At 51.9% G+C, this 282,978-nt stretch overlaps 3 protein-coding genes across 3 annotated transcripts in view; all 3 read left to right on the top strand.

Annotated features, from left to right (window-relative positions):
- Nucleotides 1-90,661, top strand: part of BCR (BCR activator of RhoGEF and GTPase) — a 119,655-nt gene extending 28,994 nt beyond the window's left edge. The window contains exons 2-23 of the mRNA XM_004592034.2: nt 36,571-36,740; nt 42,606-42,710; nt 43,420-43,605; nt 48,303-48,410; nt 51,928-51,988; nt 53,157-53,209; nt 55,354-55,494; nt 62,117-62,238; nt 63,283-63,451; nt 65,304-65,423; nt 66,150-66,225; nt 68,032-68,136; nt 68,756-68,830; nt 72,069-72,166; nt 75,012-75,143; nt 85,097-85,156; nt 85,931-86,040; nt 86,598-86,737; nt 87,879-88,013; nt 88,662-88,767; nt 89,093-89,255; nt 89,470-90,661. Of these exons, the coding sequence (XP_004592091.2) occupies nt 36,571-36,740; nt 42,606-42,710; nt 43,420-43,605; nt 48,303-48,410; nt 51,928-51,988; nt 53,157-53,209; nt 55,354-55,494; nt 62,117-62,238; nt 63,283-63,451; nt 65,304-65,423; nt 66,150-66,225; nt 68,032-68,136; nt 68,756-68,830; nt 72,069-72,166; nt 75,012-75,143; nt 85,097-85,156; nt 85,931-86,040; nt 86,598-86,737; nt 87,879-88,013; nt 88,662-88,767; nt 89,093-89,255; nt 89,470-89,559 (2,525 nt within the window). The 3' untranslated portion in view covers nt 89,560-90,661. The remainder of the gene's footprint in view (nt 1-36,570; nt 36,741-42,605; nt 42,711-43,419; nt 43,606-48,302; nt 48,411-51,927; nt 51,989-53,156; nt 53,210-55,353; nt 55,495-62,116; nt 62,239-63,282; nt 63,452-65,303; nt 65,424-66,149; nt 66,226-68,031; nt 68,137-68,755; nt 68,831-72,068; nt 72,167-75,011; nt 75,144-85,096; nt 85,157-85,930; nt 86,041-86,597; nt 86,738-87,878; nt 88,014-88,661; nt 88,768-89,092; nt 89,256-89,469) is intronic.
- Nucleotides 90,662-100,383: 9,722 nt separating this feature from the next.
- SPECC1L (sperm antigen with calponin homology and coiled-coil domains 1 like) lies at nt 100,384-221,690 on the top strand. The gene is made up of 16 exons (XM_058656493.1): nt 100,384-100,564; nt 128,821-129,010; nt 136,652-136,805; nt 141,709-143,342; nt 145,673-145,880; nt 157,930-158,003; nt 159,054-159,229; nt 164,564-164,727; nt 165,801-165,892; nt 174,444-174,534; nt 185,076-185,159; nt 187,775-187,931; nt 190,565-190,667; nt 219,597-219,713; nt 220,413-220,472; nt 221,162-221,690. Exons 2-16 carry the CDS (start codon nt 128,858-128,860, stop codon nt 221,249-221,251), a joined length of 3,357 nt encoding a protein of 1,118 aa, XP_058512476.1. The 5' UTR covers nt 100,384-100,564; nt 128,821-128,857; the 3' UTR covers nt 221,252-221,690.
- A 4,492-nt stretch (nt 221,691-226,182) lies between these two features.
- ADORA2A (adenosine A2a receptor) lies at nt 226,183-244,703 on the top strand. The gene is made up of 3 exons (XM_058656496.1): nt 226,183-226,327; nt 233,925-234,517; nt 243,086-244,703. Exons 2-3 carry the CDS (start codon nt 234,195-234,197, stop codon nt 243,990-243,992), a joined length of 1,230 nt encoding a protein of 409 aa, XP_058512479.1. The 5' UTR covers nt 226,183-226,327; nt 233,925-234,194; the 3' UTR covers nt 243,993-244,703.
- The last annotated feature ends 38,275 nt before the right edge of the window (nt 244,704-282,978 follow it).

The raw sequence follows: 282,978 nt of genomic DNA, 5'->3' as shown, positions 1-282,978 counted from the left end.
ATGCCCCCTGTTGCCAGCAGCAGCAGCAGTGTCACCCTGACATGAGTGGGCCTGATTCCTGAGGGACCCTGCTTATAGGACCCTGCTGTGGGATTTTTGGTTTATAGGCACAGGACCAGGGCTGGGAGAGATTACTGCAAAATGAACCAACAGCATTGACCCACCCAGGAGGCCAGGTTGTGGAATTTCTATCGATAGATAGATAGATAGATAGATAGATAGATAGATAGATAGATAGATAGATATAGATATATTTTTAACAACTGCCACGTTTCAAATAGAAAGGCTGTGCAGGAGGCCGAATGGTCCCTCTTGCAGGAACTCTGCGTCCTGGTCTTTGGTGACCTTCAAGCTCCAGCAGCCTCCACACCTTACTCTTGCCTTCCATGACAGAGTCGACAAGAGCTAGACACCGAGCAAATAGGTCCAGGCCATGGAGGCATTGGTCAGCCTCCTCTGTAACGCGGGGCACAGGGCCCAGCCAGCACCAGTTGACCTTCATGGCGTAGGACGAGGGGCCATTGTGGGAACCCTGTGTGCAAGGACAGTGTGGTCCAGTTGATTGGAGTTGCAGGAGCAGAGTGTGGGGTGGGCAGTTTGCACTGGTCCTCCCACCAGGCCTCTTTGTTAGATCATTGTTGTTCTCTTAAACAAATGCTTCTTTGTATCCTTCTCACAAGTTTTCCCTGAAGTTTGCAAAGTGTTTCAAAAGAAGCAAGCATACTTTGTCTACAGGGGGGGATGATAGAGAGCTGGAGGAGGGTCCCCTGCCCCCACACCAAACAAGTTGGGGCTCTTGGGCAGTGGGGCTGGAGCGAGGGCCAGCTGGCACCTGTAAAAGCCAGAGCCATGGCCCAGGCACTTGCATCTGTCTGCTGTGGAAAAACCGGGTCCTACAGGAAAGGGAGTGTGTGTCTGACAGCATTTGTGGAATCTCCTCATATGACCATATGAAAAAATTTGAGTTAAAAGCTCCTTTTATTTTGATGGCCAACAAACTTAAAAATCCATACATAGGGCCCGGCGGTGTGGCCTAGCGGCTAAAGTCCTCGCCTTGAACGCCCCAGGATCCCATATGGGTGCCGGTTCTAATCCCGGCAGCTCCACTTCCCATCCAGCTCCCTGCTTGTGGCCTGGGAGGGCAGTCGAGGACGGCCCAAAGCTTTGGGACCCTGCACCCGTGTGGGAGACCCGGAAGAGGTTCCTGGTTCCCAGCATCGGATCGGCACAGCACCGTTGCGGCTCACTTGGGGAGTGAATCATCGGACGGAAGATCTTCCTCTCTGTCTCTCCTCCTCTCTGTATATCTGACTTTGTAATAGAATAAAGAAATCTTTAAAAAAAAAATACATGGTTTTTTTCATTGTACCTAGTCTTAGTGACTAAAAGAAAAGAAATTAGTTACTTGAAAGAGTTATAAAGATGGAGAGACAAAAAGATCTCTGCGTTGAGTGGTTCACTCCCTAAGGGAGCTTCATCTGGGTCTCCCACATGGGTGCAGGCGTCTAAGGCTTTGTCCTCTGCTGCTTTTCCCAGATGCAATAGCAGGGAGCTGGATTAGAAGGAAAGCAGCTGGAACTGGAGCTGGTACCCATAGGGGATGCCAGCATTGCAGGAAGCGGTTTAACCTGCAATGCTGGCCCCCTTTGGTGACATTTTTTGAAGACTGTTTATATATATGCATGGATTTAAGATTTTGTGTGTGCCAAAATAAACATTTCTTTTTGTTTTTTTTTTAAAGATTTGTTCATTTTATTACAGCCAGATATACAGAGAGGAGGAGAGACAGAGAGGAAGATCTTCCCTCCGATGATTCACTCCCCAAGTGAGCCGCAACGGGCCGATGCGCGCCGATCCGATGCCGGGAACCCGAAACCTCCTCTGGGTCTCCCACGTGGGTGCAGTGTCCCAATGCATTGGGCCGTCCTCAACTGCTTTCCCAGGCCACAAGCAGGGAGCTGGATGGGAAGTGGAGCTGCTGTGATTAGAACCGGCGCCCATATGGGATCCCGGGGCTTTCAAGGCGAGGACTTTAACCGCTAGGCCACGCCGCCGGGCTTATAAACTTGTATGAAATGGATAACACTGGCTGCAGTGCCCCATAACCCTCCCCCTCAACACACACATACCGTGCGGCTCAGGGATACTGTAGCATCAGAGTGTGAAGGCATCTCCTGGATGCTGGGGCTAACAGCGAGGTGTGTGAGAAAGGGCAAGCTGGGTACCATTCCTCCCTTCTGTGACTGGCGTCACTCTGGGCAGCCATGGCTGGGGGCGAGTGGAAAGCTGCCCAGGCCAAAGGAACTGGACAGCAGTGGTGGTGGTGGTGGTAGTGAGTGTTACCTGATAGCCCAGGACAGCCTGGACCTCTGTATGTACCCCACTGTTGAGGGGTGAGCAGGAAGGCACAGGGGACCTCCCTCCACCCCAGTAAAGGGCTGTGGTTTGTTTTGTTTTTTCTGCCTTGTCTTGGAATGCGTGGTTCTAAGGCTGGCAGCTGGTGGCTGGCGGTAGCCGGGATGGATGGCCTGTTTACTTGTTTCATTAAGATGCCTCTCACCCGCAGCCAGAGAGGTCACCACTGACCGTGCTCTGGGAGAACGCGATGTTTACTGAGCGGCCAGCTGGTGTGGGCCGATGGGGGGAGGGCGGGGAGCCGGCCCATTCCTGCCGTGCTGCTGCCTTCGCGGCCGTGATGATGATGATGTCAGCCAATGGATGGATGCTTGTGTACACCGAAAAACCAAACCAGCCAGGCAGTGCAAACAGGCAACCTGATCTTTAAAAGAAAAAAAAAAATCCAGGGAGTGTGGTGGGGAGAAAGTGGAAAAGCCAAGCCCACAAGCCAACAGATGGCCTTCGTGGTGGGAGGGGTTGGCAGGCGTGTGGGAGTGGAGGATGTCTTGTCTCCTGCCTGGTGCTCGCAAGAGCTGAAGTTTCTAGTGAGATGCACTAGAACTGGAGGGAGTGCGTGTGTGTGTGTGTGTGTGTGTGTGTATGTGTGTAAGGCAAGTGATCTCTTGCCGAACCCAGGTCCAGCTGAATTTCCAGCCCCGGAAGCTGTGTCTACCCAGGCCATTTGGCTAGTGGCTCCAACTGTCTTTGGGCATTTGCCAAGCCAAGTTCAGGTGTGACATGCAAGAGCTTGGAGGGTGACACCGCCTCCACCTCGGTAGTGCAGTACCTTGTCTGCCCCAATCAAAAGCTCAGCACATGTCCTGGAGCCTTATGCATGGTGCCTGCTGCATGCTGTTTGCAATGAGCTCCTGGGACGTCCTAACCATCAGCCATGGGGGTTGGTGTCAAGTGTTGGCCCCAAGCCCCCTCCTCCACCTTCTGCCCTGGGCCTCAGTGTCTCTGTAAGATGAAGGTAGCCCCCACTCTCACTGCTCCCTGGCATTGTGGGAGCTTCAGGGGAGAGCAGCCAGCTTGTCCTGGAATGTGTCTGCCTTTCTCTGGTCCTGTGCCACTTGAAGAAAGTGAGGTGTCCTGCTGGCATCTTTGATGGCGGCCTGTTAGGACCTGTGCCATGAAAGGCAGGGCAGGATCCCCAAGAGGATGCCTCCATGGCCTTGAGTTTCCACACTACAGCTGGCTCACAGTGCCTTGTAATTAACCTCCTGCCTCCCCAACAGGGCACCAGAATTGCCTCAGGCACACCGACTTCATTCTTCAAGTCATTCCCATGTGTAATTAGCTCCTCTCCTGCTAACCGGTGAATGGCAGAACCAGTGCCTTGTGGGAAGACCAGCCTCCCTAGGGACGGGGAGCCTCGCTGGGCTGTGTCTGGTGCCCCCGCAGGATTCTCTGCCCTGACCAGCGCCCCCCCAGCTCTTTTCCACCATCCCCTCAGGCCTCTTGAGCACCTTTTGCTTCTCCTGTCCCCCTTCCACCCCTCCTACCCTTACCCAGGACCAGGGCAGTTGGGGGATGCCATCATGGAAGGAGTCCCCAAACACAGGGCTGGGATTCTGTAGGATATCAGGGGCAGGGAGCAGGGAGCCCGCAGCCCTTTCTGAACGCAGAGGCCAGACAAGGGTGCCCACCTTGCTTGGTCCTAAGGGGAAGACTCCAGCTCCAGCCAGGTCTTTGCAGTGGGGCTGTGTATCTCACTTTCAGAGTAAAAGGAATGCCATTTTTCTTAAGAAGCTAGTCCCCAGGGTGGACACTGTGGTGTAGGGGCTCAGCTGCCGCCTGGGCCACCCACATCCCCTGTCTGAGAGCCTGAGATCCAGGCCCACCTTTGCTTCTAATCCTGCTTCCTACCAAGGTGCCTGGGAGGGAGGCAGCAAGTGGGATGGCCCAAGTCCTGGGGCCCCCACCACCTACATGGGAGACCCAGCTGGGGCTGCAGGCTCCTGACTTTGTCCTGGCCCAGCCCCAGTTGTTGTGGATATTTGGACAGTGAACCAGTGGGTGAGAAGATGTTTTTCTTGCCTGCTTACTTGCTCTGTTACTGTCTTTAAGATAAATCCATAAATAAGTGAGCTCCACCTGTGTGTGTGCAGAGGCACCAAGAGGTGGGACCACTGGAAGGGGGTCGGCCCCCAGGACCAGGAGGACATTGCCTGGCCCCCTCCCCTCCCCTGCCCCAAAGCCTGCATGGGGTCACTCTGTGCTTTGCTTACTCATGCACACGCAGTGGAACAATGCCAGGCTTGGAACATACGCTGGGTTGACATTGGCAGAGGAACAAAAGGTGATAACACCTGCCTTCCACGGGCACAGTCAGACCTGGAGAGAGCAGAAGTCAGAGGGGGCTAAGCCCCCTGCCCGCCTCAGTGGAGAGGATACAAGCCCTGTGAAGGTGATGTTGAGACGTGAAATGCGCATTCCCAGTACCTTGGTGGGAAGGTGGATGCAGTCGACAGATGAACTACATCAATGAGAAGTCCTGGGAGCATGGGCTGACCAGGGTGGACTGCTTGCTGCAGGGTCGGGAGCAGAGGCATAGGGTTCTGTGTGAGAGTCAGTAAACGGCCTGAGACATCAGGAGGTATCGTGCATGGAAGGTTCAGTGACTTTGGAGGCTGTGGCCAGCAGTGGACAGCAGAAAGGCGAAGCCAAAGTGTTTCCAAATCCTGTGGTGCTTTGTTCAAGAGTCCTAGGCATTCAGGGCTGGGAGGAGCAGGTGCAGGAAGCGTACTCTTGTGCTTGCCTTTGGTCTGCGTGGGTGGTCCCTGGGCAGCTTCTGGTGGAGAGCAACAAGGTGTGTTGGTGTTTTCCGGCCACCATGAGACACCAAAGCCTGCCCAGCTTGTTATAACCACAGGGACCCAGGCTAAGGTCACAGCAGTCACGAGGTCTGGTGAGGGCTTGCTCTCATCCCCATGGGCCTCTCTTGTAAGGACCCTAACCCATCCTTGGGAGGGCTGGCTACCTCGCGGGGCGTCTCACCTCTTAGTCCTACTACAAGGAGTTTGGGTACTGAGGTATGAATTTGGTGGGTTGGGGTGGAGAAGGTCACATTGAGTCTGTGGCTCCATGGGGCTGGTGTAGGGGGCGCTAGCACAGGAGTCGAGATGGATTTGTGCACACACATATGTGGCCTGTGGGGATGCTCGAGCTGGGTTGTGGCCATCCACCCGTTTCTCAGGGTATCCTGCATGGGTCTGGGGAGACTCAGCAAGCAGCTGTTCCTGCCCCACCCCACCTTGACCTCAGGCAGCAGCCAGGGGAAAGATCCAGAGGGTCCAGGTGGGTGCTTGGTCTTTAGGCCTAGGTGCCCATACCCTCCCTTGCCCTTCCTCCACCCCTCTCCACCTGACCCAGGCCCCTGCCTGCCCCGCTGTGGTTCCCACAGGCAGAGGCCCCTGGTGCCTGGGACTCCACGTGCTGGGCACAGGAAGAGGCAGGAGTGCCCTTATCTCTGTCGCCAGCCCCATGGGCCTGTTTATCTCCCCTTTTCACATGGCCTAGAGGAAGCCGGTGCTGTCACAGCAGACGTAGGCCCTGACTCCACAACAGGAAGTCAGGCCAGGCACTGACTGTGGCTGCCAGGCAGGGGCGTCCCCAGGGCTCTTCTGTCCTGGGGTGATGGGAACTGCCCCCAAGGGGTTTTGTTTATTTTTTTGCAACTTGGTGAGAGACCCTCTGCGGACCATGATGTTGGAGCCGGGACCTGCCCCCCCATGGCGTCACAGTGGCTGCCCCCACCAGTGCTGGGCTGTGTGGTGGGGAGCACAGGGATGCCCCTCATGCTCAGCTGTCACCCCTACACAGGGGTCAGCTGGTCCCCTCACCTGAGCCACCTGTGTCCTCCCCAAGGGCAGGGCAGGGCATGGGCTGATGGCCTGGAGTCGAGGCTGTTCCCTGTTCCCCTGCACTGCACCCCCTGGCCCGTCCCTTGGTCTGATTCTGCTTGTCTGCTCTTTGGCCTTTAATGGGGGTCTGAGGGGACCCCAGCAAGCTTCTTGGAACCAGGGCTGAAAATTCCTATAGATACCTCTTAAGTCTTGCACAGGCACAGCCAAAGCCAAAGTTGGGCCAATTGGCTGGGCTGTGGGTTGGGGGTGCACAGCCCAGTGCTTAGGGCAGGAGAGCAGGTACTTGGGGATTGCTTGATCTCCTCTTCTGTGCCTTTCTAACCTGTGGCTCCTGTGTTCCATTTAGAGAGAACACTGACCTCACCCCTCCAACACCCCCCAAGAGGATTCTGGCCCCTAAGCCATTTTCTTAGGCCCGGGGCAATGTGCACTACTGGTCTCTTCAGGGGATCCCCTCTCTGCCCAACCTCTGGACCTGAGGCCTGCCCCCACCTCACCCCGAGGCAAGGCAGCCCAGCTCAGGAGGAAGATGCAGGGACTCTGCTAGAACTGTGATTGCTCACCACCTGGCTTTACTGTGCAGGGGTTCGGAGGCTAGGAGCTCCTGCTTCCCCAGTCTGTCCACTGCCACCTGTGTGCCACATGTAGGGCTTTGGTCTGGCCGTGGCTGGCATCCCAGGCTGTGTTTGCAACCCTCTCCTGGTGACCGGTAATTTCCAGTTTGTTTGCAGTGCCCCCTGCAGGCAGAACGGTGGGACACGCTAAGGCAGACTTGAAAAGGGTCTGCGGTGAGGAATCTAGGCTTGTCCTAAGCCCCAGTTGGGCACAGATCCAGTTTGCCAACATCAGGCATACCACCCAGGGCCCCATGCCCGCTGGGCCAGGACCTCCAGGCTGGGCCTCTTACGCTCCTCATCTGGCTTCTTCAGGCTGCCTCAGAGAGCCTTTTGGAAACAGGCAGCTGAAAAACCTAAACAAACAGACTCTCTTCCCCCTTGGGACTGGCACTCCCTGCTCCTTGCCCACATCCTGCTCTCCCTCCTGCTCTACGTGGAGGGTCCCTCCTTGAGGCAGGGCAGGTAGGCGGGGCGTCACCATAGCAACCACAGGCGATGGCTCAGCTCTCCTTGGGCACAGTTTATGAGTCATCATTCTTCAAGCACCCCCCCTTCACACACATCTCTGATGTTTTCTACCTTGGTTGAGCTTTTCCCTGCTTAGCTATGCTTGCTACAGGTTCCAAAAGATCCTCTTGTGTTTAGAGAGACTTATCAGCTATCATATGTCAAGGGGAGCTACAGTGTTTTTTTTTAAGAATACTTTGAAAGGCAGAGTTGCAGAGAGAGACACACACACACAGAGAGAGAGCGAGCTTCCACCTGTGCTGGTTTACTCCTCCAAATGGCCACAATAGCCAGAGGCTGGGCTAGGTGGAAACCAGGAGCCTGGAACACCATCCGGGTTTCCCACATGAATATCAGGAAATTAAGTGCTTTGTTGCTCTCCCAGGTGGATTTTTCAGGGAGTTGGATCAGAAACAGAGTAGCCAGGACTTGAACTGGCACCCATAGGGGCACCTGCTGGTATCGCAGGTGGTAGTTTAACTTGCCATGCCTCAGTGCAAACCAGATATATATAGATATATAGATATATTTTAAAGATTTGTTTATTTTTCTTGCAAAGTCAGATACACAGAGAGGAGGAGAGACAGAGAAGAAGATCTTTCGTGCAATGATTCACTCCCCAAGTGACTGCAACGGCTGGTGCTAAAGCCGATCCAAAGCCAGGAGCCAGGAACTTCCTCCGGGTCTCCCACACAGGTACAGGGTCCCAAGGCTTCGGGTCATCCTCGACTGCTTTCCCAGGCCACAGGCAGGGAGCTGGATGGGAAGCAGGCCCGCCGGGATTAGAACTGGTGCCCATATGGGATCCTGGCGTGTTCAAGGTAAGGATTTTAGCCACTAGGCCACAGCGCTGGGCCCAGCCAGATATATTTTTGTCGTATTGTGTATTAACTGTGTTACTGGGCTCTATTACTATTATTGTAGAACTTATTTTTATTTATTTGAAAGAGAAAAACAGATATTCCACCTACTGCCGGTTCATTCTCTGAATACCCACTGTGGGGCCGGGAGTTGGGAACTACCTAGGTCTCCACACAGATGGCAGGGACTCAAGGATTTGGGCCACTCATCTGTTGCCTACTAGGGCTCTCATTGGCAGGAAGCAGAAATGGAGCTGGGGTGGCCCAGAACAGTAGCCTAGTGGCTAAAGTCCTTGCTTTGCATGTGCTGGGATTCCATTTGGGCACCAGTTCTAATCCCGGAGGCCCCGCTTCCCATCCAGCTCCCTGCTTGTATGCTAGGAAAGCAGTTGAAGACAGCCCAAAGCCTTGGGACTCTGCACCCCGTGGGAGACCCGGAAGAAGCTCCTGGCTCCTGGCCTTGGATCGGCTTAGCTCCACTGTTGTAGCCACTGGGGATTGAATTGTTGGATGGAAGATCTTTTTCTCTGTCTTTCCTCTTTGTAAATCTGACTTTCCAATAAAAATTTTAAAATCTCCAAAAAAAGAAGAAAAGACATGGAGCTGGGACTCAAAACCAGACGTTCTGATTGGGTCTGTGAGCACTGGAAGCAGCGTCTTAGCCTCTGCACTTAGTGTCCACTCCAGGGCAGCATGCACGTGATCCTGTAGAGGGAGAGAGGGCTTTCTCAGCTGCAGGAAGTCTGTGGTGACCCTAAGAACCAGCCACACTCAGAAAACAAGAAGGTGGTACACCTTAGCCAGGAAGCCAAACCGGAAGCGTAGAGCAGCCAGGACTCAAACTTGGACATTCTGATATGAGTTGCACATGTCCCCAGGTCACAACTTCAGTGCTGTGGTCCCACATTTTTAGCTCAGAAAAAGATTTATTTATTGGAGTCGGCTTTAAGGCATAGTGGGTAAGGCCACTGTCTATCCATCAACAAAGCATCCTGTATATGGGTGCCAGTTTGTATCGTAGCTGCTCCACTTCTGATCCAGCTGCCTGCTAATGTGCCAGGAAGGCAGTGAGGGATGGCCCAAGTTCTTGGTACCTTGTATCCATTGGGGATGTTCAGAAGAAGCTCCTGGTTCCTGATTGGCCAAGCTCTGGCCATTTTGGCCATTTGGGTAGTGAACCAGCAGATGGAAGATCTCTCCTCTCTCTCCCTACCTTCGCTGCTGTTTGTGACTCTGCCTTTCAGATAAATAAATAGATCTCTAAACATTTATTTACTTGAAAGCACAACAGTAAGGAAGGAGGGAGATCTTTCATTTCCTGGTTCACTCCCCAACTGGTTACAACAGTCCAGTGTGGCCCAGACCAAAGTCAAGAGCCAGGAGCTCCATCCAGGTCTCCCAAACAGGGGGCAGGAATCTGGGTACTTGAGCTGCCTTCTGCCTTCTCAGGTTAGCAGGGAGCTGGATCGGAGGTAGAGCAGCTGGGACTAAGTCCTTAGATGCTGGCATTATAAGTGGTCTGTCCCAACACTGTACTCATACCTCAAATTTGTATTTTATCTTTTGGAATATCCCTTCAGCACCACACAGCATGCAAATACTGATCTCCGTGAATTTGGTGAATGATGGAAAGTGGAGAATCATGTATTTGAGGAGGTGGATATTCATAGCTCATGGCAGGTGAGCTGATGAGTGCCACTTGCAAATGGCAGCTGTCACTTCTGCACCTGCAGTGTGCTAGGTTCTGCATCACATACCCTGTTAGTGTGTTCAGTTAAATGGTTAACCCGTCTCTGGTGCTGTAATGCCATGGGTGAAGCTGCCCCCTGTAGTGCCAGCATCCTCTCTGAGCGCCCATTCAAGTCCCGGCTGCTTCATTTGTGATCCAGCTCCCTGCAGATGTACCTGAGAAAGCAGCAGAGCATGGCCCAAGTCCTTGGGCTCCTGCACCCACGTGAAAAGCCAAAGAAGGCACCTGGCTCCTGCTGTGGCCTAGCGCAGCCCTGACCATTGCAACCATTTAGACAGTGAACTGGCAGATAGAAGATTTCCCTCCCACTCTCTTTCTCTCAACTTGTAACTCTACCTTTCAAGTAAATAAATCTTAAAAAGAAAAAGATAATAATAATAAACAGGTTACTGTTGAATTGAGCTGGACAATAATATACTGGACTCTACGCATGGCAGATGCTTGCATTGAAAGAAAGACTAGATTTGAACTGTAATACTACAACAAGGTGGAGCAATCCACCATGGGGGGAGGGCTCGGGGAGGGGATGGGGGAACTTCAGAGCCCATGAAACGTTGTTATAAAATTAAATGCAATAAAAAATAATAATAAACAGGTTAATATCAGGTGCTGGCAGGGCCCCAGTCCTACAAGTGTATGTGTTCAGCTGGAATCCCCCAGGCCAATATGGAGGTGAGAGCCGGTGGGAGCCTGCAGGCCACTCCCTGGCCCAGCTGTCTGCCCTCAGAGGGAGGAGATTAGCAGCAATCGCAGCTGCCCTTAGAGGAGCTTCTTGACTCTAAGCCTGGTTAAACACTGGGATTAGCTGCCGGGGGGTGTATGAGAGAGTCCCATCTGGGAGAGCCTTGGAAAGGAAAACCGTGGTCAAGTGTGTTCTCAGATGCTTAGAGATGCAGGCACTGGCCCCAGGGTGGGTCCCTATACCCATATAGGAGACCCAGAGGAGGCTCTTGGCTTCAGCCTGGCCATCATGACCATTTGGGGAGTGAACCAGCAGATGGAAAAACTCTGTCTATAACTGTGAGTTTCAAGTAAGTAAATAAATTCTAGAAAGCAAAAACAAAGCAGTCCGCAGAGCTCTCTCCTTGCTGGTCCTTCGACTCTACAGCCTGGACTTTTCCACTTAATTGTAGCTTGCAGCTGTATTTGAGCTGCTCAAGTGCCGCAGCAGTTTGAAGATGCCCTTTGGAGCAATCACGTCTCAGATCAGTGTCTTGGTTTGAGTACTCCACCCCCCCTCCGCCGCCATTCCAGCTTCCTGCTGGGGCAGCAGGCAATGGCTCAAGTGCCTGGGCTTCTGCCACTTCACATGGGAGGCTGGGATTGAGTTCCTGGCTGCTGTCTTTGACCTTGCTCAGCGCCGGCTGTTGGCAGGCACCTGAGGAAGAAGTGATGGGGGTATCTCTCCACCTATCTTTGTCTATATGTATTATTTTTTTTTAAATAAAGATTTGTTTGAAAGGCACATTTACAGAAAGGTCTTTTACCTGTTGGTTCGCTCCCCAGATGGACACAACGGCCAGGGTTCAGCCAGGAACCTGGCACTCTGCAGGCTACACGGGTGCCATGGCCCAAACATGTGTGTCATCTTCCACCACTTTCCCGGGTACATTTGCAGGGAGTGGAACAGCCAGGACTTGAACCAGCACCCCTATAGGGATGCTGGTACTGCAGGCGATGACTTAATCTGTTGTGCTGTAACACAGGTCCCACCCCCACCTGAAAGTAAAGTCAAGATGCAATGGTCCTGTGCTAGCCCGAACCTCCTGCTTTTCTCTGCTTCTTCCAGGCCTGTGAGAGTGGACTTGGGTGGTTGGGGGTTGTGGAGCATGAGAAAGGCTGTTGTGTGCTTTTCCCGTGTTGGCCTGAAACTGGCACCTTGTATTTCCTCAGGTGGACCTTTGCCCTGAGCCGCCCCCTTCCCCGACCCCTAGAGTGACTGCCTTTGACTGTCAGGCTTGGCCTTCTGCAGTGAGACCGGGATGACCCTAGCCTCTTGCTGTGGATGGCTGCTTGCCTGGGTTCAGGCCTCGCTGTGCTCTCTTCCTCCACTTGCCTCCTTCGGGTCTGCCCGTTGGCCTGCTCTGCTCCCCCTGCCAGGAGCCCCTCTCTTGCTAGACACTGCCCAGACTTCTTGGTTTTGGGTAAGGAATGCATGGCAGTCAGCTCTCCAGTGGAGGACCTGACTTGGGAGGAGGGAGGTTTTAGGCAAGGAATGCTTGGAGACCTTGGAAACCTTGCAGTTCCCATGTGCAGGATTCCAGAAGGGTTCCCTGCCTGCCTGGCATGCCAGGCCCGCCTTCCCACCAGCCCCCTCCCCAGCCCCACATCCAGCTGTCACGTCCTCCAGCACCCATGCCTGGAGTTGTTATGGGCACATAGTTCCTTCAGGGAATGTACCCTTCACCCCCACCCCTGCTGCCACTCTCCTGGCAGAGGTGGGTGGGGAGAGTGGGGAGCTGCAGGTGGGATGGGGAGTGGGGAGCACAGCATCTAGAACCTTCTGTTGGCAGAGGGGACATGGTCCCACCTGTGCCATGTTTCTTTGCCTGGTATTGACATACGATGGGTTCCTTTCTGGGTCCCTGTCTCTCCCAGTGGTACGTGGTGAGTGATTGTGGAAAACTCTGGGTGCTGTATTGGGGTCAGCAGCAGCTGTCTGGCACGGCATTAGTTTCTGGGAGAAATAAGGGACACCGTCCTTACCTTGTAATGGGAAATACGAAGCAGCAGCAGCAACACAGTGCATGTGCTGGGTGGAACCCCGGATGTGGAAAGGCCCTTGTGGCTGCCGAGCCGGCTCCACCCTGCCCGCCACCTGGGCTGGCCCTGCTCGTCCCCCCTTCCTCTCCCTCCCCCCATCCCTCTGTGTATGTGCAGAACAGGCATGGAATCTGGCAGGAATGTGCACTGCTTCTGTCCCTGGATGCTCCGGGCACCATCTGGCAGGGCTCATGGAACAAATGGGCCCCCGGGAGGCGTGTTCCCTACCCCTGCAGGAGAATTGGATTCCCCCGTGCAGAGTTGCAGGTGGAGAGGGGGGAGAGCCCAGCCAAGTGAGTCTTTGTAGGAGGGGGAAGGAGGAGGGCCCTGCCCTGTCTTGTCCCGCTCAAGCCTCCTAGCCCAAGGCGCTTGCAGCTAATGTCACTGGGCACCTTGGCATTTAGCAGTCCTGTAGGTCACACTGCTTTCTCACTTCCAGGGGGAAAAGCCTGTATACCCAGTGCCTGTCCCCGTACAGGCTTGCTGGCTGGCTCAGCTGGAGTGATGTGTCCAGGTACCCACCCTCTCCGCTTCCTGTGCCCCCACTTCCCAAGTGCCACTGCACAGATCCTGTCCTAGATGCTGTGCTGGACCAGGCTTAGAGCTGGCACTACCTAAGGACTCCAGGTGTACCTCTTTTGATTGACAAGCCTGGGAGTGTGCCAAGGTCACCCAGTTGGGGATCAGCCCAGGACTGTTGCTGCCCCGCTCATAAATTTTGCTGCAATTCAGCAGCAGCTAAAGCATGGGTAGGTGACCATGAGGCCACTTGGGCCTGCCAGAGGAAAGACTGTCCAGCCCTCTGTGGGTGGGTATGGCACACCTGGAGGTGCACCTGCTCAATCTGGACAGACAGGCTTCCTGAGGGATCCAGTCCAGTCATTCACTACCTCTGTGTTCTTTGCTGTGGCAGGTCGCCAAGCCCACCTGTGGGCAGGGGTGGCCTCATGCTCCAGGTAGATGGCAGTGCAGGAGAGGCCGCAAAGGCTGTTGCATTAATAAACCATCCACAGTGTGGGCTGGGAGAGCTGACCTGAAACAGGGCCTCGGAGCCTGTGTCCTGTGTCAGTTTGGCAAGGAGGTACCCAAGAAGCAGTGTAGGGGCCCTTTCCTGACTGCATGTGTCTCACTGCTGTACACGCATGCATGCACGTACACACACACATAAATGTGTGCACTCTCCAGCACACATGTCTGTAAGGTCTAAGACTACTCAGATGGTGTCTGACCCAGACTCAGGGTCCAGAGCTTTCTGTGGAAGTCCTTCAAGCCAATGGGATCCTGTGACAAAATCTTTCCCCCTGCACCTCCCATGCACCTGCCACTATCTTCTGGGGGCCCCCTCAAGGTCTCCGAGCAGGTCAGAACAGAGCGCGGCATTCCTAGGTGCCACGTGCCCACGCCTTCCCTTGCCCGCCTGGCTGCTCCGTTCTCGAAACGTGACTTGCCCGGGCGGCTGCTCTGGCAGCGTCTCCGTGGTGCTGCCTCCAGCCCCCTTTTCCTGGCGGAAGCGGCCCCCGGGGATGATGACAGGCTGTTCTTGTTTGGAAACAGAAAAGACAGCCATCCTTACTGTTTTGGCTTTTGTTACTCTGTGTGTGTGTGTGTGTGTGTGTGTGTGTGTTTTCCTCCCCTTTGTCCAAAACATAAGGCTTGTGTGTTCAGTGGCGCGTGTGTTAACAGTGCTGGCTCTGTGCGCGCACAGTGAGGGTCTGGCCCTGATGCCCTGCTGCTCATCAGGAGAGTGGGGGTGACGGTGTCTCCTGCCTTGGGAGATGAGCCAGCTGCAGGGGTGGGAAAGGGGGTCACCGGGCATCACGCCTGGCATGGGAGGCGCTCCCAGAGGTTACTGCTGACCAAAAGCATCTCTTTGGCTTTCCATGACTCAGAAATGAGCTCATCCCAGTACGGATGTGGTGACAGCCAGGCTGTGTCCCTCCAGAGGCGGGTCAGCTAGGCAAGAGCGGGTCAGCTAGGCAAGGCCTTTCTCTCTGCCTTCCCATTGACAGACTATGATCTTACAGGGCCTTCCTCGGGGTCGTTGGGAAGGCAGGAAGATGGACAGGTCTCCCACCTGCTGGCTTACTCCCTCCCCTCCCCTCCCCTTCTCTCCCCTCTAAGGCCCACAACATCCATCTGGCCCAGGTCAAGGCCAAGAACTCAATCCAGATCTATCTCCCCAGTGTAAGGTAACAGGGACCCACTCCTTGAGCCATCATCTCCTACTGCTGACCAAAGTGTATGTTAGCAGGAGCTGGAATTAGGTGCAGGCCCAGCCCTGGCTGATATAGTCATTTGGAGAGTGAACCAGCAGGTGGACATTTCTGTGCATTGTGTGTGTGTGTGTGTGTGTGTGTGTGCGCGCAGAGCTAAGAGCCTGGAGCAGAAGCCACTTGGCTCCTTTCCAAGGATGGAGAAGGACCTGCCACCTGCCAGGTGCCTGCCTCAGTGGGGGCTCTGAGGCTCTCCTGTACAGGGGACGGTGTCCAGCCCGTTAGTGAGGAGCTGCAGACATCTGAGCTGAAGTTCTCTGCCTTTAACCAGTACCCAGTGAACCACCAGCTGTGCCAGCAGGAATATTAGGGTGTTCTAGGGGACAGAGTCCCTGAACTGGGATTTTTCTGGGAGGAATATTGAACTCACAGCCGATGTTAAAGACCCTCAAGCACCTCTCACACCCCAGCTGGGATCACAGAGACCTAAAGGGAAGGACCTCTGCCTCATAGCCCAGCCTGCCCCTGCTGCCATAGTGTCTTCCCAGAGCAGAACCGGCCCTTCGACAGACCCTCATCAGAACCCGCTCAACTGGCTGGGCTGGCAGGTGGCCAAGTCAGAGGCTTGAGTGGGCGACCCAGCAGCTGTGCCTATGGCAGTGGGGGTGGCGTGCGTGGCATCCAGGGCTTGTGCGTCCTGTCTCCTCCCAGGGGAAGGCCCTGCCTGGAGGGGGGAACTGGGCCTGGTTGTCACCCTGGCTATGATGATGACAGCTGGGATTATCGCCATTCGCACAGGGCGGTCTCAAGTTTCAGGTCAAGAGCCGGGTCCCTTGCAGCCGCCTCTTGTAAATCTGGATGGAGATCCTGGCCGGCTGGTGTTCTGGCAGTTTCCTCAACTGCTTGCCTGGCACACTGAGGTTCTGCTGACAAGCTGCTCCCCCGACCCCCAGAGGAGAGAGGAGGAATCTGTGCCAGCAGCACAAAGGTTGGCAGCTTTGGCACTGAGTGGCTGGATGGACTGGATCACCATGCCTGGCCTGCCTCTACCCAGGCTTGTGGGCAGAGTGTCATTGCCATTCATGGGAGCTGGGAGAGATGAAACAAACCCCTGCTGTGTTCTATTGTTTGTTGTTGTTGTTGTTGTTGTTATTTTCCGGGGCAGGAGTAAGAAGTGGGAGGAGTGTGATTGAGGAAAGCCCTGCAGGTGGGGCGGGGAGGGTGGGAACAAAAAGGAGAAAGATTTCCTCTTCCAGGTCCTGTCACATTCCAGAGTGACCAGAGCTCTCCCTGCACACTGGTTTTCCTCAGGGGTGGGGAATCTACTCGGGCCCAGACTTTGAGGCCCTGGCCCCTGGTTTCCTTCCTGTTGCTCAACTCTTTCCAAACCTCAAATTCTGACACAAAATACAAATTATCACCCTTCTCTGTCCCAGCCAGGACACCAACTACCTATCCACCTGCCCGCCTGGGGGAAGACCTGTCCTTGGAGGTTTCTTACCTGTGGGGCTCCAGGAACGTCACTGACTATCCTCGTAAACCTTCCTTGTTCACTCATAAAAATGAGGTCCTGGGGCTGGCGTTGGGACAGAGTAGCAGGTAAAGCTGCTTACCACCTGCCATACCAACAGCCAATATGGGTGCTGGTTCGAGTCCCAGCTGTTCCACTTCTCATCCAGACTGACTGGGTTTCTGGTTTCTGATTGGTATCGTCACAAGATAGGTGGGTCTGTTCTAGTGGGAGAGTCTGGGGGCAAGTCTGACTGAGAAGGATGCTGGGAGGAAGCATGTCCAGGAGGCATAGGTGCAGCTGTGACAGAAGGCCCCAGGCTCCATGCCCCCTGAGTCACAGGTAGGACAGGGACAGCTCCTGGGTGGCCATGGCCACTGACCCAGACTTCTATAAGTCAGTGAAAATTATTACCCAGCAGTTTCTCAGCACCCTGGTGTTTAACCTCTGCCATCACCGTGACCCTGTTGATCTGCTGGAGCTGCCTCACAAAGGATCACAGACCATGGGGGCTTAAATAACAATGTAGCAGCTTGTCAGTGTAGAGGCCAGAAATCTAGACCAAGGATTTGGTGGGTTGGCTACTTCTGGGTGCCAGGAGGGACGGCTTGTCCCTTGTGCCTGTGGCTAGCTTGCTATTCTCATGGTGTTTGCCAGGTTGCCAAAAGCTCCCCACCCTGCCTGTCAGCCCTGTGGGTTAAGCTCCCACTTACAATTCCAAGTTCCCATGAGGCGCCGCCGGCTTGAGTCTCAGTTGTTCTGCTTCCTATCCAGCTCTCTGTTAATGCACCTGGGAGGCGGCAGTAGAATACACAAGTGCTTGATCCCCTACCCCCAACATGGGAAACAAAATGGAGTTCCAGGCTGCTGGCTTAGCATGGCCCACCTCCAGCTGTTGCAGCCGTTTAGGGAATGAGCCAGCAGATGGAAGATCCCTGCCACTGTCCCCTCCCCTGAATGTATTAAAGAGGAAGGCCAACAGAGACAGAGCTCCCATCCATTGTTTCGTTCCTCAAATGCCTATGGTGATTGGAGCTGCACCAGACCAAAACAGGGAGTCAGGGAACTCACCCCAGGTCTCACACCTGAGTGGCAGGGATCCATCTGCCCTAGCTGTCCCCTGCTGCCTCTCCCAGGGTCTGCAAGAGCAGAGCCAGGAATCACAGTCCGATGGTCTGGGCTGAATGGCTGCCCCTTCCCCCACTCTTAAAGGATTCGGTCAATGACCTGTCCAGACCCCTGTCTTCAAAGGAACCCCCCAGGGTTAGGATTGGAGCAGATGAGTATTGAGGGAGAACAGAATTCAACCCATCCCAGGGCTGTTCTTTTTGTTTCAAAACCCTGCCTGCTGATCATTGGTGATATTTTTAGTTGTGATAATACACAGAATGTACCACTTCGCCGTTTTTAAGGGTACATATGAAACACCTCTATGACGTGATACATTTGGCAGTGCCACCCGCATCCAGAGCTTTTCCACCTCCCCAAGCTGAAGCTCTGTGCCCATGGCACACTCACTTCCCACATACTGTCTGCCCCGCTTCTGTCCCCAGCCAGGGCAGCTGCCATCGTCCTTTTAGTCACCCTGAACCTGACTGCTCTGACATCCCAAGGAGTCACACAGCATCTGTCCTTGTGTACCTGGCTCTCACCATTGACCTGTAAAGTCCTCTGGCTCAACCATGCTGTGCCTTGGGTCAGAACTTCTTCCTTGTCAAGGCTGACCAGTATCCCATTGGATGGGACACACTACTTTCTCTGCGTCCATCTATGACCCCTCGGTGAACTCTCCCATGGCTCCTGCAGGTGTACCTGAGCCCCTCTTTTCTCGACCTTCACTCACCAGGCAGATGGCGGCATAGGTGAGGAATGTGGCTTCCTCCTGACCCAGCACCCAGCCATGCTGTGTGGATCAGAGGCCTGCCAGGGCAAGGGTGTGATGACCACCAGACCAGGGCAATACTTTCTTGCCCTCCCTATTTCTGTGCCATGGGAATGCCTGGGAAGGCAGGGCACAGGTGTGCAGTGACCAAGTACTTCCTGGCATCCAGGCCACAGCTATACAGTAACCAGGCACTTCCCTGGTGTCCAGACCTGCTTGACTCTGGCACCCCTCTGTCCTGTCCTCCTGTCCCCACCTCCCTATTTCAGGTGGTTCCCTGAAGTCCATCTCCCGTGTTAGTAACACAGCATTCTCTTTGCCCTTTGCCTCGTTTCCGTCTTCATCCCCTCTGCAGAGCCCTTGCCTTATTACTGTGCATTCACTGTCCTCACTCTCCTTTTTTTTTTTCAAATATTTTATTTATTTTTATTGGAAAGGCAGATTTGCAGAGAGAAGGAGATGCAGAACAATCTTCCATGTGCTGGTTCACTCCTCAAATGGACATAACAGCTGAGCTGAGCTGAAGCTGGGAGCCAAGAGCCCCTTCTGTGTCTCCCATATGGTGCAGATCCCAAGAACTTGGGCCATTCTCCGCTGCTTTCCCAGGCCATAAGCAGGGAGCTGGAAGGGCAGTGGAGCAGCTGGGACACAAACTGGCCCCCATTGCAGAGGGAGGATTAAGTCCGTTCAGCCACTGTGCTGCCTCCACCCCGCACCCCACACTCTGTCATTTCTGCACTGACACCAGCTTTAACTGGAGCGACCTTTCCGTGAGCCTTGGGCCCTGCCCCACTGCCAGCATGCACCCAGATGTGCTGCCTGCGTGTCCCCTCTCCCCGTGACTCCCTTTCTTGCACCACTCCTCTCTCAGATGGCCCCCACCATCTCCTAGATCAAGCTGAGCACTCGACTTGCTGCTTGAGGTCTGTGCACAGCATCCCTGCATCTTCATCCCAGCCCCGCCTATCCTGGCCTTTGTGCACCTGTCAGCCCAGGAGACCTCTCCCATGGCTGCCTTCACAGCCCGTGGTGCTGGTAGAAAGCTCCTGTCTCTCACAGACCTGGCTGGTCACTGCCACCCCCAACTTCCCAGCATCCAGATTTTGTCCTGTCCTGGTGTCCTGTGGTTGCTCTGACAAATAAGTAGGAAGTCAGTGTCTTAACGGCAACAAAGATCTGTTTTCTTGTGGTCCCAGAGAGGGAAGGCTAAATCTAAGAGTCAGCAGGGCCTTCCTGGTGGAGGGTTGGGGGTTCGGAGGTTTGGGAGGGAAGCCCTTTTCTGCCCCTTCCTAGCATCCAATGGCCCCAGGCCTTCCCGGAGCAGGGTGCCTCACCTACCTCTTAAATAACTCCTGGTGGGGATTGTGTTGCAACTTGAGGGCCCTCAGGGGTAGCTGACCATAATAGTCTTCCTCCTTCCTTTACAAGGGTAGCACCTGTCTTAATGTTCTTGTGACTGCCATGATGTCATCATCACCTGACCCCCAGGGTTACACCTGCGGCCAAGGACAGACACCAGGTGTGGCATGTTGCCACCCACCTTTGTGCACCCAGCACAGTACCTGGCAGGTATTATTAGGGGCCCCAAATCTTGCTCCTGGATATTAGGTGCTCAGTAGGTATGTTTGTCCCAGGACCAGCTGAGAAATCTTTCTGAATTTCATTATCTTGGAAAAGTCTTAAGTGATAGTGTCAGGCAGTAATTGTATCATTCCCAACCAAGGGCTGTCACCTCCTCCCTGCAGGGGTTCCAGGCTCTGCCTGCCTGCCTGCCCTGGCACCAGCCAGCACCAGCTGGCCACAGCCTTAGGGCCACATCACGCAGTTATCTTTCTCTCCTTGAACGTCTGGGAGCTTTAGGCCCAGGTGGGTCCTTCGAGACTGGTCACTGATTGGTGGGGAGCTCTTGTCTGTGTATGCTTGTGGCAGCAATCACCGGCCAAGTTGATCTTCTGGTCACTCATTCACCAGCCTGCTGACATCGAGACACCAAAGAGGGCAGGGCTGCTTGTACCAAAGTAGTTCCAGAAAGTTCGTAGTAAAGTAAAATTAGACATTTATTTTGAGACCCCCCCCAAAAAAACTTTTGAAATCTATGTATGGTTTTTCTTTTACATTAAAAAATTATTTATTTGAAAGATAGTTACAGAGAGGAGAGACAGACACAGAGATATTTTCCATCCACTTGTTCACTCCCCAAATGAGCACAATAACCCAGATTGAGCCAGACCAAAGCCAGGAGCCAGGAGTTTTATTCAGGTCTCCCACATGGGTAGCAGGGGCCCAAGCACTTGAGTCATCATCCACTGCCTTCCCAAGTGATTAGCTGGAAACTCAGTTAGAAGTGGAGCAGCCAGGATTCAAACTGGCGCCCATGTGGGATGCCAGCCTGACATCCCATATGCAACATCGAAGTTGCACCAGAATGAATTTTCTGCTCCCGTAAACTTTTTGGAGGCTGCTGCTCGTGAATGTGCTGGTGTCAGGGTACCGAGGGCTGCCTGGGAAGCAGGGACATCAGGCTGTAAACTGGGCAGCCCCAGCCCCTTCCCGGCTGGCACTTCTGGGCCTGGGCTGATCACAGTTCTTTCTGCGTGGCACGTGCTGACTCACTCCTGATTCATGTCCATGACCTCTCCCTGCCCAGGCACCTGGGGCTTTCCATTCTCAGGTACTTGGCCGGATGATGTCACAACTGTGGTGGCAGCATGAGGGCTGTGGGGGGTGGGGCCCTAAGTCCTCAGTGGCTTGCTATACCTCTCTAAGCACATCGCTGAAGATGAATGAGGCGGAGAGGAACTTAAGTCCTCAAGAGCTCGCTGGACCACTCCAGGCACATTACTGGGCATGGATGAGGCTGCTCCCACCAACGTCCAGCCACTAGCTGGAGAGATGACATCTTTTTCAGAGAATTTTAACCCACATGGTATAGATATAGGGAAGGAGAGTAGCCAGCCTGGCAGAGGAGGTGACAAGAAGAAAAACAAATCCAAATTTACCATGGCCACTCATTGTCTGGGGAGGCAGGAGGGGGCGCTGGGGTTGTAGTGCCGGCCGGTGTTGGAGACCACCTGCGATGGTACTCTTGCCTGTGAAACAGCCGAGTTACAGGAAGTAGAGTGAGCCAGCATTGTGGTATACTGGGTAAAGCTACCACCGGCGAGACCAGTGTCCCCTCTGGGCACTAGTTCCACTTTCTAACTAGCTCCTTAATGTGCCTGGGAATGCAGCAGAGCGTGACCCAAGTGCTTGGGCTCCCGTACCCATGTGAGAGACCCGGATGAAATTCCTGGCTCCTGGCTTGGGTCTGGCCCAGCCATGGCTGTTGTGGTCATTGGGAGAAGGAACCAGTGGATGGACGACGACTATTTTTCTCTCCCTTTTCTGCCTGCCTGCCTGCCTGCCTTCCTGTTACCAGAAAAGCCTGATGGGTTCTTTCCTTAGCTTCATGTAGAAATAAAAAGCCAGGAACCAGTTGCAGATGGAAAAGTTTGTTTGTGAAGGGACCAGGTGAGAGGGGGAAGGAGGGAGGGCAAAATCGCCTCTGAGAGGAAGCGGGAGGTGGGGTGCCTCTGGAAAGGAGAGGGGGGACACCAAAGGTTTGAGGAAGGAGCTTCAGCTGTTAAGCCTCCCCTAACCCCTCCTTGTTGAGTGGGAGCCTACAGGTAAAATGTTCTTTTTTGGCTCTAGCCAGCACCAGTGGGTGCTGGAGACTAGCCCAATCTGACCTACCCCTAGATCCAACCCACCCATGTGTGCCAATAGGTGCTATAACCTTACCTGACCTGGTCCACTCACAGCCCTGGCTCTGGTACTCACCAATGGGAGCTGTGTGCCAGCATGGGAGTCAGCATGATTCCCCTACTAGATCTGTTCCTTGCCCTGGGTCTTGAATGTGCTGTTGGGTGCTTTGACCCAGGCTGGCATGACTGACCCCCAGTCTTAGCTCATTGCAGCCCCATCTAACTCAGGCTAGGTGCGACCCACATCCTGTCCTGGCTCTAGTGTGTGCCAGTGGGTATTGTGGCCTGGTCTGGTCTGGCCTATTCCCCTGGCTCATACAAATGCTGACAAATGCTGTGACCTGCTTGGCCTGGCCCACCCCCAGCTGCAGCTTGTCTGCTCCCACTCTTGGATCTCATGTGTGCCCACGGGTGCAGCAGCTCTGCTTGGCATGGTCTACCCTTGGTCCCAGCCTTTGCGTGTGCTGGTGGTTACTGTAGCCTGGCCCCGCCCAGGCTCCTCCCAGTCTAAGCTCTAGTGAGTGTCAGGTGGGTTCCTGTCTGGTGAGTTCTGTAGGCCAGACTGGCTCGGTTAGTCACCACCCCCCAGCGCTCTGTGTAAACCTGCAGGTGCTGCAGTTCCACAGAGGCATGCCCACAATTCGTCTAACAGAATATGTCCCCAGATCCACATCTCTTGCCTTCTGTGGGTGCCATGGCCCAGCCTGATGTGCCCTGCTCCCTGCTCCAACACTTGCAGGCAGGTACTGTGGCCTATCTCAGCCAGGCATGCCTCGCAGCCTCAGCTTTTGCAAGTGCCAGTGGGTGGTATGTGATGTTATTTAGCCCAGTCCAGGTCTCCTAAGTGGGAAGGTGCGTTGGACTGACCCAGCCATGCTTTTTGGTTCCCCCTCCCCTAAATTTCTCCATCTCAGCAACCCAGCCTGCCTGGAAGGTACAGTGGCCAGGACCATGGAAGACCTCAGAAGTCATTCCTCCCCTGTCAAACATGCCCTCAGCATCTTCCACTCCACTATGTCCCCAGGCTCCTTCCCTGGGCAGTCTTTAGCCACCCTCCAACCCTGAGGACCAGGACAGCATACCCTGGTCAGAAGTTCCCCATCTTCCGTACATATCTTTAAAAAAAAAAGGCAATTTTACTGGAGCACTGGTATAGTTAATATAGATTTAGCATTAACCAGGCCCACAGTGCTTGCTAGCTGTAGCTGCTGGCTGTTTTTCCTTCCAACAGTGTAACACTTTCCTAGGTATAAGACAGGCTAAGCAGTTGCCTACAGCTAGGGTATTTATTTGAAAGGCAACAGAACAGAGAAAGAGACAGAGAGATCTCCCACCCACTGATTCACTCCCCCAAGTGACCACGAGAGCCAGGTTGAAAGCCAGGAGCTAGGAGCTTATTCTAGATCTTCCCCCATGGATGCAAGGGCCCAAGCACTTGGGCCACCCTCTGCTGCTTTTCCCAGGTCATAACCAGGGAGCTGGAGTAGACGTTGAGCAGCCAGGACTTGAACCAATGCTCATATGGGGTGCTGGTGCTACAAGTGATACCTTAACCCCACTGCACCAGGGGTACATTTGTAGCCTGAGCTGGGCTTTCTGCTACCGGGGTGGGCTCCATCACCCTTGACAGTTTTCTGCTTCTTCACCCTTCCCCTCTGTTGAGTCCCTCAATGTGGCCAGTGCAGATATCTGCCTTATGCACTGCTCTTGGTAACCACTTCCGTAGTGGAGGGCCCTACATCCCATTCAGCTGGCCCTGCTGACCCCCGCTCCCTGTGTGGGCTGTACAGATAGGCCCCTGAGACCACCCGTTCATGCAGCAGGACTTGTGTCTGCCACCCTAATACTTCCAGTTAGCATTGTGTGTTGGGTTTGGGGTGTGGTGGTAAGTGTATGGTGCAGTGTCAGAGGGACCAAGCATGGGTTTGAGGCCTGGCTCCTCTGTCAATTCAAACTTTTCCTGTTCACAGGGTTCCTAGTCAGTTGGTGCTGGCTCAAGTGTCTGAGACCCTCCTAGCCATGTGGGAGACCTGTTGAGGGTTCCTGGCCCCCATCTTAGGCCTGAGCTAGCCCAAGCAGTGATGGACATTTGGAGAGTAAACCAACAAAATAGGTTTTTGTTTTTGTTTTTTTTTTTAAAAGACTTACTGATTTGAAAGGCAGATTGACAGAGAGAAGGAAAGACAGGGAGGTCTTCCATCTGCTGGTTCACTCCCCAAATGACTGCAACAAGTAAAGCTGAGCCAATCTGAAGCCAGGAACCAGAAGATTCTTCTGGGTCTCCCACAAGGATGCATAGGCTCAAGCAGTTGGACCTTCCTCCACTGCCTTCCCAGGCCATCAGCAGGCAGCTGGATGGGAAGTGGAGCAGCTGGCACACAAACCAGCACCCGTATGGAATGCTCGTGTTGAAGCCTGGTCCCTCAAATAAGCTTTTTAAAATAATTTCTTAAAAGATTTATTTATTTTTATTGGAAAGTCAGATATACAGAGAGAAGGAGAGACAGAGAGGAAGATCTTCCATCCGATGATTCACTCCCCAAGTGACCGCAATGGCTGGAGCTGAGGCAGTCCGAAGCCAGGAGCCAGGAGCTCTTCCAGGTCTCCCATGTGGGTGCAGGGTCCCAAGGCTTTGGGCTATCCTCGACTGCTTTCCCAGGCCACAAGCAGGGAGCTGGATGGAAAGCAGGGCTGTCAGTATTAGAACCGGAAGCCATATGAGATCCTGGCACATGCAAGGTGAGGACTTAAACCACTACACTATCACGCCGGGCCCAAATAAGCTTTTTTTTAAATAATTTTTTAAAATTTTATTTGTGATGATGTTTACATAGTTGATGAGGGTGGGAAGGGCCGAAGGTAAGGTGTTGTAGCCTTGCCCGGCCTGGTCTGCCCCCATTCCAGTTTACATGCTTACCAGTGGGAGCAGGGGCCCAGCAGGAGAACCTCCCACAACCCCCCTACTGGGCTTGCACCCATTTTCCCGCACCCCGAAGTGCCGGAGTCCAGCTCCAGCCTGGGTGTCGGAACTCGGGAAGGGTGCGTAGATGAGGCGCAGAAAGAAAGAGACAGACCACTAGGATTCCATGATGATAGTGGACACAGCAATAAAGCCGTCCGCTTTATTTATACAGAATCAGTTAAAACCTGGCTCAGACTTTTTACGTCATGATTAAATGGGTGTTGCTAAAGATAATTCTGCCGTTTGTCTCACCTAAGGCAAGCTCATACGTCTTGAATCAACTAAGGGAGGAAATGTAACACAGGAAGCAAGATCCAAAGATCAAAGAAAGAAGGAAAGAATGGGCTTCCCCTATACCTGGGAAGTTAGCACCCTTGATTAGCATATCATCAACGGGAGAGGAAAGGCTGTAAACAAGTTCCCACCACCTGGGGACGGAACACCTTTGATTAACATGTCAATGGTGGAGCCGTAGCAGCAGTAGGTAAAAACCTTTATGCTAAAAGCGAATATCAGTAGCATCAACTTCCAAGCTCGCACAGATACCATACGTCAACTGTTAACTCCGCAGGGGCAGACAGTGCCTAGGCAGATTACTGAAAACTCAGTGGGGAAGTCCGGTGTCCGGCAATGGAAAGCGGGCTGCGTTCAGGTGATCAAAGCAACATCACACCCGAAGCCCTGCTCAGCTGGGGGTTCCTTCGCGGCCCTGCCTGCAATGGAAGCAATGCTCCTCACACCTTCCTGTTTTCCACATCCATCACACGGACCCCGGCACCGAAGTCCACGTGTGCTGGTGGGTGCTGCAGCCCAGTCTTGCATGACTCGCCTCACCTTGGCATCTGCTGGCAGGTGCTCTATCCTGGCCTTGCCCAGCCTGGTTCCATTTCCAGCTCTTGCTGGTGGCTGCTGCAGCCTTGCCCACCTCAGCCAGCCCCTAATCCCAGCACTAATGTGAACTGGCTGGTGTTGTGGCCCACCCTGGCCTGTCTTGTGCCCTGTCCTGGTTCTTGGATCTGCCAGTGGGTGCTGTGAACTTTCCCAGCCTGGCCCAACCCCAGACCTGACCCCCATGTGTGCCAGCGGGCACTGCAAGCTGGCCTGGTCTTGGCTACTCCCAGCCTTGGTTCTTGGTTCTTATGCTCACCCGCAGGGACTGCATGCCGACAGAGGAATTCCCCAAGCTCCTCTATCAGATCTCCTCCCAGTAGCAGATCTCACATACACCAGTGGGTCCTTGGCCCTGCCTGACTTAGTCCACCTCCTGTCCTGGCAGGAACAATGGCCTTATGCAACTGGTCCATACCCATTCTGGTTCTTACTATTGGTTGCTACAGCCCAGCCACATCCGGTCCATTCACAGACTCAGCTCTCATGTGGTTCAGGAAGGACAGAGACCTAACTCAGCCCATCCTACATCCACTGTGGCTCTCAAGAGCACCAGTGGGTGCTGGAGTCTAGCCTGGTCTGGTGCACTTCAGACCCGGCCTACACCCTTGCCAAGGGACACTACAGTCATATCGGTGCAGACCACCCCCCTCATTCCAGCTCTTGTGCTCACCAGTGGGAACCGCAGCCCAACCAGGCCTAGTCCCAGCCACAGATCTTTCACATGCCAGTGGTTACTCTGACCCAGCTTGGCATATCCCATCCCCTGTCTTGATCTTTGCCATCAGATACTACAGCCTGTCCTGGCCTGGCCTGCTTCCAGTCCCAATTGTTGGTGGCAGGTGCTGCAGCCTAGCCAGCCTTGCCCAGTCTGCTTCCATTCCTGGCTTATGCAAACTGGTAGATGTGATAGCCAAACCTGGCATGACCCACACTCCAACCTGGCTGCTGCACATGCCAGTTGGCTCAGTTTGGCCTGGCCCTGACCAGTCTGCCCTTACCCAGAACCACCTGACACACTTACCAACGGGTAGAGCTGCCTTGCCTGGCCTGACCAACAGTGTCCAGGCATGAACCACATGCTCACCAGTGGGAATTGTGGCCTACCAAATGGTTTCCCAAGTTCTCCCACCAGGCCCACTCCCAGACCCAGGTTGCACATGTAGCTGCAAGTGCTAGGCCCTTACCCAGTATAGTCTGCCCGCTATGTCCTGGCCTTTGTATGAGCTGTTAGATGTTGGCTCAGTTTGGCCTGGCCCCAGCCCAGCCTTCCAGCTTGTGGCACATGTGCTGGCCTGGGACTGTATCCCTCCACACACCCAAGATGCAGGCCCATTCAAAGTTTCTTAAGCCTGGTCACCAGCCCAACAGCTTAGCATGCTAACCTGGGGCTCTCTCCTCCCCCTCCCCGACCCAGGACCAAGTACCTGGGGAAAACCTCAGGTCCCTGCATGACCCTGCTGATGCTATTCCCCAGCCCTCTGCAAGCACACACCTCCAGATCCTCAAGAGCCAGCTGCTGCCCCTGGCTACCAGCGGCGCAAGAATAATGGCAGTTGGGGGATAAAAATATTTTTTTAAATACACACACACACACACAAACCTTGTGTAATGCCCTGGACCCCATAAAGGAATTATCCCTCTATCTGCCCCCCATGACTCTCCTTCCTTGTGTTCCCTGACCCCGTGTGAGTTAGAGATACATCCAGGCCTGCCTTAATTCCCCGCTCCCTGCCGGGATGTGCATGTAATCAACTCTTTTTCCCCCCATCCCCTGGGTCTTCTTATCAAAGGCTTACCGTCCAGCTGCAATGTCCTGCATTACAACAGTCCCACAGGGGAACTCACACACATCATACTGTGCCCGTTCCTTGCTCTGATTCTCAGTTTTCCTGTCTGAAGTTCATTGCCTGTAGATCCCAGCGATGGCCTGTGTGATGCTTAGTACCGTCCTTTCCGCACCTGCCTCCAGAAGTGCAGGCTGGAGTTGAGGGGGCAGGTAGCAGGCGTTTCTGCCCTGCTCATTCAAAGGCTGAGGCCTCCCCACTTCTTAGGCATGCTTTTGTTGTAGGGTTTTTGAACCCCGAATACTGCAGCAACCTCAAATTCTTGTCTCGCAGGAAAGAAGAATTTTCATGCGGACACAGTTTAGTTTTAAAGTAAGATTTATTAGAAAAGCTGAGAAAGGAGACTCCCGTCCTAGTGACGAGAGGGGGTTCTGAGATAGAAAGAGACCCGACCCGTGCATGGGGGGGTGTTGGGATCTTTTAAGGCTTTAGTTCAAAGAGGGGGTTTTTCCAAGGGCAAAGGAATTTCCTGGTCTCCAGGTATCTGCCTTTGGGACAAAAGAGACCAGAGAGGTGCTAGACAGGACATTCCAGGCCTTAGGCATCTGCATATTACTTCCTGCCCTCCTTTCAATGATAAAGAGATAGGCCTGAGACCTTTCTACACCTTGGCCGGAGGTAATGGCTGGTGCTTCAGGTGGGGAATTGGTATGCTAATAGCACCCTTGTCCCTTGGAAGAGACTGCTCTGGTGAATCTAAAATATGGTGGGGAAGTTCCCTTTTATATTTGGGAAGAAAAATGACTTGGGGACCCAGAAAACCCTAACTGCCTACCACCCAGTCTAACTCCTCTCACATTCCGCCCCCCAGAAGAAGTGACCTTAACTGCTGTTAAGGGGGACAGGGACGTCGTTCGTTCTTAACTGCTTCCCGCTGACAGAGGACGTAGTTCAAGGGCAGCAGTTAGGTACTCCTCTGGGGGCCGGTCTAAGGGTCCCCAGTAGAATGCAGAAGTCATCGGAGGTGCCTGGTGGGTTGTCTGGGCTCCGAGTGTTCCTTCTTGTTGAAGTCTAGATGACAAAACAAAGACAATTATAATCTTTCCCAACCTAGTGTGTAATGGGATCAGTTGGAAACACTAATTTGAATGTTTGCATTTTAGAACTTAGATATGAGAAACATTTTGTTGAACATTGGACTTGAGCAGTTTAAGGTTATGGATTAGATTTACCAGTTTGAAATAATTCCTTTTAAGCTCAAGTTTGGAAACAAACTCAGTGAACACAACACATGAAGCTGAGCTATATGAAATTGTTATCTAGGTCTATTAGAACATAGAGACAATGACAAGACTAACATGTGGCAATAGGACATGAACCCATGCAGGGCACATAAACGTTAAGTCTCCATGGAGTTATAATTTCGTCTAGTAATGACAATTCTGAATTAAGATTTAAACTTACTTGGCTTTTGAGAATACTACAGTTGCTTTATATAGAAGTGGTGGATTAAAAAAACAAAAACAATTGTACTTTACCAGTTGTTGGAAACTCTAAGAGTATCAGAAGACATCGAGCCTAGAGCATAAAGCATGACACTTAAAACATTTCATTACAAGACTTATCTGGATCATAGCATAGATGGTAAGAGATTAAGTTAGTTGTGAGTTATAATAACCCAGCAGTTGATGGCAATCTAGTAAGAATTTACAAAACTTCACACATTAGGGGGCAAAGGCAAGCAATGAACTAGTCCTATAGTTGCTACAAGCCATGTTGACAATTGGAGAATGCAAGAGTCTTAAATCGATGGACAGAGAAATCCCCAATAATTTAGTAAATGAGGAAGACATAAACCCTGCCTCAGAATAGTGAGGGTGTCCTATTCAGTGAAGTCTAGTAAAAACTGAAGAGGGAGATGGCAAACATGCCGGTCGGGAGCCTGGTCAGTGCTGCAGACTGAGCAGTTACAGGCTGACTTTTCCCTAGAAAAGCTTCTTTTCTGAGCTTCAGTTAAGAATCTGTCACCTATTCTGTTCTACATAGAATCTAATGGAATATACTGAAAGTTACTCCTCAAGCATGTTAAGAAGCTGGGAGATCTCTGTGGCTCTTAATCTCAGAGATTTGTTTAAATCAAAAGATCCAGTTTAGAAATTCTCATTTATGAACACTTTATAAGTCAATTGAAATAGACTACATAGCTTGCCACATAAACATGTACATGTATACCAGATAACATACATTATAAGAACAAATAGCTTTTGTAACAGCTTTTTGAAAAAAATCTTTTAAAGTTACCAGTTATTTAGAATTATATCTTGCTCTTAGTAACACTAGCTAAAGACTCTTTTAGTTGGAACTTGTAGCTTACTGTTTAGCTTTAGCACTATCTGCAATGGATGCAATAGCATCTGTTGGAACTAGAAGATGAAGCATTCATTGTTAGAATTTTAAAATAACAAATGTAAACATCTATTTACTTTACACGGCACACTGTGGAACCACCTGTAAGACTCACACACACACTTGTACTGTTTAGGCCTCTAGGCCTTGTTCACCAGGATAACAGCTGTAAACAATAATGCAATAAGATTATTAGACTTTAGTGATGTTTTCTCATTTGTACCAATAGTAGTCTGTTAATATTTCATAATTATCCTGGAGTTAGTTAACAGATTTAGTCGCCATTAAGATGAAAATAAGTTAAGAAAACATCGCTTTGACAAAGAGTCAGATTTCAATTCCATTGTACCAAAGATGAACATTTAGAATATGTTGCACACAATATGTTCAATCATACCATACATTCTTTAAGAACTTGCTCTCTTCCTGTAAGACAAAATTTCACAAATGATGCTTTTTGCAAGTTAGAACATAAATAATCGACAAAGCAGGAACACAAATAATCTCACAGCTTGGTACAGCTTCACAATTAAAAGACGAATTGACCAATAAACATAAGCACCAGTATATGCATTAGCAGCTTTTGAAACTTTAGTAAGCACTGCTCTAGGTGTAAACATTGTAGGCCAGATCTGATCAGAGCTAGGATGGCACTATAAACCAGTAGATAGTTAAAACTTCAAGACCAAAAAGCAACAAAAGCAGTGGAAAACATTGTAAAACACTGAGAGCTCATCACTGAAGTTAGTTGCAAGAACACAGAAAAAAAAACCTTGATTTAGCACATGAACACAGCGTTAACAGTGAGATATACCATGAAACAAAAGGCGCATTGAATGAAATACTCCTAGTCGAGGGCAGAGGGAACTGCAAAGGGAAAGAATCTCAGGCTAGAAAGAGTTAATGGATTCTAAGTTCTCTCCTGGGGTGCGGGAGTCTGGGGTCTGGCCCTTTGTTAATTAGTAAAATATCCATTCCTTTCTGATATCAGTGACCAAGGAGAGACAAAATGAACTTCTACCTCCTGTTAGATATCTTACAATAAAGGGTGCAGTCAGGAGACTTGACTAAGACTGAACTGGGAGGAGCCAAGGTAAAAACCAGTTGTGTGCTCCACGTAGTGATGGAGCCAGCACAGCAGCATAGTTATGCAAAAAGGTCCATCCAGACTAACTCCACTCTAAAGCTCAAAGCTGGCAGCCAGGCTGTGGCATCCCTGTATTTGCGGAGGCACCCCAAGGGGTATCTCCGTTCAGTCCTCCATTCCTGTGACCATGTTAGCTCTGGGACTCCTGCCAGTTCAAGTTGCACCTAGACATACTCGTAAGACGTCTCTTAAGACTTCTATAGCTCGCCCGTGGTGTCCAGGTGTGCGCTGCTGAAGACCACAGAAGAAGGGAGGAAGGTGGGAGTGAAGTCAGTACACTTGACTCACGTCGCTCGACCTTCCACGCCTTGTGGGATGTGTCTCGGTTAGAACAGCATGTGCCAGGAGTGAACAATCCGCTCCTGTTTCCTGCGCCATGCTAGACCTAGGCCTCTGCCTGGTGCATTCTGATGCCCTGGAGAACATACAAGTCAGAAACAGCATGTGCCAACCCCTGCGCCACGCTGCATCTGGGACTTCTGCCGGATAAATATGCTCTCCCTTTGAAATTTGTTTTAACCTCAAGTTGACAAGCCTGACCTCAAACTTTGGCCTGATTCTATAAGCCTGTGTCCTTAACTAAGGCTAGAGAAGAATGTGTTGACTCTAGCTTTCTGCTCACATTAGCGACTACACTTGTTAAGAACGATCCTGGAGGAACTGTCCTGCTGCCTGCCTCGCGAAGGGATTAAAGGTGTGACGCATTCTTTCCTCAAGTCTATCTCCACTGCTCATCTTCTTGATAGAGGGGCCTAGAAAGAAACCCTGCCTGGCTTTTCCTTTTTCCCTATCACAGTCCAATTGACCTTTAGCACATACTGACCAGTAAAGCAAAACCCAAAGCATGAATACATAAGAAATGAGGGGACTTAGTGAGGAAAAGCTTTTGAGGAGATCCTAACAGAAAAGTTAGCGGAGGACTTGTCAGTGCCTGGGGCAGTTTGGGAATTGAGGCACGCAGCGCAGAGCTTGTGGCCTCGCTGTGGGTTGCGCCCATTCTTACTGACAACTGTGTCCCCGCGGAAGGAAGGAAAGAGTGCAGATTTCAGCCCGACACCCTGACGGGCTGTCGGAGTCCGGGGTACAGTCCAGAGGCCTTTCGAAAAACATCAGGGAGTGGCCCTGACCAGAATTTCTGAGGCACCCTGAGACTTCTCCCCAGTCTCGCGCGACGGGCTTAGTCTGCGAAAAGGAAACTGAGTTTGGACAAAACCGACATTCCTGGAGCTGAGGAGAGAGAAGAGAAAGGTAGAATCCCAGCTTCCTCAGACTGAGCGCCCAGATGCCTTTCCCATCAGGAAGCGCTTCACGGTCCTCTGCTCGCTAGAGGTCTAGGGTCAGGCAGACGGACTTTAGGGGAACGCCAGGGAGTGCCCTGGCCAGATCTCCTATTCGTCCAAGCCTTCTCCCACATCACCAAGGGCCAATCCGCCAGGGTGGCGTTTCACAGCGCCGTGCCCACTGGGCTTCTTGGGGACTGAGGTCAGCTGATGGGCTTTCAGGGGACGCCAGGGAGTGCCCTGGCCAGACCCCCTAGTCGTCCAGGCCTACCCTCCCTGCGGCGCCGATCCACGGAAGCGAGAGGAGCCGTTTCCCAGCGCCTAGCCCACCGGGCATTTGTGGGGACCAGGGTTAGCCGATGAGCTTTCGGGGAACACCAGGGAGTGCCCTGGCCAGGACCCCTACTTGTCCAGGCTTTCCCTGTCCTTCCTGTGGCGCAGATCCACGGGAAGCGGGCAGCGAGAAAAGATCAGAAAAGTGTCCCAGCTCCAGGGGATCAATTTAGCCAAACTCAGCAAGCCTCGCCCCTGAGTCTTAAGACCGGCGGCCGCGCTAGACGCATTTAACTGGCCGACAGGGACCCGGTGTTTCTTTTTCCAAGAGTTACTAATTGTGGAGAACTAGTGTCTCCGAAACACAGGATAGAAAGTCCGCTTTGCTCACCGTCCGACGAGATGGATGTTTGTAGGCTGGCTGGAGAAATTTCGCTGGTAGGATCCGAGTCACAAGGCGCCAAAACTGTTGTAGGGTTTTTGAACCCCGAATACTGCAGCAACCTCAAATTCTTGTCTCGCAGGAAAGAAGAATTTTCATGCGGACACAGTTTAGTTTTAAAGTAAGATTTATTAGAAAAGCTGAGAAAGGAGACTCCCGTCCTAGTGACGAGAGGGGGTTCTGAGATAGAAAGAGACCCGACCCGTGCATGGGGGGGTGTTGGGATCTTTTAAGGCTTTAGTTCAAAGAGGGGGTTTTTCCAAGGGCAAAGGAATTTCCTGGTCTCCAGGTATCTGCCTTTGGGACAAAAGAGACCAGAGAGGTGCTAGACAGGACATTCCAGGCCTTAGGCATCTGCATATTACTTCCTGCCCTCCTTTCAATGATAAAGAGATAGGCCTGAGACCTTTCTACACCTTGGCCGGAGGTAATGGCTGGTGCTTCAGGTGGGGAATTGGTATGCTAATAGCACCCTTGTCCCTTGGAAGAGACTGCTCTGGTGAATCTAAAATATGGTGGGGAAGTTCCCTTTTATATTTGGGAAGAAAAATGACTTGGGGACCCAGAAAACCCTAACTGCCTACCACCCAGTCTAACTCCTCTCACACTTTGATCCCCAAAGCAGCCACAGATATCTCCCAATCATCCTCCCAGCCCTGCCTGCAGGAGCCAGGCTTGGATGCCAAGGCCCCACCTGTGAGTGTGGAATTTGCTCTGAGGACCAGCTTGTGGATGGACATCTAGTCCAGAGGTGGCTGTGCCCAGGGACCTTCTCTGTCCCAACTGTGGTTTCCCCATGCTTCTCCCGGAAGGGCTCTGGGACCAGGGACCAGGGACAGGGTGCAGGAGCCAGGCTGGAGATGGACCCTGACAGACGCATCATGCCCATCTGTATGGAGATCTCCTGGCCACAGCTGGCCCGGTCACCAGATGTTTGATCTGCCCTCAGCTTCATAAATAAACATGGCCAGATTATTTGCTGCCAGTGTAAACAGGGAATGGGTGCCCAGCTTGCCCGTGTTCCCTGCATGGCTGAATTCCTGCCATGGCCTCACTTCCTCCCTGGGAGCCCCCTTCCCTTCCTTTCTCTCCACCCAGTGTGTGTTTATCAGAATTGTTCCCCAGTCCGTGGCACTTTCCCCCTAACCCCTAGTCTTCTGGTTCAGGGAGGAACTCAGGGCATGACCTTGTCCTTCCCCTCACCTCCTGCCAAGGGTTTCCAAGGGCCCAAGTTTGGGCTGGTGGCTGGGTTCCTGGAGAACATCATTGCCAGTGGCCACTGAAGGGGAGAGTGGGCACCCAGCAGGTGCAGTGAGCCTGGGAACTGCACTGCATGGCCTGCACGGGGGCGGTGGTATTGGTGGCAGGGTTGTACGAGTGTGGCTTGGAGCCATTGTTCCACTTTGTGGCCCTGTGAATCCGAGAAGGCACAGATGTGGCTTCCCCAGCGTACAGTGGCCCCACTCAGCAGTCTTCACTCTTGTGATGGTGTGAGACCAGTACTACGTGTTCTGCAGAAACTGTACTTTGAATCTTGACTCTTGGCCTCTCCCGTGGGCTGGGGACATGTGTCTCCCTGCAGGCCCTGAGATCACCAGGCACACTGTGCACACCCGTTTCCTCTGCTAGAACAAGTGGCTGTTTGTGTGCCTGCATGGGCTGGGATCCCTGGCAGGTGTGCAGTTCAGCGGAACAGCTGTCACCTTCCTGAACGTCTCAAAGCCTTGGCATCCCAGGCCCTGTCTGTCCGAAAGGTGGAATGACAGAGTTGCTCCCAGCGATTGATTGCATTCTTCTGAGGCTCACAGCTGCCAGGGCTGGGCCAGGCCACTGGCAGGAGCCACAAACTCAGTCCTTGTCTCCTGTGTAGATGACAAGAACCCAAGGCCTTGAGCCAGGAACTGCTTGCCTGCTTGCCGTCTCCCAGCATGTACTTTAGCCTACTGAAATCTGCATTTCAGATGAGATCAGGCGAGTTTAGGGTGATATGGCCATAGATTGGAATCTGCATTTCAAAGTCTTAAGCATGCAGCATACAGAGTCATTGTGGGGGAGTCTGGGCAGAGAAAGGGAAACAGGTGGATGTTCACATACTCCCACCTTCTCATGATTACCCGCACAGAATCTGACTGTAAGGCTGGGTCCTTTGGCCTCCCCTGGGGGAGGCCTCTCTCTCTTTCTCTCTCTCTCTCTCTCTCAAACACACACACACTTGAGCACACACACATTTTGAGACAGAAACCACATGGCCTAGGCAGTCCCCCCAGCTGCGTGTAGACACCTGTGGCATCCCACAGATGAGGGTGACACAGCCAGTGCAGTACCAGGCCCCAGGTGGGGTGGCAATGAGTCTCAGTCCCAGCTGCCTGCTGGAATCCCCACCCACCCATCCTGACCCCACTCCAGAGAAGCCTTTACAGCCAGCAGGGCCCTCCCCACAGCACATGCCACAGCATGTCAGGGTGCGTGTGTCTGTGTTGGACATGGATGTCTTCTGCTTTCAAAGCTCTCCAGGTAGAACCCAGGATTGTAGCATGTGAAGCTGCCACCTGTGACAATGGCATAACATTTGGGCATGAGTTCAAGTCTTGGCTGCTCCACTTCCCATCCGGCTCCATGCTAATGCACCTGGGAGAGCAGCAGGAGGTGGCCCAAAGTGTCTGGGCCCCTATCACCCACATGGGAGACGCAGATGAAGTTCCTGGCTTTGGCTATTGCTGCCATCTAGGGAGTAAATCAGAGGATGGAAGATCTTTCTTGTCTTTCTGTCTCTATGTCTTTCAAATACATTCTAAAAATCTTTTTAAAAAATCATTTTTCCTGTGCCTTGTACCACTTTATTTTCAGGTATCAGTGACAGGAAAAAAAGCAGAGTAAGATGAGGTCAGGAGGTGCTACTAGGTGTAGCTCCCTGGGTGCCAGCAAGGGTCCAAGAAGGGGCATGCACCTCTCTGTCCTTGCATAGTCCACTTTGGAGTCTAGGAGTTGGATCCACCTGTTCCTGGGAATGCTTTGGACAAAGCCGTCATCCTTTTCCTCCTCATCTCCTGGGGAGGTAAGCACTGGGCAGGGCCTATTTACAGCAACTTCTGGCTGCAAACATCACCCCACCCGTGTTTGACAGACATAGCTCTGGGAAACTAGGCAGGCTGACTGCTCAGGTCAAAGTAGCCAAGAAAGCGGAGACAGAGGGGCCCTCGCCTCTGCACCTGTCCCACTACCAGGGCCAACAGCCCTCCCATCTCTAACACCAGCTGCTTCTTTGCACTCACAGACACCTCGTTTGGAACGTCCCCCGGGTATGGCTGTGCCGCAGACCGGGCGGAGGAGCAGCAGCGCCGGCACCAGGACGGGCTGCCCTACATTGACGACTCGCCCTCCTCCTCCCCTCACCTCAGCAGCAAGGGCAGGGGCAGTCGGGATGCTCTGGAGTCGACCAAAGCGGTGAGTCTCCAGGTGCGCACCTGCCTCACCTGGCAGGTGTGAATGGATGTGGGCAGGCGGGGTGGAGCTCAGCTCTGACCCAGCCCTTGTCATCCTGGGGGCTTCTGGTGGGCACCTAGCAGGTAGGCGATGCCCTGAGACAGTACACGCTGCTTCAGCATGCCCACATCCAGGTGCAGATTCTGCAGGATGTGTTGAGCCTCAGAAGACCAGGGATGCTTTGTAAACCAAGCATGAGCACTCAGCAGCCTTGGTTTTTGAGTCTGGGAGGACAGGGGTGGGCAGGGGTTGGTCCCAGGCCACCAGCAGACCGTCATGATAGCTTTAGCCGTGGCCTCTTTCCCCCCCGCAGAGCACACCTGCCCTCTTTTCCCCATGGAGGGGGGAATGTGGGGGTGTTTGGGAGATGCTGGGAACAGCTTCACCTGTCAAAGGTGAAGGGTCTGTCCCACGCATGCTCTGGCCTGTTCCCTCAGTAACAATGCCATGGACCTGCCGTGAACTTTCATACATAAAGGCACAGAGCTGGGTTCTTAGGGTAAGGTGGTTCATGGAGGTAGGGGCCATGTCCAGCAGATTGGCACTGCCACATGGAGGCCCGTGGACTGTCCCCGCTCACTGCCATTGGGGTGGTTGCAGGCCACCATTTCCACAGAGATGGGGTCTATCTGGCCTGGTGTGTGTGGTAGAGGGGCACCTCCTCAATGCTTAAGACCGCCTTCTGCTACTAAGGCTAAGCCACCTGCTCTGACACCCTTGAGCCCTTCACTGTCCCAGGGCCATCACTCTTTTCTGTTGGGGCCCTGGTTATAGATGCCTCCTCATTTCTGGATGATTCCTGGGTCCTGAAAACAGGGAAGGCACCAGGCACACAGAGTGGACAGATCAGCTGTCGCTTTCCTCTGTGGATCCCCCAGCTACAGGATGAATTCTTCCCCCATCTTTGCCACTTCCGACCATGTCAGCTACAGCTGGGGCTTCTTGTTCCGAAAGCTGAGGATGAGAATAAAAACCAGCCTGTCGCACACACCTGCTACCGCCTTGCACACAGCACATGCTGCCACTTTTATGAGGCTTCTTTTTTAAAAATATGTATTTTTTTATTGGAAAGTCAGATATACAGAGAGGAGAGACAGAGAATATCTTCCGTCCGATGATTCATTCCCCAAGTGACCGCAGTGATCAGCCAGATCCAAAGCCAGGAGCCAGGAGCCTCTTCTGGGTCTCCCACACATGTGCAGGGTCTCTAGGCTTTGGACCGTCCTCAACTGCCTTCCCAGGCCACAAACAGGGAGCTGGATGGGAAGCGGGGCCGCCAAGACACGAACCAACGCCCATATGGGATCCTGGCGTGTGCAAGGTGAGGACTTTAGCCGCTAGGCTACCACGCCAGGTCCCTTTATGAGGCTTCTTAAAAGATTTACTTGAAAGGCAGAGTTATTGGAAGAAGGAGAAACAGAAATATCCTCCATCCACTGGTTTGCTCCCCAAAAGGCTAGAGCGAGGCTTGTATGAAGCCAGGATGAGCTTCCTCTGGGTCTCCCACCTGAGTTCAGGATCCCAAGCACTTGGGCCTCAGTCAGCTGCTTTCCCAGGCCATTAGCAGGGAGCTTGATCAAAGTAGAGCGGCCAGGACTTGAACCAGTGCCCATATGGGATGTTAGTTCCATAGACAGAGGTTTAACCTACTACTGTATGACAGTGACTCTTCTGAGGCTTTGCATTCCAAGACCAGTGCGTGGTGGTTTATAGCTAACAGCCCAGATGTGAATTCACTTGCTTGGGGACAAACAGTGTGACAATGACGTTTGAAGCCCTCCTGACTCCTCCTCTTCCTCTTGCTGCATGAATGATGCCTGAGAGACTCTCAGAGCTCTGAACCAGTGAGGCTGAGTCCCAGCTTATGAGATCGGTCCCTGTAAAAGGGCTGAGGTCTTGGTGCACCTTCTGGCCCAGAGGGGAAGCCAGTCTGTCTGCTCTGTGTCCACCCCAGGCCCTGCCCGGCTGGGGTTCCCACCCCATCAGGCTCCTGTCTTAGTGGAGTCCAGCCTGTACTTTTCAGCTCCCCAGTGCAGGGAATTCTCTCAGATCCTAGCTCCCCTCACTGCGTCGGGGCCTCACAGCGGATCTTGAGGTTTTGTTCATGTTACACACATGGTGGGAGGGGGCTCATGTTTGTGCCTGCTGGTTCTGGAAGTCTCCGTTCCCAGGCACATGTATCACCTGGTGCAGATCAGGTGACGGGAGGCATGTGTGGGGAGTGGGGTGATTTTCTGTTGGAGAAGAGCTGGCTGGCTCAGTCCCAGCATCCCCGCCCACCCTGGTGCATCTGAAGCTCCCTTCACTGCCAGCTCTTTCATTTTCCATTTCTTAAAGATGTGGTTGGTTGCTTCCCACGGCCCCCAGGAACCTAACCAGCCAGCGAGAGTGGCAGGTCTCCTTTTCCTTCCTAGAGCTGCTTCCCAGGCCCTCATCTGCTCCCTGCAGCACAGCTCAAGCGTCTGGGGCTGCTAGGATTGCCATGAGAGCCCCTTCTTGGGAACCAGGCAGGGGGTGCTTAGTGGGACTTGCATGGGTCCCAGGGCTACAGATGTTTCCCAGAAGCACCTGGGACAGAGGGAAGGACTTGGGTAGGTGGATTTATTGGGAGGGCTCATGCTGATGGAGATTGGGTACACCCTGGCCTGCATGCATGGGTGTCCCCATTTGCAGGACGGGTGCACCCATGGATGGTGCCTAGCAGGGCCCCTGTACTAAGCCTGGCCCTGGGCCTGGTTTGTGCCACGAGGGCCCAGTGCTCGGAGTGCTCCCCGGCTGGGCTCAACCCTGTCATCTCTGAAGTTGCTGCCCTGCCTGGAGCCCAAGGTGTTCTCCCCCTGGAACGGATTGGGGCTATGCAGAGATCCTTGGCCCAGTAGCTGTGCAGGCTGCGTATTCCTGGCCTGAGCTTCACTGGTCTCCTAGCATGGCGAGACTGGGTAGTGGTGGCATGGTTATGAGGAAGGGCCTCCTCACACTGGACACCCCTCAACTGTGACCCCTGCCTTCCCTCACCTTGGCCTGGCAGCTGATGCTAGGCAGTGGCTTTTTGCCCTGGACCCCCTTCAGCAGAGCCCGGTTTGTTTGGGTCAGGCCTTCACACATTGGGTTTGCTGGAGTTTGGCAGGTAGACGAGTCTTCCTGGTGAGCCTCTCCTCCCCCTACTGCAGGCCCAGCCGATGAAGAACTGACCGACCAACTGACTGACCATGCTCCCAGGCCCTGTCTGAGAACTGGCAGTGCTTCCCAGGGCTATAAATAGCCTGGTGCCAACCCTGCCCTTTGCCTCTCTTTCCCTTCCCCACCCCCTTTCCAAATGAGAAGAGTTTGGCTGCTTTCCAGAACTTGGCTCCATCTCCTGCCACCAGCTCTGTGCTCCGGGGTGGTGGCGGGGGATACGACTTGGCAGAAGGTTAGGAGGTCTCTTGCTGGTATCTTCCTTCCACTCGGCGCCTTCCCTGCCCCCAGATGTTCCCTGGAGGAGCGGGTATCCCACCCTCACAGAACTGGGAGTGGGTGGAACAGCCTCAGTGCTCCCAGCAGCCTGGTGGAACCCAGGCCTGCCGGATTCCTGGTGCTCACACAGTAGCCAGATTGTTCTCAGCACTGGGAGGGGTGGATGGCGGCGGTGGCTGGAAAGACCTGATGTTCTCTTCATCTTTCCCCTCCTGTGTAAGGCAGGGAGCCGTGTCTTGGTCACGTGGGAAGCACCTGCGGGGCACCACTGACACAGAGATGACGGCGTCCCCACCCGCAGCCCCACTCCGTGTATCTGTGCCTGCTGTGGGCAGTGACTTAGCCCAAGTACCTGCCCACCAAGGGCAGGCTCAGCTAGCAGTCCTGGTTTTACCCAGGACCCTTAGATTAAGATACCCTACACACATACCTTATTTAAAAATAATAATAATAATGTTAAAACTCAGCACCCAGCTGGGTCTTCCAGACCCACTAGCTGATTTAGTTACAAAATTATGTAATGCATCTTCACTGTGTTTCAGGCATAGCTGTGGCCTGGAGGCCACCCCTCCCCACACAGGATGCACCTACAGTTGCGTGCATACACTTAGGCCTGCACACTTACACACCTGCACACAGGCGTGTGCTCATGGCAGCTCACCCACACAGTGCACGCTGGCAGCCTGGCGAGGCTTCTTAAGGCAGTCCCAGGAGGACGTGGTACAAGTCCTGGCCACACAGGTGCTCTGAGAGGACTACGAGGATTGCACCTTGCTTCTCCAGTTTATGTCCAGTTAGCCCGAGACCATGGAACTCACTGGGCTGACTAGAGCTTCAATGTGAACCGTGATGGGCTTCCTTCCTGCCAGGCCAGGGGCAGCAGGGTTTGAAAGACTGCAGAGGAGCCACACTGGGGAGACCCGGATGCCAGGATGCCGAGACCCTCGTGAGCCCTGAGCAGGCTTCGGTCAGGCCCTTGTTCAGAGTTCCCAAGGAGGGGGTGTGTGACATCCTCTGAAGGCAATGGCGAATGTCAACACCTGCAGAGTAGAGGCCGGGGATGGTGTCCCAACGGTCCCTCAAGGCACAGGAGAACTTCTTCAAGCTCCCCTCCTCCCCCAGAGAGTCCTCTAGCCCCAGCTGGTAGCAGTGCCCACGGTGAGACGCTCTAGTTACTTCCCCAGGGCTAAACAGGGCCAGGCTAACCCTCCAGCCCCCTGCAGTTCTAGGGAGCTGCTTCCACATGCCCTTGAGCGGGTTGGAGATTCAAAATGGAGCAACCAGGACTTGAATGGCACTCCTTTAGGGTGCCTGTGCTGTAGATGGCAGGTTTACCTGGTAAGCCCCAGTGCTAGCCCCCAGGCTTAGTGCTTCTTAGTTGAAGTTCACTCCTGTGGGAACCAAGTGATCCTGCAGGAACTTCCTCATTGGATCCAAGGATGGTCCCTTGGCCTAATCCCTCCCACTAGGCCCCGCCTCTTAAAGGCCCCATCGCCTCAGGTCCTACATCAGCCTCTGGCAGTGGAAGGCAGACACAGGAATGTAAGGGGAGGAACATAATCCAGCTAGGATCTGGAGAGGAGGTCCCAGGGATGTGGAACAGTCACACCCTGTGTCCCAGAAGCACCAGAATGTCGATTGGGCTGCTAAGCAGTAATGTTGATGGGAAGGGGGACTTGCTCAGAACCCACCTGAGGGCCTTTGCTAGCAAAGTCAGATACTACAAGGCAGGATTCAGGCACTGGGGGCCAGGGATTCCCCTGGGCAAACAGCTGCAGCTGCCAGCCCCTTGCCCCTGTAGCCGGGAGGGGCAGGGGCAAGGCTGCTGCCAGGCCTGGGCTGTGCCAGTCCAAGGGTCAGATGTCAGCAGCAGTCAGAAGACCCGGGTGAGGCAGGCACCAGGTGAGACTCTTGGGAATTGTGGGCTTGGGCTCCAGCTGGAGCTGGCAGGAAGCTGTGGGTAGCCGTGGGGTGGAGGGGATCTTTGACACCCCCTGGGCTCAGCCTCCAGCCAGAGCTGTGTTTGAGAGGGCTTCCTGCTTGCTGTGCCAACCGTAGACCCTTCTTCCTCTCCTGGGCTCTATTGGAGCAGCCACTTTTATGGAGAGAGGCCACCCGCTGAGACTAAGACTGGCCCTTTGGCTTGGCCAGATGACCCACCTGGCAGCGCATGGGTGGCTGAGCGCACACTGAGGCTTTGTGTCTCCCTTCCAATGCCATGTGCAGCCCTCTGGTCAGGACGGAGAGGAGAGGGTGGTGTGCAACACCTGATGAGCCACTTCTCTCTCTCCCCAGACAGAGTTGCCTCCAGCAGCCATGCTCCCCACCCCATCATCCCCAGTCTGACTTTCCTGTCCGTTTCTCTTGCAGAATGAGCTGGACTTGGAGAAGGGCCTGGAGATGAGAAAATGGGTTCTCTCTGGAATCCTGGCCAGTGAGGAGACCTACCTGAACCACCTGGAGGCTCTGTTGCTGGTGAGGGGGGCCTTGGCAGTGGTGGTAGGGGGGTTGCAGTATGGGATGGGGTTCTATCCTCCCACACATCTCCCCATCCCCAGGGAACAGGCCACCCTCTGTGGAGTCACAGGTGCACCTGTGGGAGGGCGCAGATCTTCCACCTCTGCGGAAATCTGACCTTTTCCCCACCAAGAGTCAGTGAATACCAGGGAAGAACCAGCTATCGGCCACATTGCTGGGTTTTCTTTTTTTGGGGGGTGGAGAGTGGGTAATGTAGATTTTAAAACAGAAGCAGGAGGGTGTGTCACTGGCATAGCCGGTTAAACATCTGTCTGTGGCACCGGCATGCCTTACAGGAGCCAGTTCGAGTCTGGTCTGCTGCCTTTCAGATCCAGCTCCCTGCTGATGGCCTGGAAAAGGCAGCAGAGGATGGCTCAAGTGCTTGGGCCCCTGCCGCCCATGTGAGAGCTGAATAAAACTCCTGGTTTCCAGTTGGCTCAGCTCTGGCCCATTGTTGGGGAATGGATCAGGGGATGGAAGATCTCACTCCCTATCTCTCATCATCTCTCCTTGTATCTCTGTTACAACTCTGCCTTTTCAAGACAAATAAATGAATAAATGAATGAGCAAACACCACATCACCACCTGCTTCGGTGGTGGTACCTGGGCGCCTGCCAAGTGGATGCCCTCTCACTGTGTGCCCTCCCCGCCCCCCGCTGCCTTGCAGCCCATGAAGCCATTGAAAGCCGCTGCCACCACGTCTCAGCCGGTGCTGACGAGCCAGCAGGTTGAGACCATCTTCTTCAAAGTGCCTGAGCTCTACGAGATCCACAAGGACTTCTACGACGGGCTCCTCCCTCGCGTGCAGCAGTGGAGCCACCAGCAGCGAGTGGGCGACCTCTTCCAGAAGCTGGTGAGGGCTGCGAGGGTGTCTGGGTGGGGACCAGGCCGTCCTGTGTCCCACAGGTGCAGGCCTGCCTGCCTGCCGAGGAGACTCAAGTGGGAAAGTGAATGAGCATCGGGTGTGTGTGTGTGTGTGTGTGTGTGTGTGTGTGTGTGTGTGTCTGTCAGAGCCTGGGATGCCAGGGGCACAGGGTACAAGGAAGGAGAGGCCGAGGAGGGTGGTAGTGGGGAGCCTACTTTGGTTTGGGATCCTCGAGCAGGCCATCCTCCAATCTCCTTCACACTTGTTACGTCACGGGGTCCCTTCTAGGTGTACCCAGCTTCTAGCCTACACACCAGTCCCAGCCACCCAGGTGAAATCGCCCTTGAAGACTGAAGCGATATAAGACTGGGGGTGTGCGGGTAGCAGGTGCAGGTGTCCCAGATGGAATAGAGCAGGGATTTGTGCAGGTGTTTTTGTTTTGTTTTGTGTAGTAGTTATCAGACTTTTAAAACCTTGAATACAAGTGGCTTGATTTAAAACAGCCAAGAGAATAGGCATTTTTTTTAAAGATTTCTCTATTTATTTGGAAGGCAGAGTACAGGAGAAATAGAGCTTCCATCAGCTGGTTCACTCACCATATGTTCTCAACACCCAGGGCTGACTTCTAAGTAAATAAATAAATCTTTAAAAATAAATAAGAGTTGCCAGGGACCGGCACTTGAAGCATTCCACTGAAGGGGTTGATGGGGCTCCACAATTCCCGACACTGACCAGGCCTCACCCAGGACAGGTTTTAGATTCAGATTCACTTGTAATTGAGACAAGAATGACTCTAGAAGTTATCTAAAAGACCAAACCTGAGACAGGGCCAGAGTAGAGGGAAGCAGGGAGCTAGGAATGAGCATCCAGTCAGGGCAGCCCACGTATCTGTGTGAGGTGACCCCGCCCCTGGAAAGCGGAGCCAGGCAGCTGGCCATCAGAGTCACCCAGCAAGGTGGCTGCTCTACCTGGAAGACTCTGGGAAAGGGGTGCCCTGTGGACGCGTGTGGCTGGGATTTCCTGTCCCAAACCCTGACCCTGATTCCTGGGAGCCCTTGGGAGCCTCCTGTGCATGGGCTCCCTCTCTGGAATCTTCTTCGTCCCAGGCGGGACCGGCCCAAGGCCCCCAGGCCATCAGTACATCCAGAGCCCAGGGCTGCCGTGAGGTTATGTCCCTTCCGTCTGTCACTGCTCTGGGCTGCAGGAGCTGAGACCAGGGAAACAGCAGGAGGAGGAGGTATACTCAGTCTGCTCACAGTCTTGCCTCCTGCTGGGACTCCTTGCTCCCTGATCAGAAAGGGCAGGAGGCTGTGTGCTAATGAAGGTGCCTCCCTACTTTTGGGATGTACACCACCACCACACCATCACTCCCCTATGCGAAGTCAGCAATCTTAAAGGCCAGTGACTTCCACTGACCCGGAAGCCTGTGGAGGCAACAGAGAATTGTGTTGGAAAAAAACACAGAGACAGAAAGTAGCCTCTCCCCAGAAGAACATCCTGAAATTACTTGGAAATTTTGGCCTTTTTTTTTTTAATTCTTCCTGCCACTGCCTTTAATAGAATTTTAATAGTCTCATGAATGCCAGAACTTGCATTTACAAAGTTTCCTTTGGTTTTCCTGGCAACCTCTAGTGGCCTGAGCACATCAGATGCTGCAGCAGGAAGGCCAGAGCCCGTGGTGGGAAGTTGGCCACAAGTACTCAGCCTGGGCTGTGTGCTGCCTGGCTTCCCCAAGGACAGACAGGCTGGGCCTTGCCCTCAGTCGCCTCAGATCAGCCCAGCAGTAGCCAGTCTTACGGTCAGAGGAACATCAAAGGAATTCAGGCTACCTTGCCCAGCAACCTTGTAAATCCTCACCTTGATTGTGCTAGGATCCCATATGGGTACCAGTTCGTGTCCTGGCTGATCTACTTCTCATTCAGCTCCCTACGTGTGGCCTGGGAAAGCAGTAGAGGATGGCCCAAAACTTTGGAATCCTGCATCCACATGGGAGATCTGGAATGAAGCTCCTGGCCCTGGCTTTCTTGATCAGCTCAGCTCTGGCTGTTGAGGCCACTTGGGGTGTGAACTATTGGAATGGAAGATCTTTCTCTCTGTAAATCTTTCCAATACAAGAGTTAAAATACAGGGGGAAATCTTCCATCTGCTGATTCACTCCCCAAATGACTACACTGGCTAGGGCAGGGCCAGGCCAAAGCCAGGAGCCCAGAGCTTGCTCTGGATCTCCTAGGTGGGTGCAGGGTCCCAAGGCCACAGACCATCCTCTGCTGCTTTCCCAGGCCACAAGCAGAAAGCTGGATGGGAAGTAGAGCAGCTGGGACTCCGAACCGGCATCCGTAGGGAATGCTGGCATTGCACATGGTGACTTAACCTGTGACACCATGACACTGGCCCCACATTTCTGTTTCCCTAAGCATTTCAGACTGAGAGAAGAGTTTGAAGGGCAAGACCCAGGGATGCTCTTGCAGCCTTCGCCCAGAGGGACTAGTTGTAACATTTTACTGTGCGTGCATGTGTGTGTGTGTGTGTGTGTGTGTGCATGCTTACCCCTCACTCGCACACACATGCACGTATACTGTCACATGCGTACTTTTTCCTGGAAACCTTGAGAGTGAATTGTAGATCTCACCCTTGATCCTTGAAACCCTTTATTATATATTTGCTAAGAACGAGAACATTCTGCCTCATAACTCCCTGTATGGTTTGTCAAAAGCTTTAACAGGGCGATTCTGTTACTTAACCTTAATTTCATAGGCAGATTGCTTCCCTCCACCCCCACCAAGCTTCTGGTTGAGGCTCCCTCTGGGGCCCATGTGACACTCCTGGTTGTCACCTCTCTGTAGACTCCTTCCTTCTGTTCCAATTCCTGAGACTTGGCTTGTCTCCCGTGACCTTAGCGTTTGTCTGCTGTTCGCTTAGGAAGCCGTATGCGTTCTGTGTTTTGAGGTATGGCTACAGGGATCAGCAGGAGCAGTGAGTCCTCAGCTTCATTTGAGCTCTTCCTAGCTCTTCTTCCCTGATGAGCTGGGGGGGTGGAAGTCAGCTGCCTGGAGCTTGTCACACCTGTGGGATGTGAGCCCTGTGGGTGTGTGGGAAGAGAAGGTGTCACCCGGGCTCTGCTGAGCTGTCTGTCACTCAGCCCAGGCAGCACCCTTTTGACAGCAGCCTCAGGGGCTGGAGCCATGGGACCGCAGGTAAAGCCGTCCCTTATAAAATGTGCCATTGTGAGAGTCCCGCTGCTCCACTTCCAGCTCCTTGCCAGTACCCCCTGGGAAAGCAGCAGATGACAGTTCATGTCCTTGGGCCCCTGCCACCCACATGAGAGACCTGGGTTCCAGGCTCCAGGCTTTGGCCTGGCCCAGCCCTGGTCATTGCAGCCATCTGAGGAGTGAACTGGTGGGTGGAGGAGAGCTCTCTGTGTCTCTGCCTCTCTGCCACAGCCCTCAGCTGTCACACTGCACTTGTATGTGCGCGTCCACTTTTTCCTCGTGTGTTCTATCAGAGCACCAGCGATGGCAGAGGGCAGCACTGCAGCAGAGGTGCAGGACCACGAGCCCAGTGGCAGACACTCAGTGACCTAGGGAGGAGGAATGAGGGGAAGCGGGAGGAACTCGGAGCTCAGCATGGCAGCCATGAGGAAGGATCTGGAAGTGTCAGGGTGGGGAAGGTGGTCAGCATGGCAGGAGCCCAGCAGGGCTGCCTGCCCTCAACACCCACTGTTGTTGTCTTCCGAGGGTCCACGTGTAGCCCCTGCCGGGTGCCTGGCCAGAAGACGAGACAGTGCCTCGGGCGCCTGGTTCACCCAGCGTCTGGGGTTGTCGACCAATATAAATGCAAATGTTTGTAGAAATGAAATTTAAGGTTTGACACAGAACAGACACCAGGAGCAGCCCTGCGAGGGCTCTGATGGTCTGCTCTTCCTTTCCGTGCCACCTCAGCCAGGCCTGGATTTCCTGGTCCCAGTTTAGGGCTGGTTGCCCCTCCCCACCCATCCCTGCCCCACAGTCTCCAGAGTGATATGGGGCCTAGTGATGATGGTCGTCGTGGCTACGCACACTCCAAGCCACCCACCCATCCATGACAGTCACCGCTTGGATGAGTGAATGCCTGCGTGTCACAGCTGCTGCTGCCGGCAGGTTTCTTGTGACACCTGGGTTCTGCCCCTCCCTGGCCAAGCCTGGGCAGTGGTGGCAAGAAACCCTTTTTCTCCTCCAGCAGCCAGACTGCATTCCTTCCATGTCTAGCAGGATCTGGCTTGAGTACCACAAGTCCCCAGAGGCTAGGACCATCCCAGATGGGTGGTCCCCAGAAGCCAGGCTGGACAGGCCCCTGTCCACCACACCTGTGCAAAATCACCAGCTGCCCTTGTACCCGAGCTGCTGCCATGTGTGAGCGCATGGGGTGGGAGGAATCAGCAGCCCTGGCAGGGAGTCAGTCTCTGCTTGGGCGCCGTGAGTCACTTCTCAGCCTGTCACTTGGGAGAGGGAAGTGCGGGGGGATGCAGGTGGGAGGCGGGGGGTGGGGTGAGACACAGAGGAACTGCCGGTTCTGTGGCTGGTGCCGCACGGTTGGCTGTCTCTGAACCGTGCACAGGAGCCCGTTGTGCAGAGAGGTGGGCAGCAGCAGGGTCCCTGGCCTGCACCTGTCCCACACACCCACCGCTGTCTGTTTCCAAATCCCTGCAGGCCAGCCAGCTGGGTGTGTACCGGGCCTTTGTGGACAACTACGGGGTCGCCATGGAAACGGCCGAGAAGTGCTGTCAAGCCAATGCTCAGTTCGCAGAAATCTCTGAGGTAACAGACACCATGATGTACAGTCACACACACCCTTCACCCACCCTGCCACGGGCTCTCAATAAGGCACTCCAAGGTCTGGCTGTGGATGCCAAGCTCTGTTTCCAGACTTGGCTGGGTGTGTGCTCTCTGCATCTCTGTGCTGTGAGCACACAGGACGAGTCCTCAGATGCCTGCCTCCTGCCAAGGGTCAGTGCCAGCCAGCTGTGGGCTCAGCCTCTGTCTTAGTTTTCCTTGCATCTGTCGCTTGCAATGGAACACACGAGACTGGGGCATCAGTTAAGAACACTGGTTTGCTGAAGCTCTCAGTGTGAGAGAGTGAGCATAGGGAAAGCAGTGAGAGCCTTCTTGCTCTGTCCTGATGGGACAAGGGGCGTCCTCTGGTTCTGTCCCCTTTTAGGACACTGCCAGTGCCCCGCTCATGACCTCATTTAATCCTAATCAGCCTCCCCAAAAAGAACCGCCCCCCCCATCTTCAAAACCAGAAGCATTTGGATCTGGACATTGAACTTCCGGTATACTCCCACTCTAGTAGCCAAATGCCCCAACCACCAGTCATGACAGTGACATCTGGCCACAGTGCAGAATGTTCTATGGTTCTGCCCCCACCCCCCTTATCAGTCAGAGCTCAGGACACGAGATCCCCTTGAGGGCTTGTCACAGGTGTCACTGGCCGTGCACCTTGTCCCCAGACTGGATAGGTGTGGCCCTTGTCTTTTCCAGGAAAGTGAGGTGGATGCTCTAAGAGGTAGGGCTATTGAGGGGCAGGTAGGAGGGAGCCAGGGTGGCGTTGGCCTGTGTGCCTCAGTGGTCCCACGTGCAAAGGACAGCTCTATGTTGGAGCTGTGTACAGCCCAGGCCATAGGTCAAAGGCATGGCCGTGTCCCATGTGGGACCGAAACCTCAGACTGTGAGATTCAGTAGCAGGGACTGCAGAGAAAGTTCATGGCCAAGTGTGAGTCCTGCAACAAGAATTCAAAGTGTTTTTGTACCCAGCTGGATACATTTGTAAGAATTTGGGCTGGCACAGTAGCCTAGCAGCTAGGGTCCTCGCCTTGCACATGCTGGGATCCCATGTGGGCACCGGTTTGTGTCCTGGCAGCCCCACTTCCCATCTACCTCCCTACTTGTGGCCTGGGAAAGCAGTTGATGACGGCTCAAAGCCTTGGGACCATGCACCCATGTGGGAGACCTGGAAGAGGCTCCGGGCTCCTGGCTTCAGATTAGCACAGGTCCAGCCATTATGGCCACTTGGGAAGTGAATCGTCAGATGGAAGATCCTTCTCTCTGTAGATCTGAAAAAAAAAAAAAAGTTTATTACTGAAAGCCTGGAAATTGAGACGGACAGGAGATATGCCATCTGCTGGTTCATTGCTCCCCCACTCTCAAATTCCTATGAGGGCATGTTGGGCCCAGGCCCTCCATCTAGGTGTCCCAAACAAGTGGCAGGAAGTCCAACTGCTTGCTGTGGTCAGGTGGCTCAGACACCAGCCCTTAAACTTGTCTTTTCATTCTGTTTTTTTTCTAAGAATTTTTTTTGACATGACTTTGTATCAGTAGCTGGGACCTGGAAGGAGTCTGGGAGACCAGGGGTCTGGAGGTGAAGCTGGGGCCAAAGCCACCCAGAAATCAGAGCTGGTCCCTTGGGGCAGCCTTGAGACCACAGCAGGTGTTAACACTGCATCAAGGGATGCCAGCATCCTCATATGGGAGTGTGGATTCCAATCCTGGTGACTTTCTGATCCAGCCCAGGAGAGAGCAGGTTGGTGGAGCTTAAGTCCTCCTATCCCTGCCACCCACATGGGCGAGCCTGGATAGAGTTGCGAGTGTCTGGCCTTTGTGGGAGTAAGTCAATAGGTAGACAATAATTCTCTCCATCTCTTCTTAAAACAGTGAAGAATATGAAAAAAATAGAGAGGGCCTGGTGAAGTAGCCTAGTGGCTAAAGTCCTCTCCTGGAATGTGCTGGGATCCCATATGGGTGCCAGTTCTAATCCTGGCAGCCCCACTTCCCATCCAGTTCCCTGCTTGTGGCCTGGGAAAGCAGTCAAGGATGGCCCACGTGGGAGACCCAGAAGAGGCTCCTGGCTCCTGTGTTTGGATCGGCGCAGCAACTACCATGGCGGCCACATTGGGGAATGAATCATCAGAAGGAAGATCTTCCTCTTTGTCTCTTCTCCTCTCTGTATATCTGACTTTGCAATAAAAGTAAATCAATCTTCAAAAACTTAAAAAAAGAAAAAGAAAAAAAAGAGAGAGAGCAGGGCCGGAAAAGAATATTTCCTTCCTCTCCCCCTGCCCACGCAGTCCCAAGAGCTGGGCTACAGGGGTGGCATCCTACACCCAGGCTGGATTCCATGGATGACAGAAGGATATTGGCCGTGGGAGATGGGCTTGTCCAAGGTCGTGTGAGTTTGGGAAATGTGTAGTTAAACCAGACCTCCAAGCCTCCCTCAGCAGACAGGGATTTCCGCAGCTTCTGCACATGTGGGGCACACGTGGGGCGTGGGCTCTCTCTGCTTCCCGTGTCACTCTTGCACCCCCCACTCTCCCACCCTCTGGGAGCTGCTGAGTCAGACATGGGAGGAACAATGGGTATGACGGCTGGGGAGCTCCCTGCAGAGAAACAGGGTGCCGTGGTGGGGTTCAGCACCCCAGCCCCCAGGAACTAGAACTTACGTCACCAGCCTTGGGTCCCCTCCCAAAAGAAAATGAGTGACCTCAGCTCTCCACCTGCCCTCAGCCCCCCGTTTCTATGTTATGGGGGCCTTTGTTTGACCAAGAATCTTCGCAGTCACTTCCTGGAAGGGTTTTCAACCACTTAGGGTGAGATTGTCTGTTCTCACTTCTCTCTCTTTGCACCGTGGACCAGTATCTGTGATGTTCTCCTCAATGGGGTTGTAGTGAAGCATGGCCAGGCCAGCTAGAAAGTCCCAGACCCACCCTGGGTGTCCACTTAGTGACTCCTTATTTGAGGGAGTTCATATATACAGCTCAGGCAAGGGTAGAGAGCAGGGATTGGGTGGGAAGAGTCCAGTGCCAAGTCCACAGCTGCCGGCCTGCCCAGGCCAGGTCAAAGGTGAGCACTCCGGGGAGACAGCAGCCCCTCATGCTGTCACACAGCACATTCGGGGCGCACACTACCACCTGCTTTGTTCATGAGAGCCCTCTGTGTCAGAGGGTCACAACCAAGGGTGATTTCTGCGCCTATCAGTCACTTCGCCATGGTGCTTGGAGACACTTAGGCTGTCCTAATGGGGAGGTCACATACATCAAGACCAGGAGCCACTCGGTGTCCTGCTGTGTACTGGGCTGCCCAGAGTGCCCACAGTATCGAAGTGAAGGAACCCCGTCCTGCAGAAGGGTTGCTGGTTGCTCAACCTGACTATGGGTCCCTATTCTCCACCTCTTTCCATTGGTCATTTAGAATACTGCCCCTGACCCCATGAACCTCCATGCCTGACCCAAGTGACCTTGACTGTCCCACATTGTGTGTGTGTGTGATCTTGTCTCCACAGAACCTGAGAGCCAGAAGCAATAAGGATGCCAAGGATACAACCACCAAGAACTCTCTTGAAAGTGAGTCCTCTGTGTCAAGCTCGGCTCCTCTGCGTGCCCAGGCTGACCACCAGCTGACCACAGAGAGGGAGGGCTCGGGTGCCATGTCCCAGTTGGATGACATCATACTGCCTGCGGCATCCTCCGGCTCCCTACTGCAAACAGTGGGCGCAGGCACCGGGAGGGGGAGTCCGTGGGTGAGATGTGTGGAGAAGGATGTGGTCGGGTCCAGCTGGCTAGCAGCCATGCCGCCAGGATGAATGTTAGGAGTTAGTGAGCGCTCATAGCACAAAGTGTCACTGTGTCGACCCCTAGCCCCGCGGCCCTGTCTGGGGAAATCTCAGCTTGACAACAGAAGGGGTGTAGGAAGTAAAGTGACCCACTGGGGGTGCAGGGGTCTGACCTTAACCATGGCGCTCTGCTGAGGAAGTGACATGGGAAGTAAAGAGTTGCTTCTGACTCTTGGCTGGTTTCGGGTGGCGTGCAGGTAGCCATGCTCACTCGTAAGATAACAGGCCCCCAGAGCTCCCCCATGCTGGCGCCAGGCCTCTATTTTTGCCATCCACCCAGGCCCCATGACACTTGTCACAGGAGTCTCCCACCATCACACATGCAGTCGAGGCCAGTTGGGGTGCCCACGACCACCTGGGGGGGGATCTGGGGCCATTGGAGTCTGATTTCTCCATCCCAGGCTACCTTAGGCCAAGAGCTAAACCTGCACTTGAGTCAGCAGCTGCCCTTCTCAAAGTCAGGCTTCCAAATCGATAGCCCAGGGACAGACCTCAAGTGCAGTCTTGTAGGTCTGCCCTCCTGGGGCACCAGCCAGACTGGAGAGCAGGGTTTGGTGGTGGTGTGTGTTTGCGGTGGGTGGGCGGGGGGCTTAGTCCTTATAAGGAGTACTGGCAGGTACTCCACCCAGGCAGGAGTTGTATCAACATACTCTGCCTTCTTAGCAATGACCATCAAGTTTGCGGGGTCAGCTCCGAGCCAGGCTCCACCATGAAAACTGTAGCCGTTCCCAGCAGGTCCTGCAGCCATTGCATGGCGAGTGGGATTGGGGGGACTATGGGGCTGGCAAGGCTGCTGCCACCCCCTTGCTCTTGTAGCAGGGGGTGGGGGGAGTGGGCAGAGCTGGTGGTGGGCCGTGTCTGAGCGTGGTCGCCTCTCACCCCTGCCTGTCTCCCTGTAGCCCTGCTCTACAAGCCTGTGGACCGGGTGACGAGAAGCACGCTGGTCCTTCATGTGAGTCCCAGGGCCCTCTGTGATGCAGCACCCCTACCCTGCCAAGGCATCTGGGTGCTCTCCCCTGTCCCCCACACCTTGCCCTGCCGTGGCTCTGGCCCCGACATTCGTCTCCCCAACCTACCCATTCTTCTCTGCCTTGCACCTTTAATGAGGATGTATGTAGAAGTGAGGTGTTTCTACTTTCTGGGGTGCAAAGGGTAAACAAGCAGCTCTCCAGGGGGCCTCAGGTGTTCCTCCTTCCCGAGGCAGGTGCAGATAGGGCTGGGAGCTGGGGAGGACGCATCCTGTCCCACAGGCAAGGGGCTCACAGAGGGAAGCTGCACAGTGGTCAGAGCCCGTGAGCCAAGTGGTGGGGCACAGCTTGGGTCACTGCCTTGCAGCCTGAGAAGGAGGGTACAGCTGGGAGACCCCGCCCCACCTCTGTGTGGAATTGCTGAAGGGCAACTTTAATATTTCGTTAATTTATTTGAAAGGCAGAATTGCAGATTGAGAGAGAATCTTTTATCTGCTGGTTCATTCCCCAAATGGCCACAATGGCTAGTGCTGAAGACGGGAGCCAGGAGCTTCTTCTGGGTCTTTCATGTGGGTGCAGGGGCCCAAGGACTTGGGTCATCCTCCGCTTCTTTCCCAGGTGCATTAGCAGGGAGTTAGATGGGAAGTGGAGCAGCCGGGACTTAAACCAGTGCCCACATGGGCTGCTGGCACTGCAGACAAAAGCGTAGTGTGCTATTCTACGGTGCTAACCCTGAAGGGGTGCCTTTGGAGCTTCAAAGTATGGGTTTATTTGCACATGTGATTTTCTTTGTCATAAGTTTTGGAAATGAGGGTCAGTGCCATGATGCAAGCCAAGCTTCTGCCTACAGTACAGGCATCCCATATAGACACCAGGTTGAGTCCCGACTCCTCCTCTCCTAATCCAGCTCCCTGCCTGTGGCCTGGGAAAGCAGCAGAGAATGGCCCAAGTCCTTGGGACCCTGCACCCACATGGGAAACCTGGAAGAAGCTCTGGGCTTTGGATCAGCCCAGCTCTAGCCATTACAGCCACTGGGGAAATGAACCAGCAGATGGAAGATCTCTAACTCTGCACATTTTTTAAAATAAATAAATAGTGTTAAAAATATGTATATTTGGAAAAAAGAAAAAATATGTATATTTGAATATTATTTTGGCACAAAACTTTATTTGAAAAGCAGCGCAGTATAGAGCGAGATCTTCCATCCACTAGTTTACTTCCCAAATAACCATAATAGCCAAGAGCTTGGACCTCCATCCAGGTCTCCCTCATGGGTGGCAGGGGCCTAAGCCGTGCATTTCCAGGGAGCTGGGTGGGAAGTGAAGCAACTGGGATTTGAACTGGTGTTCTATGGGGTGCTGGCACTGCAGACTGTGGCTTTACCCGTTCTCCCATGGGACCCAAGGTGGGGCCTTTACATCTCTGCTGGCCCTTCTCTCCCACCCAGGTTCCCCATACAGAGGTGGTCCCACCTGGGCCCTTGGGGAACCCCACCTCCTCTTCCTAGATGCCCTGTGGCAGGGTGTGAGTGGGTCTGATGAAGTCTCTTTTTGGCTAGAGGGGAGAACAGAAGTGAGATTTATTGGTCGGTTTGTCAGCCCAATCCTCCTACATGGTGTGGGGGTCAGAAGCCGGGCAGGATGGTGCCCAGCCCGTTCAGCATTATCCCCAATATGCCTTCTTCACTGCTTTGGCCCAGTTTCTGTTTGCAGAGATGATGTGGGCTATGGTAGTGGAGGGGGATAATTTCTGAACAGCCTAAGTGGGGTGCTGCTGGATGCAGTGGGTGGAGGCCAGGCAAGCTGGTAAAGACTCTGGTAGTGTCTGGGAAGGCCTTCCCCCAGCAGAGTCAGCCAGCCCCAGTTGGGGGTGGGTGCAGGGGTGCCTCACAGCATCCTTTGGGGCCTGCCTCCTGGATGCTGCTCACATAGGCCCTGACAGAAGAGTCCAGCCCCTTCCCTAGTCCCCCATCCCTGGAACCTGGAATCCCGGAAGCAGCAGCCATACCTCTGGGGGGGAATTGGCAGGCTCCAGGAGCTGTCCAGTGTGGGCATGTGGGTCACAAACCCCTGTCCTCCCACGGCACCCTCTCCGCCGTGGTGGATGTCTAATGGGACTCTCCCATCAGGACCTGCTGAAGCACACGCCTCCCAGCCACCCCGACCACCCTCTGCTGCAGGACGCCCTCCGCATCTCACAGAACTTCCTGTCTAGCATCAACGAGGAGATCACACCCCGCCGGCAGTCCATGACCGTGAAGAAGGGCGAGGTCAGTGCTCCACCCCAAGGGGGAGGAAAGCCAGGCTTGGGGGAGGCACGGAAGGACACAGGTCATCTGGACCCTCAGTGGACACCCAGCCCCTTGACCCAGGAAACTCATGGCCTTGCGGGTCTGTGACTGCCCGGGTTTGTGGTTTTCTATTGCCAACAACACAGCGTTCCCCCAGAGGAAGATACAGGAAGGGGAGAGGTTTGTTTTGGCTCTGGCTCAAGGTCAGTGGCACTGCCTGTCTGGTGTACTGGGTGGTAGTCGCCACCTGGGCTGCCCAGGGCATCTCCCGGCGAGAGGAAACAAGCGTGTCTGTGTTCTGGGATCTTTGCTCCCCACAAAACCACTCGGACTCAGTCTCTAGGGGATAGGAGGTTCATTCTGATCACCATGCAGAAACCCCACCTCCAACACCAAGGTCACCTCCTGGAGCCCCTCGGACTGTCAGGAGTAAGCCGCAGTGGGTGAGCAGCCGCTTGGGAGGTGTTCAGGCCACTGAAGGGACCCCTGGTGGGACCAGCCCTTCCTGCATGTTTGGCAGTGTTGAGGGTGGGTATGTAGAGCCCCGTCATTGTTTCTCCTTCATTCATTTCTGGTACCATCAAAATCCCTGATTTTTTTTTCCTCCAACTAGAGACCCCAGTTTGTCTCACCTGGAACCCACTTTCTTGTTCTTTAATGAACACCGCTTTAAGGATGTGCAAAGGGGAAGATGGGGAGGGGTCTGTCATTTATATTACACCTCAGCCTGGAAGCTTCCTGTCCCTGCCCCGTCTACCACTTCCCACAACCTCTCATGCTCAAGTCCTTCTTTTTTTTTTTAATTGCAAAGGCAGATATACAGAGAGGAGGAGAGACAGAGAGGAAGATCTTGCGTCCGATGATTCCGCAACGGCTGGAGCTGAGCCAATCTGAAGCCAGGAGCCTCTTTTGGGTCTCCCACATGGGTGCAGGGTCCCAAGGCTTTGGGCCGTCCTCGACTGCTTTCCCAGGCCACAGGCAGGGAGCTGGGTGGGAAGCGGGGCTGCCAGGGTTAGAACCGACACCCATATGGGATCCTGGCGCGTGCAAGGCGAGGACCTTAAATACTACGCCACGCTGCCGGGCCTGCTCATGTCCTTCTTACACATGATTTGTCAGCATCCTGGACAGCAACCAACCACCGACTTGCCACTGAGAGGGTCTCGGTTGGACCTGCCACCCTTTCATTCCAAGCCTTGCGTGGTGGCTGGTTCGGGCGGCGGACCTCACTGGTGGCTAAGCCAGGAAGGCCGATCAGTTCTGTCCTCAGGCGCTGCTCCTCCTACCTCCATGGCTGGTCCAGGAGCAGACATGACTCATCATTTAGGAACCCTCTGCACCACCACGGCTGTGTTCTGGTAGAATTTGCAAAGCTTTGGAAATACCTGTAGTGTTTTCTTTCCCCACCCCCGCAGCTATTTTTCTGTTTGAGACATGACACCAAATGGCAGGTTACTGAAGGAACCCGTGCTGGGGTCTCTTGATGACTACGTAGGGTCAGATACATCCTCCCATTGTGCAGCTCAGGGTCGAGTGGGGAAGCCAGGTAACCGCCGCAGTGCCCCACAGGTGTGTTCTGCTCTGATTCCCTTCCCTGACGCTGACTGATAGGGCTTGTCCAGCCCTGCTCCTCTGCATCCCCTGGGGGGGGGGGTTGGCAAGGATGAGATGGGGGTCCCCATGAGCAAGGCAGGGGGCTCCATTTTGTAGCATCCCCTAAGAAAAGCACCTCTGTCCACCTGGGGTGTGTTGCAGGCATGGGCTGGGTGCCCCAGCTGTTCCTTCGGTAAGGCAAGGCATTGTAGAGGCCAGGAGTCACGCTGTGACACGTGCTGTGGCTCCCGTGGTCTCAGAGTTCCGCGGGTCCTGGGGAGAGTGCTCTTAAAGGGAAGGGGAGCAGCAGACTCTACCCCAAAGGAAGATGCCAACCTTGGCCCCACCAGACTCCTCCACACAACCAGACATCCTGCAGGCATGTTGTGCCGCCAGGCCAGGGTCCTGTGGGGCTGGTGGGTGTGTGCTTTTGTTCAGCAGAATTCGCTTCCCAGTGAGCATACCCCAGTGCTGGATTGTGAATTCTTCCCCCAACCCCCATCGCTGCTTGGCTGCTGCCTGTCTGCTTCTCCAAACCCCGCGCCGCATGCCTCTCAGACTCGGAAGTGTGTAGGCTGGTTGGGAGTGGAAGTTTTGTTTCCAACTAAGCCCTGGCTCTCAAGCCCGTGTGTGCCTGGAGCTGCCCTCCTCCCTTTCCGGAGCCTGTGGTGTGGTGGAAGAGGGAGGGACGCTGGCAGCCAGGCGGGTCTGGGGAGTTGGCAGCAGCGCAGGCTGAGCTGAGAGGTGGGGAGGCTCTGGTGGAAGAGAGTCAAGTGCATCAGAGAGGGGCTGTGGTCAGCCCTGGGGTGAAAGCCAGGGAGACTTGGGCTCCCAGCCCCTCCAGAACTGGAGTAGCAGCCTCCAGGAGTGGGTCCCAGACACATGATTGATGTCCACTTGTGTTTATTGATTTGGGAGAAGACGAGAGAGCTCCCCTTCTGCTGGTTGGCACCCCACATGCCCATGATGACCAACGGAGACAAGCTGGGATTTGGGCACGCACCCGCGTTCTCTCACAAGGGTGACAGGACCTCAGTTATTGGGGTTCTTGTCTGTTGCCCCCCAGGGTCTACATCAGCAGGAAGCTGGAGTCAGGTGCCAGGACCGGGAGTCAACCACCAGGGGCTCTGATGGTGGTGCAGGTGTCCTAACCAGCGGTTAAAAGACCAGTTACAGAGAGGGAAAGAGAGAGAGAGAGATCTTCCATTTGCTGATTCACTCCCCCAAATGGTCACAATGGCCAGGCTAAAACGGAGCCACAAGCTTTATCGGGTCTCCTACATGGGTGCAGGGGGCTTGGGCAATCTGCTGATTTCCCTAGGAGCGTTATCAGGGAGCTGAATGGGAAGTGGAGCAGCAGGCCTCAGTCCAGTGCCCATATGGGATGCTGACATAGGAAGGGACCTAACCTTGATTCCCCTAATCAGCATTTGGAAACACTAGCCCACATGCCCACCCCATATCCACAGGTTTTGTTTTTGTAAGATTTATTTACTTTTCTACCTATTTATTTATTTAAAAGGCAGGGAGAGGTGGGGGGATCTTCCATCCCCTGGTTTGCTTCCCAAATGCCCACAATGGCCAGGACTGGGCCAAGCCAGAGCCAGGAAACAGGAATGTCATCAAAGTCTCCCACATGGGTAACAGGACCTTCAATATTTGGACCGTCAACTTCTGACTCCCGGATGTGTTAGCAGGGAGCCAGCTCAGAAGCAGAGGAACCCAGGCTCAATACAGAATGCAGTCAGGCATGCCAAGCGATGGCTTAACCCACTGTGCCACAGTGCCCATCATGTCTGCAGTTTCAAAAGCAGGAGACTTGGAGGGAGTGCTTAGCTCCACCTTGGGAACCCCCTAAGAGCTGAAGGAAACCCCAGTGGGCACTGCGAACCAGAAAGCTGAATAGCCTAAGCCTCAGCCTGTGACAGCGGCATCCCATATGGTTTAAGTACTGGCTGCGCCACTTCCCACCCAGCTCCCTGCTTGTTGCCTGGGAAAGCAGTAGAGGATCCTGCACCCACATGGGAGACCTGGAATAAGCTCCTGGCTTCTGGCTTTGGACTGGCCCAGCTCCAGCCCTTGCATCCACTTGGAGAGTGAACCAGCAGATGGAAGATTTTTCTATCTCTCCTTCTCTGTCTGTAACTCTGCCTTTTATATATACATAAATTAAAACAAAGCAGAGATATTTGTAAGTTAAAACTTGGCTTCTCTGTTCCCTGGGCCCTGGAATTAGAACCTGGGAAAGGGGCCCCGTATCTCGCCTCTTCCCGGCCTTCCCTTCTCTGTGCAGGAACAGAGCTGGAACCTGCTGACCTAGCTGTGCTTGGGGAGTGACACAAGGCTGGGACCACGCTGTCCTCCCACAGGGCCTGGTCCTCTGGAAAGTGCTCAGTAAACCCTAACGGCTGGGCCTGTTTCCCAGGTCCCGCCCACCCTCCGCCTAGCTGGTTTCCTGTCCCTCCTGGGCCTGGAATTAGCCACAAGAGGCCTTTTTTTCTGGGGACCAGAAAGTGAAGGCTTGCAGGTGCCAGAGAACAGGTCTAGCCTCCTGCTCAGCTGCTGGTGTGCAGAGTGGCCCCGCAGTATTGCTCAGACCCCAACCACCTGCTAGATCTCTGTAACCTACGTACCCAGGCCACCTGCCCACAGCTCCCCTGGGCTGCAGGCTTTGCTCTGGGGCCCACGAGAGGGACTGGGGTTGCTGAGCCGAAGTTGGCCCCATGCTTAGAGCCAGGAGTTTGGCCCCTCTTCCTTCCACTGATCCCCTGCCTAAGCCATTGCCTGTAACTTTTCCAGGTCTGAATCAGTAAGACCCTGCTGACCTGGTTTAACATGAAAATCTGGGAGCAGGTGTCTGGGCTGGCACTTGGCTTCCGGCTGAGACACCTGCATCCCACATAGAGTCCCTGGGTTCTATTCTATTCTTGGCTCCACTCCTGTTAACGCACACCCTGGTAGGCAGCTATAATGACCCCACATGGGAGACCCGGATGGAGTGGTGTGCCAGCTCCCAGCTTCCACGCTGGGTCAGCATTCCCTTCCTGAGCCCCACCAGGCATTTAGGGAGTGAACTAAGAACGTGGCAATTCCTTGTCTCTCTCTGTCTCCCAGCCTTTCCCCTCCTCCACCCCCCCCCCGCCAAAAAAAAATCCAGCTTCCATATCCCAGATTTCCCCCTTGTGGACCCGTGATCTGGTTTAGCTCAACTGTGAGGCCAGGGACCCTCCCCAGAGTGGCTTCAGTAAGAGACAGATAGACAAAATCGCATCTCCTGGTCCTGGAGCCAGGAACCCCGGGCTCAGAGTACCCAGCGGTCAGGCTCTGGTGCAAGCCCTCCCTGCACTATCACCATGACCTTCAGCAAGGCTTGCTTTTGTCAGATCTGAGGGAGAGCAAAAGATTGCACCCCACCCATTGCTGTGGGTTATCAGCACAGGTCAGGGAGTGGATGGGAATGAGTGGGACCACCCTGGCGGCTCTCCAGAGAACAGTCCAGAGCCAGACTTAGCCTGCAGTTGCTGCCACCCGGGGGGGCCTGTGGACTCTGTGTCCTCACAGTGTGTCAGGAAGACATGCATGTGGGGCAGGCACTGGCGGCCAAGGCGCATGGCTGAGCCGGTTGCAGCCTGCTCTCTGCTGGTGGCAGCGGGGAGTGCAGTGCCTTGCTGCCAGGAGCCATCTGTCGCCTCCAGCGCTCACCACTGTGCGGCCAGATGTAGCAGGTGCATGCGCTGCCTTGTTGCTTCCCCTGGGCTGAGTGGCAAGCAGGAGCCTCCATCCCATTTGCGGGCTCACAGCTCCCACACAATTCATCCTCAGCTCCTCTCGCCGGGACCCCCTCTTGATCCAAGCCCTGTGTGAAAGACTGGTGACGTAGCCTCCATCTACAGACATGTCAGACACACAATTAGCACAGCCTGTGCTTGCTTCTGCTACCCTGCCCTCCCCACCCCACAGCCCGGCCCCTGCAGGAAGGCCAGGGCTGCCCAGGTTGTAGGTGCCTTGGTCAGGGGAGCCACACACACAGCTCAGCCCTGTCCCAGCCACGGTGTGATGACACGGCATGAGCGCTCCCTCTGCTGGAAGCCTGTGGTTTTGCACCCCTGTTGTGTGTGCTCTGTCCCTAGCACCCACTACCCTTCCCAGCCAATACTGAGTGGACAGCAGAGGTCACCCTGTGGCATAGGGTGAGGGGGTAAGAAGGGGAAGAGATATCCCTGAGGATAGGTGAGCCAGCTGGCGTCTCCCTGGGCAGCCAAGGGCAGTGCCGGTGAGTGGTGATACCTCTTCTTGCAGTACCTGGAAACACGTGGGTGTGTGAGTATGTATGTGTGGGGGACATCTCTGAGTCGTTACTGCATCTGTGAAATGGGGAGCAAACAAACCTGCCCACAGGAGGTCCAAGGACGCAGGCACCATGCTTGCATGGACTGGAGGAGCTACCGGGCCACTGCTGGGTAGTTGGAGGAATTCCCAGCATGCCCCAGTTCTAGGGGAGCCCCCCCAACTCCAAGTTTTCTCTTCGCCCTGCCCTTGCTGTGATCTTGAGGACTGCCCCTTAGACTGCCTCTGTAACTCCCTGATCTGCGTTGACCACACTGCGCTGTGACGGTCCCTGCCCTCCAAGGACAGCTCTTCCCCGACAACGCTGGCTTCTGACCACTTCGGGTCTTTGTTTGCTACCCTAGAGAAGCAGGCCTTGCCTGCCCTGTTTCAGAAGAGTTCTGCCATCACACAGTTGTGTGCCCCACCCCCAGACTCCAAGGTCCGACATACCCCCTCCCTGTGCTCTCCCATCAAATCACTCAACCTTTTCCATGGACCAGAAATACCCGAGACACAACAAGAGGTTGTGTTGAAGCTACCCTCTGTCAGTGCATCGACCAGCTGGACGGAGGGCTCTGCCGTGCGTGTGCAGTGTGGCAGTCAGGGGCATCCCAGACGGTCTGTCTGCTGTGCTGGACTGGGAGGGCCCAGCCTGAGCCCGTCTCACCTGTGTCCGCAGCACCGGCAGCTGCTGAAGGACAGTTTCATGGTGGAGCTGGTGGAGGGGGCCCGCAAGCTGCGCCACGTCTTTCTGTTCACCGACCTGCTGCTGTGCACCAAGCTCAAGAAGCAGAGCGGGGGGTGAGTGACAGCCAGCAGGGGAGGGCAGGGTACCTTGCTCTTCCGTGCCACTTTTCCCGCTGGAGAGGATGTTGGGCTCAAGGTCAGAGGTTGGCTAGTAACAGTCCACAGCAGGATTGATGACCTGGGGCTACGGGGAGGGGAATCGCACCTTGGCGGGAAGGACCTGTCCCTGGGGAAGAGTGAGTGACAATCCAGGGGGCTGCAGGGACTGGCACAAGGCTGGCACTCCCCTGCCGTGGCAGACATCACTAGGTGATTGCTGTGCTGTCTGTTTCCCCATTCTATCCTGGCAGGCAGGTGACCCCTGCGCTTGTCTCGCCAAGCCTAGAGATGGATTCTCATATGGCCTCAGGAGAGGGGGTGAGGTATACCCAGGTTGGAGTGGAGCAGGCCAGAGCTGAGTCCTTCCTCCCTAGTTCTGGGATTGCCCAGCTCAACCAGTTTAACCAGTCAGCTCAGAGGGCCTTCCTTCCCCCATGTGTTAAGCCAGGGAATTATGAGAGGGAAGAGTTCAGAGGGATGATGGGAAGTGAAATTAAAATGCAAGCTTACTTGGGTGCATGACTTTTTTGAAACACGTGCGTGCTTCTTTCATCCACAAAATTCACAGGAAATGCATATCATGAAAGACCTATGCACAGATTCCAGTTTGCCCTCTGTGTCTTGAATTCCAAGTTCCATGAACTTCTAGAAGTACCACTGTCCATGACAGATCGTAGCTCCTCAGACTCTGTAGCTCCAGGGGCAGCATTGGTCCTGTCCCCTCCTGGAACAGCCTCATGCTGCCTTGGGAGCTACTGAGAAAGAGTCGGCCCAGAAGAAGGTGGACTAGGGTCCCCTTGAATGTCCAAGGGTCCTGGGGGAGGGGCAGAGTGTTCCCAGGAGTCGTTGGAGCTTGGGGGGCTGCAGTGTCTGTGTGTGGCCTCCCCCAATCCCCCATTGCACAGGATCTGCGCTGTGTGCATCTGAGGGCAGATGCACCGCCTCGAACCCAAAGGAAGACAGTCCACATCATGACCTTCTCTCCTTTCCCCTGGCCAGCAAAACCCAGCAGTACGACTGCAAATGGTACATTCCGCTCACCGACCTCAGCTTCCAGATGGTGGATGAGTCGGAGGCCACTCCCAACATCCCCCTGGTGCCCGATGAGGAGCTGGACGCCCTGAAGGTCAAGATCTCCCAGCTCAAGAGCGACATCCAGAGAGAGAAGGTGAGGGGATGCGCCCCCATGGGCCTCTACCCCTCTGCACCCACCTTCCCTTGCTCTCCCCCATCCCACAGACCCTTGTGAGTGCTGGTGTCTGGTCACTGCCAGGCACCAGGTGGTTTGGGGGTCCCCCAGTGAGTGGCAGTTCCAACGTCACAGCAAAGTGACAAAGGCTTACATGCAGGTCTCTGGACAGCTTCTCACACCTGCTGCAGACAGCTTCGGGCCTCTGCCCAGGATGAGGGCTCTTTCACCCGGAAAGTGTGTAGATCCTGACACCAACCCTGAGGTTCCCGTTGTGACCCTGGGCATCCACTGTCTGTTGTTCACCCACCCATGCGTGGCTCTAGTGCTGGGGACCCCAAGCTCGTGTTCTCTGGGGTCACTGGGAAAATCCTGGCTGGGGATATGCCAGGATAAGATTAGATTGGATATGCCACAATAGGGAACCAAATTCAAAGATTGCAGATCCCAGACAAGGCAGGGCAGGCCTCCGGCCCCAGCTCAGCAGCTGGTGGTACCGTACCCTGCACAGGCAGAAATCTGTGTGTGCGTTCTTTGGGAATCAGAGAAACACTGATAGGCAGACAGAACCTGGAACCCCATAAGATTTGTGAAAATCTTGACTTAGGAATTTCACTTTTGGGGTCCAGCATGATGGCAAACGGAGTCGTTGCCTGCAACATCGGTGTCCCATATGGGCGCCAGTTGGAGTCCCAGCTGTCCCATGTCTGACCCAGCTGCCTCCTAATGCACCTGGCAAAGCAGCGAGTGATGGACCGAGTCTTTGGACCCCTGCCACCCACATGGGAGGCCCGGTGGGAGTTCCAGGCTCCAGACAGGGGTAGGGTCCCAAGGATTTGAACCATCCTCTACTGCTTTTCCAGACCACGAGCAGGGAGTTGGGTGGGAAGTGGAGCAGCTGGGACACGAACCAGCACCCATATGGGATACTGGCACATACAAGACAAGGACTTTAGCCACTAGATTACTGTGCCCAGCCCTATCACAAATCTTAAAAAAAAAAAGACAAAACATCTGCTTGTAAGTGGACCTACACAGTTCCAGCCTGTGCTGTGCGGCCTTAGCTGTGTGAAGGAATGGGCAGAGAGCTGGTTAAGTTTGTGGGCAGAGGGACCACACTGTGGTGCTACGGGTTAATCTTCCACCTGTAGTGCAGCTCTGGCAGGTGCAGTCGGGGAGAGTGGGGGGGTCCCTGGGAGGCTGGACCTTGGTGCAGACACACATGGCTGCTATGGACACAGCAGGATGGGGCTTCCTTCCCAGCTCCCCCGTAACGCCCAGCCTGCAGCAGTGCAAGCTGGAAACAGATGGGGGAGAGGCAGGGGCTCACTCAGGTGGGCGTGGCCTCGGGCCAGGACAAAGGGGTCCAGTGCCAAGTCCTCAGGGCTGGTGCCACGATGGCAATTGTCCTTGCCATGCGCTCCACCCAGTCCGTGGTCAGGAACGGGGCCCCTCCCAAGGGATCACAGCAAGGTCCCCCCATTTCTCCCCTGAGGAGTAGTGGCTTCAGGAGGGGAGCTGAGAGCCCTCTCGGTCTCACTGGCTCCTGGATGTGGTCCGAGCCCAGAGAAGTTGCAGACAGTGGTGGAAGTCTTGACTCAGTTCCTTCCACAAAGACCTGTTGACACATCCCGCTGTGCAGGGGTCACTTCTGTCCCCGATAGGGCACCGGCAGCGACTGGCCCAGGCCCCCCTGGACCAACATACAGAGTTCTCTGGGTCCTTCTCCGAGGCGGAGATAGGGGTGCCAGGACTCATCCAGGCACGAGCAGGATGCCCAGGAGCCCAGGGCATAAGAGCTGAGCCTCGGCCTCTTCCCCGACCCCCGCAGAGGGCCAACAAGGGCAGCAAGGCCGTGGAGCGGCTGAAGAAGAAGCTGTCTGAGCAGGAGTCGCTGCTGCTGCTCATGTCCCCCAGCATGGCCTTCAGGGTGCATAACCGCAACGGCAAGGTGAGCGCCGCCCCACTCCCCGTGGCCTCCCCGGTCCTCCCGCCAGCTGCTTCCCATCAGCTCCCCCAATGGCTGAGACCTGCCGGGGACCCGCCTTCCACTGGGCACATTGCAACTGTGGTGCAGAGGGAGGCTTGTCCACACCTGTGCCCCTCCTGCCCTCTGTGTGACACCTTGTCTCCTGACCCCTGCTCATATACAGTCAGTGTACAGTTCATTCTTCAGTATTTGACACCAGGTGGCTGGAGCTGGGCAGAGGTCACAGCGGGCCCTGCAGGAGGGGAGAGAGACAGAGACGGATGCGGAGTGGCATCTGCCCTCCCCTCCCACCGCAGAGCCCACCCTCACAAGCCCCCTGCACCCCCACTGGCAAGCCCTCTGGGTCCCTCACCTGCATGCTGTCTGCCCTGGGCATCAACCACCCACCCTCCTCTCGAGCCCCAGCATGCTTCAGACAAGCAGGGTTTGTACCAGAGGCAGGTGTGTGCAGAGCACGGGCGCTGTGGCCCCAGGCGCAGCCCAGGCAGCCAAGGCTAAAAGGGCTGGAAGTGACAATCCTGGCTCGGGGTAGGCATGCTCTGGGCGGGACAGGGAGCTCAGCTGGCTGGCAGCTCAGTGCCACAGGGGAAGGGGGAGCCAAGTGCTGCAAGGACTGGCAGGGCCCTTGCCCGACAAGGCCAGGGGTGGAGATAGCTGGTGCATGTTCTCCCTTTTCTCCCGCCCTAGAGCTACACATTCCTGATTTCCTCCGACTACGAGCGTGCTGAGTGGCGGGAGAACATTCGAGAGCAGCAGAAGAAGTGTGAGTGGCTGGGCCGGGGTCCCTGGGCATCCCTGGGGTCCACCGGCATTGGATGTGTGTCCTGCTCCCACAGCTTTAAACCTGTCTGGGTTTTTTCCCTTTTGTTTTTCCTTCTTTTCTTATCCAAGTGAAATGTTTCCTGATATGCTAATGCAGCAAATAAGATGGTGACAGGTGTTGTACCAGCCAAGCTGCGAAAGACCCCCTGTGCACTAATATCCGAGTGCCTTGAGTTCAAGCCCCGACTCCAGCTTCCTGCAGGACAGGCTGCCAGGGACACAGACAGTGGCAATCACTCAAGTAGCTAGGCCCCTGGCCCCACCCTCACTTCCCCATGGGAGACCCAGTTGAGTTCCCTGCTCCCTGGCCTCAGGCCCAGCCCTACGAGCATCCGTAAAATGGGCCAACAGATAGGAGCTCTGTGTGTCTCTCAGTTTCTGCCTCTCAAACAAAAATGTTTTTAAAGTTTTATTTGAAAGGAAGAGCTATAGAGAGAGAGAGAAGAGACAGAGATCTTCCATCCGCTGGTTCAGTCCCCAAAGTGGCTGCAACAAACCGAAGCTGGGCTGGGCCTGGTCTGGAGCCAGGAGCTTCTTCTGAGTCTCCCACATGGGTGGCAGGGGACCAAGCTCTTGGACCGTCCTCTGCTGCTTTTCTCAGGCACATTAGCAGGGAGCTGAATCAAAAGTGGAGTATCCAGGATTTGAGCCAGCACCCATATGGGATGCTGCCAACATCACAGGCAGAGGCTTAACTTGCTAAGCCACAGTGCTTAGCTGCCCCGATTGGCTCCCAGACCTCAATGTCCCCACCCCACCCCACCCTCCACCCACTGTGTCCCCTTCGCTTTCACTTGCCCACCTGCTCTCCAGATTTCCCCTCTGAATCCCCTCTTTCTTGAATTTCCCCCCAGCTGCTTCCTGCCTGCTACCCACCCAGGTCTCTTCCACAAACCCCTCCCCACTACCCTCACACACCAGGTATGGGTGGCTATGTGCAGGGCCAGCGGCCTCCTCTCTGCATCAACCCCTCTTTGCTTTATGCCGTCTTCACATCTCCTGAGCTCCCAGTGACACCCCTGCTGCCTCCTAGAAAGAGGGCTGAAGGAAGCAGAGCCCACCTGGTCCCCAGGCTCAGCCACCCTGTTCCCTCCCACCTCCTGAGCCAGGCTGGGCACTGGGGCCTCCTTCTGGTGGGGTCGGCCACACTCGGGATTCACCTGCTGCACACAGGGCTGCCTGGGCTAGTGGGGGTCCCATGTGTCCCTGTCCTGGCCTGAACTACGGCTTCCCCAACCCCCTGCCCTCCAGTCCCACCATGGCCTGGAGGTGATGCTAGGAGCTTCTGCCCATTGTAACACAGGGACTCAGCCTGTAGCCAGCATGGCAGCAGCTGTTCCTGGCTCAGTGTTGTTCCCAGAGGCAGAGCCCAGTGGCTTTAGCCAAGCATGGAGCCATTCCGATAGGGTCATACTTGGCCTAGGCATATATGTGTGTGTAAGGGTCCTGCTCTCACACTCTGGGGGGTGTGTGTGTGTGTCCCACCTTCATGCTCTGGGCTGCACTGGCCTGTGTGTGTGTGTGTGTGTGTGTGAAGGTCCCGCCCTTACACTCTGGGCTGTCCACACAGACTCATCAGGAGAGAGCCTGGAAGCTCCCCAGCACTCTCGAGGCAGGGGAGGGGGGATGTGATGAGGAAGGAGCAGGAGTGGGGAGGGGCACGGGGAGGCCGTGCAGCGGCCCGGGCGTGGGGATGGCAAAGGGCAGACATGACCAGTATCTTTCTCTCTCTCTCCCACCCGCTCAGGCTTCAAAAGCTTCTCCCTGACGTCCGTGGAGCTGCAGATGCTCACCAACTCCTGCGTGAAGCTGCAGACGGTGCACAGCATCCCGCTGACCATCAACAAGGAAGGTGGGAGGATAGGGGCCACCAGACCCAGGGGCCGCATCAGAGCCATCTTTGTGGCCAGCCTGGACCCCCTTCAGGAGGGCTCGATGTGCCCGTTAGGGCCTGTGGCCCACTCCTGGCAGTCGTTTCCACCCGCCTTGGCAGCTGTGGCCTGGAGGTTGAGGAAACAGATACCTCTGACCCTGGTCACAAGGCCCAGGACGAGGCTCTTGCTGATCACACTCTCCGTGCCTACCATGCCCCCCCACACACACACACCTTTCCCCTGTCCCATCCCTCCCCCCCTCCTCTAGACACCTTGCCTATCACACATGTGCTTGCACAGGCATGCCTTCATCGTGCACAGCCACATACAGGTACAGCGACACACATCCCACACCTCCCCCAGGTGACAGCACTGCCCTTGGAACCTTCCCAGCTTCTGTCCATGTTTTGTGTCCGTCCTATCACCCCTTACCTACTCCGGTGCTGTGAACCCAGCTCAACCCTGGGACTGCAGCAGCTCCCAGCAGCTGGCAGCCCCCACGGTGTCCATGCCACAGCTGAGACTGCGGCCAAGCCAGGCTGTCACTCCCCACCTCCCTCTCCCTGGCCTGGAGCTGACCATTGATCTCTCACGCAGATGATGAATCTCCAGGCCTCTACGGGTTCCTGAATGTCATCGTCCACTCGGCCACCGGCTTTAAGCAGAGTTCAAGTAGGTAGCTTCTGGAGAGGGGGTGGGGAGGGAAGCAAGAGGCATGGTTTGGCACAACCAGGGACGGCGTTCTGTGGCTGCCAGGCAAGCCTGGCCAACTGCTCCCAGGTGTCGGTGCCCCACTGTCCTCCTGCCCTGCCACCTCTTACCAGCTCTGTGCTACCCCCTGCAGGCGGTTCTTGTCATTTCAGGGACTGGCAGCAGACAGGGCACCTGAGAGCCAGGGTTTTGGGTTTGTTTGTTTAGATTTATTATTATAGGGAAGTCAGATTTTCAGAGAAAAGGAGAGTCAGAGAGAAAGATCTTCTGTCTGCTGGTTCACTCCCCAAGGGGCTGCAGTGGCTAGAGCTAAGCTAATCTAAAGCCAGGAGCCAGGAGCGTTTTCCGGGTCTCCCACACGTGTGCAGGTTCCCAAGGCTTTGGGCCGTCCTCGACTGTTTTCCCAGGCCACAAGCAGGGAGCTGGATGGGAAGTGGAGCAGGCAGGGCAGAGGTTGATACCCATATGCAATGCTGGCACTTGCAGGGGTAGGATTGAGCCATCATGCCAGTTCTTGGATGAACCTTTACTTTCTTTTTTTAAAGATTTATTTTACTTTTACTGGAAAGTCAGATATACAGAGAGGAGGAGAGGCAGAGAGGAAGATCTTCCGTCCAATGATTCGGTCCCCAAGTGGCCACAATGGCAAGAGCTGAGCCAATCCAAAGCCTCTTCCAGGTCTCCCATGTGGGTGCAGGATCCCAAGGCTTTGGGCCGTCCTGGACTGCTTTCCCAGGCCACAAGCAGGGAGCTGGACGGAAAGTGGAGCATCCATAAGCGACATGAACCAGCATCCATATGGGATCCTGGTGCATGCAAGGCGAGGACTTCAGCCAATAGGCTACTGCGCCAGGCCCTAGATCTTTAAAAAAAAGAAAAAGAAAGTAGAATCGTGTGTCTACAGAAAGCCATGAGGCCTGAGCACTGGAACCATCCTCTGCTGCTCTCCCAGGCGCATTCGCAGGGAGGAACTGGATTGCAAGTAGAGCGGCCAGGACTCGAATCAGCATCCATTTAGGATACCGGTGTTGCAGACAGTAACACCACAGTGCCAGCCCCCAGTGTAGCTTCTGCAGGGTTCCTGGCTACCTTCACCGAGGCCCTCAGCAGGGGCCTCCTCCCAGGTCCCCACGGCCAGGTGTCCACAGCACCTCCACTCTCTCACACCTACCACTGGGTAGCGCCAGGATGCAGACCTCATCCTGTCGGTTAGTGTTTACAGCCCAACCAGCCAGACCCTGCACACAGTCTAACCCCAGTTACCCACAACCCACTTCCTCCCCACCTTCCACAACTTCTACCACATGGAGCCCAGATGTTGGCCCGGAGCCCTTTCACCCAAACTTTTTTTAGAAAAATAATTTATTTGAAAGGCAGAGTTAGAGACAGAAGGGAAAGGAGATCTTCCCTTCCACTGCTTGATCCCCCAAAAGACTGGGATAGCTAGGACAGAGCCAGGCTGAAGCTAGGTGCCAGGACCCCAAGCACTTGGACTGCTGCTTTCCCAGGAGTATTAGCAGGGAGTTGGATCAAAAGTGAAGCAGCCAGGACTCATACCAGCACCCATATGAGATGCTGGCATCGCAGATGGCAGATCCCTTGGCCCAAACACTTTGCCCAGGTCTGCACCAGGGTTCAGGGGCTTCCCCAGCCCCACCCAGTTCGTGTCCCCTCCCCCATCCAAGGCCTTTGCCATGACCTTGCTCCACACACAGCAGCTGTTGCCCTAGGTGCTTGTGACACACCAACTTCCCTCCATCCAGCCCACCTAGCCCACCCAGCACACGGGATCCTTCTCATCATGGGGGACAAGCCGAGGTTTGCTGAGTAGCTGAGCAGATGTTCTCAGAGCCCGTTTCCCTGCTTCCCAGGGCAAGGGAGTCACGTGGAGTCCTGGTGTTTATGCCAGTCACTGGTTGCTTTTATTCTCAGAAGGAAATTAAGGGGGCGGTGTTGTGGCTCAGCAAGTTAAACCACTGCCCGCAGCACCAGTGGCACCAGTTTAAGTCCTGGCTGCTCCACTTCCAATCCGGCTCCCTGCAGATACAAGACCTGTTTCTTTGCCTGTCTCTCTGACTGTACCATTCAAATAATTAGATCTTTTAAAAAAAAAGAATCTTGGGCCCGGCGGCGTGGCCTAGCGGCTAAAGTCCTCGCCTTGAAAGCCCCAGGATCCCATATGGGCGCCGGTTCTAGTCCCGGCAGCTCCACTTCCCATCCAGCTCCCTGCTTGTGGCCTGAGAAAGCAGTCGAGGACAGCCCAATGCATTGGGACACTGCACCCGCGTGGGAGACCCGGAAGAGGTTCCAGGTTCCCGGCTTCGGATCGGCGCGCATCGGCCCGTTGCGGCTCACTTGGGGAGTGAATCATCGTACGGAAGATCTTCCTCTCTGTCTCTCCTCCTCTGTGTATATCTAGCTGTAATAAAAAAATGAATAAATCTTTTTAAAAAAAAAATCTTTTTGTTGTTGTTGTTTTTAAGATTCATTTATTTCTTTGAAAGGGAAAGTTTTTCACCTACTGGTTCACTCACCAAATAGCTGCCAGGGTTGGGCTGTACCAAAACCAGGAAGCAGGTGCTCCATTCAGGTCTTCCACGCAGATGCAGAGGTCAAACCACTTGAACCATCCTCTGCTGCTTTCCAGGGTGCCTTAACAGGGAGTTGGATCGAAAGTGGAGCAGCTGGGACTCAAATCTGCACTCACCGGCCCAGTGTGGTGGCCTAGTAGCTAATTTCTTACTTTGTACGTGCCAGGATCCCATATGAACGCTGGTTCTAATCCTGGCTGCTCCACTTCCCATCCAACTCTCTGCTTCTGGCCTGGGAAAGCAGTTGACGACAGCCCCAAAGCCTTGGGACCCTGCGCCTGCGTGGGAGACCTGGAAGAGGCTCTGGGCTCCTACCTTTGGATAGGGTCAGCTCCAGTCATTGCAGCCACTTAAAGAGTGAACCAGCAGGTGGAAGATCTTTCTCTATGTCTCTCCTTCTCTCTGTAAATCTGACTTTCCAATAAAAATTAAATCTTTTTTTTTTTTAAGTCTGCACTTACATCCGATGCCAGCCTTATTGAAACAGCAGCTTAGTCCCCTGCACCACAGTACCGTCCCCAAAAACATTTGCTTTCTAAATATGAAAATCACTCTAGCTGTCCTATGGAAAAACCCCAGCAACCCCTATCCCGGTCACCTCCCTACAGATCTGTACTGCACCCTGGAAGTGGATTCCTTCGGGTACTTTGTGAACAAAGCAAAGACACGTGTCTACAGAGACACCACAGAGCCCAACTGGAACGAGGTGAGGAGTTGTGTCCTGTGAGGGTTGTCCTCCGTGACGTCTACACGGCCGGAGGTTCCCAGGGACTTCCCCCTCCCCACCCCCACTGATCCCCTGCCATCCATCTGTACTTCCGGGAATGTCCCAGGGAGTTGGGGATGACGCATCCCAGAGATGTTTATCTGTGTTCCTAAGAATCTGACTCTCACTCCTGCCCTTCAGTGAGGAAACAGTGTCTTTTGATGGAAAGCGTTTGGAAAGAGCTTCAAAGGGGTGGTGTCTCCCATAACCTTTGTTGTCACTCAGTGTTGACTTGCTGGTTGTCTAGTGGTTTTTGCTCTGAAGTTGACAGGAGCCTCTGGGTTTCCAGAAGCCTGAGCTTTGTCTGTCGTGGGAGGTAGAACAGGGAGACTGGTGTGTGAGACTGAAGGTCCTGCTCCCTGGCCCTGGCCAGTATGCCAGGTTCTGGATCCACAAAGCTGGAGTTTTTTTGTTCTGCTCTCCTAGACCCTGGATTGTGCTTAGCTATTTGACCTTGAACCTTCAGGGAGGGAGAGGTCCCCAGATCCTTGGATACCTGCAACAGCCAGGGCTGGACCAGGCTGAGACCAGAAGCCCAGAACTGCACCCGGGTCTCCCACATGGGTGATGGGGACCTGCTGCCTCCCAAGTCTGCAGTTGAGCAGGAAGCTGGAATGGGAAGCAGAGCAGGGACTCAAAGCCAGGCAGCGAGAGGTGGGCTGCAGGTGGCCCACTCGGCGTCTTTGCTGCTGTGCCCTGCAACTGCCCCATCACTGTTACGTGATTAATGCGCGTGTCCGAATAGGAAGAGGGTACAGAAAACCCTTAGTAAAGTGGGCCTGCTCCATGTGACCCTTCAGAAAGGGGCTAAGTGGTGGCTGTGATGAGGAGGAGGGAAGGGAAGAACAGAGCCACACGGGACCCGTGGTGAACGAAGGCTTTGCAGAAAGCAGGAGGAAGAAACGAGGGACCGTTCTAGACAGTGTGCACAAGGGTCAGGTGCCAGTCAGCCAGGGCAGGCTCTGGGAGGGAGGTGCCATGGCACTGGGAGCCCCGTGGTGGAAGGTCACCAGGGGCCCCCCGCGCTGTGCCTGCCAGTCACCAGAGTGTTCTTGCATGTGCCTGGCACACACGCCTGTCTCCCTCTCTGTGGCTTTTTTCATGCCCCCTTACCCACCTCCATCTTCTCTCCAAGAGCTCCTCACTGTCCCAGAGACGCACACTTCCCTCCCCAACAGGCATCTTGCAAGCCTTGCCTCCAGCACCTCCCAGGGTCCTCTTTTCTTTTTAAATAGGATTCTTATTTATTTATTTATTTATCAAATTTTATTTGGAAGGCAGGGTTGCAGAGAGAAGAGGAGAGACAGAGGTCTTCTGTCTGCTGGTTTCACTGTCCAAGTGGCCACAACGGCTGGAGCTGGGCTAGTACAAAGCCAGGAGCTCATAGCTTTTGCTGGGTCTCCTGTGAGGTGCAAGGTCTCAGACACTTGAGCCATCTTCTGCTGCTTTTCCAAGGCACAGTAGCAGGGAGCTGGATAGGAAGTGGAGCATCTGAGACTTGAACCAATGCCAGCATCCCAGGCAGGGGTTTAATAGGATATGCCATGATAGCAGTCCCAAATTTGTTTTTAATCAATAGATGCACCATCTCTTCTTTCTTAAAAAGGATTTCTTATTTGAAAGGCAGAGAGGGAGAGAGATCTTCATCCACTGATTCCCTCCATGGTGCTGGCAACAGCCAAGGCTGGGCCGCATTGAAGCCAGCAGCTAGAAGCTCTCTCCTGATCTCCCGTGTGGGTGGCAGAGACCCTGAGCACATAGACCATCACCCCGCTGCTTTCCCGGGTACTTCGGCAGGAGCCTGGGGCAGGGGGAGCAGAGCAGCCAGGACTCCAGCTGGCACTCCGATTGGTAATGCAGGCATCCCAAGCAGTGGTTTAACGCACTGCTCTACCCCACCGGTTCTAGGAACTTGCTTCTCAGGGCAGTTTTCAGTCCACAGCAAAATTAAACGGGCCTGGAAAGGGACATGTGTTCGACTGCATGAGCCCATGTTGACACATTATTGATTGGCGCTCAGATTCCACAGTGGACGTTTGGGTCACTCCGGGCATTATATGTCCTGTGGCTTTGATGTTTGTATACAGATGCTCTGCTGCTTTCCCAAGTACATTAGCAGAGAGTTAAATGAGAAGCAGGGCAACCAGGACTTGAAACAGCACTTATATATGGGATGCCAGAGCTATAAGTGGCAGCTTTTTACCTGCTATACCACTGGCTTGACCCCAGATGTGGGCAACGTTTTTAGTTGTTGTTAAAGATACACTTATTTTTATTGGAAAGGCAGATTTACAGAGGGAAGGAGAGACAGAGAAAGATCTTCCATCTAGTGGTTCGCTCCCCAAATGGCCACAGTGACTGGTGCTGAGCCCAAGGACTTGAACAGGGTGCTGGATGGAAAGTAGAGTAGCTGGGACACGAACTGGCGCCTATATGGGATGCTGGCACTTGCAGATAAAGGAGTAGCCAACTGAGCCACCGTGGCAGCCTAAGACATGGGCGTCTTGATTGTCAGACTAAGTGCCCAGTTTTTGTCTGTGTGTTTTTAAAAAGCACCCTGGGGTTCTGATGCGGGTGATGTCAGGACCACCAGATAGATACTAGCATGATGAACTGTATTCAGAGCTTCCGGAGGCCTGCAGGCTTGGGCTACAGTGTGGCAGCAGTGATGCTCACCACAGGCCCATGTTCCTGAGGGTCCCAGGACTCAGTGCGGACAACCAGTCAGCTGGGGGGTCCGGTGTTCATAGGCACCTAATCCTTGCTTCCTTTTTGGGCACTGCAGGAGTTTGAGATCGAGCTGGAAGGCTCCCAGACCCTGCGAATCCTGTGCTACGAGAAATGTTACAACAAAACCAAGATGGCCAAGGAGGACGGCGAGAGCAGCGACCGGCTCATGGGGAAAGGCCAGGTGCAGGTGAGGCCACCCGGTCTGTGTCCCCTGCCCCCACCAGACCTCTACCTGCTTGGGGCTCTGGACAATTCTGCAATACCAGCGCAGGGAGCCTCCGGCCAGCGCCCTCTTGGATCCTCTCCTGCCTGCCTGTCTGCTGCTGTCTGAGTGGACACTTTGCTTTTGCTTGTCCTGGCCTCAGAGGGGTAGCCCGAAAGGGGTCTTCCCAACGAAGTCTTCTCTGGGCCTCTGGGACCTCGGGAGGGTCCCCCAGCACAGCGTCAGGCAGAGCCACATGGGCCAAGATAGGCAATGAAGGACTACCTTGTGGCAAAGCACTAAGGGGGCCCTGGAGTCCATCTGTCTAACAACTCGCTGCCTGCCTGAGGTCTACTGCATCCTAAATAGGTACCCACAAGTCCTCTCACTGAGTGGGAGTAGAAGCCAAGAGAAGGTGTCCACATGGGACTTGTGGGTGGGTGACCCCTGGTCCTTCGGAAATGTATTTGACTCCTAGAAGCCACCAGCAGTTCTGTGTGCCTCTCTGCAGACGGGGGTAGCAACACGCCTTTCCCTAGCACTCTTTCCTGCTCCCATCCTCCCAGGCCTGCATTGACACCTACAGCTCCAAAAACCTGGATCTTCCCCACCGGGCTGGGGTGGGCCTGGGGGTCCTGATCCGCCCCTTGGTGCTGTCCACCTTCCCCCAAGGCCTCTAGCCTGTAGGGGCATCAGGCTGGCCCAGAAGCTCTACCTCTCTTCTGTATAGACAGGAAGTAAAATTCCCTCGTGACATCATGAGTGCCAGGAAGGGTATCAAGAGAGAGCAGCCTCCCCAGGTCATTGGTTGCCCATTGGGACCTGCAGATCCTGGCTGAGGGATGCCCCCACCCCCATTTTCCTGCCTGGGCTGCCCCAGTTTCTTATGATGGAAGTTTTGTTGGGAACTCTGTGTCTCGGGGCTCCCTGGGGCCTCCTTGTACCTGGACACCATGGAATCATCTGCCCTTGCCCCTGTCCTGACCCCAGTAGGGAGCTCTTGGTCACCACCCCCTGTTGCCTTGTGTGGACTCTGAGGGTATGGATCGGGTACACCTGGCTGTGCCAAGGTGGTGTCCAGCTCCCACTATCCTGTGAGCACGTGGTATCAGGGCTCCTCTATGAACAGAATTGTTTTCCGTGTCTCCCATGTGGCAGTCAAGGTCTGGACAACTTGAGATGCATGCGCTTGCTTCTGATTGATTTGAAAGGCAGAGTGATAAAGAGAGAGAAGGAGATACAGAAAGAAATTGTCCAGCTGCTTGTTTACTCCCCAGCTGGCTACAACAGCGAGAACCAGAACCAGGCCAAAGCCAAAAACCCTATCCAAGTCTTCCACGTGGAAGGAGGCAGGGCTCCAGGTGCTTGGGCTGTCCTCTGCTGCTTTCCCGGGTGCATCAGCAGGGAGCTGGACTGGAAGCAAGGCAGCCAGGGCTTGAGCCAGCTGTCTGACATGGGAGGCCAGTGTCATCCCATTGCTGGCTCTTCATTTGGCCTGTCCAACAGATCTTGGTGATAGCGCCACACCCTGACTCTTCTGAGATGCTTCCATGACCTACCTGGGGCCCTCAGGGCATCAAGAAGCAGAGTCCAGAGCCGCTCCCATCTCCATCCCACTCCTTCCCTTCTCCCTCTCCATGGCCATCCTCTGTCCCCAGCCCTGGGCCTTACCCACCCTTACCCACTGGCCCTGAGATCCACCCCTAGCCTGCATCATCTTTCATAACCCCATGGCCAAGCCCAGCAGGACATCAGCCGGCAGTGTCTGAGTATGTGTGTGTGTGTGTGCCAGATCATCCTGGGAATGGCTGGGATTGAGCCAGGGCCTCTGATGACTGTCACTGGGTAACTGAGAGTTTCATTGGAAGAGAGAGTGCAAGTGGGGCGCCTTCTCTTACCTGTCAAACTCACCTGTGACACCCCTTGCTGCCATGCTGCCTGGTATTAACAAAATACTTCTTCATGCATCAGCTCATGTTTCAGAGGGATATGGGGGGGAATGGGTATACTCATTATGATGCCACTTGGGATGCCCCATCGTGGGTTCATGTCCCAGCTAGACATCCTGCTGATGTCCACCCTGGGAGACAGTAGGTGACAGCTCCAGTGATTAGGTCCCTGGCACCCACCCGGTTTGAGTTCCTGGCTTGACCCAGCCCCCGTCTTCTTGACCCAGCCCCCATCTTTGTGAGCCTTAGGGAAATGAATCAGTAGAGTGGTAGATCTCTCTTTCTCTCTGTGTGTTTCTGTCTCAAACAGCTAAACTAGTTCTTAGTCTGTGCTTTCCTCATGGACTTCTGGGGGGTGCCACCCAGAACCCCTGCCCTATCCCTGACAAGAGGAGGGCAGTTCTGTGGCCTAGAAAAGCCACAGCTGGAGGCTGGTTAGAGCAACAGACCCAAGTCTTCCGCCAGGCTGCTGCGGCACAGGGCACAGGCCATTTGCCAGAGCTGGGCACAGCGTGGACCAGTGGGATTGTATCACTAGGGACAGCCTGAGGGTCCCTGGAAGGAGAGAGACAGACATTGCAGCATCCAGGGCAGCCTGGGTAAAGCCAGGCTTCCTGCCAAACACAGGTAAGTGACCAACACAAAGAGTGAGGATGAAGTCGGATGCTCAGAGTGAGCTCTGATGTCAGGAAAGAGTGGAAAGTTGTGCTCAGCCTGCCTGGCAAATCTGTTGGCTAAGCCTGCATTTAAAATTTTATTTATTTACTTACATATATATGTAAATAAGCATAAATGCTTTATAGATTATTGGAAAGGCAGATTTACAGAGAAAAGGAGAGGCAAAGGGCCTGACGTCCTAGTGCCTAAAGTCCTTGCCCATATGGGTGCTGGTTCATATCCTGCTGTTCCACTTCCCATCCAGCTCCCTGCCTGTAGCCTGGGAAAGCATTAGAGGATGGCCCAAAGCCTTGGGACCCTGCACCCACATGGGAGACCTGGAAGAGCTCCTGGCTCCTGGCTTCAGATTGACTCAGCTCCAACCATTGCTGCCACTTGAGTGAGTGAACCAGTGGACAGATCTTTCTCTCTGACTCCTCTTCTCTATGTACCTGTGCCTTCCCAATAAAAATAAATAAATCTAAATTTTAAAAAAAGGAGACACAGAGAGTGAAAGATCTTCCACCCATTGATTCACACCCTAAATAACACCAACAGCTAGAACAGATCCCATCCGAAGCCAGGAGCCTCTTCGGGGTCTCCCGCATGGGTGCAGGGTCCCAAGGCTTTGGCCCATCCTTTCCTGCTTTCCCAGGCCACAAGCAGGGAGCTGGTGGGAAGTGGGGCAGCTGGGGACACGAACTGGTGCACGTGTGGGATGCTGGCACTTAAAGGGAGGGGATTGCCTGATTGAGCCAGTGCAGCAGGACTTGAGCCTGGATTCTTTTGTTGGTTTTCAAGGAGGCAAGCACAGTTCTGGGAGAAAATCCAGGAGAAGCCTGGATCACACTTGGCCAAGCAAAGGCCTTGCCCTATGATGCTGGAGGTCTGAGGTTGGCAGCTCATGGCTGTTGTTGTAACCATATTGTAGCATGCCACCAGCTGCTCACCTGTCTGTCCCTAAGCCCCAGGCGTGACGCGGTAGGGTGGGGGAAAGGGTTAGCAGCGGGTGACGCGACTGAAGCTCCCCCTCCCCCAGGTAAGGAAGACTTTGTTTAGGGGTCAGGATCCCTCCCACTGCAGGTGCAGCAACCACTGTGGGCTGTGGGGTTTGGAGGTCGACAGAGGGTTTGGGCTTCTCTCTGGTGCGACCAGGCAGAGTGGGAGTTTCCACCCAAGTGTAAGTGGGGCTTGCCAAATGGAAAATTCCTGAGAAGAACCAAAGTCAAAGGGATTTGAACAAGGATTATGGCTCAAAACTGAGCTCTCGGAAGGCATGGCCTGGTTTGGAATGGGGAAAAAAAAAAAAAGAGCTCCAGACCGGGGGTGAGGGGTGTTCCTGTATTCCGTCACACCCTGCTGGCTGGATGTGTCCCTTCCAGAGGGACTCCACCATGGGACACACCGGCTCTCGGGGCCCAGGGAGTGTTGGCTACTGTTTGTGGAGAAGGGCGGGTCTGCCTCCAGGCCTCTGGCCCGTCAGTGCCTGGTATAGGGGAAGGTGAATGGGAAACACGCCCTCTCCACTCCCCTGCACCCGTTTAATGGCCTCCTTAAATGGGAAGGAACCAAGCACACCGGGCCAGGGTGTGCATGACTCATGCGCGGAGGTGGCGTCGGACTGGCCCCTGGAGACCGAGACTCCTGGCCACGACGACTTGTTTGTGGTATCCCAGGAGGAAGGAAGTCAGCGGAGGCGCCGGGGTCACTGCCAAGCCCTGTGTTCTGAGTAAGGATACGTGGCAGAGGATGCTGGCATCGTCACAACAGGCCAGCCTCCCAGAAGCCAGCCTTTTCCCAGGAACTTTAGGCAGTGCACGCTGTGGTCAGATTGTAGGGGAGCTTGGGGGACAGGGCAGTATATGGCTCCACATTCTGGAGGTAGCCCCTAGTCTCAGTGCACACCCCCTCCTGCCCATGGTCCCCACATGCACCTGACTCAGAAATGGAATGGGAAGACCCCTGCCATGGGAGCAGATGGTCTGTGTCCAGACGGTCTGAGCGAGTGAGGACAGGAAGAAGTCTAGACCCGGTGAGACGGGCACAGTATGCTGGCAGGTCCCTGAGGGAGGAGCCAGGGTTGTAATTGGAATCCTGCAGGAGGCTCCTGGACCCTTGGGGGTCTAGGTTCCCCCAACTCCACCTGTGTGCTGCAGGCCTCAAAGATGCTCATGAGCTCTGGGTTCAGGAACTATGGGCCTTGCCCCTCTGTAAGTGTTGTGAGAGGGTTGTCACATCCCCCTTACCTTTTTTGTTTGTTAATCTTGTTTTATGAAAGATTGATTTATTTGTATTGGAAAGGCAGAGTTACAGAGAGAAGAGAGACGGAGATCGTCCATCTACTGGACTTTAGCCACTAGGCTACCATGCCAAGTCCAGAAGAGTTGCTCTTCACACGTGGCCATGCCCTCATGTGCGAGCAGGTGCAGAGGGCCGGTGAGGGTCCTTTCTAAGTCAGCCCTGCACCACAGTGAGCCATTAGAGCAAGCAAAATGCCCAGGCTCCCACCCTCCTACAGGAGGGCTTCCTGCAGCCTGGGACTCCGAGAACAGGGAACCATCTGACCCCCGGTCCTGTCATGCCCACTATGGGGCGGGCGCTCAACTCAACAAGTTAAGATGTCAGTTAAAATGTCCATGTCCTATGGGGAAATGTCCATCTCTGGCTTAGACTCCTGGCTCCAGCTTCTTGCTCATGCAAACCCTCAGAAGCAGTCAGGGTGGCTCAAGTATTTGGGAGACGTGGCTGGAACTTCCCCCTCCGTCCTGGCCATTGCAGGCACTTAGGGAACCCATTAGCAGGTAGAAATTCATTTGCTCTGTTTGCTTGCCAGTGTCCATCTATCTCTGAACAAATAAACAATAAATAAATAAAGTTTGATGACTAGGGCCACCAGCACAGACCCAGGATGGAAGATCTTTCTGTCTCCTTCTCTCTGCAAATCAAGACTTTTCAAAGAAAATAAATAGCTCTTAAAAAAAAAAGTTTGATAACAATTTTCAGGGAGGTCAAGATACAGAAAAATGGGCCTGGCACAGTAGCCTGGTGGCTAAAGTCCTCGCCTTGCATGCACCAGGATTCCATATGGGCACCAGTTCATGTCCTGACAGCCCCACTTCCCATCCGGTTCCTTGCCTGTGGCCTGGGAAAGCAGTCAAGGACGGCCCGAATCCTTGGGACCCTTCACCTGTGTGGGAGACCTGGAAGAAGCTCTTGGCTGCTGGCTTTGGATTGGGTCAGCTCCGGCCATTGCGGCCACTTGAAGAGTGAATCAGTGGATGGAAGATCTTTCTGTCTCTCCTCTCTGTGTATCTGATTTTCCAATAAAAATAGACAAACTTTAAAAAATAATAATAGTTCTTTTAAAAAAGAGAGAAAAATCCTGCATCTTCAAGGAATTTTTTTTAGTTGTATTTACTTGTATTGGAAAGACAGATTTACAGGGAGAGAAGAATAGAGAAGAGAGAGGGTCTTCCATCTACTGGCTCACTCCCCAAATGGCTGCAATGGCTGGAGCTGGGCCAATCCGAAGCCAGGAACCAGAGGCTGCTTCCAGGTCTCTCACATGAATGCAGGCCATCTTCCTGCTTTCCCAGGACCAAACAGGGAGCTGGATAGTAAGTGGAGTAGCTGGGACTCCAACTGACAGCTGTAGGCGATGCTGGCACTGCAGGAGGAGGCTTAACCTACGATACTACAAGGCAGGGATTTTTCTAAGGTGAGACATCAGCCTAGCCTCCAGGACCCGCCAGGAGCACACGGTCTATGGGACTGTGGGAGGCAGCAGCACAGCCGGAGTCTGGTCTGTCTCTTGGTCAGGTGCAGCTGGGGCAAGCATTGGGCCTACACACCCCAGGGCAGCTGGAGCCCCATGGGCACTTAAGCTGTGGAGTTAACCTTCTGCCTTCCACGCAATGCCAACATTCCACATGAGCATCAGTTCGAGTCCTGGGTGGTCTGCTTACCATCCAGCTCTGTGCTAATGCCTATGGAAAAGCAGCAGAGGATGGTCCAAGTGCTTGGGCTCCTGCGCCTGGGACGAAGCACCTGGCTTTGCCTGGTCCAGCCTTGGCTGTTGCTGACGTCTGGGGAGTGCGTGGAAGATAGTTCTCTGTGTCTCTCTGTAACTCACATAAAATTTAAACATCTGGAAGTAGCCTTTTAGAAGGGAAGGTTGGAGTCTAGTGCCCGCCAGGAGCTTAGAACTCAAGCCAGGTCTCCCTCGCCTGGGTGGAGGGGCTCAAGCACTTGGGCCATCTGCCGCTGCTTCTCCCAAGCCATTGATAAGGAACTGGATTGGGAAGTGGAATAGCCAGGAACCAAACCAGTACCCATATAGGATTCCATTGTCCTTAGGCTGCAGCCTAACGTACGGCACAGCCCCACGCCAGCCTTTCCCTGGGATGTATAAGCAGAGACGTTTCCTAGGCAACCCAGCACTTGGCCCACTAGCCTCACTCCAGCCCTCAGCCACGCCCCCGCCCCCCTTCCTGAGCTGACCTGGACATTCCTCACCATGAGTTTCCTGTCCCTCCTCCCCTCAGTCATCTGTTTTTCTCTTGTTTATTTTCCTCTTGGTGCTTTAAATAACCACACAAGAGTGAGCCAGTGCCAGGCAGCAGCGTGGGCGGGGGGGTGGGGTGGGGTGGGGGGATTGGGGTGGGCCTAATCCCGTACATAGCTGGCTTCGGCAGGAGGATTTTTCCACACTGCAGCCACCTATCCAAGGCCACTCTGAGACCCAGCTGCCCAGAGACCACCCCACAGAACTGCAGGCAGGGTCCCAGTATACACTGGCTGGCAGTGGGAGCCCTGGCAATGGCTGTGTGTGTGTGTGTTACTCCGCTGATTTGCTCTGGGCAAGCAGGGATATCAAAGGTCATGTGTATGGTGACTGGAGACCCCGGCTCAGGGGAGAGGGATGAGGAGGGACAGGAGCAAGACAGACCTGACAGTCACGCACAGTTTGTTATTGAGTGTCTCCAAGCTCTCCTCTGGGGGCCACAGGAAACCAACCCTTTGGCAGAAGGAAGCTCGGCTCTAGAGGAGTCGACGCGACGCTCGGAATTCCCGTAACCAATGAGCTGCGGAGCTGGGGGGTGGGGGCCGGTTTCCCATACACACTGCCAGAGCTGATGGGAAGCCCCCGGCCTTGAGCTGTCAGACTGTGGGGCGGGGCTTCCCCGGGGAGTGGGATCAAAAGTGGCAGGCAGCCACAGGCGGGCCACTGTGCTCCTAGCCGTCCCCCTCAGCATGCGAGAGCCTGCGTCCACGCCTGCACCTGCCACCGCCATGCAGGGCCTGCTTCGGTACTTCCATCCCAGGCGGCCCAGCCGCAGCCTGGCAGCCTTGGCCGAGAAGCACCTATGTGCTCGAGGCACCACCCTGTGGCGCCACATCTGTGAGCTGGTGCGCAGAGGCAAGGTGGGCCGTCGCGTGAGGCACGGGTTCCCTTGGTGGGCTGGGAGGTGTGGGGCTGCTCTGGGCTTGGGCCGGGAGGTAGTGCAGTTCTCCCTTTGCTTGGGAAGAGGAGGAGGAACGACATTCTGTCTTGGGCAACCAGGCCCCAGGATTTTGGGGGTTGGGGGTAACAGGCCAGCAAATGCCTGCCTCTTATATCCTGCCATTCCTTGCCTGGGCTGAGCAGAGCCAGGAAGGGCCCTGTGACGGCCTCCTCCTCTACTCATGGTGGAAACCTAGGGCTCAGTCTTTGGTTTATTTATTTGAAAGTTGCAGTTAGAGGGAGAGACAGAGAGCTCTTCCATCTCCTGGTTCACTCCTCACATGGCCACCGAGGCTGGGCCAGGACAAAGGCAGGAGCTTCTTCCGGGTCTCCCGTGTGGGTGGCAGCGAACCAAACACTTGGGCCATCCTCCACTGCTTTTCCCAGGCACATTAGCAGGATGCTGGATGGGACTCAAACTAATGCCCATATGGGATGACAGATGATGGCTCAACTCACTGGGCTGCAATGCTGGCCCCAGGGGTCGCTCTTTGAAAGAAGAACCACTTGGGGGATTTGGCCTTGGGGGGTTTGTATCTGACTGGTCCCTGCTGCCGGATCCTGCTACACGGGGCAAGGAACAGGGTCCCTGTGACCCCCACCACATACACGAGAATATTGTCCACCCAGACCCTGGAGGCAGACCTTCTGCCACCCTTTGGTCACTTGTCATCCTGATTGCACCTGTCAGCCCCTGTGGGAATGCTAACCAGTGAGACCCTGAGTGGGGAGATGGGGAGAGCTCACCACCCTCCCCACTCCCAGTCCAGGAGAGTCCAGCAGGTGCACACACCTGTGAGGTATAGAGAAGCTGCTGTTTCCTAGCTGTGTCACTGGCAGAAAGCCCAGGGACCTGTGGCCTCTGGCACATTTAGCATTGATATACACTCGCCCAAGTATGTATGTGTGTGAGTGCATGTAGTGTGGCTGTAGCAGCTGACAGCGGCAGTGGCTTCCCAACCTACCAGCTGACTTCACACCAGAATCACATCTGGGGGATGGGAACGGGGGACAAGTTTTCGGGGTGTTCCTCCTGGCCCCCACTCAGGACGTGCTGTCATTCCTGCAGCCTAGCCAGGCGTCTGCAGGAGGGAAAGCAGATGTGTGAGCGGGGAAGGATGTGCGTTTTGACTCGTGAGGATTGCAGGGTTTTAGAGATGCCCGGGCTGTGCGTTCAGAGGACACGAGCTGACAAGTTGGTGTAGTCCAGCCTTGCAGCTGCTCGAAGTTATAGGAGCTCCCTTCCTGGCCCCTCATTGTCAGCTATGTGCTTTGGGGGCCAAATTCTTGGTCTTTCTCGGACTGACCCTAGCCCATAAGACAGGCCTGGTGGCTCTTCCTACCACAAAGCCACTCATGCTGCAGGGAGGACTGGGACATCCCAGACAGCGGCTCTGAGATGCCGGCTGCTACCCACCATTCCTCTCCCTCCGTCCTGAAAGTTACTATAGAAATTGAGCTCCCCCCCCAGCACTTCCTGCAAAAAGAAAGTCCTTTAAACCAATCACTGACCATCTTGTGGCATCCATGGAGGGGGCAAAGGAGCAAGCCGGAGGGAGAAAGGCTACCCAGCCTGGACCTCAGCTCCTGTCTGGAAGAGGCGGGAGGCGGAGCAGGTGTGAAGCCCAGCGCAGTCATGGTTACACCGCCTGGGTGAGCTCTGGTCCTAGACAGCCACCGAGCCCTGAACGTCCAGGGTCCCTTCTTCTCTCTCTCTCTCTCTCCCTCTTTCTCTTTCTCTCTCCCATCTGCAAAGAACTGGGGCCACATTCTCCTATTACTGTGCATGCTCAGTAGAGCCTCTGTTAACCAGGCCTCTCTGCTTGCAGCTGGACCCCCAGGCCCTACAGGACAGAGAGTGGCAGCGGACAGTCATCGCCATGAATGGGGTGAGTCTCTGGGGGACACTCCTCACAGGGAATTAGGGAAGGGCCCAGGTCTTGCAATGGAGCGCCAAGGGGAGGCTGAGCCTGAGCTGGCAGGAGATGGGGAGCCCCCTGCCACCAACGCAGTCACCCCAGGCACAGAAAGGGGAGCTGTGCAGGGCAGTCAATAGCCAGACTGATGGGGTCCTGGGGTGTCCTCCTGGGTAGGCTTTGTGTATCCCAGAAAGCTTCAGACACACACACACACACACACACACACACACACACACACACATGGGGTCCTGGGGTGTCCTCCTGGGTAGGCTTTGTGTATCCCAGAAAGCTTCAGACACACCACACACACACACACACACACACACACACACACACACACACACACACACACACACACACACCTCGGCATGATGAGAGACCACTAACACAAAAACTTTGACAGGATGAAAAAAACACTAACCCCCGACCGTCCCTGGCACTTGGTTATGTTAATCTGTGCATGTCACCTTTAAAGAAGAGAGGTGTAATGGGGGTGGCGGGAGGGGGCTCCTGGAGAAGCAGATTCCCCAAGCCGTCCTGACCTTGTCTTACCTTGGCCCAGCCTCACACTGGGCCCCCAGCCTGCTGCTTACTTCTGGCCGGGTAGTGTATGTGAGGGGCATGGAATTTGCCAAGGCCCCCCCAGAGGTTCCCCCCACCCACCCACCCACCCACACGCCAGGACCTCAGGCCTTGAGGAGCAGAGGGTGAGAAGGCTCTACCACCTCCTCTTCCCCGCTGCAGGTTGAGGTGAAGCTCTCAGTCAAGTTCACCAGCAGGGAATTCAGCTTGAAGCGGATGCCATCCCGGAAACAGACGGGGGTCTTTGGGGTCAAGATTGCCGTGGTCACCAAGTGAGTGTGACAGGAAGGGGAGACTGGGGCACGTGCCAGTAGTGTCCCTGCAGACAGGAGCCAGGGAGCCTGTAGCTCTCCCTGCTGGGTGTGACCCCGGGCCCCCCTCACTGCGTGTTGGCCAGCTCAGGAATGTCCTCCCTCAGGAGCTTGACACCAGCCCCGGTCCATGCCCCTTTTTGTCAGCTGCCAGAACGCCTGTCTGCCGGCTTGAGGGCGCAGGCCACTTCCTCCCAGAATTCCTTCCTTTCCGCTCTGCCGGGATGAGGTCCAGCCAGGCCCTTGACCTCACTGGTCATCTAGATCAGGCATTTCCTGCATACCAGCTTGGGTCCAGACACCCTCCTCGCTGTCCCCCACACTCCGCCCTGCAGAGGGCACCCCAAGCTGAGCCATCTCACTGCTCCCCTATAGCTGACTGTACCCCCTACGCCTATAACCGACCCTGCAGAGGGCACCCCAAGCCCAGCCATCTCCACTGCTCCCCTCTAGCCACCTGCACTCCCAGTCCCTCACCCCAGGAGCTAAGGATGTTCCCTGCTTCCGCCTCCTTGCAGGAGGGAGAGGTCCAAGGTGCCCTACATTGTGCGCCAGTGCGTGGAGGAGATAGAGCGGCGGGGCATGGAGGAGGTGGGCATCTACCGTGTGTCTGGAGTGGCCACCGACATCCAGGCGCTGAAGGCAGCCTTCGACGTCAGTGAGTGTCAGCCCCGGCAGGCGGGCAGGAGGTGGGGTGGGATGGGAAGAAGGGTGCAGCCACATGGCTGTGCCCACCACCCCACCCTGCCCCGGGATGCTGCCTCGGTCCCATAGGACCACACACCCATCCCCACCCCTACCCCATTGTGGTTCTGTCTTCCCTTACAAGATGGGGTGAGTGTTGGCCCACATCCCATGGGACCCAGGGGCTGTGTCTGAGTCCCAGCACCTGCACTCCCCACTAATGCCCCCACCCCCACCCCTGCCAGCTTGCTGTTGGTGCTGCCCCAGGGAGGGGTGCCAAAGTGTTGGGTTCCTGCCACCCACGTGAGAGAATCATGGGCATTCCTGGCTCCTCCAGCTGTCTGACTCAGGCTGTAGAGGGTACTTGAGAAGTAAACCCCCCAAAATAAGAAATAACAAGATGGATATATTTGAAAGGCAGAGCGACAGAGAGCCTTGTCTGATTTGCTGGTTCACGTTACAAAATCCCGCCTATGGCCAGGGCTGGTCCAAGCAGATGCCAGGAGCCTGCAGCTCCTTCTGGTTCTTCCACATGGGCGGCAGGGGCCCAGGTTCTTGGGCTGTCTTCCTCTGCCCTCATAGGAGCCTTAGCAGGGAACTGGTTGAGAAGTGGATGGAGCAGTCAGGACTCAAATCATAACAGCAGTACCATACATTAATTTTTTTTTTAAAAAAGAGGGCCAAGCATGGTAGCCTAGTGGCTGAAGTCCTCACCTTGCATGTGCTGGGATCCCATATGGGCGCTGTTTCTAATCCTGGCAGCCCCATTTTCCACCCAGCTCCCTGCTTGTAGCCTGGGAAAGCAGTCGAGGACGGCCCAAAGCTTTAGGACCCTGCACCTGCATGGGAGACCCGGAAGAGGCTCTGGGCTCCTGGCTCCGGATCAGCACAGCACCGGCTGTTGCAGTCACTTGGGGAGTGAATCATCGACAGAAGATCTTCCTCTCTGTCTCTCCTCCTCTCTGTATGTCTGACTTTCAATAAACATAAAGTAAATCTTTAAAAAAAAGAAAAACAAACATGGGTCTGCAGCTGACCGGGAGTGAGTGGACAAGGGGAGCCGCAGCCGTCCGAGACTCGGCCTCTGCGCTCACTGCTCACGCGTCTCCCCCCAGATAACAAGGACGTGTCGGTGATGATGAGCCAGATGGACGTGAATGCCATCGCCGGCACGCTCAAGCTCTACTTCCGCGAGCTGCCGGAGCCCCTCTTCACTGACGAGTTCTACCCCAACTTCGCCGAGGGCATTGGTGAGTCCCCTGAGGCCTGGGCTCAGGGGGAGGGGGTGTTTCAAGCCTGACCTCAGATCCCTGTGTGCCAGGAGACAGAACCAAGTCCACTTCGGGGATGAAGTTTCTGTCCTTTCAGTAAAGCCCAGGGAAGCTGGGAGATGAGGTGCCCTGGTAGACCGGAAGGTGGGGTGCCCTACTATAGATCAGCAGGTGGGTGCCCCTGGTAGACCAGTAGTTGGGATGCCTGGGTGGACCAATGAGCTAGTTCTCTGATGGATTCCTAAGTTGGGTATCCTTGGTGTAGTCCAAGAGGCTGGTGCCCTGGCCCTTCTCACCCCCAAGTCCTGGCAAAAGCCTGATTCAATTAAGCCCAGAGCAACCCCAGCTCATCTGAATGGAGGGGCACTTGTGTCCTGGGCAGCTGTGGCCCCTCCACCCCCTAGGACGAGACCCCGCTTTGGTTCCAGCTTGTACAGGCTCCCAGGATGCACAGGGCCATGGGGATGGGTTCCTCATCTTCCACCTGCCTGCTTCCTTCACACCCGCCTTCTCAGAAGAGGGGTGAAGAGGGAGGTGGTCGGGGGGCCGCAGGAGTTTGTAACAGAGCAGGGGCAGCTCTGGTTGTCAACACCCCCGAAAGTCACCAGCACCCCTCTCTTCCTGCAGCCCTTTCCGACCCCGTGGCGAAGGAGAGCTGCATGCTCAACTTGCTGCTGTCCCTCCCGGAGGCCAACCTGCTAACTTTCCTCTTCCTCCTGGACCACCTTAAGAGGTAACCCCAGCTCCACCCCAGTGCCCCTCATCTCCCCTTGGCACCCCTGGGCCCTCACTCACCTCTCCCCAGCCTCAAGCAGAAGACAAGGGGTTTTTCAACCTTGGCCTCCTCAGCCAGCAGTGTGCTTGAGTTCCCCGTATGCCCCAGGTCATAGCCAGAGCGGCCCAGTTGCCACTGGCCTGGAGAGGTCTCTATTCTGGACCCTCAGACCTCTCCCATCCCACCTTGAGGACCCCCTGGTGGCATCCCCGCCCCACCTCCTGCCCCTGTCCCCGAGGGAGGGTGTTGGCGTAACAGCACCCTCCGCTCTGGCCATCCCTAGAGTGGCAGAAAAGGAGACAGTGAACAAGATGTCCCTGCACAACCTGGCCACAGTCTTCGGCCCCACATTGCTGCGGCCCTCGGAGAAGGAGAGCAAGCTGCCCGCCAACCCTGGCCAGCCCATCGCCATGACCGACAGCTGGTCCCTGGAGGTCATGTCCCAGGTATGTGGTGGAGAAGGAGAAACAGACCCCGCCGCCTGTGCCACGGGTGGTGGCCACCCACCAGCGTGGGAGCGAGAGGGAGACTCTCTTGCTGCTGCTGTGCAAGCTGCACCTTGCATTTGGAGGGTGGGTGTAGGGGTGGGCTTCTCCGGCTTCAGCCCCCACCTGCTGGTCCTGCAGGGACTTGAACTTTTTCCTCCTCTGTCGACGGCAGGTCCAGGTGCTGCTGTACTTCCTGCAGCTGGAGGCCATCCCCGCCCCAGACAGCAAGAGGCAGAGCATTCTGTTCTCCACCGAGGTCTAAAGGCGGCCCCCCCACCAGAACTGTCTCCAAGGAGAAGCCGACAGAGGGCCACCCCATGGCGAAACGGGCCGCCCATGGAGCAGGAACCAAACCATCTTGAGGTGTACTTGGGCCACCTGCCAAGAGTGACACTCACCCAAAGCTGAAAGCCAAGCCAGCTAGGTGGTCCCCTCAGGCCCCAACCCTAGGCCGACTCCACCCCAACACTCCCTGGTGCCTCGGTGGTTGGTGGCTGTCTGCAAGTCTTGGGCTGGCCTCAGACTGTGCTTTCCCGTTGCTGGCACCAGAGGGCGCCCCAAGCACGCACAGCTGTCCCGGGCCCAGGAACTGAACAAGTGGAAGCCAGGCTAAGGGAGTGGTTTTTACGATCTGAATTGTTCAGAGTTTGAAGACTTCTACTGGATCACCTGTCAAGATGCACGCTGTCCGGGGAGGAGCTTCCTCACTGTTGTGTCTTGAATAAACGCTGCTGCTACTGCTGCACCTGTCGGGGACCACGGCGGAAGGGACTGGGCTGGATCAGGTGGCCCTCCTTTGGGAACAGACGCCCGTCCCATTCCCCTATTCCCCGAGGCAAAGTCCACAGCGCCCCAACCCCCCCACTGCTTGCTTCTCCTCTTCTTTCTAGAAGGAGCTCTCTGTGCTGAAATGGGTCTGCCTCCTGCTCTCTCTCTCCCATGGCTTTAGTTTGCTGTTGGATTTTTATCTCTTTTTTGTTTTTGGCTTGGTTTTGTGCCCCCTCTCCCGCAGCTGGGCTGCCATGAAGACCATGGCGCACACTTCACGGTGAGCCCTTTGGGGACAGGGCAGGACAGTCTACCCAGTCCTGCCCACCCACCCGGCACCCCACTTGCCCGCTCTCCTTTGTCCGAGCCCTGCCCCCCTGCCCTCTGCCCTCCTCATTACCCCAGTGCTCGGCCCAACAGGCACAGTTTAACTCTCACACAGGTCTTCTCTCCACAGCGGCTGCTTTTAAACACTTTGATCCGAAGAACTAGCCTTTTTGATACTTGAATATTTTGAAGTTTTATACATAGTTTCTGAGTTTTTTTGTTTTCCCTACCAGATCCCAATACCTTAATAAGATGCTATTTAGAATGTCTGCCACCCGTGGTAGCTCTTCTGCCTTCCCTAGGACCTTAGAGTGTGTAGGAAGGGGCTTCCCCATGCCCAACCTCTAGTCCAGAGCAGGGACGTGGGGGGCACAGAACAGGAGCCCTGTGACCACTGGAGAGAAGAGAACCGGCCAGAAAGTTCTCTGGTATTTGAGTGTTTTGAAACAAGAGAGGCCTGGTTTCCTGACCAGTCTCCCTGCAGTAGGGAGGGGCACACAGGAACCCGAGGAGGGCAGCAGGCATGGGACACTCAGGGTCGTGTGCAGCCCCGGTCACAGGCAAACCCCGGTGTGCGGGGTAGGGATACCATCCCATCTGCCATGCTTCCACAGGCAGCCCCCTGGGGAGCCATGTGCCTCCCTCCCCCTCCCCCTCACACCATCCCTGCTGTCAGAAGCCTTACAGGGTGTGTGTTGGGGGGAGGCAGAGGGCCCCCAAGAGCAGCACGGGAGGGTCCCACTTGTACAAGTGTGGATCACTCAGCTCCACTTTGAGTTCATCACAAAGCGGGCAGCGCCTTGCCAGCCAGGGCAGAGCAAGGCAGGGCATGGGAGCCTGTGTCCTCGGCACCCCGGCCTGGCTGCCCAGCTACACAGAGGCCAGGCCTGGGGCCTGCCCGTCCCTTCCCGCACCCCACCCCACCTTCCGCCATCTGCCTTCTGTTGCCTGGAAACTGGAAAGCAATATGCCCACGTGTGTGCCAACGTGGGTGGCCTCACCCGCGCCCCCTCTTCTGCCACTCCCCCTTGAGACTTTTTAATTTATGGAATATACACGTGTGCTGTTGAACCTCAAAATAATCCTGCCCTCCTCTCACTGACCGGCGCTTTGCTTGGCGGGGAAGGGGCAGGCTGCCATGGGTTATCCCCCTAGGTCGTGCTGCCTGACTTGGCCGGTACCCCTGCAGACCTGTGGGTTAGCAGAGCTAACACAGCAACCGGGCTGTTACTGTAAGGGGGGAGGCCCCAGCCTTCCCCGTGAGAAGTTGGGGGTTCCTCACAGCCTTGTGAGACCTTGCACAAGGCAGGGCCTCCAGACCCTGCAGCCTGGGCTGCTGGTACCCCACCCTGCTCCCCCTACAGAGTGGGGTGAATCGGAAGGGCACTGAGCTGGGCCCCGTCTCAGCACCCCGGCTCCCCCCCCTCCCACAGTGGGTGACTGCCCTTGGAGCCCGGCTGCCTGTGCCACACAGGGGCAGGGGAGGGGCGGGGAGGACCGCCAACTCTTACATTAAAGTTCTCTTTGACAACTCACATAGTCTTGGTTTCTAGATTCAAAAGGACAACCAGGGCTTGCCCCTGCTGGGGCAGGGGGAGGGTTGGAGGTGGCAGAGCTGGGGAACAGCATAAGGGTTCTGACTCCCCAGAAGGCCTCTCAGGGCTACCGCAGGGGCTGGCTGGCTGGCTGGGTGGTTGACTGGGTGCTTGGTTGTTAGCCCACGGCAGCAGCCACTGAGGAACATGACATCTCTTGGATGTGCTGTTCTGACGCTCTAGTTGGGACAGGTGGCTGAAGGGGCGATTGGGCTAGTGCCCAGGGCTAGGCAGGGCTCTAGCCCTCACGCAGCTCCAGCCACTGCCCTGGTGTACCTGAGCTGCCCAGGGATGGTGCCTGACCCAGCCTGCAGATGGGGTGTCCTGGGCGTCCAGGGAGCCTCCAGCCTTGGCCATCAGAGGCCTGCCCCGTTGATCGCTGCAGAACTGGGCAAGGCCTGGGGAAAGCCAGGGCCAATGTAGTCCCCTGTCAGTCGCTCTACAACTGGACACTAGGTGGCGCTGGGCACACATACCCCATCTCCACAGGAGGGCAAAGAAAACAGGTAATCTGCCACAGGGTGGGTGAGCTGAGAGGCTTTCTGGGATTCCCATGTGGGGTAAAGAGGGGCTTGGTTCGGTGGTCTCCTCCCTGCAGGGGAATAGGCCAGAACTTTCCAAATGGTTCTCTGGTGGAAGGGTTGCCATCACCCCCACCACCTGGAGATGCAGGTGTATCCCAGAAAAACCAGGGCTTACCTCTTTACTGGCCTACTGGGGAACTCTGAGAATGTCCCACCACAATGGGCGTGAACCTCCAGGCTTTTGTGAAGGTCCGTTGCAGCTGCTAAGGCAGCAGGATAGGCTCCCAACCCGCTGGAGGAGCTGTGTGTACAGGGTGTCTTTGGCCCAGTCTCAACGTGTGCAGTCATAGCCCTCAACTGGCATGAGAGCCCAGCTGGTGCTCCCTGCACCTGCCTCCCCCAGGCCTGTTTGCAAAATGTACACACTGACCTTTATGTGCCTTGCTCTTAAGAAAATTGGGGGCCAGCATGATGGGGTAGTTAATAAGGCCACCAGTTGTAACACACCATTTTGTGTGAGCACCAGTTTCCAGGCCTGGCTGCTCCATTTCCAACCCAGTTCCCTGCTCATGTGTCTGGGAAAATTGCAGAGGATGGTCCACGTGTTGGGAAACTCAGAAAAAGCTCCTGGTTCCTGATGCGGGGCCGCTATTGTGGCCATCTGGAGGTGAACCAGTGGATAGAAGACCTCTCTTGGGCCTGGCGTGGTAGCCTAGTGGCTGAAGTCCTCACCTTGTATGTGCTGGGATCCCATATAGTGCTGGTTCGTGTCCTGGCTGCTCTACTTCCCGTGCAGCTCCTTGCTTAAGGCCTGGGAAAGCAGTCGAGGACGGCCCGCATGGGAGACCTGGAAGTAAAGGCTGGACTGGAATCTAGGCACTTGGCTACAGAATGAGGGGATACCCAAGCAGCGTCTCAGCCCCCCGACCTTGTGTCCCCCTACTTTGTGTCCATTCCAGGGAGTCCAGGACCCTGGGCACTAGCCCTGGCTTGGACATGGCAATGGCTTTTGTGTAACTGCTGGCTTCAGTGCCTCTTCAGAAACGGGGCTAAGGGCTAGCATTGTGGTGTGAGCATAGTCACCACCTGTGACATCAGTATTCCGTATCAGCATTGGTTCGAGACCAGGCTGCCCCACATCTGAGCCAGCTCCCTGCTAATGCATCTGGGAAAGCAGTAGAGGCTGACCCAGATCCTTGGGCCCCTACACCTATTTGGGAGACCCAGATGAAGCTCCTGACTCCTGGCTTCCATGGCCCCTGCAGCGTTTTGGGGAGTGAACCGTTGGATGGAAGATCTCTCTCTCTCTGTTCCTCTAGAACTCTACCTTTCAAATACATAAATAAGTCTTTTCTTAACACAGGGAGAAGGAAGGCAAGATTCCACAGAGACATTCCTGCCCGCCCCTAAGGAAAGTCCAACTGCCTTAGAAGGAATCATTCTCACGGGCTAAGGACGCGCTGTCAGAGTTCTGGAGAGACACGGAGCACCAGGGTGACAGGCACGCTGCTCTTGGAGGGGGTCGGGATGGCTTCCTGTGCAGCAGATGCTGTGGGTCAGAGGGCAGAAGGGAGCTAGAGGGCAGCCCCAGGGGTGGAGGGGGCGGGGCTGGGTGCTAGAAGTCAGGCAGGAGTGTGTCTGGGGGCCAGGAGAGCCACCCGCAGTCTGTGTCGCCAGGGCCAGGACAAAGGCAAGCAGACAGGTTGCGGGGAGCTCCGATCAGATCTGGTGGGAGGACCCGCTGCCGTGATCACCAGCTGTCGTGTGGGCTCAGCCCAGACCCCAGCTCACTTTCCATTCCCTTCCAGTGAGCACAGCCGACCACACTCCCTTCCTTTAGGTTTTCAGGCACTGTCGGTCATGGGTTGACCCCAGGCGCCTGTGCTGTGGTGTAACAAGTTAAGCTACCACTTGGGACTCGTCCTACTCCCATTGGGGCACCTATTCCAGTTTTGGCTACTCCACTTCTTATCCAGTTTGCTAACGTGTCTTGGGGGACGGTAGATGACTGCCCAAGTGCTTGGGTCCCTGCCACTCATATGGGAGACCCAGATGGAGTGAATTCCCAGCAGGCTCAGGTGCAAGGGGTCATCCCTAGCCCTGGGCAGGCAGAGACTTTGTAAGTTCAAAGTCCGGTTCTACCTCTTTGACCACTAAAGTACAAGGGGGCTTCAAAAGATTCGCAGAGAATTGCAAATGGGATGTGTGTATTAGGGGATCAGGTTAAGCTGTTGCCTGCGATGACCCTGCTTCTGATCCAGCTCTCTTCCAGCGCGCCTGAGAAAGCAGCAGAGGAGGGTTTAAGTTCTTAGGCCTGTGCACCCATCTAGGAGACCTGGAGGAAGCTCCTGGCTCCTGACTTCTGTCTGATCCAGTTCTGGCAACTACAGCCACCTGGAGAGTGAACCAGAGGATGGAGGATCTCTCTCTCTCTCTGAAACTGACGTTTTAACAAATATACATATTAAAGATTCTAGGTTCTAGAACTTCTAGGACAAGTTCCTACATCTCCCACCAGCTCTGGACAGTAACTGACAATCTGTCTACCAGACCGACAGCTCTAAGCACAATGTGGGCAAGAAAGAGTCCATTATTCCCATTGACTCACACCAACTACAGACGAGTCAGCTGCTGTGGGGAACTTTGGGGATGGAGGGAACAGTGGGTGAGACGTGCTAGCTTCTAGAAGGTTGGAATGCTGAGTAGAAGGCAAAGGCTGCCTGGGGCCAGAGCCAGGAATGTGAAATAATTTCTTTCATTGCTTTGGCCTGCAGCTGTTGAATATTGCTATTTGTGGTGTTGTTTATATTAGCTTTGAAAAGAAAACACAGCCCGTGAGAGAGAACTCCCATCTGCTGGTTCGCCTTCAACCAGAGGCCCAACGTAGTAGAGCCAAAGCCTGGAACGAAACCCAGGTCTCCCTGGCAGGGAGTCCAGGACTTAAGGGGGAAGCTGGGATTGCTAAGTGCACGGGTGGACCTGAGCCTGTGTGTGTGAGACAGGGTTTGTAGAAAGAAAGGGGGGAGTTCCTGTGGAACGTGGGACGAAATGTGGGAAGAAGCCTTGGCAGCCGAGCTGCATTTGCAGGATGAGTCCCAGCCCTCTCCCTGGGGCGGTTCAGTTTGATCCCTGAGGGTGAGGAGCAGTGTGGGGTGGGATGGGGTGGGGTGGGGTATTGAGTGTGATAACTTGAAGTGCTGCTGAAGTTCTGCGAGGAATTGTAGAAATGCTGGGCCCAGAAAAACCCCCCAACAGCACCCCAGGATCAGCAGAAATGGGGGGAGAAGTGGGGAGGAGGAAGGAGGGGTTGTTCCGAAATCTCCAGAAAGTCCAGCCTGAATGCAGACTCGGCTCTCTCAGGCCTTTCAGGAGATGCCTGGCAGAGTACCTCCGTCATCTATTTATTCTTCATTAAATGACTATCGTCAACATGGCAGCGTAGCAAGTTAATCTTCCACCTGCGGCACCAGCATCCAGTATGGGTGTTGACTTGAGTCCCAACTGCTTTGCTTCCCATCCAGCTCTCTGCTTATGGCCTGGGAAAGCAGTGGAGGGTGGCTCAAGTCCTTGTGCGCCCCCTCGCCCCACCCCACCCCCCAACGCATCAATGTGGAAATTGCAGAAAAAGTTCCTGGCTCCTGGTTTTGGATCCCTCTAGCTCTGCCTTTCGAATAAAAATAAAATAAATAGGAAAAATAAAAGAAAAACATCCCACTACACTCAGGGCAGTCCCTGGCACCAACAACAATGCCTCAGGCTGGAGCTGGATTTGGACAGATATCCCCTGAGGTGGCTAACACCTGTCTAGTTCTCATGCCTCCCTCTGAAATAGGAGGCCAGAGGCTGAGTTTAGCTCCCGTGGCCTGAATTAAAACCAACTGGTTATCTCTCTGCTTCCCAGCTACCCAGAGAGTCCTCAGAATTTCGTTGCTGTTGGTTTTCTTCTTTTTACTTATTTATTTATTAAGATTTTTATTTTATTTTTATTGCAAAGATAGATATACAGAGAGGAGGAGAGACAGAGGAAGATCTTCCATCCAATGATTCACTCCCCAGGTGACTGCAACAGCTGGAGCTGAGCCAATCCAAAGCCAGGAGTCAGGAACCTCTTCCGGGTCTCCCACATGGGTGCAGGCTCTGGGTTGTCCTTGCCTGCTTTCCCAAGTTGCAAGCAGGGAGCTGGATAGGAAGCAGGGCTGCCGTGGTTAGAACTGGCAACCATACGGGATCCTGGAGTGTTCAAGGTGAGGTCTTTAGCCACTAGGCCACTATGGCGGGCCCTTCTTCTATTGGGCTGGGCGTTTGGTACGGTGACTTAAGTAGCCTCTTGGAATCTTCACATCTGTTTCAGAGTCCCTACTGCTCTGCTTCCCATCCACCTTCCTGCTAAAATGTGTGTCCCAGGTAGCAGCAGGGGATGGCTCCAGTTTGTGGGGGCCTCAGATGAAGTTTCAGGCTTCTTTGACCCAGTCCAGCCCTAGCTGTTGCAGGCACTTGTTGGCTGGGGGAGCTCTGTCTCACTATCAAATACAATGATCACCAATAAATGCGTAGTTTCTTGGGGCTTTGGATTGTCATCAAACCACACTGTTGCTGGAGATGGCTGTCAGCGATCCTTGCTTCAGATGTAGACGGCCAAGTGCTGCAAACATACCTGATGAGCCAGGTGGGCATCTCAGCAAAGACAAGAAACTGTTCAGACTGCAGTGGGTGCAGGTGATGCTTTGGGCCCATCTCTTCTGTCTGCTTCCCTGGGATATCCCTGGACCGAGGGTTTTCCAAGCCTGGAATTACAGAAATTTCTCCCAGGAGTTAGTCAGTGTTAAGGGATCTAATAATCCCTCCTAGCACAGGGCAGGGAGATTCCTTTAAACTGCCCCCAGGGGAAGGGCAGGGCCCCACCTAACAAGCTTAGGCAAGCTTCTCGCCTCTCTCTTTTTTTAAAAGATGTATTTATCTGCAAGATGTAGTTACCATCTTCTATCTGCTGTGTCGCTCTCCAAGTGGTAGTGGTTAAGGGCTGGACCGGGCAGAGCTGGAGCCTGGAATTCCATCCGGGTCTCCCACAGATAGCAGGAAACAAAGTACTTTCCCTTATTCCACGTGAAGAACCTAAGTGTTTTCTGCTTTTGTGATTTCTGTCTTGCTTGCTTGGCCTGGGGCTGTGTGAACTCCAGGCCTGACAGTCTCCGTGACACCTGGCAGGTCACGTAGGCAGAGCGGCGCCTCAGGAAGGAGACCGCAGGTGTGCCTGTTAGATAGGATGCTCACTGCCCTACAGCCCACCAGTTTGTACCATCTGAAAGTTGCTTGCTTCAAACCCACCAATAGCAGCCTGCCAACTTGTTCTTTTAAAGTTAACAGCTAAACTGACCAGTCATGACTGTATCATTGTGTGGAATTGGCCTGAAATGTATAAAAACCCTGTGCTGTCCAACCTCGGCCCTTTTTCTTCTTCTGCCCCTTCTGCTGCTGAGGCTGCCACGCCTCCTCTGGCCCTGCTGGGCGGGGGTGACGGCTGAGAGCCTAGGCTATCCTGATTAAACTGCCCTTATGTGTTTGCATCGACTTCTGATTCCTGATGATTTTCTGGGGGATCTCAAAATCTGGGCACAACACACACACATTTCTTCTTCAAAAGATTTACTTATTTTTATTGGAAAAGCAGACCAGATTTAAGGAAGGAAGGAGAGATAGAAAAAGAAAAAGATCTTCCATCTACTGGTTCACTCCTTAAATGGTTGCAATGTCCAGAGTCGAGCTAATCCAAAGCCAGGAGCTTCTTCCAGGTCTCCCATGCAGGTGCAGAATCCCAAGACCTTGGGCCATCCTCTATTGCTTTCCCAGGTCACAAGCAAGGAGCTGGAGCGGAAGTGGAGCAGATGTTGGCGCTTGCAAGGTGAGGATGTAGCCATTTGGAGCCATCACTTCGGGCTCTCTCCACACTTTCCATGATTGATATATTTGAAAGGCAGAGTGAAGGAAGAAGAAAGCTAGATTTTCCATTTGCTGGTTCACTCCTTAAAGGGCCACAATAGCCAGAATTGGTCAAGGCGAAACCAGGAGCTCGAAATTCCATCCAGGTCTCCCAAGTGGGTGCCAGGGGCCCAAGCACCTGGGTCATTCCCTGTTTCCTTTCTAGGCTCATCAGCAGGTAATTGGATTAGAAGTAGAGCAGCCAGGCTTCCAACCAGCGAGTGCTGTGGGCATTGCAGGTGGCAGCTTAGTTTACTGTATCACAATGCTGGTTCTTGCCACCCTCAAACTTTGCAACCAACATTGATTTGAAAGGCAGAGTGACAGAGAGAGAAAGAGAGAGAGGCAGGGAGAGAAAGAAAAGCATCCTGAGAATCTACCTGGTTCATAAAATGCCTGTAACACCCAGGTCTCGTGCAAGCCAATGCCAGTGCCTCAGGCAGAAGATTAACTTGCTATGCCACTGCAAACTTCTCACCACAAACTTATTGCAACATGCTCATACAACACCAGTGGTGGTATGGACTAAAAAGGGATACTGTCTGGAGGGTAGGAAAAAAAAAAGAGGACTGCTGTCCCTGTAGATGGGCACCTGGCCATTTAGCAGTGACCAGAGGAGTCCTTCCTAAGCTGTTAGCTTCCTGCTAGGCTTGGGATGCTTCGCCCCAGGTAAACAGACACCCACTGCAGCCCAACTGATAAGTGGGGCAACTGCTGGGGGTAGAATGCTCTGAGGCCCAGTGTGGTGTGAAGGGGGCTTGGCATAAGGTGCGGACCCTGTAGTTGTCACTGTGTTAGTGAGTTAAGCCACTCTCTGCAACACTGACAATCTACATAATCAGTCGGGAGTCCCAGCTGCTCCCCCCACTTAAAAAAAAAGACTTATTGATTTATTTTTTATTGGAAAGTCAGATTTCCAGAAAGGAGAGACAGAGAGGAATACCTTCTGTCCGATGATTCACTCCCCAAGTGACCGCAATGGTCAGAGCTGTGCCGATCTGAAGCCAGGAGCCAGGAGCCTCTTCCAGGTCTCCCAGGTGGGTGCAGGGTCCCAAAGGGGCTTTGGGCCATCCTCGACTGCTTTCCCAGGCCACAAGCAGGGAGCTGGATGGGAAGTGGAGCTGCCGGGATTAGAACCGGCGCCCATATGGGATCCTGGTGCGTTCAAGGCGAGGACTTTAGTTATTAGGCTAAATGAAATTATTTATTTGAGGCAGTGGAGGATGGCCCAGGACTTGGGATCCTGCGTGTATGTGGGAGATCTGCAAGCAGCTTCTGGCTCTCACCTTTGCATCAGCTCCGTTCTAGCCATGGGGGCATGAACCAGAGGATGGAGGATCTCTCTCTCGTCCTCTCTCTGTAAATCTGCCTTTCGAATTAAAATAAAATAAATCTTAAAAAAAAAAAATCCATACCATCATCTCCTCAAAAAAATGTCAGTACAAAAGCAACATGCACAATTATTAAGTGATTAGCACATTTTCCAGCAGTGCATTCAAAGTGTACCAGGTTGTGGTTTTCCTAGGACCAACAACAACAAAAAAACATCTCTTTATGTGCTCCAAGCTATGAGATTTCCTTGGCGAAGGTTCTTTATTATCTATGTTTCTGGTGGGTGTTTTTTTGGGTTTTCCACACTTGTGCTGGCCTCAGTCCCGGTCACCATGTAGCCTGTACGCGCAGCAGGTGCGACAGGCTCAGAGCTGAGGAAAACCTTCGAGAACGCGAGGCGGCCCAGACTTGACGCGTGCGCAGTCATGCCCTCGAAACGCCGCGGCTGGCCGCACCGCCGCGCGCCTGCGCAACCTCGGGGATCGGGGTGGGCGGAGCGCGGCGGGGGTGTTGGGCGGAGCGCGGCGGGGGTGGGCGGGGCCGGCGGCGCGCCTGCGCGGTCGGCGCCTGCCGCGCGGGGCGGGCCGAGAGGCGGGCCGAGGGCGAGCGGCGCGCCGCGGGGTTGGCTGCTCCGCCCCCCGCGAGGCCGGACTCCACGGATCCGGGCCGCGCCACCACCGGGCGAGCTCGCCGCCCGGCCCACCTCCGGAGTTGAGCGAGCGAGCGAGCGAGGCAGCGCCGCGCGGTAAGACACAGCGCCGGGTCTTTTCGAACGTGCGCCGGCGGGTCTGTCTCCGTCCTCAGCGCCGCCCGCGCGGCCTAGCCCGGGCGGCCCCGCGGACCCCGGCGCGCCCCTGCCCCTGCGCCTGCGCCGTCCCCGGCCTGGGCCCCCAGGCCCCCGGCTCGCGTCTGCGCCTGCGCGCTCCGGCTCCCGGGCTCCCGGGCCCGCGGCCAGACCCACCCACCCACCTACCCACCCTGGAAGCGGGCCTCCCCACGCGGGGTGCTCCCCCGTGGCTGCTGTGGGGGCCCGGCTGCTTTGGAGTCGCTCCTGCCTCCTGCTCCTCCCCGTACTCCCTTGAAGTCTCCTCAGCACACCGGTTGCGACCCTCGCCCTTTGCTTTGTGCCCAAGGCGGGTCCCCCCGGGGCCACCGCCCCCATCACCGCGGTCCTCTGGCTCTTCACCTGCTGGGGAGCTTGGGGAACCTGGGCGCCCCCTCATTCCTCCGGGACGTCAGCCCGAGACGCTGGTCTTTGATGCTCGCGACCCGGTTCTTTGCAACCAGGTGGATGCGAAATCAAGCCGGTGTGTCCGCTGGGGCCTGAGGGCATTTTAGGTTTCTTGCCATGTGGCAATTGATATCATTTTTGGAGTGGATGGCGTTTTAGCGGTGGCAGGCTGTGGCCGGACCCAGTGAGAAAATTCCAGTGATTCCATCCAGTTGCTGGAAACGTTCATGTGCTTGTCCATGATCTTGGTACTTTGTGCCAAAGCCTAGCAAAGGGGCAGGAGCAATTCGCTGCCCAGTTGGGTGATGGGAAAACGTATTTTGTTGTTGTTGTTACTGTGCATTGAGGATTTTCAAGCCATTGTGTTTCCCAACTTGAGGAGAGAGTCGAGAAGCCTTTGGAAAATCGTGCCAGAGTCCAACCGCTTTGGCTGGGACTTCTGAAGGCTGTGTGTGTCTGGAGATAAAAAAAAAAAAAAAAAAAAAAGCTGTGGGCTTGGCCCGGAGGACAGCTGTCAAGGTTTGCGATGGAGGGAAGGACGGCAGCTTGGCCAGTGCAGGTTGTCCCCAAGGTTGGCTTCAACCAGTTGGAAGATGGAATTTGGCCCCCTCCCAAAATTGCATCTGTATTTAAAGTGTAGGCTCCCCCACCTTATTTTCTCAGTGATGCAGTTTATTTACATATTTTTTTTTAAGATTTATTTTTATTGGAAAGTCAAGTATACAGAGAGGAGGAGAGACAGAGAGGAAGATCTTCCATTCGCTGTTTCACTCCCCAAGCGGCCACAATAATCAGAGCTGAGCTGATCCAAAGTCAGGAACCAGGAGCCTCCTCCAGGTCTCCCACACAGGTGCAGGGTCCCAAGGCTTTGGGCCGTCCTCTACTGCTTTCCCAGGCCACAAGCAGGGAGCTGGATGGGAAAGTGGGGCTGCTGGGATTTGAACACATGTTCACATAGAATGGATGTTTGCAAGTTAACCTATTGCCACAGGCACTGGGCAGGAGGAATGCTGCTTATTTATTTTTATATGTTTTATTTATTTTTATTGGAAAGTCAGATACACAGAGAAGGAGAGAATAAGATCCTCCATCTTCTGCTTCACTCCTCAAGTGCCCCAGTGACAGGAGCTGAGCCAATCCGGAGCCAGGAGCCAGGAGCTTCTTCCGAATCTCCCACATGGGTGCAGGGTCCTAAGGCTTTGGGCCGTTCTCGACTGCTTTCCCAGGCCACAAGCAGGGAGCAGGATGGGAAGTGGGGCCATTGGGATTAGAACCGGTGCCCATATGGGATTCTGGTGTGTGCAAGGGGAGGAGGACTCTAGCTGCTAGGCTATTGAGCTGGGCCCAGGGTCCCTTCTTTTTAAAAATATTTATTTAGGGGCCTGGCGCTTGGTCACTTGGGGAGTGAACCACCGAACAGAAGATCTTCCTCTCTCCTCTCTGTATATCTGACTTTCCAATAAAAAAAAAATCTTAAAAAAATAAAATATTTACTTATTGGAAAGATAACAGATTTTCCTTCTACTTGTTCATTCGAATGACTGCAATGGCCAGGACTAGGCCAGGCTGAAACCAGGAGCTTTTCTGGGTCTCATGTGGCTATAGGTCCCAAGGAGCGGCTGATCTTCCACTGCTTTTCCCAGCTGAGTCAGCAGTGGAGCAGCCGGGATGTGTTGTGGCTGGACGCCAGCCCCTGCTTGAACTTCCTCAGGTGCCCTTGTGTGATGGGTTCCTGCCCATAGCCTTCGGCCAGTAGAATTAGACCTCTTCCCCAGTTTCATGCCACTCTTAGTGGCCCTTCAGCGGCAGGTTCGTCAAGCCTTAATGTGTGTTGTTGAATGGGCCTTGGCATTGTGAGTAGAAAGAACAGCTTTGAGAGCTTTTCACAGAGCTACTATATTCATTTAAAGGGTTATCATCGGTCATTCTATCTTTCTATCTGTATCTTGTTTGGTATTAAAACCAAGCATCGGGCCTGGCGGTGTGACCTAGCCGCTCAAAGTCCTCGCCCTGAATGCTCTGGGATCCCATGTGGGCACTGATTCTGATCCTAGTGACCCCGCTTCCCATCCAGCTCCCTGCTTGTGGCCTGGGAAAGCAGTCAAGGACGACTCAATGCTTTGGGATCCTGCACCCGTGTGGGAGACCTGGAGGAAGTTCCTGGCTCCTGGCTCAGGAACGGCACAATACCGGCTGTTGTGCTCACTTGGGGAGTGAATCATCGGACAGAAGATCTTCCTCTCTGTCTCTCTTCCTCTCTGTATGTCTGACTTTGTATAAAAATAAATAAATCTTTAAAAAATAAAAAAGCTTCTTGGGGCTGTGCGTGGGACATGCAGGACAGCCCAAGTCCTTGGGCCCATGCACCCATTGGGAGACCTGGAGGAAGCTTCTGGCTCCTGGCTTCAGATTGGCTCAGCTCTGGCCTTAGAGGTCACTTGGGGAGTGGATAAATGGACGGAAGATCTTCCTCTCTGTCTCTCCTCCTCTCTGTATATCTACCTTTCCAATAAAAATAAATGAATCTTAAGAAAGAAAAGAAAAAAATATATGAATCTTATAATTGAAAAAGAAAAAGAAAAAATGAGATCTTGCATCCACTGGTTCTCAGCAGATGGTCACTGGCCAGGGCTGTAGCTTGCTTTTCCAAAGGCGGAAAGCTGGAGCTTCTTCAAGATTTGCTTCCATCATACTGTATTCTGAAATTCTTTTTTTAAAAAGAATTTCATTGCATTTATTTGAAAGGCAGAGTTAGAGAAATCCTCCATCTGCTGGCTTACTCCTGAAATGGTTGCGATGGCGAGGGCTGGGCTGAGCTTGGCTGAAGCCAGGAGCTTCATCTGAGTCTCCCTTGTGGGTGGCATGGCCACAGCTGCATGGGCCATTTTCCTCTGCCTCTCCCAGCTCAGTCACAGAGAGCTGGATTGGAAACGGAGCAAGTGGCACTTGAGTTGGTACCCGAATGGGATGCCAACCTAACAGCTTTACCTACAATACCATGATGCTGGATCATGAAATTTTATCTTTTTTTTTTAAAGAGTTATTTATTTATTTTAAATATTTGTTTATTTTTATTGGAAAGTCAGATTAGATTTATGGAGAGAGACAGACAGATCTGTTTGCTGGTTCCCTCCCTAAATGGCCGCAAGGCTGGAGCTGAGCTGCTGCTAAGCCAGGATCCAGGAAGTAGGAGCTTCTTCCTGGTCTCTCACGCGGGTACAGGGTCCCTAAGCTGTGTGCTGTCCTTGACTGCTTTCCCAGGCCACAAGCAGGGAGCTGGGTGGGAAGTGGAGCTGCGGGACATGAGCCGCTGCCCACGTGGGATCCTGGCACTGCAGGTGGATGCTTAACCTACCTTGTTGTGATGCTGGCGGCTTTGTGGCCATTTGGGGTCTCAATCAGTAGATGAACTATTCTGTCCACCTTCCCAATAAATAAATTAATTAAAATAATCACAGCTAAATCTCTTTTAGGAAGTTATGGTGATTATAAATGGCAGGTACAGAGTGGATGATTTAATGTTACAATTTAGAACAAAGATCCTCCTGCCGTTGTCTGGCTGTTTGTACAATGTTTAGGAAAGAGTTCGTGGAGCCTTTCGGGTATAAGGAGATTCAATTACAGATTATTCTTCAAGGTTCCGTGTGGTCATTGGTCAGAATGCACAGGCAGAGAAAGCTGTAAGGTTCCCAAGCATTAAAGACCTTCATGTTTTCATCATCTCTAAATATGGTCTTTTCTTCCTGGACCTGGATATAAAATGTCAGAAGTTTTCCTTTTTTTTTTTTTTTTTTGGCTTGTCCCTGTGCCAACAGAATAAGCCTGGGCATGGAAATTCCTGGTGGTTGAAATTGTTGCTGTTGAATAGACTAGCTGTGAAGTGGGAACCTCCCTGGGGTTTTTGGTCTGCCCAGAAATCTTTGTGAAATTGGGTCCACTGTCTTGATCACCCAGGAACTGGATTTAGAGCATCTATTTTGGGTTTTCTGAGGGGAAGGGTGGCTGTGATGGGCACCAAAGCCAGTGTAACAGACAGCCCCGTGTGTTCAGAAAGTCTTTAGTGTTTGGGAGCAGTCTGCTGGTAAATCCTGGTTCCTGCAGACTGTCAGTTGGCTTTGTAGCAAAATGTATCCAGCGATGCACTTAAAAGTGTTACTGAGTTGCTCATTTATTCAACATTTTACCCATTTATTTGAGGGACACAGAAAGATTTTTCCATTTGCTGGGGCTGGTTCCCCAAAGGCTCACCACTTGGGACTGGGCTGGACCAAAAATGGGAACCTGGAACTCCATCCAGGCCTCTGCCAATCCAAGGATGACAAGCCCTGCTCCCAGCTGCATGAGCCCTCAGCACCTGCTGCCTCCCAGGGGTGTGTTGGGCAGGAAGCTGCAGTCAGCAGCCTGACCCTAGTGTGGAATCCAGGTAGTTGGAGCTCTTGCTTTGGCATTTTAAATGCCAACGACAAATGCCTGCCCTAATGGGTGTTTAAAAAAAAGTTTTTAATTGAAACTAAGAATGTAAGCTATCATTTAAAAAGAATATTTATTTGAAAGGAAGACTTGGAGGGGGGGGGGAGGGAGAGAGGAATCTTGCATCTGCTGGTCCACACGCCAGATGTCCAGAACACCTGGGACTCAGCCAGGCCCAAGACAGGAGGCTAGAATTGTGCCCACGTCTTCCAAGTGGCTGGGACTGTCTTCATTGCCTTCCCAGGTACATTAGCAGTCAGGTGGTCAGAGGCAGAGTACCTAGCACCTGAACCAGTATGGGATCCTGGCTTGGCAAGGGACTTACCCCTCTGCAGCCTCACTTGGCTCTGGCCTCTGCAGAGGTGCTCTGCTGGCCTGGCTAATCAGCTATGGGTCCCTGGAAAGCCCTGCGACCTCCTGGTCTCACTTTATCTCATCACCTCCTTCAAAACACAGATCAGATACTGGCTGGCCTGAAGGTTTTCCAGCTCCCGCTTGCACTGGCTTGCCTGCTCCCCCTGCATTTAGGGCTCTGCAGCACATTGTGTCTTGTCTGTTCACTCCATGTGCCCCACAGTACTTGATTCAGGGTTACTGAAGTCTGCCGGGTGGGAGTCAGCGTCCCAGAGGAAGTGACCTGCGCAGTCTCCGCCTGTCAGGAGCCTCTCACTTGGCGCTGGCCGTGAGTCAGCTCCTCCCAGTGCACGCGAGCTTTCCAAGTCCACTCAGTTGTCCCCTGTTCACCCACTGAAGCTTCACTTCCTCCAGGTGGGCAGTCTGCCTCTCCCCTCCAGAACCAAGCAGACCTCGGACCTCGCTTCCCTGGCACCCTGGCTGCATTGCCTCCCTGTTTCCTCTTTCTTGCACACCTTCTGCCTTTGTTTTGTTTAAATTTGATGTGTTTAGACAGTAAGTGTTTAAGAGATTAAGGTATTAGATTTCAAGCTTGGCTATTGTGCTTATAGCCTAGGGAAAAACAGCAAAAGTCCTTGAGGAAGAAAATGCTTTGTCTGCAAAAAGAAGACCCATTGTTATACTGCTTTTGTGAAGTATTGAGCTTACGCAAAAGAAAAAAAAAAGCATTAAAAAGGACCCTGCCCAAATTAAGGGGAGAGGCCTGCAGGGAACCTGGCAGTTGTGTTGAGATTTCTCAAGAAAACTTACCTGGTAGTGCTTCAAGTACTTGGGTCCCTGCTACCCAGGTGGAGACCCAGATTGTGTTCCAGGCTCCTGGCTTTGGCCTGGCCCGGTCCCAGCCATTGTCATTTGGAGCAGTGGACGGGGGAGCTCTTATACAGGTGTGCACTCACTCTGAATTTCCAAGAACATGAATTAAAAAAAAAATCTATTTTTATTGCCAAGTCAGATATACAGAGGAGGAGAGACAGAGAGGAAGCTCTTCCATCCGATGATTCACTCCCCAAGTGACCACAACAGCCAGTGCTGCACCAATCCAAAGCCAGGAGCCAGGAACTTCCTCCAGGTCTCCCAGGGTGCAGGGTCCAAAGACTTTGGGCCATCCTCAACTGCTTTCCCAGGCCACAGCAGGGAACTGGATGGGAAATGGAGCTGCTGGGATTAGAACCGGTGCCCATATGGGATCCTGGCGCGTTAAAGGTGAGGACTTTAGCCACTAGGCCATCACGCTGGGCCTATGAAATTTTTTTTAAAGGGTAATTTTTTTTCTTCCAAATTTTAACTTTATTGTGTATTTCCCTAGCAATTAGCTGATCACTTTGTTCAAATTCTTACTCGAAAATATGTATTTAGATCATTAGCATTACTCAGTAAAGGGTAATTTTTTTAAGATTTATTAATTTTTATTATAAAGGTGGATATATAGAGAGGAATGCCTTCCGTCCGCTGGTTCACTCTCCAAGTGGCCGCATCAGCCAGAGCTGAGCCGATCCGAAGCCAGGAGCTTCTTCTGGGTCTCCCAGTGAAGGTGCAGAGTTCCAAGGCTTTGGGCCACCCTTGACTGCTTTCTCAGGCCACAATCAGGGACCTGGATAGTAAGTGAGGTCTCTGGTGCATGGGCTGATGCTCCTATGGGATCCTGGTGCATGCATGAAGAGGACTTAAGCCACTAGGCTACCAAGCCAGAGCATGAATTTTTAGAATGCATGCTTGTTAAAAACAACAATAAATAAAACAAACCAAAACAAAACCCCCAGAAGCTGGCCCATCCTTCTTTTCTGTCATGTTCTTGGGAAAATCCCTCCTCAGCCCTTTCCCACTGATCCTGGTGCTCCATGTCTGGGTGATGTGTTTTCCCACTCAGCAGACCGGAGGGCCCTCGAGTGGTTCAGTCCTGCTGCACCAGACCCAAGAATTCTCGAGTGGGAGCTGCTGAATTCTCTTCTTGCATTGCTGTTAACTTGGAGGGTTGGGGCTCATCTTCAGGCTTCTGTCCCACGTTCTCAGTCTTCTCTCCTTTCTGTGATTCTGTAGACTGCCCTTGCAGTTGGCTGAGCTTGGCCTGCTCTCCCTGGGGACTTTGTCAAGCCTTGCTCCCTCGTTTTCATGCTGTGCAGTCATTTACCGGCCCAAGCCTTCCCTCCTGCCACAGTGCCCCAAGACTCAAGAAAAGATTTTTTAAAAAGATTTATTTTTTATTGGAAAGTCAGATATACAGAGAGGAAGCTCTTCCATCCGATGATTCACTCCGCAAGTGGCCGCAATGGCCAGAGCTAGGCCAATCCGAAGCCAGGAGCCAAGGGCCTGTGCTGGGTCTCCCATGGGTGCAGGGTCCCAAGGCTTTGGGCCGTCCTCCACTGCTTTCCCAGGTCACAGGCAGGGAGCTGGATGGGAGGTAAGGTCGCCGGGATTAGAACCAGAGACCATATGGGATCCCAGTGTGTCCAAGGCGAGGACATTAACCTCTACACTACCGTGCCAGGCCAGCATTTTAGTGTTGTTTTTTTTTTTTTTTTCATGTGTCTAGAAACTTTTACGTTTTTTAAATTTAAGACACTTTAAAGATATTTTTTTTTCTTCCTTGTTGCAGATTTGCATGCATGGGGGATCATCCATCCTGCTCTCCCCCTCCGTATCCCTCTCTTGTTTGTTCCCAATTATTTCAGTGGTGTAGCCATTCATTTCATTATTGCAGGCTTAATTGTCTGATATGTAAATGTATCATGACATTACAAATGTAAGAGAAAGAAAAAATTAACTAATGTGATATAGAAGTACAATTAAAGATAGTAGTGGGAATTCTGTTATTTGCAAGTGAAGATGCCTGCTGTGTAGTCCAGTATGCTAATCTCCCTGGCTGAGTTTACAGCTGAGTATGTGTGTGCGTGCACATGTTCTGTGGTTTTAGTGTCTGCACCTAGCTAGCCGCCGAGCAGCACGGTAACTCCCGGCTTTCGCCACCTCCAGAAGCCTGCATTCACCAGCTCTCACCACCCCTGCCCCTCTGCCCCTCCAGCCCTGGGTCTGTGGCTTTGTGGAATGATGCATCATGTGGCTTTTTTTTTTTTTTTTTTTAAGATTCATTTATTTTTATTACAAAGTCAGATACACAGAAGAGGAGAGACAGGGAGGAAAATCTTCCATTTGATGATTCACTCCCCAGTCGACCGCAACGGCCAAGGCTGAGCTGATCCAAAGCCAGGAGCCAGGATCCTCTTCGGGGTCTCTCACACGGGTGCAGGGTCCCAAGGCTTTGGGCTGTCCTTGACTGCTTTCCCAGGCCACGAACTGGGAGCTGGATGGGAAGCAGGGCTGCCGGGATTAGGACCGGCGCCCATATGGCATCCTAGCGTGTGTGAGGTGAGGACTTTAGCTGTAGGCCACCGCACCAGGCCGAGCCTGGAGCTTCTTTCGGGTCTCCCACATGTGTGCAGGGCCCCAAGGCCTTGATGCATCCTCTGCTGCTTTCCTAGTTCATAAACATGAATGGGAAGTAGAGCAGCCAAGACATAAATTGGCACTCATATGGGGTGCCAGTGCCACAGGCTGAAGCTTAGCCTACTGCGCAGTGGTGCTGACCCTGGCACTTATTTATTTAATATTTCCGGAAATTCTATTATATTAAATTAGGTCACACTGTAGCGCACTCAATTATTGGCTTCACAGTAATAATACGTACTGTAAGTATACTCATTCATTGAGGTCAGCAGATATTTGTTAAATGGCTGTTAGGTATTGGGGTAATAGCATTGAAGAAAATAAACAAGAAACTCCCCAGTTTCATAAAATTTACTTTTTTTTAAAAAAAATGAAGAGCTGGGTTTTTCCCTTTCCTTTTTCTGAATATTTATTTTTACTTGAAAGGCAGAGTTACACAGAAAAGGGACTGAGAGCTTCCCTGCAAAGATTGACTCTCCAAGTGGCAGCAGCGGCCAGAGCTGGGCCTGTTCAGAGCCAGGAGCTTGTTCTGGCTTCCAACACATGGGTGCCGGGAACCCAGTCCTTGGGCCATCTATCGCCTTTCCTAGACGTTGGCACAGCAGGCAGAGGTGTAGCCTGGTACACCCTGGTGGCGGCCCCCAGGGTTTTTTTTCTGTAGGCAGGAGCAGGGTGAAGTGAATGGTTAGGAACAGCACGGGCGATGTGGCGGAATCGTGCCAGTGTGCTTTGACTCCTTGGCAGCATTCTGAGTAGTGTGGGTGATACACCTAGGACTAGAGTCCCGTGAGTGGGGTCACTAAAGTTACCTTAGGCTGTGTTCGTTATAGGGTTCAGCACTTTGCCGGCAGTGGCAGGAATTGCGCCCTGATAAGGAGGGAAGGACACACAGTCCGCTGGTCCCGGTGGGTCTGGAGTGTTTTGGAAAGGTGTCTGTGTCAGTTTGGTGGCAGAGTCTGGGCATTTATGAATCGCATCCGGACCTTGCAGTGGAGGTGGCAGGAACCCCTGCCAAGGGTGAGTGAGGTCCTTCTGTGGGAACCTCCTGGGGACTGGAGCAAACCTGCAGGCCCAGGCCACGCTTCAGGCTCTGCGTGTGTTAATTATATTGCCCTGTTAATTACTGACCTCATACCCTGCAGTCAGGGCGCCTCTGAGCTGTGGGAGTGGTTAGGGGAAATAAACCAGGCCAGCCAGCCAGGTGGCCTGGAGAAGAAATGCAGCCTTCCCCAGGGGAGGGGGTGGGGACAGAGCTCCCTGGGGCTCAGCCGCCTTGGGCCTGCTCTCTTGGCTGACCTGGAAGTGAGGCAGTTGTGACTAGCCTTTCTGTCCTGGTTTTATTATTCATTTATTTATTTTAAAAAATTTTATTTTTATTGCAAAGTCAGATATACAGAGAGGAGAGACAGAGAGGACTGTCTTCCGTCTGAAGCTGCACTATTCCAAAGCCAGGAGCCAGGAACTAATTCCAGGTCTCCCACATGGTTGCAGGGTCCCAAGACTTTGGGCCGTCCTCAACTGCTTTCCCAGGCCACAAGCAGGGAGCTGGATGGGAAGTGGGGCTGCTGGGATTAGAACTGGTGCCCACATGGGATCCTGGCATGTGCAAGGCGAGGACTTTAGTTGCAAGGCTACCATGCTGGGCCCATTTATTTATTTTTGTATTTGACTTTGAAATGAGGTGAGAAAGGCCTGCTACAGTTGCGTATTTTTCCTTTTTTTTAAATGTTATTTGAAAGGCAGAGGCTAGTGTAATTGCTCAACTGGCTAACCCTCTACTTAAAGTGCTAGCGTTCACTATGGTCGTCACTTCATTTCCCAGCTATGCAGCTTCCCATCCAGCTTTCTGGTAATGCACCTGGGGAAACAGAAGGAAGGCCCCAAGCCTTGGGACCCTGTACACATGTGGGAGACCTGGAAAAAATTTCTGGTTTCTAGGTTTGAATCAGCTCGGCTCCAGCTGATGCAGCCATTTGGGGAGTGAGCCAGCAGATGAAAGATCTTCCTCACTGTCTCTCCTCTCTGTATATCTGTCTTTCCAATAAAAATAAATAAATCTTTTTTTTTTTTTTTTTTAAAAGGTGATTTGAAAGGCAGAGTTAACTGAGACAGAGGGAGAGACAGAGATCTTCCATTGCTGGTTCACTCCCAAATGGCTTCAACAGCCAGGGCTGGACCAGGCTGAAGCCAAGGGCCAGGGATTTCACCTGCATCTCCCACATGGGTACAGGGGCCCACACACTCTGGCCATCTGCTGTTGCTTTTCCAGGAGCATTAACAGGTAGGTGGATTGGAAGTGGAGCCACTGGGACTCGACCTGCACCCGTATGGAATTCCGGCATTGTAGGTGATGTCTTAACCCACTGTGGTAGAGCACCGGCTCCCAGTAGAGTTTCTGAAGTTGTTCTGTGGAATAGAAAAATCAGTCTGAGCTGTCTGACTGCACTCACTGGGGTGTCTTAGCAGCCACTCTTCCCCATGTCCTTGTGTGGATTTGTTCTAAAGACTTATTTATATAACTAATTTGGGGCCACTATTGGCATAGTCAGTTGGGCTGCCATCTGCAACACTGGCATCCTGCACGGCACCAGTTTGCATCCGGGCTGCTTTACTTGCTATCCACCTTGCTGCTAACGGCCTGGGAAAGCAGTGAAAGGTGGCTCAAGCATCTTGGTCCCTGCACCCATGTGAGAGACCCCCGATGGCCCTTCCTGCTCCTGGCATGTGTCTGGCAGCCCTGGCCCTTGGTGTCTTTTGAGAGAGTGAAGCAGCAGGTGGAAGAACTTTCCCTCTTTCTCCCTCTTCCTTTCTCTGTAACTGCATTTTAAATAAGTAGATGTTTTAAAAAAAAGGTGAAGAGCTTACTTTGTGAAGTTTGTGAAAGTTTCTCTTCAGAGCACCATGGCGTCTAGTGAGCAGCTATGGCAACACAGTTCCCAAGCTGTGCGTCTCCCACGTGACCCTTGCAAAGTGTGGTCCTGGCACAGTGAAGCCCGAGCCGGTCAGCACAGGTGTGACTTTCGTGGGTTTCTACCTGGGGGAAGAGGTTAAGAGCACAGAGCTAACCTGGGAGAAGCTTGGCTCGCAGCCCAGGTTTCTGACTGCAGAGCCCGTGTTCTTCCCACGGGAACGGAGTTGGCTGCAGGGCTGCAGGAACCCCCGATGCTCTTTAGCTTGGGGGAGAGGGGCGCGGAAGACCTGGCTTCTCTTGTTGTCTGAAAATATTTGAGGTGCTCTCAGGTGGACAGAGTGATGGTTGTGTGTGTGTTGCTGTGGACGGTGCTGGGCACGTGGTAGTCTCTGGCACCCTGACGCTTCAACTTCTGGCTCTGAACAAACCGCTCAGGGCCTGAAGAATTGGAGGGCTGCTCTTCCCAGCTCCTACCTGGTAGCACAGGCCAGGGTGGGACAGGGGGAGGGGACAGAGCAGTGGCCGCAGATTAAACCTGGTCCTGCCCATCTGACTGAAGGCTAGTTGTGGCTCTCCCTGCCCTCCACCCTCTGCAGCGTCCTTGTCTCAGCCTCGCCTCTGCTGCCAACCAGTGCCAGGCCTGCTCTCCCTGCAGCCACACACAGGCAGGTTCTTAGCACCAGGAACAATCTCATGATAATTTTTAGGCATAACGTTCTTCTAGCTCCGTTTTTTCTTTTTAAAGATTTATTTCTTTTTATTGGAAAGTCAGATTTACAGAGAGAAGGAGATACAGAGAGAAAGATCTTCCATTTGCTGGTTCACTTCCCAAGTGACTGCAATGGCCAAAGCTGAGCCAATTCAGAGCCAGGAGTTTCTTTTGGGTCTCCAATATGGGTACAGAGTCCCAAGGCTTTGGGCCGTCCTTCACTGCTTTCCCAGGCCACAAACAGGGAGCCGGATGGAAAGTGGGGCCTCCAGGATTAGAACTGGCACCCATAAGGGATCCTGGGGCATGCAAGGCGAGGATTTTAGCCACTAGGCCACCACACCGGGCTTGGCAATATTCTTAGAGGCATGTCTTTGTGCAGGGTTTTGGTTATTTGGGTTACATTTTGAATCTAGAAAATGGTTTTTAGAAGATTTATTAGATGTGGTGTGGTGGTGTAGCATGCTAGTCCTTTGCCTGTGGCACTGGCATCTCGTGTGGGTGCTGCTTTGAGTTCTGGCTTCTCCTCTTCTTTTCAGCTCCCTGCTTGTGGCCTGGGGAAACTGGGGAGGGTGGCTCAAGGCTTTGGGACCTGCACCCTCATGGACGACCTAGAAGCAGCCCTAGATCCCAGCTTTGGACAGGCTCAGCTCTGACCGTTGTGGCTATTTGGGGTGTGAACAGGCAGATGGAGGAGCTCTTCCTCTCTGTGTAACTGCTGAGTTTCAGATAAGAATGTCTTATTTGAAGGACAGCGTGACTGAGGGAGGGAAGAGATAGAGATCTTCCATCCTCAGTTTCACTCCCCAGATGAGCCCAGTGCCCAGGCCAGCTTCAGGGAGAATGCAGGAGCCCAGAACTGTGTTTGCTTCTCTCCTGGGGGTGGCAGGGGTCTGTTGTACTTGGCCATCACTGCAGCCATCCTGGGCTGTCAGCAGTGAAGCTGGGTTAGAAGCAGAGCAGCCAGGATTCCCAGTGACATGCTGGTACAGGCTGCTGGCGTTTCAGGCACTGGCGGCTTAGCCCATTGTGCCACAATGCTGGCCCATAGAAAGTAGTTTTGAAGTCTTAGATTTTGAAGACTCCTATGAAATTTGTGTTGCAGTGTTTTTAGTATTTACTGTTAGTATCTTTTTACAGAAAGTCAAGGTTTTCTTCCATCATACAGTATTGTTCTGAAAAAAAATTTTATTTTTAATTTTTTTTAAAGATTTATTTTTATTGGAAAGGTGGATATACAGAGAGGAGGAGAGACAGAGAGGAAGATCTTCCATCCGATGCTTCACTCCCCAAGTGAGCACAACGGCCGATGTTATGCTGATTCGAAGCCAGGAGCCAGGAACCTCTTCCAGGTCTCCCACACGGGTGCAGGGTCCCAGGCTTTGGGCCATCCTCAGCTGCTTTCCCAGGCCACAAGCAGGGAGCTGGATGGGAAGTGGAGCTACCGGGACTAGAACCGGCACCCATATGGCATCCCAGTGTGTTCAAGGCGAGGACTTTAGCTGCTAGGCCACGCCGCTGGGCCCCACGAAGTGATACTTTTATGGGTGGTCTCACAGCAGCTTTACCTGCTACCCCGGCCATGCTGGCCCATGACAATTTACTTTAAAAAAAATTATAATAGAGCATTGGGAAGACATTTCCTGTTTATTTTACATGTTTTGTTTTCTTTGATTTCTGATTGGTTATACTGTTACACTGAACTTCTGATATGTCACTAAACATTGGTGCTTGAAATTGCAGTACATTGCTCACGCAGAAAGACACATAGTCAGGCTTGTCCTAAATTATTAACAGCACAGCACAGCCAGTGAGTTCATTACAAGGTGTCTTTGAGCATTTTCACGAGGAAGTGTGTTCTGTGACATTGTGAACTGAGACGGGAGTACTTTCCACTGTTTTCCACTCTCCTCTCTTACGTCATTATCCCGCCACTGTGAAGCTGAGTGTAGGTTCTGGCTGTTCTTACAGGGTGTTCTGTAGCAGGCTGGGAGCTGTGTCATGGGTGACTAACTGACTTCTGCAGTAAGTCTTAGCATTCTGACACATGTGTGCTTTCCAGCTGTGATTCAGGCCAGTTTCATATAACTTTGTTTTTCCATGGTGAGTTACATTCTCCACATGTGAGAGTACTTTGGAAAGCTAAGTGAAGAAATGTAATTTAAAAATAAGTTTATTTTAATGGCAGAGGTTGTTTTGTTTAAGATTTTTACAGAGGAGTAGAGAAAGAGAAGTGCTTCTGTCTGCTAGTTCACTGCCCAAGTGGCTGCAGTGACCAGAGCTTAGCTCTACTAAAGCCAGGAACCAGGAGCTTCTTCTGGATCTCCCATGTAAGTGCAGGGTCCCAAGGCTCTGGGCCGTCCTCTGCTGCTTTCCTAGGCCATGAACAGAGAGCTGGATCGGAGGTGGAGCAGTTGGGATATGAACCCGTGCCCATATGGAATAGCAGTGCCACAAGGCAGAGGATTAACTTGGAACACCACCTCACCAACCACACCAACCACAGGGTTTGTTTTGTTTTGTTTTTGAAACATTTACTTGTTTGAATGGCAGAGAGAGAAGAGATAGGGGACCTTGTGTCCCTGGTGCACTTGCTCTGCTTTGCCTGGTGTATAGGCAGGCATTCTTTGCATTCTGAGTGAGGTGTTGGGCAGACGGTCTACAGCTAGCTGCAGTTGGGTGTTTGTGACAAGAGCTGGGAGAGTTGGAACCCATGAGTTAGGAGGGTTGACCAGGAGCAGGGAAGACCAGGAGGGCTTGAAGTTTGGGAGGTACCAGTTCTTTGAATTTGGCTTCATGGTGTGGGAGTGGGGTTGAATATGGAGGAGGGGGATGCCTTGCAATTGGCTTTGAAAAATGTAGGCTGTTGGTCAGCTGAGGGAGCTGCACACGGGCTGGCTGGTTGCGCATGAGAGAAGCAGCCCTGCTCTGAGCCTCACAGGCTTGGCAGAGCATCCCGGGCTGGCTGAAGACACAGCACTCCAGGGCCTTTCTGGCCCTCCATCTGGCAGCGCTGAGGTGATGAGCAAGTGAGCCAGCTGTGGAGGGCGTGTGCACAGGACCTGCCTCGCCCTTGGGCGCTCCCTGTGTTTCCCAGGAGAGGGCCGACGGGCATGAGGGCCGTCTGTGTCCCCCGGAGTGAACTCCACAAAGGCTGGCCTGGCACAGATGGGCGGGCAGCCCTGAGTGGGTGGTGGAGTCTGCTGTTCTCCGGTCCCTCTGAAACTTCCCTAGCAAGGAAACTAAACTGCAAGGACCAAGTACTGCTCCGGAAATTGCACCTGTCACCGGCCCTGCTTTGTGCTAATGGTATTGGTATCCAGTCCACAGTGAAATGGGGCGCCTGAGGTTTTCCTGGCTGACGGCAGAGGGAGCAAGGTCTGGATGGGCCTCTTCAAAAGCCACAGCCACCCCTGTGACACTCTGACCCCTCCATGTGCCCACTGCAGCCAGGACTGGACCTAGCCCCAGCCAGGAAGGAGCTGGAAACAGCCTTGTCTTCTTCGTGGGGAGTGGGGACCCAGCTAGTTGAGCCTCATCTGCTGTCTCCCAGGGGGATGTAGGGGGTACTGACACTGGCATGTAGCACTCCTACGTGGGATGCGCTGTCGCAGGTGGCAACTGAACTGCAATGTCAAAGCCCGCCCCTCAGAAGTCATGCTGTTAGTTAAGACTATGGCCTTCAGGTAATTTCATGAAGATAATTTTTTTAAAGATTTATTTTATTTTTATTACAAAGTCATTCATATATATATATAAAGAGAGAGAGAGAGAGAGAGCGCGCGCGAGAGAGATCTTCCATCCATTGATTCACTCCCCAAGTGGCCACAATGGTTGCAGCTGAGCTGATCCAAAGCCAGGAGCCTGGAGCTTCTTCCGAATCTCCCACGCAGGTGTAGTGTCCCAAGGCTTTGGGCCGTCCTCAACTGCTTTCTCAGGCTACAAGCAGGAAGTTGGATGGAAAGTGGGGCAGCCGGGACTGGTGTCTATATGAGATCCTGGCGCTAGCAGGGGGAGGATTAGCCAATTGAGCCACGGTGCCATGCCCTGTTTATTTATTTATTTTTAATATAAGAAGGCTTATTTATTTAAAAGGTAGGGTTACAGAGGGAGAAAAAATTTTCCATCCAGTGGTCACTCTCGAGAGGCTGCAGCAGCCAAGGCTGAACCAACCTGAAGACAGGAGCCAGAGGCTTCCTCCAGGTCTCCTACCCGGCTGCAGGAGCTGAAGCATTCAGGCCAACTTCCTAGGCTTTACCGGGCATGTCAACAGGGTGCTGGGTCGGAAATGGAGCGGTTGGGACGCCAGCTGGTGCCCGTACAAGATACCAGGCCTCACCAGCACAAGTGCTGTGCCTCTCAGAAAACAGCCTGTATCCTCATAGTTTGAGTTTTTGGAACCAATTTATTTTGGACTGTATCTGGAGAAATCATTTGTGTACTGTAGCCAGAAATTCTTGTAGTCCATCCTTTTGCAGGCATGTCATTTGTCTGGAATGTTAAGCATTGTCAGTTGTCTAACGGCTTCTTCAGCAGCTTGGTTTGAAAAGGTCTCCAGAAATGGGTCTCAAGAGGCCTGGCTAACATGAAGCCTTTCTCCTGTTACTCTTGAAAATCAGCAAGAAGGCTTAGATGGTCTGGAATTTGCCAACCTCCTGGAGGTTGTTTTGAAGCGTCTCATCGTGTTAAAGGATCCTAGCATTAGAAGTCTGTTTGAGCCGGCTTGTTTGTGGCTCAGAACAGGTGGGTGAGGTGTGTGCTGTTTAGTCGCACGGTAGCTTAATGTCACTCCTTTTCCCAGCAGCCTGTCTGTTGGGCCCTGTGACTTAGAGGGGGAGGTGCACATTTGGGGCAAGCTGCTTTGTCCCCATTCAGCTGTGGCGTCTTTTGTCTTCCCCCTTGCTAGCCATGCAGAGTGAGTGTCAGAATTTAATGTGCTAGTAATATTTGTGCACTGTGGCCCTTCCACATGGGCAGGCAGGGCAGCTGGCTGCGGCATTTAAGCAACGACAGCCAGAGTCCGACTCCTTCCCTCCCGGCTCCCTCCCCTTCACCAAGCCAGCTTTCGGGAAAGTTCTCCATCCTTCCACCCCTGCTTGGTCTCCCTGCACCTCGCCCCACCTGGTCCTGGTCACTGTGGTTTCCCTTACAGCTCCCTTGCAGGTCTCTGCACAGAGGACCGGGCAGGAGCGGAGACCTGTGAGGGTTGGGGTGATGTTCCAAGGAACTGCTTTTCCCTCTTTGGGCACCAGGCTGTCTGATGGAATGTGCACATGGGGTTGGGCAGGCACCGGCAGGCGTGCGGTGCACATGGGGTTGGGCAGGCACCGGCAGGCGTGCAGTGCCCTACCTTACGGGGCTGTGAGGGGATCTGTTCTCACCCTGACTTCATGTCTCCCATCTATGGAAATGGGAAAACTACCTCATGAAATGTATTAGTTGTTAGTTGATAATTAGACTGCAATTTTAGGCATAAAGTAAAATCTGCTTTAATAAGAAAGACTGTTGCGCTACAAATAAGCATTGTGTCTTAGAATGCATTGAATAAAAAAATTTTTAAAGATTTATTTTTATTGGAAAGTCAGATATACAGAGAGGAGGAGAGAGAGAGAGGAAGATCTTCTGTCCAATGATTGACTCCACAAGTGGTCATAACAGCTGGAGCTAGGCTGGTCCGAAGCCAGGAGCAGGAGCTTCTTCTGGGTCGCTCACAGAGGTACAGGGTCCCAAGGCTTTGGGCCGTCCTTGACTGCTTTTCCAGGCCACAAGCAGGGAGCTGGATGGGAAGTGGGGTCACTGTGGTACAAACAGGTGGCTATATGGGATCCTGGCATGTGTGAGGTGAGGACTTCAGCTGCTAGGCCTCCACGCCAGGCCCTGAAATTCATTTTTAATAAGATATGTTTTTAGTTATTTGAAAGGTAGAATTAGAGAGAGATAGGAAGAAATAGAAATCTTCCACCCACTAGTTCATCCCCTGAAGGTCCCCAACAGGCAGCGCTGGACCAAACCAAATCACGGAGCCAGGAACTTCATGCGGATCTCCCACATGGGTGCAGGAGTCTAAGGACTTGGGCCATTCTGCTGCTGCTTTCCCAGGTGTGTTAACAGGAAGTGTAGCAGCTGAGACTCAAACCAACATCCATATGGGATGCCAGCACTGCATACAGAGGCTTACATGCTGTGTTACAGTGCTGACTCCTAAATTTAGCTTTTTGTCTATCCCTCCCTCTCCACAGCGCCTTTGTGGGGAATTGACATGGCAGGTGGCAGCCTAACGTGCTTTGCTGCGGTGCCAGTGCCAGTGCCCGTGCCAGCACTGACATCCTTGGAGTTGTCATGGGGGCTCGTTCAGCCTGAGCAGAGACTCCCACGCCCTTGCTGTGTCTCCTTCCTGTCTAGTATAGCCATCTTGGCTGCACCCACTCACACTGTGCAGGTTTTGTTCATGTCAAGGCTCAGACTTTCCCTGAGTAGTTCTTGACTCTTTGTGGAAAGTCCACCTAGGGATGGGCGTTCATCCTGGTGGCTAGGGTGTCTGCCTCCGTGTTGGGGTGTTGGTTCACATCCCGACTTTGACTCCTGCCTCCAGTGTCTTACTAATATGGAGCCGGGGAGGCAGTAGTGAGACTCAGGTGGGGTCTCTGCCAGCCACATAGGAGACCTTATTGAGGTCTCAGCTCTCAGCTTTGGTCCTGGCCCAATCCTGGGATTTGGGGCCTTTGGGGAGTGAACCAGCAAATGGCAGGTTGGTTTTTCTCTCTCTGCCTCTCACACAGAAGATGAAAGGTAAGAAGCTGGCATATGTGGTGTACCAGGTTGGGCCTTCACCTCTGGTGCCAGTTTGAGTCCCAGCTGCTCCATTTCCCGTCAAGCTCTCTGTTAATGTGTCTTGGAAAAGCAGTGGAGGATGGTCCAGCTGCTTGGGCCCCTGCACCCATGTGGGAGACCCGGGAGGAGCTCCTTAGCTTCTGGTTTAGCACTGGCCCAGCTTTGACTCCTGCAACCGTCTTAAGATTGAACAAGCAAATGGAAAATTCTCTCTTGACTCTCTCTCTAATTCTGCCTTTCAAGTCAATAGAATCTTTTTTAAAAAATTAGTAAAAATAAAAGGAAAAAACAGTTTTGCTTCCTGGTTCTGAAAGTATAAATTTTGAAGTCAAGTTTTTGCACTTTGGAATGAAAGAGTCGAATCCAGCTCACCATGTAGACAAGGCCCCAGTGCCTGGGAGGTATCCTTGGGACGCAAGCTGAGCATGTGCTGCTGGAGTGGGGACCACGGACTGGGTCTCCTGGTCATTGTTCCCAGGGACTCCCTGCCATGGAGTTGGCAGTATTTCCAGATATGTAATTTTCAGTGGGAAAGAGCCTTAGCTGGTGGTGTTTGTTGACATCTGTGTGCCACAGTATATAATTTAACGTGAGTGGTGAGTAAAAACAATCTTTAGTCATTCCTTATAAAGGGCTGCTTTTACAAAGCGTCTTTTGAGTTGCTGGTTTTATTTTAATAAGGCATTAGTCATCCTGGGGGAACATAGTGCATTCTGTAAAGGATGAGAGCTCGCATTTCTGTGGCTTTCTGTGGGCTGCCACCCTGCAGAGCACTTTGGGGTCATTATTTCATTCATTAGTATCCCTTATAAGGTATGTAGTATTACTTGTCTCTTTATATGTGAGGAAACTGAAGTTTTAGAGGGGCTAAGTAACTTGCCCAAGAATATGGATTTGGTAGAGGCAATCTCATGGTCTTCATGTCTATTTATGTATTTTGAAAGATTTATTTAGGGGCCTGGCATGGTAGACTAGCGGCTAAAATCCTCGATTTGAACGCACTGGGATCCCCATATGGGCACCGCTTCTAATCCCAGAGGCCCCATCTTCCCATCCAGCTCCTTGCTTGTCTTCTGGGAAAGCAGTTGAGGATGGCCAAAGGCTTGGGACCCTGTACTTTTATGGGAGACCTGGAGGGAGTTCCTGGCACTTGGCTTCGGTTCGGCGTAGCACCAGCCATTGCGGTCACTTGGGGAGTGAATCATCAGACGGAAGATCTTCCTGTCAGTGTCTCCTTCTCTTTGTATATCTGACTTTGCAATAAAAATAAATGAATCTTAAAAAAAAAAAAATTATTTAGGTGCCTGTGTTGTGGCATAGTGCGTTGAGCTGCCATCTATTGCCAACATTCCTCATGGGTGCCGGTTCAAGTCCTGGCTGTTTAACTCCCTGCTTATGATCCAACTCCCTGCTTATGGCCTGGGAAAGCAGCAGAGAGTTAGCCCAAAGGCTGGAGCCCCTGTCACCCATGTGGGATGCCTGGAAGAATTCCTGGCTTCAGCCTGGTCCAGCCTTGGCTGTTGTGACCATTTGGGGACTAAACAAGTGGATGGAAGGTCTCTCTCTCTCTCTGTTTTCTATCTTCCTCCCTCCCTTTCCTCTTCTTTCCTTCTCTTTCTTTCTGTAACTCTGCCTTTCAAATAAGTAAGTGAAGGACTTATTTAATTATTTGAAACTGTGACGCAGAGAAAGAGGTATCTTGTATGTGTTAGGGTACTCTGCAAAGGCCAGCGGTGGCCAGCGCTGAAGCAGGCCGAAGCCAGGAGACCAGAACACAGTCTGGGGCTCCCACACGGTGGTTGCCTCCCAAGGACATCATGGATCCTGTTTTAAAGTAGCGCACAGTGTTTTTAAAAACATCAGTTAAATAACAGTTAAACTTGCATGGTTTTAAATAGCAAAATAGATTTTGTATAACAGGGAGGAAAAGGATTCATTTTAAAAATACTCATGACAGGTAGAGGAAAGCTCCTCTCCACTGACTCACCGCTCAGAGACGGAGCACCAGCCAGGGGGATGGAACGTGGAAGCTGGGAAGACAGTTCCCAGGGTACAGGCGGGAACCCAGCTCTTGTGCTGTCCTTGCTGCCTGCCTAGGTCTGCATGCACAGGGACCTGGAGCCGGGGCTCGAACCCAGGGACTCTGAGATGAAGGTGTGTTAACTGTTTGGCTGGACAGCCAATTGGTGGTTGCCGGGAGGGGTGGTGCTGATGTAGGAGAAAGGAAGAGTTGAAAGGGAAATTCAGTTACTGCAGTTTGGATCTAGATGTGAATGCAGAAGGGAAGGATGAGGGGGCTGGCCCTGAGTTGCCAAGAGGGTTCTTGTGTGAAGCTGCAGGTGCTTGTTGGTGAGGGAGTGGCCTCCGGGCTCCTTGGCGGTTTCCAGAATGCTCTATGTGCTCCTCCAACTCTTCAGAAACTCCTGAGAAGCATCTTCTGGGAGTGTTACTGAGGTCCTTTTGATTTTTTTTTTTACAAATATTTATTTATTTTTATTGTAAAGTTTTACATATATATATATATATATATATATATATATATAGAGAGAGAGAGAGAGAGAGAGAGAGAGAGAGAGAGAGAGAGAGAGATATCTTTCATCCATTGATTCACTCCCCAAGTAGACACGATGGTTGGAGCTGAGCCGATCTGAAGCCAAGAGCCCGGATCCTCCTCTGGGTCTCCCACATGGATGCAGGGTCCCAAGGCTTTGGGCCGTCCTCGACTTGCTTTCCCAGGCCACAAGCAGGGAGCTGGATGGGAAGTGGAGCAGCTGGCATTAGAACCGGCGTTCATAAGGGATCCCAGTGCATGCGAGGTGAGGACTTTCGCCGCTTGGCCTTTGCGCTGGACCTTTTTGGTGTTATTGGAGAAGGGTTGGTTTCTGAATGCTGAAGGAAATCGTCACCCCGATTTGGGATTGTTGCTCTTTGTTTTTGACCTTGGATCTTGGGGGTTTGGGGGAGCAGGTAGGAAGGGGGTGTGGATTCTGGAAGTGGGATTGTAGAGTTGTGTTCTAGTTGGTTTGCCTGTATTATTTTGTATCAAGGCTCTTTGAAGATGAGGAAACTTGCAGATACAAAGTGAGTCAATGCTGTGTCCACCAGCCTAATGTCTTGGCAAAGCTGGAGCTTGAACGCACGTGTCGTGCTCCCTGTATCTGCACCCTGGAGGGACCTCTTGGGGTTCCTCCTAGAGCCTTGCCTTCGTGAGCTCTAAGGCTGTTAGAGTCAGAAGGTACCTTCAGGGCTCCTCAGGATTCAGGTCCTTTTGATTATACGTGTGCGGACTGAGTACTTCAGTGATTTAGATCTCAGGCAGTGCTTGTTAGGAGAAAGATCAGAGTCGAAATTTAGAAGGGTCTCGAATGTTGAACTTTGAGGTAAAGCTGACTAAATGAAAACACATGCAGGGGTCAATTTTTCCTCAGAGTGCAAATTATACAGCTATGAGTAAAAAGTGGTATGTCATTTGCAGTTTCTTCAACACATCTCTGTTTGAAAATTCTCCCAATACAGTGTTTTTTTTTTTTTTTTTTTTTTTTTTTTTTCGCCAAAGATTTAGTTATTTTTGGGGGAAGACAGGTCAGATTTACAGAGAGCAGGCAGAAAGATCTTTCATTTGTTGGTTCACTCCCCAAATGACCACAACAGCTGGAACTGAGCCGAACTGAAGCCAGGAGCTTCTTTTGGGTCTCCCATGTGGGTATAGGGTCAAAGGCTTTGGGCCATCCTCGCTGCTTTCCCAGGCCATAAGCAAGGAGCTGGATGGAAGTGGGGCAGCTGGACACAAACAGGCACTCATGTGGGATCCCGGCGCTTGCAAGGTGAGGATTTAGGCATTGAGCCATTGTACTGGACCCTCCCAGCACAGTTACTATGGGAAGCAAGGGACAAACAGGCTGGGAGTAGCTTGTGTGAAAGACTTTAAACCGACTGTAGGTGGGAACTAGTGTAGTAAAACTGGCACTCCAGTGAGGGGCGTCAGCACTGTAGACAATAACTACTCAACGCTCTGCACCACCGTGCTGGCCTGGGAATGGCTACTGAGTATAGAGCCGAGATGAAGGCAGAGACGGGGACGCTAGGGAATGAGAGGTCACTGTGTTTTCCTTATACCCGTCCCCGCTACCCCCCAGCTGTGCCCCTTCTGTGGGTCCTGTACAGCAGCTCCCAGTAACTCTGGGAAGGGCAGCCCTGAGCACCGGACTGCACTGCCTTTCCTCTGTGTTTGGGGCTTGATGCCCTGTGCTTGATGAAGTCTGTATGTGCCACTTGCCGGAGTCTTCGGGGTTCTTTGGTGTTATGGGGGTACCTCCAGTTCTTTTTCCCAGAAACAGTACTGAGACTCAGTCCTTGTGCTTCCATTGCACGCTGTACAAATGCTTAACTGTTTTCCCCCAGATGGAGCTGTGAAGGACGGGACCTGCTCACTGTTCATTTCCCATGTCCCGTTCTTAGACTGCGAGCTCCTTAGAAGTGGGTACAGTCGGCCGCCGTGGCCTGGAGTCGGCCAGCTGTGGATCCACAGATGCTCTTGCCTGTTGCATCTGCTCTAAACATGGGCAGACTTTTTCTTGTCGTTTGCCCAGACAGTGTAGTACAGCAGCGCTTTACATAGGATTTGCGCTGTGTTCAGTAGAGTAAGTAACCTTGGGATGACTTAAAGTCATGTGTAGCTGTGCAAACACCATGCCACTCTCTGTAAGGACCTGGAGCGTCTGGCTTTTGCTCTTGACGCAGCCCCCCCGGGTACCCAGGGATGGCTGTGTTTCTGTCCCAGTTGTCTTCATTTGTCCCCGTGTTACCAGTGTCTTTCCTGGCTAGGTCTGCTTGGACATAGAGGAAGCATTTACCAAGAGCTGAATCATGCGTGACTCGCTTCTGGCTGTTCAGTGGTCAGAATCCTCTAACAGTAAATGCTCGTAACTAGAAGGTTGTTATTATTATTACTACTATTATTATTATTATTTGGTCAGTGGTGTTACGTGTGGGATTTGCTATAAAAGACCTCCAAGATATTTTTATTTCTAAGAAGTCTGCGGTTTGATATTTAACTGTTTTATCTGCCACTTGTGGGATGTTAAGAGGTGGGCCTTAATTTGTTTTCTGTGGTAGGTTTTAACTCTGTGATCTTGCAGACGCTGAGGGAAACTTGGGAACGTCCTGTGTGGCTATGGGATGTGTAATTAGCTCTAGGCAGGGCTCCCGGAGCTGTAAATTCTGTCCTGAGGAAGCAGAGCACACTGGGATATCCTGGCACGAGTTACGGCCACCCAGACTGCAGCCTTCAACACGCCCATGCCCGACAGATCATCACTTTAAACAGAAAAGTAGCAGCTGTCTGTAAATCATATGAATATAGCTAAGAATTTTACCTTGACAATTCTGATCCGTACATGGCCGTACATGTTCTGTTCTTAAAAAGATTTTATATGAAATAACACGGCATTCAATGCCTAAAATGATAAGTTTTGGTTAAGAATGCCAACACAGGGCCCTGATACAGTGACTCAGTGGGTAAATTCTCACCGGGCACACCCCTGGACCCCCTGTGGCACTAGTTTGTGTCCCAGCTGCTCCACTTCCCACCCAGCTCCCTGCCTGTGGCCTGGGAAAGCAAGTCGAGGATGACCCAAAGCCTTGGGACCCTGCACCTGCGTGGGAGACCTGGAAGAGGCTTTGGGCTCCTGGGTTAGGATCAGCTCAGTTCTAGCCGTTGCAGCCACGTGTGGAGTGAATCATTGGACGGAAGATCTTCCTCTCTGTCTCTCCTCCTCTCCATATATCTGACTTTCCAATAAAAATAAAATAATTTTTTTTTAAAAGAAAAAGATATATTTCTCTTAATGGCAGAGAGCCTATGAGATGTATTAGCAGGAGGCTGGATGAGAAGTGCAAGGTAGCAGGGATGCCGAAGTGCAGCCTGGTATTGGATTGTGGTGTACCAGGTGGCAGCTCCACCCATTGTGCGCCAACACCCACTCTGTAAACAAAGCGTTTTTCAAAGCATACATTGTGTTGCAGTACGTTAAGCCACTGCTTGGGATGCCTGAATTCCATATCCAGAGTGCCTGGATTCAGGTTCCACCTCCACTTCCTATCCTGCTTCCTACTAATGCCCACCCTGGGAGGCAGCAGGCACCACTCAAGTACTTCGGTCCCTGCCATCTAGGTGGGAGAGCCAGGTGGAGTTCCTGGCTCAGCTCCAGCTGTCGTGGGCACTTGACTTCCTGTAGTACTTTTAAGTTAGTGAATTTCCGAAGTCAGCCTGTCATTTCCTCACCTTATCGGTGATAAAAGCTGTGATCAGTCTGTATGGGGAAGGTCTCGGATCTGTCTTGTTCATCTTCAGTACCCCCTGGGATGATGATGTATAAGTAGAAGGTAGAGCCAGAGCAGAGAGAACACCTAACGGGGTGGATTGCTGAGATGAAGAGAGCAGAAGGGAAGAGCTAGGCATGTTAGGTAGCATGGTCTTTACGCTAACTGGCATTTTCTTTAAGGGGCAGCCAGGAAGTTGGGTAAAGGCTGGGACAGAGTCCCCAAGGTTTCACTGTGTCTCAGTCAATGTTAGTCATGGTAATGTTCTCCCACGCCTTATCATGTGGAGGGTGGGGCAGAGCCCCCTTCGCCCTGGCTCACAGTTTCTGCCACCAGACCAGTTGGTACAGTTTGTGTTACGTGAAGGTAAGCCAGTCTGGAGTGTTTGAGCACAGGCTAGGTAAAGTAGTCAGCATGGCTGTAAGAACAGGCCTTTTCTTTTCCAGAACGTTAGTCTTTTTTTTTGTTTGTTTTAAGAGTTACTGATTTTGGGGCCCGGCGGCGTGGCCTAGCGGCTAAAGTCCTCAACCTTGAATGCCCGGGATCCCATATGGGCGTCAGTGCTAATCCCGGCAGCCCCACTTCCCATCCAGCTCCCTGCTTGTGGCCTGGGAGGGCAGTTGAGGACGACCCAAAGCCTTGGGACCCTGCAGCCACGTGGGAGACCTGGAGGAAGTTGCTGGCTCCTGGCTTTGGACCGGCATAGCATCTACCGTTGCGCTCACTTGGGCAGTGAATCATTGGACTGAAGATCTTTCTCTGTCTCTTCTCCTCTCTGTGTATCTGACTTTCCAATAAAAATAAAATAAATCTTAAAAAAAGTTACTGATTTTGATTTGAAAGGCAGGTGAGCTATTGGCCTGTTGAGATACTGTGCCAGCCCTGGTTATTCTGTCGTAATAATAGGTGGAAATCTTCCTAAAACAGACCCTCAGAACCACCCCCTCCCGTTTTGGTTCCCAAAATGGTTGCTCAGTCATCCTAAATAACCCTTACATTCAAAAACAGGCCTTCATTTTTGTTAATTATGCTACTCTCCCCAAAATGATGCCTGGTGTCTTTCCAAACATGATATTATTGTAGAAACTGCTTTTCTAGCTCAGTTAACACTTGTATATTTGCCTTAAGGGTGTGTCTGGCTTCAACTCTGTACATGACAGTGTTAGCTTCAAGGCCTTTTGAGCAGTGGAATCAAGTATATGCACTTTGGAGGATGAAAGTTGTGATTTTCCTTGTGGCTGTATAGAGAAGCCCCATTTTCTGAACCAGACTTTGGTGCAGATTTTTGTTTTTTTAAGACTTATTATTTGGGGGGCCCTGTGCAATAGCCTAGTGAGTGGCTAAATTCTCTCCTTGCATGTCCTGGGATCCCATATGGGTGCTGGTTCATGTCCTGGCTGCTCCACCTCCTGTCGAGTTCCCTGCTTTTGGCCTGGGACAGCAGTCGAGGACAGCCCAAAGCCTTGTGACCCTGCACCTGCCTGGGAGACCCGGAAGAGGCATTCGGCTCCAGATTGGCTCAGCTCCAGCCATTACAGCCAGCAGATGGAAGGTCTTTGTCTCTCCTTCTATCTTCCAATACAAATAAATACATTTTTAAATTCAAAAGGCTTAGTTAGAGAGGAAAGATAGAGATCTTCTATCCACTGGTTCACTTCCCCAAATGGCTGCAGTGGCCTGAGCTGAGCCAGTCTGAAGACAGGAACCAGAGAGCTGCTTTGGGTCACCTACTTAGATGCAGGGGCCCAAGGACTTGGACCAATTTCTGCTTTCCCAGACCACAAACAGTGAGCTAGTTCAGAAATTACACCACGGTGCTGGATTTAGTGCCAATGTTTTGATCAATTTTTTATGGTGCCTCTTGATAAAAGACACATGCTGTAAAACGCGTTCAGCTCCAGGATTGCTGGAAACTCTTGCTGGCTTATGTGTGGGCACAACAAATATTTGAAGTTAGGGCTTTTTTGTAGAATTGAGCAAGTCCAGTTACCTGCAAACAGCTGCACCATGCAAAGTGCCAGTCTTGGGCCCAGTGTGGTAGTGTAGCAGCTGAAGTCTTCACCTTGTGTGCACCGGGATCCCCTATAGGTGCTGGTTCTTGTCCCGTTTTCTCCCCTTCCCATCCAGCTCCCTGCTTGTGGCCTGGGAAAGCAGTCGAGGATGGCCCAAAGCCTTAGAACCCTGCATCTGCATGGGAGACCTGGAAGAAGCTCCTGGTTAGGATTGGCTCAGCTCCGGTGAACTAATGGATGGGAGATCTTTCTGTCTTTCCTCCTGTTTGTAAACCTGACTTTTCCATAAAAATCAATAAATTAAAAAAATAAAAAGTACAGTACCAGGCTAGTGATTATGTCATTGAATGCTGAAGGTGCTGGGCCCTGGGCTGTGGCTCATCAGTTCTGTTAGATAGAGGCCTGGGGTCCTCCTTTTCCTGGATCAAGTGGGGTGTACTGTGTAATTGTAAATAATTAATGCAGAGACTAACATGCCTTGGGGTTAGGCACATTCTGACAAGCAAACTGAAGGATTTCTCAGCCTCTGTTTTCTCGTCATGGCCTCTCCCTTCTAAGTGTTTTTTTTCACGTAGTAAAAAAAAAAAAAGTCCTCACAAAGTTATTTCTAAGATGCTTTCTTCCAGTTTGAGTCTCAGCATCTTGCTGTTTGTTTCTGCAGATTTGCTTGTCAATGCATCACGAAGAGGCAGCCCAGAATGAAGAAAGCAAGCAGGAGTGTCGGCTCAGCGCCTAAAGTGTCTGGGGTCAGCAAAACGCAAACGGTAGAAAAAGTCAAACCGGAAAACAACTCCTCGGCACCTGCTGGCGGCAAGCTTGTCAAACCTGGCACAGCAGCAGCCCTGTCCAAGGTATTTGAATCCACACTGGGTTGTTCTGAGGGTGGCTCGAGGATGCTGTCCCCTTTAATCCCTGACCGTCAGCGAGACTGCACACTCCACCAGTGATGGGAGCTTGTGGCCTTTGAAGCTAGTCTACCTTGAGATGGACCTCATTTGTGATGTTGGTCCAACTGTATGAATGAACCCAAGCAGCTGACTTATGTGTAAAGGAGAGAATGTAGCCCCTGCCTCAGGTAGGGCAGTGTAATCCTGTGAATCAGAGGTGGAGTCGGCCTCACGGGCGTGGACGATGTCACGTGTCCTGGGGTAGTGGGAAAGCAGCCGGTCTCGGGAAGGCCAATAGTGTGTCTAGTGCAGGAAGCTGTTATGGAAAATGTGCTTGCACCACGTCTCTAAAGGTGGGCATCAGGACTGTGTCCATGACCAAAAGACTGTTCTTTCTCACCCTACCCAACACTTACACTCCATTAACTGCTATTTTCCTGACAGGGGTTCCAGTGTTAATCCTAGTTTAAACTGGGTGATGTTAATCTGCTGAGAGCAGAGTTTATTTGCTTTGCACTGTTTGAGGAGCCGGCTTTGGTCTCATTGGTCCTAGCATGGGAATTACCAAAGGAGGCTGTGGGCTTCCAGGAGCCACCGAGCAGGCTGTGCTCTGTAGGTCTGTGCCCGTGGTACAGTGAGGGCTTAGAGACAAGCGAACTTCCTTCTCAGGCCAGAGATCCTTCGTTCTTCACTTGTTTGCTTGAGAGGCGTGGTGTTCCGAGTAAACTTTGTGTGCCAAAGACCAGGAGAAGGTTTCTGCAAATCTAATAGATGAAATGTGATCTGTTTAACGAAAGCCTTTTATTCAAGGCAGGACCTTAATAGATGGTGGCTCAATTATTTTAAGAAGCATTTTGGACCTGGCACGGTAGCCTAGTGGCTAAAGTCCTTGCCTTGCACACGCCGGGATCCCATATGGGCACTGGTTCATATTCCAGCAGCCCCGCTTCCCATCCAGCTCCCTTGCAACTTGGGAAAGCAGTCAAGGACGTTCCAAAACTTTGGGACTCTGCACCCCCATGGGAGACCTGGAGAAGTTCCTGGCTCCTGGCTTTGCAGCTCCAGCTGTTGCAGCCACTTGGGGAGTGAATCGTTGGACAGAACATCTTACTCTTTGCCTCGCCTCCTCTCTGTGTATCTTACTTTCCAATAAAAATAAATAAATCTAAAAAAAAATCATCTCAAAGGACAGCTGATGGAAGACTTTCTTGTATATGTGTTGAAAGGTGCAACAGGAAATGCCAGTTTCTCTATGCCCAGGTCGTTGGAATTGATCAGTCCATGGGCTGGGAGATGTCTAGCAGATTGTCTCTTCTGTACAGTCCTGATGTGTTGCTAGATGTCATGCCGTGGCCTGGAGAATGGTCCCTTAGCAGACCTTTGCCCTACTTACAGTCTGGTCTGAGCCCGTGTTCTGAGTGACCTCATTTCCTTGGTGGCAGTGCCTTCACTGTTTGGAGTAAGGCAGGTGGCATTTTTCTGACCTGACTGGTTACTCAGATGCCAGGAGTCTTGGGATTGGAGGCGTTTGTGGCTGGGTGACCTGTTACTTCCGTGACTGGAAGAACAAGTTGAAGCGCTGGCATTTGCTGCACGCCACTGCCTTGCTCTGCCTCGCTCAGCCTGGCTCTGCCTCACTCTGCCTCGTTCTGCCTCGCTCTGCCTCGCTCTGCCTCGCTCAACCTGGCTCTGCCTCGCTCTGCCTCGCTCAGCCTGGCTCTGCCTCGCTCTGCCTCGCTCAGCCTGGCTCTGCCTCGCTCTGCTTCGCTCTGCCTCGCTCAGCCTGGCTCTGCCTGGCTCAGCCTGGCTCTGCCTCGCTCTGCCTCGCTCAGCCTGGCTCTGCCTCGTTCTGCCTCGTTCTGCCTCGCTCAGCCTCGCTCTGCCTTGACAGTGGCAGCAGTGTCTGCAGGTTTACTTTGGTGCATGCGCAGAGCAGCACGTCACATCTTCTGCAGCTTGGATCTGGAGTTGCTGGTGGTTTGATCTTGAAGAGTGAGTACTTTTCCACTGTAAAGTGAAGATGGTGTATCTGTTCTTGCCAGCACATGCCAGTTTTTGAAAGCTTTGTGCTGTGTTGGCAGGATTGTTTAAGTGAGTGTGTATGTGTGTGAGTGTTTCTTTGCCTAGTGTAAGTCATTGCTTTCTCATAACAAGACCATTGGATAGAAATTGAAGTAAGAAGAAGAAAATGGGAAAATAAACAGACAAGTTGAAAACATTAAAGAACTCAGAGGGTGCTGCTTGCCACTCTGTCCTGTCAGAGTGCCAGTTCAGTCCTGGCGGCTCTGCTTCCATCCCAGCTCCCTGCTAATACGCCTGGAGAGGCAACAAAAGGTGGTGCAGGTGCTCGGGTCCCCTGGGGCAACCTGGATGGAGTTCAAGGCTCCTTGCTTCTGCTTGATCCAGCCACGTGGGGAGTGAACCCGTGATGGAAGGTCTCTCCATCTTGGTGCCTCTCCTTTGCGTTGTTGCTCTGCGAATAAACAAGTAAATAAAACCTGCCCCACTCTGCTACTACTCTGATCTCTCTCTGTCTTGAAGGCTCCCTAGACTGGTGTTTCTAAGTTTTCCTTTTCCATAGATAATCCCCACAACCTGAATTCCTGTATCCGCTGTGGTGTGTTGATGATTAACCAGATGAGGTGTTTGACTTTCAGTGACTGAGTATGTGCACATACTCAGCCATTTGTGTGTGGACACCCACGCCTATTTACCTGTCACCGCGCGCTGTCCTCATGACACTTTAATTATGGTGGCAGGGCACGGGGCACGCATTGCTTCCTCCCTGTCCTCCCGGGTACTGTTGGAGTCTAGCTCTAGCCAAGGTGCAGAGAAGGACTGCTTTGCTCCAGGTCACCTCTCTGCTGCCCGGGGCCCCGTGAAAGCACAGAAGCCCAAAGCCTTGGGACCCTGCACCCGCGTGTGGGAGACCCGAAAGAAGCTCCTGGCTCCTGGCTTCAGATTGGCTCAACTCCAGCCGTTATGGCCGTTTGGGAAGTGAATCCACAAGTGGAAGATCTTGTCTGTCTCTCTTCCTCTCTGTGTGTCTTAACTTTCCAATAAGAATAAAATAAATCTTAAAAAAAAAAAAAGAATAAAAAAATGTACAGAGTCCCCAGGGAGTCTGTAAGTAGTTTAGTGTAAAACACAAGTTGGAAAGTCAGAGTGTTTCCTTTCTTGTTTCAAAATTGATTTGAAAGGCAGAATGACAAGGTGTTTGTCCTGTCCAGCAGGACAGTCAACGGGGTCGCAGCCACCTAGGAGAGAATGAAGGGACAAGAGACACAAAGAATGGACAGCAAGACAGTGGGGAGACTCTCTCATTTCCCGGCTTACTCCCCAGTGGCTGCATCAGCTGGAGTCAGAGACCCCTTTTGGTTCTCTCCCCTGGGTGGCAGGCGCCCAGGTGCAAGGGCATTAGCAAAATAGCCAGGACATCAGTTAGCACTCCAGTGTGGGTGGTGGTATCCCAGGTGGTGGCTTCATCTCACTGTGCCACAATGTAGGCCCTTTTCTTAATTTTGTTTTTACGTTTTTGTTGAAGTGTAGCACACATCCGGAGAGGTTCGTAGAATGCAGACTTGCTTCATGAATTGTCACACAGTGAACATAGCCTGTACCCACTGCCTAGATCAGAAAGCAGAACGGCCTGTCTCTCAGAAGTCTTCCTTTGACCCCTGCTTAATCACTGTCCATTCTGTTCTCCCCACTCCCCAGAAGTAACTACTGTCTTAAACTTCTTGTTTTGAAAGAAGTATTTGAAAAGCAGAGTTACAGAAGAGGGGAGAGGGAGAGACACAGGGAAAGAGGTCTTGTATTTGCTGGTTCGCTCCCCAGATGGCTGGACCAGTTTGAAGCCAGGAGCCTGGAGCTTCCTCCAAGTCCACTGCATGGGTGCTTTGGACCATAGTCCCCTGCTTTCCCAGGAATGTTAGCCGGGGGCTGGGACTTGAACCATTGCCCATATCCTGCTGTGCCAGAATGCTGGCCCCTCAGATAACCCACTCTGAGTGGCAGAGACCTCATTCATATAACTTTATTATGGTATATTGTGTTAATTGCTCTATTTTATTAGTTGCTGCTCTTAATGTTTTGCAGTGTTTATCTTACAAATTCTATCAAGGTATGTGTATGTGAAAACATTGTATACAAATATATGGAATTCATTACTATGTATGGCTTCAGGCATCCACTGATAATCATGGAACTTTATATCCTGTGGGTAATCAGGGACTAATGTAATTAGATTCTCAGCCCTAGAATATATGGAAAAGAGTTTCAGAATTGCTCATTCATATCACTGCAGGAACTAAATCTATCAACTAGAGTTTAGTATTTGTTTATACCTAAAAAAGTGTAAACTTGAAAAATTGTTAACTCCCTAAATGTCTGTGTGGGCCCTAACTAGGCCAGGCATCTTGGAGTCTTATCTCAGTCTTCCACGAGTGGCAGGGGCCCAAGGACTTGGGCCATCTTCTGGTACTTTCCCAGATATATTAGTAAGGAACCGAATTGAAAGTGGAGCAGCTGGGACATGAACCAGTGCCCATACGGGATGCCTGCATTGTAGGCCATGGCCTAACCCATTGTACCACATTGGCAATCATTACCGTTTTTTTTTTTTTTTTTTTTTTTTTTTGTAGTTAAATACGTCGTTGTATTCATTAAAATGTACCGTTTGTACTTTTCCACAATTGGTATCTGAGTGTAGCAGTATTTCCAATGAAGAGCTGTTTCTGTGAATAAGCTTATGTATAAGTATTGCAAGTATTTCTGTATTCTTAGAGGTATGTTGTTGAGTTGAATTCCTAGAGGTAGGATAGCTGGGGAAAGGTGAGTGTGTGAGCTTCGTCGGCTTCCGCTTTCATCAGGCGTGTCTCGGCGTGCCTCCCACGAGCTGCTGAGGAGGTGCCTGTCTCCCACACCCTTCGCACAAGAATGTGCTGTCACACTTCTCTGCTGTTGCCCATGTGAGAGGTGGCAGGTGATGCCGTAATGTGTATGTGGTTGTGAACTAGCTGTGTGTGTATATGTCCATTTTGCTAATTTTCTTTTGGGCCTTTTTCCCTTCAGCTTTTCAGTGTTTTCTGAGAGACAGAAAGAGAATTGGTCTCCATCCACTGGTTCATTTCCCAGGCACCCACAGCATCCGAGGCTGGGCCGGGCCAGAGTGGAGAACTGGGAACTTGGGTCTGTCTCTCACATGGCTGGCAGGAACCCAGTGCTTGAGCCGTTACTGCTGCCTCGCAGGAGCTGCGTGAGTGAGAACCTGCAGTCAAATGTGAGACTGCATTCCAGTGTGGGCTGCAGGCGTCTTAGCCATTAAACACCCAGCCCCCAGCTCCTCACAACTTTTCTTTTTAAAATTTATTTAGTTAAAAGGCAGAGTTACGTAGAGAGAGAGACAGACGGGAGAGTTTTAGCCGTCTTTCGTTCACAGTGATTCCCCAGATGACCACAAACCCTGGATCTGGGCCAGGATGAAGCCAGGAGCCTGGAACTGTAGCCAGGTCTCCCATGTGTGTGAGGGGGATCAAGTCTGTGGGACCCCCCCTACTGCTTTCCCGCGCTCATCAGCAGGGAGCTGGATTGGAAATGGAGCTGCTGGACCTCCCAGCCAGTGCCACGGGATGCTGGCTTCACAGGTAGCCGTTTAACTCAGTATACCATGACACTGGCCCCAGCGATTACTTTGAATTTGCCATTTTTTTGACATAGTTGATGGCTAGTGTTTATCAGTAGAAGCAAGTCGTTTTTTTTTTTAAGTAGAAGCAAATCTTAAAAAAAATATGAACAGCCCTTCATGATTAATATATTGTCTCCCTGCCTGTTGATATAATTTAAATTTCTCATAATGTGACAACTCCCATTCATCTGATTTCATTCTTTGAGAGCATTGATGAAGTTTTTATTTTTTTAAAAGATTTGTTTATTTTTTATTGGAAAGTCAGATATACAGAGAGGAGGAGAGACAGGGAGGAAGATCTTCCATCAGATGATTCACTCCCCAAGTGAGCCGCAACGGCCGGTGCTGCGCTGATCTGAAGCCGGGAACCAGAATCCTCTTCCAGGTCCTAAGGTCTTTGGGCCGTCCTCGATTGCTTTCCCAGGCCACAAGCAGGGAGCTGGATGGGAAGTGGAGCTGCCGGGATTAGAACCTGTGCCCATATGGGATCCCGGGGCGTTGAAGGCGAGGACTTTAGCCGCTAGGCCACGCCGTGGGGCCCCATTGATGAAGTTTTTTTCCTTCTCTTAAACAAGCTAACATCTTGTTAGTCTGCTATTCATCACTGCCGCAAGTTCCAGGGAGTGTATACTTAGCAGGTTTATTTTAGCTCATGGGTTTTGGATGATCACGGTCCAGAATCGGGTGAGCCCCACTGGTTTGGCTTTGGATGCGAGGAGGGGCCAGCAGAATGAGGAAGCAGAGGGAGACAGGGAGTGTGTGTTTTGGAAAGCCACCTGGTTTGGTCACAGGGTTCCCACCCTAACAGCCTGACTCTGTAACCAGTCAGCTTTCCAGGGTTCAACCTTCACATACCATACATATTTGGGTTAGTGTCCCTCCTTAACCCATTGACATAAGATTCTGACGTTTGGGCCCGGCGCAGTAGACTAGCGGCTAAAGAGCCTGAAGCATCCTCAGGGTCTCCCATGTGGGTCCCTAGACTTTGGGCCGTCCTCCACTGCTTTCCCAGGCCACAAGCAGGGAGCTGGATGGGAAGTGGAGCAGCCAGCCAGGGCACAAACCAGTGGCCGTATGGAATCCTGGTGCTTGCAAGGCAAGGAGTTTAGCTGCTAGGTTTCCGCGCTCTGCCCGGAAGACCGTATTTCAGTCAATGGCTAATTTGTACCTTCGCCTTGAATGAGGAAACCTTTTGAGTTAATTTCACAAATCCTTAACTCCTCTGTGTTTTCCTTTATTTCCATGAGAAATTAAAACAGCATTTTGCTTAAGTAATAATTTTATAGCCAATCGCATTATCTGTGTTTATTTTCTTTTTTGAGAACTCATTTCAAACCATCTTTGCAAGTTACAAATATTACAGGGTCTTTTTCAAGAAGTATGATCATTTAGACAAACTATTAACTTTATATTAATGTCTCTAGTTTTTTCTTATTACTATGCCACCAGTTCTTAAAAAAAATAACAAGCTTAGATATTGGCTTCATCATTGGTTCACTGTAGAGTCATGAAGAATGTTTTACTATCAATAAAATGTCTCTAGAGCAGGATGAAGCTTCTTGTGGCCTTCTGGAACTTTCCTGAGGCTGCCCGTGTAGTCCTGCTCAGCGGGTCCCCGTGTGTGAGTCATGTCCTGGGACAAGGATGATGCCTTTTCCAGCCCCTCACTGCCTGTGGTGGGCGCGGGCACAGCAGCAGGTGCCCCTAAGTCTGACTACATGGAAATTAAGTATTTTCAAAAGAAGTGTGTGCATCTTTATAAACCTGTACATAGATGGTTTTTGTAGCATCCTGGGACGTATTGCCAGCCTTCAGAAACTCTTTGCAGAATTTTAGATTTCAACAACTTTGTTTAGTCTCAGAATATTGTTTAATTTTTGGTCTTTCTTCCCCCTCCCCCTTTTTCCTGTGGTTTCTAGACCAAGAGCAATGATGACCTTTTAGCTGGAATGACTGGTGGGGTAACCGTGACTAATGGTGTCAAAGGAAAAAAGAGCACCTGTCCCTCTGCAGCAGCCCCAGTGTCCGCCCCGGCCATGACCACCGTGGAGAGCAAGTCCAAGAGCAGCTCAGGTACGGTCAGGCATCGCCGCTTTTCCTTTGGGTGGAGTGTGTTGATTTTTGGGTGCTGTTCCATGGTGCCGGCCTAGGGCTCACATCTTTTTTCTTTGTAAGATTTATTTTTATCGGAAAGGCAAATACACAGAGAGGAGAGACAAAGAGAAAAATCTTCCATCCTCTGATTCATTCCCCAGATGATTGCAATGGCTGGAGCTGAGCTGATCTGAAGCCAGGAGCCAGGAGTTTCTTCCTGCAGGTGCGGGGTCCAAAGGCTTTGGGCCATCCTTGACTGCTTTCCCAGGCCACATGCAGGGAGCTGGATGGGAAGTGGAGCAGCCGGGACATGAACTGGGATCCCATCCATATGGGATCTCAGGGGATGCAAGGCGAGGATTTAGTCACTGGACTATCATAATGGTTCCAAGGTCTCACATCTTTAATGCCCACCTTCCCTATAGTTACTTTTAATCAAATTCCAGATTCTATAATTCTGTGTTTTTTTTCTATAAAAATTTATTATTTTTGAATGGTAAGTGTTCTTTTATTAAAATATCTGTTTGTTTGAAAGGCAGAGTAACAGAAAGGAGAGAAAGACAGCACGAGTTCTTCCATCTAATGGTTCATTCCCCAAATGCGTGCGACAGCCAGGACTGGGCCAGGCTAAAACCGGAATCTGACATTCCATCTGGGTCTTCTGTGGGGGTGGCAAAGACCTAATAGGATGTGAACATCCCAAGTAGGGTCTTAACTCACTATGCCACAACACTGCCTCAGATAAGGGTTCTTTTAAAAGTATAATTACAGGGTAGGTGTTGAGGTATATTGAGTTAATTCATCGCCTGTGCTGCTGGCATCCCATTATGGTTGCTGGTTTGGATTCTGGCTTGTCCACTTCCGAGCCCAGCTCCCTGCTAGTGCATCTAGGAGTGCAGTGAAGGGTCATCCAAGAGCTTAGGCACCAGAACCCATGAGGGAGACCTGGGAAAAGCTCCTGGCTCCTGGCCATGAGCCAGCCAGTGAAAGACACCTGTTTCTCTGTAATTCTGGCTTTCAAATAAATCAAAGGATTGAAAAACCCCACATAATTAAAATACCATTGCCATTTCTTATAATGATTAGTAATGTTTAAATACTAAATATTCAATAAATATTTATTTTTAGCCAGTCTAATAATGCAGGTTTTGCTGTTTTTGTTTGGATCTGTGTTTATTGAAGTCGGTGTAGGAGGAGGTTTTAGAAGGTTCCTGGGAACTGTTTTTTTTTTTTTTTTGTTTTTGTTTAAGTTTCATTTGGGTGGGAGGGAGGGAGAGAGAGGGAAAGGAGAAAAGAGAGAGAGAGAGAGAGAGAGAGAGAGAGAAACAGATTGAACAGTCTACTGGTTCAGTCTTTGGATTCCGACACTGGCTTAGGCTGAGCTGGGTTGGGATGGAGGCTGGGAGTTGAGGATTCAGTCCAAGTGTCCCATATCACTGAGCCTTCCTCACTGTCTGTATTCCAGAGTGGAACCCCATGGGGAACCTAGACACTCTGGTGCGAGTGGTGGGCGTCCTGATCTCTACCCTAAGTTCCCACCTTACATTGAACGCTTTGAGGTCCCCTTGCATCACCACTGAATTGTCTTGTCTTTTTTTTTTTTTTTTTTTTTTATGGTCACCCACCCACCACTACATCTCTAACTAAGCTTTCCATTTCCTAGTTTGGAGCTTTGGAAACAGTGTCACACATTTCTTTGTATGCCCAGTTTTTGTGTATTGATTGATCTGTAGATTTACTTATTTATTTTCACCACTGTTGTGTTTTATTTATTTATGCTGGCATCATCTCTTTTTATCTTCACTACTGCTCCATGAGGTAAAGACTGCTATTATCACTGTAGAGATGAGAAGGCTGCATTTAGAAACCCGAAGTGTCTTGCCAAGGGCCGTGTGTTCATCTGCTCTGTAAATGATTACTTGAGCCCCATTTTTTACCAGGTCCTTAAGCTAGAGTGCTAGAGTGTTGGTGTTGTGGTGCAGTGGCATCACGTCGTCTGTGCTGGACTGCAGAGTTGAGTCCTGGCTGCTCCACTTCCAGTCCAGTCTCCCACAGCCCACTGTCTCAGTCTCCTTCTTGTTCTCTTAAAAGATTTATTTGTGAAAGGCAGAGTTACAGAGATAGATCTTCCATCCTGGTTCACTCCCCACATGGCCTTGAGAGCCGGAGCTCAGTCAGACCGGAGGCAGGAGCTTCTTCTGGGTCTCCCATGTGGGTACTGAGGTCTGAGAACTTGGGCCATCTTCCATTGCTTTCACAGGGACCTTAGGAGGGAGCTGAGTCAGAAGTGGAGCAGCCGGGACTTCAGCTGACACCCACATGGGATACTGGAGGTGTGGGATGCTCCTTAACCCATTACACTACAATTCTAGCTCCTTCTCCCTCATTTTGTAACTCTGACTTTCAAATGGATAAAATAATTTTTTTAACTTCCCCTTAGGGGTGTATTATTGTGATGAAGAAATAGAATAATCTGAGATACCAGGAAGTGTGTTGGTGTGATGAAATGCAGCAGCCTGAGGGAGAGGAGGAAAGCCAGAGCACATGAGCTAAGGATTCAGGAGACTGCCGTGGGCTGCACCGTGTCCCACGTGGGGCGGGAGCCCAAGCACTTGTTCCGGCTCCTGCTGCTTTCCCAGGTGCATTAGCAGCAAGCTCGATTGACAGTGGAGCAGGTGGGACTGGAACGGACTCACATGAGATGCTGGCGTGGCCTGTGGTAACCTGGCCCTCTGTACCACAATGTTGGCGTGTGTGTGTGTGGATGTGTATGTGTGTGGGTTTCTCCCCTTGCTTTTTTTTTTTAAACCTCTTGGCTCAACTGGAGCATTGTTAATCTTTTCCCTCATTATCTCTCCTATCCCTTCACTGTTGACAGAGTCATAGGATTCACGGACTGGCTCTCTGTTCATTCGTGGGTGATGGTAGAGATGGGGAAAGGGTTTAAAGTTGGGAGACGGGAAGTTGTACCATCTTCTCCTCTTCTGACCTCCATTTTTCTTTGTTTCCCCTAATCCTATAGCTTCTCTCTGACTTCTGTCACCAGTTTCTTTCCCCTTCTCCATTTTTTATTTGTTTGAAACAGATACACATAGACAGGGGGATACATAGAGAGATCTTCCATCCTCTGGTTCACTGCCCAGGTGGCTGCAGCAGCCCATTGCTGGGCCAGGTAGAGCCAGAAGCAAGCCAGGAACACCGACAGGTTTCCTGTGTGAGTTCAGGGGTCCTAACACTTCTGGGCCATTTTTTGCTGCTTTCCCAGGCTCATTAGCAGGGAGCTGGATTAGAAGTGGAGCAGCCAGGACTTGAACTGATGCTCATATGGGATGTTGACATTGTGGGTACCGGCTTTAAGCACTAATCTGCAGTATCAACCTTGCTCTTTTTTTTTTTTTTAAGATGTATTTATTTGCAAAACAACGAGAGAGAGTCTCCATGTGTAGGTTCACTCCCTAACTGGCCACAGTGGCCAAGGCTGGGTCAGAGTGTGTACTCTGTCGGGGTGTCCAGTGTGGGTGGCAGGGATTCGGTTCCTCACAGCCTCTGTTGCCTTCCGAGGCACGCTGCCAGAGAGCTGGGTAAGAAGCAGAGCTGCCAGATTTGAACTGGAGCTCCTACGAATTGTTGGTGTTGTAGGGTGGTGGCTTAATTTGCTGCTCCACAACATTGGCTCCAAGATTTAAGCATTTAAGCAAGACTGTGGCTCATGCAGGCATGGTTCATGCATCAGCAGTATGTGTCACTGTTTTTGACATTCAGAGAAGCGGTGTCAGCTGGGTAAGGTACAGATTCCAGAACTGGACTGTATGGCTTTCAGTCTTTTTTTTTTTTAAGATTTATTTATTTTTATTGGAAAGACAGATGTACAGAGAGAAGAGACAGAGAGGAAGATCCTCCGTCTGATGATTCACTCCCCAAGTGGCCGCAATGTCTGGTGCTGCGCCGATATGAAGCCAGGAGCCAGAAACTTCTTTCTGGGTCTCCCATGTGGGTGCAGGGTTCCAAGGCTTTGGGTCGTCCTTAACAAGCAGGGAGCTGGATGGGAAGTGGAGCTGCCAGGACTAGAACCGGTGACCATATGGGATCCCGGGGCACATTCAAGGCGAAGACCTTAACCATTATGCTATCACTCCGGGCCCTGGGTTTCAGTCTTGTTTCGTCTACTTATGACCTGTGGCATGTTGACGAACTGTCTGGCCTGCTTTGGCCAGTGGGATGCTGATGCATGGTCCTTGGGAGTTTGGTGAGGCTTTTCCTTGTTAGCTTGTGAGAAGGGCCAGTGTGAGTGTGTACAGTGAGTGCTGGGGAATGTTAGCTACGTTTGCAGTTCCTGTTGGGGCAACTGTCTGTGTGGCATGCATGGAAATTCTCAGGCATTTACCGTGGTCACAGATTCTTGTGTTTCTTGAGGGCCCCTTAGATTTTTGGTTTGTCCTGAAGCCACTTTTACCTTCTCAGTCAGCTTTGGACCCCTTTGCCATTTGTCTCTGTAGTTAGTTTCCTGGCTGGCCAGTGCTCGCCTCGTCTTCGTCCAGCTTACCCTGGCTAATTGGCCTAGCACCCTGCTTTTGGACCCAAGTTAATGTGAATATCTTTTTATTGTAGAGCAGCTCTATTGAAATGTAATCCATATTCCATAATGCTGTACTGTCTTCAGGTCTATATTTGGGTGTATTTCTTTTTTATTGGTAATTAAGAAAATGAATGATCTGCTTTTGATGAACAAAAGATTTAAAGAAAATAGATCCTTCAGGCAGACTTCCCATGAAATCCTGTGAAATCTATTCCCTAGATTTCACCTCATGGGATGTGGGGCATGAGCTGGAGGTCTTTCTCTTGCTGATATTCCTCCATTAATTTCTTCCCTTTAAATACATAGGCACAAGTTCTTCAACCAAGCGGAGTACTTCGACAGGAACTAAGGAATCCAGTTCTACCAGAGAGAGGTTACGGGAACGCACCCGCCTCAGCCAGAGCAAGAAGCTGCCGTCAGCAGGTCAGGGGGCTCCTGAGGCGGCTCTGGGCAAGCGCTCCCGCAGCCGCACCGCTGCGGAATGTGACGTGCGCATGAGCAAGTCCAAGTCAGACAATCAGATCAGCGACAAAGCCGCCCTGGAAGCCAAAGTCAAGGATCTCCTCACATTGGCCAAGACCAAAGATGTGGAGATTCTGCATCTGAGAAATGAACTCCGCGACATGCGCGCGCAGCTGGGTATCCAGGACGACCATGGCGAGGGGGATGAAAAATCAGCAGAGAAGGAGACCATCATCGCTCACCCATCCACTGATGTGGAGTCCACCTTGCTGCAGTTGCAGGAACAGAACACTGCCATTCGCGAGGAGCTCAACCAGCTGAAAAATGAAAACCGAATGCTGAAGGACAGGCTGAACGCGTTGGGCTTTTCCCTGGAGCAGCGCATGGACCATTCAGAGAAGCTATTTGGTTACCAGTCCCTGAGCCCCGAGATTGCTGCGGGCAGCCAGAGTGATGGCGGGGGGACCTTGACCTCCTCGGTGGAAGGCTCTGCCCCTGGATCAGTGGAGGACCTTCTGAGTCAGGATGAAAACACGCTCATGGACCACCAGCACAGCAACTCGCTGGACAACCTGGACAGCGAGTGCAGCGAGGTCTACCAGCCGCTCACGTCGAGTGATGACGCGCTGGATGCCCCGTCGTCCTCGGAGTCGGAGGGCCTCCCCAGCATGGAGCGCTCTCGCAAAGGGAGCAGCGGCAATGCCAGCGAGGTGTCTGTGGCCTGCTTGACGGAGCGCATCCACCAGATGGAGGAGAACCAGCACAGCACGAGCGAGGAGCTGCAGGCCACCCTGCAGGAGCTGGCGGACCTGCAGCAGATCACCCAGGAGCTGAACAGCGAGAACGAGAGGCTCGGGGAGGAGAAGGTCATCCTGATGGAGTCCCTGTGCCAGCAAAGCGACAAGCTGGAGCACTTTGGCCGCCAGATCGAGTATTTCCGCTCCCTTCTCGACGAGCATCACATCTCCTACGTCATAGACGAGGACGTGAAAAGCGGGCGCTACATGGAGCTTGAGCAGCGCTACATGGACCTGGCGGAGAACGCCCGCTTCGAGCGGGAGCAGCTGCTTGGCGTCCAGCAGCATTTAAGCAACACCTTGAAAATGGCGGAGCAGGACAACAAGGAGGCCCAGGAGATGATAGGGGCGCTCAAGGAGCGCAGCCACCACATGGAGCGCATCATCGAGTCCGAGCAGAAGGGCAAGGCGGCCCTGGCAGCCACGCTGGAGGAGTACAAAGCCACGGTGGCCAGCGACCAGATCGAGGTGAACCGCCTGAAGGCCCAGCTCGAGAACGAAAAGCAGAAGGTGGCAGAGCTGTATTCCATCCATAACTCTGGAGACAAGACTGACATTCAGGATCTGCTGGAGAGCGTGAGGCTGGACAAGGAAAAAGCAGAGACTCTGGCGAGCAGCCTGCAGGAAGATCTGGCCCACACCCGCAACGAGGCCAATCGCCTGCAGGACACCATCGCCAAGGTAGTTTCACAGATGGAAGTGGTCCGGGCCAGCGTCCCGCAGCGGCTGTGCACAGAGTCGGGCCTCGGGGTCCCTGTGCCATTACCTTGTATGTGTCCTGATACTTGTTAAAGCTTGAGAAGCGTTTCCTCATCCCCAGTCTTTACTTTGTTTATTTGAAAGGCAGAGTTCTAGAAGGGGGGAGACAGAAAAATCTTCCATCCACCAGTTCATTCCCCAGATGCCTGCAACAGCTGGGGCTAGGCCAGGGCAAAGCCAGGAGCCAGGAGCTGCTTCTAAGCCCCCCTGTGGAAACATGAATCCAGGTACCTGGGCCTCCTCTGCTGCTTCCTCAGATACATTGTCAGAGACTTGGGTCCGAAGTGGAGTAACTGGGACTCGAACCAGTGGCCTGGTGGGCTGCTGCCTTTGCAGGTGGTGTTTTAACCCTTTAGGCCACAGCATCAGCCCTAAGAATCATTTTCTTTTATTGGAACAGACTGGAAAGGATTCTGATGACTGTGTCACTCTCACTATCTTGTCTTCCGTTCTTGTTTCCCTGCCAGTGAGGGGATGACGCTGGATTTACAAACTGACACCAGAATGAGACTCTGTCCTCATCCCAGGTCTGCCCGTGGAGCCAACGTACAGTTTTACATCCTCAGCTTTTCTGTACGTTGGTGTAGACAGGGAATCAGTGTTCCAGTCTGCAGGAACAGCAGGAGCTCCCACTTACCCTGCTGTAGTTGCAGTTTTCCCAAAGAGTTTTGTTGTGAGTTTAAAATATTCTTGGACTCCCGAGTCCTCTGCTCCTTCAAGTCTGCCGCTTATTGCTGGCAGTGACCTTCAGGCTGTCCCCCCACCCGTTTGGCAGGTGTGCAGCGAGACAGTGATGGCACGTGCTCCGGGTACCCTGGCGCTGCCCTTGAAATGGCTCTTTTTTTTTTTTTTAACATCTGTTATAATCCTAACATTCTGTTTATTTTTAAAAATCTTTATGCAATGCTCTTGTAAAGTAAGAATTATTAGCATGTCATTGGTGGAAAACTTTAATGATTTAGCTTTTTTTTTTCTTTTTAGTGATTACTTTTAGAGATACTATTCGAGGATGTGAGCATCTGAGTTGAGGCCATTGTGAACAGCTGTACATTAGCAAAGACATCGCTCAAAAGCATTTTTCTTTTATTTATTCGTGTATTTTTATCGGAAAGGCAGAGAGAGGAGAGACAGAAAGATCTTCCATCCACTGGTTCACTCCCTAAGTGGCCACAAAAGTTGGAGCTGGACCAATCCAAAACCAGGAGCCAGAAGCTTCTTCTGGGTCTTCCATATGGGGGCAGGGTCCCAAGGCTTTGGGCCGTCTTCCATTGCTTTCCCAGGCCACAAGCAGGGAGCTGAAAGGGAAGTGGAGCAGCCAGGATGTGAACTGGCACCAACAAGGTATTCTGGCACATGCAAAGCCAGGATTTAGCCACGAGGATGTTGTACCTGGCCCTGCTTTCAGTTTTCAGTTCCACACTGAAGCTGTTACAGGACACCCGCTTTGTAAGAAAGCACGTTAATCTTTAATCAAATACATGCCTTCATTCTAAACTTTGGAGAAGGCAGAATTTCCCCCAAAATGTCCTCATAAAACATCTAGGTAAGTTCAGTGATATGTTGGTGATGAATTTAGTTAGTATATGCACCGGTTTATACTTAAACACTTAAAAGAAGATTTTATGTTATTGGCAGGGAGCTGGATTGGAAGTAGAGCAGCTGGAGCTGAAGCCAGAGCCCATATGGAATGGTGGCATCACAGTGGCGGCTTTACTTGCTATGCCACAACTCTGGTCCCTAAGTCTTTCTTTAATTTTAATTTAAAAATTTTATTTATTTTTATTACAAAGTCAGATATACACAGAGGAGGAGAGACAGAGAGGAAGATCTTCCGTCCGATGATTCACTCCCTAAGTGGCCTCAACGGTTGCCGCTGCACTATTCCAAAGCCAGAAGCCAGGAACTAATTCCAGATCTCCCACACAGGTGCAGGGTCCCAAGACTTTGGGCCGTCCTTGACTGCTTTCCCAGGCCACAAGCAGGGAGCTGGATGGGAAGCGGGGCTGCTGGGGTTAGAGCTGGCATCCATATGTGATCTGGCATGTACAAGGCAAGGATTTTAGCCACTAGGCTACAGCGCCGGGTTCTTAGAGTGCTTTTAAAATACTTTTTCACTGATACTACACAGGTTGTTTTAGTTCACATATTACAACTCACCCTTAAGTTCTATTTGAAACAGGGTGTTTTTCAATTCTAGAACTTACTTCAGCACAACTCTGCTTTTCTAAATCTGCGGCATTGGTTTTCCATAGGTGGAAGATGAATATCGAGCCTTCCAAGGAGAAGCTAAGAAACAAATTGAAGATTTAAATATGACACTAGAAAAACTGAGATCAGAGCTGGAAGAAAAAGAGACAGAAAGAAGTGACATGAAGGAGACCATCTTTGAACTTGAAGATGAAGTAGAACAACATCGTGCTGTGAAGCTGCATGACAACCTTATTATTTCTGATTTGGAGAGTAAGCCATGGGGGGACTTTTTCACTCCTGTTCTCCTGTGCTGGTTGGTGTGCGGGGCTGGCTTGCCATCCAGGATGCAGTACAGGTTAGCAGTTGTGGTGGGCACAGCGGTCCAACATCTGCAGTACAACAGCTGGCTTGCAGACCTTGGGCCTTGTGGGTAAGATGCTGTGTCCCGCAGCAGAGTGCCTGGCCTCAGCCTGGCTCTGCTTCTGCCCCCGTCTTCCGGCTCACATGGAGTCTGGGAGGCTGCCATGATGGCTCAGGTAACTATTTGTAAGAAGAGTATAAAGCTTTTCTTTGTAGGAATGTTCACGAACAACAGGGTAGTTGCATGACCTTCAGATGTCTTCCCATAGACATTTATTACGTGCAAGTGAGGAGACGGCGGGGGGGTGTGCAGAAAAAACAACCGGTAATTACACAGTGGAAAAACTGGGTAGGACTTGGCCTGGGTGAGTGACAGAGCCACACAGGAACTGAACACTACGCTGGCTGGGCTACAGTCTGACCGAGACACGATTCCAGTTAGTCACAGAGAAACATTTAGACAGCCCAGTGAGGAATGTTCCACTGCTCAGAGCCGAGGGGTGTGGGTGGCGTGGCCCTTAGAAATGCCAGTGTCAAAGAAGACAGCGGCTGTGCCCGTGTTCCCGATGCAGGAACATCCAGTTAAGTGCCCGGATGTGTCTAGTTGTGTGAGGGGTGGTGTCAGGGGGCCAGGATGACAACCTGGAGATGTGGACAGTGGGTGAGGTAAAGGTACAGTCAGTCATGAATTTATGTCAAATTGACTACTGTATTTATGGAAGGGAATATGCCTGTTCTCAGGGACCCACAACATTCAGTGTTTCAGGGGTGCATAGCCTCGAATGGTGATGGGGAGAGATAGCAGCTATTGAAGCTGGTGGCTACACTCGGCAACAGGCAGGTGTGGTGCTGGTGTTTCCCTGTCCTATTCTGCAAGGTTTTTCTAAATTGGAAATTATTGCCAAATAGTACATTCAAAAATTAAAGTATGTTTTCTTCCCATCTGGATTTCCCTAGCAAAGTTTGAAGGTGCAATGTCTTGATATTGCTCAGGTGGGCTGGAAAAGGAGAGTGAAGGTAACGTTTTTGACTTGTGAATTACAGCTTTCTGGACTTCTGGTTTGGACTGTAGCTCTCCTGGGATCCACCAGTTTGTTATTCCTTGACACAGTGAGATGACTGGCAAGTCCAGCTTTAGGCCAGACCCATGTGTGACATGGATGTGTGGGTGGATGAGTCTGAATGATGGACAGCGGAGAGTGGGTCACTGCCACAGCCCTGAAGTATGTCTCGTGGCGACTCTAAGCTCTCGTTGGCTGGTTCAGCTTCTGAGCGTTGACTGTAGGGCTTTCTGGAAGTTCTGAGGCCTCTTTGTGCAGAAGGAGCTGCCCTTGGGATCGTCTTTTGGAGATTCAAGTCAGAGAGATGAACTGTCACAACTCATGTTTGAAAATCTTTCATCAAACTGCTCAGGTTTAGCTGGCATTTTGAGCTGGTAGGGCTCCTCTAATTCTGCTGTCTAAATGAGGAAATCCGGGAAATGTTCAGATTAGTTTGAAAGTTCAGTGCATTTTTCAGTTTCTTAAAAACTTTAGAATGTGGAAGGAGTGACACCTTGTGGTAATTGGGGCAATAGCTAGAAGATTGTTAGACAAGATTTCTGCAACACAATTTTATATGTCACTGAGTTAATGTTAATGTATTTTCATGGGCAAATGAAAATCCCAAATAAACTTTTTAGCCATGTAGCTTCTCTCTTCAATTTAAACATGCAAGTATGTAATTAGGAGCTGGTCTAGTTAGTACACGCTGTCTATAATTGGTGGTTAATATTTTTCACTCTCTGCCTACCTTATGTGTGTGTATATTTAACTGAAGTAGTTGGCAATAAGTTATAGGCATCATAACACTTAACCTCATAAATATTTCAACCTACAACCCCTAAAAAAATTGCCACCGTAACCACAGGACTGTTACCACATCTAGTATAATTTGTCATATTTTCTCCTGTCATCAAATGGTATGTATGTTGATTTTCCCAGCTGTCCTGACATTATTTTTTGTTAATCTTTGTAGTGTGATAGAAATTAGCTTTCTGCCTTAAGAATGCTAGCATTTGAAGTGCATGTTAGGTCAGCACTTAGTATAGGCAAGTTAACAACAGGGAGTTCTATTAATCAAGAGATGATTTTCTTCTGTGGAATGTTTTAACAGCTATCACCATAAATTCATTTTAAAACATTCTTGTCATCTCTCAAAGAAACGGTGTCTGTCAGTAAGCACTCCTCACTTGCTCCAAGATGGTCCTTCATGCCTTTGGAATTCACAGATTTTTGTTTGTTATGTTATTTTGTGTATTTATTTATTTGAAAAGTAGAATCAGGGAGGGAGAGATGCGAAAGTTTTTCTGTCCGCTGGTTCACTCCCCAAATACCTGCAAGCACGCAGGGCTGCGCCAGACCAAAGCCAGGAGCCTGGAATCCCATATGGATCTCCCACTAGGGACCATCTTGCATTATTTTCACTATCGGGATATTGGCTGGCACCGTAAGTGGTGGCTTAACCCACCTGCTAAACCCAGTGCTGGCACCAGCAGACAGGATTTTAAAACAGCTCTTGGAACTGTGCCCAAGGATACGAAAGAAAATACACTTGTGATGAATATTCAAATGACAAACCACAGCAGAGAAGTAAAAGCTAACTGAACAATTTAAAAAGCAAATCAGAGACTTGGCAATCCCAAGGGGACAGGCATTTAGCTTGACATTGAAGACACTGGTGAGGACAGCCCTGTCTCATGTCGAAGTCTGGATCCTAGTCCTGGCTGAGCGCTGCATTCTAGCATCCAGCTGACAGACACTGGAGGAGACGGAGGGGAAGACTAAAGTACTTGGGTCCGTGCCAGTCATGTGGGAGACCCAGACTGAATCCTTGGCTCCTGGCTTCAGCCCCATGCGGCTGCCATGGGCATTTGGAGGATTAACTGTCAGCTAGTCTTTTTGCCTCTTGAATTTGGGAGTGTATGAGCAGGGAGAAAAGAGAGAGAAAAAAAAAAGAAAATCCAACTAACTTGAAAGATAAATCAAAGGACATTATCGAGGTGGAAGAATTGGGAGGAAAAGCATGAGAGAAACCAGGAGGAGCCTAGTGACCTCATCTAACACCCGCACTCAGAGTCCCAGAAAGCTCTCAGATCGCGTCCGTGCCACAGTGCCAGGGTGCTGCCCTCGGCGCTTGTCAGCTGTTCTTAGATTTGGTGCCTAATGTAAAAACTCACTGAAGACTTCCAGGACATTGCTGGTCAGATGGATGGAGGGAGACTACCACATGCTGGGCCAAGAAGTAGCGCGAGAACAACTAGGGGCGCTTGAACTCAGGTGGTCTTCACCTGCATCGTGAGTACCAGCCTTGGGGGCATGCTCCCAGTGACCTAACCACTTCCCACCAGACCCACCTCTCAAACGCCATTATCACATCAAGTTTTCACCCTCCATTCATCAGTCATTAGCATTGAGACTCCAGCATTTATTTATTAAAAGATGTTTATTTTTATTTGAAAGGCAAATTTACAGAGAGGGGAAAGACACATGAGACAGATTTCCCATCAGCTGGTTCACCTCGCACATGGCTGCAATTGCCAGAGTTCGTCCAGGCTGAAGGTAGGAGCCAGGAGCCAGAAGCTTCTTACTAGGTCTCCTGTGTGGGTCCAAGAGCCCAAGGACTTGGACCATCCTTTGCTCCCCTTCCAGTCACATTACCAGGTAGCTGGATTGGAGGTAGATCAGCTGGGTCTTGAACTGGTACCTGTATGGGATGTCAGTGCCATAGGTGGATGCCTAATGTGCTAGACCAAGACATCAGAGGTTTTTTGTTTATTTTTTAAGATTTATCATTTTTATTGGAAAGGCAGATATACAAAGAGGAGGAAACACAGAGAGGAAGATCTTCTGTCCGATGGTTCACTCCCCAAGTGGCTGCAACAGCTGGAGCTGAGCCACTCCGAAGCCAGGGGCCTCCTCTGGGTCTCCCACGCAGGTGCTGGGTCCCAAGGCTTTGGGTCGTCCTCGACTGCTTTCCCAGGCCACAAGCAGGGAGCTGGATGGGAATTGGAGCACCAGGATTAGAACTGGCACCCATATGGAATCCCAGTGCCTTCAAGGCGAGGACTTTAACCACTATGCTGTCACGCTGAGCCCAAGGCATCAGAGTTTAAACATCTACACGCGTTTTTGGGCAGCATATCCTGCTGAACCAGCACCTCTTTGTGTGGTGGCTGTGATGGGGCCTGGAGCCTGTTCCTTAATGGAGGTCGTCAATCTTTAATCTGGATACTAGTGACTGGTGAGCCAGGGTGGCTTGAGATTAAGAAGTAGCAAAAGCAAGCCAAGGCGGAGAGTTGTGTAATTCTGTGGTGGGAAAATGCCTTTCTATACAGCAAAGTGTGCAGAAGCCATGAAGAGAAAATTCCTCAGATTTGATTACATGCCAGTATTTTCACTTCTATGAATATATATGATGCTGAGAGAAATAGTTGCAACATTTAAACAAATGCTTCAAAGGATCCTACACATCAGTCAGACTGGGACGCTCCATTAACTAAGAGTAAGTCAGAAATAGACTTAGATAAATAGACGAAGAGGGGCACAGGCATTCAGACTAGTAGATCAGACACAGGTTAGGCCGCCCACATGCCCTCTCAGTGTGCCTGGGTTCCATTCCAAGCTGCGGCTCCTGATTCCAGCTTCCTGCTTCAGAGACCCAAGCAGGCAGCAGGTGGCACTTCCAGACCCTGGGTCCATGCCATCCCCCGGGGGACCTTACTTGACTTCCTTGTTCCTAGCTTGGACCCAGCTCAGTACTGGTTGTGGGAAGTGCTTAGGGAACGAACCAGCAGATAGGAGTTCCCTGTCTGTGTGGCCTCTTAAATAAGTAACAAGATGCTTGCCAAGAAGGAAAGAAGCACAAAGTAAAACAAGATGCCAGTCTTCACTGAGCAGATGCATGGAGATACACACACACACATTTATATATATTTAAAGATTTGTTTTATCTTTTTTTTAATTGGAAAGTCAGACTTTACAGAGAGAAGGAGAGACAGAAAGATCTTCCATCTGCTTGTTCACTGACCAAGTGGCTATAGTGGCTGGAGTTGAGCCGATCCAAGCCAAGAGCCTGGAGCTTCCTCTGGGTCTCCCACATGTGTGCAAGGCCCAAGCACTTGGATCATTCGCTGCTGCTTTCCCCAGGTCAATTAGGAGAGAGCTGCCTTGGAAGTGGAGCAGTTGGGACTCGAACCAGTGTCCTTATGGGAGGTTGAAACAAGCTGCAGATGTCAGTTTTACCCAGTATGCCACAATATTGGTCCCAAGCTGTACATCTTTAAAATTTTATTTATACTTCAAAGAGTTAAACAGGCAGAGAAGAAAGTTTTTTTTTTTTTTTTTTTTAAATCCACTGGTTTACTCCCCAAATAGCTACGATGGCCAGAGATGAACTGATCCGAAACTAGGAGCCAGGAGCTTCTTCTGGGTCTCCCACTTGAGTGCAGAGACCCTAGGACTTGGGCCATCTTCTACTGTTTTCCCAGGACATAAGCAGGGAGGTGGACTGAAAGTGGAGCAGCCAGGGACCTGGCATGATAGCCTAGTGGCTAAATCCTCGCCTTGCATCCGCTGGGATCCCATATGGGTGCAGTTCATGTTCCGGCTGTTCCACTTCCCATCCAGCTCCCTGCTTGTGGCCTGGGAAAGCAGCAGAGGATGGTCCAAAGCCCAAGGACCTTGCAACTGGGTGGAAGAAGCTCCTGGCTCCTGGCTTCAGATGGGTTCAGCTCAGGCCATTGCAGGTACTTGGGAAATGAACCAGCAGATGGGAGATCTTTCTTTCTGAATCTGCTTCTTCCTGTATATCTACCTTTCCAATATAAAATTAAAAAAAAAAAAAAAAAGATCTTCCTTCCAATGATTCACTCCCCAAGTGACTGCAACGGCTGGAGCTGAGCCACTCCGAAGCCAGGAGCCTTTTCCAGGTCTCCCACATGGGTGCAGGGTCCCAAGGCTTTGGGCCGCCTTGTCTGCTTTCCCAGGCCACAAGCAGGGAGCTGGATGGGAAGTGGAGCTGCCGGGATTAGAACCGGCGCCCATATGGGATCCCAGCTGCTAGGCCACCGTGCCTGGCCCTCTGTTCCTCTTGTCCTTTTCCTTTCCTCTGGAAATCTCTCTTGGAGCTCAGTGGGAAGTATGTGACCATGGACAAAGGCAGAGTAGCACGATGACAACACTGTGTGTGTGTGTATGGGGGGACTGTTCCTAGGATGAGATGGCAGTGAAGGTTACTGTGAGCTCTGACACCTGTAAGCTCCCAGAAGTCACAGGTAGATCCCGTGCCTGTGGAAGCCGCTGCCTGGGAGATCGACAGAGCTTTCGCCAACCGGAGCCTTGGTGGAAAAAAGATTATGCGCTCCTGTAACAGGAGGGACAGTGTTTAGAAAAGGCTGATCTAAAAGTAGTGAATATAGCTGTTGGCCTAATTTTTAGACTGAAAGTATCTTAGTTAAAGGGATCGCATGGTAGTTGTGTTTGGTGGAATGAAAGTCGCTCTTGAGATGCAGCCAGCAGATGGCAGTGTCTTCCCTCGGGGAGGCTTGGAGGAGGAAGGAAGCCGGCTAGGGGGCGCCTGGGACTTTTCATCCCACCTGCCTGGCCTGCTGAGTGGTCCCCCAGTGAGACCTGCTGCTCTCCCTCATTTCCAGCGAGGAGAAACATAGTGTCATTTACAGCCAGCCCTTTCTGTTGCTGGATGGAATGCAGACGTGATTGTCAAGTGAAAGTCATACTCCCTAGGGAACCTTTAGTGCACTTTTATTCTGTCCAAATATGTTCGCTGGCTGCCAGCCCCCTTCTTTTTTTTTTTTTTAAGATTTATTCATTTTTTTATTACAAAGTCAGATATACAGAGAGGAGGAGAGACAGAGAGGAAGATCTTCCATCCGATGACCCACTCCCCAAGTGAGCCGCAACGGCCGGTGCGAGCCGATCCGAAGCCGGGAACCTGGAACCTCTTCCGGGTCTCCCACGCGGGTGCAGTGTCCCAATGCATTGGGCCGTCCTCGACTGCTTTCCCAGGCCACAAGCAGGGAGCTGGATGGGAAGTGGAGCTGCCAGGATTAGAACCGGCGCCCATATAGGATCCCGGGGCGTTGAAGGCGAGGACTTTAGCTGCTAGGCCACGCCGCTGGGCCCCCTTCTTTTTAAAAGGAACAGCCATAGATGTGAAGTGTGCCAGGTTCAGAAGCGATGTCCTTTTAAGCATAGTGATTATGTGAATTCTGGATAAAGAGAAAAGGAATGAATGAAATTTGAGAATTAAAAAAAAAGGTTTGAGGAAGAGCAAGTGACTTCCCATCTGCCAGTTGACTTCCCAGGTATTTGCTGAGACTGGGGCTGCGCTGGGCAAAGATCGGAGTTGGGAAGAAGAGTCGGGAACACAACCCCGATCTCTTACAGAGGGTAGTAGTAGGGACAGAACAGCTGGGACTGTCAGCCCTGCCTCTGCCGGCAGGCTGGGTGCAGGAGCGAGGACTGTGAGCCCGCCCGGGCACTGCGGTCAGGGCGAGCATCTCAGCCATCAGGCTGGGATTTTACGGTGAGTCTGAGATAAAATAGCCATATCATGGCAGGACGAGGTGCCAGGGATGAAAAGGGAGCTGCAGTGAGCCTTGCAGTCCTGACTGTTTGCTGAGTTTTGTCCACAGTGAGTCCTTGGTAGTCAGAAACAAAGGAAAACAGCTGGTAGTGCATTTCTTGGGAAACCGTGTGCCCGTTTGTGGTGGCGATGCTTGGTTTGCTTGCCTGTTGTGGTTGAGAAGTTTTTCTTGCATGTAAATGGGGAGAATATAAAGCTGTAATCCCTAACATTTCCCACATTAGGTATGTTCCGGCATCCATCCCCTACTCCTTATCTGTGTCTGAGGAAGTCAGCCAGAAACGTTGACTTCATCTGTGTGTGAAGTCACGGAGCTGTGTTCTCTTGCTGGTTCCAGATGCCTGCCACTGGGGACAAAGGTCTCAACTTTACACAACAATCCAAGCATCCAGTGAAAAGCACAGATAGCACCCAGAGGCTCCAGCAGAGCAGGTCGCAGACGGAACTGGGATGGGGAAGATGAGCCACCCGAGAAACATCAGGTGCACGTGTTGGCAGGCTTGCTTTCAGAGTGTAAAGTCTGTCTGGGTGCCTGCTGCTAAGTACCAGAAGCATGAGACAATGTTCTTTTCTCAGAAACGTCAATGGGCACAGTTGAGATGTTCCTGACGGTGGTTAAGTCCTGCTAATAGAACACTCTTTTTTTTTTTTTTTTAAAGATTTATTCATTTTATTACAGCCAGATATACACAGAGGAGGAGAGGCAGAGAGGAAGATCCTCAGTCCGATGACCCACTCCCCAAGTGAGCCGCAATGGGCCAACGCGCACAGATCCGATGCCGGGAACCTGGAACCTCCTCCGGGTCTCCCACGCGGGTGCAGTGTCCCAATGCGTTGGGCCGTCCTCAACTGCTTTCCCAGGCCACAAGCAGAGAGCTGGATGGGAAGTGGAGCTGCCGGGACCAGAATCCGGACCCCATATGGGATCCCGGGGCCTTCAAGGCGAGGACTTTAGCTGCTAGGCCACGAAGCCGGGCCCAGAACACTCATTTTTAAAAGCCTGGATAGTGATTCCATTATTGCTTTCTTCTTCCCTAGTGTTGCCATTAGCTTGCATTTGTCTTCAGACGCTTGCTCCGTTCTAATGGCCTGCCATGTATGTGCCAGGGATGGGGACCACATGGCTCCTGTCTTTAAAGTGTTATCAGCTTGGTGGTAGAGACCGATGAGCAAAGAAATGTGATACTATTGGCAGTAGCCTGGAGAGAGGCTGTATAAAGCAGAGTTGGCAGAGTTGGAACACAGAGGAGAGCAGGGAATCTTCTAGAGTGAGGGCACAGCATAAGCCAGAGTAGAGGGTTTGCCAGAAAGTAATTGGTTCCCGGGCTGCTTAAGTCACCAGCTGTGATAGCCTGAGGGGCAGGTGCCAGCATCATGCTCCCTTCCCCTCCAAAGACTTGGTTATTTATTTTTATTTAAAGATTTTTTTTTATTGGAAAGTCAGATTTTACAGAGAGAGGAGAGATAGAAAGATCTTGCATCTGCTGGTTCACTCCCCAAGTGGCCGCAATGTCTGGTGCTTCGCTGATATGGAGCCAGGAGCCAGGAACTTCTTTCTGGGTCTCCCACATGGGTGCACGTTTCCAAGACTTTGGGCCATCCTGCACTGCTTTCGCAGGCTGCAGTCAAGGAGCTGAAAGTGAAGTAAAGCGGCTGGGACATGAACCGGTGCCCATATGGGATCCTGGTGTGTTTAAGGCAAGGATTCAGCCACCAGGCTCCTGCTCTGGGCCCTTATTTATGTATTTGAAAGGCAGAGTGAGAGAGAGAGCAAGGCCAAACAAGAGTGGGAACGTGCTTCTGTCCTCTACTTCATTCCCCAAATGCCTGCAACCTCAGGATTGGGCCACGCTGAAGCCGGGAGCCTGGAGGTGCATCCAGAAATCCCACCCGAGTGCCAAGGACTCAAGTACTTGGGTCATCACCTGGTGCCTCCCAAGCACATGAGCAGGGAGCAGTATTGAAAGCACGGAGTAGCTGGGGATGTGAGCTGTGGGCCCTTCGAGCAGAGGCTTACTGTGCTGCCTCACAACACCTGTGTGTTTCAGCTCAACTCCCAAATGCTGGGTGGCTTGCCTTTCTGTTTCTGGTCCCAAGGAGACTGGCCTGTGGTGTGCCTTATCTTCATATCACCACTCTATCTTAGAGGATTCTTTTCATGTTATTGGTGTTCATGAGATATTTCAAACATTAGCAGAGTGAATGAATATTGTTCTAAAAACATTCATGTTGTACAAAAATCATTTGAGAAGTTGTTGATTTATGTTTATAAAGCTCTCCATATGATTTATTGAAAAAATGAAGACTCATTTGTCTGAAAGGCAGGGTGACAGAGAGAAAACGGTCTTTTTGTCTGTTGGATTATTTTCCAGACGCCCACAACAGCTGGGACTTGGTCAGGAGCCACATCGGGCTGAAGCCAGGAGCCAGGAGCCACATCGGGCTGTCCCAGATGGGTGGCAGGAACCCATGGACTTGGGCTGTCCTCCACCGTGTTTGAGTGCGATAGCAGGAAGAGCGGTGCAAAGCATGGGGACTGGAAGTAGGGGTTGTGGGATCCTAGGCAGCAGCTTAGCCCGCCATGCCACAGTGCTTACCCCTACAGAATTGTTTATGCAGCATCTTCCCCTAAATATTAGATATTTAACTAAGTCACCACTTTTCTAGAACTTGCTTCAATATATAAAGGAACTTAGGCTTTAGGTCAGTAGCCCTAAGATTAAAAACTCATATTTTAGTCACAGTTGATTTTTGTTTCATTGGTTATGAGCAAACAGTGTGTGTGTGTTTCTAACAGAAGATTTGATTGAATTTTTTTGCTTCAGAAGGAAGGAAGTGATCCAGTCACTGATTTTCTAAAAATCTTAGAAAGTAGTATTTTTTTTAAAAAAAGATTTATTTATTTTCATTGGAAAATCAGATATACAGAGAGGAGGAGAGACAGAAAGCAAGATCTTCCATCTAATGGTTCACTCGCCAAGTGGCTATAACGGCCAGAGCCGAGCCGATCTGGAGCCAGGAACCAGGAGCCTCTTCCAGGTCTCCCACATGGGTGCAGGGTCCCAAGGCTTTGGGCCGTCCTCGACTGCTTTCCCAGGCTACAAGCAGGGAGCTGGATGGGAAGCAGCGCTGCTGGGATTAGAAAAGGCGCCTATATGGGATCCCAGTGCGAGGACTTTAGCTACTAGGTACTGCTCAGGGGCCAAAAGTAATATTGTGTAGAACGTGAACTGGACATTCTTTTTCAGACCATTTATTTTGCTTATTTGAAAGGCAGGTTACAGAGAGAGAAGGAGATCAGTCTTCCATTCCTGGTTTACTCTGCAGGTGTCTGTACTAACACAGGAGCCTGGAACCCCTTCCAGATCTTTCTCGTGGGTGGCAGGAACGCATGTACTCAGATCGTGTTCTGCTGCTTTCCCAGGCCCCAGAACATTTGTGTTGGGACTGATGTTTGGGTATAGCCGATTAAACCACTGCCTGCTATATTGGCACCCTGTATGAGTGCTGGCTTCACTCCCAACTGCTGTACTTTCAGTCCAGTTCCCTGTTACTATGCCTGGGAAAGCAATGGAAGATGGCCTGATACTTGGGCTCCCACCACCCACAAGGAGACTCAGACGGAGGTCTAGGCTCCTGGCTTTGATCTGGGCCAGCACCACCGATTGCAGTCATTTGGAATGTGAATCAGCAGGTGGAAGAACTGGCTCTTTCAATAAATAAAAATAAAATTAAAACCAAAAACTGAAGTTTCAAAATGTTTATGCAGGATAACTTTTTGGAATGTCATAAACAGATACCACTTCTCTTTGTATTATTTTTGTATGTGTTTGTATATTTAGGGACAGCACCATGGCATAATAGGCTAAGCTTCCGTCTATGGTGCCAGCATCCGATGTGAGCTTCTCCACTTTCAATCCAGCTCCCTGCTTGTGGCCTGGGAAAGCACCAGAGGGTGGCTCAAGTGCTTGGGACCTCTGGACACATGTGGGACACTTGGAGGAAGCCCCTGGCTTCTGGCTTTGTGTCAGCTTAACTCTTACCGTTGTGGCCATTTGGGGTGTGCACCTGTGGATGGAGGATCTTTCTCTCTCTCTGTATGTCTCTTGACTTTCCAATAAGGATAAATATTAAAAAACAAAAAACTGTGAACGTCAGAATTAACAGAGGAGAGATGACAGAGATCTGGTTCACTCCCCTCTATGGGATGCTGGCACCGCGGGGGGGATTATCGTGCCATGCCACAGCACCAGCCGCTGCGTGACTGTTTCTTGAAGGCAACTCTAAGAATAAATATATTGTGTTGTTTTTGCAGATACGGTTAAAAAGCTCCAGGACCAAAAGCATGACATGGAAAGAGAAATCAAGACCCTGCACAGGCGCCTTCGGGTAGGGTGCCTCTCTGTGAGCTGTGTGAACTCTGATGCATTGTCCCCGAGCTTGTGGTGGTTCATCCCAAGCCATGGGTACGAGGACAGCGCTGACCCTGGTGGGCCTGGCACCAGAAGCAGGTGCCCTCCTCTGAGGCCAGGACTCGGGGGCTGCGCTTTGGGTCAAGGAGTAGCTAAGTCATGTTAGGACGATGGATTCAGGAGACAAGTATTGCATTTTGGAAAGGAAGGTAGAGTATCCCAAACTGAAGCTGTTGCTTTCCTGTGGGTCAGTGAGCTTGCCAACAACCGTCACTCATGTGCTACAGAGGTTTGTGTTGCTGGACAGGGGAGGATAATCTCACAGTTCTAGTCCTTCCATGGGTGCTCAGGTTGCTTCCATGACGCCAGAAAGTTGCTGCTGGGTGAGCGGGGCTGGGCCCTGGTGCCGGAGAGGCCAGGCTTGCCCAGCCATCTGCACCCAGCCACACCCGCATCCTCCATGGCTGTGGGAAGCGGCAGACCGTGTCATTCTTACCGATTCTTTGTGTAGCTTTGTGTGTCTATATTGAGTTTTGTGTTTTTCTTCTGGCTTCCTCTTCCTTTTCCTTTACTTTTGATTTTTTTTTTCCCTCCCTGTTCGTTTTTGATGTCAGGATATTTATAGTTTGTCACTGTATGGTTCACATACCATTTATATACCTTCCTGAGCTTTGCAGAGATAAAGCTCTGTAGATTTCAGTCGGTGTTTATTTTTGTATTCTTAGCTTTGAAACTGGCACGAGGAAGGGAAGCCTGACGTTATTATTGAGATTTATTGGGTGCTGTGAGTGCAGGGGGTCCCAGTAGGCAAGATCAGCTAGAAAAGTCTCTCTCTTGGATCACAAGTTCTCTGATCCTTGTTGTATTGCCCGATAGAAATAGCTGGCGACACGTCTTCGGGATTCAAACAGATCAGTTTTGGGAGGTTGGGGCATTGTGGCAGTCTAGTCCAAAGCAAGTGTGATGGCCTTGAGATGACTCTAAACTGCCATCTTTTGGAAATAAAATTTGAGTCTTTGGGTTGCAGGAGGAGTCTGCGGAGTGGCGCCAGTTTCAGGCCGACCTCCAGACTGCCGTGGTCATTGCGAACGACATCAAATCTGAAGCCCAGGAAGAAATTGGCGACCTGAAGCGCCGGCTCCACGAGGCCCAGGAGAAAAACGAGAAACTCACGAAAGAGCTGGAGGAAATAAAGTCACGCAAGTACGTTCTGAGAAGCCCACCACGCACCTGTGCATCTATTGTGTGACCTGGTGTGATGGAAAGAATGCAGGCAGTCGTCGTTGACTGAGGATTTATTTTATTTATTTGAAAGGCAGAGTGGCAGGAGAGGAAGAGACAGAGAAAGAGATCTTCCATCCAATGGTTTATTCCTCCCAAATGCCTGCAGTGGCCCGAGTTGGGCCAGGCTGAAGCCAGGAACCTAGCACGTTGGCTAGTGCATTGGCTGTCTCCTGCTGCCTTGCCAGTAGGATACTTGTAGGCGTCTGGGCCCCAAGTGGAGCAGCCAGAGTTTAAACTGACTTTCTGCATGGGGTGTCAGTGTCCCAGGGGCTGACTTCACTTGCCATGCCACAGCACTGGTCCCAAGTTATAGGCTTTAACCCTATGGAATTTAGAACTTCTAGTGGAAACTACCTAAACTTCTCACGCTGTATTTTAAAATGAAGACAGGACCACCTGCTTTCTGGTGTTGTTGCAACCATATAATAGGACAGTGGCCACCAAATGCCTAGGACAATAGCCAGTAGGTTTAGCCTGGCCACCAAATGCCTAGGACAATAGCCAGTAGGTTTAGCCAAGTACTATTTTTGAAAAGCCACGTAGAGAATGCTAAGGGGGAAAAAAAACAAACAAAAAAAGGATTTAAAACGAGTTTTTGTGTATCACTACGTGAGGAATTTGCACTTGTTTTGTCTTATAACCACATGCATGTACATGGTGGCATTTTTGTTTTTTCTTAACATCCCTCTGTTAATGAGACATGGGTGTCTGGATCATGAGGCTGGGCCTGCTGCTGTGGAAAGCCTACCTCAAAGGGAATATTCCATTGGATTGTAAAAGCTCAGTAGCCCTTGAGACCGAAAGAGGTAGCGTACCCTTTTGGGGAACGCTGATCCTTGAGGTCCGCAGACTCCCAAGGGTTTCCCAAGACCCCTGTAGGGGCTTGATGAGGTCAGGCTGTTTGTGCTGACATGTTTAGCCGTCACTATGCTGCCTGCACAGAGAGAGCTGAACAAACAAGTAACTGTGGAAGAATCAAGGCCTTGGCCCCAGAGTGTATCTGGGGCCACTGGAGGTCTCCACTGCCACAAGGTGGCTCCCCTCACGATGTCCCTGGGGAAGGGGTAAGCGAGTCATTTGGCTGAATCTCAGTCCAGGATATGCTTTCCCGTGCTCCGTGTGACAGGGCGGGCAGACACGTATCCACCCTGTGCATCCACAAGGCGCTGGCTGGAGGAAAGCACTGTGTGAAACTTAAGCCCTTGAGCTGCTTGCTGTTTCCATGGAGCACCGTTGTCCCTTGCCAGTGACTGACAGACCATCCCGATTATGTGTTTGGTGGACACTTCTTAAGAGTAACAGAGAGAGCCTGTCACTCCAGGGACCTGTGGGCCATGTCGGGTGCACTGATGAAATGGGGCCTTCCCAGTGAGCGTTAGGAGTTTGGAGAACTTGTAACTGCGGTTGCAGGCCAGTCAGCGTGCCATGGTGAAAGACTTGTCTAATGAGATCATTGGTGACTATAGCACATGCAGTTTCAAATTGTAATATAATGACAGGCAGTTGGAAAGTCTGTGTAAGTCAGTGAACTAGGATTTTCCTTATGAGCCATGCACATTCCATGGTCAGATCCATTCAAGGTTCAAGGTAGAGCAGTGGACCTTTTTTCTTTTTTCTTTTTTTTTTTTTAAAGATTTATTTTATTTTTATTACAAAGTCAGATATACTGAGAGGAGGAGAGACAGAGAGGAAGTGGAGCTGCCGGGACTAGAACCAGCAGCCACATGGGATCAAGGCGAGGACCTTAGCCACCAGGCCACGCTGCCGAGCCCGGACTTTTTTTTTTATAGGTGATTTTGAAAGGCACAATCAGTGAGGAAAGAAGGAGAGAGATCTTCCGTCCGTTGGCTCACTCTCCGAATGGCCGGAGCTGGGCTGATCGAAGCCAGGGGCTCCCTCTGGGTTTCTGCATGGTGGCAGCAGTCCAGGGACGTGGGCCGCATCAGCAGGGAGCAGCTGGAATTTGACCTGGCACCCATATGTGATGTCACTGGTGGTGGTGTCATGTGCTATGCTACAGCATTGGCCCCTGCATTCTATAACTTCAGTAACTTCTGCTTGTTACATTTTCTTACGTTGTCATGGAATAGGCATGGCTAGCCAAGGCTATTAAAATAGTCTTCCCTTGGGGTCGCGGTGCTGTATAGTAGATTAAACCTTTGCTTGCAATGCTGACATTTCATATGGGCACTAGTTCAAGTCCTGGCTGCTCCACTTCCAACCCAGTTCCCTGCTAGTGGCCTTGAGAAGGCAGTGGAATATGGCCCATATCCCTGAGGCACTGCAACCACGTGAGAGATCAGATGAAGCTCCTGGCTTCTGGCTTTGGACCAGGCCAGCTCTTGGCACTGCAGCCATTTGGAGATTGACGGAAGATCTGTCTCTCCAAATTTGCCTTTCAAATAAAAAATAAATCTTAAGAAAAGAATTCTTTCCTTTCAGTCTACATTATCCTTGTGAGACCTGCTGTTTTCATATCTTAGTTGGATTCAGGAGAAATGAGAATCTGTCTTAGAGGCAGTTTAAGAGATATTATAAAACTCTGGGCCCGGCGGCATGGCTTAGTGGCTAAAGTCCTCGCCTTGAACAGGCTGGGATTCCATATGGGCGCTGGTTCTAATCCCAGCAGCTCCACTTCCCATCCAATTTCCTGCTTGTGGCCTGGGAAAGCAGTCGAGGACAGCCCAAAGCCTTGGGACCCTGCACCCGTGTGGGAGGCCTGGAGGAACTCCTGGCTCCCGGCTTTGGATTGGCGCAGTACCGGCCGTTGCGCACACTTGGGGAGTGAATCATCGGATGGAGGATCATCTTCTCTGTCTCTCCTCCTCTCTGTATATCTGACTTTGTAGTGAAAATAAAATAAATCTTAAAAAAAGAGAGAGAGATACTGCAAAACTCTGCTACTCTTTTTGCAAAGTTTTTAGTTTGAAATACATGTTTTGTGCCCAGTGCAATAGCATAGCAGCTAAAGTCCTTGCCTTGAACGCACGAGGATTCCATATGGGCACCGGTTCTAATCCCTGCAGCTCCGCTTCCCATCCAGCTCCCTGCCTGTGGCCTGGGAAAGCAATTGAGGACGACCCAAAGCCTTGGAACCCTGCACCCACATGGGAGACCTGGAGGAAGCTCCTGGATTCTGGCTTTGGACTGGCTCAGCTCCAGCCATTGCAGCCACTTGGGGAGTGATTCAGTAGACGGGAGATCTTCCTCCATGTCTCTCCTTCTCTCTGTATATCTGACTTTCCAATAAAAATAAGTAAATCTAAAAAAATGCATGTTTCATAAAAATGCTTCAGTTATGTTAGTACTGGATTTAGTTTTTATTTTTAGCTGAAGTAGTTATTTTATGTGTTAGTTTAATGTAGTAGGTGTCATCAGTAACTGATGATTAAACAATGGTAATCAGTAAACAGAAGGTTTTTGAAAATCTTATTATTATTTTTTTAATGTTAAGACTACCAATCACGAGGTTAAGCTTGGTAGCTAGTGGCTGAAGTCCTCGCCTTGCACATGCCAGGATCGCGTATTTGCACCGCTTCTAATCCCGGCAGCTCCACTTCCATCCTGCTCCCTGCCTGTGGTCTGGGAAAGCAGTCGAGGATGGTCCAAAGCCTTGGGACCCTGCACCCGCATGGAATACCGGAAGAAGCTCATGACTCCTGGCTTCAGATGGGCTCAGCTGCAACTTTTGCAGCCACTTGGGGAGTGAACCAGCAGACAGAAAATCTTTCTCTCTCTCTCCTCTCTATAAATCTGACTTTCCAATAAAAATAAGTACAATCTTAAAAAAAAAAAAAAAAAAAAGCAAAAAACTCTACCAATCCTGACAGTTTGTTCCACCTGAGACCTTATGGTCCAAAAGTGCCAAATGGCTCTCAGTTGCAAATTTTCCTCACTACTGGCTTAATTTTTATCCTCATATATACACACTTAATAATTATGTGGTATTTATAAACTCTGCCATTAATTGCTTATTCTAGGGGAGAGTTTTTCTGTTTGTTCAGTGCGTTGGAGAGGGCCAGCAACGAGGCAGGATTGGTGAGTCAGGGCGCATCACACCGATTGCCTCTCAGACTGATTACCAACCTGGGCCTAGGCTCTTTTTTCCTTCATAGACATTCTGTATGGATACTGCAGCAGCTTCCTTCTGAACCTCTGGCTTTGGGTTTGCATCCTTGTGTGTCACATGTGTCTGTGAGCACAGCACACACAGCACACACAGCACACACAGCACACACAGTGCCTGTTGCCGTTCCCAGGTCCTCGGCCCTGTGAGGAGACTCTTCGGTGTGTCAGGGTCTTTGATCTCACCTCCCTCAGATCAAAGTAGAATCTGGTGGTTATTTAAGTTACTTAGGATAACTTGAAATGAAAAATTTAATATTTCCCAGTACTTAGAAGGGAAGTGAAAGTGTTAGATTCGGTAATCAACTCAGCTGATCTGGTTTTTTAAAAGATTTATTTATTTGGAAGGTGGAGTTTGCAGAGAGAATGATAGAGAGAGAGAGAGAGAGAGGTAGAGAGAGATTGGTTTTTCATCCCTTGGTTCACTCCTGAAGTGTCTGCAATGGCTGGAGCTTGGCCAGTCTACAGCCTAGAATGGAGCTTCTCTGCGGCTCCCACGTGAGTGGCAGGGGCTCAAAGACTTGACCTAGCTTCTGCTGCTTTTCCCAGGCACATTAACAGGGAGCTGGATCAGAAGTGGAGCAGCCAGGACTTGAGTTCGTACCCATATGGGATGCCAGTACTTGCATGTGGATGCTTTACTTGCTATGACAGAATGCTGACCTTAACTGATACAGGTTTTTTTTTTTTTTTTTTAATTTATAGTTTATTTCAGAGAGGAAAAAGAGATAGGGAGAAAACCTTCACCCACAGTTTCGCCCCTCAAATACCTTGGCTGAAACTTGGAGCTAGGAATGAAGTCTAGGTCTCCTATGTGGGTAGCATAGACCTCAGGCCTTGAGCCGTCACCTCTGCCTCCTAGGGTCTGCACTTGGCAGGAAGCTGGATTCAGGCTCTAGAGGTGGGACATGCACTCAGCACTCAGAGAAGAGCTGCACGCATCCTAAATGGTGTCCCAACCACTAGGCCAAACCTGCCTGTTCCCATTGATACCAGGTTTTTTGTTTTGTTTTGTTTTGTTTTGTTTTAAGAAAGGCTGACATGTTTCCATGCTTTTCACTCGGGAAGGGGAAGTGTTTATTTTCTCAGCCATGTGTTGAAATACCCCGACTTGAATGTCGTTTGCAGACAAGAGGAGGAGCGAGGCCGGGTCTACAACTACATGAATGCTGTGGAGAGAGATCTGGCAGCTTTGCGGCAAGGGATGGGGCTGAGCAGAAGGTCCTCAACTTCCTCAGAGCCAACCCCTACAGTGAAAACCCTCATCAAGTCCTTCGACAGTGCATCTCAAGGTGATGCTGAGCTCTGCCTCAGGCCTGTGGCGCTCTCCCTTCGGTTGGCCTCCAGGCAGTACTTCAGAGTTGCTGGGGGTGAATTTTTAAAGCAGGCGGATCTGTTTGGATTCAGAAACATCAGGCTGGGGCTTGCTTGGATTATAACAGTTAAGACTCATTAATGCGTAGAATAGGGGTTAGGGTTAAATGAAATCACCTTTATTTAAATTCCCAATACGTAAATATATCTTCCTAGATGAACTTGTAAACATTTTACACCAGAAATACATTTGTCTAAAACATGAGACCCCAAATCCCTAGAATTTTTTTTTTTACATTCTCTGTCAACTTTTCCTGCTAAATAAAAGAAATGAATCGATGTCCAAAAGTCAAGTGTAAGCCCAATTCATAGGTTTTTAAGCTTTTTTCCTCCAATCAGAGAGCCATACAGGACAAACACAGTTTGCACATACTTAGTTTGAAATGACTAAGTGACAGGAGGCCGGAAGCGGGCTTCTGGAGCCCAAAGTTTCCGTGTAGTCAGTTAATCTACAGTGGCACAGTAGGAGTCAGGAGGAGCCGGGTGTGGAGCCTGTGGAGGCATTTCTGCGCTGTCAGTTGAACTTGAATGGTGCGGGAGGAAGTTGGAAGAGTGGGATGTGGAACCTCCATTTCCATCCACACTGTGCATCACTGGCTGATCAACCAGCTGCACACACCCCCTACGCCATCACAACAAGCAGCAGCTTAGCACACGACACTGGCCCAGAACACTTAATGCCAATGAAAGCGAGAAAATGAAACGACAGGAATAACCAGGATTAGAACCTTGACTACTCTGGGGCAGCAAACCATGCACCTGTGGGGAAGAGAAGCAAGCGCCATTGGCTAAGATCAAGTGAAGAAGCAAGTGCCTGTGTGCTGGGGTCAGACTGCGTGTTCAGTGTAGGTCAGGTCCCAGCTAAGGCAGAACATTGGTGATTCTGGGGAAATCTGTAAGTGGACACCAGGCAAGAAAGCTACCACTGCATGAAGCTGTGTTGATTCTTTACTTAGTTATTTATTATTTGCTTTTATTTATTTACTTTTAGTACCGAACCCTGCAGCAGCTGCAATTCCTCGTACGCCTCTCAGTCCCAGCCCTATGAAAACCCCTCCTGCAGCAGCTGTGTCCCCCATGCAGGTGAGTGTCTGGCATTAGAAGGAGAGTCCTCCCCCCGAAGCCGTTCACATGCATGTCAGGTGGGCAGGTGATGGCCTCATAGGGCAAGTCTTTGGGATTCATTTCTGAAAATGCTATGAATTTCTTCGAGGTAAGTGTAAATTGTGATATTCTGAAAAACTTCCTGACAAAAAATCCCTGACAGTAAAGGTAACATCTGCTAACTGCCGAGGGCTGTGTGCTGTTGTGAGTGCTTCATCGTCGTAGCTCATTTAATCTTTACGGCATCCCTCATGGGTGTCAAATGCTATTCATACCCCACTGTTTACTAAGGCCCAGAAAACTGAAGGGAAGAAGTGACAACCCTAAGATCTGATCAGCATGGGAGTTTTGACCTGTTCCGTTTCCGGCCTGGGCTGGTTCACCCCTCCTTAGGCAACCCGGTGGTCCTCCATTCCCGAGAGGTCACCATATTGATGCTGAAATTAGTGCGAAATTAGTGCAGACACCCAATCGGCATAGCGCACTACACCCAGAACTCCTGGACTCGAGCGATCCTCCGACCTCAGCCTCCCGAGTAGCTGGGACTACAGGCGTGTGCCACTGTGCCCAGCAGCCCTAAGATCTGAACCGCCATGCATCACTATGTCACCCCCAGGACATGTCTCTGTGTAGAGACTTCTTTAAGATTTGTTTTATTTTTATTGGAAAGACAGATACACAGATAGAAGGAGAGACAGCAAGATCTTCCATCTGCTGTTCACTCCCCCAGGTGGCTGCAAAAGCTGGAGCTGAGCCCATCTGAAGCCAGGAGCCATGGCTTCTTCCAGGTCTCCCAGGCAGGGTCCCAAGGCTTTGGGCCATCCTCTGCTGCTTTCCCAGCCCGCAAGCAGGGAGCTGGATGGGAAGTAGAGCAGCTGGGGGCACAAACTAGCGTCCATATGGGATCCCAGTGGTTGCAAAGACAAGCATTTAGGTACTAGGCTATCATACCAGGCCCTCTAATAGAGGTGTGTGCTGCTGCTGTAAGGGACTTGGATAGCAGTCATGTTGTTTTCTACATTGCCCTGGGTTTACTGGGCAGCTCTTCACTGCCTTTACTTGGCCTCACTGCTGGAGCTGTGCTCAACCAGAGGTGGGTGGGGGCCTGGCTTTCACATGAGAGTCAACAGAGCTTTGTTAGACCCAGGCCTGGAACCCGGGCAGTGTGGCTTCCATCCTTTCTTTCTGTACCAAGCAGCAGGTTTCAGAGCCAGCTGTGATGCAGGGTGGGCTGAGGGCTGCACAAAGCACAGGTTCAGAGAAGCGTGGATTGTCCACATTGCCGGTCCTTTGTGTACAGGTTTCGGTAGCTGCTTCCCTGTGGGTGGAGGCTTGGTACTGTAGCTCCCTCTGTGCCTTCATCTGTGCACTTCTGGGGAGTGAGGCTGGGGTGGGGCAGTTCCACATGGGTGTGAGTGGCCTCAGAAAAAGTGGCCCAAAACTGAGTGACCCACGATAGATGGTAGCCGTGGCCACACCTTTTCCCAGAAGTGATAGAATCTGGACACAGTTTCTCCTTGAGTTAAAGGTTTCCTGCTGTGTTTGTAGTGTCTGCGTGTTGTGTGAGTGAACCTATGAACTCTGGGGAAGCTTGGTTGAACTGTGTGCTCCCATTGCATGTATAATGTTGCAAGCCGTCAAGCTCTGCATTTCCACACATGTCCAAGACATTGTGACATTGTCTTACTTTATATGGAGCTAAGGGTGTTTTATTGTCTACCCATGATATTTAATGTTTTCTCTGTTTTCTCAGAATCAGGTTTTTTTTTTTTTCCTAAAGATAAAAACAAAGAAGAGGTGCCAGGTATAATGAACCTCAACTAAGCTGTTTTTTTCTTTGTAGTGTTTGTCAGTTGAAATTTAATGCACAGGGCCTCATTTTGTAAGATGGGAAAAAATGTCATTTCTGTAATTTGAGAAGCGCTAACAATTGCAAGTGACATTTAGTAGCTTCATAGTACATGATTAGTGCGGTGCTTCTCAGACCTAATGTTTATAACAGTCACGTGGAAGTATTTTCAACACATGGATTCCTGGCCTCTGCCTAGTGAACAGACTCTCTGGGGACTGGGGTCCAAGATGGAGACGGTTGCTTTGTGAGCACTCTGTGGGTGGCAGGTCTGCCTTAGGCCTGGAGCGAGACAAGCGACTGCTATGGCAGATAGCCGGAAGGCTGGACAAGCCACAGGGTTCAGCAGTTCTCAGGCCTTGTGCAAAGGCTGTGCGATGCGGGTACCTGGAAAAAGAGTGAAGTGGAGAGGGGAAATTACTGCAGCTTGCATTTTTCCTTGGAGGTATTTTCCAGACGGTAGGGTGGGGAGGATGAGCCCCCACGTGGCAGGGAATGGTGAACCAATTGGAGGAATCACAGTAAGACTGCTAGACCCTGCAGGGGTCTAGACCCTGGGAAGAGCAGGTGCACGGGCGGGCCGCTGGGTCTGTGTGGATGCTGTCTGTGCGGATGCCGTCTGTGCATGCACAGGGAGCAGCGCTTCTGGGCGGGGCAAGACCAGCTCTCCAGGAGCAGCTGCGGTGCCTTCAGACAGATGGTCCCACCAGCACAGGCCCCTCAAACGCCATCCCTGCAACAGAACCAAACATCCCGGGCTAGAGGCAACTCTAGGTCTGCTCTAGAGACCCTAACGAACACCTTCAGCCCACCCAGGGAGGCCCAGAATTAGCCGTGGCCGGCAGCCTCTGTGGTGACTCTTGGGAGTCAGCTCTTAATTTCTGGTCCAAAGAGTGTGGCAGCAGTGATGGGGTGTCCCTTTCAAGACGAGGAGATAAAAAGATGGACTCGGTCTGCAGCGTTCCTCTTGGTGTCTCCTGTTTCTGCTCGCTCTGTGGAAACCCAGTTGCCTGGGGAGAGGCCCACACCAGCCGCCCCCAGAGCAGAGTTCTGCAACCCAGTGACAGCCGGGTGTCGCTGCCTTGTGAGAGACCTTGAGCCAGAGCTGAGCTTGCGGACCCATAGAAACTGTGAGATCATAAATGTTTATAGTTTTAAACCTCTGAAGTTTCGGGGTAATTTGTCGTGTAGTATAGATAACTAATACAGTAGCTTATTTACCCGCCAGAACAAAGTGTGATACTCTTTAAAGAACTGCAATAAATACAAGGCGCAGTGTTGTAAAATACATAATGTGGCCTGTAAAAAAAAAATCACCAGACAACGATGAGGCAGAAAAATATGACCTGTAACCAGGAAAAAAAATATTAATCACTTGATGCTGTCCTGGAAAAAATAGAAACGGTGGACTGATTATTCGTTGATAGGCCCTGTGGGCCTAAGGACGTACATGGGATGTGTCCGTGGTGGAGAGGAGTAGCAGGTGAGTTCCCAGAACCCAGGGAAAGACCAGCACCTTGCACGTTGTATCAGCGACCCCCCGTCTGGGATGAGGCACAGAGAGGTGAAGAGGAGGAGGCAGGTGGTCTGAGCCTTTGACTTTTGGGGTGAAATCAGATGTCCTCATATACCCTAAATTTGAATCCAAGGAAAAAAGTGTTGGAAAAGAAAGAATAATTCAGGTTTATCCAAGCTGGGTAGAAATTGCATACTCACAGATCCAAGAAGATTCATTCACTAAGGCAAGGCAGACACATACAAACACACGGATGCTCCACAGTAAGGTGCTACCCAAAACCCTAAGAAAATCTTGTTAATAAAGATTTACTTATGGGCCCGGCGGCATGGCCTAGCGGCTAAGGTCCTTGCCTTGAAAGCCCCGGGATCCCATATGGGCGCCGGTTCTAATCCCTGCAGCTCCACTTCCCATCCAGCTCCCTGCTTGTGGCCTGGGAAAGCAGTCGAGGACGGCCCAGGGCTTTGGGACCCTGCACCCGCGTGGGAGACCCGAAAGAGGTTCCTGGTTCCTGGCATCAGATCGGCGTGCACCGGCCCGTTGCGGCTCACTTGGGGAGTGACTCGTCGGATAGAGGATCTTCCTGTCTGTCTCTCCTCCTCTCTGTATATCCGGCTTTCCAATAATAACAAAATCTTAAAAAAAAAAAAAAAAGATTTATTTATATAAAAGCAAGGCAGAGAGAGCCTTCAGGTGCTGATTGGCTCCTCACATGGCCACAGCAGCGAGGGCTGGGCCAGGCCGAAGTCAAATACACAGAGGAGGAGAGACAGAGAGGAGATCTATCCGATGATTCACTCCCCAGGCTGCCGCAGTGGCTGGAACCGCTCTGATCCAAAGCCAGGAGCCCGGAGCCTCCTCCAGGTCTCCCACGCAGGTGCAGGGTACCAAAGCTTTGGGCCGTCCTCGACTACTTTCCCAGGCCACAAGCAGGGAGCTGGATGGGAAGCAGGTATTAGAACTGGTGCCCGTATGGGATCCTGGCGCATGTAAGGCGAGGACTTTAGCCGCTAGGCTACCATGCCAGGCCCCAGGAACTTCTACCAGATGTCCCATGTGGGAGAGCACAGGACTTGGGCTGTCTTCCACTGCTCTCCCAAGCATAGTAGCAGGGAGTTGGATCGGCAGTAGAACGAACCAGATCTCCAACCAGTGCCTGAGTGGTATACTGGCATTTGCAGGAGGCCAGTGTGACTGCCATGACCAAGAATGCCATGTACCCAAGAAGAAAGGATAACATTTACTTCAACAAAATGATTCTATTTTTTTTTTAAAGATTTATTTATTTTTATTGCAAAGTCAGATATACAGAGAGGAAGATCTTCCATCCAATGATTCACTCCCCAAGTGGCTGCAGTGGCTGGAGCTGAGCCAGTCCAAATCAGGAGCTTCTTCTGGATCTCCCACGTGGGTGCAGGGTTCCAAGGCTTTTGGCCGTTGTCTGCTGCTTTCCCAGGCCACAAGCAGGGAGCTGGATGGGAAGCCGGGCTGCCGGAATTAGAGCCGGCGCCCATATGGGATCCTGGTGTGTACAAGGCAGGGTCTTTAGCCGCTAGGCTACCACGCTGGGCCCAACAGAATGGTTCTTTATGACTTAGTTTTGGTTGACAAAAAAAAAAAAAAACTGATGACATTTCACACTGATTCATAGTAAAAACTTAAGCAAACTAGAAAAAGAGGATGACACCCTCATTCTAAAAGACAGGGTTTGTGCAAAGTCTCCAGTTAACATCATGGCTGATAGGGAGACCCAGTACTCTCCAGCAGGACAGGGACCAAGGCGAGGAGGCACTCACTGGTTTCGTCTAGCGTTTAGCTCCTCCTTTGTACAAGCAGGCCAAGGAAAGCAATGAAAGCAGACTGGGAAATGAAGTGAAGCCCTCATCATTTGCTGATGACATGGTCATTTATTTAGACAATCCCAAGGAAGCCACGGAAAAGCTTCTGGAGATGCGCAGTGTTAGCAGGTTACAGACTTGCTGTTCAAAAGCCTCACATAGACTTGGGTGTCCTAGCACGGACAGCTGGAAATTGATGTACTTAGCAATACTTGAATGAAATATACATGAGACCTGCAGATTGGAAACTAGGAATTAGGAAACTAGGCATCTGGAATTCCTAGGAAACTAGAAATCTGAGGAGAATTAAGTAGTCAATGGGCAAAGTGTTAATGTGTGGAAGATCCGACAGTATAAGCAGCATTTTGGGATTCTTTGTTCTGAACAGTCCCAGTTAAAAACCCAGAGCTTTTTTGGCTAGAGATGAACAATTTAATGTAAAATTTAAATTGGAAATGCCAAAGACCCTGAATATTCAAAGCACCCAGGGGGACAAAAAAAGAACAAAACGAGAGAACTGCTGCTTCCTGATTGGGGCAGTTGCACTGGATTAGGTCAGGACAGTGTGGTGCTAACGTACGTTTCAGCATTGTTGCTGGGCTAGGTACAAGTGCACAAGTAGGCCAGTTGATTTTCCCCAGGGGGACCAGGGCAGCCTAGTGGGTGAGTCGTAATCTGTTCCACGAAAGATTGTGAAGCAGCTCAGTGTTCACATAGTCTAGTTACAGCCCTTACCTTGTGATATATCCAGAGGCTGAGACTGACCGTGTTGTCTTCCATGTAAAACCTAAAACCATACAATGTCTGCTTGAGAACCCCACGCAACATTACAATCCCCCCCCTTTTTTTGAATGTTCATGAATATTTTAATAACATTCTCTAATATTGAGACATCCACTGATGGTTTTAATATTTGTTACTACTAACAGTGAAATGCAAAACAAGCATGAATTTATTTTATACCACAGCAAATCAGGAAAGCAGGCCACAGTTGCCACATCCAGTGTTAATCTTCAGACAGCAGCACCTCCACGCGGCTGACCCCCAGGCACTCGGATCCTACCAGCTTCGGAGGTGTTCCATATTTGAAGCGTTTATCTTCAGCTTTTTTTTCTGAACTCATTGTTGGGATCTTTCCAGTAAGGGTTGTCTCCTGCTTGGCAGTACATGAACACACATCCTTATGTAGCAGACTTCACTGCCTCTTGTACAGCTGATTCAGCCTTCATGCAGCTGGGACACTAGCTCTTCCATCTGGTATCCTTATACCCGGAAAAATAGGCAAAAACCATCTTGTCCTTGTATGTCTCCATGACCCAGCTGAACTTCTTGAAGCCAGAAATACACATCTCCTTATAGCTGGCCATTGGGCGAGTGTGAACCCGGAGACTTGCACAAGTGGGCGGGGCTGTAGCCCACATGGGACAGGTGATCATGACCTGTTAGAATCGAAAGTCATTTGCACACAGAAAGCAGGAACCAGGAAAGCAAATTGAAAAATTTGGCATCAGAATTTAGGGTGTCTTCAGAAGCTATAAAGAAAATGCAAAGGCAAGCTTCAGACTGGAGAGACTGAATTCATAATGTGTTTATCTGATAGAAGACTTGCATTCGGGAAAATGAAAAAGATTTGGGGGTGGGTGGGTGGAGAAATAAAACATGTCTCCAGCGAGGGTAAACAAATGGCTTCCTGCCTGTGAGAAAATGCCCATCCTCTTTGATCATCAGAAAAACGGAAATTAAACCTGCCTTGGGATTCTGGGCAAGCCCTGGAGTGACCAGGATCAAAGAAGACTAGCAGTATCAAGTGTAGGAAGGATGTGGAGGATCAGGACTTCACTGGTTTCTGCTAAACATATGAAAATAGTAGTTTGAAGGTACCTAGGGAAGGGTAGTGATGTGGCACAGTGGGTCAGGCTGCCACGAGCATCCCTTATCCAAGCACTAGTTTCAGTCATGGATGTTCTGCCTCTAATACAGCTCCCTGCAAACCCTAAGGAAGCAAAGGACGATGCCTAGGTACTTAGGTCCTTGACACCCACGTGGGAAACCCAGATGCAGGGCTGTTGGCTCTGGGACCCAGGCTTAGCTGTTGGGGGAGTGAACTAGCAGGTGGAAGATCTCTGGATTGCTCTGCCTTTCAAGATAGGTAAATAGATGGATGGGTCGGTGGTGGGTGGGTGGAGTCATGTGCATCTTACGTAAGAGTTGGAGGAAAGCCAAAGGCCTAAAGCATGAGAAACAGACAGGTAAACTACGTGTTTGTGGAGATGTGGCAGGAGATGAAGCAGGGGAACTGAAGGGTTTGGGGTGCTTGTGGTGGACGTTTCAGCCTGCTGGTGAATGCCTAAGTCTGGAGCAGAGGTGGCCAGGAACACAGCTGGGCACTGGGTCAAATGTAGCAGATTGCGAGCAGGAAAAGGACTTGAGATTTGTTCGAAAGCAGGACGTGAATGATCAGTAAAACTACAATTGGAAGTCATCTATATATGTATTTGAAACTAATTTTTTTTAAAGTTTAGTGAATAGTATATTTTAAGAATTCCCTTTTAAACGTCTTTTTAAACTTTAATTTGAAAGAGTTAGGCATCACCCAAATGTTGGTTCAGTCCCCAACTGCCTGCAGCCAGAGCTGAGGTGTGCTGAATCCAGGAGTCAAGAACTCCATCCAGATCTTCCACATGGGTGCTAGGGACCCAGGGACTTGAGCCTCTTCTGCCTCTAGGGTGTGTGTGAGCAAGAAACTGGAAACAGTAGTCAGGACTTGTAACAAGAATCTCCAGTAGGAGGTGCCAGGTTTGCAGCTGATGACTTGATGCCATCATAAAAGCCTGCCCCCGTTAAGAATTCTCTTTAAACACAGGAATGAAATTGCCCTCAGAATACCATTGGCTGTCTGGTCCCTGGTGTAGATTTGTTAATAGAGAAAGTGGGAGTGATGAGAATAGAGCCATAGGCCGGATCCTTGTGAGAAATGGAAATGGATTGTATATAGCTGATACCTTGTTTGTGTCCATGTCTGTGTCCTGGTTGTGATAGCATTACCATAAGTTTACTAAACTATACTATAAGAGGTGCATGCGCTCTCTGACCTTGGTTATAGCTGCATGTAAATGAATGTATAATTACATCATAATGAGTCTTTAAAAAAGTACATTGGTTACTTCTGTGTGTATTGTGTATATTTGTGTTATCAAGTTACTATGGTGGTATGGAAGGGATTATCTGCATTTATAACTCAATATCTGCTCTCTAACATTCACTGTCTTTGTGAGTCACCACACCATATATAGCCTAACTTTGACATGGCTTATTTTGTGATTTCAGAGACATTCCATCAGTGGACCAATCTCAGCATCCAAACCCCTGACAGCCCTGTCAGACAAGAGACCAAACTTTGGGGAGCTCCCCGTTCAAGGTACAGCTCACATGTCTAACCATAGCAACATCTTTATCCAAAGCTTATTAATCATATGTCTTAATTATAGCTCAGGAATTGGTTGTTCGAAGTGCGTGCTTCCTGGCAGCTGGGCTTAGCCATTGTGAGGCAGTCTTCATGGTCCCTCGCTGCAGAGCTGCTGTTGTCCTCGTTTTTATAGATATTGCAGGTGCAGCTACAAGAAGCTAAGTGGTCAACTGGTCAGCTGAACCCTTGGCAGCTGGACCCTGGACCCCTTCTCCTCATCTCTGTACGGTGTGATATAGGAGTTACACAGAGAGAGGGAGAGAAGGAGGGAGGGTGAGGGAGAGAGAGAGAGAGAGAGAGAACTTTCATCTAGTGGTTTACTTCCAGGATGGCAGCCAAGGCCGGGGCTGAGCCAGGCCCGGTGCTTGAACTGGCACCCCCATGGCAGCCCCGGTGCTGCTCCCCCTCTCTGCTGCTCTCGTTTTGCCAGCACCACACTCCTTTGTCTCCGCACCTCTGTGCTGACTGCTGTCTCCCCCTGCCTCGGGCCTCTTCTCGCTCCCTGGCCTCTGCTGTGTGTGTGCGCTTGCTCTGGTGGTCAGTGTTTCCTTTCCTATGGCTTAGTCACTGTTTCTGTGCTAAGGATTGTCTGCTCCAGCTTGTTCATCCCCCCCCAGGCCCCTGCTCTTGTGTCCAGTTCCCTACTTGACGTCTGTTTTGATATTCACGCACTGGAGGTGTCCAGCACAAAGTTCCCCGAGAGGTTCCTGCATGGCCTCTACCCTTCCCCATCCCAGCTGACATCTCTGGTGGTAGTTGTGTTCTCCATGAACCCTGGTGGCAACCTTGTTAGCTCCATCTTAGATCTGCTCAGCTGCCTATGAAATCCCATTGACCCTGCTTTTCAGGACTGCTCAGTCATTGTGTTTGCTCTGCTGTCTCCCCATCCAAGCTGATGCCACTCAGTATAGTTAAAGAGGGAAAATCAGAGAGAGAGAGATTGACATCTTTTATCCACTGGTTTACCCTCCCATTGGCCAAGCTGAACCAGGTGCCTGGAATGCCATCTGGGTCTCCCATGAGGAAGATGGGGGCCCAAGCACTCAAGCCATCTTTCCCTACTTTACCAGGAATGTTAGCCACGAGCTGGGTTGGAGGTAGAGCAGCCAGGACTGCAACTGATGCTCACGGGATGCGAGCATCACAAGTGGTAGCTTTACTTGCACGGCGCTGGCCCTGGCTTCCAAAACGTTTTTGCATCTTCATAGACTTACTGTTAGTTCCATTTTGTTTGAGCTTTAGGACAGCATCGTCCTGTCATGAGAAAGCATGCCCTTGGCTGTATTCTAGCTGCATGCACGAGGGTTCAGTACTATCTACACATGGATGTGCTCTGGTCCAGTCACATCTCTTTTGCCCTGAAGTCCATGCCAAGTGCAGTCAGCCAGGAGCCAGACAGGCCAAAGCTCTGGGAGTATGTGCAGCTCGAGCCTTGGGTGTGGAGTTACAGGCTGCAGGTGGCCTCAGGGGAGCAAGTACTCTAGGGAGACGTAACCCAACTTCATCTTGACAAGCCGCTGCCGCTGATCCCCAGAGCCTTCTGCGTTCTCCTCTGTGCTTTCCACATTCCCAGCAGGACAGGTTCCAGTGGGGGAAGGAAATAAGCCATACTCCTTCAGCTCTTCCACATCACGTGGTAAAACGTGGGTCCTGCGCCACATCCTGGTCTGCTGACCTGGGCTGTCCAGAAAGGGAACTCACAAATGCCACCATCACTTGTACTCCGCGAGACTCTCAGGATGAATTCGGGTAACTGGATAAAAATGGAAACTGTCTAGTTATTTCTGTTGGGTTGACTTGTGTGGGTGGGAGGGTCAGGTTCCTGAAAGCGCAGAGTGGATGCGTGAAGAATCCATTCCTTGTTTTCTTATCTGGTGGACTTAGGACATGGAGGTGCCACTCAGCAAGGGTGTGTGCTGGTCATGTGGACTCATGCCCATCTATTCTTTTTTTTTTTTTTAATATTCATTTATTTTTATTGGAAAGTCAGATATACATAGAGGAGGAAGGACAGAGAGGAAGATCTTCCATCCGATGATTCAATCCCCAAGTGACCACAACAGCTGGAGCTGAGCCAATCCGAAGCCAGGAGCCAGAAACTTCCTGCACGTCTCTCATGTGGGTACAGATCCCGAGGCTTTGGGCCATCCCCAATTGCTTTCCCAGGCCACAGGCAGGGAGCTGGATGGGAAGTGGAGCTGCAAGGATTAGAACCGGTGCCCATATGGGATCCCAGCGTGTTCAAGGCGAGGACTTTAGCTGCTGCGCTGTCACGCCGGACCCCCATCTCGTTTTTGACTTCACACTCCACAATGTCTTAATGTCGAGGACAGCCCAGTGCCTTGGGACCCTGCACTTGCTTGGGAGACCCAAAAGAAGTTCCTGGCTCCTGGCTTCAGATCAGCTCAGCTGCAGCTGTTGCAGCCACTTGGGGATTGAATCATTGGACGGAAGATCTTCCTCTCTGTTTCTCCTCCTCTCTTTATATCTGACTTTCCAATAAAAATAAAATCTTTTAAAAAAAAGTCTTAGCGAGGCTTAGCTGGGAGGTTTCAGATCTGTACAGGAGAGAGAGAAGCACACTTCAGGTGAATATTTATCTGGAAAGTTGTCACCAGTGTGATGTTTTAAACAGTCATAAGAGGAGGAGAGGAGTCGGAAAACAGAACAACCAATGATTCCTGGCCGTGGGGAGCTGCTGTGGTTACGCAGGCTGTGATGAGAGTAGGATGGGATCTGCAGTCCCTCTGAACAGCTCTGCTTCCTGAACTGTTTATCTTGGCACAAATTAAAAAAAAAACACAAACCCATACAGTCTATAATTTTCGTCTCGAAGGCTTAAATTGCCTCATTTCTGAAATTTTAGAAAGTGCTGCCTCTTGTTCTGCTTACACTTAAATAAGAGCGTAAGCATTTAATAGTAGGTCTGGTATTCTACTTTGTTATATGTAGCATGCCTGCATGTCATTTTCAGCAAAACATTTTAGTCCAGGGAACCTCATTAGAGGTGGGCTAATCAGATGTCCTTGTGTTAATATTGTTGGCAGTTGGATTGAGTTGCATGAGGCATGATCGGAGCTATCTCAGTGAACCTTTGTAGATAGAAATGAGTTGGCATTTGTTTCCTATGCCAAAAAAGAAAAGAAAAAAGGTGCAGATTGGCCCCCAGGTTGTAGGTTCCAGTGGTTGAAAAGGTCTTTTTTTTTTTCTTTTTAATATTTATTTTATTTTTATTGGAAAGTCAGATACACAGAGAGGAGAAACAGAGAGAAAGATCTTCCATTCGTTGATTCATTCCACAAGTGACCGCAATGGCCGCAGCTGCACTAATCCAAAGCCAGGCGCCTGGAGCTCTTCCAGGTCTCCCAGGCAGGTTCAGGGTTCAACGGCTTTGGGCCGTCCTCGACTGCTTTCCCAGGCCACAAGCAGGGAGCTGGATGGGAAGTGGGGCTGCCAGAATTAGAACCAGACAGGAACCATATGGGATCCTGGCGCGTTCAAGGCGACGACCTAGCTGCTAGGCCACCATGCTGGGCCCTGTTTGTCCCTTTCTTGATGGAGCTGGAAGTGTTGCATATGTGTGTGCCAATCCACACACTCACACTCTTACTGTTTCTCTCTCTCTCTTTCTCACACACACACACAAACACACACACACACAAACACAGTATGGCTGTCTTTTTATCATCTGTCTGGAACTGTGAGTTAATACTGATGTTTGAACTTCACCAGAGTTATTCCAGCCTTCTGCCTTTCTTTGTAACTTTGTTCTTGTGACAGTGAGAAACCCGAGTCTTCGTTATCTATGTTATATTTACTTATTTTTTTCAACCCTAGATTCTTATATAGTAATTTTCAGAATTACTAAACAACACCCTTAGGAGAAACATATTTTGTTTAGTTGGAAGAGAGAGGTCTTCCATCTGCTGGCTTCCCTTCCCCCACCACCAAATGATTGCACCAGTCAAAGCTGGGCGCGGCCACAGCCAAGAGCTTCTGTAATTCTCCCACATGAGTTCAGTGTCCCGAGTTTTGGGCCGTATTCTGCTTTCCCAAGCACATTAACAGCTGGAATGCTAAGGGAGCAGGCAGAACTGAACAGGCAACTGTCTGGGATGCTGGCATTGTGGAGAGGGGCATTACTACACTACAGCCCCGGCCCAGAGAAACAGCTTAGCAGAATACAATATTTGTGTTGTTTATTTTTTTTTTCCTCTATAACATCTCACTAAAGTGCTCCTCCCTCCTAGAATTCCTTGTTAGTTCCTTTTCTGTCACTCCTTTCCTTTTGGAGTGGTTGTCATGCTTTCACAGTACGATTAATTTGCCCCAGTTTGAATTCCATTTACCCTGTCCCCCCATTCTAGTTGCTTTTTAATTTTAATTATATACAATAGAATGTACTCTTTGTGGTGCATAATTTCATGGGCTTTCTAACATGCATAGTCATGCATCTTAGCAGATAATTCTGTCCCCAGGGTTCCCTCATACTGCCTGGTTACAGTCAGCCCTCCCCCATACCACGACTGGCAGCCAGCAATATGTTCTTCATCGTATAGTTGTGCCTTCCCAGAGTCTGCAGGAAATTAAACTGGCAGTGTATATCCCCCCCACCCCCCGAGTTTGACTTCTCTCACTTAACGGAATGCATTTATTTTGCTGTTATTGGGATACAGTTTTATAAATGAATGTCAATTAGATCTGGTTCGTTGTGTTGCTCAAGTCCAGGTCTTTTATTTCCTTATTGATTTCTGTCTACTTGTTATTAAACTCTGCACATCTAGTCAGTTTGTTTATTTCTCCTTTCTGTCCTGTCACTGAGATGTCCTGCGTTTAGTCCCTTTCAGGATGCAGCCAGGGTAGTTGGGAGGTACACGCATTTGGGATTGTTAGGTCTTCTTAGAATGTGGCGTCCTTTATTGTCATAGAATCTTTCCTCAGGTAATACAACATTGCTTGTTCTGAAATCTGGTCCAGTACTTAGAGAACTGCTTCACCTTGATTTTTGACTTAGTTTTCATTGTAAATTTATCTGAGAGAGGCTTATTTTCCTAATGCCTCCCAGGAGTTGGAACTGGCTTGGACCAAAGCTGGGAGCTGGGACTTCAATCCAGGCCTGCCATCCACGTGGTTAGTGAGAACTCAGTTCTTTGAGTGTAGCATTTCTCGGAACTCTGTCAGCTGAGGTTTTCCCATTTGTTCACTCATTGAGAGCATATTTTCATTGATCATCCTTGAAATCATTGCTTTAAAATTATTTTCTGCTAATTCTAACTTGTAGGTGATCTTTAAATACATTTTCCTTTCTTTTGAATATGGATTTTTTTTGTCTATGTATGTCTGGTAATTTTTGGTTGTGTCCTGGGTAGTGTGTACCACACTTTGTAAAGATTCTTGATTCTGTTTTATCCCTCTGCAGAATATTGGTTATTATATTAGCAAACAGTTAACTCCAAATTTTCTCCTGCAGTTGAAATACTTGTTCAGTTGTCTTTTTCTTAATTCAGCTTGATGAAGAAGTATTCACATATGTACATTTCAAAGAATGGCTTGTCAGTTATTTGACCAGAGTTTAAATACAAAATTTGGGATCCTTTTACTGTGACTCTTCCCTCTTGGTGTTTTCCACACCCTCTTGTTTTTCAACAGATGTGGTTGTTCTGAAGCAGTATTATTATGGATTTTCTTTTTTAAATCCAGAGTTAGAAGAGGGAGAGAAAGACCTTCCATCTCCTGGTTCACTCCCGGGATGGCTGCAGTGGTCATCACTGGGCCAGGCCAAAGCCAGGAAGCAGGACTTCATTTAGGCCTTCCACAGGGCAGGAGCCCATCTACCTGTGCCATCTTCCCTGCTTTTCCAGACCACAAATATGGAATGGGATGGAAAGTGGAACAGCCAGGACTCAAACCGGCACCCATATGGTATGCCAGTACTGCAGACCCTGGCTTCATCTGTGTTTGAAGACTTTACCGTCACTGTTGGCAGGAGCATTGGTCTATTTGGAACTACTCTTCAGCTAACATAAGTCGCCTGTTCAGTGCTGTTTTTATTTTTTCAATTAATTGATTTTTAATAATTGGAGAAGATTCTTGTTTTGAGATCCTTTATTTTGCATGTAAATTGATTTGTCAGACAATAAAGGGACAGTTGCTTCTGTAATTTCTGCAAGAGAGGCTGAAGGTCAGGTGTGCTCCTGACTTCTCCACTTCCATCATCGACTGACAGTGGTACACATCCCTCTAGGCTTGTCCCTTGGCTGAGCGTGGGCTGTCCCAGGTGCTGTTGGTGCTACGTTGACTGAGTCCTTCCTCCTCCCTCTTCATCCTCACCCTCTTTACTCTGTCCCTTCATTGTCCTTTAAAATGCTTTTCAACTGTCCTATGCTAGCCGGGGGTGGCGGGGAGAAGTGGGGAGACCAGACCCCCAGCCCTCCCCCTGTCGCCCACTCACTGCTATGCTTTCTCTTCACCATTTGGTTTCCCCATTTCCCTCTCACCCCCCAGCACATTCTAATTTCAACTTCTGTCCCCACCAGTGTATTGAGGTACTCTACCAACAGCCAGCAGTGACCTCCATGCTACTGGGTTCGCTTCCATCCCACCAGCTGTACGCTGACAATTTCCAAAACTGTGTGTTCACTTCCGGCTTTGTCCTGAAGTGTCTCTCCCGCCCTTGCCCGCTGCCATCTTTCCCTCGGTCCTCAAAGGGTTCTCAAGTTCAAGGCATTCATCTGTCTTCCTTCCCTAGCATGCCTGACCTTCCCTGTCTCTGTTATGGCGTACCTCCTTCCTTATGAGCTCTGCATGCATTTGGTCAGCAGGCCTGTTGGTTCTGTGTCCTTGTATTGCTCTTGAGTGTGTTTTCTTTGCCTTCAGTGATCCATCCGTGTGCGTGTCTGTACCAGCTCTGGCCTGTGCGGTAACTGTTCACTGTGCACGCACCTTCCTTCTACAGCCCACGCTGCCAGGCAGCGCTGATCCAGGAGACCCTCACTGTCCAGACCCCTCACCCCGCAGTGCCTGTGCGGCTTGGCTTGCCTTGCCTCCGACCTGCCCTTGCCCTCCAGGGCCGCAGTCCTGCATTTCTGCTGGTGTTTGCTGAGCACTTGGCCAGGAAGTAGCTTTCCCTTCCAAGCTCTGATTCTCCTTTGCCTGTATAAAAGCCATTAATATTCTAGTTTCCACTTCACTGTCACTTCCTGAGAAGACCTTTCCGGACCTCCCCTCAAAATCAGTCACGTGGCCGGCTGTGTTCCCAGAGCTCGGGGTGCTTACGGCAGCCCAGCACTCACAGCGTTAGGGCTGTCTGCGTCCATTCTAGACTTGGGGTTCCACGGGGACAAGTTCCCAGTTGCCTTTCCTCTTTCCCCCGACCTTTGCACCAGGCCCAGTGCTGGCCAGTCCTAGGCAGACACCCACTGATTTTTTGTTTGATGAATGGATTGAAGACAAAAATAACTCCATATGGCAGTAGGTTGGAATTTTTTTTTCCAGTGGTATAATACGGTCTCTCCAGCTTGCTATACAGTTTTTGTTTTTGTTTTTTAAAACAAAGTGTCCAAGCGAACTTTTGTTCCAGGGAAATTCACTTAGGAATCTTTGGCCTTTTTTTTTTTTTTTAAAGATTTATTCATTTTATTACAGCCAGATATACAGAGAGGAGGAGAGACAGAGAGGAAGATCTTCCGTCTGATGATTCACTCCCCAAGTGAGCCGCAACGGGCCGGTGCGTGCCGATCCGAAGCCGGGAACCTGGAACCTCTTCTGGGTGCAGGGTCCCAATGCATTGGGCCGTCCTCGACTGCTTTCCCAGGCCACAAGCAGGGAGCTGGATGGGAAGTGGGGCTGCCGGGATTAGAACCGGCGCCCATATGGGATCCCGGGGCTTTCAAGGCGAGGACTTTTAGCTGCTAGGCGACGCCGCCGGGCCCACCTTTTTTTTTTTTTTTTTAAATATTTATTCATTTATTTGAAAGGCAAAATTAGAGGGAAAGAGACAGAGATCTTCTGTTCGCTGGTTTACTCCTTAGATGGTAGCAATGGCTAAGGCTGGGCCAGCCCAAAGCAAGGAGCTTCTTCCGGGTCTCCCACATGGTCTCCCACTTGGACCCTCTTCCCCTGCTTTTCCCAGGCATGTTAACAAGAGGCCAGATGGGAAGTGGAGCAGCAGGACACCTGTATGGGATTGCTGGCGTTGCAGGCACAGTCTAACCTGCTGCACCCCTGTGCTGGCCCCAGCCTGCTCTAGTTGATTATAGTGGAAACCATTCTGCTCAGCATAGAAGCAGTGGGCCAGATGGAGCTTTTTTTTTTTTCCTTGAGATTTATTTATTTATTATTGTAAAGGCAGATTTATGGATAAAAGGAAAGACAGAACAGTCTTATGTCCGCTGGTTCAGTGCCTAAGTGACTGTAGTGGTCAGAGCCAATCAATCCGAAGCCAGGAGCCTGGAACCTCTTCCGGGTCTCTCACGCATGTGCAGAGTCCCAAGGCTTTGGGTCATTCTCCACTGCTTTCCCAGGCCACAAGCAAGGAGCTGGATAGGAAGTGGAGCCGCCGGGACACGAACTGGTGACCTATGGGATCCCAGTGGTGCAAGGTTGAGGATTCAGCCACTAGGCCGCCATGCTGGGCCCCAGATTGAGCTCTTGCAGGAAAAATACTTAGAGCACAGAGTGTCATGGTTGTTGAAAGTTGCCATGCATACTTTTATAATGAATAGTGTATTTGGCCTGTGAGGACATTTTTGTACATTTTTACAGAGTTAAGGTAAAAGACCTGCCCAGGTGCTGGGCACACATGTTAGCAGTGAGTCCTGTGGCCTTCTCTTCATTGTGTGGAAGAGAGCAGCTTGCAGCCTCCGTGTGGCTCCTTGGGCGCACCTTCCGCCAGGGAGGGCCGGGATGGTGCCTGTGTCTGCAGCTGACGCTTTCTGTTTTGATTCCTCTCTCACCTCTGTTTTCGCTTTCTTAATTTGCTGCGTTATTTTGGGAGGAGACCAGGACTTTGAGGGAAGTGACTACAGTTTCATAATCATTCGATGGAAATTTTTCTTAGATCTAAATGCCGATTTCTGCTTCGTTTTGTTTTTTCTTTCTTCAATGTCTGTGTCCTGCTGCCTTTGTTGTGTCTGTCAGGGTGTGTGTAAAATGCTCTTCCCGTAAGGATAAATGCCAGTTGTTGGCGGGACCCAGGATTCTGACTGATGCCTCCCAATAGGCTGTGTGCACAGGGTGAGGATTGCTCAAGACAGGCAAGCTGAAATGACTGCTGACAGTGTGGGGCGCACCTTTGTTCACGTGCTCAGCCCGGGCTGCCCACTCCCCAGGCCAGGCCCCTCCTACCTCAGAGGACTGGAAGATGTCCTCTCCGGAGCAGAGGCCGTCGGTGCTTTTCATATCCTCACATTTGGAAGGGGGTGGTTATTTAAATGGCCAGTTCTGAAGAAGTGGTAGGCATGCTGGGTTGGCAAGGACACGGAAACACACACACCCCGCCACCACAGGCTGCTCCCCAGCTGCCACACACACACACATACACACACTCCGCCACCACAGGTTGCTCCCTGGCTGCCACACACACACACATACACACACTCCGCCACCACAGGTTGCTCCCTGGCTGCCACACACACACACACACACACACACACACACCGCCACCACAGGCTGCTTCCCAGCTGCCACACACACACACACACACGCCACCACAGGCTGCTCCCCAGCTGCCACACACACACACACACACGCCACCACAGGCTGCTCCCCAGTGTACACACACCCCTGCCACCCCAGGCTGCCCGTGTGTGGACACACACACACACCCCTCTGGACCCTCCTACCCCAGCCACCACAGGATGCATCCTGGCCGCCCATGTGAGCTTATCCTCTGCTGGCTCTGTTTCCCACCCACCCAGGGTCGCAGCCCTCGGGCTCTTGGCGTCCTCCACACTGACACCCTCATTATTCTTCTGTGGAGATGGGCTCTTCTCCTACCTCTTCTCCACCGAGCAGGGCCAGCTAGCCTTCCCTGCTACCTGCTGGAAATCAGAGTGACTGGCTTTTCCCCTCAGTGGTTTTGTAGCCCTTTCTCATTCTATTGTTCTGAGGATCCCATTGGACTTGGCTGTTGTCTTACTTGTGTGTGGTATCCGCATGGCCACCAGGGACGAGGCTGCTCCTGAGTGTGTCAAGGGGACCTAGATGTAGTAGGAGTCTGTGAACCTGGGCTGGATTGTCCTGAAGAGGTGAGTGGTAGTGTAGACGTGCCTCTCTGCATAGCTAGTGTGGTCCCCAGAAAGGAAACGTTGAACAGAATGTTCTCTCATGTTCCTTCGTTCTTGGAGTTACTCTGGGTGAACAGATGTCAGGACTTGTTGGAGCCTGGGGGCCTGGGTCTGGGAAGGAGGATGAGCCTCCCCCCAAGCCCTGGTGCCCCTGGAGACCCTCCGCTTAGCATCTCATCTCTCGCTGTGCCCTTTCTGCCTATGCAGAGCATCTGCTGAGGACGTCATCCACCAGCCGGCCTGCCTCGCTGCCCAGGGTACCTGCCATGGAGAGTGCCAAGACCATCGCAGGTGACAGCCCCTCGCTAGGACGCTCCCAAGAGTCACAACCATCAGCCCACACCGCTCTCATTAGACCTGTAGTTCTGCTTGCCTCGGGCTCTTCACTTGGTTATTTTTCACTCTGAATTTACCTTGTAGGCCCTTCCAAAGTCTCCGGAGAGCACATTTTCAAAATGGGATTTAAAAACAGAAACAAATCACTAGATAGTTCCTTCTGTTGAACAAATATTTATTAAGTGTCTACAGCAGGGGTGGGGAAAGTCTGGCCCATTTAAGACCAGCAATGTCATTTCGTCTGGGCCTGCCAAAGCAACTGCAAGCAAGACTCAAAATTCATTAAATCGACAGCAGGCTAGTCTTCAAGTCAATTAATTGTTTGAGTGGCTTGCAAACTATATTATAAATGGCCTTACCAGAACAGTTTCCCCACCCGTGGCTTATGGTGTGTCTGGCGATACACTGAGAACACAGATTCACTCGCAGTTGATACAGCATGAGGCATTAGAGTTTTTCTCTCTGAATGTCATAGTGATGTTTGAATAATTATTTCAAAGCACACCAATGGTTTTCTGGAAGTTGAAACTTTTCAAGTATGATAAAACCATCCCCCAAAATATTGACTTTAATGAGGTTATGTAGTGTTCTAAAGCTAGTGCTTCTATTTTTCAGTTGTTTGTGTTATTTTCCCTCTGTGGCCTTTGTTTACGCTTAATAGCTCATCTAGAAATTGGAGCACGAAAGGAAAAAATCACCATAAATCAATTAATGTCCCCCTTGTGCAAAGAGTGGACAAAGAGTTACACCATGAAAGGAAAATCCCCCATAAATCCGTTAACACCCCTCTGTGGATGGAGGGAAGTTAAGAACCTTTTCTGCACTTCAGAGCCGAGAGTTGAAGTCGGTGGGAAGTCTCGTGATGAGCTCAAGGACCATCCCAGGGTTCAGCTCCCAAAACCTTTCTCTGTGTGCTTTTCTTAGCACAGAGCCCTTTGGAGTCTCTCTCAGTCTACTTCCTCTGTTTCGTATACAACTCAGAGAAGTGCTGTCATCCAGTTTCCTGGCACTCCACATGAAAGAACCTCCTGATGTTGAGCATGATAAGAACTGAGGGAGATGGGGGGTTGATGGATGCCTTGGTGAGGCCACATCCACGTCAGAGGGTTTAGGTTCATCACTCCGCTTCCTGGGGGTGCTCATGCTAGGAGGCAGCAGATGATGGCAGGGGGTAGTTAGGGCCCTGCCACCCATGGGGGACACCTAGGTTGAGTTATTGGCCCAACTATGGCTTCTGTGGGCATTTGGGGAGTGAGCCAGCAGAGGGGAGGGTCTCTCTGTCTCTCTCTCTGTCAAATAAATAAAAATAATATTTAAAAGCTCACAAAAATTATGATAGAAATTGAGAGAATTATGCCAGAAATATATACACATGTCATTTTAAGGTGACATCCTAGAACACACGTGTACCCTGTAGATCTCCAGAGTATCGCTTTCCTAACACAGGATTCTGTGTTCTTTGTGGTTACCCTAAAATCAAGAATATGTTAGCCAATAAATGGAGGGTACTTGGTAGTCATTGCGGCCTTACAAAAGTCCATCCAGGGGTGAGACAGCTCATGCTTCCTGCCAAGCTGCAGGGGAACTTGTCTGGGGTTTGGGCCTTTGGTGTGTCACTTCACACAGGGCACTCCTCAGCTCCCAAGGGCCCACCTTCTTTGGAACCACTTTTGTTTAACCGTTCTCGGTGCTGAAGTGGCCACCTCCACCCTACTGGTCCTGTAGTGGTAAGAGTCCAACCAGGTGCAGTGTCTTACAGCACTTGACATTCAGATTCTAGCTCTGGTTGCCTTGATCGAGTTTTTGAAAACGCAGCCTGATCAACATGTGTGGGTAGCCCTGAAATGAAGCATCTCTTTGCTTCTGGTTCCTGGGCAGGCAGCAGCTGCATTCAGAGAGGCTATGTTCATTGCAGCCGTGGGGACTAGGCAGGGGCGAGTCATTGCAGGGGTTGCATCAGTGAGCTTTTCAGTTGTGTTGGGCGGGAAACACATGTTCACAGATAGCACTCACTGCATGCTGTCTACATGCAATAAAGTCTTGTCCTCAACAACTCTTGGTCTACAAAGAACCAGAGAGCGTGTGGAACCCAGTACAAGTGGTTCAGCCACCTGCTCACAGATTCTGTTTGTTTTTTTTTTAAGGCATCCATCTGAGAGACAGAAACAAAGGCAGAGAGCCCTCATCTGTTGGCCCAACCCTCCAGAAGTCCCCAGCAGCCAGGGCTGCAAACCAGTCTAGGTCTCCCCCATGGTAGCAGGAGTCCAAGTACCTGAGCAGTGACCACCTGCCTGTCCGCTCGAGGCTGGATCCAGGAGCTAGAGACAAGTGTCAGACCTAAGCCCTCTGACGTGGAATGCTGGGGTCTTAACTAGCAGGCTCAACACACCCTCCCGCACAGATTTCTTAATGCAAAAGTAAAGAAAATATCTCCCATTATACTTTAAGGGAACATGCATTCCTTTTGGAATCTTCAGAAGAGAACATCTCAGAAACTCAATCGATGATTTTTCTTTTTTTTTTTTTTTTTGTCACAAAATAAGTAATGAATGACTGTTTCTCACCCTCAGTGTCTCGACGGAGCAGCGAAGAGATGAAGCGGGACATCTCAGCGCCAGAGGGAGCCTCGCCAGCCTCTCTGATGGCCATGGGAACCACGTCACCCCAGCTCTCGCTGTCCTCCTCTCCCACAGCCTCCGTGACCCCCACCACCCGAAGCCGCCTAAGGTAGAGAGCAGTTAGCCCTGCTGGCTCTCCTGCACCTCTCCTGGCCTCGAAGCGCACACGACCAGGCTGGAGAATGGTGTTGGTGCACTGTGTTCCTTGCCACTTATGGACTTCTCCCACACCAGTTATCTTGTAAATGGTGTAGAATATACTTTTGTGTTTTAAAATTATGCTTGAGCAGTTGGGTGCCGAAGTAAGCAACATGAGATTTGAATGCTCGGAGTGTGGATAGGGTTGGGGAAGGCTCCCCAAGAGGGTGGGACTGAGTGGGCCCCTCAGGATGGTTAGTGAGAAGGTGACCATTGACAAGAACAGGACTTCCCTGGTGAAAAGGGACCAGCCGGGGCGAAGGGGAAGGAGAGGGGACGTGGCAGGCAGGCAGGACTGCGGATCCTGAGGACAGATGCAAAGAGCCAGGGCAAGGTGTCCTAGCTGTGTTGGTGTGATGAAAGATATTGAACAGGTCTACTCAAGGCAGCGGAGCCCCCATGAAGTCAGGTGGGCCACTGTGATGTAATAGCAGCTCTATAGTGGAGTGAATAAATCTGTGTAAGAAGGTGATCCAAGGAATACTCTGTCCTGGAGGAACATCAGGAAAAGAGACATCAGATCTGCAGAAGGGTGACAACTGAGGAGGTGAAGAAGAGAGTTGGGCCAGGAGGTTTCCTTCTCCTTCGTTCCTTCCTTTCTCTCTTCCTCCCTCCCTTCTTTCCTTATCCCTCTACCCTTAGCTTCATTTTTATTTATTGAAAAGTGGAGTTACAGAGAAAGAGAGAGGAAAGGAGGGGGAGAGAGAGATCATCCATGTACTGGTTCACTGTACAAATGGCCACATGGCTAAAGCTGGGCCATTCTGAAGCCAGGAGCTTCTTCCAGGTCTCCCATGTGGGTACAGGATCCTAAGGTCTTGGACCATTCTTTGCTGTTCTCCCAGGTACACTAGCAGGGAGCTGGATTGGAAGTAGAGCAGCCAGGACTTGAACTAACACCTGCTACCCCCACAGTGCTGGCCCCGCAGGAGGTTTTTCAAACAAAAAGATGGTTTCAGCAGCAGAATTTTAGGAAAAAGATCTGAAGTTGTTAAATGCCAAAGGTGGTTCTAATTGTTTAGACATTGTTTGAGAATGTGATGCTACATTAATAATTGATAAACCATATGTGACAGTGTAAGCTTATTTTGTTCATGGAACCTCTTTGGACTTAGACATATTAGGAACTAAAGAGAAAAAAATGTCAAAATTTAGCATCCACTGTTTACAAAGATAAGGAAAAACCATTAAAGATAATTAAGAAGAATTAAAGGGAAGGTAGGTGTGGATTTCAGAAATTTAACCATACAGTAATTTATGAGCTTAAGAATAAAATGGGATATTTCACACACTCCCCCATCCCCACCCCCTAGTACTTGAAGCTTGCTTTAAAGCCCAGCTTTTTGGGATGGCGGTAGTCCCGTGATTAGGGCACCAGGGAACAGGTGGGGAGTGCAGTGCTGAGGGGAGCCAGAGTCTTCCGGTCTTTTCTGGTGGACTTCTTCCTCTCAGCTCCCCATTGAGGAGCTGTGGTCTGGCCTTGGTTTCCCCAGTTTAAAATGGAGAGGTTAGGGGTGGATATTGTGATGACTGGGTTAAGCCACCACTGTCCCAAATCTAAGTACTTACTTTGCAGTCCAGCTCTCTGTTAATGCACCTGGAAGGTGGTAGGTACTGGTGTAAGAACTTGGGCCCCTGCCTCCCACAAGGGAGCTCTCGCTCCTGGCTTTGGGATTCTCTAGGTGTTTGGGGAGTGAACCAGCAGTTGCAAATGCTATCGTGCACACTCTTTCTCTGTCACTGACTCATCTTTCTGTTTCCCCCCTCTTTGTCAGTTTTTTTTTTTCACACACAAAAAAAGTGACTTTTGTTGATGAGATGTTAAGGATGTAAGAGGTTAGAAACCAAAGGAAAGGTTGCAAATCAAAGCATAACAATGGTGGGAGGGTAAGAGCCTGCATGAAGGACAGTCACACCACTTTCAGATGCAGCCCAGAGAGCATTCCACTAATGGTGCAGGCATGTTGTATGGGGTCGTTAATAATTTTCATGTGGACTATGAGTGGATCCCTCTCTTCGGACAGCAGGGACCCCTGACAGCAAGGATTCTGTGTTATTGTAAACTAAAAGTTGATAAGATGAAAAGGGACAGAGTTGTGGAATGGTGAGCTCAGCTGCCCACATGCAGGGCTGGCATCCCTTGTCAGAGCACTCGTTCAAGTACTGGGTGCCCCTCTTCTGATCCTGCTCTCAGCTGATGTGCCTGGGAAGACAGAGGAAATGGGCCAAGTGCTTGGCTCCCTTTCATCCAGACAGGAGACCCAGATGGAGCTGTGGCCTCCTGGCTTCAGCCTGGACTAATTTTGGCCATCGACCATTTGGATAGTGAATCAACGTGTCTGTGTGTTACTCTTTTTCTCTCTCTTTCCCTCTGTCACTACGGCTTTGAAATGCATAAACCACTCTAAAACATTGAAGACATGTTTGCCATTAGATGGCCTTTGAATGTACATTTCTCCTACTCAGAATGTAAACTAGTGCTGTTTTCTTATTCTGATGCTTAAAACTGTTTCAATGTCAGCCACTTTGCTTTTCACTTCCCAGGGAAGAAAGGAAGGATCCTCTCTCGGCATTGGCAAGAGAATATGGAGGCTCCAAGAGGAATGCCTTGCTGAAGTGGTGTCAGAAGAAGACAGAAGGCTATCAGGTAGTCACACTGTTGTTGCTCATTTGCAGGCAATTGTCAGAGCAAGTTTCCGTGCGCCATGGTTCACACTGTGTAGCTCTCATTCGCAACAATTAGTCCTGCACTGAATTCAGGGACACATACTCAGTGTCCAGCTTGAACTTGGCTGTGTAAAAGTAAGTTTGTTAATCTTTCCAGAGTAGCCACTTTTTTCTCAGCACTTTCTTATTTAAGTGATTCAGTGAGCGTTTATTTATTGAGAGAACTTCCAGGGGCTAGTGTTGTGTTATACAAAGATAAGCTGATGCTAGCATCCCATATGGGTGCTGCTTCGAATCCTGATGTTCCACTTCCAGTCCAGGTCCCTGCTGATGTGATGCGCCTGGAAAAGCAGCAGAGGGTGACCTGTGCATGAGCCCCTGAACTCACATCAGAGACCTGTAAAAAGCTCCTGGCTTTGGCCCGGCTCACCTTTAGCTGTTGTGATTTGGGGAGTAAACCAGTGAATGGAAGCTCTCTGTCCCTGTCTTTCCTCCTCTCTTTGTCTCTCTGAGTCAGCCTTTTAAATAAATATTTTTTTTAAAATAAGGGGGAAAAAAAAAGATCTCCTGTCTGCTGTTCACTCTCCAAATGTTCACAGTGATCAGGCCAGAACCAGGTCAGAGAGGAACCTGCCACTCCATCCAGGCCTCCCATGTGGGTTGTAGCAGCCCCAGTGCGTGGGCCATCTTTCACTGCTCCCCTGGGTGCTTTAACAGGGAGCTGATCAGAAGCAGAGTAGCCGGGGCTCACCAGTGCTCGTGTGCGATGCTGCTTAGCCTGGAGAAGCACAACAGTGGTCCCTGTGGGTAGCTTTTTATCTAAGTTAGTTTTCCATTGCCATTGTGCTTTGTGTCTTGCTTATTTCACATCTGGGCTGTTTTTAGTACTCAGCCATTTCCTCCCCTCTTTTTCTCGTTGAATTTCATTCAGAATTTATTTAGTTATTTTTAAATATTTGTTTTAAACTTAGTTGAAAGGCAGAAATAGAGAAACACAGATCTTCTACCCATCGACTCACTCCCCAAAACCTACAATAGCTAGGGCTGGATGAGGCCAGGCCAGGAACCTGGAACTTAGTCCAGATCTCCTGCATGGAGGACAGGAACCCGGTATTTTAGCTCCCGACTGCTGCCTCCCAGAGTTCACGTTAGCAGGAAGATGGATCAGAAGCGAAAGAGCCGGGATTTGAACTGCACAGTCCAGTGTAATGGGTGCAGGCCTCCCAAACTGGCACACCAAACTGGCACACCAAATGCCCACATTTTGCCTCCCTGTCCAGGTTTTAGCAATGTTAAAGATCGTTCTCAAGTGGAGACTCTCATTCTCAGTATACTGTGGAAACTTGTAAGCTGGGTCCGTTAGGATGTGGAAAAGTACAGTTTGGATTCTGGTTTCCTCACATATGGTCTTAGTTACAAAGAATCTGCCCAACCTGCAGCTGGTTTGTAAGAATCAAAGGTATTCTAATGGACAGAGCAGAAAAATCTTAATAAGTGAATGAGGATTTGCTGAAAATCTACATGTCTGCAGCTTCCATTTGCTAAAAGGAGGTTAGTAGTGTCGGCAAGGGTGTAGCAAAATGTAGCCTTTGTGTTGTGGGGAGAATGTAAAATGAGGAATATTAGGATAATGCCTCAGAAAACTTAGCATAGAATTGCCGTGTAGTCCAGTACTGTCACTTCTGCATGTGCATGCCGAAGAATCGAGGAGCAGGGTCCTGTGCTCCTAGCGGCGGAGCGCCCCGCAGCGCGAACGTGAAAGCCAGCCAGCTCTCCCTCGACACGGGCAGGTGTTGTGCACACACATAGTGGAGTGTCAGCCTTCCTTAAAAAGGGATACAGGACTAATAAATTAGGAAAGAGAGAGAGAGGGAGGGAGAGATACAGGACTGTCGCGTGTGATTCCACTCTTCCTCTCACATGAATGATGGTAAGCCCCGAGAAGCACAAGGAAAACAGTAATAGAGGTGAGAGAAGAAATGAAACCAAAAATGAATGGAGAAAATTAATAAAAATAAAAGTTGGCTCTTTGAAGAGGTAGCAAGTTCATAAACCTTAGCTAGATTGGTAAAGGCAAAAAATTAAAAAAAGAAAAAGCCGGTGGGGGAGAGAAAGACATCAGAGTACAAGAGAGGACAGTGACCCTGCAGAAATAAAATGCTGCAATTATATGCATACAAATTGAATAGTCTAGGTGACACTGACAAATCTCTTCAAAGACACAACTATCAAAACTGACTCAGAAAAAAAAGAATGTAAATAGACAGTTAAACAGTGAAAGAAATTGAGTTGGTAATCTGAAAGCTTCAGTGAAGAAAAACCCAAGACCAGAGGTCTTCGCTGGTCACTTCTCTCAGCCACTAGGGTCACTGTGTAATAGGTGAGGACTCCGCTTGTGCCGGCATCTCATGGGGTCTGGTTTAAGTCCCCGGTACCCTGCTTCTGCTGCAGCCTCCTGCTATTGTTCCTGGGATAGCAGTGAAGGCTGGCCCAAGTCCTTGGGCCCCTGCACCTGCATAGGAGACTCGGCAGAAGCTCCAGGCCCCTGGTTTGTGACAGGCCCAGCCCCAGCCGTTGCAGCCATCTGGGGACAGAACCAGTGGATGGAAACGCTCTCTGTCTCTCTCTCTCTGCAAATCTGCCTTTCAAATAAAATCAGTAAATCTAAAAAAAAATTAACACCACTATTTCCTAGATTCTCCCCCAATTTAAAAAGATCGTTTCCTAACTCGTTCTTTGAAGCCAGTATTATCCCTGATAGGAAAGTCAGACAGAGACTGAGAGAGGAGAAAAGTGCAGACCCACACTCCCTGCACATACATCCTTAGCAGAGTCGAGGACCACACGTCAGAGTCCAGGGGGACTGGCCTGAGGAGCGCACATTTGGTTCCCTGTCAGAAAGCTGTTCAGTGTACTGTAGCATGTCATCAGACGAAGGGGAACAACCGTTCCGTCATCTTCGCAGACGCAGAATAAGTGTTTGCAGTGTCAGGCCCCATTCACTGCCCACGAAGGGCTGACAGCATTTCCTCCAGGGTCAGCAACTTCCTGCAGAGGCTGTCCACTCTCACCACCTCTAGTCAGCATTTTACTGGAAGTTCCAGCTGGGGAACTGGGCGGGGCTTGGGGTGGAGAGGTAAAAAGCATCTGTCCTGGAAAGAAAGAACTGGCGGAGATTAAAATCACCAAAATCAGGGCTATAAGAGGAGACATTAAAGACCTTATAGGAAATTTTTTTTTTTTTTTACTACAAAGTCGGATATACTGAGAGGAGGAGAGATAGAGAGGAAGTGGAGCTGCCGGGATTAGAACCAGCGGCCATATGGGATCAAGGCGAGGACCTTAGCCACTAGGCCACGCCACCGAGCGTTGAACTTGACTGGACAATAAGATGCTGGACTCTGTGTTTGGTATATGCTTGCAATGGGGGAATCTCACCTGAACTTGAACTGAGGTTATGCAACAAGGTGGAGGAATCCACCATGGGGGGAGGGTTTGGGGAGGGGTGGGGAGAATCCAAATACCTATGAAACTGTGTCACATAATACAATGTAATTAATGAAGTTAAATAATAAATAATTAAATTAAAAAAAAAAAAAAAAAAGACCTTATAGGAAGGCCCGGTGTGGTAGCCTGGTGGCTAAAGTCCTCACCTTGCATACACGCCGGGATCCCATAGGAGCACTGACTTGTATCCCGGCAGCTCCACTTCCCATCCAGCTCCCCTGCTTGTGGCGTGGGAGAGAAGTTTAGGATGGCCCAAAGCCTTGGGACCCTGCGTCTGTCTGGGAGACCCGAAGGAAGCTCCTGGCTCCTGGCTTTAGATTGGCTCAGCCTGGCCATTGGTGGCTGCTTGGGGAGTGAACGAGTGGGCGGAAGATCTTTCTGTAAATCTGACTTTCCAGTAAAAATAAATAAATCTTAAAAAAAAAAAAAAGACCTCACAGGAATAGAGACTTAAGTGCTACAGATAAGTGTATCAATACAACTTGGATAGTCTAAGATGATACAGACAAATCCCAAAAAGAGACAAGCTGTCAAAACTGGCTCAAGATGAGAGAATCTAAATACACAAATAGCAACTAAAGAAATGATTGCTGTTCACAGAAGCCATGATTTACATCTAGAAAGTGTTGAGAAGTTCTCAGAGACAGTGTTGTAGCTAGTCAGCATTTTGAGCAAAGTTTCAGGATGTAATGTAAGATCCGTGCCGGGAGAAAAGGGTATGAGGTTCTGGTGTGGTGTGACTGGAGACCTTGCTTGGCAGCTGCCTGCTGGTGCCTGGACCGGGGGCTGTCTCAGCTCTGCTCCCGTTCGCAGCTTCCTGCGAGGCCGCAGGTGATGTCCCAGAGGAAGTTCTGTGCCTGTCAGCAGTCACTGCCCGCTTGTCCCTAGGGGCTGTGACCACCACTCTCCAAGGAGATCATACGCTAGGTCTTTGGTGGTGGACCTCTTTCATTTATCGTGTTTTTGTTTTTTAACTTAAAGTGTTTTTATTCGGAAGGCAGAGTGACAGAGAAAGCTAGCAGATGAACTCCTATCCACTCCCGAAATGCCCACAGCAGACAGGACCGGGATAGTTTCAAGACTGGGGACTGGATCATGACCCTCGTGCCTCCCAGCACGAGTGGTGGGAGTCGGTTCCTGCAGCCGCCATCTGCTGCCGGCAGGTCCTCGTTGGTAGGGTGCTGGGCTCAGGAGCTTGCGTTCTCATGCAGCCCGGGCACTCTGAGGTAGAACGGAAGTGTCTTAGCCATGAGGCTAAATGCCTGTGCTAGCATCGGATTTTTGCCAGGTTCATGTATGTTGTAGCGTACTTCAGTATTTTGTGGCCTGTTTGGGACAAACCAAACAATTTATGATGTAGACACACCACATCTTATTGATCCAGTCTTCTATTGGTGTGAAAGTGGGGATCTTCTCATTTGGGGAGGGGGTGGTAGGGAGGCTGTTGAAACGTAGTGTTGCGGTGCACACTTTGGATACAGACTTTTGGACTGTCCCTGCTGTCAGATGTCTTTGAAATTATGATCTTGGTACTTATTTGTAAGCTGTTCCGTCTGTCTCCCCCTTGCCATCTGGTGGCTGTCCAGGATCCCTGCGTGAGGAGTAAAGCCCCTGGCGTGGAGTCTGGCTCAGGGGTTGTTACTGACTGCTACTTATCCTGGTGCAGCTTGGGCAGGCTCGCCTTCCCGCCACACGGCCCTGTCCTCCCTCACCCTTCCTCCTGGGGACTGTATGCTTCAGCCGAGAAGCCAGCGCCTGGCAGAATTGTGTTCCCCTGCTAGTCCTGCAAAGCTTCGTCCCTCATCATTGTACCCCCCCCCCACACACACACACACACACTGAGTCAGGTTCTTCCTTACCTTGAACTCAGTCCAGGCTAGAATGTTTTTTGTCTGTTTTGTATTTCAAGGCATTCTTTTGAAATCTTTGGGGTTTTTTGTTTTGTTTTGTTTTGTTTTTGTTTTTTTAAAGATTTATTTTTATTACAAAGTCAGATATACAGAGCGGAGGAGAGACAGAGAGGAAGATCTTCCATCCGATGTTTCACTCCCCAAGTGAGCCGCAACGGGCCGGTGCGCGCCGATCCGAAGCCGAGAACCAGGAACCTCCTCCAGGTCTCCCTCGCGGGTGCAGGGTCCCAATGCATTGGGCCGTCCTCGACTGCTTTCCCAGGCCACAAGCAGGGAGCTGGATGGGAAGTGCAGCTGCCGGGATTAGAACCGGCGCCCATATGGGATCCCGGGGCGTTCAAGGCGAGGACTTTAGCTGCTAGGCCATGCCGCCGGGCCCTCTTTTGAAATCTTTGTATAAATCACCTTCCCCATGGTCGAACCTGTACAATATGTCATTAACTGAAGTTGCCAGTTTGCGCACCTGTCTGCTCTCAGGACCGTGAGCTCCTTAGAGGGATCCTTGTGTGCCCTGGCATCTGGTCTAAGGCTTGGACTGAGCAGAGCCAAGGAGCTGTCTGAACCTACCTGCTCCCTCTCATGGGGCACTTGCATTTCTGTTTGAGAGACACAGAGAGTGAAGGCCATCTACTGTTCACCTCTCAAATACCTCCCGCTCCTAGTAGCCAGGAACACAAATCAGATTTCCCCTTGGAACTCAATTACTGCCCTCCATGGTCTGCCTTGGCAGGGGGTTGGAGTCAGGAGCCTGGACCAGGTAGCAAGCCCAGATCTTCTGCTGTGGGTCATGGATACTTTAATTAGGGTCAGTGCCTGCCCCGAAAGTTCATTCTTAGAACAGTGATGCTCAAAGTTGTGTTTGTGGGCAAGGGCAGATTCCCAGAAACCTTAAAGGTGTATAAGTTAGGGCCCGGCGTGGCCTAGCAGCTAAAGTCCTCGCCTTGAATGCCCTGGGATCCCACATGGGCGCCGGTTCTAATCCCGGCAGCTGCACTTCCCATCCAGCTGCCTGCTTGTGGCCTGGGAAAGCAGTCGAGGACGGCCCAATGCATTGGGACCCTGCACCCGCGTGGGAGACCTGGAGGAGGTTCCAGGTTCCCGGCTTCGGATCAGCGCGCACCGGCCCGTTGCGGCTCACTTGGGGAGTGAATCATCGGACGGAAGATCTTCCTCTCTGTCTCTCCTCCTCTCTGTATATCTGACTTTGTAATAAAATAAATAAATCTTTTTTTAAAAAAAAAAGGTGTAAAAGTTAAAGAGTACAAAGTGAGACCCTGAAATGTTAATTTTTCAAGCCTCTACTCCCTTCCCCACCCCCTATCCAGGTATAGATGGTCATGGACCCTGCAGGAAAGCTCACCGAGAAGAGGGACTAACACCTCTTGCTGTAGTGCTAGGCGGTATCTCAGTGTAAGCTCTGCTGCTGGCTGGGGTGCTGTGGCCAGGTCAGCCATGTTTCCATTTTCTGCATTGGTGCATGGAACAGTAACCATGGTGGTCAGGCAGTTCCTTTTCTTTAATTATTTCCTTGCTTGTTACAGGTGTCTGCTCATAGCTCTGCATTTCCCTGGACTACTGCCTAAACAGAGTAGCTGTAGAGATGGTACCATCCCTCTCCCTTGATTGTAGAGTTGCACCTTATCTCCCGCTGAGCACCGGGAGAGAATTCAGGCATTGGGTCTGTGACCTGACTAAAGCTGTCTGGATCCTTCAAATGGAAATTTTCTGACTCTGTGATCTTAAGATGCTATTATTTTGTTTGGTTCAAAAAATACTCCCAAATCAGCTGGTTCAACGAACAGTATTTAAGTTTTTCCCATTTCCCTGCTCTCCCAGTGCAGGAGTGATGCTGGTGTACAATAGGACAGTTAACTCTGCAAGGAAAAGCCATCCTGTGGGCTGCAGGGTCTGCCCCTGCTGCAGCCTCCTGCCCCCGTCCTGTGCTTCCTGTGGACAGCTGTGTAATGATAGCTGCGTTTGGTTTTGGGGACCGGGGGGATTGGCTTTCGTTTCCTGTGAGACCTGTCTGCTGTTGCCCTTCACAGGTAGGTAGGATGCTGGTTCCTCTATGTCAAGGTCTGTGAGTTAAAACCATAGACAGTCTGAGATGTGTAGCTCTTTCTGAGTCGAAGACATAACTGGTAGTGCTCTTAATTTGTCAGGAGCCATGTCAGAGTGCCAGAGCCCTTTCCCTACTGAGCTGGGACGTGAGTCGGAGCCCACAGTTGGGTTCAGGCCTTTGGTCTCCGGCTCATACCAGTTTGCAGGGAAGGGTGGGTGGTGACAGTGGGCCAGCTCGGCTGAGCAGGGGCTGGTACGTGACGTTTAGCACACGCTGCTCTCCCAGACCCTGCATGTGTCATTAGCGTCCGGGCCCTCCGTGCCCTGTGTCAAAGAAGCTGTCTAATCAACGGAGATAGATTCCCTAATACCCGTATTATCTTTCGTTAACGCTCTGAAGAGTCATCGTAAAATTACTGTGCTGATTACTGTAATTTCATTAACTGTCCATTATGAAACAAGCCCTCTTGAGTTTGCTTTTTATCTGACAAATGTATTTTTCTGTTTTGAATTGTGCCCTGTCGTTTATTACTCACGGACGTTTGCAGATCCTAGGGTATTAGCGTTGAAAGGACCTTGCTGTTTTAATTTATTGCCAGGTTTACCGACGTGGGGACACAGACAGTCTCACGACTATTGCTTTCGGTCTTGGCGCTCTCTCTCGCTCTCTCTCGCGCTCTCTCTCTCTCTCTCTCTCAGTTTAACTCGGTGGCTGCCTCAGTTTGTATAGTAACTTTTCAGGTTTTCATTTTAATCCGCAGTGAAATCTAACGGCTCTCCAAGCAGCAACACTTCTGTTTTCCCATAAGCAACCGCTTTGAGTTCTTTTAACTGTCTTCTTTAGGAAAGATGGATGAAGTAGGAGTGACCAACCAGGGGAGAGAGTAAGTAGTTGATGCGTTCGGCACACTTTTCTTTGGCTTGGAGATTCTGTATGTAAGAGCCTCATTGCTTCCTTTGGGAAAAACCTGTCTGTTTATCATCCAGAAGCTCCTGAAGGTTAATGTGAGAAAGCTTAACTCTGAGAGTGGTGGCAGACCATCCTGCAAGGTGGCAGACACTGAAATGGATTGGTTAAATCTCCCGGAAAATGAAATCACTTAATCTAGTCTGAAACAATCTTGATAATTGAACAACAGATTTGAGTACTGGCCGAGGTAATTTAATCCCAGCCGAGCATTCGGAGTGCGTGGCTTTTCTGAGGGATGGTGCCCCATTAGAAGACGAGATGGGGGCATTTCTCAGTGGAGATTAGCAGGATGAGAAGTGAGGGGACCTAGATGGTTCAGAGGCTGTGCTGTGCTTTGCCTGCATCCTGGAGGGACTCCCCTCCCCCCCACACACAATTTAAAAGTTAATGGATCTAGTACTCAGTGGGCTCTGGCTCAGGTACTGTTCTAGGTGTTGAAACAACAATCAGGACATAGGAGCAGTTCCAATTGGCAGGAAGCTTAGGGCCTACTTGGTGAAATAGACATGGGTCTTGAAAATGTACCAGTGGGGCTGCTGTGGGGCTGCTGTGGGGCTTGGCCGTGAAGATGCCAAGCAGAAGGCCTGTGTTCAGCTCTGCTTCCCATCCAGCCATCTGCTGGTGCCTGTCGTAGGAGGCAGCTGAGTATGAGGTCCCCGCCTGCCCTGGGAGAGCCCGGGGTTGAGTTCTACCAGGCGCTCAGCTCTGGTCTGGCCCAGCAACAGCTGTTGGGGAGCATTTGGGGGAGTGACCTAGCTGATACAAGGTTGCTATCTGTCCATGTTGCTTTGCCTTTCAAATAAATAAAAATAAGCTTTAAACCTGGGACCATGGTGTTTTTAAAAAGTGGGAAACTCACTGTGCACTTGTGTTTGTTGGTTATGGTAGAACAGCATACCTAAACCATGCTGTCTCAAGCACAAGAAATAAATATCCTTGAGGACGCTGGGGACTGACCAGCACAGCCAGGACAAATGTGGCAGGAGCCCAAAGTGTGGAGAAAAAGAACACACATTGGGAGGCCCACATTTACCACTGCGTTTCCCCCTTAGGCATTTGCCAACTCCTGGAATGGAGCAGAAGCTAAACAAAAAGAAGCAGAGACGCAGGGCTTGCTGGAAAGGAAAATGTTATCAGAGCTACCAAAGCAGCCAAGAATTGAGGGTCTAAAACAAAAACAGCTTTGAGAGTAAACTCAACACTTGGCTTTTGCCACCTGGAGGTTTTTCAGATTCTAAGATGATAAATGATAAATTCAGTGATAAGTTATTGCCGTGGGAGCCAGTGCTGTGGCATAACCAGTAAAGCTACCACCTCTAGTGTCAGCAACCTGTGTCATGTCTGTATCATGGCTGCTCCACAGGGAGTAGAGCATTTGCAACCATTGAAGATCTTTGTTTCTGTCTCTCCTTCTCTGTGTAAATCTACATTAAATCTTCAGAGAGATAGAGAGAGAAAGAAAGAAAGGAAGGTTGGTTGGAAGTCATGAGCTGATGGGCTGGGGAGGTGTGCCTCTTCCAGCTGCCTGCTGTAAACTGTGAAGTGTCTGTAGAGGGAGGCAGCGTCATGACCCGCCCCTTCCATGCCTTGAGATGTGGTGCTCCTCATTCCATCATAAATACCAGGCACACCAGGAAGCAAGATCAGATAGTGGAAAGTTCAGAGAAATACGGAGTAATGGGATCCATGTCCTGGGACTCTTAGGCCTTTAAAGCAACTGGTGATTGTACTCAAGGTACTAAGTGGGGGTCCCACTGGGGTACAGCGCCTTGTTAAAGCTACTGCTTTGGATGCCAGCATCCCCTGTCAGAGCACTGGTTTGAGTCCCGGCTCTGACTGCACTGCTGATCCAGCTTCCTGTTACTACGCCTAGGACAGAGGATGGGAGATGCCACAGTAAACATGGCATGCCAGGAAAACCAATGGCAATGGAAAGTTTTACGTGGCTGGAAAAAGGTTTGCACTAGAGAAATAGTAAGGTTCTCCCCAGTTGTTCAATAGATCAATGTAGATAGAATGATCACCAGCAGGCCAGTTCTGAAAGAAATGGAAGTTCTTCTAGCAAAAAAAAGAGCAAGTAGTGCCATCAGTCCGCAGTGTTTTAGGAAGCACTAAAGCCCAATGGAACGGGTGAGGAGAGCTAAATACGTGAGTAAGTAGGAGTGAATATTACGACCACATTGTAATAAAAATGTCTTGTTAAAAGTACATGTGTGGCATAAAGTACCTGACATGGTGGCTCAAAGGGTTAAGGAAAGAGGAGTAAATGTAATTAAGGTGTTGTAAGGGCCTTGCCTTGGCCAGCAACTTATGAAACTATTTATCTGTGGTAGACGCTAATGGGGGTTGTACACTGTAAATCTTTGGGGCTATTCTGTCACATACGGTAGCTGTTGGCTCTATGTGATTGTTGAGCAGCGCTTGAAATGTGGAGCTTGAATACCAAAGAACCTTCATATTAAGAATGCTAACCCCCAGAGAACTCAAGGATCCAAAAGAACGTTTTTTTTTTTTGCATTGTGCTTAAGCTAACTTTTGACAAAATGCCAAGACAATTCAAGAGGAAAGAACAGATTTCTCTTGTCTTGTTCTTAATTTAAGTCAGTAAACTTTTTTTTTTTAAGATTTATTTATTTATATTGAAAGACCAAGAGACAGAGAGCTCTTCCATTCACTGGCTTACTCCGCAAATAGCTCCACTGGCCAGAACTGGACCAGGCTGAAGCCAGGAGCCTGGCACTTCCTCCATTTCTCCCCCATGGCTGTAAGGGTGCAAGTGCTCGGGCCACCTTCTGCTTTCCCAGATGTGTTAGCAGAGAGCTGGATCGGCAGCGGAGCGGCCAGCACTCTTTCAGGAGGCCAGCAGTGTGGGTGGCAACTTAGTGCACTGCGCCACAACGTCCAAATAATGTTTTTTTGAGGCACCAGTCTTTCAGAGTGATAAAGTTTTGCATAGTTCTCCCATCTGTATGGATTTGTAGGACATGTGGTCTCTGCTGCTCTGTCATTGTACATCAGAATTAGCCATCGGTGAACACAGAAATGAACACACAGAGCCGGGTTTCAATCAACATAGACAGGAGAGCTATGGTTTATGATCCTTTGTCTTAGAGGAAACCATAGTTCATCTTTTAATTTGATCTTTCGCTGTTAGGCATAATGTTAGGATAGGGTTTGTTTTGTTTATCAGGAATGGATGCTGACTTACGACAGATTTTTTTTTTTTTTTCATCTACTGAGCTGATCCTAAGGGTATTCCTTTTCAGTGTGTTACTGTGATAATGTACAAGGTTAAAGCAACCTTGCATCTGTGGATACATTCTACTTGATTTGAAAATACTGTCTTTTTCTCACTTTTGGGGTGGGGAACATCTGGCCCCCGCAGGCTGTTGTAAGTAAGGCCCATGAATCCACGTGATCGGGACCTGCTAAGCCTCACAGGCAGAACTCAAAACTGGTAGATCCATAGCAGTCTCATTTTTAAATTGATAATTTTGTATGCCACAAACAATGTCATCTAAATGAACCCGGAATAAAAGTTTCCCCATCCCTGTTTGTGGGATTCTGTCTGAGATCGAGTCGGGTAAAATTTTGCCATCTGTGTCTATGAAGAATGTCAGAGTGTAGTTTTCTTACTTTACAATGTCCCTCACCAGGATCTGGTATTAGGATAACGACCTCATAGGGAAATGGGTTTTTTTAAATACTGTTACTCTGGTGCTTCCCAAGGTTTCTGTTTACTTGGATTTCGTTTGCGCTTTACTCTCCCAAGGTAGAAGGTGTTGTCTTAGTTTGAAACTTTTCTTCTTTTCTCCTGCAGCATTCCATGCTTTAAATTTCTGCTGAATGCTATTTTATTGACATACCATAAACTCTAATAAGTGTGTTTTTCATTCAGAATGGTGCCTAATTTTCCTTTTGAGTTTCGTTTCTTTGTTGGGTCTCATGGGTTATTTGAAAATGTATTGCTTAGTTTCCAAATATTTGAAAACTTTCCAGAGATCTTTCTGTTACTGATTGACTTGTATTGTGCTCAGACAGCATCCTTGCTCCAGCTTGGGTGCCTTGGGGGCGCTGTTTCAGGTTCCTTGAAGGGCAGTTGTTTGCTGCCATGATTCGTGAGAAGTTCCTCCAGTGTCCCACAGCCCGCTGGAGGGCCTGGGTGTGAATCCTCGCGCTCTCTCTTCCTCCATCCGGGCTCCTGCTGCCCTGGGAGGCAGCAGTTGATTGTTCCAGTAGTTGGTCCCTCCACCTTGATGGGAGCCCTGGATTGAGTTCCCAGTGTCTGGCTTCAGCCTGGTCCTGTCCTCGAGGGTGTGGACATCTGGGAAGTAAACTAGCAGATGGAGAGGCATTTTTCTGTTTCTGTCTCTGCCTCTCAAATGCATCTTAACAATTTGAAACTTGTTTTGGGCTCAGACTAAGATCTGTGTGTGTGTGTAATTTTTTGGACTTCTTTTTTTTTTTTTCCCCCAAACATTTATTTGAAAGGCATAGTAAGAAACGGAGAGGGAGGAGAAGGAGAGAAAGACTCTTCTGTTCACTGTTCACTCTCTGAATGGCTGTGGCGACCAGGGATGGGCTAGGTGGAAGCCAGGAGCTCCATCCAGGTTTGCCACAGGGGATGGCAGGGCTTTAAGCATTTAGCCTTTCTCCCACTGCTGTTCCCAGGCACATTAGCCAGGGAGCTGAGTCAGAAGCGGAGCAGCCAGGACTTGAAGCAGTACTCATCTAGGATGCTGTTGTCCCAGGCGGCAGCTTTATCTGGCCTCCGTGTGTGCAGTTGGAAAGGATGCTGTGTTGCTAAGGTTGAAGGCATGTTGGTGAATGGGATCTAATTGGTGAGTTAGGTTCCATTGATTGAGAGTGTTGGTTGCATCTTAACTGTCCTTAACTATTTTTTCTCTACTTATTCTGTCAGCCGCTAAGAGAAGGAGATACTAGAATCCTTCGACTGTAGTTACGGATTTATTTCTCCTTAAAGTTCTTACAGTTTTTGTTCTGTGTGTTTTGAAATTCACTAGGTGCATAAGTATTTAGGGTTCTATTCTTTGGAGAATTTAACTCTCTCATTTCGAAACTAATGATGCTTTTTAAAGATACGGTTTATTTTTCATTTTATATGGAAGCTAAAGAGATTGAGATCTTCCATCTGCTGGTTCACTTTCCACATGCCTGCAACAGCCAGAGCTGCACCAGACCAAATGCAGGAGTTCGGAGGGCAGCAGACTGTGCTGTGTGCTTGGCAGCCATTACCATTGCCCTCCTGGGGGCACAATAGAAGGAAGACAGAGCAGAGGCGTAGTAGCGGGGACTCAGACCAGACGCTGGGGTAAGATATGGGTGTCCCAAGTGGTGAACCACCGTGTCACACCTGCCCCCAAACAGCTTCGTACAGTAAAGGATTACACTCTAGATCTTTACATTGATTAAAGGACAGGATGACAGAGGGAGAGACAGAGTTCTAGAAATCTTTCATCTGTTGGTTCATTGCCCAAGTAGTCTCAATGGCTGAGACTGGATCAGTCTGAAACCGGGAGTTGGAAGCTTTTGTCCAAATCTCCCACAAAGGTAACTGGTCTAGGTGCTTGAGCCATCCTACATTGCTTTCCCAGCCACATTAGCCACATTAGCAGGAAGCTGGATTGGAAGTGGAATGGCTAGGACTTGAACCACAGCTGATACAGGGTGCTGGCAAGCAGTTGCTTAGTCTCATGAGCCACAGTGCTGGCCCACATACTACAAATTGTAAAATGGTTTATGTAAGGTTTTCCTGGCTAAATTTGGTATAAGAAGACAGCTTTGTTTCAATGTAGCTCCATTTCCTCCCTTGTGTGCTTTTTGTTGTTGTTGTTGTTAGACCTTTTGCATTTATTTTATTATATTCCCAAGAACGTGTTATTACAGTTACTTTAGAACAATGTCTTACCAGTTTAACAATTAGGAGAAGTGAGAGCAGTTTCAGGCAGGGGAGGGCAGGCCCCACTGCTGTTGCCTGGCGCTTCAGCCCCTTCTATATCCTACTCATTAACTGGCAGATGACCTTGTGATCCACTTGTAGGGTCCCAAAATGGTTGTTTGTGGCCATCTTGCTGGCCTGTTTATCTGTTTAAGTGACAAAGGGAAATGGAGTACGCTTCCATCTGCTGGTTTGTTCCCCAAACGCCTGCAACAGCTGAGTCTGGACAGGCCAAGGCTGGGAACAGGAAACTCTGTCCAGGTCTCCCACATGGGTGGCAGGGACCCAGCTACTTGCTATTTCACCACTGCCTCCCAGGGTTTGCATTGGCAAGGATATTGAAATTGACAGCCAGAGTCAAGAATTGACCTAAGTTTTCTTAACATGGGACGTAGGCTTCCCAAGCAACCTGTTCAGCGCTTGGCCTAATGACTGCCCCTCTCTGCCCTCTGCAAGTACACAGAAATCACAGAGCATTAGCCTGGTCCTTGCAGAATTGTGTGGCCCCGGGAATGGAAGAGTCGTTGTATTGAGAGCTAGGGGACAGACAAAAATAGCTCAGTCCCTCCCAACTTCCTTTGTCATTCCAGACTGTAGACCAAGGGAGAAGAGGAAGTTCTGGGGAATTGCATGAAGAGTTTCCTACGGTCCTTGGCACCCGTCTTACCGCAGCTGGTGTCAGCCGCACTCCCTTAGCTGCTCCTCATACCCAGCGGTGCAGGCTTGTGGGCGTGGTGGCTTTTGCCGCTGGGAGGAACTGTCCCCACCTGGAGAGGGAGTTTGCCCAGCAAGCACGGGTGGTTCTGGTTCTCCCTGCTGTCTGGGTCCTGGGAGAGAGGGGTGGGCAGGGGTGGTTGTCCTCGCTTGGCGCCTCTCCCCTCGGGTGGCTGAGGTGGAGGGGTGTGATCCCTGCTGCTCTGGCCCCATCTCGCCTGCACTGACTCCCCTCCTTGTCTTCCTCTCGCCTCCCCGGGTGATGAGAGTCACGGCTGGGGCAGGGAGCCTGGAATGAGAACCTCTGGGGAAAGCTGGGAGTTCTGCCAGTAGAGAAAACGCAGCTACAAGAATGCGTGAGGAATTCCTGATGGTCAGAGCCCAGAGTGGAGTTGGTCTGCTTCCTTTTCTATAACTGAAACCTGAGGTCACAGGGCCCACTGGCCGGAGTCGTGAAACCTAAAAGGTGCTGGTGGCAGATAAGGTTTTGACCTGAATCGAATTGAGGTTGAAAGTCTTGGCCTTTTTCGTCTCACATTGTCCGTCTGCCTGGGAAGTGTATGTTCGGAAAGGTCTTATTGTCTGTAAATACCACTGTGTTCAGGGGTTAAGAATACTTGACAAAGGGGCAAAGAATGGCCGATTTCATCGTCCCACCCATGTGTGCGTGGACAATGCCTGCCGCTGCTGAGTGCTACCTTGTTGGAGCCAGGGAAACTCTTGGGGGTCTTGGCGCTCTCTAGCTGGCTTGCAGGGTCTCCACCCAGATGCTCCTGCAGGTCAGGTGAGCCCTGCATAAGCTGCCCGACGGTCGTATGTCACATGTCGCAGGCCCTTCCCTCCCAGCCTGAGTGCTGTGTGCTGCTTGCTGCTGAGCTGATGGCTTCGTGGTCACAGCACACTGAAAGAACTGTTTCCTGTTTTCAGGGGGATTCCTAGTAATGCCAAACGCAACAGCTGGGAAGCAAACTTCCCAGAACTGCCACGGACTTCATTCTGTTTAAACATGATCTTGACAGCGTCTGTTAAAACTTCTATTTCCAGAAATGTCAGGGCTACATATTTTGTAAGTTTAATTGCTTAGTCCCATTACCATAAGTGTATCTCATCATTTGCTTCGTCGGGGATGGATGTCAATTTTTTTTATACTTTTATGTTTTTTCCCTCCTTGTACAAACTTGGAAGGAGCGAGGAATTATTGATTGTGTCTGTGCAAAATGCCTATTTCGCCTTTCAGAGCCACCTGTAGGACCTACTGCTTGGCCAAGGGCATGGTCTGTGCCTGTTACAACTTTGCTCCTGGAAGTGCTAGAAAGTGTGGAACCTGAAGGTTGGGGAGAGTGTCACCTGTAGCTACAGCTCTTCCGCTCACAGATCTGTTCCCTCCCCACCTTCCATCTTCGTGTAACTGCCCCTGGTAGCAGAGCACACCTGCTGTATGGAACTGATGGTCACTGCCCTTGCTTAGTCCCTGACACACCTCAGCATGCTTAATCTGCACTCCCAGATGTGAGGGAGCCCAAAGCCGTCATTTCACATGACGTGATGCTACTGTACCCCAAAGCAGCTCCATGCTTGCCTAGGATCATCTGACGGGATCTCTGGACCCCAGGCCCGCACCCCATACGCACACTCTTGTGCACTGTCCTGCCCCTGCCCCTTGGCCATGTCCTGGGCTCTGCAGTACATTTCCATAACTAGGTATTTGTATTGTGAGTAATGCTCAGAAATGGATGGGAAATCAGATAAATAACATTTTCAAGAGCCGCTTAATTATTTTGCTAAAAGCAGCATCATTAAATTGTCTGGGTCGGATCATCTTCATATATCATCCCAGGGAGTGCACACAGGCCTCTGCTCCCTCACGTCCCGCGAAATCAGCCATGCCCATGGCTCCCTGGCCCCGCCCTTGGATGGGCGACCGACGATGTAATATGGCCTCTGCGGAGCAGGCTGGGCTACATGGCTTGATTGCATTATTCCTGTGATCGCCCTGGGTCTCCATAAATAAGCTTAACCGGGGGTCATTCCCACAACCAAGCTTGACCTCTGTGTTGTAAAGCAGGTTGTTTGTAGCGCTGCCCTCCTGCTGCCTCCTGGCAGATCTCTGTGCGCGTGGACCAGCCTGTAGACTTCAGGCAAGGAGAAGCCACTTTCCTTGCCGAAGGGGCCTCTTGGGATCCCAGGAGGCAGGAGGTGTGGGTGTCTGCAGGCACCACCCAAGATGTCATGCTTCCAAAGGACCTCTGCAGCTTAAGGAGAAGAGCTGGGCAGGGCTTGGGAGGCACCTCCTCTCCCCACTCAGCCCCTGCCGAGGCCACTTGGAGCTGGTGGGCCATGGTGATGGCAGTTGGGGGCTGAGGCCCTCTCTGGGCTTGCGGCAGGAACACCCACAAGCAGGCTGTCTTACACACCAGCTTTGTCACAACAGGCTGGCTGTGTTTTCCGGGCAGGTGTACTGCAGTGACGATGCCAGTTAGAGCACCCACAGCCCACATCAGAGTGCCAGGGTTCAACAGCGGGCTCGACGCCTGACCCCAGGCCCTGGGAGGCAGCAGGTGATGGGTCAGGTAGTTGGGTCTGTGCCGTCAGCTTGGAAGGCCTGCATTACATTCCCAGCTCCTAACTTGCGCTCACCCCAGTCCTGGCTGTTTGTTGCAGGTATTTGGAAAGTGAGCTAACAAATGGGAGCTCTGTTTCTCTCTTTAATAATAATAATAATAATAATAATAATAATAATAATAAAAAATACACATAGGCATATTGAGGTTTGACACATGTATAAGTGACAGGATCACAGACAGCGTGCTGCCTTCATCCTGCCCCAGCCTTCAGCCATAGGCAACCATGAGTCGGTTGTCCTTGTGTCTTGTTTGTACATTTTATCATTTGATATAGACAGACTCATCGTGTGTATGGGACGGAGTTTCGGCTCCTTTCTCTTAGTGTGCTATTTGGAGATCACATCATGTGTATCAGTAGTTTGTTTCTTTTTTTCACTGAGTATTAATCCATTGTATGGAATTACCATAGTCTGTGCGGTCATCCAGTGGGGGGACACTGGTCACTGCTTGTGGACAGTAAAGCTCTGGCGAACATTCAGTAGCAAGCAGCGCCACTGGGGAGAAGTCCCCCGCAGTGTGGCTTGGAGCTGCCGTTAACACCAGACCATGGAGCCAGCAGGAAGTAATTTCTTGCGGTTGCAGAGCCTGGTGGTCAGGGTGTCGTGAGGGGCTGTCTTCTGGGTGGCCGATGGTCCTGTTTCTTGTGGCTGAGCGAGAGCCGAGGGGCCTCTTTGTCCGGCATTCATCCTTCCCGAGGTCCTGCCTCTGCCTGCTACCCCTCTGCGTGCTTAGCATTCTGGCACACAGGAGCTTCAGCTCTGTTGGACATGAACATGGTGAGTCGTGTGGCAGGTGTGGGTGTGATGCTTGAAGAAGCTGCTGACCCATCTCCCTGAATGGCCGGCCCCTCTGCCTGACCTCTGGCCATCCATGAGGCAGCAGTGGCTGCTCACTGCCCTGGCCTTGGTGGTGGTCTCACATCCCCCGTGTGCCTGCTGGCCTTGTGTGCCTGGATGGAGTGATCAGCTCCTGGGCTGTTTTCTTTTTATTCCCGCCCCTCTCCCCCGGGATTTAAATCCTTTATAAAACACATGATTTGTAAATGTTTTCACCTAATCCGTGACTTTTTATTTTCTTTTCCACTTTTTATTTTTTTAAGATTTTTGTATTGGAAAGGTAGATCTACAGATAAAAGGAGAGACAGAAAGATCTTCCATCCACTGGTTTGCTCCCTAAGTGGCCTCAACGGCTGGAGCTGAGCTGATCCAAAACCAGAAGCTAGGAGCTTCTTCTGGGTCTCCCATGCAGGTGCAGGGTCCCAAGGCTTTGTGTCATCTTCTGTTTCTTTCCCAGACTACAAGCAGGGAGCTGGAAGGGAAGCGGAGCAACCAGGATATGAACTGGTGTCCATATAGGATCCTGGCATATGCAGGGAGAGGATTTAGCCACTAGGCTATTGAGCTGGGCCCTTTGTTCCACTTGCTTAACAATGTCTTTGTTAGCATCCCATTTATAAATGTGCTCTTTTCTCTTACGATACCTGCCTTATTTTGGTGTTCAGGTGGACATAGCTGCAGCAGTTAAATCATCCCTTGGGGGATAGCAGCATCCTATATCAGAGTTCCTGGGTTTGAGTCCTGGCTTTGCTTCCAGTCCAGCTTCCTGCAGATACACACCCTGGGAGGCAGCAGGTGACACCCAAGGACTTCGGTTCCTGCCAGCCACACGGGCGACATGGATAGAGCTCTGGGCTCCTGGCTCCGGGCTGGTCGACTTAGGGACTGAAACAGCAGATGAACTCTGTGTGTTCCTCCCTTTGAGCCCTGTGGACCCTTACTTAGGTGTGAGAGGGCTGGAGGAGAGAGCGAAAGTGTTGAAGACAGCATGGTTGTGGCAGAAGGGGGCGGGAAAAGAGCGTGTCTTTGCCACGGCAAGGTCATTTTGTCAGGAGTAACCATGACTGTTGCAGCAAGGAGAACACATTAGGGAGTCCCTGTGGGCCCCCGTTGCTAGAGGCACTGCCCCCCATTCCTCTCAGCTCTTCTGAGAGGAAACTAGGTGTCCAGAGAACAGAGGTCACCTACAGCGCCGAGAGTGAGAGCGCCCCCTTGGCCTGTGTCCGTGGCAGAACCACAGTGCCTGGTGTTCAGGCGTTCCTGGTCGAGTGTCTCGACTCTGTCCTCCTGTGAGGTGTTTTCTCTTCTGTGCCCTAAGTCAGTTCCGACCTGCATTTGTGTTTTTGTTTGTTTTGTTTAAAGATTTATTTATTTTTCTTGGAAAGGCAGATTTGCAAAGAGAAAGAGAGAAATTTTCCATCTGTTGGTTCACTGTGCCAGGGGCCTGCTCCAGGTCTCCCATGCGGGTGTGTTTATGATGCTTATTAGCACGCATGCACAGAGAGGTCACAGCACACAGTGAGGGCTAGGATGTGGTTCAGAGTGTGGTCTTTGCCTTGCAGGAACTTTCCACATCATTTCCGAGACATGCTCTGTCCAGGTCTTCTAAACTCACACCTCCCTGGGCATAATTTAACCTTTGTCGTGACTCATACTTGCAATCACAAGCCAAGCACTCCTTCACTGAATTCCACAGGTACCTGGTTTTATGCGACCTCTGTCCTTCCATCCCCCACTGTCCTCCCTCCTGCTGCCCCTCACCCACCTTGCAGCATCCCTGTGTCCTATGCCAAGAAAAAAAGAAAAGAAAAAAAAAAAAGAGGTTGAGGGAAGCTCATATGTAAAACGGAACCAGAAAACGGCCTGGGATCCCGAGCAGAGTAGCGCACAGAGGGCTCCAGCTGCCGCCATCGTGGCCCTGGGGTCGGCCACGGTCCGTCAGCGACAAGGCAGTGGTGTTTCCTCCTGTGGGGTCCAGAGTCTGTGTTCTAGGACTCCTCCCCGCTCATCTACTGCTCTAAAGGAAAGGCAGGGAGCCAGCGAGCCTGGGCCCGCCACACATGTATGCCTTTTATAGATGCCTTGCCATTTCCCTCTGCCAAAATGGTACCAGGTAGGTGTGGAAACTAATACGCTGGCAGATTCGAAAGGACACTTGAGTTCCTGCCATGAGCGTGCAGTAAGTTCATCCTCGGGTGAGCAGGCTACAGCGAGCGGCTCTTTCCTGAGATCATTTCCTCCCCAAGCCCATGCAAGACCACGGAGCCTTCCTTGTCCACGCCCCCGCCGGGGCTTGGAGGGTCTGGGGTCCGGTATGAGAGTGACGCATTGCAAACAATTCCAAATATGGGAAGAGCCGTGTTCGGGCAGGCCGTGTGTGGACGCTCCCGGTGTCCTAGCTGTGCAGCAGGCAGGTGGCACTATGAGGGACTGCCAGGAGGGCCATGTTGCCCTCCAGAGCACGCATGGGTGTTGCTGACAGCTGTGGCCTGGATTCATGGCACGCTACTGATTTAGTAGGGAAATGGGATGCCCCGTGCCTAAGTTATATTCCACAAATATTAGTATTTGGTTGAATCCAGCTGCATCACGTGGCTGTCTCTGAGGTTTTATAAAGTGTCCAGCAGCACTCAGTTTTAGAAATCAGGAGGGTTTTTTTTCTTCAAAAAAAGAAAATCTCCCCTGAGGCTTTCGGATACTCTGGATCTGGTTTCCGGATCCTGTGCCATCTTCCTTCCTAGCTTCCTCACAGCAAGTTGACCTGCAGGTGCCGAGTTTTTCCTGCAGCACCAGGTTGAGACCCCACACTCCCTTTAGCCTAGGGGAAATGCAGTCTGTGGGTCACCAAGGTCTGTGCTATGGAGACCCCTGGGCCCCTGTCGTTGTGGCTGCTCACAGGGCTCTTCGGTGTTGGTCCCTCACCCGGGACAGGCAGACTCCTGATGTTTCGGGGCGCTGGCTAGAGAAGAAGGGTTCAGGAGCTGACACCACCGTCTTGCGCTACCCTGCGGCCTCTCTGAGGTAGGGGGAAGCAGGCAGGCTTGCATTTGGGAGCTGGGAGGCAGAGAGGCTCGGGGGTGAGGGCAGGCCTGGCAGAGGAGCTGCCTCCAGCCCTCACAGGCGTCCTCTCAGGACATTGCCCTAACAGGCTGTTTTACGGTTTGCATAGGAGAAAAGTGAGTTAGTGAAATGGTGCCCTCAGGCCTCTAGCCAGGTGCCAGCACCCTCAAAGGCCAGGCCTTGGGGGAGTCCAGGGCCTGGGGGGCTTCTCTCATGACTGCTTGGCTTTCAGGGACCATCCTACAGAGTGGCAGCTTCCAGCTCCACACAAGGAATCCCCAGGATTAGAGCTGGTGGGGCTGCCAGGTGTCAGGGCCTCATTCCTAACCACACATAGGTTGGTTAGCCAGTTCCCCGCTGGTGGACATGGGCTTGTGGCCCCGTCTTGGTTGTTAGCAATAGTGTCGCAGTGGTCTTTCCTGCAGAGGGATCTGTTGGAATACCTGGTTCTAGTTCTCCCAGGTGGGTGTGTGAGGCGAGGTTGCTGGGTCACACAGCTGCTCTGTGGGTCACATGTCGCCTCTCGGGGGAGCTGCCTGCTTCTCTTGATGGTCCCGTCCACAATGCACCAGGTCTCTCACTTCTTCGTGCCCCCCGTGGACACATTCCTTCTGTTTTTTAAAAAAGAACGGAGCCTTCCCCCAGGTGAGTGTGATAAACTGCCTCATTATGGTTTCAAGTTGCATTTTCCTAATGAAATAGGACCATTCTTGTCTTGTTTTAAAAATTGTTTATTTAGCTTCATTTTCTTCGAAAGGTACAGAGACTAGAAAGGCCTTCCATCCTCTGGTTTGCTTCGCAAATATTCATGGCAGCCAGTCCCGAGCCAGGCCGGAGCCGGGAGCCAGGACCTCAGCCTGGGAGCCAAGCAGTCGTGTCACTGCTACACCAGAAACCTGAGCGTCTTGTTGGCTGCTTGGCTGTTTCCTTGGGAGGGACTCCTGTGCGAGTCCCTTACCACTTTTGCATGTGGGCAGTTGTCTCGTCTGCCCAGTTATGTGTAAGCCATCAGTACAGGGTCCCCCCTGCGCGCACTTGCAGAATCCCACCATGAGCCTTGGTTTTTCTGTGACTTCAGACTTCCCATGAGTCAGGATCATCTCTCTTGAACTGAATTGCAGTGGGAGTCCCCGATTGCAGTTGAGTTACATCTCTTTCAGCACCGGAACTATCCTTCCCTCTCTTGGTTCTGTTACTTTGTTCTGGAAGGCGCCTGGTCGAGTGGTGGAGTGCCCATCTCAGGGAGTGCTCTGAGCAGGTCCCTGGGGTTGCCCCTGGGACAGACTGGCAGACGGAGCTGGAGGCTGGCCTGGGCTGTGGTCAGGGCCACAGCTGGGCTCCCACCACCTGCAGGCCTTCCCAGACCGTCTCCATCACGGGCCACAGGGCCTCCAGAGAGTGCTGTCAGATGTCTTGTTTCCCAGTACCCTGGATCACACATGGCTTCAAGTTGGGCTAGGTGCACTTGGGAGCCTCCTCAGGAACTCTGGGAGATCACCTCTCAGCCCATGCGGCTGCTGTCGTAACCTCCTGCCTCAGGGTTCACACACTACCCCTCTCTCCTGCCTGCGTATGACACACAGGTTGCCTGGCGTCCCAAGGAAAGGGCTGGCCAGGCCTGCTGCAGACCTGGGAGTGGACGCCCCACTCCACTGGACGCCCCACCCACATGTGATGCCAGGCCCTGGCCTACCCGCCCTTCCTCTCTCCTCCCTGGAACAGGGCACCACAGTCCCCAGGGCCACACACTCAGGTCTGCAGTCACAGCGGGTCTGGCTGCCCACACTGTACACCTCCCCAGCACCTGGCAGGCTGTGCACCGCCCCCTCCCGCTCTCCGGGACTCCAGGCCTTCTGTGTTTAGTGGCAGGCTACAGTACCTGGAAGCATAAAACCAACTGAGTGGTTCCCCCCCATCAGACATGCCAGTCTCCCACCCCCACCCCAAGGATCAAGGAGGTCTCCCAGGCATACTCCCACCCCTGTGCTGCTGGGCGGGGGTGGCCCTGCCAGCCTGTCGCTGGCAGGTTTGCCTGTCTGTCTGTGCCCAGTCGCTGTCCTGGCACAGCCCGTTGCCATGAGGACTGCTTGGCCCCTGGTGGGCCCTGGGTTCTGTCTCGGCAGCTGGATGGCCCTGAGGAAATGGGGCCTGCGCGTGTCACCAAACATGACTCACGCCTGGCTTCTTGCCCTGCGCCCATAAAAGTGGCCTTTCCTGAAATAGATCAGAACTTAATAGCTATTTAAGGAGCATGTGGTATTGGGGGGGTGGGGTGAGGGTGTATTTTATGGCCCTTAATTAAGCCTCAGAGAAATTAAGACATCGTGAGACACTTTATGACATGCTGTTGATTCTCTTTGGAGAAGGGTTGGTTCTTCCTGGACTTTCCCACCGCGCGCCTCCGAGTGCATGCAGCAGGCCGCCAGCCCAGGGCCCACCTGACCCAGCAGTGCTGGCTCAAGCCGGCCAAGCAGGTGACCCGCCCAGCCTCACTCCTCGCTGGGTGAGAGCGCCGGAGGCAGTTGTCCAGGTCCCAGTCCCTGTCTTCACAAGGGAAGGTGAGAAGGGCTTGAGACAAGCACTGCCTGTCGTCCATCACAGCTCTTGGTCCGCATTTCCCAGACAGACACGCACCTTCGGAAGACAAGGCTGAGCCTCACAGCGAGGCTGCTGACCCTTCATGCTGGCCTTCCATGTCCCTCCTGGCGCAAAACTAGAGGGTTCCTGGTGGGTTGGAAAGCCCTAAGTCAGCCAAGACCCTGGACGCAAATGCTCAGCCGGGGCCTTACGTCCCAGGTGCCAGGACGGCTTCTGCCTTGGGGCTGCCCTGCCTTTCAGTTGCCCCCGCTCAGTGGGGTTCCCGGCCATGCCGGCCCCACTCTGGCCTTTCACACCCTCTTGCTCGGGCACCAGATATCTCGCCCCTCACTGGCCCTCTGTCCACTTGAGGCTGCCCCCTTGCTATCAGTACAAGTTCCTGGGGGCTCTGTATGAAGCCTCCTTGCCTTTCACTGGTTGCTGTGGGTGTGCCCCCTGGGGTCCTCAGCGTTCCCTGTGCCCTGCACCACCTCTGTTTGGCCTTCAGATATCTCCAGGGAACCTTGAACTCAGCGTATCATACACTGCTGCTGCCGCGGAGCCCCTTTCTCCATCAGGGACCGCGCTCGTCTGTCTGACCAAGTCTGTTTTGCTGCAGTCCTCGTGTCCCTGGGTCCCTCCTCACCTTTGCTCCCACCTGGGCCCTCACCCAGTCCCCAGCTCCTGCCTCCTGTTCTGATCCTGGTGTACCCACCCTTGGTCTTAAAGCCTTGCTGGAGCCCTGAACTGTGTCAGGCTCTGTCTGGCAGGAGCTGCTCCTGAGGCCTGACCCCATGGGAGGACTGAGTGGTCCTCAGAGAGCATTCGCTCCAGGCTCTGCCTGCAGGCCCAGCTGCCCTTACCTAGCCCATGCCTGGGCTGCAGAGCCAAGGATGACACTCCGCCCCCTTCTTGCCAAGGCGCAGGTCCCCCTAGTGTGAGTGCAACAGCCCCAGAAGCTGTTGCAGACCTTCCGAGAGCAGCTCCGTGACCACTGCTCCTACTGGGATGGCTGGCTCTGCCTCGGGGCCTGTGGACCACTTTCAGATCGGAGAGAGTGTTTTTCACCGCTGCGGCTTGAATGGATCCCCTAGGAGTTGGCAGGTATCGGTTCTTGAATTTGCCCGCTTGAGACGCAGAGCAAAGCAAAGGCTCACTCCCATCCACTGGTCAGGCTTGCAGCTGCCCACCGGCACTGGATTCAGTGCGGGTTGTCCTGCAGCATGACGATCGCAGGCCTCGAGTTCACTAGCTGCTCACGTGCTAGGGGCAGCCTCACTGCCAGACTGAGGAACGTCCGCCCAGGAGTTGGGATTTCCAGCGGGTTTGTTAAGACTTCCCATCAGCCCCAAGACAGAGAGGACCAAGACCCAAAGGCTGTGTGGTTTCATTCCATGTGAAAGATTCGTTTGTTTGGCTGCAGTGGCCCCAAGCGGGCCCAGACTGCACTGAAGCCAGGATCCAGGAACTCCATTCTCATCTCCCGGGGGAGAGGGACCTGAGCACTTGGGCCATTTTCTGCTGTCTCCTCCAGTCACATCAGCAGGGAGCGGGATCGGAAGTGGAGCAGGCAGGACTTGAACTCTCATAAGGAGGACCAACAGAGGTGGGTGCACCGAGGAGCAGGGCTCCAGTGAGGAAGAGTGGCCTGGGGCAGTGCCCTGTGCCACACAGCACCTGTCTTCCCTGGCTGTGTAAAGCATGGCCCACAGTTACCTCCTGTGCCAGGTATCTGTGGACCCCTTACAGGAGCCCCAACACGTGTCTGGAGTTTGAGACATGCTGGGGAACAGGGGAGAACAGGAAGGAGAGTACAGTTGTTTTATCCAGGGCACAAACCGGAGCAAAAATTTTCTTCTCAGTTGCCCAAAAAAATCCAGGTTCAGCGCTTTGCTGACCCCATCTGTGGCAGGAGAGGGACCCCACGCTGCAGGGGCCAGCCCTCCACAGGCCATCACTGCCTTATGAGAAAGCATTGCGTGGTGGCCCCCGGGGCCCCAGGCCTGGAGCAGAAGCCTGGCGGGCGGAGCAGGGAAGGGTTTCTGGCGGCCACCTGTAGCTGCGCAGTGAGACCCCCAGGGACTCCCCCATTGCTGCCATTCCTGGCAGCCTGGAGCCCAGTGGGCCAAGTGTGGGGACAGCTGGCAATGCACATGTGGTGGCTCCTGTGGGCAGGGATGGGAGAGGCCCAGACTCTGGTCATCCAGGACAAAGTTGTGGCTTTCCGCGTATTTCCTCTCTCACAAGCTACTAGTCGATAGATTGATGTGCCGTGACAGCTGGGGCAAGTGGGGCACAGGGGCTGGGGGCACGCTCCTCCATCTCGCTCATGGCTGCCTGTGCCCTGGTTCGGAGCCCCAGGGAGCCCGGCTGTGCCCGTGCAGGCTGTGTGTGTGCAGCCAGCATGATTGGTGACGAGCAGTTTTCCGCCTGAGCGATCAAGCAGTAGCATCCCCGTTGAGGCGGGACAGGGCCTGTTCCCTCCTGCCGCCTTAGGAGCGCCCCCACTTCAGGGACCGCTCCATTTCTGCCCCCCAGGGCTCTGTGCACAGAGGTGGAAGCAGAGCAGGGCTTGGTGCAGCTTGTTGCCCCTCTAGGGACCCCCTGAACTTGGTCACAGGCATGAGGCCTCCCATGGGAGTGCGGGGACACCTAGACTCCCAGGCCGGGCAGCTGAGGCCCCGAGGTGAGGCCAGACACGTCGACAGCCCTGCACAGCCGCCTGCGTCTCACGGAGGAGAAGGGGCTGCTGGGCAGGAAGCCGGGGTTTGTTTTCCTCCAGAAGTGGCTGTGACCCCAGGCCTCAGAGCTGGGGCTGGTTGTGTTGCTGCTGGGCTTCCTGCCTGTGCCCGCAGCCTTGTCCGTCTGCACGCGGCCCGGGGCCCAGCCGTAACTTCTGCTGTAAGCCGTGGTACCTTCAGTAGATGTCACCCTTGGCTTTGCAAATGAGGGGCCCCGTGTTTCGTTCTCCCTAGGCCCTGTTGATTTCCACAGCTGGTCCCTTGGACCCCACCCCTCGCTTGTCTTCCTTCCTTCCTTTCTTCTTCCGGCCTCTTCTCTGCCCCAGTCTAGGCTTAGCTCCTGGGCGTGGCACCTCACGGAGCATCATCAGACATCACACACACACACACACACACACACACACACACACGCACGCACACGCACACACGCACGCACACACGCACACACACACACACACACACACACACACACACACACGCGCCCCGCAGGTCTCAGCCAGCAGAGCATCTCTAGAGCTCTCAGGCAGAGCTTCATCCTCCTTGGAAAGTGCTCCTGGTGGTCCGGGGCGGGGCTGCCTGCCGAGCACCTTGGACAAGTCCCCTGGGCCCACTCACTTCCTCTTGGCTCTGTTGGCTGCAACTCAGATGACATCAAAGTGGTGAGCACAAGTGTACGTGCCTGAGTGTGCACGCGCGTGCCTGGGTTGCTTGCATGTTCTGCATGTTCTGCAGGGAACTGCAGCACTGTCTTCTCCGAGGCCCCTTCGTGAGGTCATTGGGTTCCTTGTGGTGGGGAAGAGAGTGGGTGACTGTCACAGCCAGGACAGAGACCCTGGGGGCAGGTGGCCTGGGGAGGAGCCCAGGTACTCCAGGCAGACACAGTGGGATGGGAAGTGTGGTTCTCTGCGGATCCTGGGCCTGGAGGAAGGAGACAATCCCCAGGAGCCTCCTGATCTGCCCTGAACTGTCAGACGGGGTCGGCTCCGCGATGCCGGCACTCGACCGGCTGACGGGGCATGGGCACGGCATGAGCAGCGAGATCCGAAGCGAGAGGTGTGTGTTCCTCACACGAAACTAAAGCATGTGTGGTTTCCTCTTGGGCTGGGGAGTTCGTGGCACGCCCACCAGGCTGCTGTGTGGCGCCCATGGTTAACCACCCCCCACGGCAGGCTCCATGTCAACTGCAGATGGGTTTAATTTAGGCAGTAGATGGGGTGTCCTTCTAAAGAAAAGGGTGGGCCTGCTGGTCCTGTGGTTAAGACGCCCAAGTTGCATGTTGGAGGGCCTGGATTCAAGTCCCGGCTCAGTTCCCCATTCTAGCTTCCTGCCAGCGCACACCGTGGGTGGCAACAGATATTTGCTGATTTATTTTTTAAATTTTTATGTGCTTATTGAAGAAGCAGAGAGAGTGAATGAGAGAGAGATCTCCTGTCCACTGGTTCACTCCCCCAGGTGCCTGCAGTGACCCAGACAGCCATCCCTGTGCCTGCTGGGGTGTGCGTGAGCAGGATGCTGGGCTCTGGAGCACGTGTTCTGTCAGTGCTGCTTGCGCTGACTGCTGGAAGCAGTAGCAGGCGTCATTTGTGGTGTGCCCAGGCCCCCACCTCTGCTCACGTGGCCTTGATGGCATCCCAGCGTGTGCACACCCTGACCGAGGCCTGCTGGGAGGGTCTGCCGAGTGCTGGAGAGCCCAGTGTCTGTCGGCCCCGCTGTCCGATCTGCACTCCCCGCCACAGGATGTGGAATGGCACGTTAGCGGTGTCGCAGGCCAGGATGGGGGCACGGTGTGCAGCTGGGCCTGGCAGAGCCGACGGGTGTCTCAGGTTGCAGACGCCCAGCCGTGGCCCCACACTGGGGTTCCGTGCTGAGCTCGCCTGTGGGGGTGTGCTGTGCATTTGGGAGGCCATGTGGCGTCCCACGGAACTCACCTGTTGCCTGCCCTCCCCCCAGAACATCGACATCACCAACTTCAGCAGCAGCTGGAATGACGGGCTGGCCTTCTGCGCGCTGCTACACACCTATCTTCCCGCCCACATCCCCTACCAGGAGCTCAACGGGCAGGATAAGGTGAGCCAGGGCCCCAACCCTGGCCTCCACGCCTCCTCAAGGGGGCAGGGCCTGGGATGGCAGACAGCCCCCTCTACTCCCAGTGGCCCCAGTCCTGCTCTGTCGCTTCGGGTGAGGTTGTGGGCACTCAAGCCAGCCTGCCCCTGAGTATCCTATTGGCTGTGCTGCACTGCCAGTGAGAGCAGCTGGTCCTTCCCAGGCTGTGACAGGCCCGGGGCTTCACCAAGCTGTGGCCAGCATGGGGGTCCATGGTCTGCCTCACCCTTGTCTTGGCCCTCACTGTGGGGCAGGACCCTGGGCCACCACTTCTAGGGAGCTCCTCAGCTCAGGACGAAGGGACAAGCCTGGCACCCCAGCCCTTAAACCCTTGCACCCTTGCCTTCTATGCAGACACCCCCAGATCTGCAGCAACTCTCACAGGTGCCCACAGTAGAGGGAGGGGTGGGGACAGGGAGGGAGGGGGGCTCATGGGATGGGGTTTCCTGCTGGGTGTCTGGCAGAGAGTTCAGGCAGGCTAAGACAGGTGTGGCAGGGAGGGAAGGGCAGCAAGCGTGGCCCATGGACGTGTAGTGATGAGGGCCCTGGTCGGGGTGTTATGGGCTCAGGTGGAGGTACTGTTGTCCATGGGGCAGGGGCAGGGCCACCCCACCTCCCTCCTTACCTCGTCCTCACACTGTAGCTGTCCCGTTTCTCTTTCAGAAAAGGAACTTCATGTTGGCCTTCCAGGCGGCTGAGAGCGTGGGCATCAAATCCACACTGGTGAGTGAGTGTACCACCTGCTGCTCCTGGACCAGGGGGTGGGCCCAAGGAGGAGTCTGCAGCCATTGCGTGGGGGCACTGCCTGTGCCCATGCCTGTGGGGACGCCTCCCACAAGCCTAACCATGTTGGCCTCCAGGGCGAGGGCAGGCCAGCTCCACGTGCTTGGAGGGGAAGCAAACAGTGAGCTATACACGACCCACGAGTCCACAGGCCTCCACCAGGGCCCTGCCAGGGCTCCCCGCTGGCTACTGCTAACCAGCCTAGCTTCGTGGGAGAACATGCCACGTCTACCCGCTACAGCCTCTCCATGTTCCCCAGGCCAGCAGGTGTACAGTGAGCAGTTCCCAGCTCTCTTCAGGAGGCTGGCATGGTACGAGCTGGCTCCTGCCCTCTGCCAGGTCACAGTGAGTGGCTCTCTTCTTGTGTGCCCGGCACCCACAAGGCCGCACCCTCACAGCCATGACCCCCTGGACTGGGCCAACATGTCCCTTGGGCATTTTCCTATGCAGTTGCGTCTCCCTCCCAGGCCCCTGGCAGTCGAGGCCCTGCCTGTGGTTCTGGGAGCCCCTGGCCCAGGGACAGCACAGCCCCCATTTGTGTCTGGCGTCTGAACCAGGTGGTTTGGCGCAGCCCACCAGGCCAGGCCGGGCGGCGACCTGCAGGCTTAACCGGGCCTCTCCTCTGTCAGGACATCAACGAGATGGTGCGGACTGAGCGGCCGGATTGGCAGAACGTGATGCTGTACGTGACGGCTATCTACAAGTACTTCGAGACCTGAGCGCAGCGGGAACTGCCTGGCGGCTGGGGGACCCCTGTAATTCCTGAGCCATGCACCCCTAACATCGCCAGCGACTCTAGGCTGCCCCACAGGGAGGGCCGCCTCTGATCCTGCCGCCCGGAGCCGGGCATAGCACGCCTCCTGCAGGCCAGCTCCAGGGCTGCCTTCCTCAGAGAACTCTGAACTCTAATAGAGCGCTGGGGTGGGCAGGCTCGGGCAGGGCCCGGGCAGAGAGTGGGTGGCGATTTGTGGGGACTCACGGGATGGGGAGGGCTGAGAGGCCCAAGGCCCCCCCGGAGGATCTGCCTGCCAGCGCTGAGGGGAGCTGGCCTCCGCACTCCATGTGGCAGGGCCGGCCCACACGGCCAGAGTTTGCTGCAGGAGCTGAAAGAGGGCTCTGGGTGAGGAGCAGGTGCCCAACCTCACCCTGCCACCTGCGGGGCCGCCTGGCAGCGGGTTGAGCTCCGGCTGCAACTCCAACTCTCCGAACGAGGAATTGGGCTGAGGCGTCCTGGCTGAGGCTGACACTTGTTTTCTCGCAAGCAATACTGGGAAAAACATTTCCGTATCAGCACCAAAGTGAAGTCATTCGCAGAAGAATAGAAATACCACCCGGAGGTGCGTGCCCTGGGGACACATCACCTGGGAACCCCAACCATGGGGCTTTGAGTCGCAGCCGCGCCACTGAACATCGTCCTCCTGAGCCAGCGTTCAGGAAAGTGCCTTAGCTCCTCGCCAGCTCCCCGGGGGCACTGTCGGGAGGACCCAGCTCCCAGAACGCCTCCGAGGCCTGCAGCTGCTGGGGCTCCGCTCTCCAGCCCCGCATTAGACCAGGACGGAGAGAACACGTGTGGCAAGCAGTGTGTGTGTGCGCAGCGGGAGGCATTGTCCCTGGGCACCTACCACCCCGGCCACCCCGCATTGTGCCCATTCTCTTCCACTCCCGTTGATGGCCCCGGGGCGGCTGAACCAGGGGCGCAATTGACTGCTGGCCATAAGAGTGTCATTGTCAGTGGCCCTGCACCCCGCTTTGCCAGGTGTTACCTGCACACGTATTTGCCCCCAGGAGGCCCTGTCTAGCTCTCCTGGGCACAAGCACCCAGGTTGGCACCACCTGCTGCAGTCCCACTTTATTTATGATTTCGTGGTGGGGGTGGAGAGCACCTCCTGTCCCTTGCTGGCCACAGTTCATGGGGTCACCAGAGACTCCGAGAGGGAAGGTGGGGTCACCTCGACCTCCTGCACTTCCCGCTGCCATGTTTATGGGCAGCTGCGCAGGTGGTCAGACTCCAGGAATGGGACTTGTCGCCTGTGGGCCTGGCCCAGGGCAGCCTCCAGCGTGGCTATCCCAATGCCACCTGCCCTTCTTCAAGCACAAGCTCCCCGCGAGGCTCGGGCCAGGCCGCTGGCCACTCCCACCCTGCCTGCTGGCCGCAGTACTGTGTATTGTTCTCATCTTACTCTCGAATGTATTAAACTTGCTTAACACACCAGGCATGCGTCGTCTTTGCCCTCAGAGGCCGCCTCAGGAGTAGCACCTGCACCCTGTGGGGACCCAGGGCTGGACAGCTGTGGGCTGGGGTGGGGGTGGCGACCTGATTGGCACCCAGAGGTGCTGGCACCATGCCATGGTGATCCCTGGGCTGACACTCAGTGGAGGTTGCTGTGATCACCTTGTGCCCGCTGAGGCTGAGGCCTCAGAAACCATCAGAGCTGCCCTGCAAGAGAGAGCCCTGCAGAGCCCTGGCCAGAATAGCCTGTGACTGGCTGTCTTGGGGACTGGCTTATTGTTTTGAGAAACGTATCTTTAAAAAACAAGATGTATGTTTATTGGAAAAGCAGATTTATTAACAGAGAGGAGAGACAGAAATATCTTCCATCCACTGGTTCACTCCCCAAGTGTCCGCAACAGCTGGAGCTGAGCCAATCCAAAGCTAGGAGCCAGGAGCTTCCTCCAGACATCCCAAGCAGTTGCAGGTTCCTGAGGCTTTGGGCCATCCTCTGCTACTCTTCCAGGCCACCTGCAGGGAGCTGAACGGGAGATGGAGCAGCCGGGACACGAATTGGCGCCCATATGGGATCATAGCACATGCAGTGGGAGGATTAGCCAATTGAACCATTGTGCTGGGCCCGTAGAAATGTCTGTTAAAGTGAATAAAATTAGAGGATTCCCCCCTCCCAAAAAAAACCCAAAGACATGAATACTGCCAAGCACCATCCAGACAACACCATCTTACACCTTACACCTGTCAAGGCGAAGGGGCTCCGACATCACCCACTTGGGCAGGTGCCCATCTTGAGGTGAGACTGCAGCCTCAGGGGTGTCCTCACGGGCATCTCCCCACCCCCAGCGCACAACTGAGCCCCCCTGGGTTATGTGGCGAGGACCCACGTTGCAGCCTTCAGGCCTTGGGCGCAGGCTGTACCGCCAGGCCCCTCTGTATGGCTGGGGCAGCACTTGCGATGTGGGGTGCGGGACTTCAACCTGACCTCAGGGAGTGTCCAGGACTCTTCTGAGGGGCAAATCCAACAGGCGGCCGCCACAGCACTGCCATCCACAGCCGCGGGGGGCTCTGGGCTTGAGTGCCCACAGCTGAGGTGCAGAGCTGGGCCAGGGCCGCAGTGGCTGCACCTGGGTCTCCAGCGCAGTGGGAGGAGCTAGAAGGCCTGACTCAAGTGACGGACCACCTACACCTGAGCTGCGCCCGGCTGGAGCCCAGAGCCCGGAGCTCAGAGCCTGGAGCCGGAGCCCAGAGCCCGGAGCCCAGAGCCAGGAGCCCAGAGCCAGAGCCCGGAGCAGGAGTGGAAGACCCGGCCACCCTGTGCGTGCCCCGGCGGGTGAGCAAGAGGATGTCAGTGGCCTGTGATACAAGGCTGAGTCCTAGCAGGAGGCCCAGCCTCTAGGGCGGGAGACAGGGAGCCCTTTGGGTCTCTGGTTGACGGCAAACGCTGGGACGCATTTGGCACGCAGGGAGCGGTTCCCACGGCTTCCAAATGGTAACCCCCCAGAGGGGCTTCACCCTAACCCTCCAGTCTGACAGCGACGGCAGGGAAGCCTGGTAGGGGGCGTGGGGAGGGGAACGGTGGGCTTGCTGGGGTGCTGTCCCAGTCCGAGCTGCAGCAGCGGGGGGGGGGGGGGAGGAGAAGCAGGCAGAGGATGGGGGCTGCCCCTATGTTTGCCGGTATCTCGAGGCTTCTGCTAGCCAGTGCGGGTAGAGGGGGACCCTAGGAGGCTGTAGCCAAGAATCCCCCCAAGACGGGCAGGAGTGGGGTGGCTCAGGTGTGCAGGGCTCAGTGGGTGCTGGGGCCGTGCGCCACGCCCCGCCTCTCCCTGATGCAGCTCAGCTGGCCCCAGGGCGGACAAAGGAGGCCAGAGGCCGCCCAGGTGCATCCTAGGCAGGAACAAAGGGCCGAGGGCGTGGAGAGGGGGGCCTGCAGCCCGGCTACGGAGTCTGGCCCTGGACGGAAGGAAGGGCGGGCGCCCCCGGCCTTCAAAGGCGGCCAGGGCTGCGGGAAGGCCTGGGGGAGGGGCGGGTGGACTAAGGTGCGGAGCCGCAAGCTGGGGCCCTGCCCGGGCATCCCCTGCTGGCCGGGGGCCCAGGCACCTGCCCAGGTGGGCCGTCAGGTGTGCCGCTCCCACTCCTGTCTGGGGAGGGACCTTAACTGGGGTCTTTGTCAGCTGAGGGGTCCCCGTGGGAGGGCCCTGCAGGGCCTGGGGAGGCCCAGGATGGGGTGAGTGGAATGAGGACCCCAACATGGATGGTCCCAGGGTGTAAGCTGCTGAAGGAGTTTGGGGGAGGCGGCCTGGGACAGGGGTCCCCTAAGGCAGTGTAGGCACAAGCTAGCTCCTAAGAGGCTACAGCAAGAGGCGGGTCCCCATCCAGGGCCGCGAGCCCCTCAGCTAAAGGCAGAGGCAGTGGGGGAGGGCTGCTTGGAAAGGCGTTTGAGGCAGAGTTGTCCCTTGGGGTCCCAAGCTGGCCCCTGCCCCTCCTGGGACCCCTCCATCCCAATCCTGGTGCTTGCTCCTTTGTGGCCTCAATCTCCAGCCTCCCTCCCTCGACAGGCCAAACAGGTGGGACCCAGGCATCCAGCCCAGGGTGCTGCTCACGGTCTCAGCCCCACAAACTCCCCACTCTCCACCCCGAGTGGGGGTAGGGGCGCCCAGCGAGCCCCTCCAGCTCCACAGGTTCCAGAAGGTATGGGTTCCACCTACCTCTGCCTCTCGCCCCCACTCATTCCCCTCCACACAGTCCTTCCCCCCAACTCTGCAGTGCCCGCCCGCCACAGGATGAAGGTCGGGGTCATAGGCCAGGGTGTCCCAGTTAGAAGGTTCCAGAATCTGGATAGCGAGCGGAGGGGGGATCCCCAGCCCAAGGGTCTGAGCTTCGAGGTCAGTCCTGTGGTGGCCCACCCCACCACCCCGCCTTTGGGGAACCCCTGCCCACCTGGCTCCGAGGACGGGAAGGGCCGGGGCGTCAGGATGGCAGCGGCGGGCCAGGGCCTGGGGGCGTCTAGGAGGAGAGGGGAGCGTAGGGTGCTGGCGGGGTGCTGTCGGGGTGCTGTCGGGGTGCTGATATGGTGCTGTCGGGGTGCTGATGTGGTAGGGTGCTGCTGGGGTTCTGGCGGGGTGCTGATGTGGTGGTAGGGTGTTGCCGGGGTCCTGGCCGAGTGCTGGCAGGGTCCTGGCGGGGTGCTGACATGGTGCTGGCAGGGTGCTGCCGGGGTCCTGGTGGAGTGCTGCCGGGGTGCTGATATGGTGCTGGCGGGGTCCTGGCGGGGTGCTGGCCGGGTGTTGGCCGGGTGTTGCCGGGTCCTGGTGGTGTGCGGCCGGGGTGCTGTTGTGGTGCTGGCAGGGTGCTGCCGGGGTCCTGGTGGAGTGCTGGTGGTGTGCGGCCGGGGTGCTGATGTGGTGCTGGCCGGGTGCTGCCTCGGTTGCCCCACACGGCGGGGCGGGGCGGGGCAGGCGCTGCGCGGGGCCCGAAGCCGCCTGCAGGGGGCGCCCGCGAGCGGCGCGGCCGGAGCCCCAGCCCGAGCCCGAGCGGCCGCCGGGAGCAGCGGGAGCCGGCGCGCCAGCAGGTCAGCGTGGGGAGCGGGGCCGGGGTCCCGGAGGGGCGCGGGCGGACGGGCCCGTCGGAGGCTGCGGGCCGCGAGGCGAGGTCGGCTCGGGTCTGCCTGCGCTCGGGGCAGCCCCGGCTGTGTGGTCCCGAGAGCGAGTTCATGGGGTGCCGGGGGTGGGGTCCGAGCCTGCCCCGCACAGCGCCGGCCCAGGAGCCGCCCTGATGCGGTGTGGTCGGTCGGGCCAGGGAGTGCGGACCGTCTGAGCGCCCAGGACGGGACCGGAAGGTGCGCGGGAGCGCGGCGGAGAGGCGCGGAGCCGTCGGTGCGTGCCTAGGCGGAGGGCTGGGATGCATCCTCGGGGTGCGCCCTGGCTGCGCCAGGCTGGGGGACACCGAGGCGCGGGTGTGCGCAGATGGTGGGCATTCCGGGGCGCCGGTGGGGCTGGGGCGAGGGCGGAAGAGCGCGCTCAGAGTTGCCCTGGGGGTAGTGGTGACGGGAGACCCCCGGGGTAGGGGGCGCCCACTGCGCACTGGTCCTGGCCATCGCCCTCACCCTTGGGCCAAGTAGGAATGGCGGGAATGGTGGTGGCTGTCCAGGCATTTGGTGTGGATCCAGCCCAGCAGCCCCAGGAGGGGTCCCCGTGTCCCGGCCGCTGGGATTTGAGTTCCCCGACTGCGTAGTGGGCGGAAGGGGACTGAGCTGCCTGTGGCGGGGGGAGGCCGGCAAGGGGGTAATGGGGAGATGGGAAGCAGGTGTTCTGCACCCTTGGAGCAGGGGGAGGCCAGCTGTCTTTAGCCTCTGCTTCCCCATCCGTCTCCATCGGCCTCATCTTCGCTCTGCCTGCCTGGCTTGCTCTTCCTGCATTCCTGCATTTGCGCCCTCCGCAAGTCTCCCGATGGCCACCCAGGGCTGTTCCCGGTGGCCCTGGCCCGTGGCAGCACAGAGGTGCCTGTGTGGGTGTGTCTGGGAGGGTTGCCATGACCATTGAGCTTGGCCCTGTGGCCTTGGGTGGGGCTGTGGAGGCCACAGACCAGGCAGGGGCTCCTGAGCACTCAGGAGCCGCAGCTCTGGCCTCTGGACATCTCTGGGGCCAGCGATGCTCCGATACGCCAATGCTCCGGGCAGGGCAGGTGCTGGCCTGAGCTGGGCTGGCCCAGCCTCTCAGTTTGTTGCCTGGAGGCAGCTAAGGACAGCCCCCACACACATCTGGCTGGAGCCGTGCCTTGCGCCAGACCTCAGCAGGCCATGGCCCCGACCTCAGGGGAAGCTGAGGCAGCTGGGATGTTCAGGTTCCCACCCGGGGTCTGGGGCTCATCCACGGGCTGCCCTGGACAACTCGTGCCACAGGAGCCTCTTATCAAGCCAGTGGTACAGCTGTGCTGGACCACAGCTGCGATGCCAGAGGGGCAGGTCCTGGTTGGTGCTCAAGCTTGGAACCTGGAGGACCTGGGTTGACCTCATGGGGCAGTGGCATGCCACAGGGCTGGCAGTTGACAGAGGAAAGGGTGGGCTGGGGGTGGGTCTTCAGCACCTGCTGTTGAGATGGGAGTGGCACAGCAGTGACCTGCGCCCCACAGGCACCCTTGTTCTCTGACCTAAGTCTAGAGCCCCCTAACTCCGGGTGAGCCAGGAGGCCTGCTGTGTCTGGCAGGACGTGTTCTGGGTGCTGAGGGACAGCGGGGGTGAGAGCAGGTGGGAGACCAGGCAGTGTGTTTGTGTGTGTGTGTTTGGGGGGGGGACTGCAGTGCCAAAGTTTGGGACCAGGTGTGTGGGTGGGACAGAGCTGCGATGCAGAGGGGAACTCCAGGAGTTGCTCCTGAGTAGAGCCTGGGGCCCGGGTGGAAGGAAGGAGCTGTTTAGGGGAGCCCCCGGAACCTGGGGAGGGAGGAGAAGCAGTCTCCCCCTGCTGGGGAAGGCAGGCCTCGCTCCCCTGCTGTGCCCAGGCCTTCTCTGAGGTGCCTCTCCCACCAAGGCTGTTTCCTTTGCTAAAAATTTCTGCCTGAGCTCCTGTCCCATTACCTCTTTGTGCTCCCAGTCTGGACTAAATGACCCCGTCTCGCGGGAAGCCACCCTGGTTTGTATCGGGGTTCACAGCCCTCCCACAGGGAAGGTGCTGTCACTGTGTGGGCTCCAGCGGGGCCACCGCAGGGGCTGCCTGAGCCCAGCAGAACAGAGGGCAATGCCGCTGGTGCTTCTGTGGTGCTGGGCAGAAGTGTCCTCCTGTAGCCCTAGAGGGCTTCATTGGTGCCCCTTGGTGGTGGCATAAACCATGAGCTCCCGGAGCAAAGGGAATGGGGGAGTGAGCCCAGCTCAGGCCCCAGTGCAGGTCCATGTCTCCCAGCAGGGCCTGGGTGCTTATGGCATATCTGTTTATCTGTCACAGCCCCCAGCACCCACCACCTGCGGGGACCGGGGTGCAAGTGCAGAGACAAGCCTGTTGCGTGACACGGTCTCATGGCCTGCGCACTCCTGAGGAGCTGCGTCGAGCCCTGCGTCCTGGCAAGTGTGTGTCCGGGAGAGAGTGGTCCCCATGTGGGCTGTTCCCCCTCCCCCGCCAGGGGGGTCCTCAGCTCTAGTGTGTGTGGTCTGGCTCTGTCAGGTGAGGTGGCCTGTGAGGGGGTGAGTAGCCGCACCGAGAGGGCGGGGAGCTGTAGGTAAGAATGGAGGAGAGGTGAGGCGGGAGCTGCCTGGAGGCCAGCCTCTGTCTGCAGGAAGCTGGTTCTGTACCGGGTCCTGCCCCAGGGACAGAGCAGCAGCAGCAACGGAGCCACGGGCTGGGGTGGGCGGGGCATTGCCGAGGGCACAGGGGCCAGCAGCACCGAGAGGCCGTGCTGTGCTCTCTGGTGGGTGTCCTGCGCCCAGTCCTGGGGCAGTCAGCAGAGGCTTGTGGTTTGGGGACAGGAACCCACCTGTCGGATTTCATAGTTGCTTCTTCACTGGTTGCCCCCACACTTGGCCTGCTGAGCTCATCCAGGAGCAGTCGATGCCCCTGGGGCGGCCTTGCCCGGCTCTCGGCTCGCTCAGCGACTCCTCTTGAGAGGCTTGTGGGAATCCCCAGTGCTGTGTTTTATATATATACTATATATAAAGATTTTCAATATTTATTATTTACTTAAAAGGAGGAGGGACAGAGATCTTCCGTCTGTTGGCTCACTCCCCAAGTGGCCACAATGGCCAGAGCTAAGCCCATCCGAAGTCAGGAGCCCGGAGCTTTTTCAGGGTCTACCACACGGGTGCAGGGTCCCAAAGACTTGGGCCGTCCTTAACTGCTTTCCCAGGCCTCAAGCAGGGAGCTGGATGGGAAGCGGGGCTGCCGGGACACAAGCAGTGCCTGTGTGGGAAGCGGACACTGCAGGCATCCCAATACTACCTGCTATGCTGCAGCTCAGGCCCCTGCAATTCCTGTGTTTAAAGTGTTGTTTTTATGTATTATCTGGAAGGTAGACAGAATGAGAATGATTTTGTTTTTTCCCCTCTGATGGTTCACTCCCCAAAGGCCTGAAATAGCTGGAGCTGGGCCAGGCTGAAGCTGAGGCTAGAATTCTGTGTCTTGAGGCAGGGGCCCAAGTATGGGGGGCCGTCATCTGCTGCCCAGGGTCTGTCTCAGCAAGGAGCTGGATGGGAATGGGAAGTGGAGCTGGACTCAAACCCAGGGACCCTGCCACAGGCTCTGGGCCTCTCAAGCAGTGTGTGTCTGCGCGCGCACACTCATGTGATATGCTTTATTTAGTAGTACAGAGGGACAAAAAGATGTTCGATTTACTCATTCACTACCCAAATGGCTGCGACACCCAGGGCTGGGCCAGGTCAAAGCCTGGAGCCTGGAACTCCATCCAAGCTCTCCTACTTTGGTGGTAGGGACCCCAGTGCTCGGGCCGTGCCTTCCAGATGCCTGGCCAGGGTGCTGAATCAGAAGCGGCAGTTTCAGCTCCTGTGCCACCACGCTAGTGCCCCCACCAAGCAGCGCTGCTGTGCCACCTGCCTGCCCCGAAGCCCCTCTCTGAACAGCACTGTTAGATCCCTCTAAACCTTCTTCCCTTTAGGAGTGGATGAGTCTCCATAGTTGTGAAACACTTGCTCATCTTCCTTCTGGACCGTCAGCTGAGGTCTGGGACAGACAGTGGCCTGCGGGACCCCAAGGTCCCAGGGCAGTGGTCACTTCTGAGGGGTTTCCAGGGCTCTTTTCCTGGAGAATGCCCCTCCCAAACCCTTTCCCGCTGAGGGCCAAGCACAGGAGCAGGTGGCACAAAGAGCCCCGTGGACCTGCAGTCAGGATGCTGCCCTGCACAGAGCCGGTACTTAGTGGACGTCCACTCTATGAAAGCCCTCCCGAGGATTGCTACAGATGGGAGCTTGTCCACCCAGCAGGCTCGTGGATGGGGGTGTGTAAGGAGCGCCTCACGAGTCTCGCATATGAGGAGCCGGAAGTGGGTCAGGAGATGTCGGGTTTGATGAGTTAAATGGTGTTTTCATTACCGTGACCTGCTGGGGCCACGGAGAGCAGGCCCGAGTGGCGGTCTGGGGTGTAGAGCGCTGGGACTCATGCGGGGTGGCTCAAGGCTGATGCGCCTTCCGTGGCGTGTGCATCTGGTTTATATAGGACAGTGCTTGCCCTCTGCCCTGTCCCGACAAGGGACAATCACGGGGAAATATCACATTATTAGTATTCAATTTCCTCTCCTGCCTAGCAACAGAGGACTTAAGGATTAATGAAATTGAAGCAAGAGAGAGGGCTAGGAAATTGCCAGACGGTGGCCCCAGCCCCCTCCCCTTGGGCCCCCCGACCTTCCTTTGGCTCCTGGAGGGAGGCAGCGGGCACCTTGAGGCCTCAGGAAGTCCTGCTGCTGCCGGGCCACTCGAGCACTCTGTGCCTGTGCTGCCTCCCCTTAAAGTTCATTTCTGGGCTGGTGAAAACGCAGGCAGCCGCTGTCTCTCCCCATAGCTGCGCAGTTTATCTGGGAGGCTCCAGGCAGGTAGACTCTTGGAGTAGGGTTTGGCAGCTCTCACCCACAGCCAGCTGTGTGTCTTGCCCTAGCTCTGGTCAGTGCACGGTGGGATCCTGATATCAACCAGAATGGGGACAGGCCACAGTAACACAGCATGGGCCAACTGACCCGCCTGGCAGAGCTCCCAGCCTGTCCCTCCTGTCCACCCCCGTGGTACCTGTGTGCCAGGCTCTGCGTGACCCTGGCCTGGGGAGTGGGCTCTGGCTGGCAGACACCTGCTGATGTTGACCGGGTCCAGGCAGGCTTCACCGAGGATGCAGGGTGCAGGGGCAGCCAACAGCTGAGGCTGCCACACCAGGCCTGTGACGTAGCCCCAGGCAGAAGGGCCGGGGGGGGGGGTGCTGGGAACCAGTGCTGCTCAACAGAAGGTGGGAGGGAGACCCTGAGAACTCGGGGTACACAGGCAGGTGCCTGTGGCTGCTGAGAGAGCGCTTCACTGAACAGAGTTCTGGAGATGGTCCTCAAAGAGCAGTCCCTGAGGGGCTTCACAGCTGACCATCAGTCCAGCCCTGGGGAGAGAGGCTGAGCCCCGATCCCCCCTGGCAGAAATGTCCTGCCTTGTCAGCCACCAACGGGGCCCTGGCATTTGAGGGTAGTCCCGGGCTGTGTCACTGTGGAAACTCGGTGCCCCTCTTGAGCATACGACATTGGCCTGGGCTGGTTGGTTGGTCTGGTAGAAGGTGGTGGTCTCTTCCGGGACAGGTGTCCCTAGGGAGGTCCCCAGGAGGCAGCATCGCTTAGGAGAGGTGGCTCCTCTAGAACTCCCAGGGACTGCGTGGTCCTGGCTGGACGGTGGCCTGGGAACCTGCCTTGAGGCCCCTGGGCAGGAGGCAGATTGGGGCAGCACCTGTCAGACCTGGGCCCGGGCGGGAGCTGGGTGGGCTGCCAGCCAGCAGCACTGAGGGACGTGGTGTTCATATGGGGATGGCACCAAGAGCCTCAATCTGGCCTCATCTTTGCCCTGAGCTCTGGGAACAGCGGCTCGACCAGCATCTCTGTCCCTCACCTCCCTTGCAAGGACTCCATGGGACTCGACCCGTTCCCTCCTCCCACCAAGGCCCCCATTATGGGCTTTGTAGTGGTGAGAAAGGGCCTGCTGGGTCCAGGAGACTCCTCAGGTGTGTCTGCAGGCCTTGTGTGAGCCACTAACATCATCGCAGTTTGAAGGGAACCTGGGGTCCATCTAATTCAGCTTTCCTGTCACCTGGGCAATGGGAGGGGACAACTGGCCCCGCAGGAGTGACCTCTCCAGGTCCCCAGGGAACTCCTGGGAAGGCGGAGGGAAGATGTCGCCACTGAAGGGAAGGTGGTGGCTGCTGCCACCCACATGTGCCAGGGCCCCTGAGGGTCTGGCCCCCGAGGAGAGGCAGTTTGAGGGGTGGGCAGCAGCCTGCTTGCACTGACTCTCTCACAGGCTCAAGTGAGCTTGGGGAATTGGGGGCTCAGGTCTGCGAGGGAGACAGGACAGCTGCTCTTGACAGGTGCCACTGAAGCCCTGTTTTCCCAAGATGCTTTGGTGCTGTGGGAGGTGGGGAGGGGACGCCTTTCCTGTCTGTCATAGATAAAAGGTGAAGTGGTCTCTCCAGTAGGCAGACAGGCCCAGAAAGACCACAGCACCCTGGCCTCGCTCCTTGCAACCCCAGCAAGCTCTGGCTGAGCACCCGCTCTCTGCCAGGCACCCGACTTGTCAGTCATCCCCTGTGTCAGCCAGGCAGAGGAGTGGGTGGGGAACAGGGTGTGGGAGGAGGGGGGAGGTGGCTTCCCCGAGGAAAGGAAGCAGCTAGGGTGCCCGCCCCGCCCCGCCCCGAGGCGGGGGCACCGGGAAGCAGCGGGGCCAGGCTTGTGGCTGCTCCGCTGTCGGGTACCTGCTGCCAGAGACCGACGGACGGCTCGCAGGCACCCTGGGTTGGAGCTGCAGGGTCCAGGCTGCCACTGTCCCTTAGGTGGGCACTACAGGCTCCTGTGGGAGCTCCAGAGGGATGCAATGGGCCGAGGCAGATGGAGAAGCTGGCCTGGCCAGCATGGGTGGGTGGGGCGGGGGAGCCTGAGCGGGGGAGAGGCAGCAGCAGTGTGGGGTAACTTTGGGGACCCGGGAGACTGGACGGGCTGCCACAGAAGCATGGAGAAAACAGTGTAGGGAGCCAACTTGGGCAGCTGAGCGGATTCGTTGCCCCTGGAGAAGTGAGGGTCTGGGCTGGCTCTTGATCCGGGCCGAAGGGGCTGGGATCCTGGCATCGAGGGGGTGGGGTGCCGGAGCCAGAGGGCGTCTTGCTGAGGGGTGAGATGGTCCCACAGGGACGATCCCTCCCTTGGCAGCAGGGGCCACTTCAGTGCAGTGGTTGTTGAGAGGGTCACTGCAGGAATCGCCCTGCACTGACGGAACCAGCTTTGCTCTGTGGCCTTCCTGGGCCACTGTCCCTTGCAAGTGAGGACTGAGTTCAAACTCCCCCATCTCCCTGCCGTGTCTGGTGAGGCTGGGCGAGGAACGGGTCCTTGAGCCTGTGAGTGGGGTGGGGCTGGAAGCCAGAGCTTCCTCGTGGTCCTGGGGTGGCCATGAGGCACAGGCCAGCTCTCGGGTCCCACCGCTTACCAAGGCTCTCCCTTTGCAGGAGCCTTGAGGATGCCCGAAGCTGAGCCAGCCATGACACTGTCGCCCGTGTCCCTGGAGTGCGCCTGGTCTGGGTTGACTGGGCGACGCCTGTGAAGAGCCCTGGACGAGTGGCACTGACAGGAATGCTCCTGACCCTCCTGTGAGGAAAGGGCTCTGGGGCCTGGGCCCCTGCACCTGGGCTGGCCAGACAGCTGGGCTGCAGCTATGCACCGTGAGCTGGCCTGGCCCGTGTCCCCGCTGAGCCTGCCCATCCGTGGCCGTGCCCACCATGGGCTCCTTGGCGTATATCACGGTGGAGCTGGCCATCGCCGTGCTGGCTGTGCTGGGCAACGTGCTGGTGTGCTGGGCCGTGTGGCTCAACAGCAACCTGCAGAATGTTACCAACTACTTCGTGGTGTCGCTGGCGGCGGCCGACATCGCCGTGGGCGTGCTCGCCATCCCCTTCGCCATCACCATCAGCACGGGGTTCTGCGCCGCCTGCCACGGCTGCCTCTTTATCGCCTGCTTCGTCCTGGTCCTCACGCAGAGCTCCATCTTCAGCCTCCTGGCCATCGCCATTGACCGCTACATTGCCATCCGCATCCCGCTGCGGTGAGTCGGGGCCGGGGCTGTGCGGGGTTGGTGGTGTTTGAGTGGAAGCTGGGGCTGCCCACAACAGTGCCATGCCCAAGACACAAAGCGCCTGGTCTTCCCAGAGCTTCCCCAGTGCGATGCCCACGTCCACCCACATTTGGCTGCTCACAGAGTGAGTGGCCTGGGCGTCAGCTGAGAGGAACATGGTGTCCCAGGCCCTCAGTGTCCAAGACTGCCCGCCATTGGCCTTCCCCAGCTCCCTGGGCCGGCCTCCCAGCAAAAGTAGCAGGAAGATGACCCAGAGAGGGGGAAGTGACTTGGCTTGATGCCACAGTGAGTCACTGGGACCCACATGCAAATGCTGCTGCTGCTGCTGCCGCCACTGCCCCGGGTCTCCAAGGACACAGCCTAGGCCTGCTGGAGGGGGTTTCATAGTGAAGCGTGTGGAGTGACCTTGGCCAAGCACTATGCAAGTGCGCTTTCCTGGTGGCTGAGTTTACTTGGAGGGGCCTCTGTGCCTGCCTGGGCCACAGGCGACGCTACAGAGGATGTCCCTCTGGGAGCCTGTGCCCCTGAGCAGCGCCAGGGTGCGTCCTCCCCATGGTGAGGTCTCCCAAATACGGGGAGCATTGGCCAGTGGAGGGAGCCCTGCACTGGGCTCCATGAGCAGTGGGAACTTGGCCAGTCAGACCTGCTGGGGCACTCACAGGTCATTTCCTCTCATCAGAGAAGGAAGCTAGCTTTCCCAGTGTCACGTAAGTGGGTAGCAGAGCTCACACGTGGTCTGGGAAGAAACGTGGCTTTCACCTGTTGGGCCACAGCCACAGGGGGTCCCTGTCTCCCGCAGGCTGTACCTAGGGTCCACTGGGCAAGGAGATGTCCACGCCAGGTTGCCTGAGCCAGGTTGGGCTCAGCTTGCCCTGTGGATGCTCTGCGTTCTGAGGCACTGGACCCCTTGGAGAAGAGCAGGGGCCCGAGAGCCAGCCGCTCCTGGACATGGCCTGGGGACAGACTCAGGTCTCCTCTGTCCCCATTCCTGGCAGAACAGAGTCCGGTGGCCACTGTGCACGCCCAGGCCCGGGAAGGGGGTCTGTGTGAGTGCTGGCCAGGCGCCGGAGTCCAGCTTGGGCTAGTGGGGCCTGAGGACACAGGAGACTGGCCTTGGCTCTCCTCTGAGTCTGGGTGAACGAATCCTCAGGCAGAAGAGAGGCCCACATCCCCACCTGTGAAGGGACACTCTGTGCCCAGCTCACACAGCCACTGGAGCAGCTAGGCTACTGAGGACCCTGAGCATGACCAGCAGGGCCTGAACCCCTTGAGCCCTGGAGCTGGCCCTCAGCTGTCTGTCTGTGCTGTGCTCTGGAAGACTCCAGAAGGCTCTGGAAGGCCTCTGTAGGGAGCCGATGAAGACCATTCTCCTCCCTGAGGGCCGGGTTTTATAGTGGCAGCCATGGCTGGGGCAGAGGTGATGGTCTGCCTGTCACTCTTGGCCAGTGGCGAGGAGGGATTCCAGGCCGTTCTGGTGTTGCTAGTCCTTAGGACCTCTCATGTTCTTCTGCTCCAGGGCTCTGGGCACCCTGAAGTAGCCACATGAGGGCTGCTGTGGCAGCGCATGGGGGCAGGTTAGGTTTGGATGGCTCACCCCACCCTCAACTCTTGTCAACTCCATCTCCGCCACAATGGGGAGCCCAGCTCACTCCTGAGGTAACCTCTGAGCGGTGCCCAGGAGGCCCAGCCTGGAGCAGTCTCTCCTCTCTCCCTAGAGCTGGCTGAGGGCTGAGAAAAGAGGGCCAGAAGCTGAGATGCAGCTCTCCGTGTCCCTCAGGGGATGCTGGGAAACCAGGGCCCAGCCAAGGGTGATTTATTCCATGAACTAAGGAGCTCCTGCCTCTCTCAGTTGGTACTCAGGGTGGGGGTCCTTCGCGGTGATGAGCACAGACTTTTGAGAGGCAGGTGGGGGAGGCGGTCGCCTGGTGGGTCTCGCAGGATGGGCAAGGGAGTTGAGGACGTTTTGGGGGAGGCAGGCAGAGGCCCGGAGGAAGGAGTGAGCCTGCAGGCACTGAGCCAAGAGGTGAGGTGGCCTGGTGCTGAGGGGCAGAGGACATGCTGTTAGAGGGTTGAGGCTTGTTCTGTGGGTCACGGACTCCTCTGGACAACTCATAAAAGTGTTCTCTTGGCCTCACAACACAGAAGTCCCTCCACAGCACCATGAACACAGAAAAGGTATCTCGGGGGGACTTCCCACCAGTAGACCCTGAGACAACAGAGGTTCTTCGGCTGCAGAACCAACGGGGACAGTCTGATGGAAGGTGTCCGATTATTGCAAAGCAAGTACAAATTTATACAGATCAGGAAAGGGGAAGGCAGAAAGGCGGTCCCCAACAGTCCTCCCTACCCAACAATGACATTGCAATGGGCTAGAAGGCACGTCTGTTCCCCTAGACCCTCCAGTCATGTCACAGATCACATTCTGCATGCACAACTGGAAGCTGTGCCTCAGGTCATGGGCAGGTAAGCCATGAGCCACGCCCAGCACACAGCAGGCAGAGATCCAGGGGCGATCTCCCACATCAGTTAATCTTGGGGGCAGTGTCATGGGTTAGGCTGCCACTTGGCTTGCGATGCGGGCATCCTATATCGGAGTGCTGGTTGGAGTCCCAGCACCTCCACTTCTGATCCAGCTTCCTGCTGGGAAAGCAGTGGAGGATGGCACAAAGGCATGGGCCCATGCCACCCACATGAGACCCAGGAGGCGTTTCTGGCTCCTGACCCAGCCCTGGCTGTTGTAGACTACGGGGAGTGAACCAGAAAATGATGGAACACCCATCTCTTAGTCTTTACTTCTCTTTTTTTACTCTTTTAAATCATTCTTTATAGATTTCAATAGTTATTTTTTGCAGCAAGATAGTATTTCTAGTTTCTCATATTAATTTTTTGAGGCATGGATTTCCAAATGTTTTACACCAAAGTCAACATCTTTTTTTTTTTTTAAAGATTTATTCACTTTATTACAAAGTTAGATATACACAGAGGAGAGACAGGAAGATCTTCCGTCCGATGATTCACTCCCCAAGTGAGCCCCAACGGCCGGTGCTGCGCCGATCCGAAGCCGGGAACCAGGAACCTCTTCCGGGTCTCCCACGTGGGTGCAGGGTCCCAAAGCTTTGGGCCGTCCTCAACTGCTTTCCCAGGCCACAAGCAGGGAGCTGGATGGGAAGTGGAGCTGCTGGGATTAGAACCGGCGCCCATATGGGATCCCGGGGCATTCAAGATGAGGACTTAAGCCGCTAGGCCACGCCGCTGGGCCCCAACATCATTTTTTTTTTTTTAAAGATTTATTCATTTTATTACAGTCAGATATACACAGAGGAGGAGAGACAGAGAGGAAGATCTTCCGTCTGATGATTCACTCCCCAAGTGAGCCGCAACGGGCCGGTGCTGTGCCGATCCGAAGCCGGGAACCTGGAGCCTCTTCCGGGTCTCCCATGCGGGTGCAGGGTCCCAATGCATTGGGCCGTCCTCAACTGCCTTCCCAGCCACAAGCAGGGAGCTGGATGGGAAATGGAGCTGCCGGGATTAGAACCAGCGCCCATATGGGATCCCGGGGCTTTCAAGGCGAGGACTTTAGCTGCTAGGCCATGCCGCCGGGCCCCAAAGTCAACATCTTTTAATTCTATTTTCTATGAGCTGTTCGGACCATAGGTAAGCTCCCCTTACCAATCAGTTGTTTTTATATATATAAGTTTAAAGTGTGTGTGTGTATATATATATATATATATGCATATACATACACATTTTTATTGAAAAGGCAGATTTACAGAAACAGATCTTCTAGGCACTGATTCCCTTCCCATATGACCACAGCAGCCAGAGCCAAACTAACCTGGGCCAAGAGCCAGGAGCTGCTTCCCATACAGGTGCAGGCTCCTATGGACTTGGGCAATCCTATGCTGCTTTCCCAGGCCATAAGCAGGGAGCTGGATAGGAAGTAGAGCAGCCAGGACTCAGACTGGTGCCCATATGGGATGCTGGCGCTTGCAGGCAGAGGAGTGGCCTGCTGTATCATAGTGGCAGCCCCCATCAGGTGTGTCTTAGAAGGGGCCATGCCTGAGTGTGCAGGGGTCAGAGTTCACCCTCACATGGGCTGGCAGAGCTCAGCTCAGCTCCCTAGAATGGCCAAATGTTGCACTGCAGGAGACCGAGTTGTGGCTGTCAGACATAGCCCAGGTGATGCGCCATGCCCATGGCTTGGCCATGGTTCACCCTTTCCTTTCTCCTTGCGCCCCTGGATCCAGAGCTGTCAGCATAAGGGGGTTGGTTTTGAAAAACGAAACACATTTTTAAAAAGATTTATTTTATTATTTTTATTGGAAAGATGGATATATAGAGAGAAGGAAAGATTTTCCGTCTGTTGGTTCATTCCCCAAGCGGTTGCAACGGCTGGAGCTGAGCCAGTCCGGAGCCAGGAGCATCTTCCAGGTCTCCCACGCGGGTGCAGGGTCCCAAGGCTTTGGGCCGTCCTCCCCTGTTTTCCCAGGCCACAGGCAGGGAGTTGGATGAGAAGCGGGGCTGCTGGGATACGAACCGGCGCCGATATGGGATCCCGGTGTGTTCAAGGTGAGGACTTTAACCACTATGCTGTCACGCCGAGCCCAACAAAACACATTTTAAATAGCTTTGGCACTGTGGGTGCCAGGTCCATGTCTCCTTGCGTGAGGCCATGTCGGGACTCCTCCTGGGGCTGCTTGCACTGAGGCTGCTAATACATGGTATAGTGCAAGACTTGCCCTCGTGGGTTCTGTTCTCTGCAGAAGCCAAAAGCTGGGCAGCCCAGGGATTTCCACACCGCATCCCCAGGAGGCTGCAGCTAGGTCCCAGGCCCTGTCTGTTCGGTCAAGCCTGCTTCTCCTCAGCTCTACTTCTCCAACGGATGGGAATGCAGGGAAAGACCCCAGAGTGGCCGGCCAGAGCTCCACACCATCCCTGTGCCTCCACGCTCCCAGCCAACAGGAAGTTCACCCTGCCCGGGGCAGCCCAGGGGAAGCGCTCCTACGCTCCCTGTAATCTGCACCCCTGACGTGTTCCTGGGGTCCCATTTTGCAGAGGAGGAAAATGGAGGTTAGGGTGCCCAAGGGGTAGAACATTCCTGCTCTACAGAAACGCAGCAGGCCGGGTGAGATCCCAGGGAGGAATGAAGTTCTTGGGGGGAAAGGTGTCTGAGTGGACGCAGCTTTGCCCGCAGCAGTGTTGTCTGTGGGGTACCAGGAACAGCACCTTGGGCAGAGTGATGGGGGTGGTGCCTGCCACCTCCCAGGAGACGGGCCAGGCCTGTCTGCAGAGCTGAGCACACCCAGGCCCTCTTGTGGAGACCCCTGCTAAAGCTACAATGGCAGAGCTCTGCAGAATGGGCCTGACCACTTAACTGAGTTCAGAATTGACACTGTGGCCCAAGTTGCCTCGGGCTGGCTTGATCAGCGCCATTCCTATCCAGGGGCCTTTGTTTCCACATCTATGGAGATAGAAGTCAGAAATTACCAGAATTTTGTGTGTTAAGGTTTACTTATTTTAATTGGAAAGTCAGATTTACAGAGAGGGAGATGCACAGAGAAAGATCTTCCATCCGCTGCTTCATTCCCCAAGTCGCCATAATGGACAGAGCTCTGCTGATCCAAAGCCAGGAGCCTCTTCAGATCTCCCACGTGGGCATAGGGTCCCAAAGCTTTTGGCAATCCTCTATTGCTCTCCCAGGCCACAAGCAGGGAGCCAGAAGGGAAGTGGAGCAGCTGGGATACAAACTGGCACCCATGTGGGATCCAGGCTCATGCAAGATGAGGACTTTAGCTGCTAGGTTATGGTGCCAGACCCTTGTGTTTTTTTCCCCCTGAAGATTGGCTTTTTTTATTGGGAAGGCAGATATAGAAAGATCTGTCTGCTGGTTCACTCCCCAAGTGACCACAATGGCCAGAGCTAAGCCAATTGGAAGCCAGGAGCTTCTGGATATCCCACATGAGTGCAGGGGCTCAAGCACTTAGAGTCATCCTCTATTGCTTCCCTAGGCCACAAGCAGGGAGTTGGATGGCAAATGGAGAAGCCAGAACACAAATGGGCACCCATATGGGATGCCAGCGCTACAGGTGGAAGATTAGCATGGAAGCCACCGTGCTGGCCTGTTTCCTTCTTTTTTGACAATATTTAAAACTTGGGAGACTTTACCCAACAATCAGCTCCCCTACCCCTCCTGAGGTCTGGCAGCAACAGACGCAGACTCCACATAGCAAACAGAAATGGGGAGAATGCCCACCATCCTGGTATACATGTATACCACCCTGCCTGGGGCTGTCATTTCTGGAGTCAGGCTGTTGGTGTGTGTTTCCTTGGTACCTGTCTTGGAGGTAGGTGCAGGAGCCCTCTGAGAGGATACCCACCCCGGACACAAGAGCGGGACCACTCCCTGTGGCAGAGGTCTGCTGAGGGAACAGGGCACTCGCGCCTGCGGAGGCCCTCTGAGGGACGGGACTGCTGTTCCCTGGTGTTGTGCTTGCTCCTCTGCAAGTTCTCTGCCCCTCCTGTGACTGAGCCACTCTCCAAGTCTGTCCGGGCATCCGCGAGCTCACCTGCTTCCCTGCTCAGAGGCACGTCAGGTCAACGTGAGTGGGCAGGTCACCTGTCCTCTCTGGATCTCCATGTCGAGGCTGCCATGTGCACGTTGAGACAGGGTCATGTCATTTCTCTCCAGGACGCTGTGGGTGTGCAGGTTTGGAGGGGGCATGGCTTCTCATGTGACTAGGGGCCTCCATCCCTTCAGTGCCGCTCTATGCTGAAGCTCCTTGGCACTGTTGGGAAACCCCAAGACAAAGGGAAAGGAGTTCTTTTTTAAAAAAATTTATTTATTTTTATTAATTACATTGCATTATGTGGTATATTTTTATATGCACTGGGATTCCCCCCACCCCTCCCCCCACGGCGGATTGCTCCACCTTGTTGCATTTCCGTAGTTCAAATTCAGTTGACATTCTTTCATTGGAGGTATTTACCAAGCACACAGTCCAGCGTCTTACTGTCCTGGTAAGTTCAATGGTTTCTTGGTGAGACCATCTCTGGTCTGAAGGTAGAGCCAGCAGAGAATCATCCCAATCAATTAAAAGCCCCAACATAATATTTACAACCAATTACAACATTATGGCATTAATTGACATGGTATTAATATGTTAATAGTAAAATGCAGGTTCTCAACCACAACCTGTGACTTCTTCATAGACATTTCCACTTTGGTTTATGTTCAACCGTGTTCTATACACCTTAAAATGGCTATAGATTGCCATTCAGCTGTCTCATGCCTATTTTAGTTTTAGTATTTAGCAGTTTATAGCATTGAAGCATGGTTTCTCTGAACCTGTTTTTTGTTTTTGTCTATAACAAGACATATGTCAACAGTTTAGGTGAGCATGTTTAGGAGGGGTGTGCAGAGAAATCTTCCATACCCCAGTGAGGAATGACTAATCTTTGTGTCCCACCCAGTGAGTTATAGGTGCATCCCCGCTGACCATTTCCTGTCTGTTTCTAAGCTTTCCTTGTTATTCTCTATCTATTCTAGTTTGTTTGTTTTGAGGGGTTTCTGGAGCGCTCCTGATGGTCATTACGAGAGGGTGGGGACCCAAAGTTGGAAGCAGGCAAGGACCAGAGAAAGCTCCTCTCCCTAGTCCCGAAGGAAGTTTACTGTTCTTCTGTTTCTGCGGACCGCTCAGGGATCCTGGTTGTCATTCCGATGACCTGGGATCCTGCAAGGCAGGATTTGGGCTTCTTCCATCCCATGTGGTAGATCCAAATGGGGGTGGGTGACCGCAGAGTTCTTGGCCTCCAAAGGCACTGGGAAAGGAGTTCTGATTAGCTGGTTCTACGCCCCCAGTCAGTGCCCGGCCACACCCTCAGGACCAGTTCCCCCACCCCCGGGAAGGTTAAACAGAGGGGGCACTCCTTCCCTGCTTGTTTCCAAAACCACATGAATCCCCTCATCTGAACTCCCATGCTAAGTCTTTAGATTTATTTATTTTATTACAAAGTCATATACAGACAGGAAGATCTTCCATCCCATGACTCACTCCCCAGGTGACCCTACGGCCGGTGCGCGCCGATCCAAAGCTGGGAACCAGGAACCTCTGGGAACCCGGGTCTCCCACGTGGGTGCAGGAGGAACCTCTGGGAACCCGGGTCTCCCACACGGTGCAGGGTCCCAAGGCTTTGGGCTGTCCTCGACTGCTTTCCCAGGCCACAAGCAAGGAGCTGGATGGGAAGTGGAGCAGCCAGGATTAGAACCGGCGCCCATGAGATCCCGGCCTGTTGAAGGTGAGGACTTTAGCCACTAGGCCACACCGCCGGGCCCTCCCATGCTAAGTCTTAGCATCACTAGTAATCCATGGTGGTTTCCATCTCCAGGGCACCCACTGCCTCCCAGAACCAGACAGGAATGACTACGCCAAGGCCTTGCAGCCAGCACACAGGCAACCGGGGGCCCTCTGGGTTTCTCGGCTCACGGCTCTGGTTGTGCCTGACTTCTCAGGCCTTCTGATGCTGGTGTTCTCTCTCTAGGTACAACGGCCTGGTGACTGGCTCGCGGGCCAAGGGCATCATTGCCATCTGCTGGGTGCTGTCCTTCGCCATCGGCCTGACGCCCATGCTGGGCTGGAACAACTGTAGGCAACCGCAGGAGGGCGGGAACCACTCGCGGGGCTGCGGGCCGGGCCAGGTGGCCTGTCTCTTCGAGGACGTGGTCCCCATGGACTACATGGTGTACTACAACTTCTTTGCCTGCGTCCTGCTGCCCCTGCTGCTCATGCTGGGCATCTACCTGCGCATCTTCCTGGCAGCCCGGCGGCAGCTCAAGCAGATGGAGGGCCAGCCCCTGCCCGGGGAACGCACTCGGTCCACGCTGCAGAAGGAAGTCCACGCTGCCAAGTCGCTGGCCATCATTGTGGGGCTCTTCGCCCTCTGCTGGCTGCCCCTGCACATTGTCAACTGCTTCACCCTCTTCTGCCCCAAGTGTGGCCACGCCCCGCCCTGGCTCATGTACCTGGCCATCATCCTCTCCCACACCAACTCTGTCGTGAACCCCTTTATCTACGCCTACCGCATCCGGGAGTTCCGTCAGACCTTCCGCAGGATCATCCGCAGCCATGTCCTGAGGCGGCAGGATCCCTTCAAGGCTGGGGGCACCAGCGCAAGGGCCCTGGCGGCCCATGGCAGCGAGGGGGAGCAGGTTAGCCTCCGACTCAATGGCCACCCCCCAGGGCTGTGGGCCAACGGTAGCGCCCCCCACCCTCAGCGGCGGCCCAATGGCTGCACCCTGGGGCTGGTGAGTGGGGGCAGCACCCAGGCTGCCCACAGGGACAGCAGCCTCCCAGCCGCCCAGCTCCTCAGCCATGGGAGCCACGGGGTCTACCCAGCATCCCCTGGCCTGGAGGACCCCCTGGCCCAGGATGGAGCAGGCGTTTCCTGAAATCCAGAATCTGCGCCTTCCTGGAGGAAGGGAACCTTGATCTTTCTGGTTGGCTGGACCAGTTGCCACAGGAGAGGAAAAGCATGAGTGAGCTGACAGACCCCTCAGGCGGGCTGGTTCCCACTTCAGACTGAGAGGAGGGAACCCCAGGCTGGGGCAGCATGAAGCCCAACAGGAAAGGGGGTAGGCTCCAAGGAAGCAGAGGTGTTGTGCTGGGAAGCCCCTGGCTAGGGCCAGGGCCACAACACCAGCAAGGCCCAGCCATCTACTCCCCCAAAGCATCTGGGAGCCGCCTGTGTCCGCAGAAGGTGCGACCTAGCGTCCTGCCCTGGTCCTGAAGCTGGCAGTGGCTCCAGTTGCACCCTCCCCACCCAACACACGCATCCCCCAGTTCTCCTAGACTCTACTAGGGTGTCAGAGCTGCTGGCCTGGAGGTGGCATCTGCCTGTCACTTTTCCAGGAGAAAACGTTAAGCATGAGGAAATCCTTTTTATCTGTCACCTTCTCCCCCCAGGCTGCCAGGTCTACGGCTGGTCCTGCTGCTATCCTGGTACCAGACGTCTGCCCGGGCAATTGCAGGCTGCTCTCCAGCCACCCTGAGCTGCCCTGCACGTCTTGGCTCCAGGGTCCCCTCCTGGGGTGACAAAGTTGGGCTGCAGGACAAGGGAGTTGTAACCGGGCCAACCAGGGCCACAGGCCCCAGGGGAAAGGCTGGGGAGCTTAGAGCTGTCCAGTTAGCGGCCCTGCCTGCCTGCCTTTCCTCTAAAGGGAATTTTTTGTCAGATAAAAATAAAAATGAGCCATATTGTGTTTTAAGCCTGTCCAACAAGCATGATGTCTGGAGTTCCTTTCCTTGCTCCGCAGCCAGGCCCGGCACACACAGGAGTGCGTGTTAATTGTGTGTATGTGCCTGCATCTGCATGGGCCCCCCAGGCTCCCATCCCAGGAGGGGACAGGCTGTCTGCCTACACCAGAACCCCCATGTCTGTGGGAAGTGGCTCCGGGGGTGAAAGAGGGAACTGTTTGCTGAGTTCCCCCACAACCTCAGGCATTTTTTCTGCTGGTCCTGTGAGCTCCCCTCCTCTGGCAGCTGTCTAGCCCCTCGAGATCTCTCTCAGTAGGTTATCTTACCAGAGCCGAGCCCCCAGCTCCAGCCCCAGCTGGAGGCCACAGAGGTGTCTAGGGCTCAGCTGCCCCCTAAGTCACACCTTCCCAGGATCTCTGAGGAACTGCGTTTGCTGGGGTTTCCTCCTTGGCGGCTGGCCACTGCCTGAGGTGGCCAAGGAGTGTTAAGTCTAGGGGCCGTCAGCAGCCCACCGCTGCTGGCCCTGGGAAGGGGTCGGAGGGCACAACAACTCTGGGCTCTGGAGCATCCTCACACAATCCTTACACATGATGAATCAAGTCGGAGAAGTCCACAGGTCACATGTCACACAGCTACTCAGCAGTAAAAGGTTAAAATGCAGCTCTGTCGGATTGCAAAGTCCATGTTTTTTTTTTTTTTTTAACCCCACCTCTCTTAACTTAGGAACTGTTTTGACCAAATTAAAAATTGCACACCAGGCAACCATCCCCACTCTGCGGCAGAGAGGAAACATTATGATGACAGCTGACGCGTCCCTGTGTGGTCACCCTGCTTCCTGTGCCCAGGAACAGCCATCATCCTGGGTTCCAGGTTGTCCCCTGCTCATCTGCATACTGTCAATATGGAGCACCCCGGGGATGGCATCCCAGTCGCACAACCCCCCAACAGCTACAGAGGGCAGACACCTTGGAGGATCTGGGCCAAAGCCTGGGCCCCTTGCCCAAGGCCAGGATTCCCTGCCTGCCATGGGGGTTCAGGCACAGCCAGGGTTAAGGACCAAGTTCAAGGGCAGAGTCAACACGTGAGCACATGGCATCCTCCCTGCTCCAGTCTGTGTGGGCTGAGGGCAGCACTGGGCCTCTGCCATGCCAGGGAGGCGTGACTTAAGGGGTAGCTGAGCCCCATACATCTCTATGGCCTCCAGCTGGGGCTGGAGCTGGGGGCTCGGCTCTGGTAAGATAACCTACTGAGAGAGATCTCGAGGGGCTAGACAGCTGCCAGGAGAGGGGAGCTCACAGGACCAGCAGAAAAAATGCCTGAGGTTGTGGGGGAAACTCAGCGAGGGTACGGGAGGCCACTGTTGGTCCTTGCAACCAGCTAGTGGGGGAGAGGCCAGAAAGAGAACTAAAGCGGAGAGAAGAAAGAGGCCTTCTCTGTCCAGCTTTGTCTGAGCCCTTCTGGGAGGCAAGCTTTGGATGCAGGCTCTGTGAAAGAGGCAGGGCCCAGGGCATGAGAAAGAAAAGGATTCTAAGTATAACTGCCTCACCCAGGTCCTCCCAGGGCCGGCCCAGGCCCCCTCAGGTGGTGCCCATGGTGAGCAGGCTTCCCGCCCAGGAACACGGCCCATTTCCCTGACCACAGAGGATGCCTGTGGCAAGACTGCTGTCCACGGGAGGAAGCACTTGGAGCAGCAGGGGTCCCCTGTGGGACAGACATGTCTCTGCACAGGCCCCTGCTGCCAGGGACCCCACCCCACCACCACCAGTCTTTTCTCCACTCTTTCTAAATGGCCGGGGGTGAGTGGCAGGCTTTGTGCAGGCCTCGGCAAGCTCAGGGCTGTCAGATCTCTATGCTGGTGGTCCCAGTACCACTCCAAGGTATGTGGCCAGGGAGAGCCAAGGCCTGGCCCAGGTTGGGTCTTGGCTCACCCCTGGCTACTCTGGGACACACCCTCTGGTGGGTGGGCTCTCTTGTCCCCCTCCTGAACTAACAGCTTTCCCTGCTGTCCCTCTGGGAGGCAGCACAGAGGGTGGGCTGGGGCAGCTGGGTAGAGCCCAGTTCTGTGTGCTGACCAGGGGTGGCAGGCAGGGGGAGTGCAGGAGGCCTTCTGGGTCTTGGTACACCAGCAATGGCCACTGCTGCCTTTTCAACTATGGTAGAGGAACTGGGAGGCTGGGGATGCAAGTACCCAGGAAGTGCGGTGAGTTCTGAGAGTCGCGCTGGCTGAGGGCCTCAGGAAACCCATGTACCTGTCATTCCGTGCAGTCTCTGACATGGCCGCTACCCCTGTGGGTGCCCTCTGCTGAGGGAGATAGAACCTGGGAGACCCCCAGCATGCTGTGAGGCAACCAGCTCCTTCCTGGCCCTGTGCAGTCACCACCCGCTCCTCTCCCCATACCCATCCCTGCTCTGTTCCAAGGCACCCGCACTGCAGCTGTCACACATCACTATCAATGACTGTCACTGCTAGGACAGCCCTATCGGACTACAGACCCAGGGTAGGGGGTGGGAGGTCAGAAGACTCATTCAGCGGGCAGTTGGACAGGCACAGACAGCACCCAGGCACAGGAAGGGGGCAGGACGTAGTGTCAGGCCAGGCTCTGGAACCCACACTAGACTGGGCAGGGGACTCTGAGGAGGGATTCCCCTCTACCCATCCACCCACCCACCCACATGAAAAAGGTTTGCACAGAATCATATGAATGTCTTTGCCCTGGGTAGGGAGGGGGTGGAGAGCAATCAGCCATTTGGACAGACACCTAATGAGCAGCTAACAGCCAGATGAATGTGCACACAGAGCTAACAATCGCCCTAGGAGAGGGGGTGGAATGAGGAGATGCAGGCCAGGGGAGGCCAGCACTGCTGTGGCCCTGGCCCTTCAAGGTGCTGGGTGGGGACCAGGAGCCGGCGGTTCCGAGGAAATCTGGGCCTGATTTGTGTCTGCCTACACAGAATTATGCCATCCATTTGGAGGCAATTTTCAAGTTAAAATGTTGTCAGAGACCTGTCACAGTTTTGATCTTTCTTTTCTGTTCTCTCTCAATCCACCCACATTTTCTAGTGGGGTTGGGAAGGGGAGCGAGGGTGACAGAGCCTGGTTTAGATTCAGAGATTTTTGGAATTTTTAAAGGTAGACGGAACTTTTAGAAATTACTGAATTTTCACATACGAAACTTTTCAGGCAGAGCTCAATGCCACAACTGTTCTGTCACTTACAGATGTGTGAGGAGGGGGACTGGAGAGACTAGCACAGGTACCCCTTGGTTAGCCTCAGGCTACGAGTTCAGAGACACTAAACAGTTCTACCACTTGCTTCCCTCAGCCGTGAACGGGAGTAATCCGCACCAGCCTTGCTGCTGACGTCTGGCGGACTGTGGGGGGCTCACTCTGAGAGCGGCCAGGCTGGCTGTTAGGTAGGATGGGCGAACAGACAGGCTGGAAGGTTTACTGCGACAGTAATGTGCAGGGTTACCAACATTATCACTGCGGCAACAAACCCACTCTGGGTTTGGAGAACACACGAGGACTCATCAGTTGCCCTGGGGTTCTGAATGGAGCCTGAGGGAAGGCAGGCAGAGGGCAAAGACCTGCTTTCCCTATTCTGCAAACCGACATTGCTCTGCCTTGCCGGATGAAGAAACCCAAGAGTGGTTACACAACGGGCATGGGGAAGCCTCTGGTCTCTGGGGATCTGGAGGCAGCCGTGGACTGGAGTCTGAGCCCATCGAAGAGGTGGACAGAGAAGGGATATAGTGAATGTCAGGCCAAAGAACCAGGATTCAAAATGACCTCAGGGGGCTGGACGGATATGAAACCTCGCGTGAGTGTACAAGAGAGATCAGGGAGAGAGGCCTAGTCTACCGTCGGGTTACGACAACCCAGTGCGCAGATTCAGCTGCTGACTGCAGGACAAGCCCAGGAATGCAGCGACCACATGCCCCTGTGCACAGGTCACAGGGCTCACTCACCAGGTCCCGCTGCAGCAGGAGGCTCACGCCCGGCTCTCAGCACCATAGCTAGGCAACGCCTTCCATCATGAGACGGTTCCCAGCGATACTCAGCTGAACAGAACCAAAGGCTCAGGACAGGGAGGGTCTGGAAGCTGACCGTGGCTATAGGAAGTGAGGCTGGAGAATATTCAGGCAGGGCTGCGGCAGCAGGTGAGGACAGCATGGAGGAACTCCAGGGCTGTTCAAGGCACGGCAGATGCTCCAGTAGAAGCAGCCTGTTCCTGCTGGAGTCGACAAGGACGCTGGGTCTGTAGTCTGCTCCATGGACAGTCAGGTCCTGCTTGGCAGCCCTTTTTGGAGCTTCCACTGATCCTCAGAGCCATGGGGCCAGGAAGGATGGCTCAGTTCCTGTGGTCAAAATGGTCAGTTTTTGCTTTCTGGACACCCAAAGCAGGTACAAGGGGTACAAACGGGATTAAGAGGAGAGAATGAGAGAGTGAAAAAAAAATAAAGACAAAAAAAGATGGAAAGAAAGGAAGGAAGTCACCACCTGAATCAAGTTGGTGGGTACAGGCTGAGAGGTGATCATCTGGCATGAAAGGAATCAGTAAGTGTCTCAACAGAACACACCCCAAGGCCCGTGGTGACTGCAGCATCACCTCAACTGGAGACCCTCTGTGGTCAGCTGAGAGCAGCTGTGTACACAAGGAGGAGGAGGTCCCATGTAGCTGGGGGTTAAGCCAACCTGGCCAACTTTGCCCAGTGTTCTTACCTGGTGAGGGGCAGGGGTCCTCACCACCTCCTCCATCCTACCCTCCCTGGTCCTGCCGCTTGTTACTTGTTCAATCGTTTTGATAGACAGGGATGCCTCTCCTTCCCTTATCTGCCTACATCCCATCTTGTGCATGCTGCTGATTCTCCCAAGCATGTCCGGAACCTGTTCTATCCCTTCTGCTCCTGGTCTCGGTGAAGCCTCAGCATCACCGTCCACCTGGCCGGGCTGCAAACTGACCCCTCCGTGTTCTTCTCTTTTGTCAGAGTCTATTCGGTCCAAGCAGTCAGAGCTGCTGTCTCCAAGCCCTGCTCCCTTGCTCCAGGATGTGCGTAGGCCCTAAGTGGATGTCAACTCCAGCTTGCATCTGCTGGTATGGGCACTCAGGGCCACAGCTGTGCTATCCAACCTTGTCTCTGGTCACCCACTTTTCCCTCGCCCCACCCCTGCCAGAGCCAAACCTCTTACCTTACCCCCTGCCTCTGTGATTCCAGCAAGCTCCACCAGCCAGGAGCCTTCCCAACGCTGTTGAGTGCTCTGTGAAAGGGGGAACCTTCCCTCTGCGCCCTGCACTGGAGGCCTCTCTGCCACTCCTTCCTGAGTGCCAGCTTCTGGTAACATCTCTTCTGCTGCCAAGTTATGGGATCCGCTCCTGGGACATGTGCTGGTTTTAGCCAAAGTGTGTTCTATTTCCCCACTAGAGCACACATTGTATTCTCATATGGATTTCCAGGGAGTGGGGTGGGGATGCCATTGACTCCATCCCAGGACTAAGCCTGGTGAGCACTGGTTAAGGCACTGTCACCAGACGTGTTGAGAATGAGCAAACCTAGGAAGGACAGGGACATGGGTCCTAGCTTCTCTGTGGTCATTAACTGGCCACGTGCCTTAGGGCCTGGTGGGCAAGTTTCCTTTCCTACAAAAAAGATAAGGCAGATGGAGGGACACATACGTGCCTTACAGCCATGAATCTATGTGGCTGGGGACTGACCCAGCTCTGGGCCTAGCTAGGGAGTCGATGGACAAGCACTGGGAGACAGAGGGAGAGGGAGATGGTGAGCTAATAGCTCTGGAGGAAGGAAGGACATGCTGGGCTAATGGGATAATTGGATAATCCTCAGAGCTAGGGGCTGCCAGGCTGGGGCCAGCTGTTAGAAGCAGACACAAATAGCACAAGCAAAACAAGGGCGCTGGTGCAGGAAGCAGCTTGCCGAGATGTGGAGGAGGGGCAGTGAGGGGGAAGAGAAGGGGGACAAAAAGAAACTGGAGCCCCCTGCTGTAGGGGTATAGGGGACAGGCCCTTAGGACCCCTGTGCTCTGGCCTGTTCATAAAGATTACACACAGGCACCCTAGACCCATTTCTGCACCAGACTGTTCTTAGGCCTACGCTGGCCTTCAAGGTGTTCCAGTTCCTCTGGGCCGTTAGAGGGACTGTCCACTGGGGACTACCTGCAGGGGGGGGGGGGGCATCTGTTGAACATGCCTTGAGAAACTACTGCTGAAAACAATAGTTTCAGATTCAGTGCTCAGGGGATCCATGCTTCCATCTCGCTAATAACTGACCCATCCTGAGGCTGGGCAGGGAGCAAAAGAAATTTTGGAGGTGGGAAGTGGGGCTGGTCTAGAGGTTAGAATCTGGCTTCCTCTGGGTCACCAAATCCATGAGGTGATCTCTCCCCAGCCTCGGAAAGCTCAGCCACCAAATGGGGACCATGAACACTAGACTCTCTGCAGGGCTGTTAGATAAAACTGAGACTGTGAATAAGAAAGTCATGTGAAACTTAAAAGTATTTTGCAAAGTCCTTCATTTTCACTCCAACTTGGTATGATTTTAGAAACTTTCCCGAGTCCCAATTCCTCCTACTGCATAGTAACATCAATCTGGATGCTCTTTAAATTTAGTTTTAATCCTAATTCTTCCATAAAACAGCATATTTACTCCATAAGGAACTATGAGAAAATGGAGGCTAATTTTATTCATGAACACAGAAAGGAAATGTTTAACATCAGCCAGCCATATCCAGCAATGTATATAAAAATACTATAAATCACGATCCAGTAGGGCTTATCCCAGGAATGCAAGGATGGTCTGCCATTAATAATTTATATCACATATATTAATAAAGAATGCGACAGCACAGCAGATGCAGAAAGTGCATTTGATAAAAATTGAGCACTGATTCATAGTAAAAACTCAATAAGTATGAAGTTATTTCATTTTCTTAACACAATAAAGCCTATCTTTCAAAACCCCACAGGAGGCATCATAGTTCAATGATGAAATATTAGCAGCCCTTGCTTTCTATCTAGTTCAGACCAAATCCACTGTTCTATTCAATGTGGGATTAGACTAGGGAAGGAAAGTGGATATCTACAATTAACCGTCTACATAGGAAAAAAACACAAAATATTCTATTTAGAGTATACTGAGAGTCATCAAGGTTGTTGGCTATAAGATCAATATAAGAAAGCCAACAGTACTTCTGTATGTCAACAAGATCTATTATAAATAAATGATTTTTTAAAAAGAAAAAAGACATCATTTCTAACAAATATAATGCTCTAAGGAATAAATCTAGCAAACATAAACAACAAAGAAAGATCCAAAGGGATTAAGAGCCGCACCATGTTCACAAGGGGAAGTCCACATGTAAAAAAACAAAAAAACAAAAAAACAAACAACAACAAAAAACAAATGAACATTGCAAAATCAATCTGGAAATCAAGTGTATCCCCTAAAACTTCCAATAGGTTTTCATGAAACTTGACAATTTGGAAACTAAAAAAGAAGAGGAGCCAGAGTCTAGAAGAGCTTAGCTACTTTTCTTCCTTTTGAAGAAGGTGGCGGCTTGCTTTGACAGCGAAAAGCCAAAAGCCAAAGTCACCCTGCCAGGACGTGGCAGGATCAGAATGACCGGGCTTTGGGGCTGCAAGCAGACCTGTCCGTACAGATGGCCTAGTGGCGGTCACATGACAGCGCCCGAAGCAGGGGTGCTGCGAGTCAACGGCTCTGAGACCGTGGAGTTCCAAGGGGAGAAAGGAAAACTGAAAGCAGAGTGAAGACGAAACACAGAACTTGAAGACTTTCAAAAGGTGACAGAAGATTCCTGAACAGAGACAGATTTCTTCAAACAAAGGCCATGAAAGAAAAGGCTACTACTAAACTGGCCAATCTTGAAAAATCAGTTTCATTTTATCTGAGAGAGAGAGAGAGTCAGCCAAAGTGTGCCGATCCATTCTGCCAAGGGCTGTGACAGACAAGGGTCATGTGACAGCTGACCCGGCACTTGAGCCATCAGTGGCACCTCACGTAGTGTAGGGCACATGAACAGGATGCCGCACAGGCAGCTGAGGAGCCGGGACTAGAACACAGCAACAGCCCATGTGATATTACAGGTGAACTAGGTGGTAACTTAACCACTGTGTCGAACATCTGTGCCAACAAATTGCAATTTTTAAAAACTTTTTTTTTTCAATGAAAAAAAAAAAATCAAAAGAAAGTACAAAGCCATAGACTGGGAGAAGATATCTGCAAACCACACCAATCAATAAAGGGTTGATGTCCATACGTGGAGTCAAAAGTTAAGTTCGATACATTTTAAATCCATGCAGATTTTAAAAAAATATTTATTTTAATCAGAAAGGCAAATTTAGCTGGTTCTGTCCCCAAATGGCCACAACGGTCAGAGCTGAGCCAATACGAAGCCAGGAGCCAGGAGCCTCTTCAGGGTCTCCCACATGAGTGCAGGATCCCAAGGATCTGGGCCGTCCTCTGCCGCTTTCCCAGGTCACAAGCAGGGAGCTGGATGGGAAGTAGAGCATTTGGGACATGAGCCGGCACCCATGTGGGATCCTGGAGTGTGTAAGAGAAGGATTTAGTCACTAGGCTATTGCTCAGGCTCAGGTTTTTTTTTTTTTTAATAATATACATTTCCATAAACTTGTTGAAGTCTCCTCATGTAACTCCTATGAAAGCAAACAGTGAATGGGACTGCCACTGAGGTGCAGCTGATGAAGCTACCACCTGCTGCATCCCACATCCCAGTGCCGGCTGCTCTGCTTCTGATCCGGCTCCTACTACTGCTCCTGGGAAAGCAGCAGGGGATGGGCCTGTGCCAACCACCCCACGTGGACCCAGAAAGAGCTCCAGGGTCTTCAATCTCTGGCCATGCAGCCAGCTAAGAAGTCAATCACTAGATGAAAGATCTCTCTCTTTTCCCTCTTTCTCTGTGTCTCTCTCATTATTCCTTTCAAATAAATACATATTTTAAAAATAATACAGACAACTTATTAAATATTCAGGTAAAGATATAATCAGACATTTGAGAATTTTAAAAAATGGAAATGGTTTAAGAAACATGAAAATAAATGCAGTCTCACTAGTTAGGGAAATCCAAACTCAAATATTTTCACAGCCATCCACAGCCAATTTTCAAGTGTTGGTGGGGATGAGGGCAAACACACACACACACACACACACACACACACACACACACACACACACACGACATCTGGCAAAGTTGAAGACGTCTATACTCCATGACCCTGTATTTTCCATTTTGAGGCCTCAATCTTCTGTTAAGTCATATACATTTCAAAACCCTTCACTGTGTCAGTTATACTGAAAAAGTTGATGCAATAATTTTTACTATTTAGCATGTTTTAGAGATGAAATGGATATGGATATTTGTATGTGTACAACTACGATTTGTTCTTCGATAAATTATCACACACAAGACAAATACGCTGACTTGATACAGCGGTACCTCTATATTCCAAGTTACGTTTCCCTGTTTCTAGATTAGGCCTAGACTCCTACTTCTCTGCCGGTACACATGGCTTGTTGTCTTTCCTCTCACATTCAGCCCAATAAATTTTAATGATATAATTTAAATGCTGCTTCCTACTAAAACATCTCTGGGTTCTTTTAATTCTGACATTACAGATGAGAAAACCAAGATCCAAATAGAAAAAAAAAAAAAAAAAAAAAAGTAAGTTGCATCATGCTGAATTCCCACGGGCTGATGGATGGTGGAACTGAAACTGTGGCCTTGCAACCCCGGTGGGGAGGCGAGGTCCCAGACCAACTCAGAAGGTAGAACTCAGCGCTCCTCCCAGCTGGACAGCCCAGCTGGACAGCTCACCCTCACCTCCACGGCTGCTGTTGAGCTGCATGTTCTCGTGAACAGAATCTAATGAAATAAAGTAGAAAAGTGCTAACTATGAGAAAGCTGATCACCTTATTAGTCTCAGGAGCCAGACCTGCCTGCCGCCTTGCTGAGAGGTCCCCTTGCTGTACATAAACTTGACTGTGAGAACGTCATCGCTGAGGATGTGAAGTGGAGTGGTGGATGGGAGAGGCTGATCTTGGGAGAGCCTGCAGGGAGATGTGGTGCCCCAGAGTTCTCAGGCACAGAAGGTCCTACAGACAGTTCGCGGTCCCTGTGGGCAGGACCGGTCAGCCCTGATCAAACACCGAACCCGGCCAAGCTTGTCTTTAGAATCTCTTCCCCTGTGCTCCCCTGGTTTGGCCCGACTTGCATCTCTCCTGCATTACAGAAGGAGGGAGGGCTCTGGTTTCCACTGTTCCCAATTTCCGAGGACTGTGAGGTTGGGAACACACTGTGGCCACCCCATCTGGGCAGGAAGCGAGCGTTGTCATGCCAAGCTGAGAGCCAGGCAAACTGCACTGCTTGCGGCCTCGTTCCGTAACCAGCTTTGTGCTGAGCAGATCCCATTGCTCAAGCACGAAGACGTCTGCTAGGCCTCTTCCTACAGGCTCCTGGGGACATGGTCACGCCCTGTGCAGGCCCCTGGAGAACGATACATACACAGAGGGATGGTCACAGAGGGTGGCGGACAGGGAATGACGACTTGGAGGGTTCAGGCCTGCGGCCTCCCTACCCTGTGTTCCCTGACACTGGCAGGTGGGTGGGCAGGTAGGCTGACAGCCTGGGGTTCCTAAGGATGGGGCTGAGGCTAACACAGTCTTGCCAAGATACGACCAGGGAATGTTCTCCATTCTCCTGCCTTGCAATGCTGCTAAGAAGATTAAATATGGAAATGAGCATGAAGGCAAGCGAGACAGGCAAGGCGTCTTCCAAGCCTGACTGGCCTGACTCCAGCCTGGCCGACCCGGGCTGCCTCCCAAGACCCTGCTCTCACCGGAACTAAGGACGTGAGGGCTCCACACAGGAGGCGCTGCCCTCTGGCGTGACCCTTTATCTACACAGGATTGTTTGCTCTGCCAAATAGACCAAAAGGAAGGAAGTCCTGCAAGACATTTAGTTCTTTTCTTAGCCCTTCCATGGCTGACATATCAGGAAACCAAAATTTTGAATGGGAGCAGGAGGGATTCCAGTTCATTCCTCGTGTCTGCACAAGGGGTTAGTCCTGTAGGAGGGCCCATTCTAGAGCAGGGCCCATTCTAGAGCAGGGCCCATTCTAGAGCAGGGCTACATTTCTAGGGCCGAAGGCGGGCCCCGGTTCAAAAATCTTTTCCAAACTTAATGTGACGAGGCTTGGAAATCCATTACTAGAACTTTGTTTCCACTGTACAGGTCAAAAGGGTTTTTTGTTGTTTTGCTTTTTTTCTTTTTGCCTCTTTCAAGTCACAGAAAGTCATGCCTACAAAATCCTATAAGTCAGGCCCAGAGCAATAACCTAGTGGCTAAATCCTCGCCTTGCACTGGCCATATAGGTACTGGTTCGTGTCCTGGCTGCTCCACTTCCCATCCAGCTCCCTGCTTGTGGCCTGGGAAAGCAGCAAAGGATGGTTCAAAGCCTAGGAATCCTGTACCCATGTGGGAGACGTGGAAGAAGCTCCTAGCTCCTGGCCTGTCTCAGCTCCAGCCATTACAGCCACTTGGGGAATGAACCAGCAGATGGGAAGATCTGTTATCTTCTCTCTGTAAATTTGCCTTTCCAAAGAATTAATAAATCTTCATAAAAATCCTATCAATTGCCTCAGTGTGGGGTGAGAAATTGACCCTTTCCCAAGTGCAGGCTCAGATGGAGGGCAGGCCAGAGCCTGGAGACTGCCAGGCGGAGAGGAGACAGCCTGCAGCAGGACCCAGAGGGGCCTCTGAAGCCTTCCCACCTGCGCAGTCAGGGACATCCCCAAGCACCCATTTAAGCTCCCTTATTTTGGCCTGGGAAAGCATTCAAGGACGGCCCAAAGTCTTGGGACCCTGCACCCATATGGGGACCCAGAGGGAGCTTCTGGTTCCTGGCTTTGGATTGTCTCAGCTCTGGCTATTGTGGCCACTTAACGAGTGAATCAGTGGATAGAAAAGATCTTCCTCCTTTCTGTATATCGGACTTTCCAATAGAAACACAGTAAATCTTTTTAAGACAGAGTTACAGAGAGAGAGAGAGAGAGAGATTGATTGATTGATTGATTGATTGATTGATTGATTGAGGCAGAGTGAAAGATCTTCCATCTGCTGGCTCACTCTCCAAATGGCCACAATGGCCAGAGCTGGGCCAGGCTGAAGCCAGGACCTTCTTCTGGGTCTTCTACGAGGGTGGCATCCGCCCCAGCACATGGGCCATCCTCTGCTGCTTTCCCAGGCACGTTAGCAGGAAGCAGGTGAGACAGAAACAACATTCTTATGGTATGCTAGGGACGGAGGGGGCAGCTTACCCTGCCACTGGCCCTGTCACCTTTCTTAGGGTCGGCTTTCTCTGTGGGAATTGACAGTACTGAACTAGATGACTACAAGGTCTGAGTCAGATCTTAGAGTCTAGGTTGTTTTAACTGATAGGAAACCACGATGAAGGCTGGAAAGATTTGATACAAACAGAAGGGAGGAATTAAGATTTAATTATTATATAGTGATGGTTGATGAAAATTGCATATTAAACATGTGCATTTAATTTCACTACATTTAAAACTCCCCCTAAATGAGATTTTACCCCCAAAGGGCAAAGTCTGCAATGGAAGCCTTTGGAAGGGAAAAAAAACAAAACAAAACATGACATCAGAAATTAAATACCCAACGGGAGAATTAGAAGACAGATTGAGGATATTTTCCAGAAAGCAGAGCAAAAAGAGTAACTATGACAGAACAGATAAATTCATCCCAATATCTGAATAACAGGAGCTCTAGAAACAGAACAAAGGAAATGAAGTAACTCAAGAAAACATTACAGAATCAAAGGATGTGAGATTTAGGATGAAAGGGCTGTTAAGTGGCCAGCACAACAGAGATGTGTGCTACTGTGAAATTTTTTAAAGATTTATTTTTACTGCAAAGTCAGATATACAGAGAGGAGGAGCAACAGAGAGGAAGATCTTCTGTCCATTGATTCATTCCAAGCGGCCTCAATGGCTGGAGCTGAGCCAATCTGAAACCAGGAGCCAGGAGCCTCTTCCGGGTCTCCCACGCAGGTGCAGGGTCCCAAGGCTTTGGGGTGTCCTTGACTGCTTTCCCAGGCCACAGGCAGGAAGCTAGATGGGAAGTGTAGCAATTGGGACACAAACTGGAGCCCGTAGGAATCCCAGCACTGAAAGGGGGAAGATTAGGCAACTGAGACATTGTACCAGGCTTTCTGTGAAGTTCCCTAACTAGGGACAAGCTGGGAATCAGGATGGCTTTGGCCTTCCTGACAGCAGAGCTCCTATATGAAAATTCTGAGACCAAACAACTGCCAATCTAGAGCTCTAGACTTCACTAAGTGCTGTCACACACGCAGGGTTTTGGAATGCCTTACTTCCCTTGTGTTTCCAGGAAACCCCTAGAACACAAACGTCATGAGGAGGATGAACAGGGGCAGGCATTTGGGCTAGAGGTGATAAAGTCTGCATTGCATGCTGAAGTGCTGACTTGGGTTTGAGTCCTGGCTCAGCCTCTGACTAACTTCCTGACAAGGCAAACTCAAGAGGGCAGTAAATAATGGTGCAAGAAGCCTGGCATCCTGATGTGGTGAACTGAGCCCCTGCCTGACGCTGGCATCCCATATGGGCACTGCTGCTCCATTTCTGATCCAGCTCCCTGCTGGTGTGATTTGGAAAGAGCAGAAGATGGCCCAAGTGCTTGGACCACTGCACCTACATGGGAGACCTTAGACGAGGTCTCTGCCTGGCTCAGCCTTGCCCATTGTGACCATTTGGGGACTGAACCTGTGGATAGAACATTCTCTGTTTGTTCTCTCTGCAATGCTGCCTTTCAAACAAGAATAAAAAACAGATCTTATAAAAAAGGTTATGGTTCAAACAGCTGGATCCCACGTGGGAGACCTGGACTGAGTTCCCAGCTGCTGGACATAGGGTGGCCCAGCCCTGGGCATCGCGGGCATTTGGAAAGTAGAAGCAGTGGGTGGAGCTTTAACTGGCTGCCTCTCTGATAAATAACTTTTGGGTTTTTTTAAGAAGAGGGAAGAAAGCACAAAATGAGAAGACCTTGGAAATGGCAATCCGATACAGGAAGCAGGTAGCAGAATGCCCGAGAAGACGGTGAGAGGGGAGGGCTGGCAGGCTGGCGGCTGTACAGCTTGCTACTCTGGGCAGGAGAGGCGGCTTCCTGAGAAGAACAGACCGAGAGGAGCTGCGGGTGAATGGGCCCTCAGGTGGCTGCAGTGATGACTGATACGATCTCAGAAAGCCAAGTGCAAGGCAAAAAAAAGCCAATCCAAACAGAGACGTTGGAAAGGCAAAGAAATCACAGTTGATCACATGGCTTAGCTGTGACTGGCATCTACACTGTCGTAATAACAAACCAACAAACCACTGGTCCACCAAAAGATATGCAGTAACTCTATCCAAGGCACAGGGGAGGCTGCACATGGGTTGACAGGGTGAATGCAGATAAAGGCGCTAAATCCTCTTCTCCCAGAGTGAGAAATGAACAGATAACATCTAAACCAAAAAATCAGGAAGTAGCATTACAAACGTGTTATTTAGAGATAAGTAAATTCCAGAAGAATTAGTTAAACAAGTTGAAAGTGGTCCCTCCACGGAAAGGGAAATAGGGTTGTGTGGGTAGAGGGAGGCTGAGGACTGACTGCTCTTTGTTTAAATAAGCCTTGTAGAACTAGTTCTCTTTTTTAAACGATGCGCCTGTATCATACTGATAAAATTTATGAGAAAAACGGGTGTGGTGAGGGGTAGTGAAAGCAGCACTTACTGGATGCAGCTGTGTGCCCAACACATGTTTGCACAGCTGTATCCAGTAAGCGCTGGGGTCCACATTGTATGAGCCTCTGAGGGCCACACAAAACACCGTGTGAAGGTGCTTCCCCTTGAGGGGCTACACAGGGGCTGACCCCACACCACGCTGTCACCTCAGGACATCACTCGTGCTGAGTGCTGACCGAGGTGTCTCGCATCAGAAAGCAGTGGCAGGCCATGGAGAAGGCGTTACGCATGAGTATCTGCGGGAGGCCCGGGCCAGCTGCTTTGGGTTCACACCTGGAGGAGAGCAGGGCACACAGATGCAGCAAGTGGCCCAGGGAAACATGCAGTCTCATCATGGGAACAGGCTCTGGCGCTGGGAGCCTGAGGAGGAAAACCAGAGGGCCTGCTGGGCACAGCACGGCTGTGTTCCCAACTTTGGTGATACTCTGCGGGGATTTGGGTCTCTGCTTCAGTACGTCAAAAAAATGACGACTTCAGAGTGAATTCTGCTGTCAGCTGCTAGCAGGAGCAGTGTAACTCAGAGCCACATCCCAGGGACCAAGCCCCATCTGAGAGGCCAGTCTACTCAGCCTAACTCCTTAATCTAATCACACTCTGCAGCACTCACCTCCACACACCATAGTCAGACCTAAGATTCCTGCCCGAGTTCTGAGGCAGGTGGTGTGGTGGAATCTTAAACAGCAGCAGACGGGCATCTGTGTCTGTTTTATTCACTGCCCTGTCCCAATGCCCAGTTGACAGCCTGACACACAGCAATGATTAATACTTTGCCAATGAGAGCAGAAGATAAAGAGAATCAGTTTAACTAAATTGTCAAAATTGGGAAATTATACCAATCAGTGGCTTAACTTCATAGGTGGGAGGAAAAATTTTTAAAAAGCCCAAGGAGGTGGGAGCAAATGTTTTCACTCACAGGAATGAACAAGGATGGGGCCGAGACAGAGACGTCACAGCGCTGGAAACTACCAAATCTGAGTCTCCTCCTTTCTGTTCTATCTGGAAAACAGAATAATGCTATCTATGTCACATGATTTTTGTAAGAATTAAGCTCAGGGCCTGGCGCGGTGGCCTAGTGGCTAAAGTCCTCGCCTTGAATGCACCGGGATCCCATATGGGCACTGGTTCTAATCCCAGCAGCTCCACTTCCCATCCAGCTCCCTGCTTGTAGCCTGGGAAAGCAGTCAAGGATGGCCCAATGCCTCGGAATCCTGCACCTGCCTAGGAGACCTGGAAGAGGTTCCTGGCTCCTGGCTTTGGATCAGCACAGCACCAGCCGTTGCACTCACTTGGGGAGTGAATCATCGGATGGAAGATCTTCCTCTCTGTCTCTCCTCTTCCCTGTATAGCTGACTTTGTAATAAAAATAAATCAATCTTGAAAAAAAGAAAGAATTAAGTTCAGTTTTTGGCCAGGGCAGTGGTATATCAGGCTAATCCTCCATCTGCAGCACCAACATTCCATATGGGTGCTGCTTCGAGTCCTAGCTGCTCCACTTCCAATCCAGCTCCCTGGTTTATGGCTGGGGAAAGCAGCAGAGGACGGCCCAAATCCTTGGGTCCCTGAACTCTCATGGGAGACAGAAAAGAAGCTCCTGGCTCCTACTTTCCAACCAGTCCAACCCTGGCCACTGCAGCCACTTGGGGAGTGAACCAGCAGGTGGAAAGATCTCTCTTGTCTCTCCCTCTCTCTGTAACTCTGACTTTTCAAGTAAATTAATAATCATTTTTAATTAAAGTTAGATAGGATATGTAAACACGTATTTTCAAGCTATAAAGTATCATTGATTATTAATCAGCTTGGCCAGAATCCCTCCTGAATAATATCTAACAAATCAGTTTATTAGCAAGTTCCCCCTGCCAGCTGGTTATCATTTTTTAAATCAGAGGAGTTGATGCTGAGGTGTAGTGGCTGGCATCAACATGGGTACCGGTTCAAATCTCAGCTGCTCCACTTCTAATCCAGCTCCCTGCTAATGTACCTGGGAAAGCAATAGAAGATGGACCAAGTGCTTGAGCTTCACCAGAAGCTCCTAATTCTGGCCTCAGACTAGCCCAGTTCCAGCCATTTGGGGAGTGAACCAGTGGATGGAACACCTCTCCCTCCCTACCTCCAACTCTGCCTTTTTTTTTTTTTAAGATTTACTTATGTAACTCTGCTTTTAAGCAAATAATAGATATTTAAGAAAGAAACAAAAGAGAGAGAGAGAATCAAGATGGCAGACTAGGGTAAGGGCACATTTAAACAGACAGAAAAACATTAAGCAGTGTGAAGCAGAGAAGGCACATTCCACAAAATAGGAGAGGACAGAACAACAGCAGAGGGGCACCTGGAGACTGACAGACACAAGAAAGCCGCAGACACAATTCTGTGGTGTTGTAGTGACTGATACCCCAGCAGCATTTAGCAAGCAGTGATCTGAACTGCACTGGCAGCTGGAACTCTACCAGCAACAAGGTAGCAAGGGGTGTTTACTGAGAGCTCAGGAGGTAAACCCAGACAAAGAACTTCCTGTCCTGCTGGTCTGTTTGATTTGACCAGGAACAGACAGGGCAGCAGGTCCCAGATGAGCAGTACAGGAACAGGTCGATTTCATAGCCCAGTCCGCCCCCTAGAGCCAAAGCCAAATCAGGCACCATTTTGTCTAGAGACAAACGCTATGGGACAGGACTGTGCACTCACTGAGCTGGGAATGAACTAATTTCTGGCTCAGTGAACTGCAACAATGTGGCATCCCACAGGTTCCACCCAAGATAGATCTGGGTAGCCCTCAGACCTGATGGCTAGCAGATCAAGAACTCTAGCAGTGGCACATCAGGTGCCATTTTGTACAGTGTGAAAAAGGCTTTAAGACTGCAGGAACAACAGGGAGCTGCGCATGCACTGAGCTGGGTGAATGCACTGAGCTTAGTGCATTGCACTAGTCCCACAGGAAAATAATACTGACTTCAGCATCATACAGGTCAAAATAGGTCCATATGACCTTCAGACCTAATGGCCAATAGGTTCGAGCAAGATCAGCACCACCAACAACCTAGCTATCTAGGACATCTGGTGTCTCCCTCATCCTGGGAACTGCTCAAACCAGAAGTGGAAGAAAGGTTTTACGACAATGGTGCAGCCTCAGCACTGGATCACAGGAGGTAGAGAGGAGTAGCCAGGAGTTGGGGTTACCGAGACCATGGTAGAAGTCTAACATAAGAACCCAGCCTGGAACTCGCTGGAGGGAGTGGCACAAGTGAATGCAAACAGCCAGCTATGTGCCAACCACAGTAACTAAACTGAACTGTAGACCTGTGGGTGACACAGCTTAGAAACCTGTCCCAAGGAAAAGAATCTGCTAACCAGAAATACAATGACCAAGAGCAAAAGAGATAAAGGCAAAATGAATATTACTGAAGACTCCCCTGCACTGTCAACCTCAGAGTTAACTGAGGAATACATCGAGAAAATGGGGGATACAGAATTCAAAACACTTGTTATAAAACTTCTTACAATGAGAAGCACATAATACAGGGGGGAGTTCAAGAAATTTAAGGAACATGAACAAGACATGAATCAAATGAAAGCTGATATATCAGACATGAAGAATACAGTGAAGCAAGTTAAAAGTACAGTGGAGAGTCTCCAAAATAGAATGAAGGAAGCAGAAGAAAGAATCTCAGAATTAGAATATATTTCATGTCACCAGGGGAAAACAAACAAAAAGCTGGAGGCAGAGCTGGGTCAAGCCAAAAAAGGCCAAATATAAGAGTCATGGGAGTCCCAGAAAGTGCAGAAACAGGGCTGGGTTTACAAATGTATTTAATGAAATAAGGGAAAAGTTCCCTAATATAGAGAAAGAAATGGGAAACAGCATCCAGGAGGGGCACAGAATCCCCAACAGGGTTGACCAAAAGCGATCTTCACCACAATATATAATGAAGCTCTCTTCAGTTGAACATAAGGAAAAGATCCTTAAATGTGTACATGAAAAACATCAATTGACATATAAAGGAATGCCAATTAAATTCACAGGAGACCTCTCACAGGAAACTCTACAGGCCAAAAGAGAATAGAGCGACATATTCCAGATTCTAAAAGCAAAAAAACTGTCGGTCCAGGATAACATGCCCAGCAAAGCTTCCCTTTATCTTTAAAAATGAAGTAAAATTCTTCCACAGTAAAGAAAAGTTAAAATAATCTTCCAAACATGCCCTACAAATAAATGATAAAGATGTTCTCTTGACACCAAAATCAAAGACAATTATGAAGAACATCCCAGTAAAACAACAGAAGACTAAATCAATGAGCAACCCATCGCTAAAATGACAGGACCAAATTACCACCCATTCATATTAACCCTGCATGTAAAGGTCTTAAACCCATCAATCAAACACAGATTAGTAGACTGGATTAAAAAAGCAAAACCCATGTATTTGTTGCCTACAGGAGACATATATCACCAACAAAGATAACAGGAAACTATATCATGGATTTTTTTGTTTCATCTTTTCAAAATACTTTCTTTACCATTAAATTCTTCACTGACTCAAATCATACACTAGCATCATTTTCTTCAAAAAGTTTTTTTTTCATTTCTTCAGTGACATATTAGTCATTCAGTAGCATGCTATTTAACTTCATAGCATTTTTAATTTCTTTTTTTCTTCCTGTTGATTTTGTTTTGTGGCTTTTCACTTAAGGGGATGTATAGTAACTGTGTAGTGGAAACTATCATATCCAGTGGCATGTTATTTAACTTTATGACATTGTAAATTTCTATTTTTCTTCCTATTGATTTTGAATTGTGGCTTTTCATTTAAAGGGGTGTATAGTAACCGTGCAGGAGACTATCATATCCAGATGTGAGGATACAATGCAGTGGTCATCTCTACTTCCAGATCAAAGATGGACTCCCAATGAAAAGGTTTACTCTGTCGTGACAATAGGATGCTGGACTCTCTGACACTGTCCATACCTGCAATGATGGACGTATGACTGTATATGAAGAGCTATAGTATAGTAATAATATAGGGGAACTCAGTGGGGGGTGGAGTAAGGGAAATCCCAGGGCCTATGGAACTGTATCATAAAATGATAATAATTTTTAAAAAGTAAAAAAAGAAAAGAAAGACGGCAGAAAGGAAATCAAATCGAAGGAATTAAAATGATAGGTAAGCTTTGGTGGAAGACAGGAGAAAGCAGGGTGCAGTCTTGACTGACCAAGGGCATATAACACCAACACACAGCACGAATGGGAAGCCCAGCTCTGTGACAGGAAGGGCCTTGAAGTCTCCTGCTCTGGCTCCAACATCTTTAGAGGAGAGAGAACACCTCTCCCTCAGCCAACCTGGAGGCTGTTGTAATGTCACATCTGACTGAAGGTGAAGAATCTCTAAGAATCATCAATCACCATCTCCCCACATGGGAGACGATCATTCCTTCACATGAGCACAGCCATGGGCATTTAATGGAGGAGTCAAGGTGCAGCTTGGGACACCCACATCCCATATCTGGATGCCTGACCCAGCTTCCCGTCATTGTGGACCTGGGAAGCACATGGGATGGCTCAAAGCAAGGGATCCTGCTTCTCCCATGAAGACCCAGATGCAGTTCCGATGTAGTTCCAGGCTCCTGGCTTCTGCCTGACCCAGTCCCTGCTACGGTAGGCATCTGGGGAGCAAATCAACAGATGGAAGATCTCTTTCTCTGCCTTTATCTATCTATATATATATATATATAGAGAGAGAGAGATAGATAGATTTTTTTTTTAAGTAATTGGGGTCAGCATGTGGCACAACAGGCTAAGACATGACCTGCAACACTAGCATTCAAGATGAGCACTGGTTCAAATCCCAACTGCTCCACAGCTGATCCAGCCTAGTGTGGAGATCCTTATAGATAAGGTGCCTAGGGTCCTGGCTTTGGCTTGGCCCAGCCCTGGATGTTGCAGCTTCCTGGGGAGTGAACCAGCTGGTAGAAGACATGTCTGTGTCATTTTGTTTTCAAATAAATAAATAATAAAAAAAAGAGAAATAGGAAATAGGGGACAACATTTGTATGTGGGTTTAGAGATCCAAAATTAATTACATGGGCTTCTTTGGGAATGAATTCTGCCAGTTATCTGCCTCTCGACATTTATGCTCTTGTACATGTCTGAACCAAGTCACTTCTGATGAAAAGGATACAAATGCTCCTTGGTTTATAATGGAGTTACATCCCAATAAGCACGGTGTAAGTGGAGAATATTAAGAAGTTGAAAATGACCCAATACACCTAGCCTTCCAAAGGCTAACCCAACTTCAGTGCTGTCAGAACACTGAAACTCACCTCCAATTTGACAAAATTGTCCAACAGAAATCCTCTTTGAGAGGCAGACCTTTGCTGCGGTGGTTGATTCCTCCGGGGACGCCTGCATTCCGTATCAGAGTGCCTGGGTTCAAGTTCCACCTTTGTCCTGATTTCGGCTTCTTGCTAACACACAACCCTGGGGGGCAGTGGTGACGGTCAAGTACTTGAGTTCCTGACACCTACATGGGAGACCCCTGAGTTCCTGGCTCCTGGGTTTGGGCTGGCCCAACCCCAGATGTTGTGGACATGTGCGGAATGAACCAACAGGTAAGAGATCTCGCCCTATCTTTCAAATAATTTTAAAAGCCTGTTTTATAATATGTCTCATGTAATTTATTGAATACTGTACTGAAAGTGAACAGAAGATGGTTGTATGAGTAAACTCTTGTGTACCATGTTAAAGCCAAAAACTAAAAAAATCACGTAATTGCAACCATCGTGACTCTCCACTAATCTGTACGGCAAAAGTCACATAATATCCCTTCTGAGAGATTCTCTAAAAAGACTGTGGCTTCTTAGTCATATTTATAATTTAAAAAAATGTTTTTATTGACATGAAAGGCAGAGTTTCAAAGAGAAAGGGAAAGACAGAGAACGATCTTTGTCAGATGTCTCACTCCCTGAAAGGCAAACAGCCGGAGCTGGGCTAGTCTAAAACTAGTAGTTTCTTCTGGATCTCCCATGTGGGGACAGAGGTCCAAGAACTTGGACCATCCTCCACTTTTTTCCCAGGTGCATTAGCATGAAGCTGGATCAGAAGTGAAAACAGCCAGGACATGAACCAGTGCCCACATGGCAGCAGCTTTTACCCACTACACCACAGGGCCCACCCCGTTACACTTTCTTCAATCTCTCCCCCTAAGGGAAGCTGACACCATTTCTTGAAGCAATCTTGGGGAAAGGCATGTCAGGATGGTCTGAGGCCTGCCAACAACCATGTCAGATTAAATCCATTCCATTCAACCCACCCAAGAGCTAAGAAGTTGACTGTAGACTCAGGAAAGATCTTGAACCAGAAGTAGCCAGGTAAGCTACACCTGGATTTTTTAAAGATTTATTTATTTTTATTGTAAAGGAGATATACAGAGAGGAGGAGAGACAGAAAGATCTTCCCTCCGCTGATTCACTCCCCAAGTGGTCACAACAGCCGGAGCTAAGACAACCCGAAGCCAGCAGCCAGGAGCTTCTTCCAGATCTCCCATGTGGGGACAGGGTGCCAAGGCTTTGGGCCATCCTCTACTGCTTTTCCTAGGCCACAAGCAGGGAGCTGGATGGGAAGCAGGGCTGCTGGGACATGAAGTGACACCCATATGGGATCCTAGCACATGCTTGGGCCCTACACTGAGATTCTTGACCCACCGAAACTGCTGGATAAGTCATACTGCTTTAGGCCATTAGAGGGAAGGCACTTGCTTTAGTAGTTAAGACACCATTTGCAGGTCCAGTGCAATGGTTCGAGGTGCAACTGCCAGGATCCCATATGGTGCTGGTTCGTGTCCTGGCTGCTCCACTTCCCATCCAGCTCCCTGCCTATGGTCTGAGAAAGCAGTCAAGGACAGTCCAAAGCTTTGGGACCCTGCATCCACATGGGAGACCCAGAAGAAGCTCCTGACTCCTGGCTGGCTTCAGATTGGCTCAGCTTTGGCCGTTGTGGCCACTTGAAGAAAGAACCAACAGACGGAAGTTTGTTCTTTCTGTATCTTCTTCTCTCCTGTAAATCTGCCTTTCCAAGAAAAATAAATCTTTAAAAAAGGAAAAATACCTAGTTTGAGCCTCAATTTCATCTGATTCATTTCCTGCTGATGCAACTGCAGGAGGCAGTGGGGATGGTTCAACAGAGTTCCAGGCTCGGGTTCTGGCCTGGCCCAGCTCAGCTGTTGTGGATATTTGGGGAGTGAACCGGTAGATCCAAGATCTTTTTGTCTTTGCCTTTCAAATAGGTAAAAATAACAAAATATGAAGCCACTAAGTTTTAAGGTAATTTATTACATAGCAATTGAGAAAGAATATACAAAGAGGGCTACTACGTTAAACAGCTATAGATGACTAATACAGAAGACCTGATTCAAGTCACACCCCTGAATTTTCCTTGACCAGGCCCAGCTCAGAGCAACCTCTGCTCCAGCTCACTGGTGGCTGAGCACAGCTGCAACTCCAGTTACTTCCTATCCTTCTGTGTCCCTTTGTCTTTCCAAGGAACTCTAGGTTAGTAGTGGCTCACATTTCTTGTGGATCCCTATCTGAAGTAGATGTTTGGCCAAGCAGGGAAAGAAGTGGGATTTGAGAGGCAAGAACTGTTTCAGAAGGGGGCTTTTCACTCATGTTTAGTGACTGAGCAATGACATGTAGGTGGGAAACTGAACATGAAAAGCAGCAGCACAACTGGGGAGAAACTGACTTTTGGTCTTCATTGAAATGAGGTTCCTACAGCCAATACTGTCAGTCAGTTGTCTTCACAAATTCTTGCTGGCAATTTCCTTCTTATTGTGTGTGGGGGCTTAGCCTTGGCTTGGCAATGGTGACAGGCAGCAGATAGGAGGTTCTTAGACGGGAGGGTCACCTCAGAGGAAGGGAAGTCAATTGTTTTCTTAGGGTCCCTTCTTGCACGTCTGCTCTTCTCGGGGCTCCTGTAGCAGAACCGTGCTGAGGCCCATTTCCTACACGTAGCACCATTTATTTAAAACACACACCCCACATACACACAACAAACCAAATGCAAAGGGAAAGGGGAAGGTGGGGGATGGCTGCTGAGGACCAGAGTCACTAAAAGTTCAGGCTAATAATAGACAAGGAACTCTGAGAGCCACTGGCTCGGCTATGTGACCTCCTGCAGGGGCTTGGCCAGGAGCCCAAGCCAGCTTTGTTTTTTCTGTGCTTTAACAGAGAGCACTGGCTTGGGAATCAGCATACCCAGGCACCTGGGCACAGGCCTGGTTCTGCCATGGCTCTCTCTGGCACCTTGGGTAAGTCCTTTCCCCTCCCTGTGGCTCAGTTTTCCATGTACAAAATGAGCGTTGGACTCTGCTCCAAGAGTTTCCAATGCTAACACTGAGAGGATACAAGGAAGACAGAGAGAATGTTGGTTGGCTAAGGGACCAGGAGACACACCTTCCTCTCCCACCTCTGCCACCACGGAGTCTGGCCTCTCTGAGCCTCTGCCTCTCGCCTGTACAGCAGGGCTCTATAGTCCCACTTCCAGTCTGTCACCAGATACTGTCGGAGCAACTGGTAGGGGCCAGGCCAGGCTTGGGGTGGAGATACAACCATGAGTTCCACCAGACAGCCTACGTTTTTTCAGGACATTTCCAGTCTATTGTGGGGTACAAAGGATAAGATAAACTGTAATCAAACAATCATTTAAACAAACTTGTAATTAATGCCAAGGTTAGTTCCCCAAGGAAAGAGTCACTCTTGGTTCTTGGTCGCGGAGGCACAGTGACACTCTCCTATGCTTTGCAATGTTCCGAGGTCCACTAGGCAGCTCCACTAGGTGCTTTTGAAAAACTCAATTCTAAAATCATAGTCCTCCTCCCCTACCGATATGCCATGGATCAATCTAATCAACCAACAACCATCTACTGGAACATAGAGCAGGGAATCAAACACCTATATCCTGTCTTCCTTGAGCTTGCAATACTAGATAGAACAGGAGCCCCTGCTGCGACAAGTGGGCATAGATGCTGCAGTTGGGTGGTGGGTAAAATGATCACTTGTAATGCCAGCATCCCATATTGGCGCCACCTCAAGTCCTGGCTGCTCTATTTCCAATCTTCTCTCTGGTAATGTGCCTGGGGAAGCAGCAGAGGATGGCCCAAGCCTTGGAGCCCTGTGCCCATGCAGAAGACCTGGAGGAGTCTCCCGGCTTCAGCGTGGCACAGCCCCAGCCAGTGCAACTATCTGGAGAATGAACCAGTGGATGGAGGATTTCTTCCTTTACTTCTCTTTATCTTTTTCAAATAAATATATAAGTCTTTTTTTTTAAATAGTGGACAAGATGAAATCATAAACTGAAATACCACACACCATTCTCTGATTAGTAATTATACGTATAAAATAGTAATGCTTTGGGGCCAGTGCTGTGTTGTACCACATAAAGCCACCACCTGTAGCAGCAACATCCCATATGGGCACCAGTTTGAGTCAAGCTGCCGTAGTTATGATCCAGCTCCCTGCTAACGAGCCCAAGATTTGGGCTTCTTATAAAGTGGGAGTCCTGAAAGAAGCTTGTGGCTTCTGGCTTCACACTGGCCCAGCTGTGGACATTGTGGCCACTGGGGAAGGAACCAGCAGGTGGAAGATCTCCGTTTCTCCCTCTCTCAACCTCTCTCTCTTTCACATAAAATGCATATTTTTAAAAATAAAATATTTATAAGAGTTAAGAATTAAGTGGGAATTTAAATGTAGTAGAGCAACCAGAGAAATTTTCATGGAAACAATTATTGAGATAGGCCCTGGAGGTTCTCTGCAATTGTTTCAGCAAAAAAACAGAAATAGGGGCCAGTGCCATGCTACAGCAAATTAAGCCCCTGACTGTGGCACCGGCATGACCATGTAGTCACTGGTTTGAGATCCAGCTGTTTCACTTCTGATCCAGCTCCGTTAATGGTCTGAGAAAGCAGTGGAGGATGGCCCAAGTATTTGGGACCTTGCACCCACAGGGGAGACCTGGAAGATCGGCTCAGCTCTGGCCGTTGTGGCCATTTAGGAAGTGAACCAGCGGATGGAAGATTCTCTCTGTAACTCTGCGTTTCAAACTAAAAGTAATAATAAATCATTAAAAAAAAAAAAAAAACAGAAGCCATGAAATCATGGTGCAATGACTCTGTGCCCTACTTCTAGTCAGTGGGAGTACCTGGGACATTCAGGGATATTCAAAATGATACACTCTGAAATCTTACTTTGGGGTAGAGATTCAAGTCCCAATTTTGGCAAGGAGCACAAGAACTCTTTTTTCCCCTTTTCTGAATACTGTCCCGTGGCTTGGGGCAGTTTTCTGATGGGATTCAGCTCCCTTACTTGTAAAAGGAAGGCTTTCGACGGTAGGCACATGCCCCTGGAGTGCCCAGAAAGATACTAACATGTGATTATTATATAAGAGTTTTTATTATTTGATACTAAAAGCATGGGTTGCTACTATAGAGTTAAATGCTGTGGTAACTTAGACAAGTTACTAAAGTTCTAAACCTGATATACGTTAAGATTTTAAAATAGAAAAAGTAATACATGAACATGATTTAAAAACCAAATCCTGGGACTGGTGCTGTGGTGTTAACCCACTGCATGGGTTAAGCTGACACTTTGTTTTTTCCCTAAGGTGACACACATAATGCTTGGTGTCCCATGGGGATGCCATTTGAGCCCCCTTCTGCTCCACTTTGGAGTCAGCTCCCTGTTAATGCTCTGGGGAAAGCTGCAGAAGATGGTCCAAGTGGGCCCCTGCACCCACATGGGAGGCCAAGACGAAGCTCCTGGCTGCTGATTTTGCCTGGCCCAACAGATGGAAGCTGGAATCTCTCTCTTTATCTCTCTCTCCATAAGAAAGATTTATTTTATCTATCAAATTCAAGACAGCTACTGGAAATCAAACCAGTGCCCATATTGGATGCCAGCATTAAAGGCAGTGGTTTAACCCATTATACCACAACACTGGCCCTAAAACAAATCTTTAAATAAAAATGAAATACTATGAAGGATTATAACGGTTAGCATTTCTGTTTGGTGGATTAAAAATTTTTGGAAATAGTCATTAGAATAGCACAATTTTATGAATTTAATTAATGTTACTAAGTTGTATACTCAAAAAGGGTTAAAATAACAAATGCTACATATATTTTAGCATAATCTTCAAAAGTTAATAAAACCCACACATCCATTGCCAACTGATCTTTGAAAAGGTGCTAAGAACATGCATTAGAAAAGAACAATGGCTCAACAGGCTAATCTTCTACCCTGTGGTACCAGAATTCCATATAGGCACTGGTTCATCTCCCAGCTGCTCCACTTCTGATCTAGCTCTCTGCTTATGGCCTGGAAAAGCAGCAGAGGATAGTCCAAGTCCCCGAGACCCTGTACCCTCAAGGCAGACCCAGAAAAGGCTCCTGGCTCCCAGCTTTGGATTAATTCAGCTGTGGTCACCGTGGCCATTTGGGGAGTGAACCAGTGGACGAAGAGCTCTCTTTGCCTTTTCCATTCTTGCCATAAATCTGCCTCTCAAATAAAAAATAAATAAATCTTTTTTAAAAGAGGAAAAAAAAAAAAGGACAGTCTTTTCAATAACCGGTGCTGGGAAAACTGGGTATCTACATGGAGAGGAATGAAACTAGATCCCTGTCTGTCTTAACAGACAAAAATCAACTCAAAATAGATCAGAGACCTAAATTTAAGACCTGAAACAAAAACTATTGGAAGAAAACATAGGGGAAATGCTTAAAGACACTAATAGATGGATTTTTTGGATTAGACCCCAAAAGCACAGGAAATAAAAGCAAAAATAGACAAAGGGAATTTCATCAAGTTTAAGAGCCTCTGCACAGAAAAATATGAAATCAACAGAGTAAAGAAAAACCCTAGGGGGAAAATACTTACAAATCATACATTTTTGACAAGTGGTTAATACCTAAAGTACGTAAAAAAAAACTCAACCCAAAACTTAATTAACAAAACTATCCAATTTTGAAAGGTAGAATGAAGCAGACATTTCTCAAAGAAATACAGATAAATTTGGTCAGTGAAAAAAATGTTCAACTAATCAGGGCTATGAAAATCAAAACATGATGAGGTATCACCTCCCTTGAGTTAGACTGGCTATTGTCAAAAAGACAAAAAAATTAGGACAGCGACATTAGGGAGCAATATAGTGGTCCCTGGAAGAACTAAAATTAGAACCAGACATGATACAGCAAAGTCAGAGACTGCTGGGTGTATATATGAGGGAAATGCAGTCACCATCACGGAGATACTGGTCGTCCCATGTCTACTGCAGCATTACTCAATCCTATTTTAAATGTATTTGATTACAGAGGGAGAACCAGACACAGAGAGATCTTCATCCACTGGTTCACTCCCCAAATGTCCACAATGGTTGGAGTTGGGTCAATCCAAAGCTGGGAAGCCAGGAGCTTTCTCTGGGTTTCCCATGTGGGTGCAGGGTCCCAAATACTTGGGCACTGTCCTTCCAGGACATAAGCAAGGAACTGAATCAAAAGTGGAGCAGCTGGGACTCAAATCAGTACCCGGATGCTCTGGCACCATAAGCGGAAGCTTAGTTTGCTATGCTACTGTGCCAACCTCTGCAGCACTGTTCATCCCAGCCAAGAAATAGACACAACCAGGCCTGGTGTGGTATCCTAGTGGTTAAAGTTCCTATCTTGCAAGTGCTGAGATCCCATATGGGCGCCAGTTCTAATCCCAGCAGCTCTGCTTCCCATTCAGCTCCCTCCTTGTGGCCTGGGAAAGCAGTCGAGGACAGTCCAAAGCTTGGGATCCTGCACCCGCATGGAGACCCAGAAGAAGCTCCTGGCTGCTGGCTTTGGATCAGCTCAGCTTAGCTCCAGCTGTTGTGGCCACTTGGGGAGTGAACAGCAAATGGAAGATCTTTCTGTCTCTTCTTCTCTCTGTAATATCTGTCTTTCCAATAAAAATAAAGAGAAATACACACAACCTAAGTGTCCACTCACTGATAAATGAATAAATAAAATATGGTACATAATCACACTGCAATAATGTTCACCCATAACATTCAGCCATAAAAAAAAGACAAAATATCGTCATTTGCAACGTATGGATGGAAAGCCAAGCATGGAACACGAAGTACCGCATAATCTCACTGATAAACTTTACGTCAAAGTTTTAGGTGTAATGGAGGTTACCGCAGGCTGGGGAGTAAAGTGAGGACTGTGGGAAGGGAAAGGCTGACTCATGGGTACTGGGTTACAGTACCCATAGGGGAGCAAGGACTTGTGAAATTCTGAGAGCAGGCATCAGCCCAATGGTAAAGGGGGTCACACTGTGGCATAGTGGGTTGAGCTACCACTTGCAACACCAGAAATCCATAACAGAGCACCCGTTTGAGTCCTGGTTGCTCTGCTCCCAGTCCAGTTCCCTGTTTAATGCACCTGGGAAAGCAATGGGAGATGGCCCAAGTGCTCGGGCTCCCACCTCCCATGTGAGAGACCTGGATGGAGTTCTAGGCTCCTAGCCTAACCCTGACCCAGACCCAATGGCTGTGGTCATTTGGGGAGTAATCAGTAACGGAAGTACTCTTTCTTTTCTTCTCTCTCATTGCCACTCTGTCAAGCAAATAAAATCTTTTTTCCAAAAAATTATTTCTGTACCCTCGCCCCATTGGGTGCTGGGTTCAATTCCCAGTTCTGGCTCCTGACTGGCTTTTTCCAGGGTATATCCTGGAAGGCAACAGGTGATGGTTCACATAACTGGTCTCCTTATACCTAAGTGGGAGACTCGAATTGCATTCCCAGCTCCTGGCTCCAGTCCCAGCTCCCCAGCCTTAGCCTTTGGAGGGATTTTATAAGTTAATCAGTGGATAAGCCCTCAAAACATTTTTTAGATTTATTTTATTTTTATTGAAAAGTCAGATATACAGAGAGGAGGAGAGAGAGAGAGGAAGATCTTTAGTCCAATGATTCACTCCCCAAGTGACCACAACGGCCAGTGCTGCGCCGATCCAAAGCCAGCAGCCAGGAGCTTCCTCTAGGTCTCCCAAGCGGGTGCAGGGTCCCAAGGCTTTGGGTCGTCCTTGACTGCTTTCCTAGGCCACAAGCAGGGAGCTGGATGGGAAGTGGAGCTTTCAGGATTAGAACTGGCACCCATAGGGGATGCCTGCATATTCAACGCAAGGACTTCAGCCACTAGGCCACCGTGCCGGGCCCTCAAATTTTTTTAAAAGTGAAGTTTTTGGGTTGTTTTGTCCATAGAGTGATTGTAGACAAAATTAATGTATATTTTTGTATTTAAAAAATAACTAGAGGGGGAGTCAGCATGGTGGCATAGCAAGCTAATCCTCCACCAACAGCACTCACATCCTATATGAGCACTGTTTCAAATCCCAGCCATTTTACTTCCCAATTCAGCTCCCTACTGATAGTCTGAGAAAGCAGTGGAGGATGACCTAAGGCGCTGGGGTCCTGCAATCAAGTGGGAGACCTAAAATTATTTCCTGGCTTTGAGCTTTGGACCAACCCAGTTCTAACCAGTTGGCCATTTGGGGAATCAACCAGTAGACAGAAGATCTCTTTCTCTTGGATTCTCCTTTTCTCTCTCTGTAATGCTGACTTTCAAGTAAAATAAATAAATTCTTTGAAAAGAATAACCAGTGGGGTTGGCATTGTGGCTTAGGGGGTTAAGTCACCATATACAACAATATCCCATATTGGAGTGCTGGTCTGCTTAACTTTCCAATTCAGTTCCTGGGAAGGCCTGAGTACCTGGGTTCCTGCCACCCACATGGGAAACCCCAATGGATCTCCCAGCTCCTGGATTCCATGATTTCACCTGTTCCAACCCCAGCCACTGTATACAGGGAGTGAACCAGCAAATAAAAGATCTTTCTGTCTCTCCCTACCTCAGCTCTTTCAAATAAATAAATAAATAAATAAATAAATAAATAAATAAATAAATAGTATAACATATAAATATAAATAAATACATATATATTTAAATCCTGGAAGATATTGAGTGTTTTCACTGTAAATAACTAATAAATGTTTGAGTAAATATATATTCATATATTTATACATTTATCCTGATGGGACATTATGTAACATATAAATATATCAGAATACAAGCACAGTACCTCACAAATGCGTAAACAGCAATGCATCTGCTAAAACTTTATGAATTTTTAAAATGCATACAAACACCTATTAAATTGCACATTTTAAATGAGTGAACTCTACATAACAATACATTTTCCATTCCACGCTAGAACTCCTGGTCCTCCTCAGATGCAACCATTTTCTTGTGCTTCCTTCTAGAAACAGTCCAAGCACTAACAGGTACATCTTAAAATCTGTCACAGCCTTCCAACACAAATGAAACGAATTTACATCGTCTTACTCTCTGTTTTTTTTTTTCTTAACAAATATCTTAGACTTTGCTGTCAGCAAATGCAGGATCACTACATTTGTTACCATTTTTACACAGAAGTCAGTGTAGAAATCTATCGCAATTTATTTAATGAGGTCCCGTTACTGATTAACATATTATTTCTAATCTTCTTTCAGCAAACAATATTATGGTAAATATCCTGGTGCTTACGTTAAAGTACACACGTGAATGTGTCATCATAGGATGAATTTGTAGTTCTCAAACTGGAGGGTCAAAAGTTAGTGCCTGTGAAGTGTTACTGGCGCTAACTTCTCTGGAATCTACACTGAATTACACTCCTACCAAGAACTCACTGACTCATTCTTTCATTCAGCCAATATTTGAGTGCCCACTGCATATAAGGCACAATTCCAGGTTCTGGGGAATACAGCATCCAACGATAATCTGTTTCCTAATGAACTTACAGTTGGCTAGGCATAGAAGGCAAACAAAAAAAGCTAAAATACGTGGTATTTCAGATGGCAATCAATGCTATGGCTAAAGTCAGGCAAAGAAAGCAGTGTGAGGCAGGAGTCGGGATTAGTGATTTAAAAGGGAAAACCTTAAGCCTCAGTTTCCTCACCTGTTTAGCAGGACAATAACAATACCGATGTCACAGGGCCTGCTGAAGGAATGCAATGAGAGGATGCCCCATAAACAGTGAACATTTCCTAAATAGTACTATATTTACCATAAACAAACTTATAGCTGAGGAAACAGTGGCCAGCGGGGAATAGTTTGGTCCCCAAGAAAAATCACCAATTGGGTAGCAACCAGGATTAAGGCCTCCAGGCTGTTCTGGGTAGTATACTTCAAATGCACCACAGGGCCAAACACACTAAGAAGCCCCTCTCCGGGGGATGTTAACAGGCAGTGTGGCTTTAAGTAGAAGAGGACAGGAGTTAGAACATGCACAGGAAAGGAGGGAAACTGCTGGAGCACACAAAGTCCCCTCGGAGGAGCAGGCCTGAGGCGGGGCCCGCTGGGGTTTACTCACCAGCCATACACTTTCAGGACGGTGCTCCGAGCCAAAGGCAACAGGCCTGTTGACCGCTGCCGGCCCATCTGCTCTGATGAGACTCTCCTCAAGTCCACACTCCCATTGGTTTCCTTCCAAGGCACCTCCTGGAGGAAACATAAACAGCAGTGAAGTCACAGCTGTAGAAATAATAAGATCTGGAGGGGCGCTTGCCTCTCAAGCAGGCTGAGCACGGAGCAGAGGGGCTTCTCCCAAGTCTGTTGTTTGGGGGCACCTCCTATCCCTGGGACTTGTGTCTACTCTCACCCAGTCTGGGCCGTAACCCTCCTTTAGCCCTATTCTGTCTTCGGTGAGTGCCTCATTCCCTGTGCTCCTCCCAAGGACAGGTCCTTTGAAAATAAGAATGTTTAAAAAGGAAGATGCTGGGCCCGGCGGCGTGGCCTAGCGGCTAAAGTTCTCGCCTTGAAAGCCCCGGGATCCCATATGGGCGCCGGTTCTAATCCCGGCAGCTCCACTTCCCATCCAGCTGCCTGCTTGTGGCCTGGGAAAGCAGTCGAGGACGGCCCAATGCATTGGGACACTGCACCCACGTGGGAGACCCGGAAGAGGTTCCAGGTTCCCGGCTTCGGATCGGCGCGCATCGGCCCATTGTGGCTCACTTGGGGAGTGAATCATCAGACGGAAGATCTTCCTCTCTGTCTCTCCTCCTCTGTGTATATCTGGCTGTAATAAAATGAATAAATCTTTAAAAAAAAAAAAAAAAAAGGAAGATGCTCCCTGGCTTAGGAAAGGATCCAGGGAAGTCTGCATTGTAGGCCTGGCCTTGGTTAGCGAGTATCTACATAAGTTTAAGGAAGTCAGTGATGGTTTCTGAACCTGATTCTTGATTTAAACAATTCTTTATAACATGGGCCATTTTAAGCACCATGGGACAGAGTTATCTGCAGATGGCAGACCTCAATGACTGATCTAAAAATAAAAAAAGGTACACAGAGAAGTGGTGTGGTTGGTCAAGGGTGGAAATGTTTGGAGTAGAAGTCTATTGTGATTACCAGTTATCTGATGAATGGTATCTGACATCCAGTCTTGGGTCAGCTCTAAGGGAGTTCACACCAGGATAAAGGGCCTGGGGTTGAAAGTCTGTCCTGGGTCTGGCGCGATGGCTCAACCAGCTAATCCTCCACCTCCAAGTACTGGGATTCCATATGAGTGCTGGTTTGTGTCCCAACTGCTACACTTTCCAGCCAGCTACCTGATTACGGCCTGGGAAGCAGTGGAGGACAACCCAAAGCCTTGGGACCCTGCACCCATGTGGGAGACGCAGAACAAACTCCTAGCTCCTGGCTTCAGATCGGCTCAGCTCCAGCCATTGGGGCCACTTGGGGGAGTAAACCAGCAGATGGAAGATCTTCCTCTCTGTTGCTCCTTCTCTCTGCAAATCTGCCTTTCCAATAAAATTAAATAAATCTTTAAAGAGAGAGAGAGAAGTCTATCTTCATAGTGTGTAGCCCTAAAAGCAGAAGAAATCCCAGGACAGCTACTTCTATGCTTGAAAAGGCAACAAAGGAACTAAAACACACTGTCCCAGACCACCAACACTTCATGATCTCATCAGGGCGTATGGGGCAAGCTTCAAAGGTTCTTTTGCAAGGCTAGAAAGCAGAAGCGTGAGAAAAATGCAATCAAGCTGATGAGAGGGGATCTTTAACTGACACTTCAGAAAGTGGCTCAAGTTTTCAACAGCTCTTAGAATGACAAGAAAACACTTGGATGTTTCCACTTAAAGTCATAGGCAATTACATCAGCAGATGCAGTTTCTCTTTGGGTGACTTAAGAAAACCTCTAACATTCCTAAGTATCACTAATGTATGCTATCTTTTAGAGTGGCATCCACAACATTAACCTCACTCAGAGAGAGGAAGGGAGTGGCATGTGGGCTGTGGACACAAGAGCCTGAGCTCTGAAGAAGAAGAAAAAAAGCCATGATAATCACTACATCACTGCTGCTGCCTGGAGAAACAATCTAAACCCCAGATTGTTGTTCTGGGGTGCCCTGCCATTGGGTTGACAGCGAATTCCCAGGCTTGAGTTTTACAGCACCACCAAGTACAGCAGAGGCGGCTGCGGACGTTGTATTTTGGTTGGAAAAATCTACAAAGAGGGCTTAGAGCTATCTCTCCCTGCTAGGTCACTGCTATGGTCAGAACTCCAGAGTCAGTGGCATATCCTAGCAAAAAAAAAAAAAAAAAAAGAAAGAAAGAAAAGAAAAGAAAAGAAAAGAAAAAATGCTCAAAGTGGGGTTGGCGCTGTTTCTACAGAGTTTTCAGTGACTTTCCACTGAGCTGTGGGAAAATTTGACAGTTGACTGTAGCTAAATCATATCCCGGAGGTCCTGACCACGCGGATCGTCAAAGATTCCTCTCATTCCTTTCCCAAAAGGGGAACCTGGAACCCAGCAACTGGTGAATTCCATACACCTTGTGTTCCTTGCAGTGCAGAACTGAAGGCTCTGGGCAGCAGGGTAATAGCAGCTATAATCTGCAATTATAATAACTTGTCTTGTGCAGCAGCAGTCAGGCGCTTTTTGTAGGTTTTTTTTTTTTTTTTTTTCAATGAATCCTCACAATTATCCAGTGGAGTGTTTATCTATTACAATCCCTAGTTTACTGGTAAGGAGACCAAGGCCCAGAGAGGCGACTGACTCGCACAGCCTGGGTGTGAGAAGCTGAGATCTGATTGAGGGAGTCTAACGGCACAGTCTGTGCTCCTGACTGGTAGGTCGTGCTGTATCCAGACACCAACACAAATACTTCAAACCAGAGGCGCTTCAGAGTTCACAATCGTCAGATTCTAAGGCGGCTGAGAAAATAGACCTAGTTACAGGGTGTGAATTATCTAGTGGTACGAACCATGATTCAGGCCGCTGTCCTCACGCCAGGGATCAACACTCTACCTACCATATCAGAGCACTTGAGTTCTCTGTATCATCTTGTTTTGTTAACTTTTAAAAAGATTTGAGAGTAAGAGTTACAGAGAAAGGGAGACAGATGGCTGCAATGGCTGGGGCTGGGCCAGGTCAAAGCCAGGAGCCAGAAGCTTCTTTCCAGTCTCCCATGTGGGTGACTGAGACATAAGCGCTTGGGCCACCTTCCACTGTTTTTCCAGGGCATTATCAGGGAGCTGGATCAGAAGTGGAATTTTCGGAGCCAGTGCCATGGTGTAGTAGGCTACTCTTCTGCCAGTGATGCTGGCATCCCATATGGGCTCATGTCTCAGGTTCATGTCCCAACAGCTCCACTTCCAACCCAGCTCCCTGCTTATGCTCTGGAAAAGCAGTGGAGGACGGCCCAGGTGCTGGATGGAGGACGACCCTGGCTCCTGTGTTTGGATCAGTTTAGCTCTGACAGCTATTTGGTAAATGAACCAGAAGATGAACAACTTCTCTCCATCTGTCCTCCTCTTGGCAACTCTCTTTCAAATAAATTAGAAAAAAAAAAAAAACCTGCAATTTTCGATTCTCCACTATCTGATGTTGAGCATTTTTTCCTTCCGTTTGCCACCTGTATACCTTCTTTGATGAGACGTCCACTCATTCTTTTGCTTTTTTAAATTGAGTTGTTCATCATTCCTTTTTTAGGAATTTCACTCCAAAGTTGATTCCTTATTACTGTCTTTAGAGAAAACAAACAACAACAACTTCCTAGGGTTTAAAAAGTGGTTTCAGGTAGGATAAAAACAAACAAAAAAAGAAATATTTCCACCAACTTACCCTTCCTTCACCAAAGTATTTTAAGCACTGTTTTTTTCTTTGTGTTTGAGAGAAAGAGAGCAGAAATGTACTCGCATCCACTTTGACCTCCCAGAGGCTCCTCCTGATGGTGAAGGCTGGCCCGGCCGTCCCCTGGGGAGCAGCAGCCTGAGACCCTGAGCCATCACCACTGCTGCCCAGGGTCTGCATGTGCAGGAAGCTGGAGTCAGGAGCTAGGGCCAGAAATCAAAGACAGGCCGTCCCTCAGGGGGTACAGATGTCCTGACCATCAGGTTAGACACTGGTTCCCTCTCAACTGTGATTTCAATTGTTGATCACTATGAAGTGTCTCCTGAGCTCCCCATGCTATCCCCAGCCTCTGTTCCCTCCTAGGAGACGATCTGCTAAGGCCCCCTCGGTTCCGTCTCTATCTGCAGGTCCTCATGCCACTCACCAGCTCTCCCAAACACCCTGCCTCCTGTCAGAACCCCTTCAGGGGAACCTGGCTCCCATGAAACTTCGCACTCCCTTTCTCATCCAGTGTAATTGGTCCCCTTTCTGTTACGACAGGCCACAGATGGGGAGCAGCCTGGGAACAGCCACAGGTACTGACGGAATCTAGTCTTCGCAGTCAAACAGATCTTGATTTCTCTGGGCAACTTAGTTCATTGTGCTGAAGCCTTACAGTAGTAAGTCAAGCGTACTAGGGTCCCCTACAAGTGATTATGAAAATTAAACACATGCAAAGTGCTTGGACCATTACCCAGATACTTTAAGATTTATTTATTTATTTTTATTGGAAAGGCAGATGTACAGAGAGGAGGAGAGACAGAGAGGAAAATCTTCTGTCCGATGATTCACTCCCCCAAGTGGCCGCAACCGCTGTTGCTGAGCCAGTCTGAAGCCAGGAGCCAGGAACTTCTTTCCGGGTCCCCCACGCGGGTGCAGGGTGCCAAGGCCTTGGGCCATCCTCGACTGCTTTCCCAGGCCACAAGCAGGGAGCTGGATGGGAAGTGGAGCTTCCGTGATTAGAACCGGCACCCATATGGGATCCCGGGGCGCATTCAAGGCGAGAACCCTAACCGCTATGCTATCGCACCGGGCCCCTAGACACTGCTTTCTGTCTTTGGCATTAATCCTTTTTCCACAAGAGTTTAATTTTTAAAAAGCTCAATTTCCTTCCTGTCACGTAAAGCTTATTGAAAATTAGGCTGATAGAATGGTGTATAGACTAATCTTCCACCTGCTGTGCCAGCATCCCACATGGACACTAGTTTAAGTACCAATTGCTCCACTACCCAATCCAGCTTCCTGCTCCTGGCCTGGATATGCAGAGGAGGATAGCTCTGGCCACTGCAGCCATTTGGGAAGTGAACCAACAAATGGAAGATTCTCTCTGTAACTTTGCCTTTCAAAGAAAAACAATTTTTTAAAAAGTGAAAGAAAATTTACTTTCACTATTGAATCTTCTAATCAGTTAATTTTGACCACTATCAACTGCATTCCTACTGGGGACCACTTGAGCCCATTTCAAATTTCAACCCCTTCCCCAAATGCATAACTGAGTTGGTCTCCCTGCCTCATTACCGCCTCCCCAGCACACTGAGGTTGGGCGCCTGCTCACTCCTGCCCACCCTTCATCTCGTCACCTCCTTTTTTCTGGGGGATCTCTTGTAGTCTCATGGCTTTAACAACCCTACTTGAAGAACTTTCTCCTCTGCTCACCCTTGCTCTCTCGTCTAAATTCCAGCCCTTAGGCCCTGACCTGAATTTCTAGCTGTTCAAATAGATCTTTCTTTGCAGGTCCCATGGGCCTCTTAATCTCAAATTTCGCTATTTTTTTCTCAGGACTTCTATTCCTAACTGGACTTCTCATTGAGCCAAGACTCAGACAAGAAGCCTGGGACATCCCTGAATGCCCCAGTTCCTAGGCTCCATATCCTGTGGGTGCTCAGACTGCTTGGAGGTCTATTTTCATAGTGGCTTTGGAACCCATCCCCTGTATTTCTGGGCCTTTAGCTCAGGCCTCCAGTGCCCCTTGCCTTAGCCCCGTGCCTTTACCACGCCCGTTCACCACACTCATTCCCTGTCCAGGACCCCAGGACTATCTAACCACTAGATCTGAGTATATTAATCAACTGTTGTAAAGTCTTTCACAG

The sequence above is a fragment of the Ochotona princeps genome, chromosome 29 (genome assembly GCF_030435755.1).
Source record: "Ochotona princeps isolate mOchPri1 chromosome 29, mOchPri1.hap1, whole genome shotgun sequence".
Lineage (NCBI taxonomy): Eukaryota > Metazoa > Chordata > Mammalia > Lagomorpha > Ochotonidae > Ochotona > Ochotona princeps.
The sequence above is the reverse complement of the archived record's forward strand: the minus strand, read 5'-3'. Positions and strand labels throughout refer to the sequence as shown.

What these genes read in the sequence shown, in the direction of transcription:
- SPECC1L (XM_058656493.1), top strand. Translation starts at nt 128,858, where the DNA reads ATGAAGAAAGCAAGCAGGAGTGTCGGCTCAGCGCCTAAAGTGTCTGGG. An exon ending in CTTCGACAGTGCATCTCAAG is followed by an intron (nt 164,728 to 165,800) that starts GTGATGCTGAGC and finishes ATTTACTTTTAG; the next exon opens with TACCGAACCCTGCAGCAGCT. An exon ending in GAGTGCCAAGACCATCGCAG is followed by an intron (nt 185,160 to 187,774) that starts GTGACAGCCCCT and finishes TCTCACCCTCAG; the next exon opens with TGTCTCGACGGAGCAGCGAA.
- ADORA2A (XM_058656496.1), top strand. Translation starts at nt 234,195, where the DNA reads ATGGGCTCCTTGGCGTATATCACGGTGGAGCTGGCCATCGCCGTGCTG. An exon ending in GCCATCCGCATCCCGCTGCG is followed by an intron (nt 234,518 to 243,085) that starts GTGAGTCGGGGC and finishes TTCTCTCTCTAG; the next exon opens with GTACAACGGCCTGGTGACTG.